A 288358-nucleotide genomic window follows, 5' to 3' on the forward strand; every position below is an offset into this window, starting at 1 on the left:
AGGGAGGGAGGGAGCAATGCACAGGAAACATTAAACTGGTGAATACAGGGTGAAGGCTATATGGGCATTCACTGTACTATTTCTACAACTTCTGTAGATTTAAAACTTTTCCAAAAAGAAGTTAAATGATATATTCATATTCTACAACCCAGTGATTTAAAGAAATAATCAGAAAACCACACACATACTCTGTCTGCACAAGGAGTTTTATCATGGATCAGAGTTTGAAAACACCCTAAATATCCCACTCTTAAGAGGGACTGGATAAACAAACTACAGTATGAAACCAAAAACTCAATAATAATGACAACAACAGCAAATACCACAAATTTCCCAAGAGTACCCACGTGGAAGATTCTCAATATAGACTATGGAAAAAGTTGTAACACTGAATATATGACCCCATTCTACTTGCACAGCAAAAAGACTGCAAAATAACAATGCAAAAAATGTGGTTGTCCTGGAGGGGTGGGGTTACAGATGAACTTGACTCTTCTTCACACTCTCATTCAGAATCACTTGAAGGATTCCAGATCATCTCATCACTCCAGGGGCGACAGCAAGGAGAGCTTGCATTGATTTAAGGGCCTAGCAGGCCAGGAGGCATGGGTCTGGATTGACTCCAAGAGGGAGGGAGATCCCAGTGGTGATAACTGGCCACAAGGGAGTCCAGCAGAGGGGAAACAACAGAGGACTGGAGGAGAGGGACACAGACTCTAAGACTTGGTCTCACTCCCTCCAAAATAGGCAAAGGTTGGGAGACTAAGGTGGTATCAGTGAAAAAAGTTAAGTTTCATACACATGTAAAAACACTGCCCTTCTACTTTGTTCCACAAGTACCTTTGTAGACTTGGTACCCATTATTACAGGAAATCCACATGGAACAATGAGAACTAGAGTTTAAAGATCTGAGTGGAGGTTTCAATCCGTGCTTCCTGCACAGTCTGGGGCAAACTGTTTAGCCTTTCTGAGCCTATTTTCACTTCCGAAAACCTGGGATGATGATGATTTTAATCATCGTCCTCCCATGTCAAAAGATTGGGTGAGAAAAGTAGCAATTCAGTACTACCAAGACGCTTTGCCACAAGAAACCATGGAGTGGTCAACGTTCAGGTTGATAAGGACAGTGAATGAACTTCATCGGATGGGCAGCACAGAATACTAGGGATCTAGAAGCCTACTGGTCAGAGGCCCTCCCAGGGAGGGCTTAGGACGGCAGGAACCATCCTTACAAAGGGAGATGAGTATGTGAGAATCCTTGGTTTTCACCATGAACATGCTGCGACTAAGAGAGGGGGACCAGATAATTCCCCTCACACACCATGAGAGAGGCGGAAACTGCACCAAGTCCTAAAACCTGGGGTGGCTCCAGGCCTCCGGATGGGGCAGCTGCATCCTCCCTGAGCACAAAGCTGACCACGTGCCCTGCACTACTGTCCTAGGTTGGAAACTGAAGAACCACCAGATTCCCTCTTGAAATGCTTGGTTGAACCAGCTGGTAACCACACGAGTAGAAAGATTGTTTTGACAGGGAGTAAGAAGCCAGGGATCGGACAAGGTATCTGCCTAACCTGCCGCTGGAGACATGCGAGGAAGATGAGGAGAGAAATATTTTTTCTGCCTTCTGAATTCTCCTCCCTGAAACTCACAGGACAAATCTTTCTGGGTTTGGGGTCAGCAAGGAGTTCAGCCTCTCACGCTGAGATTCCTGTTTTACAAAAGTGATCTACTCTTAAGACTGCGAAATTGACCCATTTATTTGACTAAATCACTGTTACCCAGATTCACTTAAAAAAAAAAAATCCACTGCTTTCTACATTGGGAACAATGAAAGCAAGAAACATCGTCAAATCGGGATGTTGAGAGGTAGGTTGAGGATTGGCCACTGAAACTAAAAATAATACAAATGCAAACTCCAGAGGTGAAATTCAGGCAATTTATTGTAAACAGGATTACCCTAGCACTCTACCACGTACTGGCTGTGTCACATGCTCTCTCTTCCACATCAAGCAGTGAAAAAGAAGACTTTTCAAAAAGTCACGGGTAACTAACACCTTAGTGTGTTTCGCAAATCTCATTTACTAAGCACTGAGTAAAGAGCAGTAGCCAGGTAGTCTGTTATTGCTCAGGGACTGCGGCTTGGACCCATGTAGCTGAATCCATAAGGATGCCTGAATGATCCAACAGTAGCTCTCGATGCAAAGTGGAAACCAGACAATGCTAGAGTGCGCTCAAGAGCAACCACAGTTCCCGTAAGACGACATGAGATGCCGTTCAGATTTCTTCACGTGACTTTCTCTTAAAAGTGACACCGTTCAATTTCACCCCCTCCCTTTTTTTTTAAAGAGCAAAAAGTTACCCAGTAGCACATAATTTTCCACAGAAAAGATATAAGTGGATTATTTACTTTTCCAGTGGTGGAGTTATGCACTCAGGACTAGTTTTTGATCCCTCTCGTATACATCTGCAGTTTGATGAAAAGCTGCATAGTCTACAAATGCATAAAACCAGAAGGAAGTGACGATGACTCACGCACCTTCTGATGGACAAAGACAGGCTTCATACAAGGAAGCTCTTGAAGGCAGGGATAAAAAGATGGTTACAGCACCACATATGTCTGACAGTAGAAATGGAGCCCCGCTTTCGAAAGCAGCCTCCACAGCTGGGATTATCATTCTTGCCCCAAATTCAGATTATTCAGAAAAACAGCAAATGTGAAAACTTAAGATGTGAAAAGACATGGCTCTACAGAAAGAAGTCCTGGCAAATCAAGTCATATGGAGGTGAAATGTCATTTGAAAATGCCATTCTTTACTTTGCCTGAGTTAGTGAACTACAGGGCCACTTACTGTTACTAGTGCCTGTATGTCTCCAATTTCTCTTTAAGTTTTAATATTTCAAAACAGCTGTTAAATCTACAGTAACAATTTCATCCAAAATTGTATCTCATGAAAGAAAATATATTTTAAAAGTTCACTCTAGTCATCATCTGTGTGTTTGTATGTTTGAATTTATATATTCAAAAAGTAACTTTACACTTAAGGCAGTATTAGACTGGTAGCAAAACAGGATTCAGAGTCTCTATGGAGAGCACGCTATTGAAGAATCCAAGGCTTTCCTTTTTATACCTCCAAAAAGGTGTCTTTGCACGTGTTGCCTTTTATATTCATAATGGGGCAAATATTTTGGTTCGTATACTGACTGCAATTTCGTGGTAGTAAAAAGTTACAGGTGTTTAGAATAGATGATGTTGGAAAAGCATGTCACACACTCAGTGGGATCTGAAGTTGACCCTGTTTGTTTCTGTTAAATAAATACAGCAACGTGTTGATGGGAAAAAGTGACGCTGATGGAACACTGCAAACCAACTATGAACAAGAATGTCAATATAATTCAATCAGAAAAAAACAAATCACAGTAATCCTGAGAAATTCAGTTTGGGACAAAATTGATGTAAGGTAAGCCTGTATTTCTAGCACTGTAAATAAGTAGGGTGTTCTAGAGTTTTCCAGCATTTTACTAGTTTGAATAAAAAACATGTTCAAATTCTATAAAAAGATTAAAACCATGCCTTATATAATCAGCAATTTCACTAATAAAAGAAAATGACATTGCTTTGTTCATTATCTGCCAAATGTAATGTTCTCCATTATTTACAGGAAACCATTAAGTAGAAAGCAAAGTTGAGGATCCATTTTTAAAAAGGTATTATCTTTCTACACGTTTTGAAGTCTTTTCTGTCAACCTAGGAGGCTTTTAGAAAAAAGCTAACATATTTTTCTTCTGACAAGTGACTATTTTACAGAATAAGGAAGTTTCTATAGGAATATCATCCAACATTTTAAGTATTGTTATATAAGGGACATTTCTCTTAGTAATGAAAAAAAAACTTTTAAAATATTAAGAGGCATGTATTTTAAAAATATTCTACATCTATAAGATTCTGTAATTTAATTACTTTGGATTTTTAATATTTCTACATAATGACATTTGACAACTTTTTTTTTTTTTTTTTCTGTTTTTCTCTCTAATAGTGAACCAGAAAATATTAAAGTGGCCAAGATTGTTTTCGTAGCCCTTGGAAGACTCAGGAATGCATCCACTTGCACTTTCCCGCCCATGAGGAATCTTCAGAGTTTTGCAGCCATGAAGTTAATATGTGGTTTCACAAGGGGAAACAGTGGCAAACCACGCTTGAACTCAGTCATGTTCTGAATCACTTCAGGCTGCAAAGAAAAAAAGTTTTCTCTTAGTGTATTTAGCCTAAAAAGCAGACCGAACAGGACATAAACTTTATTTTTACATAAACACACTAGTTTCTACACTATATATTACATATTGTATCTACTGACCTCTCTTCCTGGATCAGTAAGGTCAGAGGGTCTATGCAAACCTATGGTGAATGTCCCCAGTGGGACTCTGGGCCAGAGGGAAGAATCTTGGCTCTCCTCTGGGCACTCGAGGGCAGGCCCACTGAGGGCTCAGGACCGCCGCTTTGGCAGAGTGGTAGAGGCCAGTGTGCCCATCCGGCAAGAGCCTAATTACACTGCCAGCTTCCTCTTCTTGCAAGTAAATGCCAACCTTTCCAGATGATTAAAATGCACAAGTACCATGGAAAAGGCTGGGATAAATGTGGCTGGAGATGACTCATTGCAGAGTAACACAACTGTTCAAGCTAGAGGACAAGGCGGACAAGGGCAAAGGCTGAGTCTCTGCAGCTGAAAAAGGAAAGAATGGCAACCTGGTCTTTAAGGGAGACCTAAAGTAGATGCCCGAATACCTCGTAACCTGAAATCTCTAGGTCTTATGTGTCCTGGTGAATAAGCTCCTTCTAAGGAGGAAATCCTCTAACAGGGCAAGCTAACATGAAATTTATATTTCTTACTTGTGGCAAGGCTGGTGCTTGTGACAAATTTATATCATTTTGACATGGGAACTCTCCAACCACAGGACCTATAAAAAACAAAAGGTTTAATGCTTTGCACTTATTGATACTTGAACACAAGAGCAAACAAACAAACAAACACAAACCAGACTCAGCTCACTAAAACTCTGCACCAGGTCCCGTTCATGTACCTTTCAGATCCTTTTAGGGTGTGTGCTCCCAAGGCCTTGTTCGCTTGTCCTGCCTCCTATCCAGAGTGTCCCTAATGATGGTTCATGATGTTACTGTGCTTAAATAGCCTTGGCCACAGCTGCTTTAGTGCCCAGCTCTGACCTCACTGGACCCTGAGGCTCTGGCCACCCGGAAGGACCCAGTAAAACAACCTGGAAGGCCGGGGGAGTAAATGGTCATGGGGCAAACCGTCACAGACAGGAGATGGGAAGGACAGATAAACTGCTCACCCTTCCCCTGCCACATGCACTTGTCCCATGCAGCTTCTTTGGAGATGCCCTACCAGCACCTGGCCTTGTTTTCTTATGGAGCTGTGGCCAGCTCGGCACTGTGTCCTCTGCTGTTGGCTCTCTCCTTCACTGCCTCATTTCCTTTTTCCCCTTATTTTTGCTTTGATAGAGCAGACCCTGTCTCCAGTTAGTTCCCCTTCTGTGCCCTTTTACTTCCTGGTGGTCTATAAGGGCTGTGACTGTGGCATGGTACAGCTATCGCGTGCCTAAAAACACACTTTTGAAAAAGCCAATACTCAATACTTACAAGAATCCATTTCTCTGGCAAGAACATGGACGGATACCTTATGTCTTCTCGGGGCATCTACTGCCAACATTTCCTGGTTGGAAAGAATAGCAAGGTCACCCTTTTGCCCCACTAAGGAACTTAAAATGAGGTGCTCTCTTACGACCATGAAGAATCAGCTCTCACGCAGTCAGAAACAGTAAAGACGCCTCCCTTTCTTTCCCCTTACCTATAGTATTTCATTTGAACTCCACAAAAATTAGGAGGTAGGCAAGAATTATTCTTAACCCCATCTTACAATGAGAAAAGTGAGTCCAAGGAGATTAAGTGCTCAAGCCCCTACAGCTAGTAGGTACCTGGGCTGGGATTAAAACCCTAGCCTAGTTCTCATTGGGGTGTGATGCAGGGCTGCACCTACTGGTCTGCAGTGTCTGCAGAGACAATGGCCTGAGCTTAGTTAAGGGATGACCACGATGCTTGCCCCCTAAGAAAAGAAGAAAACTAACATCTCTTGAGTGTCATCTTGTATCAGCCTCTCTCCTATGTTAGCTCACTTGATTCTCTGTAAGCTAAACATCATGATGATTCTTGTTTTAGAGACTCTGACTCTAGAACAAAAAGTCACACAGGTGGAGTCACACAGCTTGGAAGGGACGGTGCCAGAAGTGAGGTTTGCTTGTTCTCTCCATTCCACCACGTTGCTTTGAGGGACTCCCCTTAGTTACTACCAAGAAAGCCAGGAGTGGTATGTTGGCAGAAGGATCCTGTGGCGAAGTGTCTCCTCACCTTTCCCTTGATGCTGGACCTGTATTTGTCTTTTCCAAAGGGAAAACACAAGTTGTGATGAAGCTTCCCCTGATGCCTCAGCCAGCAGCAATGTTTTGTAACCTCAGAGGAAGAGATCATCAGCAAAGCCAGACTGACTCACGGTTATTTACGGAACAGTTATTGCAAGCCTGGCCCTGTGCAGCTGCAATGGAAGCCCTGCTGAGGTTGCACAGCAAGCTTGCCCACGGCTCTGCCAGCTGGCAGAACAGCCTCTTTCAGGAGCTCAGCCCAGGTCAGCCTCCAGTAACATGCAGTGCCTCATCTGAGAGCATCTTACTGGAGTAAAACGTTTGCTTCCAAAGATCTATTTTTGATCCCTTATCACCCAAACCTTCATCGCCCTCTTAACCTGTATCGGTTACAGCAGAATATCCTGTTCAATTTCCTGACCAACTTTGGATAATCCCCATTTTTCTAAAAACCAACCAATTGCAGAAATTTCTTAGAATTTCTCTATTCTAAGGAACACTAGAGTCCTAAGAGATACTTATAGGTATTCTGTGCAAAAAAAAGTGTCCATAGTGATAGCAGCTTAGGAAATATTTTGTTAATCAAAACTAAACAAATGCTGGGCTAAAGAAATTTTAACTATGGGGTTCTTAGAACTTTTAAAAAGCTAACATGCTCTGTGATTCACCAAGAATGAGAATAAAGAGTAGTCATTCCCAAACATACATGGTCACGAAACCCTTTTTTCTAGGTACCCCCTATTAGTATCTTGTACCATGGAACATAGCTAGGGAAAGCCTGTTCTAGATTTAGCGTAAGCTTGGTAATAAACACTCTCATTTTTTTAAGACAAGAAAGTCAGTCTTATAACTGCTCTTTTCACAAATTCAATAATCAGGTACCACCTGTAACTTCAAATAAATAACAGAATTTGTGGAAGGAAAGAGAAATCTTCATTTCTTCTGGAAACATCACAGTAAGTCATATTAAGTCATCATTCTTTTTGAACACACATAACTAATAATGTCTTAAAATAAATGTCTTAGGAACCAAAGAGAGCTGAACATGAGCACCCTTTTTGTAGGCAGCTGAGAACAAGTAACTAACCTCACAAAGTGTAACAGTCTTAAGTAGTAAATCAACACAACTAAAACCCACTTTATAACACCAAGGAGGAAAACATATTCCGATCTAAAACATTCTGATTAAAATATTTAAAAATCCTAAGATGGAGTATTACTAATAAAGAGATAACGATAGAGACTGTTTAATAAATGCTACTGAGTGCCAATCACTTTACATACCTCATTTCAATGAATACCCCATAATCTCTATTTTGTAAATAAGGAAGCTTAAGTAATTTGGCCAAGGTCACAGAGCTAGCTAGCTGGTGATAGGGCTGAGCCCAGAGTCTGTGCTCAGAGGCCATATGTACTCCTGCTGCTGCCCCACAGATCACTGAGTGAGGCCAGCAGCTCTGAGCAGGGCTCTGGATGGCTGAACAGCCTGGCAGCGGACACGTGTCCTGGAGCCCTGCTCTCACACCCAACTCTGCCCCTCACGGTCCTACTGCAGCTCTCTCTCCACAGACACAAAGACTACCTGGGGTTATATTTCAGAACAGAATCTTATTTTATGTATTGTTTTATTTTAAAAATATGTATGTGTTGGGAGTTCCCTGGTGGTCCAGTGGTTAGGACTCTGTGCTCCCACTGCAGGGATTATGGGTTCGATCCCTGGTCGGAGAGTTAAGATCCCACATGCTGCATGGTGTGGCCAAAAAATAAAAGAAAAAAAAATTTAAATTAAAAAAAAAAATATGCGTTTTTGTTACATACATACACACACATTTTTTTAAATAGATTTTATTTTTTCAAGCAGTTTGGGTTCACAGCAAAATTGAGTGGAAGGTGCACAGGTTTTCCATACACCCACTGCCCCGTCACAGGCCGAGCCTCCCCCTTGTCAAAATATATATATTTTTAAAAGACTATCACTGGGACTTCCCTGGTGGTGCAGTGGTTGGGAGTCCGCCTGCCAGTGCAGGGGACACAGGTTCGAGCCCTGATCTGGGAGGATCCCACATGCCGCGGAGTGGCTAGGCCTGTGAGCCGCAGCTGCTGAGCCTGCGCTCTAGAGCCCTCGCGCTACAACTACTTAAGCCCGCAACAGGGGAAGCAGCCACCACCATGAGAGGCCCGTGCACCGCGGCAAGGAGTAGCCCCCGCTTGCCGCAGCTGGGGAGGGCCCTCATGCAGCAGCGAAGACCCAACACAGCCAAAATTTAAAACTAAATAAATAATATTAAAAAAAAAAAAAGACTATCACTGCAAAAAAGCACAATTCCTCTACACAATGCAAGGGAGCCATGAGGTAAAGAAAATGGTAAATTGCCCAGCCAGCCATGTCCATAGCCAAAATGGTTCAAATCCCATTGCTGAGAAAGGAACATTCAAAATACTGTCTTTTACTGTCAAATTTTGAACCTAAAATTGCTACTGTCTCTCTTTTCTTATTGCTAAGGTGTTACTGGCTATATGAATACTTGTTTGCACATACAGAGACCAGAAACCTTGTCGTCCTGCAGAGGATCTGGGGGGAAAGTAACTGGTAGACAGTGCTAAGTCACCCTTTTCTTCTATGAAACTATCAGCACCTCCACCTCAGGGCTATTTCCTTTTCCTCACTCTCCCACACAGCACCAACAGTGGTGAATTAGATCTGATTAGCCTTCACTGTACAATTAATTTCACAAAATCATTCCAATGAGAACTGCAAGCACCACTCCTGTGATGGCAGTTACAACAGATCCCTGAGAAATGACCTTGAAAAGCAGATGACATCCCTCCCAGAGATGTTAGCAAGAGGCAGGACCTGAGCTCCCAACGAAAAACCTGGTGTCTGATAAATCAGATATGAACCAGGAGAAGTGGCTAAGGATACTAGATAGCGTATAATTCTAAGGTACTATGGTAATTATGGAGTAGAATTTTGTTCCTTGTCCTAAAAAACAGACATAAAAGTATTTTACACAAATTAGAGGTCCCAATACATTACAAAGAATATATATAGCGCTTTAGGTACAACTCTATTGCAGCATAAATTTTTAATTTCTGCACTTAGCATGGTTACTACACATTATATGCCCACTTAAAATTTTTGCTACCCTTCTATGAATTCTGTTACAGGTGGGGAAAATTTGGATGGTGTAAACCTCTTCAAGCTGTACTGGGAAAACTTTAATGGTGGTGCCTCTCTTTTCTCTTGATGAACTGAACTTTCTCAGTGAGCTCAGGCGTTTAAAGCTCACAAATCTGGGACCTCCCCGGTGGTGCAGTGGTTAAGAATCCGCCTGCCAATGCCGGGGACACAGGTTCTAGCCCTGGCCTGGGAAGATCCCACAGGCCGCAGAGCAGCTAAGTCCGTGCGCCACAACTACTGAGCCTGCACCCTAGAGCCCACGAGCCACAACTACTGAGCCCGCGTGCCACAACTACTGGAGTCCGTGCTCTGCAACAAGAGAAGCCACTGCAATGTGAAGCCCGCGCACTGCAGCGAACAGTAGCCCCCCGCTCACCACAACTAGAGAAAGCCTGCGTGCAGCAATGAAGACCCAACACAGCCAAAAATAAATAAATAAATGTAATAATTAGTATAAAAAGTCATTCTACTTTAAAAAAAAAAACTCACAAATCTCTAGTTTGGGATTAGCAGATATAAACTACTATATATAAAATAGACAAACAATAAGATCCTACTGTATAACACAGGGAACTATATTCAATATCTTATAATAACCTATAATAGAAAAGAATATGAAAAAGAATATATATATAAAATGGAATCACTTTGCTGTACACCTGAAACTAACACGACATTGTAAATCAACTATACTTCAATAAACACAATTAAAAAAAAAAACAACTCAGAAGATCTCTGAACACAGTTCAAAGGTGAGTAATCATTTTATTTATTTATTTATTTATTTATTTATTTATCTTTTGCCGTACGCGGGCCTCTCACTGTTGTGGCCTCTCCCGTTGCAGAGCACAGGCTCCGGACACGCAGGCTCAGCGGCCATGGCTCACGGGCCCAGCCGCTCCGCGGCATGTGGGATCTTCCTGGACCGGGGCATGAACCCGTGTCCCCTGCATCGGCAGGCGGACTCTCAGCCACTGCGCCACCAGGGAAGCCCAGTAATCATTTATTTTTAAAAGGAGCCATAGTGGCACCTAAATTAGTGAAGATGATTTACAGTTGCCAGAGACTGGAAAATAATCGGATTCCCAAGTTCTATTTGTTTTCTTTGCTCTTTCTTCCCACCAAAAGCTCAGCGATGTTCTTTGCGGGCTGGGGCGAGGAACAGAGAGAAGAAACAGAAGGGTAACCTAAACAGGTGGATCTGGAAGCCAGGAAGGGCCATCACGGTCCTCGGTCCAGAGGGAGAGAAAAACAGTACTGAGTTCAATAGGGACTATTTCTTTTTCCTAACAGTAATATGTGTCAAAAATACTTAGGTCCAGGGCTTCCCTGGTGGCGCAGTGGTTGAGAGTCCGCCTGCCGAGGCAGGGAACACGGGTTCGTGCCCCGGTCCAGGAAGATCCCACATGCTGCGGAGCGGCTAGGCCCATGAGCCATGGCCGCTGAGCCTGCGCGTCCGGAGCCTGTGCTCCACGACGGGAGAGGCCACAACAGTGAGAGGCCCGCGTACCCACCCCCCCCACACAAAATACTTAGGTCCATAAAAATGTCTTCATAAATCCTGCCTGAATGGGTTCAAAGCAGCAACACACAACACAGTGCATACAATATTTCCTTATCAGTCAAAATCTAAACATGTAAATTGAACTTACCTTATAGAATTTGATAATATCTTCCTTGGTAAGTGTTTTTAAATAGGCAACTTCTGTATTATCTAAAAAAGTAATCAAACAAGAATTTACAATATTTTCATTTTAAGTATCCCAGAACACTACACTAAATGACAATATACTTCACTCCAACACTCTTAAGAATCCATCTTTTTGAGTGATCATCTGCTCCTGCAAGTAGTAAGGGAATAAATTTCAAGTAAAAAGTAAGAGGATATCCTGTCTCTCTAGTTATGAGCTGTTGGGTCTTGGGCTAGTCACTTCAAGTTTTCTGAGCCTCAGTTTCCTCATCTAGAAATTGGCGATAACAACTACTTAACTGACAATAACACAATACCAGGGGCACAGGGCAAATGCTCAATAAGTGGGAGGTATTGGGTTGGCCAAGAAGTTCACACAGGTTTTTCCGAAACATCTTATGGAAAAACCTGAACGAACTTCTTGGCCAACCCAGTACTATTAACAGTGAATCCAACTGCTAGAAAAATTACAGGTAAGGAAACACAGGCCCAAAAAATGTTACTTGGCTGAGACCTTTGGCTTGTTGGTGTCACAGTGAGAACACAACCCAACTCTTTCTGACTTCTAGTGTAGCTGAGCGCACTCCATTGTTAATCTGTTCTGAGAAAGGCAAAAGGAAGCTGATAAGCAGGACACTTTGGGGAGCACAGTCTCCCAAATCTAAAAGCACTGACAAATTTTGGGAGATCCCTAAAGGGAAACATCTGAACCCCTGTGCCTCCAGGGCAGCACCTGTCTCAAGAGAGTTCAATTTGCACATTTTCCGTTTAGAGTTATGAGAAATACCTACGTATCTGTGCTCAGAGCCTCAGGGGCGTACTGAATGAACACAAAAAGTGAAATCAGATTTATTATTAGTGCATTATTATGAGACACAGATAGATCCAGCTCCTATTCAGAGAAGGAAAAAAAAAGCTAAAGTTTCTACTAGCAAATTGTTGTTACATTAAATAAAGATTCTTTAGAAGTGGTATGCCTCCACCCCCATCCCAAATCATACTGGAACATCACCTACGAAACAAATACCATTTTGTAGAATGGCATCAATGTCCTCAAATGTTTTACTTACATGCCATGAATGTTGGGGCCCTAATTTTGTCTTACCTCTGTCAAAATTGTATTGCTGGGAGATGATTTCCCCCCAGTATTTAGCACACTCTGCAGACAGTTTCTTTGGTTTGTCTAGTCGACGAATCGCTAATGCTTGGATGTGTTTTTGGAAGGCCTCTTCTGTCATGTCCTCTATGGACTTTTCCATGGTAATTAAGAAAGCTTCCACTCTGCTTTCTAGGTAGTGAGGTGGCTTTTCCGACTGGATGATGAACCGTAAGCCCTGTATGCCATTGGCTCGGCGTGGCCCACTGAAGACAATATAGCCTGAAACGCAAACACCAGCCAGTCAGGACCTTGGCATTTGAGACATGGGTCACTCTTAATCTTTCAAAAATTATCCTGTCAGAGCAAATAAAATCTACTTTAGGGCTTTATATTATTCACCTCTGAAGAAATGAGCAATTAAAATATCAGTTCCTAAGGACAGGGCAGAAGAGCTCTCTGAAGAATAGTTAGAAATTTGGAGATAAAACCCTTGTTTATCTTTCAAACTCAATATTCCCAGGCTCCTCCCTGTCTGCTAGTTAATCCCCTTCAATCCATGTTAAAGTTATTCTCGGGCTTTCCCTGGTGGCGCAGTGGTTGAGAGTCCGCCTGCCGATGCCTGCCGATGCAGGGGACACAGGATCGTGCCCCGGTCCAGGAAGATCCCACATGCCGCGGAGCGGCTGGGCCTGTGAGCCATGGCCGCTGAGCCTGCGCGTCCGGAGCCTGTGCTCCACAGCGGGAGGGGCCGCAACAGTGAGAGGCCCGTGTACCGCAAAAAAAAAAAAAAAAAAAAAAAAAGTTATTCTCATCCCTATGAAATGCTGGACTCATTTTCATCCCTTAACCATTGTCCTAGCTCGGCTGCCTTTCATGTCCAAGTTCCTTATGTGAACTTGCCTCCACTATTGCATTTCTTGCTAGATAACCCATTCCTGGACCAACTCCATTCAGACTGCAAATCTTTAGACCAAGTAACTGAAGGTCATACTTCCATTGTCACCTTGTGAGCTCATACACTACCTACCGTCTACATCTTTCCTAAACAGCATTCGTGGCTTGCCTTCTCCAGCTGCTCTGCCCCAAACCACACCTCCCTTCCTTCAGCATAGCCTTTAGAGTTTGAACACTCTTAGTAGCATTTGCCACACTGTACTACAATTATTCCTTACAGGTCTGCATCCCTGACTAGATTGTGAGCTCCATGAAGGAAAAGACCATCCATAACTTATCCACTTTTGCCGTCTAGCATCTACCATTGTGGTTATTTAAAAAAAGATTGTTACTTGGGGACACTCACCCAAATCCTTTTTCATTGGTTATTCAATGTACATTACTGGGGCTTGTTTCTTTCCTTAATTGATCACACCTGCCAGGATCTCCAAGGCTTTTAACAGTGCCTAGAACTCTGCCAAAACATTTCCTCAACAGACACTTACTGAGTACCTTCTATGTGCCCCAGGCTTGGGAAACAAAGATGAGTAAAAGAAAATACCTGCCCCCTCAATGAACCCAAAATTCAGTAAATCTAAGCTTCTGTGGATGGCTTGCTTCCCACCTTGTCACCCATAACAGACTTCCCTTAGCATCCCACCCAAAATGACCTTTCTATAGACTTGTATGTAATGTAAACACAGTTCATCTCCTTAAGAACTGCTGTAATGTCCATAAGATGTTAATTGCTTATCTTCTAGAAGTGGATTCCCCACAAACAGGCTTTCACAGTCTTTCTGAGTACAGCATGCCTGAAGCGTCATGCTAGGGGACTGTACATGTGGAGAATGCTCTCGAGGACAATGGCTGTTCCTCAAGGACTGAGGTATCCTGCCATCCCCTGCTTCCCCCTCACCCAGCTGTTCCTTGGTGCGCAGGGTGTTGAAGCATGGCTCGGAGATGATCTGACAGAAGAGCTCCAGAAACATGTTCTCCGAGGTGCTCTGCATGTCTGTTTGGTAGTATATCTCGATGCCACAGTTATTGTGAACTTCATTCCTCTGCTGATAGACAAACCATCCTCCTAGGAAGTTTCAAGAAGACAGCAACACGTTCAAAAATTTATTTAGGGTTTAATAAAGTTACTGTTTTGTTTGGCTGTTATGAAGTTGCTCAGTTCGGTTGGTGTCTTTTGGCAGTTCCAAACTATTACAATTAATTCATTAAGAATGTGAAACTCAACTTACCCAAGGGAATCCTAATACAGTGATCTGTCCTTGGTAGGCCCTCTATAAATACTCACTGACTTTAAAGGGCAAAACACTTACAAAAAACCCATTTTATGACTAAGTATTGATGCTAAATGAGATCCATAGTTAATGAAATCTACAATGTAGTATACATACTAGATTAGAACTAGCTAATATCTATAAGAACTTCAACAGAAATACTACCTATGTTTTAATAACCATACAAAACAATTTTTAAATGACTAGTTGTGCCAGTATCTACTTAGCATTCTATTTCTAATATTGTTTACCAACACCCACACTGAAGGTCAACTCACAAATTTACACAAATGTGCACAGTGCTTAGAGATGACTTAGCCTAACACCTTACTTTAGAGATGAGGAAACTAAGACCCTGAGAAGCGGGGTGACTCGTCCAAGGACACAAAGTTGGATGGTGGAGAGCTAAGACAAAAACGCAGATATGCTGATCAAGTATTCATCAAAGTTATAAACAGATGGCCATGCTTTATGATCTGACAACTATTCCATGAGCAGTAAATGTGACTAAGCAAATACACCGTGCTTAGTCACTGCCTGATGACCATGTGCTATGGTTTTTGAATGGCAGTTTGTTCGTTCATTCAATCATCTGTTCTTTCAGCTGTACCGAGCGGCTTGTGGGATATTAGCTTCCCAACCAGGAATCGAACCAGGGCCCTAGGCAGTGAAAGTGCAGAGTTCTAACCACTGGACCACCAGGGAATTCCCTTGAATGGCAGTTCCTGATTCTCCCTCTCTGCCATGCTGCGGTGACTGAGGAACAAACTAAGTGAAGTTTGAAAGTAACCATTACCAGGTCTGTAATGACTGGCCATGCAGAATAGCAGTGCTGTGCTCAAAGTGTCTTTGAGCATTCAACAGAGAGATCCTGAGGTAATGCTTTAGTAGCTACTCAAGTGAGCCAGATACAGACTCCAGCCTTAAGAAATGTATAGCCTAACGGGGGAGATGGAGATGCACTTCAATCCCAATACAAGAGAAGAAGTGCTCAGTAGGTTAAACAAGGAAAGGTTCAGAAAACCTGTGCTGTGGGTTCAGAAGAGGAAGTGATTACTTTTAGAAAAAGTTCAAAGAAAAAAATCAATGCTTCTCATCCCTGGTCTAACATACTTCCCACCATACAGTTCTGAACAATATTGAAAATAATGCTTAATGAGTTCTATATCAAAGGAAACCACTGTTAATGTAAAAGTAACCCAACATTGCAAACTCCAATATATTATTATCAATTCTTTATATTAATTCCTTATCAAATATGCATGCAATGAATACATGGTGTTATCTGCACCTGTGAGTCTTCTGCCAAAGACTCCTATGCACTCCTAATTCTAATTTACATTTTTTATAAATAAATTTTATTTCATGCTTCACAGTCAACATTTCTTTAGTTTTGTGATTTTTCCCTAACTCCTCTATACTCAATTACCAGTCAATTCCAGTATCATTCTCTTCAAAATAATTGCCTACCTCCAATTTTACCTCTTTGGCACTCCTACAGATAATTTTCCCGCAGAATTATCTACTTCTAGCTATAAATAGTAGAGGATCCCAGTAGATCTTTACCATAAAACTATATATTATCATCCAAGTGACTTCAACTCATCTGTAATCACACACAATATTATGTCAAAGTAGTCCATTACCAAAGATATAACATTTCCACTTACTGTCAGGGAGCTGAACTTCTCTATACCGAACCAGTTGACTTGGAAGGAGAGGTTTTGTATGAGCATGTTCAATAAGGGTGTCTTCAACCATCTGCATAATTCCTAATGCAGCCTGTGGAAGAAGATAGGTCATAGCACATTACAAATCACAAATGTATCTTGATTAGATAGTAGCCCATGCAATATGAAACAACATGCTTATGAAACAAACTAACCTAGTTTATCATAAAAGTGGATTTTTAAATCTTAAATACATTTGATCCTGTTCAAATGGATAAAAACTGAACTCATCAATTTGCAACAGAGTCAGTATGGTAGTAGTGAAGAGAAACAGAGACCCAGACAATCATCAGCACTGATCTCGATTCTGGGGAAAAGGCACTGCCAAAGCTGGAGAGGTATTGATGATGGAAAGGTGGTCCCACGTCAATGACCCACACCAGACAACTGGGGCTATAGCAAAGCAAAGGAGGTAAGCATGAGGCTTTATTCTGAATAAAACTGACCTGGGGAAGAATACTGTCTCAGCCACTTATTAGCACCTGACCTTGGCATATTGTTTTGGAGGCAATATAACAGAGTGGTAGAGAGTGTGGGCTTTTAAGACAGACTACCAAGGGAATCTGGAATGCTTTCCCCGTGCTAAACACTTAGAATATACTATTTAATTTAATCCTTATAAGTAATTTTACCGATAAGGAAATTGAGCATAGAGAGATTAAGACGTTTTCAGAAGATTACATAACTTGTAAGCGGAGGAGTCAAGGTTTGAATCCAGGCTGATTCTACACCATGTGCTCTTATCCACTACACAGTCCTGCTGTCCTACAGAGTAGGGATAATTATTCCCATTTCCTTCAATGATTGCAAGAGGCAGGCAAAAACAGAGGAGACAGCTGTGAAAGTAGGTCCACAGTTAACCATGATCATTCTGCTCCCCCTACACCCTCCCCTACCCTCCTGCACAGGGCAGGGAAGCCTGAGTCAACACTAATGTGCTTATACAGCCACACTGTGGTGGTTAGTTCGTAATCTTAGACCAACTAGGGTAAAATTTTCTCTTGCAATGATGCATAAAAGATTATTGCTAAAACCTCAATCCCGCACCTGCTTTGTTATGTTTCCATGGAGAAGGGCTTCAATGTGTAGCCGTGACAGGAGCTGAGGTATGAAGGCCTTAAGGCGAGGAAGGGTAACATCTGTAAACAAGAGTAAGAAATAGTAAGCTCTACCTATAAGGTTTTTTAAAAAAAAACTCTGAGGTAATTTGAGATTTACAGAAGAGTTGCAAAAATATTACAGGGAGTTCCCATATACCCTTCACCCAGTTTTCTCTTATGTTAACATCTTTAACAACCATAGGATGATGATCAAAACTAAGAAGTTAACACTGGGACAATACTATTAACTAAAATACAGACTTTATTTGGATTTCAGGTTTTCCACTAATATCCCTTTTCTGTTCCAGGATCTAATCCACAATCCCACCTTGCATTTAGTTGTCATGTGTCCTTAGTTTCCTACAATCTGTAACAGTTCCTTGGTCTTTCCTTGCCTTTCATGACCTTAAGATTTTTTTTTTTTTTTCCAGTACATGGACCTCTCACTGTTGTGGCCTCTCCCGTTGCCTGTCATGAGCACAGGCTCCGGACGTGCAGGCTCAGTGGCCATGGCTCACGGGCCCAGCTGCTCTGTGGCATGTGGGATCTTCCCGGACAGGGGCACGAACCCGCGCCCCCTGCATCGGCAGGCGGACTCTCAACCACTGCGCCACCAGGGAAGCTCTGACCTTAAGAGTTTTAAGCAGTACTGCTCAGTTATTTTATAGAATGCCCTTTATTTGGGCTTGTCTAGTGTTTTCTCGTGCTTAAATTGAGCTTCTGTATCCTGAGAAAGAATACCCCAGAGGTAATATGTCTTTCTCAGGGCATCACGTCGGGGGCACATGATGCTGTTACGCTGTAATACTGGTGATGTAAACACTGACCACGTGGCTATAGTGCTGTCTGCCAGGGGACTGTTTTAATCTTTTGGTTATAATTAAGTAACTCATGGATGCTCTACAAGCAATTAGGAAAAGCCACCCCACCAATGCCTTCTTTTCCCATTATAATTTTTAAATATTTACTTTGGAGGAAATACTTTGAGACCACACAAATATTTTGTCCTTACTTAACTTTTACCCACTAATTTAGCATTCAATGGTGGATATTGCCTGTATCAATTATTATTATGGAATCCTAATAGTGAATTTTCTGTTCTTCTCATTACTTTTACATGTACTGATTTAATTCTTCAGTAAAGAAGAGTTGTCCCTTCTCCATTAGGACACCATACTAATAAATGCTACAATGGATGCTAAAATTAGTGAATAAAATTTAAAGAGAGACATAGGAAGGGAATTAACAAGTGCTTACTATGCATCAGGCATTTTATAGATGTTATCTTATAAACTATAAATTATGCGTTATTATCCCCATTTTAAAGGTGAGAAAACTGAAGTTAAGAAAATTTAAGTTTCTTGTCCAAAGTCATCAAGCTAGTAAGTGGCAGAGCTGCATTTGAATCTAATTCCAAAATGCATACCCATCCCACTCCACTGCACTGCCCTAGAAGTCCCCTTCACTAGACCCCTCAGCTCTCTCTGCAAACTTCTATAACAATACTCAGTCTCTTTGCCTCTACAAAAAACAATCTGTTTTACATTTACGCTTTGCCACTAGACTGGAGCTCCTTGATCCAAGAAACCCCACCTAATTGATAATTTTTTAATCTCAAGCACCTGCAGTCTGGCGCCTGGTGCATAGCAGGCAGGCAGTAAATGCGGTTGGACCACACTGAATTCTGAGGTTCTTGCTACCCTGGCACCTGGAGAGCTGACAGATGTAGAGTCACGGGGGAGCCAGCCTCTCATATTGAGTTGTCTCCAATTTAAGCCATGTTGGCATTACCGGATTATTGATGAATATATATATCAAAACAGAATGATTATTAGAGCAGAAAATTTCAGCCGAAAAAGTGCTGACTTTCTCTTTATAAAACACATTTTAGGAAGGCATCACACGCCTATGTGAAACTTTAGAACTAATTCTGCTTACAATTCATATACCATCTGACCCAGAATCTAACAAAGGGGGTGGGAATCCCCAAATCTCTGCTTTTGGATCATGCTGAATGCAGGTTCGGTCTCTTGAAAATGTATTTAAAATCAATTATGTGGTATTTTTTAAAAAAGGTAAAATTCCTGCTTGTTACAACCGGATGTGACTCATAATCATTTTACAAAGAAAAGTGTATTAACTGTCCAGATTAAAAACGTATCTGTTCTAGTTAATGAATTTTATAATCTATACGCCTACTCAACCAATAAAATAATGACCTTCAATACTTTGCTCTTGATTTGTCACTAAAGTCATCAAAGGCGCAGTGATACATAATAAGAAAGGACTTGTCATAAAAGATCATTAAAGGACTTCCCTGGTGGCGCAGTGGTTGAGAGTCCGCCTGCCGATGCAGGGGACACGGGTTTGTGCCCCGGTCCGGGAGGATCCCACATGCCGTGGAGCGGCTGAGCCCATGAGCCATGGCTGCTGGGCCTGCGCGTTCGGAGCCTATGCTCCGCAACGGGAGAGGCCGCAACGGTGAGAGGCCCGCGTACCGCAAAAAAACAAAAACAAAAACAACAAAAATGCCTAAGCATTCTTTCTGTGTGATAAGACTTTCAAGCTCAGCCCTTTTTTCCTTTTTTGAAAACTTCAATATTAACAAGGTAAGTGCTTGGGTCAAAACACTGTCATCTGCAGAAATCTGTTAACAGTAATAACTGACTATTGTGGGTCCAGGTTGAAAACAGCAAATGTGGTTATAAACTGCCTGAATACAAAAGCCACTTCAAAGGCCACCACTGCTTTTCTAAAAACAAAAACAAAACAAAAAAAAACCCAAAAAACTGTATGCACAGCTGGCTTTAATGGAACTACAAGTCATTAGAAAGCATAAATACTAGGTAATAGGATAAAACCAAAATTATTTTAGAAAAGAATGAAGAAAGCATTAGGCTATAAGTAGAAAGAGTCTCACCATCCAGGGCTTCTCTCAATTCATCTTTAGTCCAGGCCACTTCAGTCATCAGCAAGCGGAGGTAGTACATGGCGTGCTGGTGAGGCTGTTCAGCTCGGAAATTGTTAAGAGATCGCATATACTAGTGAAGGGAGACGTGGGTTTGTTAATTTTATCGATCTTTTTAAAATCATTTCAAAAGGTCAGCTATAATCAAACTTCATTTTGCATAAATGATGTGTTAAATGGGATGCAGAGATATCTGCTTCATCTTCCTTTTCGAAGTTATGTAATTTAGAATGGGACTTACTCCTCTCTCCCTTTGATACATACTTAAACTAAAGAGCATGCTTTTTCTTTCTTTTTTCTTGAAGTCTTATTTTTTTAAAGTAATTTTTTTGTTTTTTGTGCCCATAATTAAGAAATGTAAAGTTAAAGTTAAGAAATGTAAAAGGTAAAATTCTGAGAACAGAACTTCAATTAAATTCAATTAAAATATATGTTCCTTATAACACCAGAAATAGTATCAGGAGTGAGGTGTGTACACTGAGTCTTAAAAATGATTGCGGACCTCCCTGGTGGCGCAGTGGTTAAGAATCCGCCTGCTAATGCAGGGGACACAGGTTCGAGCCCTGGTCCGGGAAGATCCCACATGCTGTGGAGCAACTACGCCTGTGCACCACAACTACTGAGCCTGCACTCTAGAGCCCGTGAGCCACAACTACTGAGCCCGTGTGCCACAACTACTGAAGCCCATGTGCCTAGAGCCCATGCTCTGCAACAAGAGAAGCCACCACAATGAGAAGCCTGCACACCTCAACGAAGAATAGCCCCCGTTCACCGCAACTAGAGAAAAGCCCGCATGCAACAACGAAGACCCAACGCAGCCAAAAATAAATTAAATAAATAAATTTTAAAAAACGATTGCATGTTGTATTTTCAAAAGGTTTTTTTTTTTTTTTTTTTTGCCATACTGCAAGGCATGAAGGATCTTACTTCCCTGACCAGGGATCGAACCTGTGCCCTCTGCAGTGGAAGCTTGGAGTCTTAACCGCTGGACCACCAGAGAAGTCTTGGGCATACTTTGTCTTTGTCCAGGCTGCTGCTTTAACCCCAGCATCTGACATGTACTCTAAGTACCTTCACTACGGGATCTCTTTCATCTCTCAGAAAGTTATCCCCAGTTTTCAAGGCCTCCATCTCTTGGCATCCTTTAATTCTTCACCATAAGGTCATCCCAAAAGTCTCTCTAAGCAAGCAACATGGATATGTATATATATAAAATATTGAATCTTGATTTGAAAACTGATGATAATTTCTTTGGGTGTACAATGAAGGTCATAGTTTGGCTTTTAAAGTAGCTATCCATCCCATATTTCCATTACTGGACCAACCATGAGTTGAATTTAAGTGGAAGATAACATCAAGTCTAAATAGTCTGCCCTAATGTGACAAGGCTGCATGGAAGGCTGAGGTCCCTCCTGCAGAATAGAGGGTTCTTCTTTTTTTTTTTTCCCCTTTTTATTTATTTATTTGTTTGTTTGTTTGTTTACTTATTTATTTTTTATTTTTGGCTGTGTTGGGTCTTCATTGCTGCACGTGGGCTTTCTCTAGTTGCAGCGAGCGAGGGCTACTCTTCGTTGCAGTTCACAGGCTTTTCACTGCGGTGGCTTCTCTTGTTGCAGAGCACAGGAGCTAGGCACGTGGGCTTCAGTAGTTGTGGCTCATGGGCTCTAGAATGCAGGCTCAGTAGTTGTGGCGCATAGGCTTAGCTGCTCTGCGGCATGTGGGATCTTCCCAGACCTGGGCTCGGACCTGTGTCCCCTGCACTGGCAGGCGGATTCTTAACCACTGAGCCACCAGGGAAGCCCTAGAGTGTTCTTCTTAAATGGAGGTTGGATGAAACCTTCAAGGAGTCCCTGAAAGCCACTAGGTCTACCTCAGGCTCCTCTCTGAAAGTCAGTGCTATCCTAGCTCTTAGGGCCTACAGAGAAAGGGGCCAGGTGTCCACCAGAGTCTCCCAGGCTTTCCTTCTGGATAGAGTATAGGATTCAGCAAAGATAGGATAAAATGACTGCCACAGGGTTATGAATGCTTCTTTTCCTCCTCGCCTCTTTTTCAAAAATGTTCATAATGTGGCAATATCACCTTATGAATTAAAAAATTATAAAAATAAGTTGAGAAAACTTACTGCCTCTTTGATAATTTCAAATCTTTTTTCATCAATCTCAAAGGTAGCCATTTTTTCAATGATCTTCTTTAGCAAAATTGGCTGCTTGTCATTATAACCTTTCACCGAGAGCTACGGAAAGAGTTCAGGATATTAAAAGTCTAAAATTAACATGAAACAACTTCAACTTGACTTTAAAACATGTAGAAAATCCCCAAACCAGGTGTATCAAAATAAAAATAAAACAAGAAATTAAATGAATTTCATTTCTCATAAATATAGTTCGACACTTAGGAAGATAACATTGACCATCTTTATTTACTAATATCCAAAAGCATATGCTTTTCCTAAACAAAAACAATAGCAGGAAAACTTACCTGGTGCCAAACTACGGCAGTACACACTATATATCATCAAAATTCAAGTTCTCATTAAGTCAAAATTAATTATAGAATGTGTTTTAAATTTAACCTTCAAAAAGAATTTCTAAAGAATGGCAGGCTTAAGATTTTTATAGTTGTGTTAAGAAGGTAAAAATCATAGGGGAGGGTTACCTAGCAAACTACTGGATATGTCCCCAAATTGTTTATATTTAAATATTTTTAAAAATCATCTTTTAAGAAATCAGAAGTCCCAATTTTGTATCATATGGCATTTTGCCACTTTTCTTGTCCAATGTTGCCCAATAATGGTCCATAGGTCTCACTACTTGCTTGTTTGATGAGTTCTGCTGATGTACCAAAAGCCAGTGGCAAAACAGATGTGAAGTAAGGATACACTGTATGTACTGTCTGGATTTTGCCTTAGGACAATTTACTTTAATAGTTTCTGAAAGCATAACGTTTTGAAAAGCAGGGGAAGCCTATTATCACATTTCCTACTATTATATTGCCACATGGTGGCACCCACAGAGGTTAGAGGATACACTGGAACTAGAATATCTCTGGACGCCTCTACCTTATGAAAATTGATAGGCAAGGGGCTTCCCTGGTGGTGCAGTGGTTGAGAGTCCGCCTGCCGATGCAGGGGACACGGGTTCGTGCCCCAGTCCGGGAAGACCCCACATGCCACGGAGCAGCTGGGCCCGTGAGCCATGGCCGCTGAGCCTGCGCGTCTGGAGCCTGTGCTCCGCAACGGGAGAGGCCACAACGGTGAGAGGCCCGCGTACCGCAAAAAAAAAAAAAAGAAAAAGAAAAAGAAAAAGAAAATTGATAGGCAAGTATCTCAGCAGGAGTGAAGGTCACTGCCCATGGAAAGCACATCCTGTACTGTGGGAACTAGACTGACAACTAGCAGAAAGCCCATCTGTCACACATTAAAAATGATTTATTTTAATGGTGATATGCTATTAAAACTCAACAGCAAAAAATAAACCATAGATTATTACTTTTCTATTTGGATTTTATTTTGACCTCTGAGCTTCAAATTTCCCTGGACTCTGAGAATGGTTAGGTTATATATATTCTTATACATTAAACAAAAACTACCAGAAAAGTTACTTGTATGAAGAAAAAAAGTCACTGCAAAATAAATAAAATTTAAAAACCCTAAAACCTTTTGTATAGAATTAGAAAGAGTACACAGTGCATGCTCTCATTTTAGTTGTTATGAAAACATACAACATATTTTTAAGAAAAGTGAAGGTGAATGTGTGCTAGAAGAGGGATGTTAATTTGGAAATGAGATATAAGTTTGGAAACATAACAGAAACGGTTTCAAGAGAAAGGATCTAGTTATTTCTTGGGATGCATTTAATAATGTTTATCTTAAAACACACTTAAAAGCAGTTAATGATACATGCTACAAAATAAATTAAATGAAAATGTCAGTCGTATTTGAACACAGGAACTTTCTACTACTGTCAGCAGAAATAAAGAAGCTTATAATATAAGTAAAATTCAGCACCACAACAGTAACTATGGGTATCTTTCACTTACAGATGTTAATATATTCAAATACATGGAAAGAACAACATGCTTTCAGGGTTAATAAGTTAAACATTTCAAGCAGAGGAACATGCAAATAAACGTAGCATAAATACATGTTCACAAGATGCACTAAACTCTACTAAATCATTTGTTAGTGGAACTAATACTAACTTGAGTTCTTCAATCATTAAAAAGGTGCAAGGAAAAAACCATCAATCTTCTTGTTTTAAAATGCAGAAGTTAATAGTTTTCCCAAGCTCAACATAATGCTTAAACGGTGTGACGCCTTTTCTTTCGTTTTCATTTTACTTACAAGTATTGCATTCATTCCTGATGCAATGCCATAGCTCAAACCTGAGAGGCGTGCTGCATATGTATACTCTTTTAAATCATCCTTCAATAACCTGATAAACAGGTATGTCATGTTGCAATGGAGAGGATCAGCATAAATGTAGCGACTAACAAAAAGAAAAACAAAAGAAATGCTTTGATACCTCAAGCAGTGGCATGGTAATGAAGAAACATGACCGAAGAGTATGAATATGCAGCCTCATGATCTGAATTTCTAGGGAAATAGTATAGGCCAACCTTTTGTTTTACAATGGCAGGAAGACTTCATTCTCTGTTGTCAAAGACCAAGACTTCAGATACAAAATGGGAGAGGTCTAAACCTAAATCAGGGTCCAATTTTGTTTTGAGGAGAAAAATATGACAGTCTGATGAAAGATGTTTAAAAAAAAAGAAATCAAGGAAAATTTGCATAATATGAATGGCATATTGCTGAATACTTAACAGTAAGAGCTAACTTAAAAATTAAATGATGCGAAAATATGATTAGTCACAAAAAAAAGAAATTAAACTCACACCCTCAATCAAAAATGCTTCCAGCAAATCAATATAAAAAATGTTGATGAGTGGAAGGCTCTAAGACGTGGGTACTTACATACATCCCATAGATGGTATTTTGGAGGTCATAGCTCAAGCCTGCTAGCTCTGCTGCATATGCATACTCGTTGAGTGAGTCTTTGAGGAGCTCAAGGTACAAATAGGCCATGTTACAGTGCAAGGGGTCCACATAAGCAAATGGGCTGGAAGAAAATGTTGACAGTAAAATAGCTGATTTATTACTTCCCAATGTGATATGGCCTTTCGAGATGGATCAAGGAACTGAACAGGGGTTAAAATAACTTCCTGAAGATACACTTTGAATACACATGAATTCTCATGAGGAAAAAAACAAGATGTTTAAAAAAGAAGCTTGAAATATGCTATGTGTGCTGGTAGTGGTGAAGAGGGAGAAGGAATTGCTTACCCCAGATGGCGTGGTAGAACTGACAAGTTAGAAACACTGCGTAGGTAAGGAGGAACAGGCCAAAACGCATGCCTACATTTAGGCTAATAGGAGAAGGCATGGCTGACAGAGCTGATAACAGCATGTGTGTGTCCTCCTTCTCCCTCTAAGCAAGCCATACCCTTGGTGGACAGGAGGATGAGATTGAGAAGTTTGTGTGCTATGATTATATAAACTTAAAAGGGAAAAACTGAGACTTGAAAGAGAAAGATTAAGACCTGTGAAAATGTTAGCTTATCTCTTGAGTTTCCTCCCAAACCAAGAGACTGGAACACTGTCAGTAAAGTAATTGATAATATCCATCATACAACTACAGCCAGAACTAGGAAAAAATATTAAAACAGGAAAATTTTTAAGTGAGAAAGAGCAACAAAAGAGAGGAAATAATTACAGAGTGCAAGAGCTAAATAGGACCACAGAGATGACCTGACTTAAATCTTCGTTTCCCAAATAAGAAGCATCACTTTCCTCATGTCACCTGGGCTAGTAGCAGCAGAGTCAGGATTCAGATTTAAGTCGAATGACCTATTCATTTGACTATGTGACACTGCTTACCTTTATGAGAAGCAAGTAAAAGATTCCTTCATTCAACAAATATGTACTACATTCTCACTATAGTGCTAGGCACTTCTCTAGGTACTGGGAATAAAGAAGGAACAAATCAGGCAGAGTCCCTGACTTCATAGAGTTTAGAGCCTAGTTGGAAGAGACAAATAATAAATTTAAATATGATACATCAGGTGGTGATAGTGTTATGGAGAAAAATTATGCAGGGTCAGAGGAACGGGAGTGATGGGTAGTGGGACAGGAAGATTGCTAATTTACATAAAATTATTATTAATAAATTAAATTGTTATTATTAAAATTATTATTAATTATTAATCAAGGCCACTCTGAAAGGTGACATCTGGGTCGAGACCTGAAGGAAGCAAAGGAGCAAGCCCTGGGGATATCTGGGTGAACTTTCCAGGCTGAGGAAACAACCAGTACAAAGGACCTGAGGTAGCCTCGTGGCTTGGTTTGTTTGGCAGCAAATTAAAAATTTCACTCTATCTATAGCACAGTAAATATAACCGACGCACTGACATCAGAGCCAGAAATTTTATCAAAAACTGATAATTAAGTAAAAATAGGGGTAAAATGCTTAGCTACAGAGAATTGAAATCAAAGAGAAAATTCTAAAGCTATACATTCTCCACCTGGCAAATCTAAATAACACTCTGTCATTTCATTTTTTAAGTATTATACATGATGACAGACCTCCTTCTTTAGTCAAACAGAAGGAAGCAGTTCAGAAACTTACTAGCACAACTCACAAAAGCATCAAAGCAAAAGAGAGTCTTTGAAAGGGTTCATCCCCACAGGCACCCTTAGGTGGAAGTGCAAAGCTAGAAAAAAACAAATCTGGGAGTTCAAAGTCATATGGATCAAGCTCAGAACGCAATTCCAAGAAGTGTCCTAAAATGCTGCAACCACAGCAGCTATCCTGATGAACTGGAGAGGGTCCTACACTAACTTTTAAAAGAGAACATGATTCAAGTGGAATTCTTAAATCCTGGTTCACTTGTTCACTTAAAACATATTATTTTGTAACCAGATGTTATATGCTTAAATATGGATCACAGAGTTTTAAAAACTGTACATATGCATATTATTATCCTATTTCTGAAAAGATTAAAAGGATATACACAAACAGAAAATTTATTTAAGAACGTACAAGAAACCTAATAGTGTTTACCTCTAGAGAGACCAGAACACGGAGACGGATTGGTGGGAAGCAGACATTTTAAATTCTGAGAACTATGCTAGGCAGTTTAGAGAATGCAAACATATCAAATGGTCTCTCAAAAGGTATTCTGAAGCCAGATCATAGAAGCCAAATGGGAAAGTGTGACAAGCTGCTTAGAGGGTTAAAAATATCACTCTGAACTATCAAAAAATAAAACCAGCTTTGTAATGCTCTCTACCAACAGCAAGCCGTAATCAGAAAGCCCATGTTTGATGTAAACAAACAAACAAACAAAAAACAACACCAACAATCTCAGCACAGCTCTAGATAATCTATGAATCTCATGCTATAAATAAACAATGTTTACATCCCTACAGTCTCAACATACTTGTTTGCGAACTATTAACTTCCTACTTAAGAGATTCTTTTTCTCTTTTCTAAAACATTTAAAACACATCCAGCTTTAATTTCATGCCAAGCAAATCAAATAAAAATTAATGAAAAAGTTGATCATTATACTGAACATTATTAAAAAATGATAGGTTTATTTTATAAACACAAACCACTGAATTTTAGAAATATAAAATTATAGAGTGCAAACTCACAAAGTAAAATTTGAATTGAGTGATAACATTATCACACAAATAAAAGGAGATAAACTAAAGATTTATACTGAGAAATCATTGCAACAGTAGCATTATTCATAAATTTTATTAAACATCTTCTACCAAGCCAGGGATACAGAAAGCAATATCTGAGGGCTCTAGACAATTAAAGGGCTGGAAGGGATTCAAGATCATTTAGTAACGACTACCTCTTCTTCTGGGCAAGTTCCAGGAATATAAAACCAAAACCACAACAGAAAAAACCACCCCAAATTATTTAATCTTTCTTCAGTGAAACTTCTGGTGAGTCTACAGCCTTCCCTTAACAGGAAGGAGCAGCTTTCCTTTGTCTAGGCTAAAAAACTCTAATTCCTTTTACTTCCAGACATAGGTCCTTAAGGAAGCAAAGAAAACTTTCAGAAATGTAATTGTTGATTTTCATAGAAAGCTTTGTAGCTAGATTCATTTTACGTACCTGAAAAATTCAAAGTTGAGACAGGCCTTGGGCAAGAAAAACTTATCATCTTGTTTGAACCAGAGTTTGCTCATAGCTGTATCCTGTGATGGAGAAACAGTATGTTTAGGGAAATACAGGCACATTCGGCAAAAATCTTCAATCAAATCACTCTTCAAGAGGAGGAGGACAGAGGCAATAGCTGAGCTTTGTTCTGGAGAGACTGCTGTCCCATGGCCTTGAAGCATACTCAGAGGGTCAGCCGGTGGGAAGCTGGAGAGATGACTGGTGATTCCAGTAGTAGAGAGAAATCACCCTCTTATCAGCACCCTGGGTCAAAGAGATGGGGACACAGTGGAGGAAGAGACAGACAGGTGAAGCCAATACCAACTGTCCTGTCCCTGTCTTTCTGGATGCAGGGACACAGATGCAGGAGTCCTTGGGGGCGGGGGTGTGTGTGTGGCAGCCAGCCACCGAAGTGGGCCACATGGATCCCTGCCTGCTGGAATTCACACCCTTGTGTGGTCCTCTCTCCTGCACTGGACCAGGGTTGGTCTCTGTCTGACCAACAGATTATGGCAGATGTGACGATACGACACTTCTGAGATTAGATTATAAAAGACACCGTGGCTTCCACCTTGATCACTCATTTTCCCTCTTGAATCACTCACTTTGGGGTAAGCCAGCTGCCATGTCATGCAACTCTATGGAGAGGCCCATGTACCGAAGAACTAAGGCCTGCCCAAAGCCACACAAATGAACTTGGAATAGAATCCTCCAGCCCTAGTTGAGCCTTCAGATGACCAAAGTCCCAGCTCACAGCTTGACCATAACCTGAGAGACCCTGAGCCAGAACTACCCAACTAAGCTACTTCCACATTCCTGTCCCTTGGAAACTGCATGAGATAAAATAAGTGTTTGTGGTTTTAAACTGCTGAATTTTAGAGTAATTTGTTACACTGCAACGGATAACTAACACAGCCAAGGATGAACAAATAAGTTACTCCTTTGCCTCTCCACTCACTCATTCATACTATATTTTAAAAAGTCTTAGGGACTTCCCTGGTGGTCCAGTAGTTAAGAATTCGCCTTCCAATGCAGGGGATGCGGGTTCGATCCCTGGTTGGGGAACTAAGACCCCACATGCTGCAGGGCAACTAAGCCTGTGTGCCACAACTACTGAGCCTGCACGTCACAACTAGAGAGCCCGTGTGCCACAACTACAGAGTCCACGCTCTCTGGAGACCGCATGCCACAATTAGAGAGAAGCCCACGCGCTGCAATAAAGAGCCCACACACCGCAACGAAAGATCCCGCAAGCTGCGAAGAAGATCCTGCGTACTAAAACTAAGACCTGACGCAGCCAAATAAATTAAAAAAAAAAGTCTTAAAGTTCACTTGAAACTACCTTGAAACTCTGACAAGAGCTATAAATGGTTTAATGTTCTCCTTAGTTTATGCCAGGATGGCCTATTTAAAACAAACAAAAAATAAAAATAGGAAAAGTAAATAAGCTTTCTCTTTGAATAACCTAACCTATAACTCATTAAAATATCATTTTTAAAGAAAAATGATTGTCTCATTAATAATCTAGTTGCTTGAGATAAATTAAATTTCATAGTGCTAAACATTAATTCTCATCTCATTGAGTTAATCTGAATGTTAGGTCATTTGAAGAAAAGGGAAAGAAAGATGTTTGTCTATGGTGGTAAGTTTAGAAAGAGTTAGTTTTAAAGTTTAGAAAAGGGGATGTGCTGTAATAATTTGATCCATTTTTCTACACAATCTACCCAAGGTGTGAAATAATGACATGAAAAGAACATTCTGAAAAAGAAAACACCCTCCTCAATCGTTCTTCCCACTGGTTTATAACTCCATTAACTTCATATAGCGCTCTGTCAAAATGAGAAAGAATTGTTTTTAAGGGCAGGAAATCCAACAGCTTCCCCTGGATATGCTCTCTTCCAGGCTTTAGAGATTCTTTCTTATCTCTAACTTTCATGATGCAGCATAAATCTACTTCCTTATTGGGTCTTCAGTGAACATGGAAAAAAGCCCTCTTTCAATAGACTTGTAGTTACATTCCAGACTTACTATTTTATTGTCTGCAAAGAAAACAATTCCCTAGATTCTATGCTGTATAGTAGTTTTGTTTGTTTTAAAATGTCTAGCCTTTTAATATTTCTTGTAGTTATTCTCTCTGCAACTTTTCTGTTATCTATAGGGTGTGAGCCCCGCAAATCAACATAGTATCAAAGGCAAGAAAACATCTCTCTAGTCCCTTCTATGTAATAGGTCTGGCCCCTAAATTTAATATCAATGATTCTAACGTATTACCTTAATAAGAGAAGGGTATGGTGTTGCTTCTTTTTCTAATGATAAAATCTCAAAATTTGTAGGAATAAATTCATTCTTCGTTGGAAGTTTAAATTTCCCATTCAGATCAGCATTTTGCCATTTCTGGATGAATAGTGAAAACACACACACACACACACACATAAAAGCAATTAGAATCTGATTTAAGAGTTTAGAACAGTCACATTGCTTAATATCTAGGCAAATAATAAGAGAATAAATGTCACACAGCATTCTCTTCCATCATATATAAAAAGGCTACTCCCAAGATCTATCAATGACTTTTCATGAAACTTGAACTGGAGTCTCTGGAACTAATGAAGGTTTTACACTCATCTATCTTTCCTCTTTACACATGTCTAAAATGACCAGCTGAGGTGAAGGAACAATCTGAGACTGTGGAACTGAGGCTAACTGGTCCATATGAAGATCATGTTTGCTCCAGCTCTTTAAAGAATGGAGAATAATCTGCACAGAGATAAATACCCACAACTGTTAGACAACAGGTCATTTAAAAGAGTTAAACTTTCAGCTACACTATATTACTTGAATGTATGGCTTGAAAACTAGGTTAAAGGGGGCTTCTCTGACTTCAGCACTTCTAAAGGCCTGGTCTACTTCTCTCCCAGACGACCACATGCATTTTCAAGTGGACCAATATTTCAAGCATAAGGTTAAGGACAAAGCTGAGATTTAAATCTGGATTGTGGGACAGGATCGACACAACCTGCAGGTTGGATCTGTTCCATGGGCTACTTCCAAAAGCTAACTGAGGCAGATCAGACCACGATTGATGAGCTCTGATTTATAAGACTTTTCATTATTTTTTAAAAAAAGCAACCAACTGCCAATGATTCTGGGTTTAGTAATTTGGTCTCTAGCTGATGTGGCACAGCCTTGCAGCTCCTGTAGTTCTATTTTGGTCCCTGCATTTGTGTCTTTTGGCACTGGGATGGTGGGGATGTTGGCCATGGCCATATTATTTATATGTGGCAACTTAAGTCCCCAGTATGGCTGAATCGTAGGGACTGGTAAACACTTAGCAAGTAATTTCACTGCTGAGCTTCCAGATCAATTTGTTTAAATTCCCATTTGGGGCAGGTTTGTCATGGTCAGAATTTGGTGAACAGGGGTTTTCTCTTGTTTGAGGGTTAGTTCACACACAGCACTAACTCATGGGAGATCAGCTTTCCTCACAGTTTAGTAAGATGGACATTTTCACACACTAAAGGGCTTCAGTCATCTCCTTATGTGCTGTGAATATGTCAGAAAAGTACCAGTAATAATTTTTCTTTCTTAAACTACTTTTTTCTGTATCGTCATTACCCTGGTACATTTAAGAAATATCCATTACCCAAGTTTAACTAGAATTTAGTCAGAGCAAGGTTTTCTGGTGTTGCCCCATGAATAAAGGACACAGTCTCAAAGCTACACAGCCAATGAGAACCAAAAAAGAAAAAGAACTGGACCAGTAGATAAGACTCACAAACAAAATCCTGACTCCTGATGAATGGGGTAACACACTATCTATACATACCTGTTTTGAAACAAATCATAATGACCCTATGTTGACAAAAAGAGCAATGATACAATACGAGGCATAAAATATAGCCCCTCCTAAAGTGAAGATGGTATGAATCCCAGAAATTGCTCCCCGCCTGTGCTCACAGCAAGATCGTGAGCTCTCAGCCCTTGCATCTGTCTTTCAGGTTCTCTATTTCCATCTCTTCCTGCCTGTCTTGGTGCCTCTGCAACCCTGTATACTTTGGACTTCATTGATCTTTGACCGCATGAGACTTGGAGTCTGCTTTACAGCCCTGCTGGTCTGACAGGCAGACGAGAAGGTGGCTACAGTATCATTTCTTCATGCAAAACCTAAGCTCCAGCTCTCCACCTCCCTGTTCACGCCTCTTGGGATGATACAGACAGTGCTGGGCCATCACTCTCCACACTTTGGGCTGTGAATTGGTTGATCTAGGGAGCTCATATTCTTGTGTGTCCCTCACACATCAGCTTATTCACAGATGGGTTAACCCTACCTTAATGACTTCATCTGGTATAGCTTCTTGCTTATACTGGGTTCCGTACCATTCTTCTGTGCAATCAGTTTTTCCTTCAAAAGATTTGGAAACTATTGCAACCCTAGAGATAGATGGAAAAAAAACCTATAAACTCATGTTGTATACATAAATTTATAGAATCTGACTCACGAAAATATAAATAATATCCAAGAATGTGTTGGGCCTCTACAACCCAGTAAGTCCTATGAGGCCTAGCTGAAACAGCAATGTATGTACAGAAGTCTTTGATCATAGTCTCTGTTATCCTTTGGTTATAGCCCATCATTTTTGGTATGAAAAGCTGCTTGCAAGAAAGATTCTTGTTATGAATGCTTTTGACTAAAACCTTAAAAGAAGAGTAGCTAGGGAAAAAAGTGGAACCAGGTCAGTTGAAAAACAGTCCTAAAAAAGCACAACAAAGTACTCCCTCCCAGGAACAGCTCAGGCCCCAGGGTTACAAGAATGGATAAGAAAATTTGTTGGCTCATTCAGAGATCCAAAAAAAATTAAAAACACACTTTCATTATAACTTGCTAAGTTTGTATACTGTTATTTTTTTTTCCTGCCAGACACCACCATCAACCGTACGTACTACATGTACACTGGCCTTCCTGATGCTAGGGGAGACAGGGACACGACCAAGAAAACATCTCTATCTTTCTCTGCTGGGGTAGTAGAAAGAGCACAGAAGAGAAGTCAGAAGGAAAGAAAGTTCAGGGAGGGAAGGTAGAGGTAAAATAATGTCAAAAGATTACAAGTAGAGGAGCGAAAGGAGCTCTATACCAGTGGAGCTTCTGTCCCTGTGTGGATCATCATGGACAGTTCTGCCTCTGCCGCCTTTTAACTATCAAAGTTGGAATCATTTCACTCTGACTAGCAGGCTCAACCCCAGGCTGGGACCAATCCTACTTTGAATCTTACAGATAGAGGACTAGGCCAATAGCTTGGAAGGCTTGCTATGCAGTCAGTCCTGTTATTGGTTTCACTTCTTCTTTATGTCCCAATTCAAATAACTAGGTTCACGTCTGTTCCTGCTTATTCTCACTTGTCCTCCCAGAGGTTAGTTTCTAGCCTCTGAATGTTGGTCTCACAGCTGAAAGCCCACTGCTTGCAGTCAAAACTCCCCTCTACTGAACACCCATTAATTTTCAGGATACTGATCTCTGTGTTCCAAACACCTGCCCATCGTTGGACCTCCCCAATTTCAATGCCTGACTGTCTGAACCACCATCTATTCCTTATTCATTCTAGATAAAATACTCTACCTGGCTAGCTAGACTTGGTTTTCTCACTTGCTTCAGGGTAGATATCATAAGCAATCTGACTCACCTATCTGTTAGAATGACTGACTAATCTTCCAGTTTAAGGTGTTCCTGATCTGGCCTAACTGCCACTGACCACTATCAGTTCTAGAAAACATGCTAAATAAGAATATGTTCGACAGAAACATACAGAAGAATCATAGGGTTTAACAGATGAAAGAGTTCTGTTATTGTATCTAGAAGAAGTGATACATGTTGGCTATTTGAAAATCCTGTATGAGGGGTATGTGTAGTGTATACAGAACGCACATGGCCACATGAAGGGTATGTGATGTTTCTTAAGGGCATTCATTCAATACATGACAGAGCCAGCTAAGAGTCAGTCATAGAAATTGCTTCTATTCCTGTTGATTTTTCAAAGAATGAATGGAATGGTTCTCAGGGAGACCTCTGAAAAACATGTTAGGAAGTAAAACTCCGTGCTAGAGAGGTGGCATTCCATCTTCTCTTCCATGAGATGCTTGATTTTGGAAGTTTATTACATAGATGGCTCTGGTTTCCCTGAATGACAGCCCATGAATCAGAATAATGAACAACTTGTGAAGACTGGAGCATTCATTTGGCAGTGGACTTGCCCTCTGGAACAGGAAAACTTTAAACTCAGTTCTGAGAGAGAAAGTGAAAAAACTTGGGAAAAGCTATCAAATGCTCTGGAGGATGACTATATGACACAGAAGGAAGCAGACCCTGGAGGCTGTCCAGTGATGCTCAGGTTAAAAAAGGAGGAGAAGGGAGATTTATTAGTTACGATCCTAGATAGTTAGATACCAAAGTAAAGTGTATGGGGTAACAGTTGACATGTTACCATAAGGAAGTAAGTATGAGGTAGATAAGTGTAGCTCCTCAAACTAGAGAAATACCAAATACTGGCCTAACAAAAAGAGATACCTTTGCAGACCAAGAGTTAGCATACCATCGAGGAATTCAAAACTGAAATACAATGGAAGAGTATGTACTTTCAAATAAATTACGAAGGGCGAATAACAGAAGAGACAGAGTAGACACAGGTCAAATGTATACAGAAATCTATGAACCAGAGTGTGGAACCGCGAGAGCACCTGAATTAGGAGAAAAGGAGAAAAGAGTCACAATAATTGAGGTACACACAGAGAGCTGCAGTATATTTAACTGCAGACAATTGAGAAAACTGGCACAGACACTGCAGCATCTTAGACTACCTGCTGGAAACCTAATTATACTAAAAAATAGTCTCCATGAGTTTTTTTCTTAAATATGTGTGTGTGTTGAGGGGTGAGGGGGGAATGCCACTCTTCAATTCCATCCACAAAGAATTGGCTACTGACATGGTCCTTAGAAATGTGAGAGGAAATGGCCTCTTATTTTCATACTGAAGCTTATAACAGTAAGAAAAGGAAACAGTGGGCTAGAACGAATGCTGACTGTTGACTTCCAGTCAGCCATTTAGAAGTGTTCAGTGGGAATGAATAGCTGTTGCTGCTGATGGAATCCATTCAGAAATAATCCTGACTACAGACATTAAAAGGCAATATGGTTTTCCAGGAATGAATTCTCATGAGACCTTTGCAAATAATCCCTGAGAGAGAAAAGAGGGAAAACAGCCAAGAATGAGAAGAGGCTTCACAGGTAACCATGATAAATTAAAAAGGAATTAGTAGAAAGTGCACAGATCTGGCCATGAGAAACTTGGATTCTGGTCGATACCGTGACTCACTTTCTTTGAGATCTTGCCAAAATCACAGTTAAGATCTAAATTAAGCAAGTCTCTGGGCTTCGGTTTCATTACTTTTTAAATAGGGATTCAAACTAGATGAACTCTGTCCTTCTACTAGTAGATTTCCACAGTATCATGATATCAAATCATATTTTTAAAAGATACACAACAGAGGAAGAAAGAAAGCACAAAAAAAATCTACTGATGACAGATTCTAAGTCAAACTTAAAAAACAGTGACAGGAAGGCTAAAGTGCTAAGAAATTGAAGTTCATGAAATGTGCTCAAAAATTTTTTTAAAAAACGGTTTCTTAAAGTAAGAAGGAATCAAGAAAGGTTAGGCTAAAAGTTTAGAGAATTCAATCAGCTTGAATTCTGGGCAAGATGTTTTAAAACATAGTTCCTGACTCAAGATGGGGAAGATGGAGGAAAAGTAAGACGCGAAGATCACCTTCCTCCCCACAGATACATCAGAAATACATCTACACGTGGAACAACTCCTACAGAACACCTACTGAATGCTGGCAGAAGACCTGAGACCTCCCAAAAGGCAAGAAATTCCCCACGTACCTGGGTAGGGCAAAAGAAAAAAGAATAAACAGAGACAAAAGAATAGGGATGGGACCTGCACCTCTGGGAGGGAGCTGTGAAGGAGGAAAGCCCTACCCCCACTAGAAGCCCCTTCGCAGGCGGAGACTGTGGATGGCGGAGAGGGAAAGCTTCGGAGCCGCGGAGGAAAGCACAGCAACAGGGTGTGGAGGGCAAAGCGGAGAGACTGCCGCACAGAGGATCGGTGCCGACCGGCACTCACCAGCCCGAGAGGCTTGTCTGCTCACCCGCTGGGGCGGGCGGGAGCTGGGAGCTGAGGCTCGGGCTTTGGTTGGATGGCAGGGAGAGGGCTAGGGTTGGAGGCGTGAACACAGCCTGCAGGGGGTTAGTGCACCATGGCTAGCCAGGAGGGAGTCGGGGGAAAAGTCTGGACCTGCCGAAGAGGCAAGAGACTTTTTCTTCCCTCTTTGTTTCCTGGTGCGGGAGGAGAGGGGATTAAGAGCGCTGCTTAAAGGAGCTCCAGAGACGTGCGCGAGCCGCGGCTATCAGCGCGGACCCCAGAGACGGGCATGGGACGCTAAGGCTGCTGCTGCCGTCACCAAGAAGCCTGTGTGCGAGCACAGGTCACTATCCACACCTCCCCTGCCGGGATCCTGTGCAGCCCGCCACTGCCAGGGTCCCATGATCCAGGGACAACTTCCCCGGGAGAATGCACGACGCGCCTCAGGCTGGTGCAACATCTCGCTGGTCTCTGCCGCTGCAGGCTTGCCCCGCATTCGTACCCCTCCCTCCCCTGGCCTGAGTGAGCCAGACCCCCGAATCAGCGGCTCCATTAACCCCGTCCTGTCTGAGCGAAGAACAGACAGGAGCTGTGCGAACAAAGAAGAGAAAGGGAAATTTCTCCCAGCAGCCTCAGGGGCAGCGGATTAAATCTCCACAATTAACTTGATGTACCCTGCATCGGTGGAATACCTGAATAGACAACGAATCATCCCAAATTGAGGAGGTGGACTTTGACAGCAAGATATATTATTTTTTCCCTTTTTCCTCTTTTTGTGAGTATGTATGTGTATGCTGCTGTGTGACATTTTGTCTGTATAGCTTTGCTTTCACCATTTGTCCTAGGGTTCTGTCCGTCCGTTTTTTTGTTTGTTTGTTTTTTACTTTAAAAAATTGTTTTCTGGTTTTCCCTGGTGGCGCAGTGGTTGAGAGTCTGCCTGCCTATGCAGGGGACACGGGTTCATGCCCTGGTCCGGGAAGATCCCACATGCCGCGGAGCGGCTGAGCCCGTGGGCCGTGGCCGCTGAGCCTGCGAGTCCGGAGCCTGTGCTCCACAACGGGAGAGGCCCGCATACCGCAAAAAACAAAACAAACAAAAAAAACAACCTTTCTTAATAATTATTTTTTATTTTAATAATTTTATTTTACTTTATTTTATTTTATCCCCTTCCTTCCTTCCTTCCTTTTTCTTTCTTCTTTTTCTCCCTTTTATTCTGAGCCGTGTGGATGAAAGGCTCTTGGTGCTGCAGCCAGGAGTCAGTGCTGTGCCTCTGAGGTGGGAGAGCCAACTTCAGGACACTGGTCCACAAGAGAACTCCCAGCTCCACATAATATCAAACGGCAAAAATCTCCCAGAGATCTCCATCTCAACACCAACACCGAGCTTCACTCAACGACCAGCAAGCTACAGTGATGGACACCCTATGCCAAACAACTAGCAAGACCAGAACACAACCCCACCCATTAGCAGAGAGGCTGCCTAAAATCATAATAAGGCCACAGACAGCCCAAAACACACCACCAGACGTGGACCTGCCCACCAGAAAGACAAGATCTAGCCTCATCCACCAGAACACAGGCACTAGTCCCCTCCACCAGGAAGCCTACACAACCCACTGAACCAATCTTAGCCACTGGGGGCAGACACCGAAACCAATGGGAAATACGAACTTGCAGCCTGTGAAAAGGAGACCTCAAACACAGTAAGATAAGCAAAATGAGAAGAGAGAAAAACACACAGCAGATGAAGGAGCAAGATAAAAACCCACCAAACCTAACAAATGAAGAAGAAATAGGCAGTCTACCTGAAAAAGAATTCAGAATAATGACAGTGAAGATGATCCAAAATCTTGGAAATAGAATAGAGAAAATGCAAGAAACATTTAACAAGGACCTAGAAGAACTAAAGATGAAACAAGCAACGATGAACAACACAATAAATGAAATTAAAAATACTCTACAAGGGATCAATAGCAGAATAACTGAGGCAGAAGAACGGATAAGTGACCTGGAAAATAAAATAGTGGAAATAACTAATGCAGAGCAGAATAAAGAAAAAAGAATGAAAAGAACTGAGGACAGTCTCAGAGACCTCTGGGACATTAAACGCACCAACATTTGAATTACAGGGGTCCCAGAAGAAGAAGAGAAAAAGAAAGGGACTGAGAAAATATTTGAAGAGATTATAGTTGAAAACTTCCCTAATATGGGAAAGGAAATAGTTAAGTCCAGGAAGGACAGAGAGTCCCATACAGGATAAATCCAAGAAGAAACACACCAAGACACATATTAATCAAACTATCAAAAATTAAATACAAAGAAAACATATTAAAAGCAGCAAGGGAAAAATAACACACAAGGGAATCCCCATAAGGTTAACAGCTGATCTTTCAGCAGAAACTGCAAGCCAGAAGGGACTGACAGGACATGTTTAAAGTGATGAAGGAGAAAAACCTACAACCAAGATTACTCTACCCAGCAAGGATCTCATTCAGATTTGGAGAAATTAAAACCTTAACAGACAAGCAAAAGCTGAGAGAGTTCAGCACCACCAAACCAGCTTTACAACAAATGCTAAAGGAACTTCTCTAGGCAAGAAACACAAGAGAAGGAAAAGACCTACAATAACAAACCCAAAACAATTAAGAAAATGGGAATAGGAACATACATATCGATAATTACCTTAAATGTAGATGGATTAAATGCTCCCACCAAAAGACACAGACTGGCTGAATGGATACAAAAACAAGACCCATATATATGCTGTCTACAAGAGACCCACTTCAGACCTAGGGACACATACAGACTGAAAGTGAGGGGATGGAAAAAGATATTCCATGCAAATGGAAATCAGAAGAAGCCTGGAGTAGCAATTCTCATATCAGACAAAATAGACTTTAAAATAAAGACTATTAGAAGAGACAAAGAAGGACACTACATAATGATCAAGGGACTGATCCAAGAAGAAGATATAACAATTGTAAATATTTATGCACCCAACATAGGAGCACCTCAATACATAAGGCAAATACTAACAGCCATAAAAGGGGAAATCGACAGTAACACATTCATAATAGGGGACTTTAACACCCCACTTTCACCAATGGACAGATCATCCAAAATGAAAATAAATAAGGAAACACAAGCTTTAAATGATACATTAAACAAGATGGACTTAATTGATATTTATAGGACATTACATACAAAAACAACAGAATACACATTCTTCTCAAGTGCTCATGGAACATTCTCCAGGATAAGTCATATCTTGGGTCACAAATCAAGCCTTGGTAAATTTAAGAAAATTGAAATCGTATCAAGTATCTTTTCCGACCACAATGCTATGAGACTAGATATCAATTACAGGAAAAGATCTGTAAAAAATACAAACACATGGAGGCTAAACAATACACTACTTAATAACGAAGTGGTCACTGAAGAAATCAAAGAGGAAATCAAAAAATACCTAGAAAAAAAAGACAATGGAGACACGACGACCCAAAACTTATGGGATGCAGCAAAAGCAGTTCTAAGAGAGAAGTTTATAGCAATACAATCCTACCTTAAGAAACAGGAAAGATCTCAAATAAACAACCTAACATTGCACCTAAAGCAATTAGAGAAAGAAGAACAAAAAACCCCCAAAGTTAGCAGAAGGAAAGAAATCATAAAGATCAGATCAGAAATAAATGAAGGAAACGATAGCAAAGATCAATAAAACTAAAAGCTGGTTCTTTGAAAAGATAAACAAAATTGATAAACCATTAGCCAGACTCATCAAGAAAAAAAGGGAGAAGACTCAAATCAATAGAATTAGAAATGAAAAAGGAGAAGTAACAACTGACACTGCAGAAATACAAAAGATCATGAGAGATGACTACGAGTAACTCTATGCCAATAAAATGGACAACCTGGAAGAAATGGACAAATTCTTAGAAATGCATAACCTGCCAAGACTGAACCAGGAAGAAATAGAAAATATGAACAGACCAATCACCAGCACTGAAATTGAGACTGTGATTAAAAATCTTCCAACAAACAAAAGCCCAGGACCAGATGGGTTCACAGGCGAATTCTATCAAACATTTAGAGAAGAGCTAACACCTATCCTTCTCAAACTCTTCCAAAATATAGCAGAGGGAGGAACACTCCCAAACTCATTCTACGGGGCCACCATCACCCTGATACCAAAACCAGACAAAGATGTCACAAAGAAAGAAAACTACAGGCCGATATCACTGATGAACATAGATGCAAAAATCCTAAACAAAATACTAGCAAACAGAATCCAACAGTACATTAAGGATCATACACCATGATCAAGTGGGGTTTATTCCAGGAATGCAAGGATTCTTCAGTACACGCAAATCAATCAATGTGATAAACCATATTAACAAATTGAAGGAGAAAAACCATATGATCATCTCAATAGATGCAGAGAAAGCTTTTGACATAATTCAACACCCATTTATGATAAAAACCCTGCAGAAAGTAGGCATAGAGGGAACTTTCCTCAACATAATAAAGGCCATATATGACAAACCCACAGCCAACATCATTCTCAATGGTGAAAAACTGAAACCATTTCCACTAAGATCAGGAACAAGACAAGGCTGCCCACTCTCACCACTCTTATTCAACATAGTTTTGGAAGTTTTAGCCACAGCAATCAGAGAAGAAAAAGGAATAAAAGGAATCCAAATCGGAAAAGAAGAAGTAAAGCTGTCACTGTTTGCAGATGACATGATACTATAAATAGAGAATCCCAAAGATGCTACCAGAAAACTACTAGAGCTAATCAATGAATTTGGTAAAGTAGCAGGATACAAAATTAATGCACAGAAATCTCTGGCATTCCTATACACTAATGATGAAAAATATGAAAATGAAATTAAGAAAACACTCCCATTTACCACTGCAACAAAAAGAATAAAATATCTAGGAATAAACCTACCTAAGGAGACAAAACACCTGTATGTAGAAAATTATAAGACACTGATGAAACAAATTAAAGATGATACAAATAGATGGAGAGATATACCATGTTCTTGGATTGGAAGAATGAATATTGTGAAAATGACTCTACTACCCAAAGCAATCTACAGATTCAATGCAATCCCTATCAAACTACCACTGGCATTTTTCACAGAACTAGAACAAAAAATTTCACAATTTGTATGTAAACACAAAAGACCCCGAATAGCCAAAGCAATCTTGAGAACGAAAAACGGAGCTGGAGGAATCAGGCTCCCTGACTTCAGAGTATACCACAAAGCTACAGTAATCAAGACAGTATGGTACTGGCACAAAAACAGAAATATAGATCAATGGAACAGGATAGAAAGCCCAGAGATAAACCCACGCACATACGGTCACCTTATCTTTGATAAAGGAGGCAAGAATATACAGTGGAGAAAAGACAGCCTCTTCCATAAGTGGTGCTGGGAAAACTGGACAGGTACATGTAAAAGTATGAGATTAGAACACCCCCTAACACCATACAGAAAAATAAGCTCAAAATGGATTAAAGATCTAAATGTAAGGCCAGAAACTATCAAACTCTTAGAGGAAAACACAGGCAGAACACTCTATGACATAAATCACAGCAAGATCCTTTTTGACCCACCTCCTAGAGAAATGGAAATAAAAACAAAAATAAACAAATGGGACCTAATGAAACTTCAAAGCTTTTGCACAGCAGAGGAAACCATAAACAAGACCAAAAGACAACCCTCAGAATGGGAGAAAATATTTGCAAATGAAGCAGCTGACAAAGGATTAATCTCCAAAATTTACAAGCAGCACATGCAGCTCAATAACAGAAAAACAAACAACCCAATCCAAAAATGGGCAGAAGACCGAAACAGACATTTCTCCAAAGAAGATATATAGATTGCCAACAAACACATGAAAGAATACTCAACATCATTAATCATTAGAGAAATGCAAATCAAAACTACAATGAGATATCATCTCACACTGGTCAGAATGGCCATCATCAAAAAATCTAGAAACAATAAATGCTGGAGAGGGTGTGGAGAAAAGGGAACACTCTTGCACTGCTGGTGGGAATGTAAATTGATACAGCCACTATGGAAAACAGTATGGAGGTTCCTTAAAAAACTACAAATAGAACTACCATACGACCCAGCAATCCCACTACTGGGCATATACCCTGAGAAAACCATAATTCAAAAAGTGTCATGTACCAAAATGTTCACTGCAGCTCTATTTACAATAGCCAGGACATGGAAGCAACCTAAGTGTCCATCATCGGATGAATGGATAAAGAAGATGTGGCACATATATACAATGGAATATTACTCAGCCATAAAAAGAAACGAAATTGAATTATTTGTAGTGAGGTGGATGGACCTAGAGTCTGTCATACAGAGTGAAATAAGTCAGAAAGAGAAAAACAAACACCGTATGCTAACACATATATATATGGAATCTAAGGGAAAAAAAAATAAGGTCATGAAGAACCTAGGGGTAAGATGGGAATAAAGACACAGACCTACTAGAGAATGGACTTGAGGATATGGGGAGGGGGAAGGGTAAGCTGTGACAAAGCGAGAGAGTGGCATGGACATGTATACACTACCAAACGTAAAACAGATAGCTAGTGGGAAGCAGCCGCATGGCACAGGGAGATCAGCTCGGTGCTTTGTGACCACCTAGAGGGGTGGGATAGGGAGGGTGGGAGGGAAGGAGACGCAAGAGGGAAGAGATATGGGAACATATGTATATGTATAACTGATTCACTTTGTTATAAAGCAGAAACTAACACACCATTGTAAAGCAGTTATACTCCAATAAAGATGTTAAAAACAACACAAAACAAAACAAAACATAGTTCCTACCTGGCAGGAACTCATAATCCAATGAGACACATGACCTAAAGCAAAATGTGATATGCTGGACTTCCCTGGTGGTGCAGTGGTTAAGCATCCGCCTGCTGGGCTTCCCTGGTGGCGCAGTGGTTGAGAGTCTGCCTGCCGATGCAGGGGACACGGGTTTGTGCCCCGGTCCGGGAAGATCCCACATGCCGCAGAGCGGCTAGGCCCGTGAGCCATGGCCGCTGAGCCTGCGCGTCCGGAGCCTGTGCTCCGCAATGGGAGAGGCCACAACAGTGAGAGGCCAGCGTACCGCAAAAAAAAAAAAAAAAAAAAGAATCCGCCTGCCAATGCAGGGGACACAGGATTGATCTCAGGTCCAGGAAGATCCCACATGCCTCAGAGCAACTAAGCCCACGTGCCACAACTACTGAAGCCCGTGCGCTTAGCGCCGTGCTCTGAAACAAGAGAAACCACCGCAATGAGAAGCCTGTGCACCGCAACGAAGAGTAGCCCCTGCTCGCCACAACTACAGAAAGCCTTCGCGCAGCAACGAAGACCCAACACAGCCGAAAAATTAATTTATTAATTGTGATATGCTGATCCCATGTTAGCAGATACAGGACTTCATGGATCTTTAACGTGCAAAGGTGGACCAAACAACAGAAAAAAGGAGTTGAAGCTCAGGATCGGTGAGTGAGCCAGCCAGGTGACTCAAATGAACTCACATCTCCAACACAGATGAGTCACATTCTCTGATGCTTAGGCAACTAACAAATCCCAGCAGGATCATTGCCTATCACCTTTTATAATTAATGGATGACAGGAGAAGAGGCAGAAGACTGAAGATGGGCAAATGCTCTGATTTTCAGAAAGGAAAAGGAGTGTGGCCTAAAAACCATAAACCAGTGGATTAGGCACTGACCTCCTGACAAAATTCTACAGTCAACTGTCAGACTGTCAAACATCTGGACAAGAAGACAGTTATCACTGGGACCTACATGGATTTACCGAGAATAACTCCTCCCAAACGAATGGATTTATTTATGACCTAAGCAAGGCATGTGGCAAAAACTCTATAGCTGTATTTGTAGGTTTAAAATGGTAAAATGGGCACCAAATGATAGGATCAAAGAAGGTGGGTGATGATGATGATGAAATAGTAACAGGTAAAGATCTTTGAAAAGGTAAATCAAGTCTCAACATGGAAAAGAACTCTCTAACAATTAGAACTGGCAAAAATGGAACTGGCTACCTTGGTATTTAATGAGTTCCCCATCCTTGAAGGAATTTAAGCTGAGGCTGGTAACTACTTGTTAGAGATATTGCAGAAGAGATATATACTTGACAGAGGTTGGATTAAATGACCTTTAAGGTTCCTTTCATTCTGAAGGATTTTCCTATTAATTTTCCTACCTGGTTGCAATGCTAAACTTGTCTCAGTGGGTATTAAAGAAAATAATCTTACCCTCCAGCAACCCCAATCTGGCTTGGCAGTTGGCATTATTATCCCAGGCTGTTCTGCACTATGTCACTAACTGCAGTTACAATTATAACAGCCACAGAGATCAATCTTATAGAGAAAAAGTGCTTTTTCGTTAAAGGTGAAGGTAGAGAGAAAAAGAGGTTCTCAATTCTAACTGTATAAGATATGGAATTTAGAAACAGGCAATTTAACAAAAGTAAAATGTATGCTCTGGCAAATTCACTCCTATAAAATGTTTCCGGGTCTGGGAATTCCCCGGCAGTCCAGTGGGTAAGACTCCACACTTTCATTGCCGAGGGTGCAGGTTCCACCCCCGGTCAGGGAACTAAGATCCCACAAGCTGCGCAGTGAGGCCAAAAAAAAAAGAGAAAGAAAGTGTTGCAGGGTCAAATAACTGGATCTAGGGCTGCAAAAATTATACGAACATAATTAAATCATGATTTTTCTTGCCAAAAAAAGCGCATCTTTGTTATATGATATAAACTTAAATAGGATTACCTCGTATTTGTACAATAGTTTTCAACTTTGCTAAATCATTTTGCATCACATAGAAAGATAAAGCACTACTACATTTTTCAGGTGGGCAATTTTCCAGGAAATTAAATGAGAGTAAGTGTTCATGACATTATATAACTTTTCACATGTCCCCTTTGCAGAATAATGAACTCTGAGGTTTCACATTAGTTATTCAACAAACACTGGTTGAAGGAAAAAAGTGATCTCTCCAAGATAGCATGACTAGTAGGTGAAGAAACCTTAAAAAGTGTTTACTGAGTTTTATGATTAAGTTTAAAGCTCTTTCTCCTCATTTTGATAGGAGGTTTTGTTTTTAGAAGGTATATAATAAAATTCAACAGAATTTAGGTGGTTTTTTTTTCTTCAGAATATATAAGGTACATTGAGGAAAACAGAAATAAGTAAACTGCTTTACTTACCTAAAATGATTTAACGTGTGTTCTGAGTATTTTTCTTCCTTGTATTTTAATCATCTAAGCAAATGCATAAATCACCTTAAGAACAGAAGTTCTTAATCTTGATGAAGTCCAATTTATCAATGTCTTTTCTTTAATGGTTACTGCTTTTTATGTTCTAAAAAATCTTTGCTTATCTCAAGGTTTTAAAGATATTTTCAAACTGTATTTTCTCCTAGAAGTTTTCTAGTTTTAGCCTTTATACTGAGGTCTATGATCTATCTCAAATTAATTTTTGTGAATGTTGTGAGGTAAAGGTCACATTTAACCTTTTCTTTCATGTGGCTATGCAGCATGTGGAAGAGCACCATTTGTTGAAAAGATTTTCCTTTCCCATTTTAATTATGTCGGTGCTTTTGTCAAAAAGATCAACTGACCAATGATTAATGGGTAAAGAAAATGTGGTGTATACATACTATGGAATACTATTTAGCATTAAAAAGGAAGGAAATCCTGTCACATGCTACAGGATAGATGAACCTTAAGGATGTTATGCTAAGTGAAATAAAGACATGTTTCACGAGTCCATCTATATTAGGTATCTAAGTAGTCAAATTCACACAAAGAGAAAGTAGAACGGCTATGAACAGGATATGGTGGGGTTGGGAAGGGTAAGAGGAGGAGTTGTTTAATGGGTATAGATTCAGTTTTGCAAGATAAAAAAGTTCTGGAGACGTTTCACAACAATACAAATATACTTAACACTACTGAATTGTACACTTAAAAACAGTTAAGATGGGGACCTCCCTGGTGGTCCAGTGGTTAAGACTCTGGGCTTACACTGCAGGGGGCACGGATTCAATCCCTGGTCTGGGAAGTAAGATCCCACATGCTGCATGGCATGGCCAAAAAAAGGTTAAGATGATAAATATTATGTTATGTGGGGTTTTTTTTACCACAATAAAAAAGAAATCAATTGATCATATATGTGTGGGCTTATTTCTAGACTCTGTTCTGTACTAATGATTTCTTTGCCTATCTTTATGCCAATACTACAATGTCTTAAGTACTGTAGCTTTATAGTAAGCTTTCAAATTTGGCAGTTTTAGTCCTCCAACTTTTGTTTTTTGTGCAAGAGTGTTATGGGTAATCTAGGTCTTTTGTAGATCCTTATGAATTTTGGAATTAGCTTACCAATTTCTAAAAGAAAAAAAAGCCTACTAGGATTTTGATTGTGATTACACTAAGCCTGTGAATCAAATGGGAGAGAATGGACATTTTAATAAAATCAAGTCTCCTAATCTACAAACAAGGTCTTTAATATCTCTGGGCACTGTTTGTAGATTTTTGGGTAGAGGTCTTGTTTATCTTTGGTTAAATTCATTCCTAAATATTTTATGTTTTTGTTGCTATTGTAAAATAATTTTTTTAACTTAAAAAGTTTTTGTTTTGATATAATAATAAATTCCTACAGTTAGGAAGTTGCAAAAATAGTACAGGGCAGTCCTGTGTACTCTTCACCTAGTTTCCCTCAATAGTTACATTTTACATAATTATAATATAGTACAATATCAAAAGTATTATAAATTAGATTATAAATTGGTGTTGGTGTTGGTACAATGTTGGTACAATGTGCACAAACAAAATTGGTGTTGGTACAATGTGTGTGTATAGTTCTATGTCATTTTATCACATATACAGATTTGTGTAAACAGCAATAATATTCCTTTTAACTTAATTTTCCTACTGTTTGTTGCTGGGATATATCTGAAAAAGTTCAAACAATGGTAACTAGGAAAACGACTTTGATAGAATAGTTCTGTCAGAGGATTTTTTCTTCAAAAAGTTCTACCACATTGTTGATTTTATTCATAAAATGACTATTCCAAAAAACATATTTACTCAATCACTAAGTTCCCAGGAGAATTTTGGAAATATGTGCTCAAAAGAGGAGAAAAAGAAAAAATGCAAAATATGTGCCAGTCAAGTGTATTCCTTTTATTCTTGACTTCAGAAAATATAGATGAAATTAAATTCTAAGGCAGAAATACCATGTAGTTCATAAGCTCTTTAGGGCTGACCCTCCTCTAACAGGAATACTTGTTACTGTAAGAGCTCCTCCAACTTTTGATCTCCTGGTTAACAACGGGTCAGTCAGAAGCATTCTGAGATTGTAATCCTTACTTCTACTTAAAAAAAAAGAGGGTGTCCTCACTTGCTTTTTAAACCAGATAAGTGAGCTGACACTTCTAATATTTGAGTAAGGATGAAGCCAGGTTAAGACGATCTATTACTATATTTTATTCATAATGAAATTATGATTATGTTAAAAAAAAGAATCTTCATGTGTTCGAGATATTGACTTAAAATAATCTAGAGTGGAGGGAAGGGTCTTCCCTGGTGGCACAGTGGTTAAGAATCCGCCTGCCAACGCAGGGGACATGGGTTCCATCCCTGGTCCAGGAAGATCCCACATGCCACGGAGCAACTAAGCCTGTGTGCCACAACTACCGAGCCTGTGCTCTAGAGCCTGCAAGCAACAACTACTGAGCCCACGTGCCACAACTGCTGAAGCCCGTGCACCTAGAGCCCGTGCTCCACAACAAAAGAAGCCATTGCAATGAGAAGCTCGCGCACCACAACGAAGAGTAGCCCCTGCTCACCGCAACTAGAGAAAGCTCAGGCGCACTAACAAAGACCCAATGCAGCCAAAAATTAATTAATTAGTTAATTAATTTAAATAAATAGAGTGGAGGGAGGATGAGTGAACAAGTGTAGGTAAAGATAAAAAAGACCGGCCGTGTACTGACTGTTTAAGTTTGGTACTGTTTCATTATACTTATTCTCTCTACTTTTGTAATCATGCCTGATAAAAACTTTAAAAGCACTTTATTCACAATTTCAAATTTTCAGATTCCAATCATTTTTGAAAATTTAGTATGTAACAGGAAAATCTGTAGAGCAACTCACCTGACATTTTCTGGTCTGAGTTTATCGAGAACCATCTCTATTAAATCGGGTCTAAATTCTTCCAGTAAATATTCAGCTGTGAGCACTTCTTCTAGGGGATAGTACTTTTTAAAAGAAAAAGAAATAAATAAAATTTGCAAGGCTACAATAGACTCGAATTTATTAAAGCAAACAGATCTCTAACATGTGAAATCCTCTATTTTACACCCCCCTCTTCCCTTCAATTAAATTTCACTCCACTGGAAAAATTTCTGAATCTTTTCTCTTTCCTACCACACTTTAAACAATTTCATATTGTGGGATGATTCTGCAGTTAACCCCTAAACACACTTACATTATAGAGAACAAAATCACATTTTTTCAGGGAAAAATGTGAGTAATACCTCTAGCTAAAACTGAGTACTTGTTAATAAAGAAAATTTGATGATTAAGTGCTGACACCTGTAGGATTCTTAATATAAAGTACATACATTTTAATAAACAGAATTTCTACTCAAATTTCTATGAATGAAATCAGACAAGCATTTAGAGAGTTGTTGTGTAGGAAAAATGGCTTATATTTTCAGTTAGTAAAGAAAAATAATGTAGAAGATGCTTTTTAGTACGAGCAACTTACTGATAGACTGATTCATTCATTCAACAAGTATGTAATGAACACCTACTCTGTGCCAGGCACTGTTCTAGGTGCTGCTGTGGATACAATGGTAGATAAGACAGATGATGTCCCTGCTCTCTAAGGAGCTTATATTCTAATCGGGAGGGAGGCAGACAACAAACAAACAAATACTGTCATTATAGTGATAGGTGCTATGAAGAAAATTTTAAAAGGGGCAGGGTCATGACTGGGAGGTCAGGGAAGGTCTCTCTGAGGGAGAAACATCTGAGTGGAGACCCAAATGATAAGAAGAACCTAGTCATGGAAAAACCAGAAGTGTTCCAGGCAGAGAAAACAGCAAACGTCAGGGCCCTGAGAGGGAGGAGTAAACTTAATGCTTGAAGATTAGGCACATCGCCAGTGTAGCTGGAGTGGAATGGAAGTGGTGTGGAATTCAGTCAGAGAGAGGCTGGGACCAGACTGCCATGTAGGTCAAGGTAAAAACTTAGATCTGTTCCAACTCTGATGGGAAACTTACTTGACACAGAGGAGTGGAACAATCTGATTTGGGTCTTCCAAAGATCACTGAGGCTGGAAAAATAAACTATGGTGGGGCAGAAGAAGGCAAACAGGGAACCCAGGTAAGAGACTATGATGGTAGTCCAGGCAAGAAATGCTGGTAGCTCATATGAGGGTGGTAGCAATGGAAATGGAGAAAAGTGGATGATTTATAGCTTTCACGTAAGTAGCACCTGACACATTGTAGAATTGAAAAATATTTAAAGCCAACAAGCAAAATGTCTATGAAATGAAAATATTACAGATGATGATTTTTAGGATGATGAAAATTAAGATTTAAAGAATGTCTTCACATCAAATTTTACCTGGTTGCTACGAAGTCTAAAGTTTTAGACTATACCTTCAATTTTTATCATTTGTGTAGTAATGAAAGTAATATTATTTATACAAGATCACTGAAATACTCTACATGCCAATGTACAGAGTAAAATAACAATAAACTTACATGCAATATTCCTGCAATCTTAGAGGTATAACCCCGTGGCCTCTCTTTATCTTTAAACCTAAAAGCAACAGCATTCAAGTCCTAAACGAAAAATTAAATCAATTAGACACAAGTCACCTATTATTTAGAAATACTTTTTTTGGGGGGGGGATTGGTTTGCACTATAGACTTTCTACTCCATATTTAACTATCACACTTCCTGAAAAAATAGCTATGCTTGATTTAGGAATGTACAGAACATGAATGAAAATAACAAACACAGAATATGATTCTGTTGAAACTATTAGTCAAAGAATTAGGAAAACTGTGGAGGAAGCTTGTGAGATCCAACAGTTGCATACATGACGATTTTGCTGACCCTTTCAGAGAACTGCAGCCTGATTAGAACTTATTGTCATAAGTTTCACAAGCAGAGATTATACCTTTAAACTTTTATCTATGTAAAGAGGTTATCTCTTATCCTAAAATACATTTCAGAGTCTTGATAGTCCTTAATTATATAGTAGATATTTTAAAAAACTCTTAAAAGAAGGCTTTAAACATTTAAAAGACAAATACCTTCTGTTTTATGCAAAAAAAAAAAAAAGGCCAGGCTTTTCCATACATACGACAATAAAATCACTTTTAAGAACACAATCATATATATAACAATTCACTGTTTCTTTGAGAGTATGCTACAAATTTTTATCACGAGATCTGAAAATGACACAGCTCATGCAACTTCAGGCCGGCAGAGAACAGAGTAAGCCCTGATAGATAAAAGTTCAAGAAACTGCTGACTTTCTTCTGAGGGATAGAAAAGCAGTCTGATTTCTTTCCTTTTCCTTATATTTAAATTAATTCACATATATTTGTTTCTTGAAAAATTTCCTTAAGAAAAATTTTGGTGAAACAAAAGTACCTTGCACTCTTGGAAAACCCATTCTTGAGGTCCTTCTGCACGTAACTTCTGAATGTATTGAAACATGTGCAAAATTATATCTTCAACATGTACTGGAAAAAAGGGGCACACTTAAAAACCATTCAGTCCTCGAATCCTTCAAAGCAATGAGCTCACTCCTAAGGTAAAGTCAGGTAAGTAGAAGATGGTCCCTCTTAGAGATGGAGTGAGTTCTCACCTCCCTGAGGCTGGTTTTAGGGTCCCATACACATGGCCCTCCAGGATTTGGTATATGTGACTGAAGGGGCTTTGGGGTAGTAAATGAGCAAATAAAAAGTCAAGTACACATTTTACAAGTGCAACATAATGATCAGTTGTTAAGGAGGGAAAATCATCCATGAAATGAAGTTACACATGAAAAATACAATGGATAAAATGGTATGAATTAAAGTGTTTATAGCTTTACAGCAAAAAACAGATCCACAGCATAAGTTAATAAAAGTAAATCATAAGAAATCAATTTTCATTCAAAAACAAAAAGGTCAATACTTACATAATCCTTCCTCAGTCAAGTCCACATTAATGATAAAAAACATAAAACCTCGGGCTCCTTCCTTCTGCCCACCAACAAGAGTATTTACCCAGCCTGTAACATTCAAAGGAAATCAACATGATCGCATGTGTGTCTTCTTTTAAGACAAGGAATTAAAAAAAAAAATTCATTCTGTATGCTCCCAATGGAACATACAGAATGGCCCTCTTGCAGAAAAGACTGGGAAAAAAGTCAGTTCAGAAAAGCACTGAAAAGCAGTTCAGACACTGCAAAAGATTCAAGTGATTTTTTTAGTTTGGGAGCTTTCCTTGGGACGCCTCAAATCATTTCCCAAATCAAGAGTAGATGACTGTGCTTAAGTGTTATATAAAAAGAGTCTGAATGGAGAGGAACCTTGGAAATCTACTGAGTGATCCTAATACACCCTTTGGTTTGATGGATAAGAGCAGGCAAATAGATATTTCAGCACGTTTCACAGAGATGGTAAAGAATACCTAATGTGAGCTTTTACTTTTTTTAACCTCTATCTTATTTAAAAGATGCACTACAACACCTTTTGAAATATGTAAACTTCACAGCTCAATACTGAAGGATAAAACAAATTATGGAAAAACAAAAACCCCAAAGCAAAAAACAAAAGCGTACTAACAACCAACACCCCACTCTCATCAACCCTAAACGGTATCATCTGAAAATGTTCCTTCACAGGAAAATATTTAGGAGAAATGAGAGTCAGAGTAAAAAAATATGGTGGAGGTGGGGTACTACCCTCAGAAGCTGGTGTCCAAGAGACTCACCCTTTGATTTAAGTTCTGATAACAGACTCCCAGGACCTTCATGCCCAATGAGATGACCAAGATAATGACCCGGATTTGATTTGTAGTATTTCTGAAGGTCAGGTATGGGAAATGTCACATAAAGATTCCTAATGTCCTTAATGGGTACTATTTTGTAAAGTTTCTGGGGAAAGAATAAAACAAACAAATCGCAAAAGGTTAGCTCTGCACAACTCCTGCTGAATAAAATACTTACAAACTATGAAGAATAGTGATTTTCAAAAAAAGAAAAAAAAATACCGATTTTCATGGAAAAATCCCAAATTCAGGAGAGAATCTACTGCCAGAGAAAATCATACTGACCACACAGAAATAAATGACCTGGGCTCTTTCTTAGTGGGATTTCATTACAGTTGGTATGCAGTCCATGTTTGGTCCCCTTGACCATGCAGCTCAATACTTTTGGATACTTGCCTTCTGGCACTGGATAACAGCTTCTACAGTCTGCCAAGGTTATAGCTACCAAAACTACTTTTAACATGCAAGGATCAGAACATATTGTTATCTTTTTGGTGATACACGTCCCTAATAAATGTGAAATTGATTTGATTTGATTTTAATATAAACCAAATATTAAAAACTATATAAATAATAGAACCTCCAAAAATGTTCATGTACTCTTTGGTAAACCAGGCATATATTATGTCCATAAATTTAAAAAAGAAAAAAATACTAGAAATACATGCACTTACTTTAAGATGTTCTTCTTGGAAAGGATGTTCAGGAAATTCTGGCAATGGGACATTTTTGTTCTCCACTTCAGAAAATAACTTCACCACCAAATCAGTCAAGTCATCTAAAGATTCTACAAGAAAACAGACAATGGAAACAGAACTTAAACTAATCATAACACATGATGGGTAGTATTTAAAAATCTTAGGATTATATACACATATATAAAATCACTATGTTGTACACCTTAAGTTTTTTTTTTTAATAAATTTATTTATTTTTGGCTGCGTTGGGTCTTCATTACTGCACATGGGCTTTCTCTACTTGAAGCAAGCGGGGGCTACTCTTCATTGCAGTGCCTGGGCTTCTCATTGCGGTGGCTTCTCTTTGTTGAGGAGCATGGGCTCTAGGTGTTCAGGCTTCAGCAGTTGTGGCACAAGGGCTCAGTAGTTGTGGCTTGCAGGCTCAGTAGTTGTGGCACATGGGCTTAGCTGCTCCGCGGCATGTGGGATCTTCCCGGAGCGGGGATCGAACCTGTGTCCCCTGCATTGGCAGGTGGATTCTTAACCACTGCACCACCAGGGAAGTCCCTGTATACCTTAAATTTATACAATGTTATATTTTAATTATATCTCAATAAAGCTGGGGGGGGGAGAAAACACCTTACGATCACCTGAAAAATCTCAGGACTGTTAAAAGGAAAACCTAGAAATTTTTAAAAAACTCCATCTGATAAAGTTGAAGCATTCAGTAAAATCCCACCAGTGCCTATATAACTTCTGAAGCTCTGCAGTATTGATATTGATTATACCTCACACATATCTGCCACCTTATAGTTTAAAAAACTGTTTTACAAATATTATCTTGCAATAAATTTCAAACAAATATTGGAAACAATAATAGAATAATGAGTGGCATTTGGAAACTATTTTATCTACAATTCCCAAAAGGCACATACGAAACCACTAGCTGACAGATTATAACATTAACTTTATAAATAGACACAGTCTAAACCCATCGCTAAAAGTCAAATATTAGAGGTTTTTTTGGTTTGTTTGTTTTTTGCGGTACGCGGGCCTCTCACTGTTGTGGCCTCTCCCGCTGTGGAGCACAGGCTCCGGACACACAGGCTCAGCGGCCATGGCTCACAGGCCCAGCCGCTCTGCGACATGTGGGATCCTCCTGGACTGGGGCACGAACCTGTGTCCCCTGCATCGGCAGGCAGACTCTCAACCACTGCACCACCAGGGAAGCCCAATTTTAAGTAATTGATTTTGTGGGGGAATAGTATAAAATGGTGAGAAGAATCCTAGGTGTTCAATTCTAACCCCAACTTCACCAACCAATTATGGCAAGAGAATATTTGGACAAAATGTTTAACCACTCCAGGTTCTATAAAACACGAAAACAGGGTAGGATGATCACAAGTCTCTTCAAGGTCTAACACTACACGATTCTGTACCATACTGTATCAAACTCATGCAAAGATTTGTAATTTTTGTAAGATTATATAGTCACTTATGTGAAGTTCTTCTATGTTATCATCTCTCTATATTTTTAATGGACAGTTGTATTTGCAAAAGTATGAGATGTTCACTGCAACACCATTTATAACAACAATAAAAACCGGAAATGACCTAAACATCTATCAATGTGTGCATGTTACGAAAAGTCTGTACACTGGAATATTATGTAGCCATTAAGGAGGGAGAAGTCTGTATGTGCTGATATGAAAATATCTCAAAGCTCTATTAAGTGAAAACCACAGACTTCAGTGCCATGTAGTATAATCTCATTTAATTTTTTAACAGACACATAAATCCAAGTATATTAACAAAATTCTACTTTTGGAAGTATAACAAAAAATGATATAAAGTGACTATCTTTGAGGAGAGGGCATAGTGGTCATAAGGTGGGATAAAGAAGAACATGCTTTCCATTTTATATCTTTCTGTATGGGATAAATTTTTTTCTGTGCACACATATTACTATTATTCTAAAAAGAAAAAAGTGGAAAAGGTTATCTTTTTATAAACAAGATAACCACTCACCTTGATTCTGCCTCCTCAAAAATAGGTTATTTATAAATGGTATAAACATTCATTACTTGTTACTGTCAGGAAGCATTTGAATCGAATAAGAAATTTCCCTTGATATTCTAGGACCCATTTTGAACTTTTCCATGAACTCTCTAAAAAGCACTTAATCACTATATGAGAATTGCCTATGACAATATGAAGTTCTCTTTTAGGCCTATGAATGTGGGCATGTGCACTTTATTTATAAAACATATGTATTTTTACTTTAATTTTTTTGAAATGTATGAAGGACCCTAAAATGTCCGGAGCCAAATAAAAGGCCAACCCATGGCTGCTTGTTATACAAGTGAACTCGGGAATGAACCAGGTATATTTGGAGCAAGAGATGTCAGAGACAACTGACATAAAGACATAAGGAGACACACAGATGGGACACGTAACTGGAAACAAGATGGGCAGTCAACAATGCTTTGTCAACCTGAAGTGCTGATGACAGCAAGGCCCTTTAGAGCAAGGTTCTGCTAGGGTAGGGCTTTCCTTTTAGAAGCACAAATTCACCATGTAGCTTTTTAAAGGTAAGGGAGCTGTACAATAATGCACCATCTGTCTTCACTATGAGCTACCAGAGATCAGGGAACTGAGTCCCATTCATCTTTACATTACCAGGACTTGGCAATACTAAGGTCTCTACTTGACAGTTACCTATTTGTCAAGTGTCCAGGTAATTGGTGCTGCCACAACTAGAGGGAGGACCCCGTGGGAGAAGAGAGAAAAACTTTTTTGTCCCTTTGTGACAGAGATCCTTCCACATGGTTACTCTTCCTCTCCCCTCCTCCTAGAAGAAGGAGAGGATTATCTATTAATCCTTTAAGAGATCCTGTTTCCTCCACACACCACTGTACTGTAAGGACACTTCTCCCAGACATGTCATCAAATCCACTGAGCTGAGCACAGGAGGTCAGTCACACTGGGAGAGGGAACTGGAACAAAGAAACTCTTTGTCTCTTTCAGATGCTTGTTCTGTCATTTCCACTAAACCAAGAACACTGAGGGCAGGGCTTACGTATGTGTCATCTGTTGTCGTTATTACTTGCCTAATAAGTGCTTATTGAAATCATGTGTTTTATCTCAAGATGACATGGACAAAAACACAGCTTAGAAACCTACTCCCAGGACTAGGCTCTGAATACCAAGTGGTATTTTTTAACACTCTATAGATCTACCTACCTTTAGAAAGCACACAGGATTATAACATACACTTTTTATTAGCCTTACTCCTTGGACCCATTTTATATCCTTGTTCCTATTAGCAAGTTAAAATATATATAGTTGTTTATTTTCTACCCACAAAAGTAACATTTGTCAATAGCAGAATACTTTGAAAAACAAAAGCAAAAAAACAAAACCAAAAGTCGCCCATAAGCTCATGATTATGGAATGCTGAAAGCAGCTACCATTTATAGAGCATTTCCTGTGTTGCCAGGCACTATGCACTTTTTCTGCATTATCTCTATTAAACCTCATAAAAGGTATGAGGTACCACCTCCATTTTACAAATGCAAAAACTGAAGTGCAGAGAACTGAAGTAACTTTGTTAGCTCATAGCCACTATATACTGAGTAGGTGGTGTATTAGGAATTCAAACCCAAGCTCTCAGACTCTAGAGCATGAGTTCTTAACTACTATACCACATTATTAAATTTCTGGTATGTTTTTCTACTTTGTCTTATGTCTCCCATTTATGTCTATTAGAATTTTTTAGAAATCCCCAAATGGGATCAGATAGCACACAGTGCTTTTACAGAGTGCTTTTGTTTTCTACTTAATACAATAAGAATATTTTCCCAAGTTATGAAAACACTGTCATGAAACTATTTATTCATTCAATATTTACTTACCGAGTACTTATGATGTGTCAAGCACTAAACCAGACAAAGCAGTGAACAAAACAGTTTCTATTCTCAAGTAACTTACATTCTGGTACAGCAGACAACAATAAAGAATATTTAATATTTCAGGTGGTGATAAATGTTTTAAAGAAAAATAAAGCAGGTGAGAGGAGAGGAAGTGGGAGAAGGGATGTTATTTTCTATAAGATGCTCTATTATATACCTATAACATCACTATTTAACCAATCTTCTGTTAATGAACATTTAGCTTACATCTAACTTTTCACTAATAAATACTATACAGAAACATCCTCGTACATCACCTGGAACAACTCTGATTATTTCCTTAGATTGCACTTCTAGAAGTAAAAATGTACTTTTTAGGGTGATGTGTCGGGAGCCACATAGGAAGTGCCTTTGAGTTACAGCACAGACGAGACCCGTAGTGTCAAGCAAAGTTGATGCTATCGGGTACAAATATGGAGAGGCAAAGTTCTCCTCTGCAAAGCTGATGCTGTCAGACATAAATATGGAAAAGCAAAGCTTCCTGAACATAGGGTTTTTTTTACACTCCCCCTACCCTGTTGAGGCCTCCTGGTGGCTGGTGCCTTGCAATCGGTCTCTCTTGCCCAGTGTTGTAAGCTGGGCCCTCCCTGGAGGAGAAACCTGGGTTCCCGAAGACATGTGATCAGAGCCGGGGCCCCGCCAGTTGGCGAGGGAATCCCAAGGCAGGTGCTGGGCGTGGAGGCCACGGGGGCATAGGCTACCAAGGTGACAGAGAACTGACCTTCTCTGGGGGCACTGCACCTCGCACACCTCGCATCTCCCTGTTTGGCCCCGGAGGATGGCTGGTTAGCCAGAGACGGGTAAGATTCCTCAGGGAAGGAACAACCTAAGACAGGCACAGTCGCAGAGGGGCCATCAGGAGAGAACTTGGGGGCCAACAGAGGTGGGGCACAGACCCTCACCCCCCCAACTTTGCAGGGGCCTGAACCCTCACCCCTTCTGAGGGAGATCTCTTGTCCCCGTGGCTGCTTCGCTTCCCACGCCCAGCTCAGATGGGAACCCAGGTAGCAGACAAGAGACTTGGCCAATGGCAACTGCTCTCCCGCCGCAGCAGGGCTTTGTTTCCCATTTTCTCCGTGGATCACAGCTTTCCTCTGTGTGGAAGCAAAGCTTTGCTCTGTGTGATTCCCCATGTTTTCCCCTGCCTTTACCTAAGGTGATTTTTGTTATTGGTGTTGGGAAAAATGTATAGTTTTAATGCAGGGGTTTAAGAAAAACCCCAAGTTAGGGTAAAAATCAAGAGAAGGATTATAGCTACTTTGGCTTTTTTAATGATTATATTTGAAATTTTTATTCCCAGGCCAGGGCATTGGACTTGGGGAAATACAATGGTGGGAACATTTCTGCAGCAGCTTTTTATTCTGAAAGAAAAATTGAAAGAGTTATGGCCTCCCAGTGAAGTTAGAAACATGTTGGGAAATACCTGGTTACAGTGGCGAAGTTTTATGCTACGATGGGTTTAATCAATGAGCTTGTGGTACAATGCCCGCTCCCATGGTTTTTTAGAAGTATAAAAAAATAATGTGTATTGTTTTGATTATTATGGTGGGGTTAGGAAATTTGTAGATGAAATGTTGTATGATTATTTTTAATCACTAACAGAATAATATGTTTAAGTTTATGGCTTAATCAAGCAGAATGTGCAGGTACAAGAACACCTTAATCTTCTGAGAAGAATGAGGAAAACGCAGACAGAGTTCCTGACGTAGATGTGACCAAGATGTACCTAATCACAGGGGATGAAAGAGACTGGAGGCAATAAGAAGATTACTTAACTTGTTTAACCTGCTGATGTAAATTACTTTTGTTTTATGATTTATGAAGGGAACTTTTTGTGGCATGAGAACTGGATTGTTAAGATTGAAAGTGAGATTGCCTTATAGTATAAATGCCTTGGAATCATGAGAATAAATTTGGCAGATCCTTGCATCCTCTGAGGTGTCTTGTGTTCTGTCCACGCCGACTCCGTCTCCCCTTTCGGTGAAACCTGTTCAGCTGGGGCTGGTCCCCGGCAAGTGGCGCCCGCACAGGGACCTGAAGGGGTAAGTATTATTTTTTTTCAGACGGATAGGAGTCTCACCGTAGGGTGCTGCAGACCCCCAGTTAGGAATACTGGTTAGGAAGGTGAGTAAGGCGGTGTCAAGATGGGACACGCTGAGTCCAAAGAGAGGCTCTTATTTATTGATATAGTTAAACATATGATAAATGGAAGAGGAATTAAGGTAACTAGTAAGCAACTAACTCAGTTTTTTCAGTTTGTACAGGAACAATGCCCATGGTTTCCAGAACAGGGAACAGTTAATATAGAAACCTGGCAAAAGGTGGGACAAACTGCAAATATATTACAGTCATTTTGGACCTGAGAAGGTTCCAGTAGATACTTTTACTTTATGGAACCTTATTAGAGAGAGCATTGCTCCTTTGCCTGAAGGTCAAAAGAATCCATATAAAAATCCTGTAGAAGTAATGGATGAATGTACTCCGTTACTTTCTCCAAAAACATCAAAAGAAACTGAGGTTATGGCTGCAGCTTTAAAAGATTGTAACCTCAAGGATGATGATTCAGAGGAGGAAATTGACTCACCTATTGATAATAAGTCTAATTTGTTAAAGAATCCTCCTTTTGATGATGAATTGCCTCCTGCAGATCAGGATGATTTAGATGCTGCTGCATATGATTATGAAAGAAGGAAGTATGAACCCTATGGTGCTTTTTCAAAGCACGAAATTAAGAAAAATAGGCCTAATTTACAGGATAAGCGCCCTTTGGGTCGTTTACCGACCGCCCCACCGGCACCTTTAAGTTCTTCATTTCTCCCTTTAAAGAGATTAGGACATTCAACTTTAAATGTTAAGGGCCTACCACCTCCACCGCCTTTAAAGGCTAGGGGCCCACCACCTTCGCCACCTTTTAATAAAAGCCAAGGCAAATATAAAAAGCATAGGAGAATAAAAGGTGACTATGATGATTATGCTTTTGCCGCCTGTTTTCCAGTCATTTATGAGGATGGTTTTGATGATGATGATGATGTATATTGGGAACCTTTGCCTCTAAAACTTTTAAAAGAACTTAAAAAGGCCTGTGTAGATTATGGACCGTTGGCGCCTTATACTATGACTCTTATAGATGCCTTGGCAAATAGATGGATGACTCCATATGACTGGATTCAGGTTGCAAAGGCCTGTTTATCTGGAGGACAATATTTGCTTTGGAAAACAGAATATAAAAAATGGGTGGCTAAGCAACATGCTTTAAATAAGAAATGGGATAAATTTGATATTACTAAAGATATGTTGTTGGGCCAGGGAGAATATGATACAACCCAACAGCAGATGCATATGGGAAAGGAGGCCTTATGGCAAGTAACTACGTGTGCAGTGAATGCCTGGAAGTCTTTGCCTTTGACTCCAGGAAAAGCCTCCGCTTTAACAGATTTAAGACAAAAGCCTGAGGAGCCATATGAGGATTTTGTTTCTCGCTTGCTAACCGAGATAAAAAGAGTAATAACCGATGAGGATGCAGCTAACATGTTGGCAAAACAACTAGCCTTTGAAAATGCCAATCCTGTTTGCCAGAACCTGATTCGCCCTATTAGAAAAACTGGAAGTATTTCAGATTTCATTAAACAATGTTCTGACGTTGGTCCCTCTTATATACAAGGGATTGCTTTGGCAGCCGCCCTAAAGGGAGAAACACTTCCTCAATGTATGATGAATATGGTTCAAAAAACAAAAAACCCTAAGGGACCAAAAGAAAATAATTGCTTTGCTTGTGGAGGCGCAGGTCATTTTAGTAGGGAATGTCCTAATAAAAATATACCTCCACCAGGTCCTGTTAGAATGATATCTCCTGGTAATGTTGGGGTTCCAAAGACTCCTTGCCAAAGATGTGGGAAAGGAAATCATTGGACTAAATTGTGTAGAAGTAAATATCACAAGGACGGACACATTCTTCCCCCTAATAAGGTTTCTGCAATACCTCAGGCTGGCGCGCAGATGCCAATATTTCCTGCACCTGTTTTTCCAGATGCACCTGCTAAAAATAATTCGGGAAACTTATTTCGGGCCCGACCCCGGGCCCAACAAACAATAGGGGCAATTCACCAGACGCTCAATCCCTTTCTTCCCTCAGGGGAATTGATGAATTGTTCAGGGCCACCCCAGGCAGCGCAGGATTGGACCTCTGTGCCACCTCCTCAGCAATATTAACTCCTGACTCTCCAGTCATAAAAATACCAACTGGGATTAAAGGTCCATTGCCCCCAGGAGTAATGGGTCTAATTATTGGTAGGAGTTCAACTTCTTTATCTGGCTTAACAGTTTTGCCTGGAGTTATTGATTCTGATTATACAGGAGAAATTCACATAATGGTGGCTCCCTCTAATAAAACACAACAAATTTATGTAGGACAAAGAATAGCACAGTTGTTATTGTTACCATATTATAAAACAGGAAAGAATGTTGTTCAGGAAGCAAGAAATGAGAAAGGATTTGGCTCCAGCGATATGGTATTTTGGATTCAAGAAATTACTAGAAATAGGCCTTTAAAAACTTTAAAAATTAATGGAAAGATTATTCAGGGATTGTTAGATACTGGTGCAGATTCTTCCTGCATAGCAGGAAAAGATTGGCCTAACAGCTGGCCTACCCGGCATGCTGACAATATGTTAGTAGGTTTAGGAACTGCTCCAGCAGTAGCTAAGAGTTCCCAGATTTTAACTTGGGAGAATACTACCAATAAACAAGCAGGCTCCTTTTGTCCTTATGTAATACCTGGCCTGCCAATGTCCATTTGGGGAAGAGACATACTTATGCAGATGGGAATGCTCTTGTATAGTCCAGATGAGTGGGTCTCCTTACAAATGTTAAAAATGGGATATGACCCAGATAAAGGTTTAGGAAAAAATCAGGAGGGAAGATTATATCCTGTGGTTGCTGAGCCCAAAAATGATAAACATGGAGTGGGCTATCCAAATTTATAACGGGGCCCATTGTTTTAAAAGCAGCTGACCCTATAGTGTGGCTTTCAGAGGAACCTGTGTGGGTGGAACAATGGCCCCTAACTTCTGAGAAATTAACAGCTGCAGAGGAATTAGTGGAACAGCAATTATTGGCAGGACATATTGAACCCTCTAACAGCCCTTGGAATACTCCTATATTTGTTATAAAGAAAAAATCAGGAAAATGGAGACTATTACAAGATCTTAGAGCAATAAATAAAACCATGGAAACAATGGGGGCTTTACAGCCTGGACTTCCCTCTCCAGTAGCCATCCCTGAAAATTATGCTATTATAGTTATAGATTTGCAAGATTGCTTTTTCACGATCCCCTTACATAAGGAGGACAGAAAAAGATTTGCATTTAGTGTACCCTCTCCTAATTTTATCAGACCATATCAGAGGTATCAGTGGAAAGTTTTACCGCAGGGTATGAAAAATAGCCCTACCTTATGTCAGAAATATGTAGACCAGGCCATATGTAATATAAGACAGAAATATAAAGAAATATATTTAATACATTATATGGATGATATATTATTGGCCCATAAGGATAAGGCCTACTTACATCAGGCATTACAGGATATGATGGAAGCTTTACAGGAGTATGGATTAAAAGTTGCTCCAGAGAAAATTCAAACTGAGCCTCCTTATAATTATTTGGGCAGATTAATACAGGAATTTTCCATTCAGCATATACCTTTTCAGCTAAGAACTGATCATCTGATTACTTTAAATGATTTTCAAAAGTTTTTAGGAGATATAAATTGGATAAGGCCTTTGTTAAAAATTACTACTATGGAATTAAAACCTTTGTTTTTGATATTACAAGGAGATTCTAACCCCTTATCCCCTAGAGAGTTAACTGCAGAAGGAAAACTAGCCATAGAAAAAATAGAAAAAGCTTTAAAAAATGTTTTTATTAAAAGATTGGATTATACCAAACCTTGGGATTTAATTATTTTAAGGACTCCAGTTATTCCTACAGGATTATTATGGCAAAATGGACCACTAGAATGGATACATTTGGCTGCTAGTCCAAAAAAGATTGTTGCCTCATACCCTTTTATGGTTAGTTTATTAATTATTAAAGGTAGAAAGAGAAGTAGAGAGTTATTTGGAAAAGATATGGATAATATAATTATACCTTATAATAAAGATCAATTAGAGGCCTTGCTGTTGTTAGAAGATTCATTAGGAATAGCCCTGGCCTCATTTAGAGGTCAAATTTTATTTCATTTGCCTAAAAGTGTATTGCTACAGTTTTTTAAGGAACATATGGTGGTTTTTCCTACATATTATAAGATGAAACCTTTGGAAGAGGCCATATTAGTATTTACTGATGGATCCTCCTTAGGGAGGGCAGCCTATATTATTAATAATGAAAAGAAAATATTAAATACAGAAAATTGCTCAGCACAGCAATTAGAAATTATGGCAGTTATAGAAGTGATGAAATTAACCAGGGATAAGAAAATTAATTTATATACTGATTCCTTATATATAGTTAAATTATTTCCAGCAATAGAAACAGCAGCCTTTTCTGAGAATAAGAGTACAATAATTAAGTTACTTAAGAGATTACAAAAAAGTATATGGGAAAGAACACAGCCTTATTATATAGGCCATATTAGAGCTCACTCTGGATTGCCAGGGCCTTTAGCAGAAGGCAATGCCTCTGCTGATGCCCTGACTAAAATTTTCATAGTAGATGAAAATAAAGTACAAGAAGCAATAAAATCTCATCAGCTGCATCATCAAAATGCTAATGCCTTAAGATATCAGTTTAACCTATCCAGGGAAGCGGCAAGGGAAATAGTAAAAAATTGCTCTGTGTGCCCTACACAAACTAATGTACCTCAGCAAGGAGTAAATCCTCGAGGTTTGCGAGCTAATGATCTGTGGCAAATGGATGTGACTCATGTGCGTAGTTTTGGAAAGCTGTCCTATGTACATGTTTGTGTGGATACCTTTTCACATGTAATTGTAGCCTCAGCTAGAACTGGAGAGGCCTTTAAGGATGTGTGCCAACACTTGATGTTTTGCTTTAGTTATTTGGGAATTCCCCGAAAGTTAAAAACTGATAATGGCCCTGCTTATGTTTCTAAGTCTTTTCAGCAATTATGCCAACAGTTTGGCATAGCCCATAGTACAGGAATTCCTTATAATCCACAAGGACAAGCTATAATTGAAAGAACCAATCAGGTATTAAAAAATATGATTTATAAATTGCAAAATGGAGATTTAAAATATTTTTCTCCTCATCATTTACTTAATCATTCCATGTTTGTATTAAATTATTTAAATATGAATGATAAAGAGAAAACTCCTATGATGAGACATTGGGAGATAAATGAAGAAAATGTGAAACCAAGGGTATTATGGAAGGATGTTTTAACAGGAAAATGGAATGGGCCAGATACATTATTAACTAGTGGTAGAGGATATGCTTGTATTTTTCCCCAGAATTTTGATTCACCAATTTGGATTCCTGATCGATTAATTAGACACCCTGAGGTGGGGAATTTATTAAAGCGTCTTTCAGAAAAGAAAATCTACTGCCGAGATGGCGGAACCGCAGTCACAGAAAGTGGGTCCTCCGATGACACAGCTGTCGCTTGAATCATCTTGCGATAAGGAGGTACAAACTTCTCCAAAAATTTTGGAGAAGAAGTTTCGTTCACGAAAAAGAAAGTATACTGCCTCCACCGTTGAAGCGGCTCCAATTACATGGGGAGCAATTAAAAAGCTTTGTCTGAATGCTGAAAATGCTATGAATGCTCAAGGAGTGCCTTTGATGACTGCTAATTTTTTTGTGGCTATGCTTAGCTTGCTTTCGGTTCAGGTAAGTGCCAACGGTACGTACTGGGCTTATTTTCCAGATCCTCCTATTTTACATACATGTACTTGGAAAGATTCTAATATTCCAGTAACTTCCTCATTTCCTGAATTAACCGATGGTAGTCGAAGAGCACAGGGCTATAAACAATTTGTAGTTAATTTTAATTATTCATTTACAGGTCAGACTGATTTTCCTCCAATATGCTTTTTTCTTGATTCAGGGTTAATAGGAAATAATCAAATAAAAAATGGGTGTTTGTCACTAGTTGATGCAGGATTTTTGACAGATTCCCCTAAAAGGCCCCCTAAAGAGCCAGTAGGAAGAGATAAAACCACAAGATATTTATGGTCATTGTTAGGGAAAGTTGTAGGACAAAATCAAGTTTTTGTTAATAAATCTTTGCCTAAAGTTGTTCATCCTTTTAAATATGATGATTGTGATGAGGCTGTAGGGGAAGCTACAAATGAATGGATTTGGATAAATATTAAAACTGGATATCCTTCATGGATATATTGTATGTATAATAAAGAAAATAAAATATTTATTCCTGGAACTGAATATTATATTTCAGATTGGAGTAGTAATTTTCCTGAAGGAGATTATAGAACATATTTAAAGTTAGGCTTGCTATACCCATGGAATGATACCTATATTCCCCGTCCATTAAAGATAAATAGATGGAATAGTCATGGATGGGTGGCTCCTATTTATACTTTTGTTTATGAAAATAAAACCTATTATCAATCTCAGTTATGGAGATTGCCCTTAACCACTCGTAAAATAACGCTAATTAGAGCTACTACCCATGTGGAAGAGTATTATGTTCAAACCTGTGTGTTATCTCCATATTCCTTATTGCTTTCTAATGATAGTAAAAAGTTACAAATTATGCAGTATAATATGAGATTTTATATTACCTGTCAGCAATGCATACTGACCACTTGCATTGTTCCTGAGATGAATGTGTCAACCATAATGGTGTTAAAAAGACCAGCTTATATTATGCTGCCAGTAGCGCTTAATGAATCTTGGTATACAGATATAGGGGCAGAAATTATAAGACAGGTTGGAGAGCTCATACGGCCAAAAAGATTTGTAGCTACTTTGATTTTGGGAATTTCCGCCTTAATAGGAATATTAAGCTCTTTTACTGTTGCAACATATGCTTTAGTGAAGGAAGTACAAACAGCACAATATGCTAATGATTTATCAAAAAATATATCCTTGGCTTTGGCAACTCAAGAAGCAATAGATAGAAAGTTAGAAACTAAAGTTGATGCCCTTGAAGAAGCAGTTTTACATATTGGTCAAGAACTTACCGCTTTAAAAATTCGCTTATCTTTAACATGCCATAAAAAATATTCTTGGATATGTGTTACTCCCTTAAAAGTAAATCATTCTGAATATTCCTGGGAAAAAATTCAGATGCATATTTTAAATATATGGAATTCTAGTGATCTAGGAATTGATTTAGAACATTTACATAAACAAATTCATGATATTGCAGCCTCTCAATATGATATGAATCCCTCTAAAGCTGCTGCAGAATTTTTACAAAATTTACAAAGTTATTTTAAAAATAATTCCTTTATGCATATTTTAATAAATTATGGGGCTGCCGGAGTGGTTATAATTTTGCTTCTTATTTCTTTTCCAGTCATTATCCGATTAATTCAAACTGCCCTTCAAAGTGTATACAGAACCAAAGTGGAATTACATACTGCCTTTTTAAAAAATAAAAAAGGGGGAAATGTCGGGAGCCACATAGGAAGTGCCTTTGAGTTACAGCACAGACGAGACCCGTAGTGTCAAGCAAAGTTGATGCTATCGGGTACAAATATGGAGAGGCAAAGTTCTCCTCTGCAAAGCTGATGCTGTCAGACATAAATATGGAAAAGCAAAGCTTCCTGAACATAGGGTTTTTTTTACACTCCCCCTACCCTGTTGAGGCCTCCTGGTGGCTGGTGCCTTGCAATCGGTCTCTCTTGCCCAGTGTTGTAAGCTGGGCCCTCCCTGGAGGAGAAACCTGGGTTCCCGAAGACATGTGATCAGAGCCGGGGCCCCGCCAGTTGGCGAGGGAATCCCAAGGCAGGTGCTGGGCGTGGAGGCCACGGGGGCATAGGCTACCAAGGTGACAGAGAACTGACCTTCTCTGGGGGCACTGCACCTCGCACACCTCGCATCTCCCTGTTTGGCCCCGGAGGATGGCTGGTTAGCCAGAGACGGGTAAGATTCCTCAGGGAAGGAACAACCTAAGACAGGCACAGTCGCAGAGGGGCCATCAGGAGAGAACTTGGGGGCCAACAGAGGTGGGGCACAGACCCTCACCCCCCCAACTTTGCAGGGGCCTGAACCCTCACCCCTTCTGAGGGAGATCTCTTGTCCCCGTGGCTGCTTCGCTTCCCACGCCCAGCTCAGATGGGAACCCAGGTAGCAGACAAGAGACTTGGCCAATGGCAACTGCTCTCCCGCCGCAGCAGGGCTTTGTTTCCCATTTTCTCCGTGGATCACAGCTTTCCTCTGTGTGGAAGCAAAGCTTTGCTCTGTGTGATTCCCCATGTTTTCCCCTGCCTTTACCTAAGGTGATTTTTGTTATTGGTGTTGGGAAAAATGTATAGTTTTAATGCAGGGGTTTAAGAAAAACCCCAAGTTAGGGTAAAAATCAAGAGAAGGATTATAGCTACTTTGGCTTTTTTAATGATTATATTTGAAATTTTTATTCCCAGGCCAGGGCATTGGACTTGGGGAAATACAATGGTGGGAACATTTCTGCAGCAGCTTTTTATTCTGAAAGAAAAATTGAAAGAGTTATGGCCTCCCAGTGAAGTTAGAAACATGTTGGGAAATACCTGGTTACAGTGGCGAAGTTTTATGCTACGATGGGTTTAATCAATGAGCTTGTGGTACAATGCCCGCTCCCATGGTTTTTTAGAAGTATAAAAAAATAATGTGTATTGTTTTGATTATTATGGTGGGGTTAGGAAATTTGTAGATGAAATGTTGTATGATTATTTTTAATCACTAACAGAATAATATGTTTAAGTTTATGGCTTAATCAAGCAGAATGTGCAGGTACAAGAACACCTTAATCTTCTGAGAAGAATGAGGAAAACGCAGACAGAGTTCCTGACGTAGATGTGACCAAGATGTACCTAATCACAGGGGATGAAAGAGACTGGAGGCAATAAGAAGATTACTTAACTTGTTTAACCTGCTGATGTAAATTACTTTTGTTTTATGATTTATGAAGGGAACTTTTTGTGGCATGAGAACTGGATTGTTAAGATTGAAAGTGAGATTGCCTTATAGTATAAATGCCTTGGAATCATGAGAATAAATTTGGCAGATCCTTGCATCCTCTGAGGTGTCTTGTGTTCTGTCCACGCCGACTCCGTCTCCCCTTTCGGTGAAACCTGTTCAGCTGGGGCTGGTCCCCGGCAGTGATGCACTGTCCTCCAGAAAGTGTGGAGGAATTGCATAAATTGTATACACCACAAATACAAAAGAGCACCTCTCCTCATAATGGGTATTAGTTAAAACAAAGCCCAAACCAAAATTATGGTAATTTAATAGGGGAAACAATATCAAACTTTGTTGCTTTCTAATAGTCTTCCTAGTTTATAATCATCTTTTAATTTTTTTGTTTTTTTGAATTTTATAAGGTCAAATCTCTCAATCTTGTCCTTTATACTTCCTCCCCTTGCTATTAATTTATATTTTCTTCAGGTCTCCATTTAAAATCAACTAAGCTTCTTTTTAGAACACAGTGAGTTAAAAACAAAATTCCCCTCCACATATTCTCCAACAAGATCATTTTCAAAAGCCTCTGAACAGATAAAAGGAAGTGTCTTATATCCTTCTTCCAATACTTTGAAAAAGCCAAAGTGGAAAACTAAGATTATCCAACACCATGAAAAAATTTTAAGGATTCTTACCTCGACCTAAAACACAAATAGCCATTAAGTTGGATGAATAATAAGTAGAATGGAATTTCAGTAGCTCTTGTCTTACATCAATGCCTTCTTGGTTTGGTCTAGTCTCTAGAGTATATTTGTTACCTGAAAGGAAGGAAAAACATTTCTAAGAAAAAGCAAAATATGCAAATTTTAAAGCCTTGCAATTATTACTGACATTGCTGTAAGGTAAACTTAAAAAACAGAGTCCAAACAAACACATATAATGATTAGTCAAATATGTTTGACCATAACCTGGATAAACAGGACAGTATAGTACAAACTAGTAACATTTTAATCTATAGAGAGTTTTCCCTCAAGAGCTTAAAGTGCCTTATAAAAATTATACTTCTTAAAATTCCTAAGAGATAGTAGGTATTATGAGCACTTATAAGACAAAATGAGATCCACATGGCCTCCATTCACACTTACTTTAACTTCCAGTTCCCTAGGTGCTCCACAATTAATTGAACATAGTCACTGAGGGATCTTTTTGGAACTTGCCAAGTTACTTGTGGAAAGAAATGTACTATTCTTGGCTGAAGCATTAAATTTGTGACGTGAATTCTCATTAATTTGATCTACACTGGTAAAAATAGGATGCAATGCTATTTTTGTAAGTCTCAAGCAATGTACATAGTGTACCACTATGAGATCTTATGAAATTTAATAACTAATTCAATTAGGATAAAATATGCATGTCAAAAGCAAACAGTCAAACTCTCTAAGTAGTACATTTCTAATAAAGATCTTGCCATTTAAAGGCTGGGAGGTGGAATTTCAATGATTGGTATCTCTCTAAAAATGGCATCTTGACTAGAAATACCCTAAGATCTAGTATAATAACTTTTATTATTGTTCCTGCTTATACTATTAAATGGGCTACTCTTTTTCACCTGCATAGATGAAACTATGGCAGAACATATTCTTGATGTGTTTTCTCCCCTTGGGTTATTGTAATGGCTGATGAACTGGCATTGCGAGAGTCCCCTTCACTAAACTGGGTATCTAGAGAGAGCCACCAGATGGCGTTCTCAGACCCAGTCTTTAGCCACGTAGAGCTAAAGATTCTGAGCCAAGATTCATGCCCCAGAATGCTTCAATCAACAGATCTAGTGGAGTGTGCAAGAAAGAGCCCAGCAAGTACTCATTAACCTTTCTCTAGTCAGAAAGCAACCAAATGTACTCATATTCACTAGCATAGCCTGCTAATCAAGTCTCCAGGTTCTTTATCAGTCCTCTCAGTTTCACTAAAGATCCAGTTCAACTCCAGATCTGCTCTGCTAGGGGTCCTAAAATACCCCCTCGGTCTACCTGAGGAATCCAGGTGATCTAAAAAGTATCGAGGGGCCTAACTCCTCAGAAAGAAAAAGAAAAAGAAACAAAAAAAGCTTTTTGCTGGGTAATGGTTTGAAGTTCTCTCATATTAAGGTAAAGCTTGAGTATTGATGGTACCTCCCTTTTCTACTAAATGAAGGTTATAAAAAGCCTCAGTTGCAGAGAGACTAGTCCTTAGAGCTTCCTTACTCATTTACACTGCCAAGCTCAGAGTCCTACAACATGTGCATGAAGATCCACACACTGGGACACCCGAGTTTGGAGAAATTATGTTTTATTTCAACAGACTATAAATGTGATAGTGTTAGATAGAAATCAGATTTTCAGTCTAAGTGTGATATGCCTATTCACAATCTGGTCAGTATTCTGGTTAAAAAAAAAAAATCTCAAATCAAAGTATACAAAAACCAAGATCATGGCCTCCATCTAGAACTTCAAATTCTTTCAGTTTGACTAGTTTTAGCTCATTCTGCTTTGATTTTAATGTACCTGAATATCTTACCATTCTAATCCTTACCCTTTATCTTTAGGTTCATTTAAAAACACAGAGATAAAGCAAGAACACACCCCCAATACACTAAGACATGCATCACTGGCAAAATACTGACAATGCTCGAGTAAAAAGATCCAGAGGACCACAACAGAATAGTATACCGCACAAAAAAACAAAGAATTCACTGTTCATATGCAACAGCAGGGAGGAATTTCACAACTTTAAGGCTGAACAAGAAAACCCAGACAGACACAGAAGAGTACACACTGCATCATTTCATTTATATAAAGCATAAAAACAGGCTAAACTAAGATCTGAGTCATGAAAAGTCAGAACAGAGGTTATCCTTTGGTGGGTGGATAGTGACTACAAAGGGGCAGAAAGAGGTGCTGGTGATCTGTTTCTTGACTGGGTGCTGGGTCCATGGTGTACTGAGGTTTTGAAAATTCAGTGAGTTGTACATAAATAATAGCATTATATTCACTCAGCTGATTCTTCAAATAGCAGCAAAGTAAAAACAACAACAATTTATCAGAGCCACACACACTTTTCAGTTATTATATTTCAACAAAAAGTTAAAAGAAAAACGAGCCAAAGGAGCCACTCTGTCAACAGCAACCTGACCTACGTAAGGTACAAAAATCTAGTGATTCTGTATCTCTGGCCAAACTTCTAAACAGAGGCCCAATCACTTTTGTTCTGAAAAGCGGCTTTTAGCCACAAACAGATACCATTCTGTGAATCTACATATTCATTTATTTGCTACCTAGATGCTTTTAGGCTTTCTAATACATGATGACACAAGGAAACTGTGGTCTGTTTGGGAACACAGCCCAGAATGGCAGTCTTGTATCCTTAGATGCTCCTGAATCAGAAAGAGGAAAAAGTTCTCCAGTATTACTCTCTTGGGGTCAGGACAGTCAGCTCTTAATACAATGACAGAAAAAACATGAATATTTGGTAAAAATGGGCCAAAGAGTCAGGCTTGTTATTAAGTTTATTAGCCCTTCTATAACATTTTTTTTAAGTTTTTTAAAAACAAGAAGGCTAGCTATAGTGGAAATTCTCAAGAAAGTTAGTTGAGGAAATAGAAGGAAAAGCAGGACATAAAGCACAGAATTCCATAATTAGTCCTTAAATTACTGAGTAGACTCTGTTACTATCAGTGCCATCAACCCCAGGTAGGGAGGTGCAGAGGAACAAGCACTGGCTTTGGTGTTGGCAGAGCTATCATCAAATCCAGGGTCAAATGTCTTCTGGCTGCATGACCTTGAACAAGTCACCCTACTTCTCTTAAGCTCAATCTGCTGTCCTGACATTGGTTGACTTATATAACACCAAATTAAAAAAAGAAAAAAGATGTACAAAAGCATAAGGCTAATATTTAACAACCAATAAACAGAATAGAAAATCTGATGACACCAAGTGTTGTGGTGATGGTGTAATGAGAACTCAGACGCTGCATGAGGGAGTGCAAACTGGATCAACCACTATAGGAAACAACTTGGCAATATCTGTTTAATCTAAAAGATGTACATACCCTAATATACAGTAATGCCACTCCCAGAATTCCACTCCTAGAACCCTAGAGAACTGTGTACAAGGAAACATGTATAAGAATGCTTATAGCTGCAATGTTTTGTCAACAGAAAAATGGATAAAGAATAGTACATGCATTCAATAAATTTTTCAGAGAGCAGCAAAAAATAAAAAACTTATCAGAGGGGGCTTCCCTGGTGGCGCAGCGGTTAAGAATCCGCCTGCCAATGCAGGGGACATGGGTTTGAGCCCTGGTCAAGGAAGATCCCACATGCCACGGAGCAACTAAGCCCGTGCGCCACGACTACTGAGCCTGCACTCTAGAGTCTGCGTGCCACAACTACTGAGCCCGCGTGCCACAACTACTGAAGCCCACGTGCCTGGAGCCTGTGCTCCGCAACAAGAGAAAACACCACAATGAGAAGCCCACACACCACAACGAAGAGTAGCCTCCGCTCGATGCAACTAAAGAAAGCCTGCATGCAGCAACCAAGACCCAACGCAGCCATAAATTAATAAATAAATTAATTAATTAATTAATATATTAAAAAAACTTATCAGAGGCACACTCTCTAATATGGATAATCCTTACAAATATACCACTGAATGAAAAAACACAAGTGGTAGATAAATAATAATAAAATACCATTTTTATAAAACTAAAAAAACTATACAACATATTGCTTAGAAATAAATGCATGACTTAGCAATGTTTTATTAAAAAAAAGCACGGAAGTGACAATCACCAAACTTAAGATAGTGGTTATCTCCCGGGAGCAGGGAGAAAAATGCAATTGGAGAAGTGTACAACAGATGCTCAAACTGTATGCTCAAAGTGTACAACAGATGCTCAAACTGTATTAGTCATGTTCTGTTTCTTTAAGTAGTGTGTAAAGAATGATCTGGCAAATGCTTTTATACTGATCTCTTTTATGACAAATAATAAATCTGTAAAAATGTTACAGAATTTAACATAATACTTGATTTACAGCAGAAAATAGGCAATAAACAGTATCTACTTCTGTTACGATTTGAATTGTAGGAGGAGTTCCTGGCTTCTGAGTACACCACAGAAACCGTTCCACAAAAGTAGGGAAGAAAGCTCAGTAAATGGTCCAGATGACTTTCCTCTACCTAAGAGTCCATATGTGGAGAACAATGTGAATATGGCTGGAATAACAAATACCAGTTCAGTCTCTAGACATATACTGTCCTAATTTAACACTAATTCAGGTGGGTCATTTATATCAAATTAAAATGCTGCTACAAAAATCTTGAATCCTACCTTTCTGGCTCTCTCACTGTAAGAGTGAGCTCCAGCAGAGGCTTGAGGATGTCAGGGTTGCTGACCCACTGGGACCTTCGCTCTGGGCCTGCCAGGAGAGAGCACTGGCTTGGCAGTTGGGAGATTCAGGGTTTCCCATCCTGACTCCATCATCGACTAATTAAGCAACCTTGGAAAAGTCTACAAATATCTCCAAGGGGTCATTTATTTTATCTGTGAAATGGGGGTAATATGGGTACATGCCCAACTGTTAAAAGCAAGGGTCAATCCCTGACCCCTTCGTTTACTAGCTGTCGAGACAAGTTTCTTAACTTCTCTAAGCCCCAGTTTCCTTATTGGTAAATAAGAATAATAAGAGAACCAGCCTCACAGGATTGCCATGAGGATTAAATGAATAATCTGTTTTAAGGCTCAGCATAGCATCTGTCAGACAATAATTACTTAATAGGAACTTGGGTTGCTGTGAAGTTTACGGAAAGTGATAACGGATATGAAGACAGTTTTGTAAATTGTAAGCTCAGTAAATTTTATTTTATATTTTCATTATAAGAACTATAAATTCTATTTTTAAAAAAGCTTATAAACTCAGTACTAATATATATGAGTGCTAATTTTCAAGTAAATAGAATGTATTTTCCTGGAGAATTCTAAAGCCAGCCAAATATTTCTTAAACTCTGTGGGAAGGACTGAGTTTGAAGTTTTAGAAATCAAAGCTGGCTCCAACTGTATGCCTCATAAGGTTCTCAGGGAAAAGTCATTTGATAGTTATAACCATGAAACTCTTAACTGTTCTCTGAAAACCCGAGATTCTGAAGCTTAGGTTAATATATCTACAGTTATTATAACCTCTTTTTTCTTTTTAAGCTCTTTCTTCTTGCTATAGCAGTCTTCTAAAAATCCTGGAAGAGACCAAAACCTTTGGAGATACATAAATTTTCCTAAAAAATTAAAAAGGACAATTCTCCTGCAGCTGGGTAAGTACATGTAAGTACAAGATGGGAGTTACAAAAGAAAAGGGGACCTGAAGTGAAAGCCTCTTAAATGCCATAATAAAGCACCTGTACACTTGTAGTTTTCAGTAAATTTCTAGTTTTCCATAGACACATTTCCTAGCAAGAAACAAACAAAAAAAAGATACTAACAAAAGCCAGGGGAAATTTTGGAGAATAATAAATGACTAAGCGGGCTGAAACGTATCAAATATTTTTATATCTATGAGTTTATCATGATACTAAAAAAAACAAATTAGTCATCATTCAAGGATGCTAGGGAACCAACTCAATATTTTGAAAACTGGTAAATAAAGGGAATGAATCAAACATTTGTCTTGCCTTTCCTATAATAATTGTACCACTGGGTAGGCAAACGTAGAAAGAGATTTTCTTTTTATAGTAGTATTCAAGCAAATCAATAGGAGAAAAAACAGTAGAATCAGAGAGATGACGCATCGAGGATGGTTGCAACATCATAAACAGAAAACTAGACATCATATGCCCCTGATGGAAGAACACATCACCACCTATGAAGCCCTCCCCCCAAAAAGACAAACATGAATCTGATCAAGCCTCTATACCCAACTGCCAATTTGTGGAAATACAGAAGACAGAGGAATATGTTAAACTACACTGTTGGGAATGCAATCAGCAAAAGCTAGGCTGTGAAAAGCTCTACACAATAAATATCCTGATTCTTCAATAAATAAATTCCAGGGGGTCAAAGGGAGGGAGCAGAGGAGAGAGATGAAGAATGAACCTGTAGACTAAAAATTTAAAAGACACATTAATCACTAACATTTGACACTTATGTGGATCTTTATTCAAATAAACCTTTAAAAATTATGACTTTTACGAGACAACTAGAAATTTGAACACTACCTGCACAGTTGATGATATTAATGATAATGGTACTTTTACCATGTTTTTTAAAAGTCATTATCTTTAGAGACATATATTGAAATATATGTGAGTGAAATGATATGATGTCTGGGATCTTTTCAAAATAATACGAGGGCATGACTGGGAATGCAGATCAGACAGGACTGGCCAGGGGCAAAGTGATGTATACACAGGGTTCGTTACAGTATTTTGTCTACTTTCGTACATTTTAAATTCTTCAGTTAAGAAGAGGAAGGCATGGAGGGAGGAAAGGGAGAAAAAAGTAAATGACTAACTTTTATTGGGGTCTAATTTTTTGTGTCATTATCATCATCCCAGGGTCAAGAGATGTTCAACTACCTTCTGGTTCATATTTCACAATATTTTTTTTGGTCCTAATCCATTTTCCTACTCCTTCCTACAAAAGCATCCCTTATTATGGCGAATAACAGCCAAGGGCTCACTCCTTGGTCTTTGCTTCTTGTCATGGTTTGGGGGGTCAACCTAACATTATCACAAAGAACATAGGCTTAAGAGTTCAGACTGATTTGATATTGAATTCCATAACCTACACAGACACTTCTGCTACCACCCTCCCTCTCTCCCTCCTCCCTGTATTCCCCACAAGGCTATGAAACTTTGGTCTAATTATTCTGTCAGTATTAGTTTTGGCATCTGTCAAATGGGATGATGAAAATTTCAGTATCACGGTTAAAGTTAAGTGAAATCATATTAGGTAAAACACCTACCCAGTGTGTGGCACTTAATACTCATACAATAAATATTGTTCCTTTCCTTCTTGAGTGGCTCTTCCTCTACTTAAGAAAATCCTACCCAACCTTCAGGAAAATTCAATTTGCATCTCCTCTGAGATCCTGGAGTATTTAATTCTAGGCAAACCTAAAGCAGGTAGAACAGTAGTTAAAAGCACCAGACCTGGCTCCAGCATTCAAAAAGCTGAATGACCCTAAGCAATTTAATTACCTTCTCTGAAGTCTTAGTTCACTCATCTATAAGACAGAAATAATAAGAGCACGTACCTAGTGGGGATATTGTGAGAACTGAGTTAAATAATCCAGGCAAAGTGCTTAGTACAGCACTCAGTAAAAATTAGCAAGGAGGAAAAAAGACAGAAGAGATTATGATCCTGGAAAATCAAATCTGAGATTATACTCCAGTGAAATCCTGGGTTTGACTCGCCTCTCCGACTAAACCAGAAACATCTTCAGTGCAAAGACATTGATTATACTTTTGCATTTTCTAATGCACTTTACATGTAGAGGACCTTTAAAAAATTACTTGTCAACTGAGAGAGAAAGAGAGAGAATCTGAGCGCACTTATGACACCCTATTCAGATTCTTATGATCCTGTGGTATGTGCTACAAAACATAGCCGTCACGTGACAATTAAGAAAGAAAAACATCACCCATATCTAAATACAGCTCCACCCTCTATTTCCAGGCACTCTCCCACTTTGCCTTTCATTCTATCAAGGAGTGCCTGTTTTGTTTCCCTCACCCACATCCTGACTTCCTTCTTTTATTTCCTTCTCAGCTGACTAAACCCAGTTGCTCCCACAGTGTCTGTGGGGTTATGATTAGAGAAACAGATCACTAATGAATAACCAGAACTAAGCTTTCCCTTTCCTGTTCCAAACTACTTTTAAAAATTCAAGTGCTTCTGCTTTTATTCCATGGAGATGCAGAGAAAAAAATCTTTTAAAGGCAACAGGGCAGAGAAAAGACATATAATTTATCAGGAACTATGGACCTAAAACTAAAGGCATATGTGAGTGATAAATGAAGGGGCAAAGGGAATGTGGTCACCAACCACTGGTTCACCCTAAAAACAGAACAGGAGAACAACACTTCTCTAATAACACTGCCCAACAGTCAGTTCATCAAACCCACTGACTCTTCAAGCAGCCCTGGCTGCCTCTCACGACTTCATGGCAAAGACCTTTTCAAAGTTTTGCTGTCTTTCACAGCTACTGATCCTCTATTATATTGTTATTACGGAGGCTACTATCATTTACTGAGCACCTCTATGGCCAGACTTTTTGCTAACCACTTCACATGCACAACCTCTTTTAATCCTCACACCAACCTGACATGGGAGGAAACTGAGGCTTACAGAAGCTAAGAAACTGGCCCAGAGTCTCTCTCAGCCATTCAGTGGTACAGCAAAGATGCAACCTCAGCACAGCCCACCTTCAGAGGACAAAACTTTACATCACGTAGGAATATGCTAGTGGGAGGTGGGATTCCTGGCTGAAGTCTGAGGCTAGGAGGATCACACATGGAGTCAATGAAGACATGTGTGTGGAGACAGATTTAGCACATAATATCTACAAAAATGACTTTCAAACAAAGTAAATGACTCAAAACAGCCTTTGCCTATTTCTCTAGTGAGCTGTTTTATCTTTTACTTATTTACTTATAGAAGTTCATATCTGCTATATGCTTTGCAAATATCTTCACTGGGTATGTGCTTGTCTTTTGTTTTTGTGTTTCTATTGAACAGAAATGTTAAGTTTTAATGAAGTCAAATTTATCTTTAAATCTATGGCTTATCTTTACCTCTAAAAATATGGTTTGTGCTGTGTGTGCTTGAGAACGCTTTTCCTATCTTAAGATTTTTAAAAATTCTCGTATATTTTCTTCTAAAAGTTGTATAAAGTTTTCTTTCTATAATTAGGTCCAGTCAACCTGGAATTTATTTTTGTGCATGGTGTGAGATGAGATCTAATTTTATTTATTTCTACATAGATAATTGCCACTACACCAGTTATTGAAAGGTCCATCCTTTACCTACTCATTTGTAATGTACCTCTGTCTTATGTCAAGTTTCCATACACTTGTGGATATGCTTCTAGGGTCTACAATCTATTCTACTGTTATCTTCAGGTATCCTTGCACGAGTTCCACTACTGTAACAACTAAAATTTTGATATCTGGTAGAAGTAGTGCCTTCTTTGTTGTTCTTCAAAATTATCTTAGCTCTTCTTGGCCCTTTACTCTTTCTTATTAATTTTATAATCAGATTATAAGATTATAAAATAAAAACTTCTAGGGCTTTCAAATGGCACTACACTGAATTTAGATAAATTAGGGGTGAAATAACTGTGTAATGTTGAGTTTACCCATTCACGGACATGGTTTATCTTCCTGTTTACTCAAGCTTTTTTTTTTTTAATTTATATTATTTATTTATTTTTGGCTGCATTGGGTCTTTGTTGCTGTGTGTGGGCTTTTCTCTAGTTGTGGTGAGCGGGGGCTACTCTTTGTTGTGGTGCATGGGCTTCTCATTGCAGTGGCTTCTCTTGTTGTGGAGCACGGGCTCTAGGCACGCAGGCTTCAGTTGTTGTGGCACGTGGGCTCAGTAGCTGTGGCTCGCGGGCTCTAGAATGCAGGCTCAGTAGTTGTGGCACATGGGCTTAGTTGCTCCATGGCATGTGGGATGCTCCTGGACGAGGGCTCGAACCTGTGTCCCCTGCATTGGCAGGCAGATTCTTAACCACTGCACCACCAGGGAAGCCCTACTCAGGCATTCTTTTATATCCATTATATATTTCTTGCTCTTCTGTTAGAGTTGTTTCTAAATACCTTATAGATATTTTTATATTGTAAATGAAATAATTTTTCCTGTAGCATTTTTCTAATTGATTACTACTGATACAAGAATGCAATGTTAGTGTTTCTCTTCTTTTGGCAACGCTGGTGAATAATCTTATTTTTAATGACTGATCTGAAGAGTTCTTGAATTTTTTATGCAATCATATGGAAATAAGGAAAGTTTCCTTTTGCTTCCTTTCAACCTCTTACTTATCACGTTTTTTTCCCTTAACTTCCTGTAATGACTAGTACCTACAGCACAACTGAACAAAAAACTGATTAGAGGGTATTCTTGTTTTGTTTTTGCCTTTCAACAGAAATCCCTTTGAAACGTCAGAATTAATCATGATGTCTGCCATAGGTTGTTATCAACTTGAGAGTTTTTTGTTGTTTTGTTCATGAATGAGTGCTTTTTTGTTGTTTTGTTCATGAAGGAGTTTTATCAAATGCTTTTCCTGGGTCTATCACTGCCTATGAAATGACTGCCTATCACTCTGAATTACTTAAACTGTAGGTTGGGACCCACTCGATTGTGCTGAAATAAATTTAATGTATTGGCAGACCAGAATTCTTTTTAAAAGAAACAGAATATAACAGAGGGTACCAGACTACATCTGAAAATATAAGAAAGATATTGTTTGGTAAAACTCTTGTTTCAGTTGCTTACACAAACACACATACATGTGCTCTGAGTAAAATATGCTTCTTACTGTGGGTTATATAAAGAAAAAGTACTGTTAAGGACTAACATTTTATTGTAAGGTTTTCTTAAAAATACAGAACACAATGCTTGGTTTTTGTTCATTTAAAAATACCCAGCTTTTCCTGATAGTAAATAATAATAATATTATTAAAATAATATTTTAAATATTAATGTTAAAATAATAAATCATAATCCCTTGATGGACAAAATGGCCCACATTCACAGAAACATCTGAAGTTACTAAAAAATAATAGAAGTAAATTAAGTATGAATTTCTGACAAGGATTCTTCTGCAAGAATAACTTTTGCAAAATTTTATACATGTGTAATTTCTAAGGTAAGGGTATACAGCTTTCATCATACTTTCAAACTTGTCTGTGACCTTAACAATCGACAGAACCTCTACTCCAAAAAGTTCAATGTTAGTTTATATTTCTAAACTCAGTAGGTAACTTGGTATTTGCATTACTTATATCACATTTTCTGTACTTTTGTACTGAGTCTGGCTAACTCACCTCTTAGCTGTTTATATTACCTCATATTTTGCTAACTGCCTAGCCTTGTCAGCGGTTAAAAAAGAAATATGCTCTTAAACTCCACTTCTACGTAACTGACCTCATTCAATGTTTTTCTTTGCCCATCACTCCCGAAACCTTCTTCTAGGACATTTTAAGATTGTTTCTTGTTTGTGACCAGAGGTAATACTGCTCACCTTATTCACTGGATTTATTTCTGGAAGATCTGTGGCTGCTTCCTGATTATGCTGATTGTGATTTATCACCAGTGAGACTATTTAAAAGAAGGCAACTCCCAAAGAGGAGCTCTAACACGTTCTGCACAATAGCAGCACTGTTGGTGGAGGTATCTAACCTGCCAAAGGGACCATTTAAAGGACAACACTCATTTGGATGTAGTAATTTGAAATTTGGTTTTTAAAACTCAGTCCCTCTTGATATACCACGTATGCTGATGTCCTCTACGAAAGCCACTTTCCAGATAATTAATCATTACATAGACATTTTAGAGACCACAATATCCACCTTAGCAGTGATGCTGTCACAGGGTGCCAAATATTATAAGTCTAAAGAATACAGTATCACTGCTTCTAATTACAATTTTTAAAAACTCCTATTTCTATAAAGCTATGCTAATTCCCTGGCTGCTGCTAGATACATTAGAATGGTATCCAAACTGAAAGAAAGCTGTCTTTATAGTCTTTTTTTAAAAGTTCCCCAAATTAACTTATGTAATAAGCATAAATTTTAAGTACACTAAACAATCTATTATTTTTATGCTATTTCATAATCCCCAAAGCAGTATTTTAAAATCACAGCAACCTTTTTTTTTTTTTTTTTTTTTTTTTTTTTTTGCGGTACGCGGGCCTCTTACTGTTGTGGTCTCTCCCGTTGCAGAGCACAGGCTCCGGACGCGCAGGCTCAGCGGCCATGGCTCATGGGCCTAGCCGATCCACGGCATGTGGGATCTTCCCGGACCGGGACACGAACCTGCGTCCCCTGCATCAGCAGGTGGACTCTCAACCACTGCGCCACCAGGGAAGCCCCCACAGCAACCTTTAACAATGATTACATCTTGTGAAGTGGTAATGGCAAGAGTAGATGAAGAAAAGGGCAACTTTTTGTTTTTTAAAAAAAAATACTTTTGTATCATTTAAATATTTAAATTAAATGTACTTTTTAATGAAAAACTGAATAAAGATAAAGGGTACAATTGTAAAATCAAGAATCTCTATATTTATTTTATTCTACTCCCTGTTACTCCCCACCTCTAATCTCCTACCAGGATGTTGTAGCACTTTGAGAGCAGGGACCTTGTGTGTCTTCTATAGTCATGCCCGGAGCAGACACTATGCATCTATCTACCTGTAGATAGTAGAGGTGGAGGTAATGGGAGCAGGGGGGTTCAACAAGCCTTGAAGTGAGCATTCTATTTACTCAGAATAAAGAGATCTATTATCTCCTCCCTTTGAAATGCTGGTTAATATCTACTCACAGGGACTTCCCTGGTGGTCCAATGGCTAAGACTCCAAGCTCCCAATGCAGGGGGCCCGGGTTCAATCCCCGGTCAGTGAACTAGATCCCACATGCCGCAACTAAGAGTTTGCATGCTGCAACTAAAAGATCCTGCATGCCGCAACCAAAGATCCCACATGCCACAACTAAAAGATCCCATGTGCTACAACTAAGACCTGACGCAGCCAAATAAGTATTTTTAAAAAATATCTATTCACAGCTCTAACTGCTCTGTTCCTTAAACAGTCAGACCCCTATTTGTATGGGATGGCCAGAGTAACCTCTAGAGGGCTAAATAACTGCTTAGGTCACTGTTACTACAATTTTGAGAATATCATTCCACGTATTACTTACAAAGTCCAATGCCAGAATCACTCTGTTGTACACCTGAAAATTACATAATATTGTACATCAACTACACCTCAATTTAAAAAAATATCCAATGCCAAGGGCCCAACTCCTGTTGACATCCTTCTTTTTGAACTACTAGCCAAAATGTTACTCATCTGTTAAAGGGATTATTACCACTTCATTCTTACTATTTCTAAAATCTAAATTCAATTCTATCACCTTGTTATCCAACAAACTTGCTTCATATTTGGTCACTCTTCTTCTCAATAAACTATCACCTTCTCCATGAAGCTCACATACCTAAGTTTTAACCTCTTCTTAGGTCACGAATCACATATAGGTGCCTACATAGGGACCTGACAGATAACATATGTGTAGGGGCATGGTTTAAGAAATACCAAGTAGTAACAGTGATATAACAACCATTTATCAGCTCCAGACTCTGAGTTTATGAACAACAGGGTAGGTGGGAACAAGGAGTTCTGCAATCTTCTATCCTGAACTGTAAAATACAATACTGGGCAAAGGGGCCATGGTTTAAATGAGATCAAGGAGGATGGATGCATTAGAGCCGCAGCTGACAAACCTGTTCCAAATTTGCTGAAGGGGTGTTTGGGATTCCCTGTAGCTTTTTCCAACTGAAAGAGTCTCCAAGCATCGTTCATCACATTCTTCTCATGTTCTGAATCAACTGCATTTACCTCTCTGTCTTTGCAACTCTCATCAAACAAGGGGCACAGGAAAAACTGTGCAAACCTGAGGGTAAGAAACATAATTAACAATTTGAAAGCTGTTATTTTAAGTGGCCTTTTAAAAATATGTTTAAAAAAATATGTTTGAAACTTAGATAGGAAATATGAATTCTACAGAATAAGAAAAAACTACCATTGCTACTTAGAAAAAAGGAATATAAGTTCTAAGTAACAAAAAATATAATATCATACATATGTAAATTCAGAGAACTCTACACCAGATATGTTAAATAATTAGTGAAAATATAAAAAGATTAACACCTCTGATTCTGACAATTCCCATGTGTTGTTACCACACCACCAAGCAATTCTCCGACACCAGCTGGGTGGCCTAAAATTCAACTCAATACTGGTATCATCAGATCTACAAGACTGCCCCCAACTTCAAACACCAATTGCAAGTCCAGGTTGTCACCTGGGCTTCTGACCAACTGGCTGTAGATCAGAGGTTCCCACGACCTCCTCCTCGGGTTCGATTAATTTCCTAGATCAGCTTACAGGACTCAGAGAAATGTTTTACTTACTAAATTACTGGATTTATTATAAAAGGATATGATTCAGCAACAGCCAGATGAAAGAGATGCATAAGGCAAGGTATGTGGGAAGGGTATGGAGCTTCCATGCCCTCTAGGCAGGCCACCCTCCCCAAATCTCCATGTGTTCACCAACCTGTAAGTTCTCCAAACCTCGTCAGGATTGGGTAAATCACTGATCACTGGTGACTGAAGTCAATCTCCAGCCCCTGGACTGAAAGTTCCAACCCTTAATCACAGGGCTGGCTCCCCTGGCAACCAGCCCCCAACCTCAGATTATCAAGGGACTTCCCCAAAGTCACTTCATTAAAATAACAAAAAGCAACCTTTGGCTCTCATCACTTAGGAAATTCCAAGGGTTTTAGGAGCTATGGGCCAGGACCAGGGACAAAGACCAAATATATATTTCTTCTTATAAACCACAATACAACAACAACAAAAAGTCAGGGCAGACTTATGAGACAGAAGCAATGTATTTAAGATTTACAATTCGGCATGTCTATGAAAATCCCTGTTGTATATGCCTAATTCTCCAAGAAAGGAAAAGGCAGGTGATGGTTCTTAGGCAATAAATCTTAAATTTTCAGTTTTAATTGCAATTTCACTAAGACTCAGGCATTTTAGGACACACTAAGTGACCTATTTTTAAAAGGTTCTACCTGAATATTTTTCCTTCTTATAAAGAAAAGGAAACAAACTTTAATTAGTGGAAAAAATAATGGAGTAAAAAACCTATGACACAGTAGTTTGACTAAGACATAATTATGGGCTTTTATGAAATATTAAGAGAATTTTAAAAATTTAATAAGCAGCGGTTCAACAAATAACATGGCAGGTAACTTTAACATAAGTAACCAATATGCTTTTCTTGAGGCTATTCTTTAATAGTAGTACCAAAGCTGAACTAAGATTCCTTTAGCTAATAAATTAACTTTCCTATATCAGGTTGCAATTTAAATCATGATTTCATATAGTAATAAGTCTTCTTAAGAAACTTTAGACACCATCTTATAAAAAACAACGTCCAGAATTCAGATGAAGACAAGAGAAGAGGCTCTGTCTGAATGCGACTACTACTCAGTGGGCCTAAGAGACTCCTGGGTTTATAAACATCTCAGCAACTGCACCTCATCGTCCAGCCGTCAAAAAGACTGTTACCATTACTTGATATTATTTTAAGCACATAGTGAATACAATCCCGTGCTAAGTACTTTACGCATACCAATCCAAAGGGAAACTCCATCTATCCGGAGCCTGTAATCAAAGATATATGGAAACAGATAATTCTAGACATATAACCACTTTTACCTACCTCAATTCAGGCTGGGAAAAGTGCCTAATAGCTACATACCATAGCTGGACAAGTCCACATAAAGGGTCATGATTCTGACACAGTATAATCAATATTTTTGAAAGATGCTCTATATAAGTGGTTTTTATACTCTGATCCAAGTAACAGACATCCTCCATCAAACAGAGATCTATTATATGAACATCTGCTGAAGCATTTGTAAAGCAGGAAATTAAATTCAGTGTATGATCCCAGGGAACTCATTAATGGAAGTCTTCTGGGAATACATACAAAAGATGATTACACCTCAAAGCTGCTGCCTGAAGACTGAAACATAAGCTAGAATAAATAAGAAACAGGCTACTCTGACCCAGTCCTGTATCCTGAACCCATGCCCTTGTTCTGTTAATGTTCTTTGTGCTACAGAATAAATTCAAACTATTAGGTTTGAAAAAAAATGACTATTAATATAAGTAAGCAATTAAAGCTGAGAATTACTAAAATTGTGAAGTCAAACTTCATTATAGACCCATCAAAAGGCTGCAGAATTACACCTTCTTGGTAACACAGAAAACTAAAAATTCACCACAGGAAAAATTACACTTTGAACAATGAATCAAATCACTGATATGATAAAAAATTATATACTGTTAGCTGTATAGAAAATTGACCAAGAAATTAAAATAGCCTAATGGAGCTTGCTCCAGAAAATACTTTCACAAAATGTCCCCAGGGCTGAAACAGCAGGTCAAAACATTCTGTATCCACTAAGTATCCTTGAGGATTGAGGAACTAAAGGAGAACAGAATATTTAAGTTCTAGCATTCTGGAACAGGAGATGGTTGAAAGGAGATCCATGACATCATTACAGTTTATTCTTCATCACATGCTTCATATGTAATACCAGTTAGAATGGGAAGGCCTGGTGAGAATTTTATAAGTCAATAAAATATTTTGTAGGCTTAAAGTCTGGTTTAAAGTCATGCCATTATTTTTCCTCTACCACAATGTAAATATACGACATCATTCATTATTTTCTTTTTTATAAAATCCAGAGGGGGAAAATACTGGTTAAAATATCTTTTGTTAAGCTATAAAGCTGTGAAGACATCTTTGTAAAAATATTAATTATTATTATTAACATGATAAGTGAACACAGGTGGATAATTCATAGGGTATTTTCAGCATTACCTGTCTAGGGCACCTTCTAGGTGTTCATGAGAAACATCAAAATAGTAATTGGTATGCTCTCCACTAGTAAAGGCATTTGAACTTCCTGCATGCTCACTGAGAAACTGGCTGTATTCATTTTCTTTAGGGTATTTCTTTGTTCCTAAAAATAGCATATGTTCACAAAAATGACTTAAGCCAGCAATATTTGCAGGATCTGACAAGGAACCTGAAAGAGAAGAGAAAATATACATATATAATAAATCATTTTTTTATATGTTGAAAGCTATGGAGTACAGATGAATCACAGATGATTTGGAACTTCTGTTAGCATGATAACTCCAACCACAGTCAGAGAAAGTTAAGCATAGGCTACTCTAAATGGTGCAGTTTAGATTCAAATTCAAGCCCCAGCTTTTGACATCAGTTAGTTGGTGGCCTTGGGCAGATACTTAACTCCTCTGGACATTAGCTTCCTCACACATCACGCTAAGAGGAAGAGTTGAATTCACTGTTTTAAAGAGCTAGAAACTTTCTAGCTCTTATATTTTATTGCAGGAGACAATATAGCATAGTGCTAAGAGCATAAGTTTGGGGGTTAGCAGCTCTACTAGCTGTAAAACTTTGAGCAAATATTTTGCTTCAGTCACTTTTTAAAAAAAAATTTTGTTTATTTATTTATTTTATTTATTTTTGGCTGCACTGGGTCTTTGTTGCTGGGCGCGGGCTTTCTCTAGTTGCGGTGAGTGGGGGCTACTCTTCGTTGTGGTGTGCAGGCTTCTCATTGCGGTGGCTTATCTTGTTGCGGAGCACGGGCTCTAGGCACGCGGGCTTCAGTACTTGTGGCTCGTGGGCTCTAGAGTGCAGTCTCAGTAGTTGTGGCGCACGGGCTTTGTTGCTCCGCATCATGTGTGATCTTCCCGGACCAGGTCTCAAACCCCTGTCCTCTGCATTGGCAGGCAGATTCTTAACCACTGCACCACCAGTGAAGCCCTCAGTCACTTTTTGTATACATACCTTACTTAGAGAGTTGTGCAACTACAAATTAGACGATAATTTGCAAAGCACATTGAGCTGTGCTTGGCAATAATTATTTGTTCAACTTATGATGGTTATTATCTTATTTTCCCAATTCTAAAATGCCATTGAATTAAATAAAAGCTTTTCAGAGAGGAAAAAAAGAAACTAAATGTACATATAAATAAGAAATAACTTGATTAAAGCAGCATTAAATGTGGAAGAAATGTGCACACAAGAATTTAGGAAATATGGTATTCCCTAGTATATCAAAAGTTTATAAAGTAAAGGCATTAGAACTGTCACTGTTTTAAAGGATGGGAATGAATTTCCTTGCTGCTAGGTCACCTTAGCTGGGAACCTAACAAGATACTTTTGGTAAATGTAAGGCGATTTAACTTAGACAACTGTAGATTACCAACAGCTGTACAGGACTACTGTACAAAGTAAGATACATCGAACTGGTAACTACCAGGTCTCCATTTGCACAAATATGGAGAGTTCTAATAATTGTCAACATTAGGTCGATGAAACTGAACAAAGCTTAATTCATAATTTTAAACTGTACCTATGTGTACATCAAGTGCTGCTGATGATTTATCTGTTGTGGGATCACTGATGAGAAGTACTTTGATCCCATTGGCCAGCTCTAGTCCACGGTATTCTCGCTTGTCTTCAGGAGATTTGATGATATGATTTCCTACTCTCTTGATAGCTGGATTATTCATTTTGCTGTAAGTCTTTTTTTGGAAACTGAAAAGAAATAAATTATTAATTGTTGGATTGTGCTTTTTTCTTTTAATGAACAAAGAGTAACAAGCAAAACCATATAATATATCATCAGATTAAAAAATGTGTACAATCAAGTACAACTGACATACAATATTAGTTTCCGGTGTACAGCACAGTGATTCATCACAAACTGATCACCACAATAAGTCTAGTAACCATCTGTCACCATACAAAGTTCTTAAAATATTATTGACTATATTCCCTACATCCCCATTGACTTATTTATTTTATAACTGGAAATTTATACCTCTTAATCACCTTCACCTATTTTGCCCAACCCCCCCTCCATCCTCCCCTCTAGCAACCAACAATTTTTCCTCTGTATCTATGAGTCTGTTTCTGTTTTGTTTGTTCACTTATTTCGTTTTTTAGATTCCACATATAAGTAAAATCAAACGATATTTGTCTTTCTCTGACTTATTTCACTTAGCATAATACCCCTCTAGGTCCATCCGTGCTGTTCCAAATGGCAAGATTTCATTATTTTCATGGCTGAGTAATATTCCTGTGTGTGTATATGTGTGTGTGTGTGAGGTATGGTACACAGACACACACACAGACACACAGACACACACACACTGGAATATTACTCAGCCATGAGAAATAATGAAATCTTGCTATTCGCCTTTCATCCATATCTTGGCTACTATAAATAATGCTGCAATGAACACAGGTCTGCCTGTATTTTTCAAATTAGTGTTCTCATACTTTCTGGATAAATACCCAGAAGTGGAACTGCTGGATTGTATGGTAGTCCTATTTTTAATTTTTTGAGGAAACTTCATACAATTGGTGCATTGCATGAAGTCCACCGATAATGCACAAGGATTCCCTTTTCTCCATGTCCTCGTCAACACTGAATTTGTTGTCATTTTTTTTTTCACATTTCTTTGTACCTGTCTTGTGATAATTGGCAATTGGCACTTCTTGCTTACATTGATTTGTTAATATTTCTGATTTCACGGCTTCACATCTCAATATTCAATTATAAATTCATATTCCAAAAGTTACACTAAGAAAAGATTCAGAAAGATCCAAATATGAAATGAATAATTCAAGCTTTCAATACAGAAAAAATCATGTTCACATTGGTTTTTTTTTTAATTTAAAGTAACAATGGTTCTTAATTGTTGTCTTTTTGATAACAGCCATTCTGACAGGTGTGGGGTGGTTTTGATTTGCATTTCCCTGATGTAGTGATGTTGAGCATCTGTTCATGTGTCTGCTGGCCACGTGTATGTCTTCCATGGATAAATGTATATTCATTTTTTAAATGTCCATTTTTTAAATCAGATTGTTTTTGATATTGAGTTGTGTGAGTTCTCTATATATTTTGGATATTAACCCTTTATCAAATATATCATTTGCAAATATCTTCTACCATTCAGTAGATCGTCTTTTCATTTTGTTGATGGTTTCCTTAGCTGTGCAACAGCTTTTTAGTTTGATGTAGTCCCATTTGTTTATTTTTGCCTGAGGAGATACATACAAAAAAATATTGCTAAGAATGATGTCAAAAAGCATACTGCCTATGTTTTCTTCTAGGAGTTTTATGGTTTCAGGCCTTACATTTAAGTCTTTCATCCATTTTGAGTTTATTTTTGTATATGGTATAGGAAAGTGATTCAGTTTTCCCAGCATCACTTGCTGATGAGAATATCTTTTCCCCAATGTATGGTCTTGGCTCCTCTGTTGTAAATTAATTGACCCACATGTGAGTGGGTTTATTTCTAGGCTCTCTATTCTGTCCCATTGATCTATGCATCTGTTTTTGTGCCATATAGTTTTGATTACTATAGCTTTCTAGTATAGTTTGAAATCAGGAAGCATGATAACTCCAACTTTGTTTTTCTTTCTTAAGACTACTTTGGTTATTAAGGGCCTTTTGCAGTTCCATATGAATTTTAGGATTATTTGTTCCGTTCTGTGAAAAATGTCATTAGTATTTTCATAGGGATTGCACTGAATCTGTAGATTGCTTTGGGTAATGTGTACATTTTACCAATATTAATTCTCCTATCCATAAACATAATATAATCTTTCCATTTATTTGTGTCATCTTCAATTTCTTTCATCAATGTCTTATAGTTTTCAGAGTTCAGGTCTTTCATCTCCTTGATTAAATTTATTCCTAGGTATTTTATTCTTTTTGATGCAAATGTAAATGGGATTATTTCCTTCATTTCTCCTTCTGAAAGTCTGTTATTACTATACAGAAACACAAAAGATTTCTGTATACTGATTTTGAATCCCACAGTTTCACTGAATTCATTTATTAGTTCTAACAGTTATTTTGGAGGAGTCTTTAAGGTTTTCTATATACAGTAGCATGTCATCTGAAAATAGTAATCCATTACTATGTTGAATAAAAGTGGTGAGGGTGGGCATTCTTGTCCTGTTCCTGATCTTAGAGGAATAGCGTTCAGCTTTTCACCATTGAGTATTATGTTAGTTGTGAGTCTGTCATATATGGCCTTTATTATGTTGAGGTTATATTTCTTCTATACTCACTTTGTTGACAGTTTTTTCTTTTCTTTTCTTTTCTTTTTTGCTGTACGCGGGCCTCTCACTGCTGTGGCCTCTCCCGTTGCGGAGCACAGGCTCCAGACATGCAGGCTCAGCGGCCATGGCCCACGGGCCCAGCCGCTCCGCGGCATGCGGGATCCTCCCAGACCGGGGCACGAAGCCGTGTCCCCTGCATTGGCAGGCGGACTCTCAACCACTGCGCCACCAGGGAAGCCCCTGACAGTTTTTTTCATAAATCGATGTTGAATTTTGTCAAATGGTATTTCTGCATCTGTTGGGATGATCATATGATTTTTATCCTTCGTTTTGTTAATATGATGTTTCATGTTGATTGATTTGCAGATGTGGAACCATCCTTGAATTGCTGGAACAAATCCCACTTCATTGTGGTATATGACCCTTTTAATGTATTGTTGAATTTGGTTTCCTAATATTTTGCTGAGGATTTTTGCATCTTTGTTCATCAGGAACACTGTCATGTGATTTTCTTTTTTTTTTTTTAATGGTGTCTGTATCTGGTTTTGGTATCAGGGTAACACTGCCCTTGTAGAATGATTTTTGAAGTGTTCCTTTTCCTCTTTAATTTTTTAGAATAGTTTGAGAAAGACAGATTGATATTAAGTCTTTTTTAAATGTTTGGTAGAGTTCACCTGTGAAGCTGTGTGGTTCTGGACTTTTGTTTGGAACTTTTTGATTACTGATTCAATTTCATTACTAGTTATCTGTCCAGATTTTCTGTTTCTTCGTGATTCAGTCTCAGAAGATTGTATGTTTCTAGGAATTTATCCATTTCTTCTAGGTTGTCCAATTTTTTGGCAAGTAATTGTTTATCACAGACTCTTATGATCCTTTGCATTTCTGTGGTATCAGCTGTAACTTCTCTTTCATTTGTTTTTATTTATTTGGGTCCTCTCTTTATGAGTTTGGCTAAAGGTTTATCAATTTTGTTTATCTCTTCAAAGAATCAGCTTTTAGTTTCATTGTATTTTCTATTGTTCTTTAATCTCTATTTCATTTATTTCTGCTCTGATATTTTTTATTTCCTTCCTTCTACTAACTTTGGGCTCTATTTGTTCTTCTTTTTCTAGTTCCTTTAGGTGTAAGGTTAGATTATTTATTTGAGATTTTTGTTTCCTGAAGTAGGCCTGGATCGCTATAAACTTCTTTCTTGAAACTGCTTTTGCTGTGTTCCACTGATTTTGGAACACTGTATTTCCATTTTCATTTGTCTCAAGGTATTTTGTGATTTCCTCTTTGCTTTCTTCACGGGCCCACTGGTTGCTTAGCATCATGTTGTTTAGCCTCCATGTGTTTGTGTTTTTTCCATTTTTCTTGTAACTGATTTCTATTTTCATACCATTGTGGTCCAAAAAGATGCTTATTTAATATAATTTCAGTGTTCTTAAATTTTCTGACTTGTTTTGTGGCTCAGATGTGATCTATCTGGGAGAATGTTCCATGTGCACTGGAAAAGAAGGTATATTCTGCTAGTTTGGGGTGAAATGTTCTGTAGATATCTATTGAGTCCACTTGATATAATGTGTCATTTAAGGCCAATGTTTCCTTATTGATTTTCTCTCTGAATGATCTATCCATTGATGTAAGTGAGGCTTTAAAGTCCCCTACTATTATTGTATTACTGTCAATATCTCACTTTACATCTATTAATATTTGGTTTATGTATTTAGGTGCTCCTGAGTTGGGTGCACATTTACAAGTGTTATTATCTTCTTGTTGGATTGATCCCTTTATCATTATGTAATGCCTTTTTGTGTCTTCCGTGACAGTCTTTGTTTCAAAGTCTATTTTGTCTGATGTAAATATTGCTAACCCAGCTTTCCTTTCATTTCTATTTGCATAAAATACCTTTTTCCATCCCTTCACTTTCAGTCTGTGTGTATCTTTAAATCTGAAGTGAGTCTCTTACAGGCAGCATATAAATGGGTCTTTTTTTAATCCATTCAGCCACCCTATGTCTTTTGATTGGAGCATTTAGTTCACTTACATTTAATTACTTACAGGGATATACCTATTGCTATTTTTTTAATTGTTTTATGGTTGTTTTTACAATTCTTCTCTGTTCCTTTCTTTTTTTTTTTTTTTTTTTGTGGTACGCGGGCCTCTCACTGCTGTGGCCTCTCCCATTGTGGAGCACAGGCTCCAGACGCGCAGGCTCAGCGGCCATGGCTCATGGGCCCAGCCGCTCCGCGGCATGTGGGATCTTCCCGGACCGGGGCACGAACCTGTGTCCCCTGCATCGGCAGGCGGACTCTCAACCACTGTGCCACCAGGGAAGCCCTTCTCTGTTCCTTTCTTATTCTCTTGTTCCTTCCCCTGTGCTCTGATGACTTTCTTGTTATGTTTGTATTCCTTTCTCTTTATTTTTTGTGTATCTGTTATAGGTTTTTGTTTGTGGTTACCATGAGGTTCATATATAACAAATCTGAAAATCTGTTTTGCTAGTCCTCAGGTCATTCTCAGAGATAGTTGTCTATGTGTAGTTGTAGATTTGGTGTGTCCAGGGGAGGAGGTGAGCTCAGGATCTTCCTACTCCACCATTTTGATCCAGACTCTAGAGGAAACTTTTTATAGCCTATCTATAGCATATAATCATTCCTCTCCTCCCTCTTAAGCATCATTCTTTCACAGAATGATAACAATATTGTTTCTGTGGAGCCATATTTGTACCTAGGAGAACACATCGATGGGGACTTGCAACAGGACTGGTTGGGCCATGAATTGGTCAGTGTGCTGACCTAGAAGAGTTTTCAATGATCAATAACTGCTTTCCCACATATTTCAGAGGTATCTACTAGAGTAAGGGAGGTGAGAAGTTGTGAAAGTATTATTATTGGGTTAGCCAAAACACTGCTCAAACTTATGATATGCAGAGATAAGGCAGATCTGGAACTGATGGGTCTGATATTCACATGCTCAAAACCTAGGAAACAACACCATTGAGGAAAAATCCTGTGAAGTCCTAATAAAAATAAGAGACCTGGGTTGTCCTATGAAGGCAGCAAAAGCAAACACATAAAAACAAACAAACAAACAAAAAGTTGGAAGGACCCCAAAAAACTTTTGTAATCTGGTGAAGAGTTGAATGTCTGAGTAGGAACAGTCCAATGATCTTAACAGAGATCCTTGATAATTTCTCTTACAAAGGACTTCACTTCCTCTGATAGTCCTCTCCTTTCTTCTCTAGGAAGGCTGGAGTTACGCTGATGGGAAGGGACCCATCCCTTCACTGAACCCGTAAGTTGGTATGACTGCAGTGAAGGGATTTTCCAGATCTGCAGTATGTATGTTTTTGAGACTAAGAGCGAATGCTATTTTTGTCTATGTTGGGGATGGCTTAAGAGACAAAAACTGAACCTGCTATTATTAGTAGGTCAACATACTAATCGGGTAAAGCCAAAAACTTATCCGAAACTACAGAGAAAAAAATAAGCCTGTGCTAACACATCTGCTTTTTACCTGGAACACAAAAGAAGTGGATCTAACTGCTCTTTAAAGACTGACAGACATCCAGATTTCATGGTAAATCCAGATTTAATGGTAAATCAGATAAAATTTTTATTTTTCTGTGTTAAAATCTCTGGAGATTGGGACTTCCCTGGTGGCGCAGTGGTTAAGAATCAGCCTGCCAATGCAAGGGACACGAGTTCGCGCCCTGGTCCGGGAAGATCCCACATGCCAAGGAGCAACTAAGCCCATGCGCCACAACTACTGAGCCTGCACCCTAGAGCCCACAAGCCACAATTACTGAGCCTACATGCCTAGAGCCCATGCTCCGCAACAAGAGAAGACACTGCAATGAGAAGCCCGCACACCGCAACGAAGAGTAGCCCCTGCTCGCTGCAACAAAAGAAAGTCCGCACACAGCAACGAAGACCCAACGTAGCCAACAATTAATTAATTAATTAATTATAAAAATTGGTACTGGAATGTGCCTATGTTTAAATAAAAAAGTCTCTGGAGATTAAGAGAGGGAAAAATCCAGTTTGCTTCTATCAGAATATCTTTCTCTATGAAATCATCCGTAACTAGTCTTCTGGGTAACAACTGATTAACTAAAGAGGTTCACTCTTATTAAGAATGTCCCCTAACCTACTGTATAGCACAGGGACCTATACTCAGTGTTTTGTAATAACCTATACGGGAAAAGAATCGGAAAAAGAATAGATATATGTATATGTATAACTGAATCACTTTGCTGTATACCTGAAACTAACACAACATTGTAAATCAACTATACTCCAATATAAAATAAAAATTATAAAAAAATATGTCCCCTAGATCTTCTTTTGAGGAGAGTATTTGGAATTCTGGATATCAACACTATAGGTCATACTAAATGTGTAATACTTATTTTTTTAAAAAACACATAGTACTTTATAGTATTAATAATCTTGCCCTCTTTATAGTAAAAACTAATTTCTTTAAAAATAAAGCATAAAATATAATACTAACATTTTGGAGCTATAAGGCTACCATGGACAATTCAAAAGCAATTTGAAAGTGAAAAGGCATTATTATTATTAAGAACTCCTTTCTATTTCATTAGCTATAAGCTACTTAAGTTCAATATCAAAGACAAATTAAAATGTTTAAGTGGAAAGTCTTTAAATAGTGCTCTGTTGTTAAAAAAAAAAAATTCTCAGGGGACTTCCCTGGTGGCACAGTGGTTGAAAGTCCGCCTGCCGATGCAGGGGACACGGGTTCGTGCCCCGGTCCGGGAAGATCCCACATGCCGCAGAGCGGCTGGGCCCGTGAGCCATGGCCACTGAGCCTGTGCGTCCGGAGCCTGTGCTCCACGACGGGAGAGGCCACAACAGTGAGAGGCCCGCGTACCATAAAAAAAAAAAAAAAATTCTCAGGGTAATAAAAATGGTCTGCCTAAGCCTCCAAAGAAGGTCACAACAATAATAATCCTGGTTAAGGTATTTCCCAAAAGACAACCTGTTTGGACTGCAGCAAATGCCTTTGATACACAGCTGGCTTCAAAAGCTTTAATTTGGGTTCAACATACATTACTATTTTAAAAATGAGTTCCAACCTAACAGCAAGATTAAGATTAAATAAGCCACTAGGTAGCCGCCATTAAGACCCCCAGCAAGAATGACAGCATTAAAAGGCAACATTAGGGCCTTCCCTGGTGGCACAGTGGTTAACAATCCGCCTCCCAATACAGGGGACACGGGTTTGAGCCCTAGTCCCGGAAGATCCCACATGCCTTGGAGCAACTAAGTCCACGCGCCACAACTACTGAGCCTGTGCTCTAGAGCCTGCGAGCCACAACTGCTAAGCCCACGTGCCACAGCTACCGAAGCCCGCGCGCCTAGAGCCCGTGCTCTGCAACGAGAAGCCACCGCAATGAGAAGCCCATGCACCACAACGAAGAGTAACCCCTGCTCGCCAGAACTAGAGAAAGCTTGCGCGCAGCAACGAAGACCCAACACAGACAAAAAATAAATAAATAAATTTATTTTTTTTTTAAAAAAGGCAACAGTAAAAAAAGCTCCATGTGTACCACAGAGGATGCCTAAGCTCCCTCCTGTAAGGCTCCACCAGGAGGGAGGGAGAAGGTTGGAATTCTTGTGATGGATTCCACTAAGTGGGAGCAAAAACCAAAGGCTATTTATTTTGGTTCCATTGCCATTGCTTACACCCAACTCCCTCTACTGTTTGTCCCAGCTAGTTTGATCTAGGGGAACCAAGGGTTACAAATGATTAAAATGCAATGATGATGATGATGATGATGAAGCAAGCTCTAAAACTTCTGTTCAATCCACAACAATAGTCAGGAAATGAAAAACAGCTCACTTTGGTGGGACAAACTGTCTTATTCTGTGGGAGGTGAAAATTTCATTATAATTAAGATAACCACCCTCAACTATATGCTACATTCTGTACTTTTTTCAGGGTTTAATTTCCCTTGTCCAGATTTTCACTTGCTTAGAGGAAAAAAAATGATCACAGTCCATCACAGGCATGTATATAACTCATGTGGACACTGAAGCTATGTCTGTTTAATATTCCTGGTGTGGTTAAGAGTAAAGAGATGGATTTTTTTTCTATGAATCAAACATAAAAATTAACCCAACTACTTTTAGACATCTGTACACCAGATCAAGGGCAGCTATAAATTTCTAAGCTGGCAATGCTCCCAAATCAAATATCGTGACTTCCTGAGGAAGTAAAAGCTAAAAGAAACAGTAGAGACGTTTTCAAACAAGACCCATCCCCAGCAATCCATATTCAATAGGTACAGTCTGCCTTTACCTACAGCATATCTATCAATATGTCATATGACAATTTGATTCTCACCTTCTGGAGAACTGAAGGAAATGATCAGGAACTCCTCTGATGATGATGAATTTCTCAACAGCTTGCCTGTCTGAATTCATACTGATGAGATCACATGTCTACCCATCTCAGCTCCCTCATTAGCATTTTATTTATTGCAAATGTTCTCCAATATGCACCAAAGAGCAAGCAAGCAAGTAGTGACTTTTAGATGACAAGCTAGTGCTAACTCAAATGCTTTTCTGGACATATTTTTAACCTGTCGAAGTCAAAATCTTGGAAGTAATACAGGGACATTATCATACAACTTCAAAATAAGGCACAGAATTGTCAGTGTTTCACATTCTGATAAACTGAAGAGATGTTTAGCAATTACAGCATATCTTGTAATTTTGTTCATAATTTAAAACAGTGACTAAAATCACAGAAGGTAAAAGCTGGAAAAGCCATTAGATGTTATCTAGTCCTTTGTAGCTCTTGAACTGGCAGCACTAGCTCTTCTTGTAAGCTTGTTAAAAATGCAAAACATCAGAAACCACTAGAGACCTCCTAAGCCAGAATCTGCAGGTGAGCTAGTCCCCTCATCTTACTTATAAGAAAACTGAAGAGCACTTGTCCAAGATTATACAGCAAAAAGTTACAATTAGGATTTAGCTCTTAACTCCCAGTCCTGTCCACCTAAGCACCCTGATATCCAAACAAACAGTTAAGGTCCAGACACCACACCACACATGTTGGCTACAAAGATGAATACACCAGAGCCCTTGCTCTGAAGGAACCCGGACTTATGACAAGAGATGAAAACAAGACATTATTTTTTAAGTGTGGTGACAAAGTTATCCCCAGGGAACTATGGGAGTAATAAAAGGGGTATCTAACTCAGTCCAGGAGGAGAGACAGGAAAGAGAGTAGGTGAGTAGAAGCATGCCAAATAAAAGGAAGGGGAGACCTGAGCAAAAGAATGGTGGTGAAGAAAAAAATGTGAGGCATTCAGCGGAAAAACAAGAGCTTGATGTTAACAGAACTACAACCAGAACTTCCACTGAAAGATCATGGACTTTTATCTAGGCCTAAATTGCAGGTCTGCAAAAACAAATTCCCAAATAGATCAGTTATAAATTCCTGTATCAAGAGAAAAACTTTTACGCAAATAATCTTTTATTCAGATGATCCTTTACAGTCTTTTTTCTCACGTCTCTAAGTGTTTCACAGCTGATTTAATAGAAGATTGAGCAAGTTTACTCTGCTGTTTGCTCCCTACCCACCCCCATAGTCCGAGACATATTTAAAGTTAGACCTGATCCATTTCTAATTTCTAAATGGATGACCTATAAACCTGAACAGGCAAATGATTGGGCTAATAGTCAAATTATAAATCAAAACCTCCCTTCTGTGGAATCCATCCATCTACTACCAAAACCATAGGCGGAAGTGAAGCTTACCCATGGCACTCCTGAATGTGGAGGAGGTACCCAGAGAGAAAACGCCTCAAATCAGAACCACTCCACAAACACCCTTTCTTCCCTGTACAAGGCAGAGGTGAGTAAAACAGAATAGCAAGGCAGTGGTGATATGAGCCCTCGGATGCCTCACTATAAGACCACATATTCCCCAATACTATTCATGTTACTTGACCTAAAAAATGACATATCTCAGGGAACCATCTACCCCAGCGGTCCCCAACCTTTTTGGCACCAGGGACCAGTTTCGTGGAAAACAATTTTCTACAGACGGGGGTGGGGGTTGTGGGGGTGGGAATGGTTCAGGCGGTAATTCGAGCAATGGGGAGTGATGGGGAGCGGCAGATGAAGCTTTGTTTGCTGGCGCGCTGCTCACCTCCTGCTGTGCGGCCCGGGTCCTAACAGGCCTTGGACTGGTACCCGGTCCCCTGATCTACCCCATGGCTCTTCACTTACAGGACCAGTGTATCTCACTTCATGCGCCAGATAGACCATAAAGGTGGGTATAAACTAAAATCCTGTCAATTAAGTCTTACTTTCCCACGATGTGATGCTCTGCCTTTGTTCCAGGCAGCATGACAGCTGTGCTAACTCTGTGCCCTCTGGAAAGGAGTTTACAATGCAAAAACAAACGCTTAAATGAACAAGGGTTATTTTAATTTAAAGGAATCCTACAGCAATATCATTTTAGAGAAAAGAGCTTTTGCAAATTTTGTTTTAGCTTTAGTACATACATATCAATGGTTGTTCATTCCAAAAGTGACAAGCTTAGCTATGAACAATTTATAGAGACTTTATGAAGGTTTAAACAAATTAACAAAACCTCCATTTTATACCTCTTGCCACAGTTAACTACAGGTTTCTTACAGTTGTAGTTTTGGGGCCGAGGGTGTTTCACAAGCATCCTTCTTCCACAGGTAACTTTCAGGCTGTTAGAAAATGTTGAGATAGATGCCACTGTAGAAAACTAATCCTAACAACCACTCATGGAGGGGATATGGGGATATGTGTATACGTATAGCTGATTCACTTTGCTGTACAGCAGAAACTAACAAAACATTGTAAAGCAATTATATTCCAATAAAGATATTTTTTAAAAAATCACTCGCATTTTAAAAGTGTCATATGCTTTATAAACTGCTTATTGAATCTTTCCATTCTCCGTTAGTGGCAGGTCACAGCAGCTGTTCATGGCCATTCTCCTCAATCCCAGATGAGGAAACAAAAGCTCAGTGATTAAGTGACTTGTCCAAGGTCTTCACACAATTGATTTGTGGCAAAGCTGGGACTATAATGAGGAAGCGTGGGAAGGGGAGGAGCAGAAAGTCATGCTTAAGGAAATCACATATGGCTTTCTTCCCCAGCTCCCCGTTATCACCCCCTCAGCCCTTCCCTGACCCCATTCTCCTCCCTTACAATTCCAAATAATAAAAACAAGGAAATAAAAATTAAAAAAGGTCAAAATCATGCTCTAAGGAGATTTTTCAGTTTTTCACTCATTCCTCCCTATATAAAATAGAGAGAGGTAGTGGTAGGAGCCCAGAAGAATATTTCCAATCTGCCAAAGTAGTCCCTGGGCTGAGAACTATATTATCTACTTCGCTAATAAAAAATAAAAAGGAAAATGTATGGTATGTTTAAATGTACAGCAGGTTTAAAGAGAGAATTGTCTCTCTGTACAGAACTGTCTCATGGATGAAAGGGAATATGAAAATAATATTACAGTAGACATGGTAAGATTATATGTGATTTTTCAGAAGCATACATTAAGCCATAGGAATAGGGGAAAGAAAGAGAAAGTCATATAATCATCTTGGTACGTGCAGAAAAAGTTATTTAAATTCAATAACCATTCATGTCTTTAAGAAAATGTCAGCAAACTAGAAATAGAATTCCTTCAGCTAGAAAAAAACTACAAAAACCACAGCAATTGTCATACACAATGATAAAATAATGCATTCATTCTCCATCCCTACAAAAAAGATGTCACTATCACCTCTTCTATTAAACACTGTACTGGTAATTATGACCAGTCTGATAATGCAAGAAAAAAAAAAAGATGAGAAAGGAAGGGGGAAAAAAACTAACATTACTCACAGGTGACATCGCTGGGCACATAGAAAATCCCAAGAATCTACTGACAACTTCCACTTCTGCGTAGGATATAATAGGTCGTGGCAACCTGATTCAGCTTCAATAACTAGAAAAAGCCACAAAAAATTTAAAAATCACATGTTCATAGATGTTGGAGAGTTGTGGAAGCAATGAGGAGTGGATACACTGGAATTCCAGAGGGGAGAGCCCTCTGCGGTGAGTGAGTGATCATCACCTATTCTCTTCTCTGGAGGTATCTGCCAATTCTGGGTGCAGATTAAAGACCATACTTGACCCAAGAAGAAGGACTCTACTAACGGAAGAGAAACAAACGAGGCTCTGGTGGGTGCATGAGCTTGGTTTGACAGATTAAAGCCCCAAGATGCCCCAAATTCACAGCTGAGTTTTGCCACAGGAGGTTTTCTGAGATACCACTACATACCAACCAGAATGGTTAAAATGAAAAGACTAAAAAACACCAGTGATAGAGAAGTCAGAGGGCAACCCAAACTCTCATACACTGCCGATGGGGATGCAAACTGGCACAACTATTTTCAAAAACTGGCAGTATATACATATGACCTAACAGTTCATGTATTAGCTATATACCCCATATAAATGCATTTATATGTTCATAGCAATACTATTCATAATAGCCAAAACTAGAAAAGATCAAATGTCCATGAGCAATAAAAAGGTAAATACACTGTGATATATTCACACAATGGAATAGTATACGACAATGAAAATGAATAATCTAGAACAAAGAACAAAAATAGGGATGAATCTCATTAATGTAAGGTTGAGTGAAAGAAGTCAGATGCTAGAGTAAGTGGTTTTTCTCCCATTTAAATAAAGTGCAAGAATAAGTACAATCAAGCTATGCTTTATGTCAGGATGGTGGTTACCCTTGGGGGTAGTGGGTAGTGAACAGAAGAAAACATGAGGGGGGCTTCTGAGATGCTGACCATGTGCTGGTTATACAGGTTATGTTCACAGAGGTATGGTCAGTTTGTGAAAATTCACCAAGCTGAACACATGATATATTTCGATTAAAAGTTTTTTAAAACAAGAGTTTTTGAAAATATAAAACATAGTAAAATAAAAGAGGAGGGAGATAAATGAATCACTCAAGGCTGTAAAGATCATCCATCAAAAATCATCCTGGAGGGACTTCACTGGTGGCACAGTGGTTAAGAATCCACCTGCCAAGGCAGGGGATACAGGTTCGAGCCCTGGTCCGGGAAGATCCCATATGCTGCGGGAGCAACTAAGCCCGTGCTCCACAACTACTGAGCCTGCTCTCTAGAGCCTGCGAGCCACAACTACTGAGCCCGTGCTCCGCAACAAGAGAAGCCACCGTAATGAGAAGCCCGCGCACCGCGAGGAAGAGTAGCCCCCTGCTCGCCGCAACTAAAGAAAAGGCCACACGTAGCAATGAAGACCCAACACAGCCAAAAATAAATTAAATTAAATTAAATAATAATTAAAAAAAAGTCATCCTGGAAATAGTACCACTTAGACACTGAGAAGTAGCTATCCATATCAAACAGGTACTAGACTAAGAAGGCTCAGAAGAAATAACAGTCCAATTAACATAATAATTATCTAAACCTTCTCAGGTGTGTCCTGAGACAATTTTTTTTTTTTTTTTGCGGTATGCGGGCCTCTCACTGCTGTGGCCTCTCCCGTTGCGGAGCACGGGCTCCGGACGCGCAGGCTCAGCGGCCATGGCTCATGGGCCCAGCCGCTCCGCGGCATGTGGGATCTTCCCGGACCGGGGCACAAACCCGTGTCCCCTGCGTCGGCAGGTGGACTCTCAACCACTGCGCCACCAGGGAAGCCCTGAGACAATTATTTCTGTTGATGTCCTCTTGGCCACAACAACTAGGAGACCCATGTCATAAGCACAGCATGAGTCAACTGAGTCAATAATATGTTAAATCATTTAACAAGTCTTTACTCATTATGTATGATTGGAAGGCTAGCTTTTAGTTAATTACTTTAGACCCCAGTAAAGATTTCAAGATAAAACTTGACACTCCCAGCATCCAATTAAGAGTGACAAGCAATAAATGTGATCCAAATAAAAGCAAAATGATTAAACTTCAAATAAATAAATTCTCCCACCAATAATTTTCAACATTTACATTAAACAACAACTTCTAACCCAGGATTTTGGTTTTTTTACATCTTTATTGGAGTACAATTGCTTTACAATGGTGTGTTAGTTTCTGCTGTATATGAAAGTGAATCAGCTATATGTATACATATATCCCCATATCCCCTCCCTCTTGCGCCTCCCTCCCACCCTCCCTATCCCACCCCTCTAGGTGGTCACAAAGCACTGAGTTGATCTCCCTGTGCTATGTGGCTGCTTCCCACTAGCTATCTATTTTACATTTGGTAGTGTATATATGTCCATGCCACTGTCTCATTTCGTCCCAGCTTACCCTTCCCCGTCCCGTGTCCTCAAGTCCATTCTCTATGTCTGCGTCTTTATTCCTGTCCTGCCCCTAGGTTCTTCAGAACGTTTTTTTGTTTTTTTTAGATTCCATATATATGTGTTGACATATGGTATTTGTTTTTCTCTAACTTACTTCACTCTGTATGACAGACTCTAGGTCCATCCACCTCACTACAAATAACTCAATTTCGTTTCTTTTTATGGCTGAGTAATATTCCATTGTATATATGAGCCACATCTTCTTTATCCATTCATTAGTCGATGGACACTTAGGTTGCTTCCATGTCCTGGCTATTGTAAATAGTGCTGCAATGAACATTGTGGTACATGATTCTTTTTGAATTATGGTTTTCTCAGGGTATATGCCCAGTAGTGGGATTGCTGGGTCGTATGGTAGTTCTATTTTTAGTTTTTTAAGGACCCTCCATACTGTTCTCCATAGTGGCTGTATCAATTTACATTCACACCACTAACTCAAGATTAGAATTAGACAGGTTCTCTTCTTTATTTTAAAACAAAAAAAGAATACTATATAAAGTGAACATTTCCTCAAACTCAGAATTAATTTTACACATGGGTCATCTTCCTCATAGATTCTCCATGACCTCAGAACAGCAAGGACAGTTCAAAGATCCCTATCATGGTCTCTAAAGATTAATTCAAATCACAGTCTAGGAAGAGTTATCAATCTGTAAATAATTCTCTCAAGACAGCCCTCCAAGGAAAGCAAACCACAAACACTCATATTCTGTACAGAGTGGTGAATCTCCATGTGAGGGCTCAGTTCCACTGACAGGTACACCCTGGTTCTGACAGAAAGAGAATCCTGCCCTCTTCAGATAATGCTGGTTCAGAAAGCTTGACCTGTATGCCTTAGTATGATTCTCCATGCCAGTACTGACTCAATGACCACTTCCAGACAATGTTCAGTAATTATATACCTTCACCTTTACCAAATGACCCCTATGCTGCTCAGATCCTGGATCCTATTGAACTCTTGGTCAAACGGCTTTGGGGCCTCATCTGGTATTGCCAATTAAGAGTCACGTGAAGTGTTCATATGCACTAAACTGACAGAGGTACCTAAAGTTGCATCAGACTTGGACAGCCTTTACAGCTTTTCCCCAGGCAGTGTCTGGTACATAGTAGGCACCCACAAATGGTAACCTTATAATCATCACCACTGTTATGTTCCTAGGGTGGCGAGAAGCAAACAGACCACCTCAACAGTCACCATGTTATTACTGGCATTCTTAACATATACTCATGCAAATTCCAGTTGTATACTGTCATCTCCAGGACGGCCTGGTAATAGGATGGTATTTTATAAGACTATAAGAAAAACAGGCAAATAATTATCCCTTTATAATTGCTATAGGCAAGCCACTGTTTATAGTCAGTGGTTCTCAACAGAACCACTTGCTTCCCAAGGGGACATTTGTCAATGTGTCACAAATGAATTGTCACAACTGAAAGGTACAACTGGCAACTAGCGAGTAGAAGCCAGGGATGCTGCTAAGCAACCTACAACGCACAGGATAACGTTCATGACAAAATTATCTGCCCAAAATGTCAACAGTGCTCAGGATGAAAGACCCTAGTTTATAGTTCTGACTTCGTCATCCAAAAATAATGGATAACTGCAACCAATTTAATCCACTTAAAATAAAACCAGGAGATAGACTCATCAAAACACAGAAAGCTGTTATCTATTAAACTCCCACCTATTTATTTTTATTTTTAAAAATCTATTTATTTTTGGCTGCACTGTGTCTTTGTTGCTGTGCGCGGGCTTTCCCTAGCTGCGGCGAGCAGGGACTACTTTTCCTTGCGGTGTGCGTGCTTCTCATTTGGTGGCTTCTCTTGTTGCAGAGAATGGGCTCTAGGCATGGGCCTCAGTAGTTGTGGCATGAGGGCTCAGTAGCTGTGGCTCACGGGCTCTGGAGTGCAGGCTCAGTAGTTGTGGCGCACGGGCTTAGTTGCTCCACGGTATGTGGGATCTTCCCAGACCAGGGCTCGAACCCATGTCCCCTGCATTGGCAGGCAGATTCTTAACCACTGCGCCACCAGGGAAGTCCTACCTATTTATTTTTAAAAATCTGAACCAGAAAAGGCTTAAATGAAGAGAGGGGGAAAACTGATAATGAAGGAGAAAGAGAGAGGTTTGTAGAAACCTTGTCCTTGAGTAAGCAATCTAGTACACAAGTAAAGGGATCTGCCTTAGAAGGAGCACAGCCACGGTACTGGGACAGACTCTTACTGAATGCTCAGTCAGTATTTTACACAGCATAAACTCTTCGTAGGGATTATACCTTCAACAAACCCCTCAGGTAGATCCTATTATTCCCGTTTTTCCTGGATGGGGAAATTAAACCTCACAAAGTTATTTGACTAGGGCCATACACACATTAAATAAAAGGACTAAGATTTAAACCCAAGTCTTTAGACACCAAAGCACCATGCTCTTCTTAATCACTCCATCAAGTTAAAAAGCTTATCTTATGTACAGAGACTAAATCCCTGGAAGGATACTCACAGAAATGTTCAGTATGGTTATCTATGGAGAGTAAACTATTAGTTGGTCTTTATTCTTTGTACTTTTCAGGTCAGTACAGAAAGAATCTTTGAAAAGATAAAACTTAATGGACTTGAGCATACTAGTCTCTGCTTAGTGAATTTGTAAGTCCAAAGTGAACTTTTTGTTACTGTTGTTAACTTGCATCAGCAACCTCACAATACAACAAGCTGATTAATAAAGAAAAAACCTGAGCTCCATTTCCATTCACTGTTGCTGCTGACAACTTGGTTCCCTTAAGAAACTAGTTTGTTGGCTCACAACTTGGGCAATTTCCAAACAAATTTTTTTGAACTGTTTGTGATGTGAGGTAAAAGCTTTAAGCAGACAATGGAACAGAACCCACAGCCTAATTCCGGAACCTACTTTCTCAATTGCTGACCTAATGTGGTTTGGCCCAATGTTGCTGTCAATTTTAGGATTCATTTTGTTTCTTTCTACAAATAGGATAAGAATTTTAGGTAGTTTCGTAGGTAAGAGCCTAGATTCTGATGACTTTTTTTTAAATTGCAGATGCTATTCTATTTAGATACAGACTTTAAAAAAACTTACCCCTCAAGCCCCATCTAGGTGGCTGCCTACAACTTTGAAATTACACCCCTGTTGTTGCGTCCAAAAATAAAATACATAACACTTTCTTCTCCTCTTCATAGCAATGGTGGCATTGTTACTGTTATTAGTCCACATTTATTGAACACTTAACTATATGATGGAGACATATACATTACATGCATTTCCTCATTTCATTCTCACCACAAAGTTGTAAGGTAGATACTATTATTGTCCCCATTTTGCTGATGAGGGAAAAGGCTTGAACAGGGCAGTAACGATTACCAGGCCACACAGAGGTGAATGGCAGAGTCCAGGCGTTGTGACTCCAGGATCCCAATAGCAATGCGAGCCAAAGAATAATTATCTGCATTCTCACCTACTCCCAAAAGGATCTGTATCAGGATGGACTCTTCCACAACACTACGACCAATCCATAAAAGCAACGTTCAAATATCCAAGACTATTAGGTAAAAGAGCAAACTCACTTTGTGTTGCCTCAGCAGGCAAAACTAAGTTTAATGGTGGAAGGTGGAAGGAGAGCTACTGATGCTTAGGTAACCGATGAACAGTTAGAATAGTCGTCACTGACTAGGTCGTGTCAGAAGCACCTGACTACCTAGTATTAAAGTAGAGGCTTGAATACTATTCATAATGTGATTCCCAAACTATTTTTTTAAAAAGAAAATATGCTTTCCTCTACTGAAATCTTATAGAACTGTAAATCATAAAACTAAACTACTCTGGTTCAAGAGGAGCTGAGGAAGTCAGAGTCCCCACCTCACCATCTCAGGGCCCCTCAGTGGCAGTGATACTGTCAAGCATTCCCAAGACTCCGACAGTACAGTTCAAAAGTTAATACAGAATCCCAACATGGATGAATCTTGAAGACCTTATGTTAAGTGAAGTAAACTAGTCACAAAAGCACAAAGACTGTTTGATTCCACTTATATGTGATATCTAGAGTAGTCAAATTCAGAGACAGAAAGTAGAAGGGTAGTTGCCAGGGGCTGAGGGGAAGGGGGAATGGGAAGTTACTGTTTGCCGGATACAGAGTTTCAGTTTGGGAAAATGAAAAAGTTCTGGAGATGAATGGTGGTGATGGCTGCGCAACAAAGTAATTACACTGATGTGATACAGTTAGTGCCACTGAACTGTACACTTAAAAATGGTTAAAATGGTAAACTTTATGTATATTTCACAATTAAAAACAATAAAAAACCATTAAAATCAGTCAGGATGTTAGTGTGCAAAATAAAATAAAAATACTAACAAAAGAAACAAACTGTATTAGAAATGAACATAATCATACTGAAGAGGGTGGGAAAGAAATGAACTAACTTGAGACTTCCCTGGTGGCTCAGTGGTTAAGAATCCGACTGCCAACGCAGGGGACACAGATTTGAGCCCTAGTCCAGGAAGATCCCACATGCCGCGGAGCAACTAAGCCTGTGGCTACAACTACTGAGCCTGAGCTCTAGAGCTCGTGAGTCATAACTACTGAGCCTGCGTGATGCAACTACTGAGGCCCGCGCGCCTAGAGCCTGTGCTCCGCAACAAGAGAAGCCACCACAAGAAGCCCGCGCACCACAATGAAGAGTAGCCCACACTCACTGCACCTAGAGAATGCCCGCATGCAGCAATGAAGACCCAATGCATCCAAAAATAAATAAAGTAATTTAAAAAAAAGACAGTGGGCTTCCCTGGTGGCGCTGTGGTTGAGAGTCCGCCTGCCAATGCAGGGGACACGGGTTCGTGCCCTGGTCCGGGAGGATCCCACATGCCGCGGAGCGGCTGGGCCTGTGAGCCATGGCCCCTGAGCCTGCACGTCTGGAGCCTGTGCTCCGCAACGGGAGAGGCCACAGCAGTGAGAGGCCCGCGTACCGCAAAAAAAAAAAAAAAAAAAGGTAACTTCTAAAGAAAAGACAGAAATGAACTAACTTTAACTGGAAAATAGTATTTTGACTGGATACAATAAAGACAGAAATTACTGTACATAAATGTTATGATATAGTTATCAAAAGTGTTTCTTACAGAGGTGTGGGCTAGCAATTATGAAAGCACTTTATATGTATACCAGAACTGATCAAATAAGTAAATAAATTGTAGATAATGAAATCCAGTGTACTCGTTGTTAGAGGAAGAAACTATAAATAGGGAAAAAGAAAAGACTAAAATAAGGTTTGTAATACTAAATTGGAATCAGAGATATCAATACAGACTCATGATTTGGAGTATATCTATCCAGATTTAGAAACATAAATATGTTTATGTGTGGGGGTAGCTAGACTATCCACTAAACGCAATGACACCTCAGTGACCGTAAGTACATATAGTGTCCAGACTGTGATCCCTAAACATCACTTCCCAATAAAAAGAATCAAGTAGTTGATTTCAGGGATAGGGCAAAGAAAATACGAAATGAGTCTGAAACACCTTATAGTGCCAGAAGTAAAGTAGTTCTCTAAAAAAGATGGGGGCTTATTGAAAGTACACAGGAGCCAACCCAAAGGCGTTCCTAATGGCCAAAGCTAGAACAATTTGTTCAACACATAAATAATGATAGCAATGAATTTTAACCTGTCGAGTAAAATAAGTATCTGTGAATCCATACTGAAAGAAATAAGTAAATAAGTAAACAAATGAGGGAGAAAAACATTTCTCCCTCACAGAATTTCAATTAATAAATAAAGAGGGAAATAATCATCTTTAAGTGCAGTACTAACTGTTGCAGAGATCTACTGGTGGATGCTAAAAAGTAAGGTCAAAAAGGATTTGCACAGTCCCAAAGTATCTCCTCCAAGATATTTATCAACTACAAAGGTAAAGATATTATTTTCTTGTTCTTGATAATTATACAATGATTAAGTACAGGGGAAGTGTATTATTTCTGCAACTTTTCTGTAAGTCTAAAATTAGTTCAAAATAAAAAGCTTTTTAAAAATTAAAAATACATCTGTATCCAGACCCTCTGTCCCCACCAAAAAAAAAAAAAGTTAATGCATTGGGATGTCTACACTACATTATAGAAGATGCGAAGAGCCAGGATTCTATGCTACTAGAAGGCCAAAGGTAGAAAAAAACAAAACTAAATTAAACTAAGTAAGTGTTTACCAAACGCTTTCCTAAGAATATGGGTACATGCATTTTTCGTTTTTCTTCTCCCGCATCCCAGGACCATCAAGCAAAAGTTCTCAGTACTGGGCATTTAAAGCACTTGTTTTATTTTTATTTCTTTTATTTTATAATTACTCATATAATAAAAGAAACAAAGTTATCTATGCTAGTTGTATATAGTTCAAGTATGAGGAAATACAAATTACCTAGATTCCACCACCTAAAGATAAACACATTTTTAATGTACCTCCTTCTAGAAAATGTGCTTATATACTTTTCCAACATAAATGGTTACAAATTTAAGTCCAACAACCCACTCTGCACCTATGACTTCCTATTCAAACAGCACCTGTTTTACAGCCACCAACCAGAAAACCCCTAGGAAAAAAGACAAGATAGTATTGTTTTTGAGGACATGGTTACCCAAATCCTTTTCCATCACTTTCTATTCCCTGAATTTTATAGACAACATACAAAGTTAGGCCTTGTACTCAGCTCTATTTATAAACTTTAGGGTATTTAAAATAAAGGCTAATGCAAATTTCAAAATATCCCCATTCCTGAGTGGGGTGAGGAGAGTAGAATTGCTCTTGGTGGCCCAGCATGGTAGTTGAGGCCCAAGCAGGGTTAAGGAGGCATGCATACTTTTGAGAAAACAGCCTCAAGCAGGGTGTCAAAGCTCTCACAGAATAAAAAGGGCAATGACTCCTGGGGCAGCCCAACACAGGGTGACAGTGCCCAGGAAGCACCTCAAAGGGAAGGGGGCGGCAGCAATGATGAGATGTTGGTTACGTCTAGCAGGATGGATTAAATAAGTGTATTTATTAAGAATAATAAGAACCAGGGTCCTCACTATCAGGGCAAAGAATTACAAACACGGAAAGGAAAAAAGCTAAAATGAACTTTGTAGTCTTTGATTGGAATTGGAGGTTATCTGTATGGCTCATGGATTTCAATATACACAAATAGACAGACAGGAAATAAATACAGATGTTAACGTGGGTCTGTGTACAGAATATCTGTCTATATCTATGTATCTGTATCTATATCAAATACCTATTTATGTATATACATGTATCTCTGGCTCCGTCTAATAAGAGGGCCAGGCAGTAGCCATCTTCCTCCTCTTCCTCCCCAAACAGCAGATGAGTACATTTAGCACCTAGAACTTGGTTTCTAAATTTTATTCTCCACTAAAAGGAACCAGGGTTCCTTGGAGAAATGGTTGATTCCAGGACTGGGACAGGGAAATGAGATGATGAGCCTGGTATATCTCATTGTGCCAAAAAATAAAAAAATACCAAAAGAAAGATGGATGTTAAATGGATACAGGAGCCAGCTTGAAAGGGTCCCCACTGCCCATGTGTGGGACAATCTGAGCATCAGATTAAATCACGATAGTAACAGAGTAAAGCTCTTTAAATAAAACAGGACAACACAAGTCTATACTGATATAAATAAATAAAATGAATAAGTTGAAAGTTTGATGAGGAACATTACAGTTACATAGTTTTAAAGCATCTCCCCTGAAGATATTTATAACAAAGGGAAAAGAGTAATTTTACCGTGGAGAAGCCTGGGAGGAACTATCTTAAAGTGATCAAAGTAAATATAGCCAATAAAGGACAAAACTGAGTGTCAACTGATAGGATGCAATGAAAACATACACTGCATCGATTTTGTGATATTTCTGCCAAAGCTGGGTAACCTGCATTTGATCATGAGGAATAATCAGAAAAAACCAAATTAGGGACATTCTAAAAGTAACCGGTCTGTAAATTCTAAAAGAGTCAAGGTCATGAAATGCTTTGGCTGTGGAATTTCCCTTCTGAAGAGACTAAAGAGACACGACAACTAAAGATGACGCTAATTCTGAAATGAATCCTTTCATTAGGTATCCTTCAGTAAAGGATAAAACTGGACAACTGGTGACATTTGAATGGGACCTGAGATTTAAATGGCAGTAATGAATCAATGTTAATTTTCTGATTTTAACGATCATATTGCGGTTATATAGGAGAATGTCCTTGTTTACAGGAAATCACACTAAAGAATTAGGGAGTGACAGGGCATCAAATTGGCAGCTTACTGTCAAATGGTTAAAGAAAAAACTCTGTTTAATATATTTGCAATATTTTCAATGCCAAGTATGAGGCTGTTTTTAAAATACATCTCTTTTTTTTTTAATTAATTTATTTTTAGCTGCACTGGGTCTTCATTGCTCTGCGCGGGCTTTCTCTCTAGTTGCGGTGAGCGGAGGCTACTCTTCCTTGTGGCGCGCAGGCTTATTGCAGTGGCTTCTCTTGTTGCAGCGCACGTGCTCTAGATGCGCAGGCTTCAGTAGCTGTGGCGTGTGGGCTCTAGAGCACAGGCTCAATAGTCATGGCACACGGGCTTAGTTGCTCCGCGGCATGTGGGATCTTCCCGGACCAGGGCTCGAACCCATGTCCCCTACATTGGCAGGCGAATTCTTAACCGCTGTGCCACCAGGGAAACCCAAAATACATTTCTTCATACCTATTCATAATGAAGTCAAAAAAACTAGGAACAGAAGGGAACTTCCTCAACCTGATAAAGGGTATCTATGAAAGAGCCACAGCTGGCAGCATAATTAAAGGTGAAAGACTGTTTTCACCCTAAGATCAAGAACAAGACAAGGATGTCCACTCTTGCCATTTCTATTCAACACTGTACTTGAAGGTTCTAGCCAGGCCAATTAGGCAAGAAAATGAAATAAAAGGAATCCAAATTGGAAAGGAAGAAGTAAAACCAGCTCTTTTCACAGAAGACATCATCTTGTATATAGAAAACAAAAAATCAACTGTACTTCTCTATAATAGCAATGAACAAACTAAAATTGCAATAAGAAAACAAGTCCATTTACAATAGCATCAAAAAATGAAACAGAAATAAATTTAACAAGGAAGTAGAAAACGTATACAGTGAAAACTGCAAAACGCTGTTGTAAGTAATTAAAGCAGATCTAAATAAATGGAAAGAACTCCATATTCATGGATTATTAGATTTAATATCTTTAAGATAGCAATACTCCCCACAGAGATCAAAATCCCATCTGGTTGCTTCTTTGCAGATATTGACAAGCTCATCCTAAAATTTGTATGGAAATGCAAGGGACCCAGGATAGTCAAAACAATCTTGAAAAATAAGAATGAAGATGGAGGACTCAGACTTCCTGACTTCAAAACTTACAATAAAGCTATAGTAATCAAAGTAGTGTGGTCTGGATAAGGACAGACTTACATATTAATAGAATAGATTGAAACCCTCACCCTTACAATCAACTGATTTCTGACAAGGATACCAAAACAATTCAATGGGGGAAAGAATAGTCTTTCCAACAAATGGTGCTGGGACAATCAGACATCCACATGCAAAAAGATGAAGCTGGACTCCTACCTTACACCATATACAAAAATTAACTCAAAACAGATCAAAGGCCTAAATGTAAGAGCTAAAACAATAAAACTCTTAGAAGGAAACATAAGGGTAATAATGTATTAGCCATCAGCAGAGCACACAAAAACCACCGAGTAGCCCTAGGGAAGAAAGGAAGGTGGGAAAACTTTCACCAACCAAATAAAGAAGGAAAAAAGAAAGCTAATGTTTGTTTTCATTTCTTCTTGTTTGAAAAGCAAAATCTCAAATGCACTTGCTCCATAAAAACAAATCTTTTGGGCTTCCCTGGTGGCCCAGTGGTTGGGAGTCTGCCTGCTGATGCAGGGGACATGGGTTCGTGCCCCGGTCCGGGAGGATCCCGCATGCTGCGGAGCGGCTGGGCCTGTGAGCCATGGCCGCTGAGCCTGCGCGTCCGGAGCCTGTGCTCCACAATGGGAGAGGCCACAACAGTGAGAGGCCTGTGTACCACCAAAAAAAAAAAAAAAAAAAACAAATCTTTTAAGTTCAATTAAAAACAAAGGATTTCATTCTTTTTTATGGCTGAGTAATACTACATTTTGTGTGTGTGTGTGTGTTTGTGTGTGTGTGTACACCTCATCATCTTTATCCGCTCATCTACTGATGGGCACTTAGGTTACTTCCACATCTTGGCTATTGTAAATAATGCTGCAATGATCACAGGACTCCATATATCTTTTTGAATTAATGTTTTCATTTTCTTCAGATACATACCCAGAAGTGGAATTGCTGGATCATATGGTAGTTCTATTTTCAATATTTTGAGGAACCTTCATACTATTTTCCACAGTGGCTGCACCAATTTACATCCCCACCAATAGTGCACAAGGGTTCTCTTTTCTCCACATCCTAACACTTCTTCTTTGTTGTCTTTTTGATAATAGCCATCCTGACAGATGTGAGGTGAGATCTCATTGTGGTTTTGATTTATTTCCCTGACGATTAGTGATGAGCATATTTTCATGTGCCTATTGGCCATCTTCATGTCTTCTTTGGAAAAAATATCTATTAGATTCTCTGCCCATTTTTTTTCTTTTAGATTTTTTTTTTTTGATGTGGACCATTTTTAAACTCTTTATTGAATTTGTTACAATATTGCTTCTCTTTTATGTTTTGGTTTTTTGGCCCCGAGGCATGTGGGATCTTAGCTCCCCAACCAGGGATTGAACCCGCACCCCTTGCACTGGATGGCGAAGTCTTAACCACTGGACTGCCAGGGAAGTCCCTCTCTGCCCATTTTTTGATTGGGTTGTTTATTTTGATGTTGAGTTGTATGAGTTCTTTGTATATTTTGGATATTAACCCCTTATCGGATATATCATTTCATTGTAGCATGATTTACAATAGCCAAGTTATAAAATAATCCAAGTGTACATCAATAGATGAATAAAGATGTGAGAGATACATGTGTGTATGTGTTTATGTGTGTGTGTGTGTGTATATATATATATATATATATATCTCAAACAATGGAATATTACTCAACCATAAAAAAGAATGGAATCTTGTCATTTGCAACAACATGGATGGACCTAGAGGGTATTATGTTAAGTGAAATAAGTCAGAGAGACAAATACTGTATGATTTCACTTGTATGTGGAATCTAAAAAACAGAACAAATGAACAAACAAACAAACAGATACAGAGAACAAACAGGTGGTTGCCAGAGGGGAGGGGGCTAGGGGAGGAGAGAAATAGGTGAGGGAGATTAAGAAGTACAAACTCCCAGTTACAAAATAAATGAGTGATGGGTATAAAATGTACAGTGTGGGGAATATATTCAATAATTATATAATATCTTTGTATGATGACATATGGTAACTAAACTTATCGTGGTGATCATTTTGAAATGTACAGAAATATCAAATTGCTATATTGTATAACAGGAACTAACATAGTGTTACAGGTCAATTATACTTCAAGAACAAACAGGGACTTCCCTGGTGGTCCAGTGGTTAAGACTCCTCACTCCCAACACAGGGGACCCAGGTTCAATCCCTGGTTAGGGAACTAGATCCCGCATGCCACAACCAAAGATTCCACATACTGCAACGAAAGATCCCGCATGCGGCAACAAAGACCCCTCATACTGCAACTAAAGACCCAGCGCAGCCAAATAAATAAATAAAATATTAAAAAAAAAAAACTCCTAGGAAAAGAGGTCAGATTTGTGGTTACCAGAGGTGGAGGGATAGGGGAAGGGAGAATTGGATGAAGGCAGTCAAAAGGTACAAACTTCCAGTTATGAGATAAATAAGTACCGGGAATGTAATGTACAACATGATAAATATAATTAACACTGTTCTATGCTATATATGAAAGTTGTTAAGAGAGTAAATCCAAGAGTTCACATCACGAGGAAAAATATTTTTTTCTATTTCTTTAATTTTGTATCTATATAGATGATGGATGTTCAGTAAATGTACCGTAGTAATCATTTCAGGATGTATGTAAGTCAAATCATTATGTTGTACACCTAAGACTTACACCATGCTGTATGCCAATTAGATCTCAATAAAACTGCAAGAAAAAAAAATAAAATGGAAATACGCAAAGAACAATCAAAAGAAAGGGGAGAAAAAGAAAAGTTATGTGTCCATTTTTTTGTCAAAGTTCTGCAAAGGGTCTCTTCAAAAATTTGTTGCTTTAACCATTTGCTAAAATGATCTGTAAAATCATTTAATTCTCAAGTATTTAGAATCCTACAACTCTAGAGCTGGATGGAAGAGTGGAAGCCATTCAGATCATCTTTCTCAATTTTGTAGATTTATCTTACAAATATGTAGATTCATATGAAAACCCAAATCTACACTTTTCTGTTTAGGAAATCATTAGAAGATCTTTAAAAAGTTATCTCCCGGGCTTCCCTGGTGGCGCAGTGGTTGAGAGTCTGCCTGCCGATGCAGGGGACACTGGTTTGTGCCCCGGTCTGGGAGGATCCCACATGCCTCGGAGCGGCTGGGCCCGTGAGCCATGGCCGCTGAGACTGCGCGTCCGGAGCCTGTGCTCCGCAACGGAAGAGGCCACAACAGTGAGAGGCCCAAGTACTGAAAAAAAAAAAAAAGTTATCTCCCATGTGCTCTCTTTCTCAAGAAGTTACTGGAATACATGTTTCAAATATACCATATATCTTTTGAATGAAGAAGCAAACCAAGATAGAACAAAATATGAGATTCAGGAAATTCATTATAGGAGAGAAACAAAGGGAAATTCCAGGCAACCACTTTACAGCAGGCCTGGAGCAAAACTAGTTCAGACTGCAGCTCAGGGGAAAGTGTCTGGAGGGAAAGTCTCCAAGGAAAAAATATGGAATCAATAGATCATTTAATAAGTTTGGTCACGTGAGAAATTGTACTAAGTGGCTATGGAAGCAACTGGGAAGAAGCAGAAATAAGTAAACAGAAAATGACAAAAGGCAAAAACAAAAACATGAACAAGAAGAAGGATGTCATCAGATTACACTACTTAGCCTGGCAGTGAATAATATTTGCAAAGGCATAATAATATAAATACAGAAGACTGCTATATCCAAAATCTGTGACATAACTAGTTGGTAAGATGGAGCAAGAAGGAAGGATAAGGGAAGAGAATTAAATCTTTATTACCATAAAAACAAATCAACAGATAATTCCTAAAATTAAGAAATCAAGGAATAACAGTATTAGCATATTATTTAGAAATATTAAAATAAATTTCAAAATAAATAGCTTAAAACGTTGAATGTGGGGACTTCCCTGGCGGTCCAGTGGTTAAGACCCTGCCCTTCCACTGAAGGGGACGCAGGTTCCATCCCTGGTTGGGGAACTAAGATCCCTGCATACAGCGCAGTGCAGCCCCCTCCCCACAAAAAAAGTTGAATGTGGTTGCCTCTGGGAGCAGGGAACTGCTGTTTTTGCTGTAAACCTTTTAGTACTATTTAACTCTTAAAACTGCCTGTATTACTTTGGTAAATATAAAAATTAATTTTTAAAATCAGCCATGTATTAAATAGATTCATATAAGTTTTCCCTTAAAAGGCAGAATGTTGGGCTTCCCTGGTGGCGCAGTGGTTGAGAGTCCGCCTGCCGATGCAGGGAACATGGGTTCGTGCCCCGGTCCAGGAAGATCCCACATGCCGCGGAGCAGCTGGGCCCGTGAGCCATGGCCGCTGAGCCTGCGCGTCCGGAGCCTTTGCTCCACAACGGGAGAGGCCACACAGTGAGAAGCCCGTGTACCACACACAAAAAAAAGGCAGAATGTTTGATTTTTAGCATATATGTAGTAGATCATGTGTTCTTCAGAAAAAAAATCACCAGTGCAAGTACTGAATTCAGAATCTCATTCCTTAAGAAATAAGAAAGTCAATTACATATTAGGTTTGCCCCACAAGCCATTTTTTTTGTATTTAATAGACAGAAGAAAACAAAAACAAATGAGTTGCAGGGCCCATTATGCTAGTCACTGAATTGTTGGATATTTTTTATCCAGTTACTATTGCAAGTGAACTTGGATCCTTTGTGACAAAAAGCTCCATAATAAGCAGTATTATCTTCCTTATAAACTGATCTTGAGTGAGACTTCGTTGCTATACTACAAAGGCAACTATATAGCTATTTAAAAAATTAAAACTATTAAAGAGCACCGATTACAAACGTTGATATGTATCACATGAGCTGTCAAAGGAATATTCTTTATTATATATCACTTCATAAAACAATTATACAATCTCTACTGCCAGCAACTCCATTATACTAGCATCATGACTCCAACTGATTATGAGAAACTGCCTATTCTCAGAGCCAAAGTACAGCTAGAGAGCAAGGCAAAATCCCTTCTGAGGTTCGAACAGAGATTAGAGCTTTTAAAAATATAAGGTCTCAGATTCATGGAGTTGGGAGGAACTTGAAAGATGATCTGGTCCAGCACCCACAACCACATGGCCAAGCTCATGGCAGACCAAAACCAGAATCCAGTTGAACTGAGTCTTTGTACAATATGCAGAGCCCTTTTCCACCCCACTGTCCTGTCCCTTATGTCCTATCCCTTTTCAAACCAACGTAGTTCCTACGAATAACTCAGACCTGCAAGAAATCTTGGAAATACACTACCACCTCTAATTTCTTTATAAGAGACACACACACAAATACTAATTACTGGCTACACTGACATTAGGAGAATGGAAATGGCAAACTGTAAGCAAAAACTGAATTATGTTTATGGTTAGGGCTTCCTACTTCCAGGAGCCTGTGTCCCCGTCAAATTCATCCAACAAATAATGGACTCCTACTATGTGCCAGACACTGTGCTAGGTGCCAGGGATACCATTACAGGGACCCTTGCTCCTTCAGAGCTCCTGCCCCCAAATATAACTCTACATGTCCTAAAATAAAGTAGCCTGTAACACTGGGCAAAGGATCATGATGATTTTTTTAAAAAATAAATTTATTTTCTTTTATTTATTTTTGGCTATGTTGGGTCTTCCAAAGCTGCGCGAGTGCTTTCTCTAGTCATGGCAAGCAGGGGCTACTCTTCATTTCAGTGCGCGGGCTTCTCATTGCGGTGGCTTCTCTTGTTGCAGAGCACGGGCTCTAAGCATGTGGGCTTCAGTAGTTGTGGCACGTGGGCTCAATACTTGTGGCCTGCGGAACCTAGAGCGCAGGCTCAGTAGTTGTGGCACACGGGCTTAGCTGCTCTGCGGCATGTGGGATCTTCCCGGACCAGGGCTCAAACCCGTGTCCCCTGCATTGGCAGGCGGATTCTTAACCGCTGCGCCACCGGGAAGTCCCATCATGATTTTTTAATTGAACTCTTCCCTGAGCTACCAATCCACAAACTGGATCATCATTTTGGTTCTCTTTCTGGATGTTTAAGGACTGCTCAGTCTGGTCCACTGTCCTGAGGGGCCTCGAGTTATCCAACTTCCCAATACAGGCAGCTCTTGAAGTGCCAACCTGACTGCACTGCTGTGCTCTGCCGCTGCACCTGACCAACCTGTTCTCTTGGTATGCCTTTAGAACACCAGCCACCCAACAGGTAGCACCGACATCTCACCTGCCTGGACTTCTTCCCACTGCCTGCAGCTGAATCTCCCCACAACAGCCTTCTCTACCCTGCTGGTCCCTCCTAGCTAATTTCAAAGTCACGCAGGCCCAAGTCCTTAGGCCTCTTTGATTCCTCCATCTCCCCCCATACCCAGTCAAAGCTGCTGAATCTTCTTTCACACATATCTTCTGCAGACATTTTCCTTTCCTTGTTATTTGCACTACTACTTTATCCTCTGTCGATCTCTGACTACATTTCAACTGTGCTTCCAAAAATAGCCAGATTAATTGTCCACAATCACAGCTTACGTGTCACTACTACTCAAAAGGTATCTGAGGCTATTTCCTTTACGATAAAATCTCACTGTGCCTTGATTATACTGTGAATTGAACAATATACACATCTAAGCCTTTGCTAATACCATTCCTTCTATCTAAAATATTCTTTCTCTTCCCCTTCTCTGTTGACCCAAATTTTATATTCCCTTCAAAGGCATTTGCCTACCATATTCTCTGTGAAGCCCTCCCTGATCTCACTGCTGGAAGAGCATTCTGAGCAGAGGGACAACAGTGCAAATAATCTGAGCAAGAGCAAATCAAGCAAGACCAGTGCAACTGGATGAGGTGAGAGCATTTTGGAAACAAAATCAGAGAGGTAATGCAAGGTCAGACGCCACAGGGCCCTCTTAACCGTTATAAGGACTTTAAGTCTGAACAAAATGAGGATCAACTGCAAGGTTTTCTATATTCCCTACAAAGATGTATGACTTGGATTTCAAAAAGATCATGTTGCCAGTGGTGACAAGAACAGGTTATATGTAGAGTGGCAGGTGCAGAAGCGAGGAAACTGGTTAAGAGGCTATTATAGTAATCTGGGTAAAAGGGTGATTAGAACCAGGGTGGTGGCAGTGAGAAGAGTCTGAATCTGGATGTCTATGCTGACTGGATGAGGGCTATGAGAACAATAAAGGAGTTAAGGATGATTCCAAGTTGTTAGCCTAAACAAGTGGAAGAGCAGAGGTGTCACTACCTGAGATAAGGGAGAAGACGGTGGCAGGAGCAGGTTTTGAGGTAGAAGATTTGGTGACAGGTTTTGGACATGATCAGTTTAAGATGTATATCCGCGGCTTCCCTGGTGGCGAAGTGGTTGAGAATCCGCCTGCCAATGAAGGGGACATGGGTTCAAACCCTGGTCCGGGAAGATCCCACATGCCGCAGAGCAACTAAGCCCGTGTGCCACAGCTATTGAAGCCTGCACACCTAGAGCCTGTGCTCCGCGACGAAGGGGAGCCCCCACTTGCCGCTAATGAAAGCTCGTGCCCAGCAATGAAGACCCAAAAAATGCACAAAAAAAAGGATGTATATCAGACATACAAAGGAAAATGTTGAGTAGAAGTTTATTACTTAAATCTGAAATTCAGGGGAGAGGTTCTGGCTACCGATACACATTTGGGAATTGCCCGAATACAGATCAAGCCAGTTTCATAAAACTTCTGTGATGATGGATATATTCTATATCTGCACTGCCCCATTTGGCAGCCACAAGCCACATATGACTTGAAATGTGGACAGGGTGACTGAGGAACTGAATTGTTAATTTTAGTTAATTTACAGTTAAATAAGCACATGTGGTAAGTGGCTACAAATTGGACGAAACACATATATGTGATTGGATGAGAACCCTGGTGAGTGTAGGTAGAGAAGATTGGGTACTGGGACAAGCCTACCACATGGATTATTTGTGATAGGAAAAAAAAAAAAAACCTCAAATCTCCATCAACAACAGAATAAAAAAATAATTAGTGACATTTTCACATAAGATTGTCTTTCAACAGTGAACACATACATCTATGTGAATGAATCTCAAAAACACTGTTAAATGAAAAATAGTAACTCAGAGAAAAAAATTTTCCATAAAGGTCAGCAACAGACAAAACTAAACAATGTACTGTTTAGGAATACATTAAGATTGATAAAGCAGTAAAGAAAAATCAAGGGAATTAATATCCAAATTCAGGATAACATCATCTCTTCAGGGGAGGTGAGCACAAAGGGCTTCAAAGTTACCAGAAATTTCCTAAACTAGATGGTGGGTACACAGGTGTTCATTTTGTTATTCTTCTTTGTCCTATACACTCTGGCATGTATAATATTAAATAATTAAAAGAGTAAAAAATTATGAGGCAGTATATGGTTAAATGTAAAATGGGTATTTCAAAATATCTTAAAATCATTAAGTTCAGAAAAAGGAAAGATAACTGTGTGGCCTGTATAAGGTCTAAAAAGGACAGGTTGAGTCATACAAAGAAAAGAGGGAAAGGCATGCTAGAATGGGAATCAACAGGTCATGTACAAGAATCAGTAAATTAGTGAGTCTGACCAGAGAAGAATGAAGTTAGGTTGAAAAGTTGGGCTAAGACCAGCTAATGAGATGCTTAAATGCTGCGTCAAGAAGTTTGGACTTGATCTTGAAATAATGCATAACCACTGATGGTGTCTAAACAAGACAACAGCAGTGATAAGCATCAACTAATAGGAAAATAGGAGGCTGGAAAAATCAGTTATGAAACTTGAAGATGTGAGATGTCAGGGAAGATTTATTATGGCCTGAACTAGGATCCTGATGGATAATCAAGTTTACTCCAAGAAACTTTAAGATGAAAGATTGAAGAGAGTTTGGTCTTGGGAACAGGCAGTGAAGGGAAAAGAGAGATTCATAGATTACTCCAATTTTCAGGCTAAACTGAGAAAATGATAACACCAACATATGCAAAACTAGGAAATTAAACAGAGAAAACCAGTGTTGAAGGAAGACCATTAATTCATTCATGGGATAAATATGTCAAGCAGTGTGATATCTTCCCCTCAGGGAATGGCCTGTGAGTCCTACTTTTTTCTTTCTTTCTTTTTTTTTTCAGTTACATACTTTTAATGGGCAAAGAGAAAGTATACAGTTCTTTGGGAAGAATAAAAGCTTTTATATCTTTTAACTCTATAAGAATTTTATAAGTACCATTTTATTTTATTTATTTATTTTTAAATTTATGTATTTATTTATTTATGGCTGCGTTGTGTCTTCATTGCTGTGCGTGGGCTTTCTCTAATTGCAGTGAGTGGGGGCTACTCTTCATTGTGGTGTGCGGGCTTCTCATTGTGGTGGCTTCTCTTGTCACGGAGCACAGGCTCTAGGCGCGCGGGCTTCATTAGTTGTGGCACGCGGGCTCAGTAGTTGTGGCTCATGGGCTCTAGAGTGCAGGCTCAGTAGTTGTGGCGCATGGGCTTAGTTGCTCCGTGGCATGTGGGATCTTCCCGGACCAGGGCTCGAACCCATGTCCACTGCATTAGCAGGCGGATTCTTAACCACTGTGCCACCAGGGAGGCCCAGTACCATTTTAAAAGAAGAGTACTGTGGGGACTTCCCTGGTGGTCCAGTGGCTAAGACTCCGCAGTCCCAATGCAGGGGTCCTGGGTTCCATTCCTGGTCAGGGAACTAGATCCCACACGTGTGCCGCAACTAAAGGTCCTGCATGCCTCAATGAAGACCTGGCGCAGCCAAATAAATAAATAAATAAATATTTTTTAAGAAAAAGAAAAGAGGAAAACATGATCTACTAATTTTTAGAAAAAGAGTACTGTGAAAATAATACTGAGTTGCTTTTCAAAATAAATTGAGAGAAGGAACAGAACACAAAAATGGAGATGTTCAGTGAAAGGTCAGAGGTGAAGGAATGGACGAGTCACTACATGACCGAACACTCCTTGAGGACAGAATTTATAACTGACTGTCTTTGCATCCCCCACAGCAATGATCACTACAGAACAGACATTCAAGTAAGGCTGAATGAACAGACAGAAGAGTGAGGGCAGACTGAAGACAAGCCAGTTAGGAAGACCCTACCCAAGCCTTCAGAACCCAACATACCTTAGAGGATCTAACCCTATGGAAAGAGAGTTCAGCCTTCTCACCCTGGCTGAAAGGTAGGCTGAGCCTCTGGTACCTGTTTAGGAGATCTAAAATACCAACAGGAAAACGGAAAGGAAACCCATTCTCAAGGAAACATATACTGAACTTCTGCTCCCCACATTACTCCCTAATGAGACCGTGCCCAACTCTAACCTTTAAGGCAGATAGGCAGAATGTAACTTTTTATGTTTATGGCTAATGCTAAAGATATTCAAGGGCATCCGGTCCTTTTAAATTGTTAAAAGACATTGTTCTGGTTAAAAGTGGTTTAAAAGCCTGAATCTTAATAGGTAGCCCCACCTAGCAAAACCTCTGTTTCTTAAGCCTGTGGAACAGAGAAATGCAAAGTAGAGCTACCTGCAAAGTGAGATGACTGATGCTCAGGTGTTTCAAGTGGTTGCCAGGAACTGGGCTATTACCTCCAGGTTCCCCTAGGTTCAGATGATTCTGCAGAGCTCCCGTTTATCCAATATGGCTGAACAGAGAACAATGAGGCTGCTTTTTAAATGAACTGATCTTATACAAATGCTGTAAGACCACTCCTTTCTCAAGAGGTTAGAACAGGAAACGAATGCCCAAACACTGGCAAAGGCAGTATAAAATAACAGTTAAGAGCTCAGGCTCTGGCACCAGACAGACACAGGTTAAATCCCAGCTCTTCCAGTAAATAGCTATGTAACCATCTCAGTTAACGCATTCGTCCTACTACGTAGAGTAGGATTGAGTACCTTCCTTAAGATCGGAATATATGGTAACTTCCGGTGTTAGTATGTTCCTTCCTAAAACTACACCCTGATCCCTTTGATTGGACCTGCATTTTCCTTACTAGCCTCAGCCACTAATTTTTAGTGTAGAGCTTTCTAAATGGTTGATCTCATTTATTACGCTTTGAGTCTCGAATTTCCCTCTCTGAGAACCACCATATTTTGAAGCTCTGGTTGTTCAACCCATGCCCTGGACTTCATCAATGAAAGTGAAGAACAGTGGCAGAAAACCATAGAGAAAAGTGAACTGTAAGTTGAACATATAAACCTTTTAGTTGTATAAAACTTAAAATTGATGCTTTCTTTAAAATCACAAATTCTGTACACTGGAGATAAGGTGGAGCGAAACACAGCCTATTAGCAACAATTTTAAAAAGTGTTCTGACATGAAGGAGGCCCAGGGAGGTACCCTGCCTATGCTCAGCACCTCCACTTCCCTTTCTAAACTCAGGGATCTTTTTGCATGTTGTAGTGGATTCTGGGGTGTAGCAGGAAACAGAAGAGGGAAAAGAAGTTCCACAGATTCTTCATTTGCATTAGGCCTCCTTTAGTACCACTACTACTATCCTAGTTCTGGCAGTAAAGACTAAGGCCCAACCAGTTTCTCTGCCTCAGGCCTCTCCAGTCTCTTACAATCCTGCACACAGCTACCAAACTAGTTTCCTAAACAACCAGTTTCATTAGATCACTTCCCACCTCAAAAACTCCTAATGGCTCCCTACCAATTATTAACCAGAAAAAGCCCAACTAAAATCCAAAGGTCAAGCTAGTATTATCCTACTTTTATATCACAGGACTTGTTTCTTCTTAATTCCCCCAAGGAAATTCTCTAAGGCTCCGACTAATCTGCTCACCGTCCTCCCAACACAGACAGGCTAACCTGCACACCTAGGTAGGATTACACCCACCTTCTGCCTTTCCTTCAAAGGTCAGCCCAGACCCCCTCCTCTATCTTTGTCCCGCACCATGCTCCTAAAACACATCCTGCGCAGCTTCTGACCCTCTCAGTTGGCTATGCTCTCGTGGCATCTCAATCCGCTCCAGCAATTATGAAGGCAGACGATATTACACAGAGGGTCATCACTGTACCCTGCACTTATTAGGTCCCAGATAGTTGTTAAACCAGACGAAGAGTTCAAATAATGTACCTAAGTAGGGCAAGACAATACTGCCCATCTTTGCCAATTCCTCTTTATTCACAGTAAAGGGTATTCAGCGCTCGCTACAATGCTGAAAATTTCTAGCACACACAGAGCAGCCAAGTGGAGAGAGCACGCCACCGGATGGCAAAAACCTGCGTCCCAATCCTGGTTTCTGCCACAATCTCTCCTGGGCCTCGGTTGTCTCAGGTGTAAAACAAGGGAGCTGCGGTGAAGGATCCCAGGGTATCTTTCGACTCCCAAATTCCCTCCCACAGTAAAGCCAATACTCGGCTACTCGCTAAGGCGGAGGCAGGCAAACTTTTACACTTCCCAAGGCTGGCATTTCCACAGAGGAGTGGAAACTCAGTCCGCAGAAGAAAAAGCGGAGCTGAGAGGAAGGTGAGAAGCGGTCTCCCTGGACTCGGATCCTTTACCCCATAGCAAGGGACAGTCCGCCTCGGCTTCCCAGTCACTCACAGGAAGACTCTCCCCAGAGTGGCGCGGCCCTGCACGGCTCCCGGCAGCGGGCCGGGGTGACTGTCCGCGCCCGCGCCCCGCGCCCCCCGCCCCCCGCACTTGTGACACACGCCCGCTGACCCCGGGTCACAGCCTCCGTCCGCCCTCACCGCCCGAGGGACACCCTCCTCTCCGGGCAAGGGCCCTAGCTCCCGCCCCGCGAGCAGCCCTTCCGGGCCCCGTGCGGCCTCAGTGCGGCCGTCCGGGCCCCAGGCCGGCGGGACAGGCGGCGTGAGGGGCGGCGGCTTTAAGTGCTGAATCACCACTTTGCAACCCGAGCTCCAAACCACCGTGACCCAAGGGCCCCGAGGGCCCAGGCGCTCCGCTCGGCTCACCCACAGAGGCGCTCCGGAGGGGGCAGGTGGGCGCCGAGGACCGAGCGGAAGGTGCTGGACAGCGCGGAGTGCACCAGCCACGTTAGCCGGTACCGCATACCCCAGCGCAGCCGCCGGGACCACAGCGAACGCTTCCTTCTTGCGCCGGAGCCGGCCTTGCTCACTGCGCATGCTCAGTCCGCCGCGCCGCGCCGCCTCCCGGGAGCCTCCGAGCGGCCGCCTCCCCGGGTTTTGCCTGGAGCCCGACAGGGCGGGGACGGAGGGCGGCCAGGGCCGGAGCTGGCGGGTGGGACGGAGTCTAGCCAGGGAGCTGTGGGAACCCAGCCGTCAGGCTTCCCGGGGCGGGGAGGGGCCCGGCCGGCTCACGCCAGGCGCACGCGTGAGGGTGGCGATGTGTATCTGGCTCTGTGTTAGCAGGGGTCAGGGAGCTCACGAATACCGTGAGGACACAAGGGACCACGTTTGCGGAGGCGCCCTCATTGGCTGTCGGCCCCGGCAGTGCAGGTGTTGGAACAAGGTCTGCGAACTAGGCGACCTCGCACAAAACCAGTCGGCGGCGGGCGCGCGGCCCGCGGGCTCCCTCTAGAGCGCGGTGGGGACGTGGACCGCGGGGTAGGGGACCGGGAAGAAGTTAGACTCGAGGGCCCCCCCAGATGGAGGCCGGGACCCTGGGAGGAGTTTCCATCCTGGGAAACTAGCAGCCCTTCAAAGAGCAAGGTGGAGATGGGACAGGCCACAACAAAACAAGGCTTTCGGGGGTTTACAAATCTAGAATAGAAACTACCGCTCTGTACTACTACTATATATTTTTTAAAAACATTTATATGTAGTACTACTACTATTGTTAGTGTACTTCAGTCACTATTCGTAAGACAAGACTTTTTTCCTCCCGATGGCTTTCTGCTGTTTTGCACCCGAAAATAATTTAATAGTTGTTATGAATCAGACTTTCCGTTACGTTATTTTACAGGGGTCTTTAAAGAAAAGCGAAATTAGGGTCAGCAACTCTCTAGCTTAAGTGCTTTTAGGTTCTTGATGTGGCAGACCGGAGACTACAGCCGAAGACAGTGCTCTGAATCCTATTATAGCTTCAAATGGGAATTCAGGAGAAGGATTCCTTAATCAAGTGGTTGCTTCATCAAAGAGGTACTCGGGCATCTTTTTTACCAGTTTCTGCTAAAGGCAAACGTTGGATGGACGAAAACTGAGATAGCAGAGAGAAGGAAGCACTCCTAGTACAGTGTAAGGTAAAATTTCACAATGTTACTTTCTAGTTCCAGCCCATCTGTATTAGTTTCCTGTGGTTGCCATAACAAATTACCACAAATTTAGTGGCTTAAAACAACAGAAATTTATTCTCTCACATCCTGGCTGCCAGAAGTCCAAATCAAGATGTTGGCAGGGCTGCACTCCCTGCAGAAGGTCTTAGGGGAGAATCCGTTCTTTGCCTCTTTCAGCTTCCGTGGCTTAAGGCCATATCACTCCAATGTCTGCCTCAGTCTTTACATTGCCTTCTCTTCTGTGTCTTTCTTCTTTTGTCTCTTATTAGGACATTTGTCATTGGATTTAGGGCACAATCAGGTAATCCAGGATGATCTCATCTCATCCTTAACTTAATTACATCTGCAAAGACACTTTTTCCAAATAATGTAACACTTACAGGCTACTGGGTTTAGGACGTAGACATATCTTTTGGGGGGCCGTTACTCACCCCACCTTTCTAGCCTCTACACCTGCCATCCACCAACTCCAATTCACACAGCTGTCACAGCTAATTGATGCTTACAACAATACTAACTTGTCAGTGCTCTTTCAAGCCCTATTGAAAAGGCATTGCCTTTACAAAACTTCAATTCCATTCCTCACATACCCCATTGGAAGTAACATTCTGATCTGAGCCGCCACTCTCTAAAGGCATTTATTTGACTCTTAACCTTCCATATGGGTAAGAAGCAGTAGATTAGGAATGATGTCTTTATCATTTTTGTATATCATCTGGCAGCAAGCACAATGCTTAGGCAATGCTTGTCAAGTGCATGTTTGCTGAATCTTATTAAGCCTCTAGATGTAACTACCATTTATAGGAAATACAGGGGACAAATGTGTTAACTTACACCATAAGGATACAATCAGCAAAGTTTAGAATGTTTGGAACATTACACAACAAATGACTCTATTACTTTGACAAATAAATTGCAAAATAAAAAAGAGGAAGGAGAAGCCTATGGATTAAAAGGGACTTAGAATTGTCAAGCTATGACAAGCTGTTATAAAATTTGAATGAAAATGCAAAGGGCCAGGAAGACCCAAGCCAATCTTGAAGCAGAATCAGAAACACTTACACTACCAAAGTTTTTTCTTTTTTCTTCTTTCTTTTTTGCCACACCACGAGGCTTGTGGGATCTTAGTTCCCTGACCAGGGATTGAACCCGTGCCCTCGTCAGTGAGAGCACAGAGTCCTAACCACTGGACTGCCAGTAAATTCCCACCACCAAATATTAAAAGTTACTATTAAGCTATAGTAATTGAGATAATATGTTAATGGCATGAGGGCAGACAAATAGGCCATGGAAAACTATTTAGTAGTATCTACTAAAGCTGCACACATGCATATGTTATGATCCAGCAATTCCACCTTTATACTCAGAAATGTGAACACACATCCACAAAAATACATGCACTAGAATGTTCATAGCAGCATAATTATTAATAGTCCCAAACTGGAAACAGTTCAAATGCCATCAAGAGTAAAATGCACAGGAAAAGTAAACTGGGGAATAGTCACACAATGGAATACTATACAGTGATGAAAATGGACATACAAAAATTACACTGGACAATATGAATGAATCTCACAAACGTGATGAAAGAAGCCAGACCCAAAAGAGTATATACTATATGCGTCCATGCTCTTTCAAGCCCTATTGAAACCAGACCAAACTAATCTATAGTATTAGAAGTCAGGTTAGCGAGTACTCGGGTCTGCAGTGACTGAAAGAGAATGCAGGGAGCTTGTTTTACATGCGTGTGTTCAGTTTTTGAAAATTGAGCTTATGATTTATATACCTTTCTTTTTGCAATACTTCAATAAAATCTTCAAAAACAGATTGTCTTCAAAAATGCAAAGCAAGAGGGCTTCCCTGGTGGCGCAGTGGTTGAGAGTCTGCCTGCCGATGCAGGGGACACGGGTTCGTGCCCCGGTCCGGGAAGATCCCACATGCCGCGGAGCGGCTGGGCCCGTGAACCATGGCCGCTGAGCCTGCGCATCCGGAGCCTGTGCTCCGCAACGGGAGAGGCCACAACAGTGAGAGGCCCGCGTACCAAGAAAAAAAAGAAGCAAAGCAAGAAAAGAGACATTAACCAAATGAAATGCTTGGTTCTTGTTTAAATCCTGATTTGAACAAACCATTGTGGAAAAGAAATGTTTATGAGACAATTAGGAAAGTAAGAACACTGACTAGAATTTTGATGATATTAAATAATCAATTTGGGGGTTATGTTAGTGGCTGTTCACAGCAACTTTTTATTTGCGGTACGCGGGCCTCTCACTGTTGTGGCCTCTCCCGTTGCGGAGCACAGGCTCCGGACGCGCAGGCTCAGCGGCCATGGCGCACGAGCCCAGCCGCTCCGCGGCATGTGGGATCTTCCCGGACCGGGGCACGAACCCGTGTCCCCTGCATCGGCAGGCGGACTCTCAACCACTGCGCCACCAGGGAAGCCCCATGAACACTTTTTTAGTGCTTGGAAGAATGTTTAAGTTATGTTAAATAAAAATTCAGGTTGTGAAACTACATATTTAAGTATGATTTCAATTATTAAAAACATAGACATTGGAAAGAAATACATCAAAATATTAATAGTAATCACTAGGTAGTGGCAATCTATTTTATTTATATATATATATATATATATATATATATATATATATAAGTTTAAGAAAGAAAGAACAGAAAAAAAAAAAAGGAAACCAGTAGAAATATTCAATGGATACTTCAAAATTATTTTCCAGAACTGAAGGAAATGAGTTGCCAGAGTGAAAGGATTCACCAAATGTCAGCTCAGTGGGTGAAAATAGATGCGCACCAAGTCAGATTATTGCAGAGTTTCAGCACGTTGAAGGGAGAGAGAAGATTATTTAAGGTTCCAGAGAGAGAGAGAGAGAGAAAAAAAAAGAGAGGCCAGAAACAAATGACTGGGAGTCAGAATGGCTATGGACTTCTCAGCAGGAGCAGAACCTAGAAAACACTGTCTTCAAAGTTCTGGGGCAGCAATGCCCTTGTCCTAATGGTGGCACAAAAGCAGGAGAGTTCCCACTCTTCAGGGGCTATATGTGGTTGCACAATAGGTATATCAGAAGTAACTCATATAAATCAAAGTCTGGAGGGCTCTTCCCACGTGTTTTTCTCTGTGTGAAACCCCTGGACCTTTGCACATCCCAGAGTGTGAGTTGTGGGAAGAGTAATCAAGGTTGAAGTTTCCAGGTGGAAGAGGAACTCAGGGTCACCTTTAATATCATTTAAATAAAATAAAGTAATGTGATATTTCTTACACCACCCAAGATCGTGGTTGCAAAATCATATCTGCTATAATAGTTTTTAGGGTAAAATTTAAGGACATAAAAATTATAGTAATAATCATAGGTATAAACTAATTACTATGGAAAATCAAATGTTGGTGAGTTGGTGGTTTATAGAAAACACTAATTTCTCCAGATTACTAATAACTTCCAACAGGTTTCACATAGAAGGTCCAAGATAGTAGCAAACGCCTGCCATCCTTAAATTATTCTTCGAAAAGACCTAGCTTCCTGCTTGGAAGGAAATACAGTGAGAACAAAACACAGATTTATATTTCAATAATTCTGTACTAGGTTAGTAGGATGCCTATTTAAAATGCTTTTCTTTATTGTGAAGGTAAAAATAAAGCTCTGAAATGAACAGAAGCACTTTTTTTCCCCAAGGTTTTAAAGACTATTTTTTTTAAGACCTGTTTTATGTTCACAGGAAAAGCGAGAGAAAGTTTCCGAGATAGCCCATACACTCCCCGGCCCTGCACTTGCATGGCCTGCCCTACTATCAACATCCTCCACAAAAGAGGTACATTTCCTACAATTGATGAACCCACACTGAAACATCACTACTACCCAAAGTGCATAGTTTACATTAGAGTTCACTCTTGATGTTGTATATTCTACGGGTTTGGACAAATATATAATGACATGTATCCATCATTATAGTATAATACATAGTATTTTCACTGCCCTAAAAATCCTCTGTGCCCTGCCTATTCATCCCTACTTCCCCTCTAACTCCTGGCAACCACTGCTCTTTTTACTGTCTCCATAGTTTTGCCTTTTCCAGAATGTCATATAGTTGGAATTATTCAGTATGAAGCTTTTTCAGACTGGCTTCTTTATTTTAGGAATACACATTTAAGTTTCCTCCATGTGTTTTCATGGCTTGATAGCTCATTGCTTTTCATGGCTGAACAATATTCAATTCTTTGGATATATCACTTACTAAAAGGATATGTTGGCAGCTTTTAAGTTTTGGCAATTATGAATAAAGCTGCTATAAATATCCACAGGCAGGTTTTTGTGTGGACATAAGTGTTCAGTCTCTTTGGGTATATACAGTGGTCCGTCAGTACCCACAGGCACTGGTTCCAGGACTCTCGTGGATACCAAAATCTGCGGATGCTCAAGTCCCTTATATAACTTGGTATAGTGTAGGTGGTCCTCCATATTAGCAGGTTCCACATCCTTGGATTCAACCAACCACAGATCAAAAATCGATCTACAGGGCTTCCCTGGTGGCACAGTGGATAAGAATCCGCCTGCCAATGACGGGGACACGGGTTCAAGCCCTGGTCTGGGAAGATCCCACGTGCTGCCGAGCAACTAAGCCGTGCGCCACAACTACTGCGACTGCACTCTAGAGCCCGTGAGCCACAACTACTGAAGCCCGGGCGCCTAGAGACCGTGCTCCACAACAAGAGAGGCCACCGCAATGAGAGGCCCGCGCACCACAACGAAGAGTAGCCCCCGCTCGCCGCAACTAGAGAAAAACCTGCGTGCAGAAGCAAAGACCCAACGCAGCCAAACATTTTTTTTTGAATTAAAAAAAAAAAGATTAAAAATAAAAATCGATCTACAGGGAATTCCCTGGCAGTCCAGTGGTTAAGACTCCCACTTTCACTGCCACGGGCACAGGTTCGATCCCTGGTTGGGGAACTAGGATTCCACAAGCTGCATGGTGTGGCCAAAAAAACAAAAAATGAAACAAAAACAAACAAACAAAAATCGATCTACATCTGTGATCCACTATGAGTTACTTTTTGTGAAGAGTGTAAGGTCTGTGTCTAGAGTCATATTTTTTGTCAGAAACACTTTCTGTGTTTAAAAATTAATCACTGTAGAGAGAAGATGCAGAAGTACTTCTGTTTCAAATACCAAAAATCACACTGAAGAATTTTTTTACTGAGATATAATTCACTTACCATAACATTTGCCATTTAAAAGTGTACAATTTAGTGGTTTCTAGTATATTAACAAGGTTGTGCAACCATCACCACTAATTTCAGAATATTTTAATCACCCCTAAAAGAAACACAATCAGCAGTCACCACCACCCCAATGCCACCCTCCCCCAGACCCTGGTAACCACTAATCTACTTTCTGTCTTTACGAATTTTCTTATTTTGAACACTTTATTTTTTTTTTATTAAAATTATTTATTTATTTGGCCATGTCAGGTCTTAGCTGCCGCATGCGGGGTCTAATTCCCTGACCAGGGATTGAACCCAAGCCCCCTGCACTGGGAACGTGGAGTCTTAGCCACTAGACCACCAGGGAAGTCCTCTGAACATTTTATACAAATGGAATTATACAATATGTCGTCTTTTGTGTCTGGCTTCTTTCACTTAGCATAGTCTTTTCAAGGTTTATCCATGTTGTATCAATACTTTATTCCTTTTTACTGTAGAATAGTAAGTAGTCCATTGCTTAGATATACCACATTTTTAAAACATCCATTCATCAGTTGATGGTCATGTGGGTTGTTTCCACTTTTTTTCCTATTATGAATAATGCTGCAATTGAATATTTGTGTACAGTTTTTATGTGGACATTTGTTTTCATTTCTACTGAGTGTATACCTAGAAGTGGATTTCCTGGGTCATGTGGTAACTCTCCGTTTAAACTTTTGAGGAACTGCAATACTGTTTTGCAAAGTGGCTGCACCATTTTGCATTCCCACCAGCAATGTGTGTGGATTCCAATTTCTCCACATCCTTACACTTGTTATTATCCATTTCTAAAAAAATATAGCCATCCTAGTGTATGTGAGGTGGTATCTCCACACTGAGATTTTAAAAGTATTTGTGGAATAATTACTGATTGTAGACTAAATACTGATTGTAGAACAAATATTGATTATTTTAATCAGTGAGTTTTTTTTGTTTTTTTTTTTTGCGGTACGCGGGCCTCTCACTATCGTGGCCTCTCCCGTTGCGGAGCACAGGCTCCGGACGCGCAGGCTCAGCGGCCATGGCTCACGGGCCCAGCCGCTCCGCGGCATGTGGGATCTTCCCGAACCGGGGCACGAACCCGTGTCTCCTGCATCAGCAGGCAGACTCTCAACCACTGCGCCACCAGGGAAGCCCAATCAGTGAGTTTTTCAAAGCCCAAAGTTCAGTTATTTCTGAAGTGATTAATGAGAGTGTAATTAATGAATTATCACTATCTCCTACTCTAGCCATGTTTTATGACCACACAAGTATCTATATCAAGTTACACAACCCAGACAATTATACAAATATTGGATGATTGTGTTTGTGATGGATATAAACGGGCTATACAATAAAACCACTGACCGCTAGAGGGTCCCGTATAACAGCTCACAGAAAGAGAAATCTACTTTTGATAGAGAACACAGTAAAGCTACGTTAAAAAAAAGTTTTTTTTTGGCTGCACGGCATGGCATGCGGGATCTTAGTTCCCTGACCAGGGATCAAACCGGTGGAAGTGGAAGTGCAGAGTCTTAACCACTGGACTGCCAGGGTAGTCCCTAGCTACATTTAATCCTTTTTTAAAAAAATACATTTATTTACTTATTTATTTATGGCTGTGTTGGGTCTTCGTTGCTGCTCGTGGGCTTCTCTAGTTGCGGAGAGCGGGAGCTACTCTTCGTTGCAGTGCGTGGGCTTCTCATTTTGGTGGCTTTTCTTGTTGCGGAGCGCCGGTTCTAGGCGCGCAGGCTCAGTAGTTGTGGCTCGCAGGCTCAGTAGTTGGGGCACACGGGCTTAGTTGCTCCGCGGCATGTGGGATCTTCCCAGACCAGGGCTCAAACCCGTGTCCCCTGCATTGGCAGGCGGATTCTTATCCACTGTGCCACCAGGGAAGTCCACTACATTTAATCTTATTTGGGATATTTGTATTGGCTTGTTTAATCAGCTAACCAAAGCTCTTAAAAAAAAATTAGAGTATAAATTCAGGTTCCTTATCAGCATTAAGGCATTTAACAGAACAGCATCAAAATAAATAAGGTATTTTTATGATATTCTTCCTGTGGTAGGCTGAATAACAGTCCCCCCAAAGATATTTATATCCTAATCCTTTTGAATGTTACCTTATGAAACAAAAAAGGACTTTGCAGATGTGATTAAATTAAGGATCTTTAGATGGGGGGGAGTATTCTGGATGACCCAGGTAGACCCTAAATGTAATCACATGTATCCTTATAAGAGAGAGACAGAAGGAGATTTGACACAGAAGTGAAAGCATGGAGGTAGATTGGAGTGATGTGCCACAAGCAAAGGAATGCTAGCAGCCGCCAGAAGGCTGGAAGGCACATGCAACCGATTCTCCCGTAGAGCCTCAAGAGGGAGCCTGGCCCTGCTGACACCTTGATTTTTTTTTTTAAGGATGTTCTTTTTTAAAAAATTAATTAATTAATTTTTGGCTGTGTTGGGTCTTTGTTGCTGCCCGCGGGCTTTCTCTGGTTGTGGCGAGAGGGGGCTACTCTTCATTGTGGTGCGCAGGCTTCTCATTGCGGTGGCTTCTCTTGTTGTGGAGCACGGGATCTAGGCACGCTGGGGCTTCAGTACCTGTGGCATGTGGGCTCAGAAGTTGTGGCTCACGGGCTCTAGAGGGCAGGCTCAGCCGTCGTGGCACACAGGCTTAGTTGCTCCACGTCATGTGGAATCTTCCCAGACCAGGGCTCGAATCTGTGTCCCCTGCATTGGCAGGAGGATTCTTAACCACTGCACCACCAGGGAGGTCCCTGACACCTTGATTTTGATCCAGTGAAATTGATTTCAGACTTCTAGCCTCCAGAACTGTGAAAGAATAAATTTCTTTTGTTCTAAACCGCCAAGTTTGCTGTGATTTGTTACAGCAGTCATAGGAAACTGATACACCTCTCAAAAAAAAAATCTGAAGTAAAAATACTTAGAATCTGGACTCTATGTATAACCTACTCAGCAATCAAGAGTCAGTAGAATAAAAACATTTTCAGAGAAGCAAGTTCTCAAGAAATTTATTTCCTCTGCACTGTTTCTCAGGAAGCTACATGAGTAAATAAGGGAGTAAAGCAGGAAAGAGTACACAGATGAGATCCAGAAAACATGATCTCCAACCCAGGAAACTGGCAAAGGGAATTCCAAGATCCTGCATACCACACAGCATGGCCAATAAATAAACAAATAGGAAAAAACCAAAAACAAGCCAAGGGAAACCCTAGGATGGCAGCTGGTACAGGCCTAGAGAGTAAGCAGTTCAATTACAAACAACTTGAAACTGATAGATTTCTGTTGTGATTGAATTGGTGGAAAGTTTTACTGAGGGGCTATAGGAAGAATTAGGAAAATAAGGAAAACTAATCAAACGAAACTGGGCAGTTATTAACTTTAGAATAGACAAAAAGTAAAGGAAACATAATCTCACTAGATTGAAATGCTCAGCTATGAGTAGGCGTATAACCTAAATACAGGTCTTTGATTTAACAAAAATTGTAATATTGGGGGTATGGGGAAGGGAAAGCAGAGGGGGTAGTAAAGTTTGAGAACTAAATCCTCATCTTCCATAAGAGGAAGTCAATAAATGAAGTCTAAAATTGATTAATCAAAAGGTAACAGTACATACAAATTCTTTACAAAAATGAAAATGTGTAAATGCCAGAAAAGTAGCTAAGTTGAAAGTAGTTGTTTCTGGAGTGGAGGTCTGGAGGGATTGGGGTGAGATAAAGCAGGGAAATAGTTTTTTTGTTGTTGTTTTTATAAGCCCTTTAGAAACTATTTAACTTTCAAAATGATGTCCACGTTTTAATTTAAGAAAAATAAAATTCAATTTAAAATAATTTATACAAGAAATATACATACTCTTGAAACAGAGAATGCCAGGTCAAACGCATGGCCAATGATATCGCACTGGTAGAATTTAGGTTAACTATTCCTAGAGTATTAAAAATAATTTCTAAACATGGGCGAACTTTCAAGAGAGAAGTGTTGACTCACCTGAGTAGTTTGAGCTCCACAGAGAGTGTAAAATAACATATCAATGACAGCCACCTGCCTAGTGGAACAAAACTCTTACAAATTTCCATAAGACCCTGGCCATCTCCGTTAGATTTGGTCTAGTCTCGAGGGCAGGAACTATAATTCAGCCTATTTCTACAATGCCTGGCTTGTAATAAACAACTCAATAAGGGTATGATGAAAATGGGATGCAGGTGCACTGACCACATGAAAAAATTAGGTGAACTAGGTGAGGGAGAGAGCAGTTAACAATCTGGGATTTGGGATCAGAAAGAATTCTGAGTTCCTTCTCTGTTATTTATTAGCTGTAGACTATAGACAATATACTTAGTTGGCCTGTTTATTCATAAAAGAATGAGAAATACTAGCTTCTGTTTCAAAGAGTTGTTCTGAAGATTAAATAAGATGGTGCACACAAAGTCTTTCATAAAGTCTGACACATGGTAGCCCTAGATAAATGGCAGCTATAACTATTAACAAATGGAGACTCTTGAATTTCTTGCATCAACCCAAATGTCAGCTAATGTAAATATTGTTTTTTGTTTTTTTATTTTTTTGGCCGTGCCACACGTCTGTGGAACCTTAGTTCCTGGACAGGGATCTAACCTGGGCCCCAGCAGTGAAAGTGCTTAGTCCTAACCACTAGACTGCCAGGGAATTCCTTAAATATAGTTTAGATATTTACTAATGAGAAAGAAAAGGAGAAGAAATTAACATTTCTTGACCTATTATGTGCCAGGTACTTTACACATGTTATTATTTTAATTCTTACAATAATAGTAATGATTATTATCTCCATTTTACAGACAGGGAAACCAAGGTTGAGAGAGGTTAAGTAATTTCCTACAGGTACTCATATATTTTTTTAGTGACTACTTTGTGTAAGGCTCCATTCAAGACACTGGGAGGGACTTCCCTGGCAGTTAAGACTCCGCGATTCCACTGCAGGGGGCACAGGTTCCATCCCTGGTCGGGGAATATTGAGCAAAACACAGTCCCTGAAGAAACTTTCATTCTAGCAAGGTAGATAGACAATACAGTGACAATGTAATTATAGATTATAGTAAGTGTTATGAAGGAAATAATCAGCATCTTGAGACAGAAAATTAAAGGAGGAATATGTTTTAGATAGAATGGTCAAGAAGGGCGTTTTTAAAGAGAAAGTTGAGTTGAGATCCGAAGGATGAGAATGGGTAAGCCATGCAAGGAGCCAAACTAGAGAGTTGTAAGGAGATGGTACAGCAAATACAAAGGTCTGGCTGCAGGAAAGAGCTTAGGAGTTCTGGAGCACGGTAGTAAGCTGTGTGGATAGAGGCTGGAGTTGTTTGTATAGGCCAAGGCCAGATCATGAGGGTGTTGGGGCCCATGATAGGCTGCCCCCAAAATGTACCTCAGTGGCATATTGATGATTTGGAAATAAAGTTACTTAAGAAAGGGTCACTGCCACAGGGACACTTTGACCCTTCTGTCTCCCTGTGAGCAGGAAATAAACCTCTCATGTGAAAGGTGCACTCCCTGCATCTAGAGGTAAAAGGACACCCTTATCGCCAGAGACAGGGAATTCAGGCAAGAAGCCTATATAAACAGATCTTGTGACTTCTTTAATTTGCTACCCCAAGCCTAAACTCTGTTTAGATTATTTGCTAATTGAGCACCCCAAACTCAGTTTCTCTGTCAATTTCTCATAAATTTATTGTTTCTTTGTCTAAAAATTACAAGCTGCCTGCTTTGGCCACTTCCTAGGTCCCATTTCTATGAGACTTCCTTGTGCTCCAATTAAAATTAGTTTTTTCTGCCTGTTAATCTGTCTTGTGTCTATTTCATTAGTCCAACAACAAGAATTCAGCATGGGTAAAGGGAGAAATTTTTCCCTTCCTGACAAGGGCCTTACAGAACATGGTAAAGAGTTTGGATTTTATCCTAGGTATACAATGAGAAGCTAATGTAAGGTTATAAAGTACATGAAGGGCATAATCTGTTCGTTTTTAAAAAATAGCCTGCCCTTTGCTGAGTGAATGCAGTGGGAATGGAAAAGAGCAGAAGCAGCGAGACCTGTTAAGTAGGTTGTTAAGGACAGTTACTCAGGGAAGAGATAAAAGAGACTTGGAATAGAGTGGAGGGCAGAGGTGATAAAAGCAACAGGACTGCACTAGACAGGGAGAAGAAAGGAATCAAAGGTCTGGTTAGCACCACGTGTCTAAATGAGAAAGATTAGGGTGGTGGTAAGGGGGGTAAAGGGGGGACCTGTTTTGGACAGGTCCATTGTGAGATGCTGGTGAGCCATCTAAGAGGAGATATCAGTAGACACCTGGCTATGCAGGATGGAGAGGACCATCCATCTAAGCTGTAGATGTAGATGTTTCCTTGGGGGAATGTAGGAGGTTAATAAGCAGAGGAACACTTAAAGGGGCCTGAGAGCTTTCCACCCCACCTGGCTGTCACTTAAGAAACTACAATGTATCTTGGGACTTACCTGGTGGCACAGTGGTTAAGAATCCACCTGCCAATGCAGGGGACACGGGTTCCAGCCCTGGTCTGGGAAGATCCCACATGCCACAGAGCAACTAAGCCCATGTGCCACAACTACTGAGCCTGTGCTCTAGAGCCCGTGCGCCACAACTACTGAGCCCGCACGCCACAACTACTGAAGCCCATGCACCTAGACCCCGTGCTCCGCAACAAGAGAAGCCACTGCGATGAGTAGCCCCCGCTCGCCGCAACTAGAGAAAAGCCGCACGCAGCAACGAAGACCCAACGCAAACAAAAATAAAATTAATTAATTTTTTAAAAAAGAAAGAAACTACGATATCTAGGTTCCCGTGGCCTAAGTGTGGCCCAGAAGCGCAGTTCCCAGAGCCGACTATGGCACAGGCCCATGATTCATTATTTCCTGGGTCCAGAACCCACACCTAAGCTGGTCGAGTCACCCCAAGCGCTGCCGAAACGCCCAGAGTACCCTTACGGAAGCCAGCGGTCACTGCGTGCGAGCCGGGCCAGGGTGCGCGGGCTGCCGGGATTTGTAGGCTGACTGGGGCGGGCGTTTGCGCAACCTCCTTGAGACCCTGCCCGACGCAGCGCCACGTAGACAGGGGGAAGCGCGCCCTGAGCCTGCAGCAGTTACTGCAGGACGGCTGTCGGAAAGCGCAAAACTGATCTTGTTTTCTTTCTTGGAATCATTTGGGGATGACGATTTCTCATCAGTTAAAGGATAAATTCCTAGTCCTAAAGTAACATTCAGTGTCCTTTTCATCACGATTTCGTACCCGTGGTAGCCTTAACACTTCCTAATTATTCTTCAAAACTAGTCTGGACGTTTCCTCCGAGAAAGGGCCTTCCCTTGGACCTCTCTCTTCTGTGCTTCCACAGCACTCTCTTACAATTATCTAATAACAATTACAATCACGGCCAGCCTTCCTGAGCGCTTCCATGTTCTAGTCTAAGCTATTTACACGAACCACCTCATTAATTCTCACACAGCTCTCTGAGACGGTTGCTATTATTCCCATTTTGAAGATGAGAAAATTTTGGTTTAGAGACGCGATATAATTGACCAAATTGAGCAAGTTTAAGTGTGACACTACCAAGTCCGGCGTCTCTCCCACTAGACTACGAGTTCCAGGAGGGCACGGTCGGATCTGCTATTTACTTTCCAGCGGGCCACGCCCCGGGAGCGGGATCTGGTGTCTACACCGCGTCCCATGGTGCCTTGCGCGCCTGCGCTGCAATTGGCCCGGAGACTCGGCTCCTTTTTCAAATTGAGGCGCCGAGTCGTTGCTTGGTTTCCTGGGCTTCGGGCGGATACTAGGTTGGTGATTCGAAGGCTCGGGCGGGTGGAGGACAGACGCCGGGGCCAGTCACAGTCCCTGGTGGAGAGCGATTTCCCCGGCCACGCCAGCACCCGACAGGGGAGGAGGGCACCCGGGTCCGCTTCGGCCGCCGAGCCGCTCCACGCCCCACGGCGCCCGAGTCCGCGACCAGGCCTTGATTTTTCGGCGGGGACCGTCATGGCGTCTCAGCCGAATTCATCTGCGAAGAAGAAAGATGAGAAGGGGAAGAACATCCAAGTGGTGGTGAGATGCAGGTAGGCCGAGCTTGGCAGGATTCCGAGCCCCGGGCTTTGCTGCAGGGCTCCTTCCTGCGCGGTCCGAGGAGAGAGGGCTTTTGTTTGCAATTTCTGAAGGGACCAGACCTTCCTGTTTCATAGTTATCTGCGTTCTGTTTGATAGAATGACACCAGGTTGCTGTGAGGAGTTAATTAGTATTTTTTCTTTATTTTTCAGAAGAAAGGAATTTATATCTGCGTTTATAGTTTAAACTGCTATTCAGAAGGAGAATTTGGTCGCCGTTCTTTAGTGAAATGTGTTCTTTTCTAAAAAAACTACTGTCGACAAAGATTTAGGTGTCACTCCTTACAGTTGGTCCGTTTGGAGATGACTGCACACCTACTTTACAGATGTTTTAGCACTTATGTTGGGATTGCCATCCCCTCCATCACCTCTAAAAACGTAATCAGTCCCCTCTTCTCTTTATTCTAGATGCAGTATTTCCTTAATCCCTACTAAACAAGTAAACATCACTGTATTTAAAATTTAAAAATTAAGTTGTAGAGTGAGTTTATGTTTTTAAGATCAAGGAGAAAACTTAAGTTCTGCTACATTTCCCAGTGGTTTCCATATCACTTCCCAATTTTAAAATGAGCTAGGAGAGGAAGGACATACTTGAAGATACTTGAGGCCCTCCATAGTTTACTGGTATTTGTGTGTTTTGTATGTCTGTTTTTGCTGCTGTTGTTTTAAAAACTACCAACTATCAGAAACTTTTCTGTAAATCCAAACGTATTCTAAAATTAAAAGGTTATTTAAAAAGTGTATTAACAAACTTTCTTAGGCTATTGCCTACACAGCTTTGGTGACTTGAGTTGTAGATATCAAAGGTAATAGCTAACTTTCTAAAGTAGGCACCAGAGAAGACATTTGGTGGTAACCTTAAGTCTAGCCAATTACATTCTAGTTGCACTCTAGGGCTTCTGCTAATAGTTACTTGTTTTGAAGATTAGAAAAACAGCCTATATTCAAATGCAAAGTTTTAGATGATTTTGATCGTTTAGTAAAGTCAAGTGGTATTACCTTTTCTGTGTGGCTTCATTTTCTTTAATTTCATTTTTATTGTTAGTTACAGAATATGTCAGACCTATAAAAAGTTATGGAGAACAATGAAACAGACATCTGCATATCCATCACCCAGATTAGAAACAGAACAATCATTACATCTAGAGTCCCAGCGTATCCCTCCGCATCCCTTTTCTCTACCCCAAGAGTTAAACATTATCCTGAACTTCATGTTTATTATCTCCATACATTTCAAGGCTTAACTTAAAAGAGATTTCTTTTACTTTATCACTAATGAAAAGTGCTTAGGTTGTGTCTCATGTTTACAATAACTTCAGTATAAAGAGATGTTTTTCTTTTCAAGTTAGCCTTTTCTTTTTCAAATAGCCTTCCTAATGCAAACATGTCCTTAAACTTTACTAAATAAACAACGTATGAGGCCCTCGGAGGTTGTCAAATCTTTTCTGTAAAGGGCCCAGATAGTAAATATTTTAGGCTTTGCAGGCCACATGTGGTTTCTGTCACATACTCTTCTCTGATTTTTTCCCCCGTTTTTTTTTTATTTTAATTTATTAAATTTATTTATTTTTGGCTGCGTTGGGTCTTTGCTGCTGCGCCCACAGGCTTTCTCTAGTTGCAGTGAGCGGGGTCTACACTTCATTGCGGTGTGCAGGCTTCTCATTGCGGTGGCTTCTCTTGTGGAGCACGGACTGTAGGCATGCAGGCTTCAGTAGTTGTGGCTCACGGGCTCCAGAGTGCAGGCTCAGTAGTTGTGGTGCACGGGCTTAGTTGCTCCGTGTCATGTGGGATCTTCCTGGACCAGGGTTCAAACGTGTGTCTCTTGCATTGGGAGGCAGATTCTTAACCACTGTGCCACCAGGGAAGCCTTTTTCCCCCAGTTTTAAACTTTTAATTGGCACAGTTTATTGTAGCCTAAGAGATCAGCAAAATTTGAAGAGAGATGACTTCATTACTTGGTTACAATGAATACAATCTTTACGATGTTCTTTACTTGTACAACAACTCTATGAATATTTATGGAATGAATGAATGGATTTAGCAATTCATTCAAAAAGTCTGCTGGACATGACTTTTTTTTTAAAATCCTCAGTCTTTGTTTACCATTTTGGTTGTTTGAATTTTAATATACTGTATTGAGGCCAACTAAAATTGATGGGTTTGCTAGTGTCATCAGCAGAAACCTTGCAATATCTAATTAAAGAAGTCTGGATAGGAAAATAGTTGCTTAGCAGCACTCTTTATTGCAGTGCCAACAGTCCCTTAAGCTTCTCTCTGGGAGCTTTGATAACTCTTAGGAATGTGTGATTTGTGTGAATTTCTACTACTCTGCCCTGACAGCTTGAATGGTATTCATTTGGTAACTTAATCACACATCCAGGCAAGAGATTAGACCAATTGGAAAAGCTTTAACCATATGAGAGGAATTCATTCCACTTGATACTTTTGTCCTACCTCAGTACAAGTTGGTTTTGACTTAATTTTGTTGAACTTTTAATAATACTGCATACTGTGACTTATGTGCATTGTGTAGGTTTCAGTACATTTGACAAATGACAGCATGACCAGATATTACTTGGAAGTTACTGAGTTAAATTTCCCAGGATCACAAATTTGGTCTTCTGACTGGTCAAACATGCTAGGGGGTGGGGCATGCCAGAGGACATTGAGGTATCCTTCTTAAAATAAATAGCAACTTAGTTCGTCTAGTAATGAGGGGAAAGATAATTTCCTATTTGGTGTTTCCTGTCACAGTATGTGATAATGAATGGGAAAAATGAACTCAGGTCAAGAGTACACCTTTCCCTTTGGCCCAGATGTGCGTTAAGTATATCAATATCTTATGGATGCTATTCTGTGGACTATGGTTCTTTTTAGCTTTCCCATCATTCCCCTTAGGATGACATTTATTAAGCAGTGTAGTATAACAGATATTTGCATGCCTACTGTGTGCTAAGCATAGTAGTAGACACTGGGGAAACAATAAATTAAACAGGATTTCTTTCCCTACACTGTGAGGTTGGTACTATTACCAACCTTAATTTTCAAATGAGAAGACAGGCACAATGGGCTACATTGCCCAAGCAGACTGGATGGAGAGTCCTCACTCTACTGAAATGCCTAAGGAGGCATTTATTATCTTAGATTACTTCACAGGGAGTCTTTCCCATCACCCATGCCTCTCCCCTATCCCACCCTGTACCAGTTAAGGCCACATTAAACTTTTGCTGTATGTTCCTACCTTTTATGTACCCTTTCTAAACATCACCTCTCTTATAATCACTTGTTTTATGTCACTGTTCCCCACTAGACCTCACAGTGCTGTGAGGACAAACAGTTAATACATGTGAAGCACTTGGAACAGTGAGTACCTGGCACCTAGTAAGCACTCAACGTATTAGTCATTATTTTAATCTGTTTTTTATTTTGTGCCATTTATCCACTGGCAGGTTAATATTTTGAACGCAAATCTGGTATGTTATTTCTACTACATCATAACCTAACTTGACTGGATTCTAAGAACAGTGGAAATAGAATTCTAAAAAATAAGTTTGGCATTTTTTACAAGTTAATTCTGTTAGCATCTACTCCAAGAAACTGTCAAAATTGTACATGTCTTTCAAAACTTTTTAAAAAACTAATTTTATTTCTGGGATTTGAAACCCTTAAAATTCTGCTGTCTGCCTTAGCAGTGTCATTTACTCCTCATTTAATCTCTATCACCAACAGTGTAGTTAAAGCTTCACATTGTTCTTGTCTGAGGTATTAACAAAAATGTCATCAATAACCAGATAACTAAGAGTTCTTGAATAACCTTCTGTGTTTCTTTTTACAGACCATTTAATTTGGCAGAGCGGAAAGTTAATGCCCATTCTGTAGTAGAATGTGATCACATACGGAAAGAAGTTAGTGTACGAACTGGAGGATTGGCCGACAAAAGCTCGAGGAAAACATATACTTTTGATATGGTACTTACTTCCTAAAATGCTTCTACTTCTTTATTATTCACTAATGTAAAGTTATCCTAGTACACATATTTTCTGTAGGTTCTAGTGTACAGTTACAAATTTCAGTTAATCCTTTAAGTTATCAAATGGTTTCTAGTGGGCTGAATAAGTTAATATATTAAAAACAAAATTATTAAGTAATTCTGAAGTGTTTTTTTTTTTTTTTAAGAAATGCCTTTTTTTTTTTTGGATAGGTTTTTGGAGCATCTACTAAACAAATTGACGTTTATCGAAGTGTCGTTTGTCCAATTCTGGATGAAGTTATTATGGGCTATAACTGCACTATTTTTGCGTGAGTGAAACACTATTTTTCAAATTGATGAAAAGGTTTAGATGCGTGTATTCGTTCCTTTGTTTAACACTTTTGTTAATTTTGACAGATATGGCCAAACTGGCACTGGAAAAACCTTTACAATGGAAGGTGAAAGGTCACCTAATGAAGAATATACTTGGGAGGAGGTATTTATTGTTTATAACAGACTTCTGTCTCTAAAGTGGCTGAAGTATATCCAAATAAAACTTGGTTGAAGGCCTGTCTTGAAATGGAAAAGATCAGAGTACCCATGTCAAACATGAATTTAGGATAAACTACTACTACAGTAAAATTAAAGTATATGGTATGGCTTTTGTTTAAGAAACATACATTCTTATTGGGAGAGAGAGGAGCAATACATATGGCACAGTTAAGTGATAAGAGAAGGGTCTGTTTCGGAGAGAATAGTTGGAGCAGACTATTGCAGTAAATGGCATTCTTTAAAGTCTTTATTAATGTTATAATTTCAGGATCCTTTGGCTGGTATAATTCCACGTACTCTTCATCAAATTTTTGAGAAACTTACTGATAATGGTACTGAATTTTCAGTCAAAGTGTCACTGTTGGAAATCTATAATGAAGAGCTTTTTGATCTCCTTAATCCATCTTCTGACGTTTCTGAGAGACTACAGATGTTTGATGATCCTCGTAACAAGGTAACTTCAGTCTTTGAGAATGAAATGACTCCAAATGTTAATGTGTGATACTTTGGGAAGTCTATATATATATATATATATATATATATATATATATATATATATATGTTAAAACCAATCTAATGGATGCTTTTTTGATATTTTGTCAGAGGGGAGTGATAATCAAAGGTTTAGAAGAAATTACAGTACACAACAAGGATGAAGTCTATCAAATTTTGGAGAAGGGGGCAGCAAAAAGGACAACTGCAGCAACTTTGATGAATGCCTACTCTAGGTGAGAAAGCCATTGTTTCCCCCACCGCTCCATTTCCTTTTTAAGAAGAATTATGAACTTGGGGAATCACAGTGGGGTGAGTTAAGGTATGTGAGTCACACGTCTAGATTGTATGCTAGATTGCATGCCTTAGTAATTGGCTTGAGATTTATAGGGAGAGCACCAATGTTGGGAGAATGTTGAAAGGAGAACAAAGACAAGTTGAACTTGAGCAGAAGTATTAAGTCTTTTAAAGGAGAAGATTTCTTTTCCCAAATGAAATTATACATGGGAGCCCAGATTAAAATGTGGCGGCTGTAGTTGTTTTGGCAGTAGGATGCTCAGAGGCTAACCTCCTCAGCCTTAGGAAGGTTTGCCCTGAGCACTTTTCTGGAGCCTCTCAGTATAGTGAGAACACAGTTTGAAAACCTCTGATTTGAGTAAGGATTAGAGGAAAATCAAATGACTTTATTTTATTTTTTTCCAGCTTTATTGAGGTATAAATGACAAAAATTTTATATATTTAGGTTGTGCAACGTGATTTTTTTTTTTCCCCCCAAATGGCTTCGTTTTAATGTAGGAAGACAAATGGTCACTAACACTGGCTTTTAAGAGGAGAAAGGGGCATATTTGATAGTAACCCCTTATAGGATGCATCGCAAACTCTCCAAATGCAGTTCACTAAGTCAGAGGTGATTTTTTTTCTGCTAGTCTTTGAAGGAAACATCAGAATGTAATTGAAAGAGCTATGGATTAGGAGTTAGATATTTGTGTTTAGTTCCAGTTCTGCAGTTAACTAAATATGTTACTTCAGGTAGTTAAACTTATCTGAATATCATTTTCCCTGAGCTACAAAATGACTTTTAGGGCTCTCATTTCTTTGCTCTCTTATAGTTGGACATTTCTACAATATGCTATAATGATTATAATTGCAACTCTGTAAAAATATGTATGCATTTAAAGAAAGAAGAAAAATAGCATAAGATGAAAGTAATTAAGATCATGGAATTATGTGTGCTATTAAAATTTTAATTAAATTTTCCTATAATAGCTTTCCATTTAAAAACTTAAGTTATAAACCAATCATAGAATGAAATTTCCATTTTCATTAAATGATTGGTTTATAACTTTATTTAGAATTTGGAGGAATGAACTTAAGAAAATTTCTTTTCTCTAAATACTTTTCTCTGAAATATAAAATTCCTATTATTCTGTAAATTTGAATAATTAAGGATTCCCTTTTTCGTACATAGACTGGAATAAAGATCTCTTCTTATGAATGTATGTGATAAAGAGAAGGAAAATGTAATTCACTTTTCCGAAATCAGAGTTGACTTTTGTGTTTAATTGCATTAATTCCATAATCTTCAATTAGGAATGGGTAAATTATGGTAGGAGAATATGAGATGCATATTATAATTCAAATCTATAGTTTATATTTTTCCATGTGCCCTTCCTCCTTTCTGTTATATAAAATAATTCAAATAATTTTGTAAAAATGATACTTATTGTAAAATTTTCCAAGTAATGTGAAAAGTACAAATGAGGAAATTAAAAATTACCATATGCCAACCATCAATGACATTAACAAACATAATGTCATTTACCAAATGTCATTGATGCAGAAAGGAATGATGTCTTTGGTTGTCTGTATGATTTTGATATCTCTCAGATAAAAGTTGAATGTCAATATACAGCATAAGACAGACTTTGGAAAACTTTATAGTCTAGCAGTGATTATCTTGTAGTGTTTTGGTAAACACTGTTTACTAATTTCTGCTGTTCAGTGGAAGGAGCTACCTATCTCTGATGACATTCTCAAAGCAGAGCAATGTACTTTTAGAACAATTGGCTTTGAAGGGGAGTAATCAGATGGCTTGCCTGGTGCTGTTTGAATTTATGGTAATGACATATTTCAAGTGGTTCTTTTTTAAAAAAAATTTTTATTTTTGGCTGCGTTGGGTCTTCATTGCTGTGCGCGGGCTTTTCTCTAGTTGCGGGGGGGGGGGGCTCTCTTCGTTGCGGTGTGCGGGCTTCTTATTGCAGGGGCTTCTCTTATTGCGGAGCACAGGCTCTAGGCGTGTGGGCTCAGTAGTTGTGGTGCACGGGCTTAGTTGCTCTGCAGCATGTGGAATCTTCCTGGACCAGGGCTCAAACCCGTGTCCCCTGCACTGGCAGGCGGATTCTTAACCACTGCGCCACCATGGAAGCCCCTCAAGTGGTTCTTATAAATAGAAAGATCGATTGCAAGCCTTCCCTTTTGGGATCTCCCCTGCGGGGGGCAGGTAGAAGAAAACAAAAACCTAGCATTCTATTCATCCACTGTCTTCCAAAATCTTATTGGTATCTTCTCTGATACTATCTTTTTCTACCCTGGTGGATTTAGATCTTTCTTTGCTGTTTTCAATATTTTATAGAAAGCAAATAATGTTTTGTATAATGACTGGGCAACTTGGTCTTGTTTTCTAGTCGTTCCCACTCAGTTTTCTCTGTTACCATACATATGAAGGAAACTACAACTGATGGAGAGGAGCTTGTTAAAATTGGAAAGTTGAACTTGGTAAGCATCAACATTAATAACCACTGTTTCATTCTTTCTGTTTTTTTTTTCTAGTTTTATTGAGGCATAATTGCCAAATAAAATTAAGTATTTAAAATGTACAGCGTGGCAGGATATCCTTTCTCATGGCTGAATAATATTCAAGTGTGTATGTGTGTATCACATCACATCTTCTTTATCTGTTCATTCATCAATGGGTACTAAGGCTGTTTCATACCTTGGTTATTGTGAATAATGGAATGAACGTGGGAGTGCTGATATTTCTTTGAGATAGTGATTTCATTTCCTTTGGATACATACCCAGAAGTGGGATTGCTAGGTCAGACGGTAGTTCTATTCCAATGTTTCATTCTTTATCACCTCATAAAGCAGCTTGAAGGTTTGTATTTATAGACAATATTTTTGTAGTCACTGGATTATTAGGTTTGTAGTGGATTGTTAATTATAGAAAAATTACTGGCTATTTAATATATTTATGTACAATACGAGAATGAAAGTCTTCTATTCCAAATCCAATAGACTGAGAACTCACTTTTATTTTTTAAATTTAAGGTTGATCTTGCAGGAAGTGAAAACATTGGACGTTCTGGAGCAGTTGACAAGAGAGCTCGGGAAGCTGGAAATATCAATCAATCCCTGTTGACTTTGGGAAGGGTTATTACTGCTCTTGTAGAAAGAACACCTCATGTTCCTTATCGAGAATCTAAACTAACTAGAATCCTCCAGGACTCTCTTGGGGGACGTACAAAAACATCTATAATTGCAACAGTTTCTCCTGCATCTCTCAATCTTGAGGTAAGCTCTTTGAAAGGTATCCGGAAGTGTAGTAGCTATAATTCTTATTTAATATCACATATTTTTAAAGTTCATCAATTGGCTTCATTCATTCTATACTACAGTAAAAAGAATCTGAGCATTGCATGTGGACATGTAGAGGAGGACACCACTGGAAAAATTGTCTTTCTCCTTTCTGGCAATTTTTAATCTCAAAAAACTACTTACTGGGACTTCCTGGGCATGGTGGTTAAGAATCCGCCTGCCAATGCAGGGGACATGGGTTCGAGCCCTGGTCTGGGAAGATCCCATATGTCGCGGACCAACTAAGCCTATGTGCCACAACTACTGAGCCTGTGCTCTACAGCCTGTGAGCCACAACTACTGAGCCTGCGTGCCACAAGTAATGAAGCCTGCGCACCCTAGAACCCGTGCCCCGCAACAAGGGAAGCCACCGCAATGAGAAGCTCACACACTGCAATGAAGAGTAACCCCCGCTTGCCGCAACTAGAGAAAGCCCGCACGCAGCAACAAAGACACAATGCAGCCAAAAATTTAAAAAAAATAAATAAAATAAATAGTTACTTTAGAGGGGTGGGTAGGATGAATTTGGAGATTGGGATTGACATATATACACTACTGTGTATAAAATAGATAACTAATGAGAACCTACTGTATGGCACAGGGAACTCTACTCAGTGCTCTCTGGTGACCTAAATGGGAAGGAAATCCAAAAAAGCGGGGATATATGTATACATATAGCTGATTCACTTTGCTGTACAGCAGAAACTAACACAACTTTGTAAAGCAATTATACCCCAATTAAAAAAAAACCAAACTAGTTACTTAATTGCATTTTTCCACACAGTCTTCAAAGAAAATTGCTGTGGTCATTAGCAGTGGATGGTCTAATTGAGGACTTAGAAGTGGGTTAAGTGAATGCTGCTGTTTTAGAGGCTGCTTAGAGAGCACTGAAGATGGGGTTGGATGTGTGGGAACAGGTAGGAAAACCAAGAGAAACAACAAAGATGGTAAAATCTTATATTGGGTTATGTGCTTTAAATGGAATTAGGAAAAGCTTTTATAAGGTCTCTAACTCCCCTTTCATTTAAAAAAATATCTTTATTGGGATATAATTCACATACCATAAAATTCACCCATTAAAAGTATATAATTCAGTGATTTTACTGTATTCACAGAGCTGTGCAACTATCACCAAAATCTAAGTCTAAACATTTTTTTTAATTAATTAATTTTATTTATTTATTTTTGGCTGCGTTGGGTCTTCGTTGCTGGCACGCGGGCTTTCTCTAGTTGCGGTGAGCCGGGACTCCTCTTTGTTGCAGTGCGTGGGCTTCTCATTGCGGTGGCTTCTCTTGTTGAAAATTAGTATTTTCGGTAATTGGCCTTTTCTTTTCATCACAGGAAACTCTGAGTACATTGGAATATGCTCACAGAGCAAAGAACATACTCAATAAGCCTGAAGTTAATCAGAAACTCACCAAAAAAGCTCTGATTAAGGTATTTGTGAATTTTTGTGGAGTAATGTAATCTTGTTTGACAAATGTGAAAATGAGGAGCTGAAATAGATAATTGTTAAAAAAATTTATTAAATTGCCTATGGTAAGGCTTTTCATCTAATGATTTGAACTAAATACCCTATGTGTTAAAATGTTTTTTCTAATGCTAATATGTTGACTTTACCAGCTCTATCAAGTCAGCAAAATTTAAGTATATAATGGTGCTTCAAGGAAGTTTTAATTAGCAGTTCCCTAATGAATAAGCATCTTATTCATTAATGCAAGATATTGAGCATCTTCACATGTTTATTATGCATTTGTATATCTTTTATGTGAAATGTCTACTAAATCCTTTGCCCAATTTTTAATTGGGTTGTCTTTTTATTAAGTTGTAAAGAGTTGTTCATATCTTCTTGATACAAGCCCTTTATGAGATTATTTGTAAATATTTCCTCCCAGTCTGGCTTGTCTTTTCCTTTTCTTGGTAATAGTTTTTTTTTTTTTAATTGAAGATTTTATTGAGGTAACTGTAGATTCACATGCATTTGGAAGAAATAATACAGAGATCCTTTGTACATTTTATCAAACAATATAGTAAAAAATCACCATAGGGATATTGACATTAATAACAACTCACTGATCTTATTCCCCAATTTTCCTTGTATTCACGTGTGTGTGTTTAGTTAATGCTATACAATTTTGTCACATGTGTAGGTTCATGGAGCCACCACCACAGTCAAGATACTGAACAGTTCCGTCATAAAAAGGATTCCTCATTGCCCTTTTATAATCTTTTCCTTCCCACTTTCACCTCCCCTCCCTAATCTCTGCTATCCACTATCTGTACTCTATTTCTAAACCTTTGCCATTTCAAAAGTGTTATTGAATGGAATCATATAGTATGCAAACTTTTGGGATTGCCTTTTTTTCACTCAGCATAATTCCCTGGAGGTTCACCTGACTTGTGCATATCAATAGATTTTCCTTTTTAGTGCTGAGGAATATTCCATGGTATGTGTATACCATACATACAGTTTGTTGTCAGATTCACCTGTTGAAAGATATATGGGCTGATTTCAATTTTTCACAATTATAAATAAAACTGCTTTGATCATTTGTTTACAGTAATTTGTGTACACATAAATTTTCATTTTTCTGGGATGATTGCCCAAGAGTATAATTGTTGTGTTGTATGGTAATTGAATGATAAGTTTTTAAGGAACTGCCAAGCTGTTTTCCAGAGTGGCTATACCATTTTACATTCCCACTAGCAATGTATGAGTCATCTAGTTTCTCCACATCCTTACCAGCATTTGGTGTTGTAACTATTTTTTATTTTAATCATTCTGATGAGTATGATAGGTAATAAATAATATCTCACTGTGGTTTTAACTTACATTTCTGTACTGGCTAATGATGTTGAATGTCTTTTCATGTCCTTATTTGCTGTTTGTTACCCTCTTTGGTAAAATGTCTGTTCATGTTTTTAGGCCCATTTTCTAATTGGATTATTTGTTGTGGTGGTGGTGGTTTGAAAGTTTTTAATATATTCTACATACTAGTCCTTTGTCACAAACATGGTTTGCAATTATTATCCCCCAGGCTGTACTTTTCTTCTCATCCTCTTCTTATGGGCTTTTGCAGAGCAAGTGTTTATAATTTCGATGTGATCTAACTTGTCAATTTTTTTCTTTTATGCATTGTGTTTTTGGTGTCAATTGCAAGAACTCTTTGCCTACCTCTAGATCCTGAAGATTTTTTCCTTTTTTTTTTTTTTAAATGAAGGTTTTGTATTTCTACATCTCACATTTAATTTCATGATCCATTTTGAGTTGATTTTTGTATAAGGCATAAGACTTAGATCAAGGTACATTTTTTTCACCTGTGGGGTGTCTGGATGGCTTTAGCATTCTTTGTTGAAAAAGCTATGTTTTCTCCATTAAACTGATTTTGCACCATTGTGAAAAATCAGTTGGGTATATTTGTGTGGGCACATGTCTGGGCTTTCTATTCTGTTCCATTGAGTTATGTCTGTCCGTCCACTAATATACAGTTTTAATTACTGTAGCTTTTTAAAAAAGATTTTTATTGGAGTATAGTTGATTTACAATGTTGTGTTAATTTCAGGTGTACAGCAGTGTAATACCTCTTGGAATCAGTTTAAAGGAAGTTTATTTGAGAAAACCTCTTTTTTCATAAACAGCCTCAAAATTGTCAGGACCTGAGGAAAACTACAATGATTTTATATTCATTGTTATAAAAATGCCAGGCTCTTTTATAAGCATTAATTTTATTTAGACACTTGAATTTTTGAACCCTAATGTTATTATTAAATCTAAAATATTTAACAGTAATGCTTTAAGATGATAAAATATTCGGTCATTTTAAAAATTTCAATTGTTTCAGTGTATATTTTTAATAGTTTGTTTTAGGATCTAATTAAGGTTTACCCTTTGCAACTTTTTGATCTATCTTTAGGTTTCAATACATTGGTTCTTCTTCCATCTACTTTCCCTCATATAATGTATTTGTGGAAGTATCTGTATTATTGTCCTGTAGAAGTTTCCTGTACTATCTTGACATGTTCTATTCTTCATATTTTCTATAAATTGGTAGTTGGATTTTGAGGCTTGATAGATTCAGGTTTTATTTATTTATATATTTTTGGCCAAACTAGTTCATAGGTGGTGGTATGTTCTCCCACTAGGAAGCACAGAACGTGGTTCTTTCTCTTTTTGAGGGGAATTGATTATATTCAAGTGACTTGATCCATTAGTTCTTTAACGATCGCAAAATGATAATTTTCTAATTCAATTATTCTTTCTTAGTTGATTGCTGGACTACCTCCATAAAGAGGAACTTTCCCTCAGCTACCCAAGGGTATAATTCTTATAGGAAAGGCAGGACAAATGCTTGATTCATTTCCTTTGACAGTTTTGAGAGTAATGAGTTGGTTTCCCAGCTTGCTTTTTTTTTTTTTTTTTTTTTTTTGCGGTACGCGGGCCTCTCACTGCTGTGGCCTCTCCCGTTGCGGAGCACAGGCTCCGGATGCGCAGGCTCAGCAGCCATGGCTCATGGGCCCAGCCGCTCCGCGGCATATGGGATCTTCCCGGACCGGGGCACGAACCTGTGTCCCCTGCATTGGCAGGCGGACTCTCAACCACTGCGCCACCAGGGAAGCCCCCCAGCTTTCTTAATATCATTATAAACTCATGGACTTAAAATATTTGTGCTTACCAATTGTAGTTATACTAACTACAATTGTAGTTATAATATCCTCACTGATGTTCAAACTGTCCCGTCTTTGGTCAGTGGGTACCTCTTAAGTAGGTTCTTGAGTCCTTTTCACTAGCCTAGGCTTCTTTGGCTTTCTTCCTATTTTGTTTGACAAGATGTTGTAGGTTCATCCTGAATGTTTCTTGCCCCAGTCCTAGAGTCAGACGCTTCTCTAAGAAATCCTGGTTCCTTTTAATGTGAGATGCTATTTAGAGACCAACCTGGGTACTGGAGGTTGTGTTTTTTCTTCAGAAGCCTGTATTTTTATAATGAGTGCATTTAAAGGAGTTTTGGAAGCTGTTGAAACACTTTATTCTAAACAGATTAATATTGAATGAAAAGTATGGTTATGACTTTTTATCATACATTTTTATGCTTTAAAAAACATAGGAGGGCTAACTTTGTTTTATTTATTGCATATCTTCCCCAAACTGAAGTGTTACATTGACATGACATTCTTCTTGCATAGGAGTATACAGAAGAGATAGAGCGTCTGAAACGAGATCTTGCTGCAGCCCGTGAAAAAAATGGAGTGTACATTTCTGAAGAAAATTTCAGGTAAGCCCTTGGCTATGGGAATTAATTTCTAAGAGTAAGCATTTTCTGGTAATAGGCTGTTTGAAGTGCCTCCTATAGATGCTTCTTTTCATTTTGACATTAACAAATAGTTATGAAACAGTTTAAAACTCTTTTTATGTAACTTTATTTTTAGATAATGATAGATTCATATGAAGTTGTAAGAAGAGTACAGAGGTCCTATGTATTTTTCACCCAGTTTCCCACATCTTAAGTAACTGTTTGTACAGTATCAAAACTGGGAAATTGACACTAGTACAATGTGTATGTATAATTCTACCTCATTTTATCGCATTTGTAGATTTGCTATAGTTCTACAGTTAAGATGCAGATTTATCCTATCATTACAAACATCTTGCTCTTGCTACCCCTCTGTAGTCATATTCATTAACCCTTCTTCCCCAATGATCCCTAACCCCTGGCAACCACTAATCTGTTCACTTTTTTTTTTTTAATATTTATTTATTTATTTGGCTGCGTCGGGTCTTTGTTGCAGCATGCAGGATCTTAGTTGTGGCACATGGGCTTCTCTCTAGTTGTGGCACACAGGCTCAGTAGTTGTGGCATGCGGGCTTAGTTGCCCCGCAGCATGTGGGATCTTAGTTCCCTGACCAGGGCTCGAACCCGCATCCCCTGCATTGAAAGGCAGATTCTTAACCACTGGACCACCAGGGAAGTCCCTCTGTTCACTTTTTAACCCTGGAGTAGTTTGTTTCAAGGAAAGTTTCCACTGAAGCTTTATGTAGAAACAACAATAATAACAGAGGCAGAAGGCAAGTGGGATGCTAAGGATTATAACTTGAAAATTCCTGAATGCGTTTATCCTTGATACTAAGGAGGGTGACTTTCACAGGGCATTTTTGATAATAACCAAAAGCATTTTAATATAACCTTTTACTCTTTTATAGATGTTATATTACATGATCATTCTAATTAATGGTATATAAATCATTTAATAAACTCATTTTTTCCATTTATTTTCAATTACCATAATGTACTATATCCTCCTGATTGTTGTTCATATGTTAGTTTTACAAATGCTCAAATTTATATTGTGTATTATAGGGTATTAAACAATAATTCTCCTTTCATTCTTCCTATGTGACTTTAGTTTTGTTTGTTCCTTTCATGGCCCATACCCAGTTGGCAAAAACATTTTTACAAAAATCTTTTGTAAATTTGCACTTAATTCTTAAACTTGATATTTTAAAATGTTTTCTTTTTTCTGTTTCTCTGGTTTTCAGATATACTCCTCTACCATACACACTAGTGCTGCATTATTTTTTTTCAAGTGTTCACTTTACAGGTGTCCCTATTTCTATCATTTTAATATTTTTATATGTTATATCTTATTCAATAAAAACATTTTATATTTTAAGTTTGGTGTCAGAATGCTAGAAAACCCAGCTTAAACTGACTTAAAACAGCAAGGATATTTAGTCCAGTAACTCAAGGATCCTGTTTCCTGTCCTGAGTGGTAACTTTCTTCTAGGGCTAGCTGTTCATCAGGGAAGATGGTCAGCAGCAGAACAGCTACCTTCTCTCATTCATGTCTCATGTGGATGAGAAGCTGCCTGTCCTTTAACCATCAAAACTGGCCAGGGGAACATCACTTGTTGATTAGTTTAGTCCTCAGTTATGTCCTTGTATGAACCAATACAAAGGCAAAGGAGTTGAATTTCCCTGATTGTCTTGAGCCAGTCAGGCTTATTCCCTGGATTTAGGAATGGATTAGGCCCCCCACCCACCCCCCATACAGGTTGGCTGCTGTGCAGTCAGGGGAGAGTAATTCCCCAGAGTAAATCTGGATGCTGGAAATAGGTGCTTAGTAGGCAACCAGTGGATATCTACAAGTGGTTTTGTCTCTTGATTTGCTAATATGGTATCTTTTGCTGTTAGTAGTCAAACATTGGACACTGCAGACTTAATTTTCTTATCTTCTGTTCATCTCTTTGATGTAGTTTAGATTAAGAAATAACTTTAGTTTGTCCATCCCATTATTTTAAGGACAGTGTTTACTCATAATAGGCATGAGGCATGATCTGAAATAAAGTTAATTCTGAAAAAGCTCTTAGAATTATTATACCATAAGTCAGAGAAAGATCACAAAAGCTACAGCCAACATTTAAACATTTATCCCAAGTTTAATAGACCTTTTAAAACTATATCAAAACTATATCATTCCCTCCAGCCTCTGCCCACTCAGCTGGCCTGCCATAGCCAGCCAGCACATACTGTCTGCACAGGGGATGTGTCTATACAAGGCCATCCATGCCTTTAAGCCTGGGAGAGGTAGTATACTAATTTGAAAAGATATATGTTCCCATATGTTCATTGCAGCACCATTTATAATAGTTAAGATGTGGAACCAACCTAAGTGTCCATTGACAGATGAATAAAGAAGGTGTGATACATAAATAATGAAATACTACACAGCCATGAAAAAGAATGAAATCTTGCCATTAATGTCAACATGGATAGATCTAGAGGGTATTATGCTAAGTGAAACGAGTCAGATACAAACAAATTTATGATTTCACTTATATGTTGAACCTAAAAAAACCAAACAAATGAACAAACGTAATAAAACAGAAGCAGACTCATAGATACAGAGGACAAATTGGTGGTTCCTAGTGAGGAGGGTGGTGAGGGAGTGGGCAAAAGAGGTGAAGGGGATTAAGGGGTACAAAATTCCAGTTATATAAGTCAGTCACAGGGATGTAATGTAAAGCATAGGGAATATAGTCAATAATATTGTAATAATTTTACATGATGACAGATGGTAACTAGACTTATTGTGGTGACCATTTTGTGATGTATAAAAATATCAAATCACTATGTTGTACACCTGAAACTAATATAATATTGTAAGTCAATAATACTTCAATTAAAAATTATTTATCAAAACTATATAATTCATTAAATAACAATGTTGCATCCCTCTTGTATATTCAGTATAGGAAAAGCATTTCAAATATCCCATTCTACTTTAAAGAGCTATTTCCAATAAGGAACTAATATAGTTATCAAAAGACTGTTAGAATTAACTCTCCTCTTATACTTCAGTTCTGTCTTTTCCTTTAATTAACAATATCTCTAGCTAATAATTTGAGGAAATCTACATTCTTAAAATTCTTTGCCATTTAAGCACAGTGCGGAATAGAAAATGATTGGTAGTTATGAGGGAACTAGAAGAAGGCAAAAGATAGCACTGACTTCTGAAACTTGCTAATGCTCAAAAAATCAGAGAGCCCCGTTAAAGCAGACCAGAATTGTCTGGTCCAAAATGTCAGTAGTGCTAAGGCTGAGGAACTGTGCTTTAGAGAATAATCGTTTATCTCATGAGGACTTTTGTGGTGGTGTGACAGTGGTATGTGACAGTGGGGTGTGTATTGGGGTATGGGTGCTGGGAGCAGGGGAGTGTAATTGCTCTATATACATACTTTAGTTTCCCAGGTTTTCGCCCCTTATCTCACCCCTTCCTCCTGTGACACTTGATGCCTTCACATCACAAGCCTCTCCTGGATTCTGTGTGTCTTGTTTATACTTCATATTCCTGATTCCTGATAGACACCTAGCTGTATGTCCCACCTCTACTTTTTTTATGTGGGTTATAATCTTCTGTCATCTTTGTAGCTTCTCAAATTATATATACACACATGTTTTTTCCCCCTCATAGGTAGGGATTCTCAGTTTCAAAATGGAGAAAACAAGAAAAAGTCTATTTATAAACCAAGGACAAAGAATACATTTGTTTTCTGCACTTAGTATCTATCTCTTGACACTTAGGCATCATTGTTATGATAGTGATAAATGGTAGAGATTATATGTAACTGCCTCAATTGTGTTAGAATAAATTTTATAAGAATTAGGAAAAAATATTAACTGTCAAACTCCTTTTAAATTTTATTTTAGAGCCATGAGTGGAAAACTAACTGTTCAAGAAGAACAAATTGTAGAATTGCTTGAAAAAATTGCTGCTGTTGAGGAAGAGCTAAGTAGGGTAAGCATTCAAAACTGTATTGAATGTCATGCAAAAAGCAAATATTAAAGGACAATTTCAGAAGGTGAGGGACCTGATATTTTTTCTTTAAGATTTTTTTTCTTGCTGACCTTTAAACTATAAGTAAGTTGTATCGCAATATTTTTACTATCATCAATGATAATGAAGAAGCTGACTATTTTGACACTTATATTAATGCAACATTTTAAGAAATTAACTGAATTGTACAATTTAATGTTAAAGCTAAATAGTGAATGCTGAGACATTTTCATCAACATGTTTATCAGCTGAGGAAATGCAGATGTTGGGAGAAACCAGATGTTAAATAACTAAGGTAGAAAGACCTGACCCTTCAGTGCCACCCTCACACTGGCAGTGTTGGAAGGAATCTGAAGAATTAACACCACTCCATTAGACCTATTACTTGTTTTTTGTTTGTTTGTTTGTTGCATGGCTTGTGGGATCTTAGTTCCCTAACCAGGGATCAAACCTGTGCCCCCTGCACTGGAAGCGCAGAGTCCTAACCACTGGACCGCCAGGGAACTACCCTGTTACTTGTTTTTAATGAATTTATAGGAAGAAACCAGATGCCATATAAAATGTTCTAACCTACCTGGTAACTTGTTACAACTTTTACATGGAAATAATTTGTTTGGTTCTTCTAATATTATATTACGAACTAGCCAGGTATCTCAACAACCAGTTCTGCGTTTTTTAATTCTTCAAAAAAAATGTTTAATGTGTTATAGGTTACAGAATTGTTTACGGATAATAAAAATGAACTTGACCAGTGTAAATCTGACCTGCAAAATAAGACACAGGAACTTGAAACCACTCAAAGACATTTACAAGAAACGAAATTACAGCTTGTTGAAGAAGAATATTTCACGTCAGCTTTGGAAAGTACTGAGGAGAAACTTCATGATACTGCCAGCAAGGTTTGTCCTTTGTTTTAATTTGTACTTGCATTAAAGAAATTAAAGAATGGGTAGGAGTAACTCTTAGCTTAAGCGTTAATTGTGAAATTCTATTTATTCACCCCAAATGATACTTCCATCCATTTAAGAAACATTATGTTACTATTTCGTCTAAATTTGCTTCACTAGAGATGCTAATTTAAGAAAAAACTATTCCTAAAGTTTTGAAAATAGAACATGACTTTAATATACTTTGTGGATGTTTAGAATAATGGTGTTGTAATGCTTTACCTGTGGTCATGGTTGAGATTAATCAGTCTTCAAGAATTTAGTATCTTCTAATGAGTATTCAATTTTTTATTAGGTGTACTTTTCCTAGGAATTAGTAACATATAATGGGGGAAAAAATTTGTGAGGGAGCATAATTACTAAAATAGATTGGCAAAATCAGTTTTCCTTGTCTAGATGGCTAGGGGAGGGGAAATAAACATTCCTGGATAAATTAGCATAAGTTTAAAATTTTCTTCTGATACAATATATAAAATTTACTAGTTCTTATCAGGAAAAATCCTTATGAAGCACAGATATTTTCATTAGACTGCTTTTGTCATATCCATCTTATCAACACTTATTTTTAAAAATCATATATAGTTGCTTAACACAGTTGAAGAAACTACAAAAGATGTATCTGGTCTCCATTCTAAACTGGATCGTAAGAAGGCAGTTGATCAGCACAATGCAGAAGCTCAGGATATTTTTGGCAAAAACCTGAATAGTCTGTTTGATAGTATGGAAGAATTAATTAAGGATGGCAGCACAAAACAAAAGGCCATGCTAGAAGTTCATAAAACCTTGTTTGGTAAGTTCAGGCATTTCTAATTCTAATCTTTGTGTGTTTAGTGTGAGACTAATTTCAAAACTGATAATTAAATATCATAAAAACTCAGGTGACAGTGTCAGTAGTCCCCTCCAATGCACACTATCTATTCAGACTAGGGATTAATGCCTTTGAATTAAAACAAATGTTAGTTGAGTTTTTTCTATAAAACTCATTACATACCTTGTTACATATCTTGGGTTTCCTTATTGAAATTTTCTGTGCATAAACATTCTCCAACTTTTTTTTTCTTTTGAGAATGTGTATTTTGAATGTTTGCTATATTGTCAGAATATATGGGTATTATTTTTAACCATAACCATTGTTGTTATCTTCATTTAGGAAGGTAAGTATCCATTCGTTTATTATTATTTTAAATTTATGTATGTATGTATGTATGTATGGCTACGTTGGGTCTTCATTGCTGCGCACAGGCTTTCTCTAGTTGCGGCGAGCCGGGGCTACTCTTCATTGCTGTGTGCGGGCTTCTCATTGCGATGGCTTTTCTTATTGTGGAGCATGGGCTCTAGGCTCCTGGGCTTCAGTAGTTGTGGCACACGGGCTCAGTAGTTGTGGCTCGCGGGCTCTAGAGTGCAGGCTCAGTAGTTGTGGTGCACAGGCTGAGTTGCTCCCTGGCATGTGGGATCTTCCCAGACCAGGGCTCAAACCTGTGTTCCCTGCATTAGCAGGCGGATTCTTAACCACTGCGCCACCAGGGAAGTCCCCCATTTGTTTATTATTAAAGTATTGTCTTCACTATAGAAAAGTTGGAAGATGCAGAAATGTAAAAAATTGTAAAAATCACCTAGATCTAGTCACTCTAAGCTAACCACTAAAAATTTTGTTTATTGATTTCTAGTTTCTCTTCTTTAACCTCTTTTATCTGCAGTAATACTGTGTATTACCTTCAATTAGAGATTAGTTTTTAGAATATTCTAACTCTTGATTTACACTGAGTTACAGTTTTGGGTCTGATACATCTACAGATGTGCCAAGTGCTTACTGTGTACTGCAGGAACGTATTTAATTTATATTTACAATAATTCCATGCTTCTGTAGTGAGCCAATTATTTTAAGCTTGTTTGTTATTACAAATTTCCACAACAAGGGATATAATTTTTCCAACCTCTTTGAAGGTTGTATTTCTATTTAAATATATTTATTGCCGAGTTTAAATCTTCTTTTTTTTTTTGGTATAGGTAACCTGCTGTCTTCCAGTGTCTCTGCATTAGACACGATTACTACAACAGCACTTGGATCTCTCACATCTATTCCAGAAAATGTGTCTACACTTGTTTCTCAGATTTCTATTATGATATTAAAAGAACAATCATTAGCAGCAGAAAGTAAAACTGTACTTCAGAAATTGATTGTTAGTAAATCTCTTATTTTTGAAGGGTTACATTTGATAAGTCTTCAAAACCAATGTTAACGGCTATTCTTTCATCTTAAGCTTTACTAGACACAATGGTAAACATATCACTTTAAGAGAGTAGGTTTATATTTTTAAAGGCAAATCTCTTCACTGTTTTTTTCTCCCAGAAAGATTAATTTCCAAATGTATATATATAACTTTTGAAACTTCTTTCACTTACGTCCTGTAACATAAAGAGTAGGAGTTAGTAAGCCTTTTAATAACTAGAAATAGTAGGTTTAGCTTCACGTGAATTCAAGGGACCCATGACTTGTTAGCTGGCTCAGAAATTGGTCATTCATCTTTTCCTCAAGGGTCCTGGAATAGTCATGCTAATGTTACTCTGACCCAACCAGGAGGTATTAGGTAGTTAATTTTAAAACTACAGAAATTCAGAAAAATGTGCAAGAAAAATGACTTACAGAATTTGGAGAACGTATATAAAATTTGTGGGGTCAGATATGTGTGATCAAGCCCTTCTGGCCTTTAACTGTGAGGCTGTTTTTCATAATTCTATAGAAGCCAGCCATCTAATTACACAATGTTGTTTACCTTTTCCATACTTGATTTGTATATACCCTTTATTTTGTAATTGTATCATTTGTCTAGGAAGTTCTTAGCCATCTCACTTTTTTTTCTTTGTACAGGCTCGCTGCCTCCCTTTTTGAGTTTAACGATATTTGTTGAACATTTTCCAAGTTCAAATGCTCACTGACACTGCCTAAATTCAGTGCTTATGACATTTGGTAGATTTCTTCAGTCACCCAAATTTAACAAAGTTAAAAGCTACTCTGTTGGTACTAACTTTTTGGAAATTGATTCATTTGCTAAATGGTAGTCTGTATTTATTGATGACTTCCTATCAAGCTATAAGCAAGCTTGAGTCTGAAGAGATGATTGCTGCTCCCACAGAATGAGTTGAAATTAGTATGCTCGCTCTTCTTTCAAAAGAAAACCAGTACCCTTTGAAGTATTTACTAATTATTTCTGTTATAGTTCCTCATGCTTGCCCTAGTAAAAGGAGCTTCGTTCTGAATTCTTTTCTTCTTTTTATAAAAATTCCCAATCTACAGTACTTTCTCAACTTTTCTATGTAACTTGACAAGAACAAGAACCTTGACAAGTTCTTCTGATACAATAGGATACAACTCGCCAGGTCTTCAAATTTAAATACCTCCAGCCCAAAGCCTACTTTTGAAGACTATTTGGTTTCAGCATTTTTGACTTAGTAATCTAAACTTGTTTGAAATTTATTTCGTTAAAATATAGTTGCAGGTGTTTTTTTTTGCTTCCTTTGTTTGCAATGCTGAAATCTTATCAAATGACTGTCACTTTCCCCTCATCTGAATTCTTTACTTCTGTTGCAGTAGACTGTTAAAAATCTATTGTACATCAAGCAACAATTTTTGTAATTACTGTATGCAGGATTAAGTGATTTATGATGAATATAAACTCTAGTAATAAATAGGCTCTGTAGGGTATACAGAATAGAGAATGGATACTTAGGATTTTAATATGCATATGTTTAGTTAACACAGTATTTAAGATATTATGATTTAACCAGCCAGACTTATGGAAGTGAAAATATTCTTTTTAAAGAGTTGTTTGTTTATTTTCAAAACCAGAATGTACTTAAGAGTGACCTCCTCAGTTCACTGGAAACAGTTTTATCACCCACTGTGATATCTATACTGGAAATCAATAGTCAACTAAAGCATATTTTCAAGACTTCATTGATACTGGCTAATAAGGTAACAAATATTCTTATTATCTCAAATTGTTGTTTAAGAAAGAAACTCTGTCTGTGGCCACATCTAGAGAGATGTCCACATGCAAAACCCATGGGTTGTGAGAAGGAATCTGGAAGAGGGAGGAGATAGGATGCTCTCTGCCATTGATGCGGTCAGCAGAATCATGGCGAAGAAAAATGAGAGGGAATGATCTTCAAGATAAATATTTAACTTCACATACTAACATATATAGCGGTCTATCATATGGTGGGTGAGGAAGATATACATATGAACGTATACCCATATATGTATGCATAAATGCCTCAACATGGATAATAAAAAACCTCTGAAAGTGTTTAGAAACGGTAACAATCATCTCTCAGAGGTGGGAGTGGGACTGGGTGGGGTTCTAGGGGCTGAAGGGGAAAGGGACTATTCTCTGCATACTGTTTTCTACCTTTTCTATTTTGTATGTATTCAAAAAAATAAAAATAAATGAATTTAAAACATTTTTAACTTAAGAAAAGAAGTTAATTTTTTTTAGCATCTTTATTGGAGTATAGTTGCTTTACAATGGTGTGTTAGTCTCTGCTATATAACAAAGTGAATCAGCTATACGTATACATATATCCCCATATCTCCTCCCTCTTGTGTCTCCCTCCCACCCTCCCTATCCCACCCCTCTAGGTGGACACAAAGCACCAAGCTGATCTCCCTGTGCTATGTGGTTGCTTCCCGCTAGCTATCTCTTTACATTTGGTAGTGTATATATGTCCATGCCACTCTCTCACTTCGTCCCAGCTTACCCTTCCCCCTCCCCATGTCCTCAAGTCCATTCTCTATGTCTGCGTCTTTATTCCTGTCCTGCCCCTAGGTCCTTCAGAACCATTTTTTTTCTTTTTTTTTAGATTCCATATATATGTGTTAACATATGGTATTTGTTTTTCTCTTTCTGACTTACTTCACTCTGTATGACAGACTCCAGGTCCATCCACCTCACTACAAATAACTCAATTTCGTTTCTTTTTATGACTGAGTAATATTCCATTGTATATATGTGCCACATCTTTATCCATTCATCTGTCGATGGACACCTAGGTTGCTTCCATGTCCTGGCTATTGTAAATAGAGCTGCAGTGAACATGTGGTACATGTATCTTTTTGAATTATGGTTTTCTCAGGGTATATGCCCAGTAGTGGGATTGCTGGGTCATATGGTAGTTCTATTTTTAGTTTTTTAAGGACCCTCCATGCTGTTCTCCATAGTGGCTGTATCAATTTACATTCCCACCAACAGTGCCAGAGGGTTCCCTTTTCTCCACACCCTCTCCAGCATTTGTTGTCTGTAGATTTTTGATGATGGCCATTCTGACTGGTGTGAGGTGACCCAAGATATGATCTATCCTGGAGAATGTTCCATGAGCACTTGAGAAGAAAGTGTATTCTGTTGTTTTGGATAGAATGTCCTATAAATATCAATTAAGTCCATCTTGTTTAATGTATCATTTAAAGCTTGTGTTTCCTTATTTATTTTTGTTTTGATGATCTGTCCATTGGTGAAAGTGGGGTGTTAAAGTCCCCTACTATGATTGTGTTACTGTCGATTTCCCCTTTTATGGCTGTTAGCATTTGCCTTATGTATTGAGGTGCTCCTATGTTGGGTGCATAAATATTTACAATTGTTTTATCTTCTTCTTGGATTCATCCCTTGATCATTATGTAGTGTCCTTCTTTGTCTCTTGTAAATAGTCTTTATTTTAAAGTCTATTTTGTCTGATATGAGAATTGCTATCCAGCTTTCATTTAATTTCCATTTGCATGGAATATCTTTTTTCCATCCCCTCACTTTCAGTCTGTATGTGTCCCTAGGTCTGAAGTGGGTCTCTTGTAGACAGCATATATGCAGGTCTTGTTTTTGTATCCATTCAGCCAGTCTGTGCCTTTTGGTTGGAACATTTAATCCATTTACATTTAAGGTAGTTATGGATATGTATGTTCCTATTATCATTTTCTTAATTGTCCTGGGTTTGTTATTGTATGTCTTTTCCTTCTCTTGTTTTTCCTGCCTCGGGAAGTTCCTTTAGCATTTGTTGTAAAGCTGGTTTGGTGGTGCTGAATTCTCTTTGCTTTTGCGTGTCTGAAAAGGTTTTAATTTCTCTGTTGAATCTGAATGAGATCCTTGCTGGGTAGAGTATTCTTGGTTGTAGGTTCTTCCCTTTCATCACTTTAAATATGTCCTGCAACTCCCTTCTGGCTTGCAGAGTTTCTGCTGAAAGATCAGCTGTTAACCTTATGGAGATTCCCTTGTATGTTATTTGTTGTTTTTCCCTTGCTGCTTTTAATATTTTTTCTTTGTATTTAATTTTTGATCATTTGATTAATATGTGGCTTGGCATGTTTCTCCTTGGATTTATTCTGTATGGGACTCTCTGTGCTTCCTGGACTTGACTATTTCCTTCCTGTATTAGGGAAGTTTTCAACTGTAATCTCTACAAATATTTTCTCAGTCCCTTTCTTTTTCTCTTCTTCTTCTGGGACCCCTATAATTCGAATGTTGGTGCGTTTAATGTTGTCCCAGAAGTGTCTGAGACTGTCCTCAGTTCTTTTCATTCTTTTTTCTTTTTTCTGCTCTGTGGTAGTTATTCCCACTATTTTATCTTCCAGGTCACTTATCTGTTCTTCTGCCTCAGTTATTCTGCTACTGATTCCTTCTAGAGAATTTTTAATTTCATTTATTGTGAAATTTCATTTATTGTGTTGTTCATCATTGTTTGTTTGCTTTTTAGTTCTTCTAGGTCTTTGTTAAACGTTTCTTGTATTGTCTCCATTCTATTTCCAAGATTTTGGATCTTCTTTACTATCATTATTCTGAATTCTTTTTCAGGTATATTGGCTACTTCCTCTCATTTGTTTCGTCTGGTGGGTTTTTACCTTGCTCCTTCATCTGCTGTGTGTTTCTCTGTCTTCTCATTTTGCTTAACTTACTGTGTTTGGGGTCTGCTTTTCGCAGGCTGCAAGTTCGTATTTCCCATTGGTTTTGGTGTCTGCCCCCAGTGGCTAAGATTGGTTTAGTGGGTTGTGTAGGCTTCCTGGTGGAGGGGACTGGTGCCTGTGTTCTGGTGGATGAGGCTGGATCTTGTCTTTCTGGTGGGTAGGACCACGTTTGGTGGTGTGTTTTGGGGTGTTTGTGACCTTATTATGATTTTAGGCAGCCTCTCTGCTAATGGGTGGGGTTGTGTTCCTGTCTTGCTAGTTGTTTGACATAGGGAGTCCAGCACTGTAGCTTGCTGGTCTTTGAGTGGACCTGGGTCTTTCTTAGCGTTGAGATGGAGATCTCTGGGAGAGCTTTCGCCATTTGGTATTACGTGGAGCCGGGAGGTCTCTGGTGGACCAATGTGCTGAACTTGGCTCTCCCACCTCAGAGGCACAGGCCTGACACCCAGCCGGAGCACCAAGACCCTGTCAGCCGCACAACTTTTGGGAAGTCTGAGGTCTTGTGCCAGCGTTCATTAGGTGTTCTGTAGGAGTTGTTCCACATGTAGATGTATTTCTGATGTATTTGTGGGGAGGAAGGTGATCTCCACATCTTACTCCTCCGCCATCTGGAAGGTCTCCACGAAATTAATTTTTTTTTTTCTTCAAAGATAGAAGATCAGAAGAAGGAAATGGATGGCTTTCTCAGTACACTGTGTAACAATCTACATGAACTAAAAGAAGATACAATTTCTTCCTTGGCTGAAACACAGAAGCTTTGTGAAAACTTAACTGAAGACCTGAAGACAATAAAGAAAATCCATTCACAGGTATCTTATTTAGGTGATTTAAGGAGCGTAAAAAGAAAGTATTATGATCTTTAACCTGATAATCCCTGTTACAGACTCAAAGCTATATAACTAAATTAGAATCCTGAAAATACCACAGCCACTTTTGCTTACAACAGTAATTAATGTGAAATAATTGAGAGTATTTGTCTTGATCAGTTAATATTTGATGATTTGCTACATGTAGAGCCCTATTGCTAAAGCACAATAAAACATAATAGTCCTTTCCTCACATCAAGATAAAGATGCACTGCAGAAATGTACCATCAGGAGTACAGTTAGAGGAAAATGGTCATAGCATTTAAAATGAACATGTATCTACATTTTAACTTGATAATTTTTGTTGTTGTTGTTGTTGTTGTTACTGTAACATGGATAGTTACTCTCTTTCACAAACTGTTCCCTGCTTTCTTTTACTATTTTTGTCTCATCAGTATCAGGCATTTAAATTGTAGTAAATTGATACAATTCTTTTTTTTTTTTTTTTTTTTTTTTTTTTTGCGGTACGCAGGCCTCTCACTGTCGCGGCCTCTCCTGTTGCGGAGCACAGGCTCCGGACACGCAGGCTCAGTGGCCATGACTCACGGGCCCAGCCGCTCCACAGCATGTGGGATCTTCCCGGACCGGGGCACGAACCTGTGTCCCCTGCATCGGCAGGCGGACTCTCAACCACTGCGCCAACAGGGAAGCCCTGATACAATTCTTAATTTTTATTGATAAATGTAATTTATGACTTGCTCCATGTAAACTATTCCTCAGTATATGATGCTGTAAATCAAAACCAAACCTTCAAGCCAGGCAAGTCATAATCTATAAATATCAGATATATGGAAAATAATTTCTGGTATTCTTAAGCCCTTAGTTATGAATTCTGAAGTTCTGTTAAATGAGGCTATTACTACATGACAGAACTCTTTGGTCAGTGAAACTGTTGACATGGTTTAGTGACCAGTAAAGAATTCTTTGTTTTGGAAAGTGAGGGAAAGGGAATTCATATCCATGTCACCTGAAATGAGAAGGGAAATACATCTAAGGTTTTTAGATAAGAATTAAAGCAACTTTAGCTTTCTGTCCCTGGACGCCGCCGAACAAGCATTGTTAAAGTCTCCCCTCTCCAGGGCCCTCGTGTCTAAGTCAGAGTCGCCCGAAGAGCCCGAACAGCTGCGGAAGCTCTTCATCGGAGGCTTGACTTTGAAACAACCGATGAGAGCCTGAGGAGCCATTGTGAGCAGTCGGGAGCACGCACAGACTGTGTGGTAATGAGGGATCCAAGCACCAGGCACTCCAGAGGCTTTCGGGTTGTCACGTGTGCCACTGTGGAGCAGGTGGGTGCGGCCATGAAGGCAAGGCCACACAAGGTGGATGGAAGAGTCGGGGAACCAAAGAGGGCCGTCTCAAGAGAAGATTCTCAAAGACCTGGTGCCCACTTAACTGTGAAAAAGATTTTTGTTGGTGGCATTAAAGAAGACACTGAAGAACATCACCTAAGAGATTATTTTGAACAGTACGAAAGTGATTGAAATCATGACTGACCAAGGCAGTGGCAAAAAGAGAGGCTTTGCTTTCGTAACCTTTGATGACCATGACTCTGTAGACAGGATTGTCATTCAGAAATACCACACTATGAATGGCCACAACTGTGAAGTAAGGAAAGCCCTATCTCAGCAAGAGATGGCTAGTGCCTCATCCAGCCAAAGAGGTCAAAGTGGAAGCTTTGGTGGTGGTCGTGGAGGGGGTTTTGGTGGGAATGACAGCTTTGGTCGTGGAGGAAACTTCAGTGGTTGAGCTGGCTTTGGTGGCAGCCGTGGTGGTGGTGGCTATGGTGGCAGTGGGGATGGCTATAATGGATTTGGTAATGATGGGAGCACTTTTGTAGGTGGCGGAGGCTACAACGATTTTGGCAGTTACAACAATCTTCAGATTTTGAACCCATAAAAGGAGGAAACTTTGGAGGCAGAAGTGCTGGCCCCTATGGTGGTGAAAGTCAGTACTTCGCCAAACCATGAAACCAAGGTGGCTATGGCTGTTCCAGCAGCAGCAGGAGCTATGGCAGTGGCAGGAGGTTGTAATTACCGCCAGGAAACAAAGCTTAGCAGGAGAGGAGAGCCAGGGAAGTGACAGGGAAGCTACAGGAAGCTACAGGGAAGCCCTAAACATGTCTTTTTTAAAATGTGCTGTATGAAGTTAGTCTACTCTGAAGCCATCTTGGTAAACTACACCAACAGTGTGAAGTTAGAATTTCTTCATGGTGATGCCAGGTTCCAAATTTATTTACAACCTGCTTGGGTGGAGAAGACATTGTCTTCAGAAACCTTGGTGTAGTTGAACAGACAGTTACTGTGTTGTGACCTGGAGTTCACAGTTAAAAGGGTCACCCAGGGCTTCCCTGGTGGCACAGTGGTTGAGAGTCCGCCTGCCGATACAGGGGACACGGGTTCGTGCCCTGGTCCGGGAAGATCCCACCTGCCGTGGAGCGGCTGGGCCCGTGAGCCATGGCTGCTGAGCCTGCGCGTCCGGAGCCTGTGCTCCGCAACGGGAGAGGCCACAACAGTGAGAGGCCCGCGTACCGCAAAAAAAAAAAAAAAGCAAAGGAGTTTTTTGGTTATTAATATGATTGTTGGCACATCCTATGCAATATATCTAAATTGAATTATGGTACCAGATAAAGTTCTAGATGGGAATGAAGCTTGTGTATCATCCATTATCATGTGTAATCAATAAATGATTTAATACCCTCTTGAGGGAATTCCCTGGCATTCCAGTGGTTAGGACTCGGTGCTTTCACTGCCATGGCCCGGTTCATTCCCTGGTGGGGAAACTAAGATCCTGCAAGCTGCACAGCACGGCCGAAGAAACAACGAAACAAAACCTTCTTGAATGGAATGAAAAAAAAAAAAAGAAAGATAACAACTTTAAAATAAGATTATTTGTTTCCCTAATTGATAAGCATGAACCTTTTCAGACAAAAGGTTAATATTGGAAATTAGTACAAATGATAGTTAACATTTATTGAGCAACTCACTATGTGTTTATTCCTCCCACCAATATAGATACAGGTTCTATTACTAGCCTAGTTTTCTAATGAGGGAACTGAGGCCGCAAGAGCATCTTACAATAGTTAGATCCCCTTATAGCCGTAGTGGTGATGATACTGCCTGAAAGGCATCCATTTTTGAGGGGCTCTTCTATATGTTTCTAGAACATATTCTTGCTGTTTGAAATTGCAACAAGTTTACCTTAAACCTGCCTAGATCTTTTTAGGTATGTAGATCAGCTTTTTATTAATTAGCTGTTTTGAAATGTTTAAAATTGGCAAGCAACTGTTTAAAAACAAACAAAACGGGACTTCCCTGGTGGTCCAGTGGTAAAGAATCCACCTTACAATGCGGGGGATGCGGGTTCAATCCCTGGTCAGGGACCTGGGATCCTGCATGCTGCGGGGCAACTAAGCCCGTGCACTGCAACTACTGAACTCATGCACCTTAACTAGGGAGCCTGCGTGCCACAAGCTACAGAGCCCACATGCTCTGGAGCTGTTGCACCACAACTAGAGAGAAGCCTGCATGCTGCAAGGAAGAGTCCACACGCCGCAATAAGAGATCCTGCATACCTCAACGAAGATTCTACATGCCGCAACTAAGACCCGACACAGCCCAAAAAAAAAAAAAAAAAGTGCTCTTAAAAACATCCTAATATTTAAAAAAAAAATTAGAAAAAAAACCGCCTATGCTGTGAAAAGTATTTTAGCATGAGTGGTTTGACTTCCCTGGCTTAAAGGAAGCAAGTTTACTAACTGAGCTATTTCTGAGATATTCTAGAACTTGAAGTTAGTGCTGACAAACCAATGATGTAAACTCTGAACACCTGGTTACATGTAGATAAATCTGAAAATACCTGCATTTCCCTCTACTTTGAGATTAGTAAAAATACTGACACTCTATTCATAATCAAAGTGTTAGATGTATATTGTCAGCTGATGTGTTATTCAGAAATGTGTTTAAAGATCCCAAGTATGAGAAAAGGTTAAGCTCTATTTATTTATTTGGCCACACCTCGAGGCTTGCGGGATCTTAGTTCCCCAACCAGGGATTAAACCCGCACCCTTGGCAGTGAAAGCACAGAGTCCCAACACTGAACTTGTCAGGGAATTCCCTCTATTTACATTTTATTTATATGATCCAACTAAGTTCTGTAAAATGTTTCAGCTCTATTAACTGATAATATTTTTGGACTTCTTGACCCATTAGATTTTCAGCATTACTTTGTCTTCTAGTAGTGTTATCAGTTAAGAAGCAACTATGTATCTCTGTCAAAGTGGTTCTCAAACACAAAGTGACGTTTTGGTGTATTTGGTTAGTTTTGAGGTACTCGGAAAGTAACTTGTTACTTATAGTTAAAATATGAAAGTTTGCTAATTATTTACTTTTTTAAAAAATGCCTGTAATATTACTATCCTTTTAATATCACTTCCACAAATCTCCTGTATGTGAGAGAGATGGAGTTAAAGATCTCTTGTCAGGAATTTTTATAATTCTCACCTATGGGAAAATACTTTATATCAGTATAGAAAAAAAGTTTAACTGTTATAATTTCAGTCTTTTCCTTCCCCACACCTTTCTTACAGGAACTTTGCCAGTTAATCAATCTTTGGAAGGAGAGATTCTGTGCTTTGGAAGAAAAGTGTGAAAACATGTGGAAACCACTTAGCAGTGTTCAAGAAAATACAGAGCAGTAAGATGTTTTAAATTTTTTTTTAATATATCTTTTCTGAATAAGTTTCAGTCTTTATAATCTCCACTTTCCCCCAAATACTTCAGTGTGTATCCTAAAAACATAAGCTACTATCTTATATAATAATTATTTTATTTAAAAAAAATTTTTTATTTTTTAATTTTTTTGGAGTATAGTTGATTTACAATGTTGTGTTAGCTTCAGGTGTACAGCAAAGTGAATCATTTATTCATATGCATGTATCTATTCTTTTTTAGATTCTTTTCCCAAGCAGGTTATTACAGAATATTGAGTAGAGTTCCCTGTACTATATAGTAGGTCCTTATTAGTTATCTATTATAACAGTTATTTTAAATTAGAAAATTAATATTGAGAACTACTATTATCTAATATACAGACCTAATTCAAATTTTGCCAATTCTCTCACTAATGTTCTTTATAAGAAACGAAAAAGATTTTCCTCCTGGTCCAGGATTTAATTCAGGATCACACATTGCATTTAATTGTCATGTCTCTTGAGTCTCCTTTAATCTGGAGCCGTTCCTTAGTTTTTTTTTTCTTTTTTTTTTTAGTTCCTTAGTTTTTGTCTTTTATAGCCTTTTCTTTTTCAAGGAGCATAGAATATTTATTTAGTACAATGTCTCTCAGTTGGGGTTGGCTTTCATGATTAGTTGCAGTTGTCAAGAAAACCACAAAGGTGGTATGTTCTTAGTGCATCTCAGATATCAAGAGGTTTAACTTTGGTAATTTGGTTGTAATGTTGTCCTCTAGATTTCCTTTGCAATTAATAAAGAACATAAGGGGAGATACTTTGAAACTATATAAGTATCCTGTTCCTTTTAGAATCTATTGATATGTATTTCTGAAACAGTTATGATAGTGGTTATCAAATGATCTTTTTTTCTAATCCCATCATTCCTTCAGCATTTGTTAGTTGGCATTCTACTGAGAGGAAGAATTTTCCCTTTGTCCTGCCATTTATTCTTTTTTTTTTTTAATAAATTTATTTATTTTTGACTGTGTTGGGTCTTTGTTGCTGCATGCAGGCTTTCTCTAGTTGCAGTGAGTGGGGGCTACTCTTCCTTGCAATGCGTGGGCTTCTCATTGCAGTGGCTTCTCTTGTTGCGGAGCACAGGCTCTAGGTGCGCTCGCTTCAGTAGTTGTGGCACACGGGCTCAGTAGCTACAGCTCACGGGCTCTAGAGCGCAGGCTCAGTAGCTGTAGCGCATGGGCTTAGTTGCTCCACGACATGTGGGATCTTCCCAGACCAGGGCTTGAACCTGTGTCCCCTGCATTGGCAGGTGGATTCTCAATCACTGCACCACCAGGGAAGCCTCCTGCCATTTATTCTTATTCATTTATTTATGTTAGCATGTACTCATGCATTCTTTTATCCTCTGGGTATAGTCCACTATTATTTATTCTGATGTTCAAATTATCCCAGTTTTGACTAGTGAGAGCCTCTTCAACTTGTCTCCTGTGTCCTTTTGATATGATCTGTCCTTTTTGAGCATTTTCTTACTTTCTGATATAGCAAGATATTCCAGGTATCTTGTACTTTCTTAGCCCCAGCTCTGAAATCATATTAATATAAACCAAGATCTGGGCACTAGGTGTTCTTATTGCTACTGTGGTGTCATTTCTTCTAAGGCTCCCAAGGTGGACATAGCTAGAAATACATGTGTGAATGTGTATATATATGTGCACTTAAATATCTTTCTTTTCTGTATTTGTGCTCCCTTTTCAGACAGAAACCTGGCTCTCATCCACAATATATCTACCTATTTGCTCAATTTTAGAATACACATTAAGTAATTTCACAATTTCTAACCCATATCCATGATGGAATATATACTGACTAATTAGAGTAGGGTTTGGCAAACTATGGCTGCTGAGCCGGATGTCTGCTACTTCAAGTAATTTTATTGGACACAGTCATGTTGGTTTACTCAATCTGTCTATTTGTTTATGTGTTGCCTTTAGCTATCTTTGACTGCCTTTGCACTGCAAAGGTTACATCAAAGACTATATACCTGTAAACCTAAAATATTTGCTATCTGGATTTCTAAGAAAAAGTTTTTAAGAAAAGCTGATTCCTGCACTAGTGTTTAGTGTTCCTTTATAGCCTCATTGCTTGCCCGTCTCACATCCTTATCATATATTCCGATCAGCCTTATGTTTTCTTTTAGAAATTTTATAGTTTTATGTAAGATTTAAAGACATGATCTATTTTTAATTTTTTGTATAAGGTATGGGGTTTGTCAAGATTCAGTTTTTTGCCTATAGATATTCTAAACTAATGAGGATAAGGGTATTCTGATATTTACCCCTATTTTTGCCCATTAAATTGTTCCTTTCTGAAGTTCCAGACAGGTCTGCTGGCCACAAATGCTATTTTCCTTTGTCTGAGAATATCTTGACTTTCCTTTTATTCCTGAAAAATATTTTCACTGGCTATAGAATTCCGGGTTGACAGGTCTTTTCTTTCAGCACGTGGAATATGTTGTTTCATTTCCTTTTGTTCTCCATGAGATGAGAAATCCAATCATTTGAATCCATGTCATTCAAATGATTGTTCACCTATAGGCAGTTTCTCTGTAGCTGCTTTTAACATTTTTTCTTTGTCCTTAGTTTTTAGAAGTCTGATTATATTGTGTCTTTTTTTTTTTTTTGCGGTACACAGGCCTCTCACTGTTGTGGCCTCCTGTTGTGGAGCACAGGCTCCGGACACGCAGGCTCAGCGGCCATGGCTCATGGGCCCAGCCACTCCGCGGCATGTGGGATCTTCCCAGACCGGGGCAGGAACCCATGTCCCCTGCCTCGGCAGGCAGACTCTCAACCACTGCGCCACCAGGGAAGCCCCTATATTGTGTCTTCTTATGTATTTCTTTGAGTTAATCCAATTTGGGTTTGCTCAGCTTCTTGAAATGTAGACTTATGCCTTTCACCAAACTTGTAAATTTTCATCCATTCTTTTCTTTTTTTTTTTTTAATCCAAGAATTGTTTGTCTGTCTGTTTGTTTTTTGGTGGCACTGCTTGGCTTGTGGGATCTTAGTTCCCTAACCAGGGATTTAACCCGGGCCACAGCAGTGAAAGCACTGAGTCCTAACCACTGGACCACCAGGGAACTCCCTTCATTATTTCTTTGAACATTTTTTCAGCCCTATATTTTTCTCCTCTGCTTCTAGAACTATGATGACACAAATGTTAGATCTTTTATTATGGTCCCATAGGTCTCTGAGGCTATAGATACTAGTCTATTTTCTCTTTGTTGATTGATTGAGTAAATCCTGTAATCTATCTTTGTCTTTATGTCCACAGACCCTTCGTTTGTCATCTCTAACCTAATGTTGAACCCATTCAGTGAGGTGTTTTATTTCAGTTACCGGTTTTTTCAGTTTATAATTTTCATTTGCTTCTTTTTTCTTAAATCTCTTCTATTTCTTTGTTAAGATTCTTTCTTTCTTTTTTTTTTTTAGATGTGTTTTCTTTTTTTTTTTTTTGGCTGTGCCTCGCAGGCTGTGGGATCTTAGTTCCCCAACCATGGATTGAACCCAGGCCCTTGGCAGTGAGAGCATGGAATCTTAACCACTGGACCGCAAGGGAATTTCCTTTCGATGTGTGTGTTTTTTTTAATTTTTATTTTATTTAATTTTTCATACAGCAGGTTCTTATTAGTCATCAATTTTATACACATCAGTGTATACATTTCAATGCAAATCGCCCAATTCATCACACCACCATCCCCACCCCCCCATGGCTTTCCCCCCTTGGTGTCCATACATTTGTTCTCTACATCTGTGTCTCAACTTCTGCCCAGCAAACCAGTTCATCTGTACCATTTTTCTAGGTTCCACATACATGCGTTAATATACGATATTTGTTTTTCTCTTTCTGACTTACTACACTCTGTATGACAATCTCTAGATCCATCCACGTCTTAACAAATGACCCAATTTCATTCCTTTCTATGGCTGAGAAATATTCCATTGTATTTGTGTACCACAACTTCTTTATCCATTTGTCTGTCGATGGGCATTTAGGTTGCTTCCATGACCTGGCTATTGTAAATAGTGCTGCAATGAATATTGGGGTGCATGTCTTTTTGAATTATGGTTTTCTCTGGGTATATGCCCAGTAGTGGGATTGCTGGATCATATGGTAATTCTATTTTTAGTTTTTTAAGGAACCTCCATGCTGTTCTCCATAGTGGCTGTATCAATTTATATTCCCACCAACAGTGCAAGAGGCTTCCCTTTTCTCCACACCCTCTCCACCATTTGTTGTTTGTAGATTTTCTGATGATGCCCATTCTAACTGGTGTGAAGTGATACGTCATTGTAGTTTTGATTTGCATTTCTCTAATGATTAGTGATGTTGAGTAGCTTTTCTTGTGCTTCTTGGCCATCTGTAAGTCTTCTTTGGAGAAATGTCTATTTAGGTCTTCTGGCCAATTTTGGATTGGGTTGTTTCTTTAATATTGAGCTGCATGACCTGTTTATATATATTGCAGATTAATCCTTTGTCCATTGATTCATTTGCAAATATTTTCTCCCATTCTGAGGGTTGTCTTTTCATCTTGTTTATGGTTTCCTTGGCTGTGCAAAAGCACTGAAGTTTCATTAGGTCCCATTTCTTTATTTTTGTTCTTATTTCCATTACTCTAGGAGGTGGATCAAAAAAGATCTTGCTGTGATTTATGTTAGAGAGTGTTCGTCCTATGTTTTCCTCCAAGAGTTTTATAGTGTCCGGTCTAACATTTAGGTCTCGAGTCCATTTTGAGTTTATTTTTGTGTATGGTGTTAGGGAATGTTCTAATGTCATTCTTTTACATGTAGCTGTCCAGTTTTCCCAGCACCACTTATTGAAGAGACTGTCTTTTCTCCATTGTATATCCTTGCCTCCTTTGTCGTAGATTAGTTGACCAAAGGTGCGTGGGTTTATCTCTGGGCCTTCTATCTTGTTCCATTGATCTATGTTTCTGTTTTGTGCCAGTACCATATTGTCTTGATTACTGTAGCTTTGTAGTATAGTCTGAAGTCAGGGAGTCTGATGCCTCCAGCTTCTTCATTTTCCCTCAAGATTGCTTTTGCTATTCGGGGTCTTTTGTGTCTCCATACAAATTTTAAGATTTTTTGTTCTAGTTCTGTAAAAAGTGCCATTGGTAATTTGATAGGGATTGCATTGAATCTGTAGATTGCTTTGGGTAGTAGAGTCATTTTAACAATATTGATTCTTCCAATCCAAGAACATGATATATCTCTCCATCTGTTTATATCATCTTTAATTTCTTTCATCAGTGTCTTATAGTTTTCTGCATAGGGGTCTTTTGTCTCCCTAGGTAGTTTTATTCCTAGGTATTTTATTCTTTTTGTTGCAGTGGTAAATGGGAGTGTTTCCTTAATTTCTCTTTCAGATTTTTCATCATTAGTGTATAGGAATGCAAGAGATTTCTGTGCATTAATTTTGTATCCTGCACCTTTACCAAATTCATTGATTAGCTCTAGTAGTTTTCTGGTGGCATTTTTAGGATTCTCTATGTATAGTACCATGTCATCTGCAAACAGTGACAGTGTTACTTCTTCTTTTACAATTTGTATTCCTTCTCTTCTCTGATTGCCGAGGCTAGGACTTCCAAAACTATGTTGAATAATAGTGGTGAGAGTGGACTTCTTGTCTTGTTCCACATCTTAGAGGAAATGCTTTCAGTTTTTCACCATTGAGAATGGTGTTTGCTGTGGTATTGTCATATATGGCCTTTATTATGTTGAGGTAGGTTCCCCCTATGCCCACTTTCTGGAGAGTTTTTATCATAAATGGGTGTTGAATTTTGTCAAAAGCTTTTTCTGCATCTATTGAGATGATCATATGGTTTTTATTCTTCAGTTTGTTAATATGGTTTATCACATTGATTGGTTTGCGTATATTGAAGAATCCTTGCATCCTTGGGATAAATCCCACTTGATCATGGTGTATGATCCTTTTAATGTGTGGTTGGATTCTGTTTGCTAGTATTTTGTTGAGGATTTTTGCATCTATATTCATCAGTGATATTGGTCTGTAATTTTCTTTTTTTGTAGTATCTTTGTCTGGTTTTGGTATCAGGGTGATGGTGGCCTCATAGAATAAGTTTGGGAATGTTCCTCCCCTGCAATTTCTCAGTGTTGGTACCTGTTATCTTTATTCATTCAAGTTGTGATTTTCCAGAATGGTTTTTAATTGTATCTTGAACATTTTGACTATTATGTTAGGAGGTTCAGAATCCTATTTATTAAGTCTTCTTTTTTAAGTAAGCAGGTCCTGGGCCACTTTTTTGGGCTGTGGTTCCAATAACAATTTAATTTTCAGAACATTAGCAGTTTTATTCTGGCATGCTTCGTTCCTATGCTACGCATATGTGAAAAATATGTATTCTGCTTTTGATGGATGAAGTGTTCTAAACACATCAGTTAGGTCAAGTTAATTGGTAGTGCTGTTCAGGTCACCTGTATCCTTACTGAGTTTCTGTTTACTTATTCTATCAATTACTAATAGAGGGGTGTTGAGATCTCCCACTATAATTGTAGATTTCTCTATTTCTCTTCTCAATTCTGTCAGTTTTTGCCTCATATAAGTGATGCTCTGTTGTTAGATGTATACACATTAGGGTTGATACATCTCTGATAATTGACCCTTTTATCATTATGTAATGTCCCTTTTTATCCTTGATAATTTTCCTTATTCTGAAATCTACTTTGTCTGAAATTAATACAAAAACTTCAGTTTTCCCTTGATTGCTATTTGCATAATATAGCTTTCTCCATTCCTTTACTTTTGGCCTAAGTCTTTTTTTATTATTATTTTTTAATTTTTGGCTGTGTTGCGTCTTTGTTGCTGCACACAGGTTTTCTCCAGTTGCGGTGAGCAGGGGCTTCTCACTGCGGTGGCTTCTCTTGTTGCGGAGCAGGGGCTCTAGGTGCAAGGGCTTCAGTAGTTTTGGCTCGCGGGCTCTAGAGCACAGGCTCAGTAGTTGTGGTGCATGGGCTTAGTTGCTCTGTGGCATGTGGGATCTTCCCAGACCAGGGCTCAAACCCATATCTCCTGCATTGGCAGGCGGATTCTTAACCACTGTGCCACCAGAGAAGTCCCTTGGCCTAAGTCTTTATATTTAAAGTGGATTTCTTATAGACAACATATAATTGGGTCTTGATCTTTTATCGAATTTCACGATGTATGGCTTTTATCTGTGTGTTTAGACCATTCTCATTTAAAGTATTGATATAGTTGGCTTAAAGTGTACCATTTTGTTTTCTATTTGTTGCATCGTTTGTGCTTTGTTTCCTTTTTTCCTTTCCTAATTTAAGTTGAGCATTTTTATGTTTTCATTTTATCTCTCCCATTGACTTATCATTTATACTTTTAGAATTACTTTTTTAAACTGTTTTTTCTAGGATTAATAATATATATTTTAAAATAATTTTAATCCACCTTCAAATAATTTGCTGTTTCATGTGTAATGGAAGGTCCTTAACAGTATATTCCCGATTCCTCCTTCCTGTCTCTTATGCATTGTTTTCATGTATTTTACTTCTACATATGCTATATTTACCCAATACATTGTTACTCTGATTATTTTCTTTTTCAGTATGGCTTCTAGAAATTTTTAAATTACATATGTGGCTCACATTATATTTCTACTGAATGATTCTGCTCTAGAATTCTGGCTATCACCTATCCTACTACCTAACTCCTATCATCTGTTTTTCAATCCTGTTGTTGGTCCTATTCATTATATCATGTTTCCACTCTGAATTCTTCTTTCTAGATTCTTAATCTAGAAAGTGTTTCTTTTATTCCTAGTGGGTTTTGATTCTTGAGGGGATAGATTTGTGTTGATAACCTCCAAGCTTACCACTTAATTTTCTTTTCCTTTTTCAATTATTTTCACTTAATTTGTAGTTGAACTTCGGCTTTCAGCACATTTGCTTCCTCATGTGATTTGCTCACATGGTGTGCCATCTAGTGGTAGTAGAGGGTAACCTTCATTCCCCAAAGTTTAACTCTGCTCCTGTGAGATGACTTTGAATGCTATTACAGGGAACTTTACTGAGAGAAGGAAGCCATCAATGAATTTTTTTTTTTTTTTTTTTGCGGTACGTGTGTCTCTCTCTGTTGTGGCCTCTCCCATTGCGGAGCACAGGCTCTGGACGCAGAGGCTCAGCGGCCATGGCTCATGGGCCCAGCCACTCCGCGGCATGTGGGATCTTCCTGGACCGGGGCATGGACCCATGTTCCCTGCATCGGCAGGTGGACTCTCAACCACTGTGCCACCAGGGAAGCCCCATCAATGAATTTTAAATGTATATTTTGATATTAGTTTTATATTAGGGTTATGTTACATTGTACTATGTGTGCTATATGTATAGTTTGTCTCACCCCAATATAATTTTCTTTTAATTATTAGGTACCTTTATAGTTGACTTTGTTTTATAATATTTATAATTTTTATGATTTATTTTGTATCATAGGCAAGGCAAAACTGCGTAAGAACAGAATAACTAACTGATTGTGGACAGTTTAGGGACTAAACTAGAGGCTAGAGGCTGTAGGAGGTGTCCTTAAGTACCATAATCTAGTAGGAGGAGTAAAACACATGGGCAGTGTTCATTTTAATAGCCATATAGTTAATATTCTAAGAGGTACAAAGTAAAGTGTCGTATCTGGAAAAAGTTTTATAAGAAAAGAGATATTTTCAAAGGTCATTTAGTTGTAGATGTGATGTCAGTCTGCTGTGAAAAGACAATTAAGGGCTTGGGCTCTGGAATTAGACTGCTTAGGTTTGAATGTGCCATTTTTGAGCTGTGTGATCTTGGGCAAGTTATGTATCCTTTGAGTCTTAGTTTTTCAAGTTAACAGTGTTATTCTCTTTTCCTATAGGAAATCTAAAGATATAATCAGCAAAACAACTTCTCACAGTGAAAAATTTGGTGCTGATTTTGATGACTTGTCAGCGGAACTCAGACATTTTAACCAGGAAGGTACAAAACTGGTTGAAGAGTCTGAGAAACACTGTGATAAACTCAGTAGCAACCTTGAAATAACATCTCAAGAGACTGAACAGAGATGTGAGGCTCTGAACACAAGCACACTTTATTTTTCTGAACAGTGGGTATCTTGCTTAAATAAAAGGGAAGAGGAACTTCAGAATTTATTGAAGGTAATAACTTTATAACTGGAACCTCCTTTGGGGAGAATAGTGATAATCAGAAAATTAAATATTCTTGGCTAAGAATTGGTTTCAAAACACATGATATTTTAAAGTATAATGTTTTTGTTTTTGTTTTGCTGCATTGGTTCTTCGATGCTGCACGCAGGCTTTCTCTAGTTGCAGAGAGCGGGGGCTACTCTTCGTTGCGGTGCGCAGGCTTCTCATTGTGGTGGTGTCTCTTGTTGTGGAGCGTGAGCTTCAGTAGTTGTGGCTCACGGACTCTAGAGCGCAGGCTCAGTAGTTGTGGCGCAAGGGCTTAGTTGCTCCACGACATGTGGGATCTTCCCGGCCCAGGGCTCAAACCCGTGTTCCCTGCACTGGCAGGCGGATTCTTAACCACTGCGCCACCAGGGAAGCCCCTAAAATATAATTAATGACTTAAAATTTTAAGTGTAACAGTTGGTATGCTTATATATGATCTTGTTTCACATATGTTTCCTAGATCTTCAAATTATTTAACATTTATCTGATCTGTCCTATATCTATCTGTGGTTTTTGACTTGTTAGTTCCTTCAGTTAAGAGCACCCCATCTTTCGATATATAATACTTTTCACCTATGTATGCTTTTTACTTTTCTCCAGGTACATTCAAACCTGTTATTGCTTTAATTATTTAGGATATTGTTCTGGTTACTCAGAAGATATCTGATAGATTTGTGGGTTTGCTCGAACTTAACACTTGCATGAGCCCTTTGTGGCTTGGTTTTTCTTCTGTGCAATAAAATGATTTTACTAATATTCTCAGGAATTAGGTAAAAGAATTTAAGTATTTTAAGCTATATAAGCTATTTTCACTAAAAGGAACCATGACTAGTGGAGAAATAGGTAATTTCAGGTTTGGAGCAGGAAGTGTACCAGATGAGCCTACAGATCTTGTCATACCAGAAAGTGAGGAAGCTGTTAAAGATTAGTGGGGCTGTGTCAGAAAGACTTGGGAGCCAACTTGATGACACTCCCCTGTTTAAAGGTGGTACAATTTGAGCATCAAAAAGAGTAATTGCTACAATAGATTAAGATATGTCAAATATGTTAAAATTGATGAATTCATAAAAATTTCATTAGTCTCCTTTGGATCACGCTAGGGAAGCAAGAAATGATTCTGAGAAGTGGTAAATAAAGGGAAACAATTGAGCATCCATCTGTCTTTCCTGGAAGAACTCTATCTTGGTTCAACAGGGTAATGGATGAAGAAAACTGTTTCAAAGAAGAATCCCAGCTGATAAAATGCAGAAGAAATGACAGAATTAGGATATCACAATTTTGCAACCCTTAGTGAAATAATCCCTGTGGACATTAATGACTGCTTACACCATTTGATCAAAAGCTGAAGGAGATGTTTATAATTAAGAGGGTGACCACACTCTAACACACGGATTAGTCTTCTTTTTTGGGATTTTAGTTCCCCGACCAGGGATTGAACCCAGGGCCTCGGTAGTGAAAGCGTGGAGTTCTATAACCACTGGACCACCAGGGGGTTCTCCACACTGATTAATCCTAATGTGAGAGACATGACCAGGCATTATGTGCTTTCAGTGCCACCTATGAAATATTCTTGCCCAAAAGTTAAAAACTTATTTAGATCAAGCCTTTAGATCTAACTAATTTGTAGAAAATACAGAGGACAGATGAACATGTGAAAATAACAGCTTAGAGGTGCAACTGACAAAATCCAGATATTGAGATATTCAGTAGAGCACAAAGACCTGGTTTCTTCAATGAAAATTTTTTTCAAGGAGAAAAGTATGAGGAAGGATAACTTATATCAAGAAGGAGTTAAGACTAGAGGGCCTTAAGCCCCGGTTTTCCTGGGATAGTCCTTGTTTATATCTATTGCACTGGGGTTATTACTATTAATGGCCCTTTTTACTCTGAGAATATCTCAGTTTGGATGATAAATTATATAGTCAATTAAGACATATCAACCAAATATAATGATGAATTCTGATTCAAACAAAACAAGTCTGAAAAACAGACAATTGGTGAAATTTGAACACTGACTAGACATTTGATATAAAGAAATCAATGTTAAATTTTTTAGAAGTGAGAGTGGTCTTAAGAAGCTCTTAACTCTTAGAGAAGTATGCTGAAGTAAATGGATGAAATGGTATAAGATTTGCTTCAAAATAATCCTGGTGGAGAGCAGGAGTAAGTGGCCAATCTTGTTTGATCTATATCCCATGTAGTAATAAATGTTGAGGCTGGGGAGTGAATATAAGGGGGTTATTATTATTATTTCTACTTTTGCAGTTTCTAAAACTTTTATTATGGAAAATTTCAAGGTAAGGAGAAGTTAAATATTGCATAAAGCACTGACAACTTTGATTTTAATAATGAAGTCTCATTTGCATCATTTACAGGTTGTACAACAAGGTTGTGAGGCTTCAAGTTCAGAGATTACTGAAAAATTAATTGGACATAAAGCAGCTAATGAGAACCAGCATAACATTCTTCTTGGTCAGATAACTATTGATGAAGAAGAATTAATGACACAAAGTCAAGAACTTAATAAAACCGTAAAAATTGGTTTGACTAAGCTTAATTGCTTTCTGCAGCAGGATCTGAAACTGGATATCCCAACAGGTGCTTTAAAAGGGAAATGGAATTGTTAAATTTTTTGAAGTTGAATTCAACTGTATACAATGCTAGATGTTCAGGAAAAGCAAGGTCCTGCCATTGCCTGATAGGAATTTGCCATCTCACTCTGATCAACTCAAATATGGAAAAATTAGAACCCCAAAATAGCTTTGATCAAGCATTAAATGATGCATATGACATATACGCCCAAACACTTGGGCATCATAATTCAGTAAAAGTTTACAAACATTCAGGGAACTGGCTTTGGTTAAGAGAGCACATTTTAAAAGCAAATAAAAACAACCATCTATCTAGCACTGTTTATAAAAGGACATTTTAATACCAAAAATAGTGGAGGAATGTAACTAAATAAATCTAGTTTAATGCAGAGCTTACCACATTGCGCATTTTCTCATGTGTACCTCTCATTTTGTCATGACTGTTAGATTGGCATTTAGGAATTACCATTTTGGGAGGTCAGAGATGGCAAGGATCAGTGTAGGCTATAATGATTCAGGAATGCCTTCATGAAAGAAGGTGTAACAAACTGTTTCACACAGGATGAGTAATTGAGTTATTCATTAGATTGTGGTAGGGGTTGCACACCCTGTAAGTTTAGTAAAAATCACTGAGTGAATTTTGTGGTGTGTAAATTACACTTTAAAGCTTTTTTTTTTTTTAGCAATTATAAAAGAGGATGGCACTAAAGGGTGTCAATTTATTTTTTCCCCAAGACTCTTGATATTTATTGTCCACTTTTCAATGAAATTAGGAATATAAATATTAAGTGAAAAGGCAAGTGCCTGTGTAAATTATGAGAGCATGAGTTACTATAAAGAAATGTAACTGGTTAATATTTAGCTACCACCAAATTTAGTGAAATGATTATCCCTGTCAAACTGATCATGCTGCCATTCCTCAGAGCACTCTGAATCGTTTTAGAGCCTACAATACATCTTCTATACATGCTCAGAGATGGAAAATTTCATGTTTTGGTGTAGGTGGAATCTTGAAAATGGTTGAGTCTATTTAAGATCAGTTGTCAAGTTAGGAAATATTTTAAGCAACATATGCCTGACAGATAGCAAGACTGATTCTCATATGTGGCAATGGTTCTATTTTTGGAAGACAAAGACTTATTGGGAGGTATAAGTTCTAGCATTAAAAAAAATACCTTACTCATATCCCACACTTCAATTTTTACCACTTATGTCTACTAAAGGTATGACACCACAGAGGAAAAATTATTTATACCCATCAGCACTGGTGAGAACCCAGCCACGTGAACAGCTCCTTGATCAGTTGAAAAGGAAACAGCCTGAGCTGTTAATGATGCTAAACTGTTCAGAAAACAACAAAGAAGAGACCAGTCAGGTAAAATTTATTTTAGGCATCATAATTTTAGAACTCTCCCATGAACTCTTTAAAAAAAAAAAAAAAAATTATTTATTTATTTATTTAGGTTGTGCCAGGTCTTAGCTGCAGCAGGCAGCCTCCTTAGTTGTGGCTTCTGGGCTCCTTAGATGCAGCATGCATGTGGGATCTAGTTCCCTGACCAGGGGTCGAACCCGGGCCCCCTGCATTGGGAGTGTGGAGTCTTATCACTGCACCACCAGGGAAGTCCCTTCCATAAACTCTTGATGTCATCTTCACGAGAAGAATTTTATTCTTTGCCCTTCAGTCCTACCCTGTCTCATTAAGGATAGTTGACTGCTAAGCCTGTTTCTTTTAATTGGGCCATTTTTTATGATTAGACTTAGAGATAATTATAATAGACAATGTTTATGTTATGCTGATTGTGTGCCCGACACTGTTCTAAACACTTTACATATATATTTACTCACTTCATTGTCTCAATAACTCTGTAAGGTGAATGCTAGTACTATCCCCATTTTAAAAGGTGAGGAAACTAAGAATTGCCTTGTCCTAAGTCACAAGGATGGAGCTGGAATTAGAACCTAGCTCCACAATTTGTGCTCTTAACTATAGTGATTATAGAAAAGTTGGGAAATTGGAGAGTAACAAAGAAGGTAGAAAATAAACTGTAATCTCTTTATTCTGAGATTACCATATTTAACATTTTATTATAGGTACTTCTCTATATGAACACATAATAGGAATTATTTTCATTACTTTGTAGACTTCCTACTGATTTTGTTGAGGTTTAACTTTTATGTAATGGACATTGTGTTATTTTCAAAGAAGAAAACTGCCTTTACTTGTGTGAAGGTTTTTAAGCCCTGGGACTTAATCACTCATCAGCTTCTTATTTTAGGACTTGGATGAAGAAAAGGCAGTTCTGGTGTACACTGTTGAAGAACCTCTAAGTCAAGAGCCATCTGTAGACACTAGTTTGGATTGTTCATCAAGTTGTGGGGTTCCATTTTTCCAGGTACCTGATTATATCCTATCAGATAACCTTTCCACATCTGATGTAAGTCAGTCATTTGCTATTCAGTATAAAGGGATTACTCTTGGTGGGTGGAATAGAAAAAATATTTCACTCATTCCTTTGGGATGGCTTCTTAACTTTTCTGATTTAAATTATTTACACAAGTATGATAATCGATTAGGGGTTTTTGGTAGGATAAATAAAGGCAAAATATGACTTAATCCCATCCTTAGCTGGTAATATTCTGCTGTTATATTTATCCCTTTTCTGCTTCCTACATACTCAGAATGATACTAAAAACAGTCATTTCTCTCTTCCCTCCACCTTTGACATGGAAGTCCTGGAGCCTGTCTCTGTCTATGATCAGACTTTGAAGGCTAAGAAGTTTAAAAGATTGAGAGACCGAATGCCTCTCTGTTAAATGACTGATTCTCCAACTTGAGGCTTTTCTCCTATTCACTATTCCCCCACGTAGCCTCCTGCCTTGATCTTGTGTGTTTAAATCCCATGCCCTCTCCTATTACCTTTTCATCACTGTTGGGAGTATGGCACTGTAAACTATCTACATCTTTCCCTCTAATTTGAAGTCATGAGCCTAGACAGTCTGTGAGGTAAGGATTTCCTTACTTATATAGGACATTGATGTCTACATTTTATAGTTGAAGCACTGCTTCTGATATGTATATGCTTGTACCTGTCTTTAATAGACCTGCAGGCCTCCACCAAGATCTAAAGATTCTCCATCCCTGATTTAAGCTGTTAAAACTTCTAGTTCAGATTTTATTAAATTCCTCTCTGTCTGCATCAAGGCAGTTTTATCTCCAAAGTCTTCCTACCTTTTGCTTCATTCTTTACTATTAGAAAACTCTAGATATATTTCTTTCTATTTATTGACCCTCTCTTCTATCTTATAAAGTTAAGAAAAGGGGGAAAGTTAAGAGAAGGGAACCTTAGTGACTACTTAATCCCTGTTTGGAAATCCTTTCGTTATTAAAGTTTATGATGTTTTGAAGGCCAGGCTTAGTGGTTCGGCTATGGCAAAGAAGTTCCTATAGTACCAGAAAAGACTTGGGATTGGATTTTAGACCTTTAGCTGAAGTCCAGAAATTATTTTTACTCTGATAGCAGTCTGATATGGGGAAATTTTCTGGGTTAAAAACTTTAAAGTTGGTTTATGATTTGTCTAAGAATTGATGAGTGGGTCTACAATGAAAGTCATCAGTTACTTAAAGCCTCTCTAAGGGCAAGTACAAGGATTCCAATGAAATATTTCCAAATGAGAAATATGAAATAAGTTTTTTTAAAGATAAGATACAACTTAAATAAAAAGTGCCTTGAGGTAGCCTGTGTATATCAGATTCTGTGCTTAAAATAGAATTGCCTTTTTTTTTTTTTTTCGCCCGCACTGCACCTCTTGTAGGATCTTAGTTCCCTGACCAGGGATTGAACCCAGGCCCTCAACAGTGACAGCACGGACTCCTAACCACTGGACCACCAGAGAATTCCCAGAATTACCATTTTTGTACAATAACAAATCTTTGTTTCCCGAGAGCAAGATTTCTAGCAGCCACACTATTGACATTTTGAGCTGGATAATTCTTTGTTGTGGTGGCCTGTCCTATGTATTATGTTTAGCAGCTTCCCTGGCTTTTGTCCACTAGAAGCCAGTAGCAACCACCTAGTTTTAACAACCAAAAATGTCTCCAGACAGTACCAAATGTCTCCTGGGGTGCAAAATCTCCCTACTGAGAACCATTGCCCTACAGTAAAATGTGTAATTATTCCTTGGAAAATCATACAGAAAATTATTATTTCTTTCTTCCCCCTCTTGGTAATAAAATGAAGAAGGCATTCATTTCTACTTGCCAAATTGTTGGCTCAAATTTGTGCTGAGTGTTTTCTGAAGTTTTCCACACCTAATTTCTTGCCTATAAACCAGAGAACTTTGAAAATAGAATATGATTAATATGTATCAGATGTTACTTTATATTGACTTAATTTTCCCCCTTAAATCCACAGCATAAAAAATCACATGGAAAAGATAAAGAAAACAGAGGCATTAATCCGCTGGAGAGGTCTAAAGTAGAAGAAACTATAGAGCAATCTGTTACGAAGAGCAGATTACCTCTACGAGCCCAGAACAATTTTTAGTTAACTTGAGGACTGGTAATTTTACTTTCTAAGAAAAATGAAAAATAAAACCTGTAACCCCAGAACTTGAGCCTTGTGTATAGATTAAAAATGAGTAGAAAATATCAAGGCAGTACTGTAAATTTAGTTGAATTTATTATCTACCCATTTTTTCTGTCATTGCTGTAGTTTACTGTATATTAAGTTGGGTTTCATTTGGGATTTGCATTGAGTAAATATGTATTTCTAGCTTTTGATATAAAATAGCTCTTTCATAACAAATGAAAAATATTTTTCTAGTATATTACTAAATAGCAGATACATAGAAGCTGCAGTGTTCTTTTAGGCTTGAACTTATATAGGTAAATATCACCAGCGCATGGTTTTAGGAAGGACCATATCCTTTCTTTTCTTTGTATGATTTAATTATGTTTATATTTGCTTACCTCCTTCCCTAGACTGTTTCATTCTGCCTTCTCAGCAAACTTTCTCCTTTTTTTTTGTCACCAAACCATTTGTAGCGCTACAAAATGGTATCCATTATTATTATAGGATAGCCAGAATTTTACCTAGAAATCTTTTACACTTTGCTGTGGTTATCTCTAAAATTGCTGTCAACAATAAACACAACCCTAGAAGTATCCCTTCCTTCAATATTTTAATTTGTTTCCCCCTAGATATGAAAGCATTTCATTCCTTTATGAGGCCTAACACATTAGTCCCCACAGAGTTCATAAAAAGCCATCTTCTCCAGAATATAGATTGCTATTATGAGAGAACTACCTGGAGTTCTGATTAATGGCTATGTGACCCTATTTTGAAGCCTGTATCTTGTGCAAAAGGTCAAAGTGTTTAAGTGCTTTTTGAAGCTATTAATTATGACTATCATTTATATTCGTTTACCTGGTGAAACTTTTTGTTGTTCTTTGTATATAATAAAATATGTGTGTATATATTTTTCGCTCTTGAGATCTTAACCCTTATTAGAAGGGCCCTGACAATTTTGATCTGGCAGCCAAATTTCTGGAAGTTGGGATGTTTCAGCATGAAGAACCAGAGCACTTAGAAGGAATATATGTGAAGAATAAATTTTTTACACACATCAAGTTTAAGTGTATAAATTCAGATTTGATTCTGATAGCTAAGTAAAACCAAACCCTGTTGGAGAATTAGAAAATCTGCTACTTCAAGGAACTAAGTTTGCCTTGCAGAGTACTAATTATCTTAATAAAAATGATCATATAATTTCTCTGCAAAATCAGATGTCAACATAAGCTATGGATAATATCTAAAAATATAAGCTACCCTCAGTAAACCCATGATTAATAAATTTGGTTTCTACATTAACTTATTTGTCTCATTATTTCTTATTTGGCAATGGGTATGTTTACAGAGTTAAGCCAGTTGTATTAAAATTCCTAAAATAAACTACCGAAGTACCAGCAAGGAAGAAGGGCCTTGGTAAACATCCCGGCTTTCAGTTGCACTTGAAGGGGCTATGATTTAGTGTAAGATTAATGAAAAACAGATTGGGCCTCACAGGGCCTGAAGTCCAGCTTTAAGTCATCTCATTCCCTAAGTTTTAAAGTTATCTAGGAATGCTAATGCAACTGGTTGAACTGCCTTACGGAAGCAAAAATAAATCTGGAGAATTTTAACATCCAGAGCCTTAAATTAGCTCTGTAAATTGTTGTTGTTGTTGTGGTGGTGGTACGCAGGCCTCTCACTGTCGTGGCCTCCCCTGTTGCGGAGCACAGCGTCCGGACGTGCAGGCCCAGCGGCCATGGCTCACGGGCCCAGCCGCTCCGTGGCACGTGGGATCCTTCCGGTCCGGGGCATGGACCCACGCCCCCTGCATCGGCAGGTGGACTCCCAACCACTGCGCCACCAGGGAAGCCCTGTAAATTTTAATATACAATGTCAAGGACTCAAAAAATAACCCTCAGCAAAAACAGAGTAGGTAGCTTCAAGGACCCATTCCTCCTCAGAGGCAGAAACATTCAGAAACAATTTTGTCAGAACTTGGAAGCAAATGTTGAATCAAGAACAAAGTAACTTAAAAACTAGGAAAGCTTTTTGGTGTTTTACTTGCCCTTGTTACATTCCCCTTCCCAGCTCTGTGGTGGTCTTGAAGACATGCAGAAGCCCATCGTTCTCAAAGAGTGAGACCCTGTTCCCTGGTCATGAAGGAGGAGAGGAGATCTTAATCTCAGAAAGTTGTTTGTTGAAACCTGTCTAAGCCAACCTGAAGGACTGAAGCAAGGCACTTTCCTTTGTTTCATCTAATTCAGAACTCAGGGTGGAAAAATGACAGGTATTTCTCAAAAATATTGTAAGGCAAATGAACAACCTGCTGCCACCTTTGGCAAAGGATTACAGTTGAGGTAAATAAAGGAGTGCCTAAAGCCTGAGAGGAAAACATGGGAGAGAATTTCCTAGGGAAGTTAGGCTACTCAAAAACAACAGTGTATACTAGGGAACTGAGAAAGCCATCAGTTAGGCCAAGTTGCATGGTTAGAAAAGACCTGAGATGACCTAAGTGTTCACTGCTGGCTGAACTCTAGGCTCAGCACAAGCAGGAAGTGAAGGCTAAGCTGATTTAAAATGACCTAGCTAAGCACTTAAAGGAGTGCTCCAACACAACCAACCTACAAAGACTGGGAGGATTTTTTTTTTTCTTTTAATTCTTGTTTTATATATTTATTTTTTGGCTACTAGCATTCAAGAAAATCTGTCAACGCACTAGCTGAACACAAGCAAAAAAGTCTTTAGAGACTACGTAAGTCAAAGAATTGAGACTTTACAAAAGAATAGTTTAGAAAAGTCACTAAATAAATTGCTACAGCCCACAGCAAGGAACAAAAACAAACCCCAAATCATGAAGAATCTGATTTCCAAAGTTACCCTATTACAATATTCAAATGTTCAGTTTTCAACAAAAACTAGGAATTATGCAAAGAAAGTATGGCTCATTCACAGAAGAAATGAATATAAACCATCCCTGAGGGAGCACAAACTTTGGACTTTAAATCAACTGTCTCATATATGCTCAAAGAGCTAAAGGAATCCAGTAGGAAAATGTCTCAACAAATAGAGGATATCCGTGAAGAAACCATAAAAAGGAACCATACAAATTTGGAGCTGAAAAGTAAGATAACTGAAATGAAAAAAATCACTAGAGGCTTCCAACAGTAGATATGATCAGGCAATAGAAAGCCAGTGAACTTGAAGCTAGGTCAATTGAAATTGTCCAATTGAAGAAGCAAAAAGGGAAAAGAATGAAGGAAAAAGTAGAACTTAAGAGACATGTGGAGCACGATGAAGCACACCAATATTTACAAAAAGAGAGTACCAAAAGAATAGGAGAGAAAGAAAGGCAGACAGTACTTGATGAAATAATGGCTGGAAACTTCTCAGATTTGTTAAAACACTCAAATCTACACATCCAAGATGCTCAATAAATCCAAACAGGATAAACTCAAAGAGATCACAAGACAATCAAACTGTTAAAACTGAAGACAGAATCTTGAAAGCAGCAAGTGTAGTCTTCAGGAAAATGCAAATCAAAACCACAATGAGATATCACTTTACATCCACAAGGATAGCTATAGTAAAAACAGAAAATGACAAGTCGTGGTGAAGCTGTTCAATGGGAACCCTCATATATTGCCTGTGGGAATGTAAAGTGGTTCAGCTACTGTTTAAAAAGTTTGGTGGTTCATAAACAAGTTAAATGTAGAATCACCATTTCACCCAGCAACTCTACTCCTAGGTATCTACCCAAGAGAAGAGAAAAAATGTATCCACACAAATTTGTACACAAATGTTCATGTTAGCTCTATGAGCTAAATGGTATAAACAATCCAAGTGTCCATCAACATATGAATGGATAAATATGTTATATACATATAATGGATTATTATTCAGCCATAGAAAAGAATGAAGCACTGATACATGCTACTGTGTGGATAAATCTTGAAAATATAATGCTATGTGAAAAAAGTCAGATGTAAAAATTCATATATTGTATGTTTACATTTCTATGAAATATCCAGAATTGGTAAATTCATAGAAACAGATTGGTGGTTGCCAAGGCTGTTTTGAGTTGAGGGAAAGGAAATGACTGCTTAATGAATATCAAGTTCTCTTTTGGGATGTTGGAAATGTGTTGGAACTAGATAGATGTGGTGGTTGTACAACGTTATGAATATACAAAGTGCCACGGAATTATGTACTTTAAAATGATTTATTTTAGGGACTTCCCTGGTGGCCCAGTGGTTAAGAATTCTTCTGCCAATGCAGGGGACACACATTCGATCCCTGCTCCGGGAAGATTCCACATGCTGCGGAGCAACTAAGCCCATGTGCCACAACTACTGAAGCCCAAACACCTAGAGCCCGTGCTCTGCAACAAGAGAAGCCACCACAATGAGAAGCCCACGCACTGCGACAAAGAGTAGCTTCCACTCACTGCAACTAGAGAAAGCGTGCGCAGCAATGAAGACCCAATGCAGCCATAAATTAATTAATTTAAAAAAATAACCTAGTATACCAAGAGACAGACCAAAAACCCACAGAAAAGACAACAGAAACAAATCACAGAAATTACAGCTAATTGAGTTGCCAAACAAGATCTTTTATTTATTTATTTTTGGCCACACCATGCAGCTTGCAGGATCTTAGTTCCCCGACCAGGGATTGAACCCAGGCCATGGCAGTGAAAGCACCGAGCCTTAACCACTGGACCGCCAGGGAATTACCAAAATTCTTCAAATGTTTAATTTTATGTAATTCCCAAACAAAATGTGGAATTCCCAAACAGGATCTTTTAAAATTAAAAAAAAGAATCAGATGGAAATTCTAGAACTGAAAAATACAATAAATTATGAATACAGGGGATGGGTTTAGATGCTGGATAGACAGTTAAAAAGAGTTTCAAAAAGTGGATGATAGGTTAGAAGAAGATTGTTACACTGAAGCATAGCAAGACAAAAGGATGAGAAAGGAAAGAAACAGGATGTGGTGAAGAGATCTAACATCCATATAATTAGTGCCTCATAAGAGAAAAGAATGGGACTGAAGCCCTATAATTCCTGAGCAAGATAAATGCAAAATCACACCTAGGTACACCATAGGCAAACTGCTAAAAGGTTAAATGAAATAAGAAAGTAAAAACAATAGAGATAATTAAACTGCTGAAACAAAATAACTGATTGCTATCACAGAACTCTATACCTAATGAAAATATTTTTCAGGAATGATGGTTCATTAAAAGCATCTTATGTGTCTAAGAAATGAAAATTGATTTTTGTCATCACCAAACTGGCACTAAAGGAAACACTAAAGAGTGTTCTTTAAGCGAAAAGAAAATGATAACAAAATGGCATCTCAGAGATGCAGGAAAGAATAAAGAACAATGGAAAATATAAATGCATCAGAAAGGTAAATAATCACTATAAAACAATAACAATGTTCTATAGGGTCTAAAATATATATGGAGTTAAACCCCTCAAGAATAGCACATAAAATGGAAGAAGGATGGGACTTCCCTGGTGGTCCAGTGGGTAAGACTCCATGCTCCCAATCCAGGGGGCTGGGGTTTGATCCCTGGTTGGGGAACTATATCCCGTATGCATGCTGCAACTAAGAGTTCACATGCCTCAACTAAGAAGCCTGCATGCCACAACTAAGAAATATGTATGCCACAACGAAGATCCTGTGTGCCTCAACTAAGACCCAGAGCAGCCAAAATAAATAAATAAATATTAAAAACAAAAAAAAGATGGAAGAAGGTTAAGAAGAGCTAAAGGATTCAAAGATTCTTTGATTATCTGGGAGGTAGTAAAGGTTCTAATTAATATTAGACTTTGATAAGTAAAGTCTAAGTAAAATATTAAACTTGAAAAGAATATATTTTATCACTGGATGGATTTTTCTGTAAATGTCAGACCAAGTTGATTGATAAGGTGGTCAGGTCTTCTGTAACCTTACTGATTTTTCTGTGTAGTTGTTCTATTAATTAAAATGTTGAAGTCTTGAGAATTCCTTGGCAATCCGCTGGTTAAGACTCCATACTTCCATTGCCGAGGGCCCGCGTTTGATCCCTGGTTGGGGAACTAAGATCCCACAAGCCGTGCGGTGTGGCAAAAACCAAAAATTGAAGTCTCTAACTACAACTGTGAATTTTTAAATTTCTCCTTTCAGTTCTTTCCATTTCTAGCACCTGTGTTGTGACGTACATACATCCTTAGAATTGTTATACTTCTTGATGAATCGACCCCTTTATCAGTATTGTCCCTTTTTATCCTTTGTGACATTCCTTATTCTAATGTTAACTGTTATATTAATGTAGATATGCCAGCTTTCTCTTTATTTTTAATTTCCTTTTTAAAAAATTAATTAATTTTAAAATTGAGGTATAGTTGATTTATAACTCCAGCTTTCTCTTTCTTAGTGTTTGCATGATACAGGCATACCTTGGAAAGCCTGTGGAATCAGTTCCAGACCACCACAACAAAGTGAATATAATAAAGCAAGTCACACAAATATTTTAGTTTCCCAGTGCATATAAAAGTTATGTTTACACTATAGACTGTAATCAGTTAAGTGTGTAATAGCGTATGTCTAAAAAAATAGGGATTTCCCTGGTGGCGCAGTGGTTAAGAATCTGCCTGCCAGTGCAGGGGACATGGGTTTGATCCCTGATCCAGGAAAATCCCACATGCCGTGGAGCAGCTAAGCCCGTGTGCCACAACTACTGAAGCCCACATGCCCTAGAGCCTGCATTCTGCAACTACTGAGCCCGTGTGCTGCAACTACTGAAGCCCACGCGCCTAGAGCTCATGCTTTGCAACAAGAGAAGCCACCGCAAATAAGGCCCCGCACCACAGTGAAGAGTAGCCCCCGCTCGCCACAACTAGAGATAGCCCGCGTGCAGCAATGAAGACCCAATGCAGCCAAAAAAAAAATTAATAATAATAATAATGTACAACCTTAATTTTAAAATACTTTATTGCTAAAAAATGCTAATCATTATCTGGGCCTTCAGAGAGTCATAATCTTTTTGCCGGTGGAGGGTATCACCTCAGTGTTGGTGGATGCTGACTGTTCAGGGTGGTCTTTGCTGAAGGCTGGGGTGGCTGTTGCAATTTCTTAAAATAAGACAACAGTGAAGTTTGCGACATCTATTGACTCTTTCAGGAACTAGTTCTCTGTAGCATGCAATGCTGTTTGATAGCATTTTACCCACAGAAGTACTTCTTTCAAAATTGAAGTCAATTCTCTGAAACCTCTCAAACAGTAGGCTTAAAATATTTAGTAAATCATGTTGTAAAACGACACGCTGTCATCCAGCCTTTGTTTCATTTGTAGAGCACAGGCAGAATAGATTTAACATAATTCTTAAAAGCCCTAGGGATTTTGGAATAGTAAATGAGCATTGGCTTCATGTCTTCACCAGCTGCATTAGCCCTAAACGAGAGAATCAGCCTGTCTTTTGAAGCTTTGAAGCCAGGCATTGACTTCTCCTCTCTAGTTATGAAAGTCCTAGCTGGCATCTTCTTCCAACAGAAGGCTGTTTCATCTACATTGAATCTGTTTAGTGTTGTCACCTTCATTCATTATCTTAGCTCCATCTTCTGGGTAACTTGCAGCAGCTTCTGCATCAGCACTTGCTGTTTCACCTTGCATGTTTATGTTGTAGAGACAGCTTCTTTTCTTAAACCTCATGAACCAAACTCTGCTAGCTTCAAGCTTTTCGTCTGCAGCTTCCTCACCTCTCTCAGCCTTCATAGAATTGAAAAGAATTAGGCCCTTGCCCTGAATTAAGTTTGGCTGAAGTGACTGTTGTGGCTGGTTTGATCTTCTATCCAGATCACTAAAACTTTCTCCCTATCAGCAATAAGGCTGTTTCTCTTTCTTATCATTTGTGTGTTCACTGGAGTAGCACTTTCAATTTCCTTCAAGAACTTTTACTTTGCATCCACAACTTGGCTATTTGGCCGTTTGGTGCAAGAGGCCTAGCTTTTGGCCTCTCAGCTTTCGACATGCCTTCCTCACTAGGCTTAATCATTTCTAGCTTTTGATTTAAAGTGAGAGATGTGCAACTCTTTTATTCACTTGAACACTTAGAGGTCATTGTAGGATTATTAATCAGCCTAACAATTTCAATATTGCTGTGTCTCAGGGAACAGGGGAGCCCAAGGAGAGGGAGAGAGATGGGGGAATGGCTGGTGGGTGGAGCAGTCAGAACACACGCAACATTTATCAATTAATTTCGCCATCTTACATGGGCATGTTTTGTGGCACTCCAAAACAATTACAATAGCAACTTCAAAGATCACTGATGGGGCTTCCCTGGTGGCGCAGTGGTTGAGAGTCCGCCTGCCGATGCAGGAGACACGGGTTCGTGCCCCGGTCCGGGATGTTCCCACATGCCGCGGAGCGGCTGGGCCCGTGAGCCATGGCCACTGAGCCTGTGCGTCTGGAGCCTGTGCTCCGCAATGGGAGAGGCCACGACAGTGAGGCCCGCCTACCACAAAAAAAAAAAAAAAAAAAAAAAAGAATCACTGATCACAGATCACCATAACAAATATAACAATAATAATGAAAAAGCTTAAAATACTGAGAGAATTACCGAAATGTGACAGGGACATGAAGTGAGCAAATGCTGTTGGAAAAAGGATGCCAATAGATTTGCTTGATGTGGGGTTTACCACAAACTTTCAATTTGGAAAAAATGCAGTATCTGTGAAGTGTAATAAAACGAGGTATGCCTATATATCTTTTTCCATTCTTTTTCTTTTAATTGTCTATCTTTTCTATTTGAAGTGAGCTTTTTATAGATAATAATTGCTCTTTATACAGTCTGACAATCTTTTAATTCATTTATTTGGACTACTTATATTTAATGTGATTATTGGGTTTAAATATATAATCTTGCTACTTGTTTTCTATTTGTCCCCTCTGTTCTTTGTTGCTTCTTTTTGTTTTTCTAGCAGTACAAATTAATTTTTTTTATTTCTTATCTTTTTTTAAGGTTTTTTTTTTAAAAGATTGAAGTATAGTTGACTTACAATGTTGTGTTAGTTTCAAGTGTACAGCGAAGTGATTCAGTTATACATACATATATATTTTTTTCGGATTAATTTTCCTTACAGCTTATTACAAAATATTGAGTATAGTTCCCTGAGTTATACAGTAGGTCCTTGTTCGTTATCTATTTTATATATAGTAGTGTGTATATGTTAATCCCAAACTCCTAATTTATTCCTCCCCACTTTCCCCTTTGGTAACCATAAGTTTGTTTTCTATGTCTGTGGGTCTATTTCTGTTTTGTATATAAGTTCATTTTTATTTTTATTTTTTTTTAGATTCTACATATAAGCAATATCATATGATATTTGTCTTTCTGTCTGGCTTACTTCACTTAGTATGATAATCTCTAGGTCCATCCATGTTGCTGCAAATGGCATTATATCATTCTTTTTAGGGCTGAGTAATATTCCACTGTATAAATATACCACATCTTCTTTATTCATTCATCTGTTGATAAATATTTAGGTTGCTTCCATGTTCTGGCTATTGTAAATAGTGCTGCAATGAACATTGGGGTGAATGTATCTTTTCAAATTATGGTTTTTTCTGGATATATTCCCAGGAGTGTGATTGCAGGATCATATGGTAGCTCTATATTTAGTCTTTAAAGGAACCTCCATACTGTTCTCCATAGTGACTCTACCAATTTACATTCCCACCAACAGTGTAGGAAGGTTCCTTTTTCTCCACATCCTCTCCAGCATTTATTCTTTGTAGACTTTTTATCATGGCCATTCTGACCACTCTGAGGTGATACCCCATTGTAGTTTTGATTTGCATTTCTTTTGTTCTTTGTTTCTGTTTTTCTCTTTTTCTTCCTCCTTTACAATTAATTGAATGTTTTTATGAATCCATTTTTATCTCCATTAAAAATTTTGTTTAGGGACTTCTCTGCTGGTCCAGCAGTTAAGACTCCATGCTCCCAATGCAGGGGGCTCAGGTTCAATCCCTGGTCAGGGAATTAGATCCTGCATGTTGCAACCAAAGATCCCACATGCTGCAGCTAAAGACCCAGAGCAGCCAAATAAAAAAAATGTTTTTTGTTTCATTTTTTTCCAAAGGCTTACAATATATATATTGAATTAATCACAGTCTGCCTTCAAAAAAAATTATACTGAGTCATATATAGCTTCAGAACCTAACAACAGCACACTTCTAATTATTCTCTCTCATCTTCTCTGTGGTTTTCATTTTACTTTCATATTTGCAATAAAACCACAATACACCAGTACTATATTTCTTTTTGAAAGACAATGATCTTCTGGAGAGATTAAAAATAAGAGAAAGAATGTTTTTCTATTTATTTTTATTTTAACCATTTCCAGAGATCTTCATTTATTTTTGTAGATCTATTTCTTTGTGTATGATACCAGATTCTCTGATATACTCCTCTTGCTTGTAGAGCTTCCTTTAATATTTCTTATAGTACAGGACTGCTGGTAATGAATTCTGTCATTTTTGTTTTCTAAAAATTTCTTCATTTTTGAAAGATATTTCATTGGGTGTAGAATCCTGGGTTGACAGTTATTTTCTTTCAGTACTTTAAATATGTTGCTCCATTGTCCTCTGGTTTGCACAGTGTCTAATAAGAAGCCTGGTGTGTAATTCTTATCTATGTTCTCCTGCATTTAATGTCTTCTTTCTCTGGCTGCCTTCAAATTTTTCTCTTTAACTTTGGTTTTCAGTAGTTGGATTAGGGTAGGAGCTAGGTTGCTAGAGGGCTTTTTCAGTGTTCCTACTCCATCCTCAGCTTTCAGCCTTCCCTGTGTGCCTGAACTGGGGAAGGGTCTCTGAGCACACTTTTGCCCTTCTGCCATGGGAAGGCTGCTTTTCCCTTCCCTCATTCTTGGGTCTTGCTGTCCTGGAGTGGGGGATTGGGGAGGGTTTTCTGCTGCCCAGGTCCAGCTTTAGTCCTAGCAGGCCCTGTGTCCTGGGTCTCAGGGGATTTGGACTTTCTCAGTGATCCTGTCCCTGCCTGGGGTAGCAAAACTCTGCCAGTAATTTTGGCAGGTTCTTTGCAGGAGAGAGTTTCCTGCTCCTCCCCTAGACGTAGAGGGTTTTGGTTTGTTTTTTTACCTTGATCTCAGTCACAGTGGTTTTCACCTGTTCCCTGGGAGCCACAGGTTTTTCTACCCTTCTCCCTATGGCTTTGGTCTGTAAGGAGGAAGGGTCTGGGCAGAGCTTCACGCCTTTTTTTGTAGTGGTGGCTGCTCTCTTCTCCAAGCATGCATCACAAATGGCGGCTTTCTCTGGTCTCCTGCCTGGGCTTCTGTTTTTCTTGAGCACCTGGTAAAGTCTGTGAAGAGCCTGTTAGTCTGTGCCAATTCCCATTGCGTCTGCAGCTCCCGGGGGTTCTATACTTTCGTCCTAGCTCACATTAAACCTTTGGCAATTTGTTAAATATTTTAGCTGAATTCTTCTTACCTGCTTGCATGGTATCTGGTGTCTCCTCCTCCCAGGTCAGCTACTGCTCATCCCTGTCTCTCACTGGGAAGTCCTCTCTTTCTTCAGATTGCTTGGCTGTCCTAAGACATCTCTCTGATTGGTTCAGAAAAGCTATGATTGTGTGGTTTGTCTAGTTTTTTCTTGTTAGAATGGCAACAATGGTTTTTTCAGCTTTCTACATCCTAGCTGGGAGCAGAATCAGTGTACTTTCCTGTTAACAACTTCTAACTTGTTAGATAAATAGTGGGACTGATTTCAAGAGAGGTTTCCTTTTCAAATGTGTGCCTGTTTTGTTCCCACTTAACTCTTTTTAAACAAAATTGTTATATGTTTACTTATTATTTCTTCCAGCCCCTTACCAGCCGAGTCTTTCTTAGTTTTTATGGTCACCACCCATGCCTTCAAAGATACTTCCCCATTGTGTACTTGAAAAGTCCTGAGCATGTAAGAATTTGATCTGGGACTTCCCTGGTTAAGAATTTGCCTGCCAATGCAGGGGACACGGGTTTGATCCCTGGTCCAGGAAGTTCTCACATGCCACGGAGCAACTAAGCCTGTGAGCCACAACTACTTAGCCTGTGCTCTAGAGCCCGCGAGCCACAACTACTGAAGCCCACGTGCCACAACTACTGAAGCCTGCATGCCTAGAGCCCGTGCTCTGCAACAAGAGAAGCCACTGCAATGAGAAGTCTGTGCACTGCAATGAAGAGTAGCCCCCGCTCACCACAAATAGAGAAAGCCCATGTGCAGAAACGAAGACCCAATGCAACCAAAAAAAAAAAAAGAAAAAAAAAGAATTTGATCTGATATCCTGTTAGGTTTAACCTAATCTCCGTACTGAAAAGCTTTTGTTTTGAAGGAAATTGAAAACCTTGCTACTGTACCTTGCATGGCAAATTATCTGCTGGAGAAAGTGGCTTTGGTTCAATAGAAGCATCAGTGGCAGATCTCACTTGGTACTTTTTCCCCCAAAGACGAAGAGAAAGAAGAGAAACCGGTAAAATCCATTTCGTAGATATTTTATTAAAAATATTATTTTAAATGGCTGTTGTTACTTTCTCACTGAATTATAAATCACTAACTCAGAATTAGAAGAGCAAAAACAAAATCAGGCTACACTTTTAGAATCACTCATTTTTCTTTTTATCAATGGGAATAGACCATGAATTGATGAGCCTAATAATACTTGCTTGAAGTTTCTATAAAGATAAATAATGGGCTTATTTTCTATCCTTTGTACGAAAAAGTGTCTTTGACTTATTTAAAATACAATATTGGATGATTAAAATGTAATCAAAACAGTTTTAATTTATGGAGTTTGAAATAACCTAGTGCAAATTCGGAGAAGTTCCTGGGCAGCTGCAACACCAGAAGCAGATATTCTCGCCTTGGCTACAGGCTCCAGCGCGGGATCCGGCTCCCGCTCCTGCTGCAGCTCCAGCTCCAGCTCCTGCTCAGCCCAAAGAGCCTCCACCAGCCTGTGCTTTAGGAAATTCAGCCCCTCCTTACGCTTCAGCCTGCAAGGCCCTGAACCAAGATGGCGGAGTAGAAGGACGTGCTCTCACTCCTTCTCGCGAGAACAACAGAATCACAACTAGCTGCTGGACAATCATTGACAGGAAGACACTGGAACTCACCAAAAAAGATACCCCACATCCAAAGACAAAGGAGAAGCCACAATGAGACAGTAGGAGGGGCGCAATCACAGTAAAATCAAATCCCATAAATGGTGGGTGGGTGACTCACAGACTGGAGAACACTTATAACACAGAAGTCCACCCACTGGAGTGAAGGTTCTGAGCCCCACATCAGGCTTCCCAACCTGGGGGTCCGGCAACAGGAGGAGGAATTCCTAGAGAATCAGACTTTGAAGGCTAGTGGGAACTGATTGCAGGACTTCAACAGGACTGGGGGAAACAGAGACTCCACTCTTGGAGGGCACACACAAAGTAGTGTGCACATCAGGACCCAGGGGAAGGAGCAGTGACACCAGAGGAGACTGAACCAGACCTACCTGCTAGTGTTGGAGGGTCTCCTGCAGAGGCGGGGTGTGGCTATGGCTCACCATGGGGACAAGGACACTGGCAGCAGAAGTTCTGGGAAGCACTCCTTGGCGTGAGCTCCCAAACTCATTCTATGAGGCCACCATCACCCTGATACCAAAACCAGACAAAGATACAGACTGAAAGTGAAGGGATGGAAAAAGATATTCCATGCAAATGGAAATCAAAAGAAAGCTGGAGTAGCAATACTCATATCAGATAAAATAGACTTTAAAATAAAGAATGTTACAGGAGACAAGGAAGGACACTACATAATGATCAAGGTATCAATACAAGAAGAAGATATAACAATTATAATTATATATGCACCCCACATAGGAGCACCTCAATATATAAGGCAACTGCTAACAGCTATAAAAGAGGAAATGACGGTAACACAATAATAGTGGGGGACCTTAACACCTCACTTACACCAATGGACGGATCATCCAAAATGAAAATAAATAAGGAAACAGAAGCTTTAAATGACACAATAGACCAGATAGATTTAATTGATATTTATAGGACATTCCATCTAAAAACAGCAGATTGCACTTTCTTCTCAGGTGCGCACAGAACATTCTCCAGGATAGGTCACATCTTGGGTCACAAATCAAGCCTCAGTAAATTTAAGAAAATTGAAATCATATCAAGCATCTTTTCTGACCACAATGCTATGAGATTAGAAGTGAATTACAGGGGAAAAAACGTAAAAAACACAAACACAGGGAGGCTAAACAATACATTACTAAATAACCAAGAGATCACTGAAGAAATCAAAGAGGAAATCAAAAAATACCTAGAGACAAATGACAATGAAAACATGATGATCCAAAACCTATGGGATGCAGCAAAAGCCATTCTAAGAGGGAAGTTTATAGGTATACAAGCCTACCTCAAGAAACAAGTAAAATCTCAAATAAAGAATCTAACCTTACACCGAAAGGCTCTAGAAAAAGAACAATAAACAAAACCCAAAGTTAGCAGAAGGAAAGAAATCATAAAGATCAGAGCAGAAATAAATGCAATAGAAACAAAGAAAACAATAGCAAAGATCAATAAAACTAAAAGCTGGTTCTTTGAGAAGATAAACAAAATTGATAAAACACTAGCCAGACTCATCAAGAAAAAGAGGGAGAGGACTCAAATCAATAAAATTAGAAATGAAAAAGGAGAAGTTACAACAGACACCGCAGAAATACAAAGCATCCTAAGAGACTACTACAAGCAACTCTGCCAATAAAATGGACAACCTGGAAGAAATGGACAAATTCTTAAGAAGGTATAGCCTTCCAAGACTGAACCAGGAAGAAATAGAAAATATGAACAGACAAACCACAAGTAATGAAATTGAAACTGTGATTAAAAATCTTCCAACAAACAAAAGTCCAGGACCAGATGGCTTCACAGGTGAATTCTATCAAACATTTAGAGAAGAGCTAACACCCATCCTTCTCAAACTCTTCCAAAAAATTGCAGAGGAAGGAACATTCCCAAACTTATTCTATGAGGCCACCATCACCCTAATACCAAAACCAGACAAAGATACTACAAAAAAAGAAAATTACAGACCAATATCACTGATGAATAAGATGCAAAAATCCTCAACAAAATACTAGCAAACAGAATCCAACCACACATTAAAAGGATCATATACCATGATCAAGTGGGATTTATCCCAGGGATGGGAGGATTCTTCAATATACGCAAACCAATCAATGTGATACACCATATTAACATACTGAAGAGTAAAAACCTTATGGTCATCTCAATAGATGCAGAAAAAGCTTTTGACAAAATTCAACACCCATTTATGATAAAAACTCTCCAGAACGTCGGCATAGAGGGAACCTACCTCAACATAATAAAGGCCATATATGACAAACCCACCACAAACATCGTTCTCAATGGTGAAAAACTGAAAGCATTTCCTCTAAGATCAGGAATAAGGCAAGGATGTCCACTCTCACCACTATTATTCAACATAGTTCTGGAAGTCCTAGCCACGGCAATCAGAGAAGAAAAAGAAATAAAAGGAATACAAATTGTAAAAGAAGAAGTAAAACTGTCACTGTTTGCTGATGACATGGTACTATACATAGAGAATGCTAAAGATTCCACCAGAAAACTACTAAAGCTAATCAATGAATTTGGTAAAGTTGCAGGATACAAAATTAATGCACAGAAATCTCTTGCATCCCTATACACTAATGATGAAAAATCTGAAAGAGAAATTAAGGAAACACTCCCATTTACCATTGTAACAAAAAGAATAAAATACCTAGGAATAAACCTACTTAGGGAGACAAAAGACCTGTATGCAGAAAACTACAAGACACTGATGAAAGAAATTAAAGATGACACAAACAATATGAAGAGATATACCATGTTCTTGGACTGGAAGAATCAATATTGTGAAAATGACTATACTACCCAAAGCAATTTACAGATGCAGTGCAATCCCAATCAAATTACCAATGGCAATTTTTACAGAATTAGAACAAAAAAATCTTAAAATTTGTATGGAGACACAAAAGACCCCGAATAGCAAAAGCAATCTTGAGGGAAAATGAAGAAGCTGGAGGCATCAGACTCCCTGACTTCAGACTATACTACAAAGCTACAGGAATCAAGACAATATGGTACTGGCACAAAAACAGAAATGTAGATCAATGGAACGGGATAGAAAGCCCAGAGATAAACCCACGCACGTTTGGTCAACTAATCTATGACAAAGGAGGCAAGGATATACAATGGAGAAAAGACAGTCTCTTCAATAAGTGGTGCTGGGAAAACTGGACAGCTACATGTAAAAGAATGAAATTAGAACACTCCCTAACACCATACACAAAAATAAACTCAAAATGGATTTGAGACTTAAATGTAAGACCAGACACTATAAAACTCTTGGAGGAAAACATAGGAAGAACACTCTTTGACATAAATCACAGCAAGATCTTTTTTGATCCATCTCCTAGAGTCATGGAAATAAAAACAAAAATAAAGAAATGGGACCTAATGAAACTTCAAAGCTTTTGCACAGCCAAGGAAACCATAAACAAGACGAAAAGATAACCCTCAGAATGGGAGAAAATATTTGCAAACGAATCAACAGACAAAGGATTAATCTCCAAAATATGTAAACAGCCCACGCCGATCAATATTAAAGAAACAACCCAATCCAAAACTGGGCAGAAGACCTAAATAGACATTTCTCCAAAGAAGACATACAGATGGCCAAGAAGCACATGAAAAGCTGCTCAACATCACTAATTATTAGAGAAATGCAAATCAAAACTACAATGACGTATCACCTCACACCAGTCAGAATGGGCATCATCAGAAAATCTACAAACAACAAATGCTGGAGAGGGTGTAGAGAAAAGGGAACCCTCTTGCACTGTTGGTGGGAATGTAAATTGATACAGCCACTATGGTGAACAGTATGGAAGTTCCTTAAAAAACTAAAAATAGAATTACCATATGATCCAGCAATTCCACTACTGGGCATATACACAGAGAAAACCATAATTCAAAAAGATGTATGCACCCCAATGTTCATTGCAGCACTATTTACAATAGCCAGGTCATGGAAGCAACCTAAATGCCTATTGACAGATGAATGAATAAAGAAGATGTGGTACATATATACAAGAGAATATTACTCAGCCATAAAAAGGAATGAAATTGGGTCATTTGTGGAGCCGTTGGTGGATCTAGAGACTGTCATACAGAGTGAAGTAAGTCAGAAAGAGAAAAACAAATATTGTATATAAATGCATATATGTGGAACCTAGAAAAATGGTGCAGATGAACCGGTATGCAGGGCAGAAATTGAGACACAGATGTAGAGAACAAACGTATGGACACCAAGGGGGGAAAGCCATGGGGGGTTGGGGATGGTGGTGTGCTGAATTGGGCAATTGGGATTGACATGTATACACTGATGTGTATAAAATTGATGACTAATGAAACCTGCTGTATAAAAAAATAAATAAAAAATTAAAAAAAAATAACCTAGTGCAATTATTATAATTTTAAAAATAAAAGGTGGTAGAAATCTAATTTATTTTGAGCATGGTGCTGATTAATAATTTTGTATACACTGCATCTATATATGTATGTACTTATGTACCTGATCATAATAGACAATATATGCTTGCTTATACATTTAGATTAATAAAGAGACTTCCCTGGCAGTCCAGGGGCTAAGACCCCACGCTTCCACTGCAGAGGGCATGGGTTCGACCCCTGGTCGTGGAACTAAGATCCTGCATGCTACACGGCATGGCCAAAAAAAACAAAAAAAAAACCTTTGCTCTCTTTGTTTTTTCTTTCGTGGAGACTTCCTGTTTTTCACTTTAATGTCCCAGAATACCCAGGAATGGGTGCATACGCAGGGAATAAAGTGATAGGTATGGCCTTCTTGTTTAAAAATAGTACTTGCACCTCTTACAATTGCTTAACCAATAGCACGGGTTTATGGCACCATAGAAAGATCTTGTTCAAGAATCATGTCCAAGATTAAATCCTTGCTTTGCTATTTTTTCGCTCTGTGCCTTTGGACAAGTTGTTTAACTTCTCTGGGCCTGTTTCCTCATTTATAACATGGAGTTTTTACCTATCTGCTGGATTACAAAAAGGGAGCAAAAGTTTCTTGGGTTTCCAGCCTTAGAGGGTTAATAAGGTGGAAAGTAATGAGCCTACAGTCAGTCATTGTGTGGCTAGTTTTCCATCAACTCGAAGGCTGGAACTCCATGTGTAACATCCTCCTGCTCTGCTTCCACAGTCATCGCTCCTGGTGCTCATGGAAGAGGAAGGCCTCACACACTGTGGCTCAGCGCCATGAGCCACCCAGTTTAGGAGCTGCTGTCACCACAGCAACTGCCCCTGTGACTGCTGCTCTTGTCCATATTCCTTGTCCTCATTCCCTCTGAGACTTCTTAAATATTCTGCTCCATCCAGATGTTCACCTTCTCATTCAGAAAAACAGAATGGCTCGTTCTCCCTAGAAACCCAGCAAGCCCCTTATGTACTCAGGGTTGGGCTTTCAGCCTATATAATCCTGCTCTTTCTCCTAGAAGTGCTGGGGTGACACTCAGTGACCCACATTTGATGATGCCATCTTGATGCCAGGGACAGTGCTGGGTGTTGGTGGAGGACACGGGTGACTGAGACACAGCTTCTGCTCTTCAGGAACCATTAGGCCTCTCCAGTCTTGGGGACTATACGCTATTAAGTGCAGTCCCCCAAATCAACCTGGGCAGTCATCTTCTCTTTTCCTCTTTTCCACTACTCCCACTTCAACTATTCAATCTTCCTTCTCTGCTTCCCTCTTCCCCATCTCAAACACGGCTCTTCTCTTTTTAGCTTCAGTGGCTGAGTGGCTGGAGGGACTAATAATCAAGATCATGAACTTAGAAGGAGAAACAAATCAGAACCATCTTCCCTAAACTAGCAAAGATTTAGGAAATGTACAGCCCCACTCCTTTTATCAATTTTATTTTCCTTCAACATAAGCCATGCAAATAGTATTTTGTATAATTTAGGAGGTTAAAAAGTCAAACAACCAAAAATTGTTTGCCTTTCAACTTGGGAGAAGGAAAGACGGGCTAAACTAATTTCTTTATAGCTTATTGCTTGCCACCAGACAAAATTTATTCTACTCCTTTCAAACAGAAGGAAGTTGAGAACTTACCGGGTCAGGTACAGTGCTAAAAATTTTAAAGGCAGTGGTACATTTAATCCTCACAACTGTATGATATAGGTGTGATTATTAGCTTTTTTTTTTTTTAGGCTAAAATAAAAAACATAGGCCGAGAAAAAGTAAATGCTTTGCCAAGGTCATAGAGTTAGGAAATGTCAGAGAAAGGTCCATGCTTTTAACCAGTGGGTAATACTACCTTTCATATCTATGCATATATAAAAACAGTACACAAAAAGCCCAGATGCTAAGCAAAGAAGAGGGAAGAAGATTAGAATGTCATCCATGTGATATCTGGTTCATTGCTACACTAAGAACTGTAATAACTGCAGAATCTTGAGTATTAGCTTCATTGAACTTTCCAGCTCTTGAATCTTCATGCGGTGTGTTCATTTTAGTTAATTCACTACAACAACAGCAGCAATCAGATAGTCTAGAGTTTGTTTTTATGACATTCATTCACCCATAATATTACAACAAAGCTCCTTGAGGGCAGGGACCTTTTCTTGTTAATCTTTGTATCCTCTACAGTGTAATAGACCTCAAGTACATTTCTAATTGAAAAACCTCCCTGTAATAAAAGATTCCCAAATCCAGATGACGCACATTTATTTCAAGCAATATTTACTAGAGCAATGCTCTATTTTTTTTATTTTATTTTTTTTTGCGGTGTGTGGGCCTCTTACTGCTGTGGCCTCTCCCGTTGCGGAGCACAGGCTCCGGACGCGCAGGCTCAGCGGCCATGGCTCAAGAGCCTAGCCGCTCCGCGGCATGTGGGATCTTCCTGGACCGGGGCACGAGCCCGTGTCCCCTGCATCGGCAGGCGGACTCTCAACCACTGCGCCACCAGGGAAGCCCAATGCTCTATTTTCATAAAAGAATTAGTAGATCCCTCTGGTCTGCTTCTCTTCCACCATCATTGTTGTAGTTGTCATCATCATCATCATCATTGTGATCATCATCACAGCAACCACTGTTTATCGACTGTTTAGTGTATGCCAGTGATTTACGTGCAATAACTCATTTAATCCTTATAACAGTATTATGAGAGAGACATTATCACAATCCCTATACTACTTTTGAGGAAACTGGAGCTCAAAATGGTTAAGAAACTAATCAAAGCTCGCAATAAAAATGGTGGAGGTAGCATTAAAAAATCACATTGTTTTTTTTTGTTTTTTATTTTGTTTTTGCAGTACGCGGGCCTCTCACTGTTGTGGCCTCTCCCGTCGTGGAGCACAGGCTCCGGACGCGCAGGCCCAGCGGCCATGGCTCACGGGCCCAGCCACTCCACGTCATGTGGGGTCTTCCTGGACCGGGGCACGAGCCCGTGTCCCCTGCATCGGCAGGCGGACTCTCAACCACTGCGCCACCAGGGAAGCCCAGAATTGGTTTTTTTTTTAAAATTGAAGTAGAGTTGATTTACAACTTTGTGCCAATCTCTGCTCTACGGCAAAAAATCACATTTGTTTGACTGTGCTATTAGGTGCTATTGAGCACCTACTACATGCCAGACACTGTTTCAGGAACCGTGTTCAAAATTCAAAAAGTACAAAAGGGTATACAGCATAAAGTCACTTCCCATCTCATTCACACTCCCCTCCCCTACCTATGTGCCACCACGCAGTTCTCTTCTAGGCAACTGATGTTATCAGTTTCTTGGGACCTATAACTTCAGGTAGGAATTTCCCTTTTAGGTCCAACATTGGCATGATCAATATCCCCACCTCTCCTGATAGTCTCAGACATCTTTGATGAGTTATCTGAAACAATTCAGTATTTCAGGCCCATTTCACAGCTGGGGGAAAAATGTGTCCTCGGGAAGCCAGATTATGTTTTATCTGAGGTCATTGCCAAGCAAGGGAGTGGGTTCCTGTAGGCTGCTCACAGTGTCTTTACCATGAAGCACTTTACTCAGTTTTCTAGGAGGTGATCATCTCCAGCGCTTATTGATTCCCACAGTTAGGGTTTCCAGAATGTTTCCCCTCTACCTCTCTGAACTGAAGATTTCTTTATGACCCCCACAGTCCTGCTGAGTAAGACCTGCGACTTCTTTGTGGTTGGGGGCATCATGACATTTGTTGCCTTTTCCTTTTCTCAGAATCGAATCTTTTTTTTCCAGCTAAACTATTTTTTAAACATTTTTATTGGAGTAGAGCTGCTTTAAAATATTGTTAGTTTCTGCTGTATTGTAAAGTGAATCAGTTATACATATACATATATCCACTTTTTTTAAATTCTTTTCCCATATAGGTCATTACAGAGTATTGAGTAGAGTTCCCTGTGCTACAGAGTAGGTTCTTATTAGTTATCTATTTTATATATAGTAGTGTGTGTATGTCAATCCCAGTTCATCCACCCCCCCTTTCCCCCTTCGTAACCATGTTTGTTTTTAGAACAGAATCTTTAGAGTGCTCCTTAGAGTTAAGGACAGGGGAATTTTATGCCCATAAGATCTCAAATGATTTCACGAAAATTAAAAAATCAGGACCAGAATCTAAACTGGATTTAAATTTTTCTTCGGACATTCGGTTCCTTGGTAATAAACTTCTTCTTCCTCTCCTTTCTAGGGGGTGATTAGAAAGAAGGACACCTGCCTGGTGGAAAAATGCAAATGAAGGAACACAGGATCCAGGGAAGTAGGTTGGTGTGCTGAATAGAAAGGGTCCATGGTCCACACAGCAAGAGTCCTGGTTCATCATTTCTGGTTCTTTCTCAAGGATTGCTGCCTGGGAGTTTAGATGAATATCCACAGATTTGGATTACATGTCAAAATATCACTTCTGACATTGTAGCCTTTGTTAAAATTATTATTCATGTGACGTCCTTTCATCATTAAAAAAATAACAACAGCTCTACTTAGATATAATTCACACCATATAATTCACCCATTAAATATTTTTCTTTTCTGGATACTCTCAAAGTTGTGTAACCATCACTACAATAACTTGTAGAACATTTTCATTACCTCAGAAAGAAACTCTGTACCCATTAGCAGTCCACTCTTCATTTATCCCCAACTTCCTTAGCCCTAGGCGACCACTAATCTCCTTTCTGTCTCTATAGATTTGCCTTTTCTGGACATTTCATATAAATGGAATCAGCTAATATGTGGCCTTTTGTGTCTGGCTTCTTTCACTTAGCAAAATGTTTAAGTTCACCTATGTTGTAGCACGTGTCAGTACTTCATACCTTTTTATTACCGAATAATATTCCATTGCTTGGATGTACATTTTATTTATTCATTTATCAGTGGATGGACATTTGAACTGTTTCCACTTTTTGGCTATCATGAATAATTCTACTATGAACATTTGTGTACAAGTTTTTGTATGGATAAATGTTTTCATTTCTTGGGTATACACCTAGGAGTGGAATTACTGGGTCATATGGTAACTCTATGTTTAACCTTTTTAGGAACTGCCACAGTGTTTTCCAAAGCAGCTGCTTCATTTTACATTGCCACCAGCAATGTACAAGGGTTCTAAATCTACACATTCTTACCAACATTCATTATTTTGTTTTTTAAATTTATTGTTGGCTGTGGAGTCCTAACCACTGGACCGCCAGGGAATTCCCATTTAGAGTCATTCTTTTCTTTTTTTTGTTTTCTTTTTGGCCACACTGCACAGAATGTGGGATCTTAGTTTACGGACCAGGGATCGAACCTGTCCCCCCTGCAGTGGAAGTGCAGAGACCCAACCACTGGGCTGCCATGGAAGTCCCTATTTTGTTTTTTTAAAAAGAAATTATTATAGTTATCCTAGGAGGTATAAAGTGGTATCTACTTATGGTTTTGATTTTCGTTTCCCTGATGTCTAATGGTATTGAACGTTTTTTCACATGCTTATTGACCATTTGCGTATCTTCTCTGGAGAAATGTCTATTCAGATCTTTTGCTCATTTAAAAAATAGGGTCCTCTGTCTTTTTGTTATTGAGTTCTTCATCACTTTTTTAAATTGAGCAAATAAATATCATAAGCTCCACCCAAAGCTCAGTGGTTGCTAAAATCTACCCACATTACAGTGTTATGTAAAGTACATTACAGTATGTAAAACGTGAACACCACTGAAGCAACATCGTGATGACTACTGCCTGTGTTTTCCAGAGCTCTGATCCCATTCATGACATGACAAGATATTTCTTTTGATCACAGTAGCATCTTGTAAGTTAGTAAAACCCTAAAACACTAATTAATTAGATTTTGTCAAATTTTAAATAAAATACAATGAAATAGAATTAAATGTTATTATAAAATCAATCCATGCTCTCAAGCTATAGCTCATTTGAAGTTTTACTTCTATGTACATTTAATTACTGAAAATAAGTTGCAAAAAATTTACCTAAACTCCTACTAGATAAACTAGAGGTGAGAACCACATTCCCTTCTTACAAAGTTTGGTATCTTGCACAATAGTAGTGACTAAAATAAATGGTGCCAAATTTTTAAAGAGAGTCTTCTTTAATTCAGAATATAATTAAAATCTCATGTAGCTTTATTGGTTTTAGTATCCAGCAGAGAAAAAATATTGAAACTCCAAGAGATTCTGAATTAAATAGCTACAACAGTTTTGTTTTATTAGTTCTGACTGGGTGAAAAAAAATTTTAAGGACAACTTTGGGAAAATCTAGTTCTTTTAGAGCCCCAGATGACTTTTAAAACAATAAAACAAACTATAAAACCTACACAAGTGATATTAAAAATTATGTAGTTCAATGAATGTGACATTCACAAATGTGGCTGTAATTTTTTTTTAACTATAGCGAAATGAACATGTCTGACGATTGGATTTAGAAGAGGTGGTGTTATATAGCTTAACAGAATTAAGGGCTTCAATTTGCTGGTTAGGATTATGTAGCTGAGTTGGAATGTTACACCAATGCCTTATAAGATCCCCATCACCTCACAGGGTCTGTGAGGTGATGGGCCTAAATCAAAGAAAGGAATGATGCTTCCTTTTCCTATATTGATTATTTCCCTAGTATTTTAGTATATACTTTTGGAATGTTTGTAGACTTAGATCTTTTTGGCTGGTGGCCGAGTCATGCACAGAATAAACTATAAACTCATACTATTTATGAAGATGGAGAATGAAGGCTGGCCAGTGATTTACTGTAAGGGCATTAAATGAGTTGGAGTAATCATCTCAATTACTTGCTAGGTAGAAGGGGCAGGAAAAAGGAGAAAAAGATGAGAGAGAAACATTTTGTGAGAAAATAATAACCACAGTTACCTGCTTAGTTTAAAACAGACATAACTTCTGAAGTCCTTTAACATAACAACTGTCCTTTCTTTGTCCCCAAATCCCGTCTCTGTCCTTGATACACAGAAGAATACACTTCACTTTCAGTCTCCCAGCACCTTCCTGAATTCTCCATCAGGCCATGTGAGGAGAATTATGGCTGGTGGAGGGGGCACGACATCAGACCAGACCCCAGAGAGACCGATGATTCGCAAACGGCCCTCCACAGATGGTTTCCAGGAGGAATGCACTACGTGAACTTGTATGCAGACTTAATAATAATTCAAATAATTTTTGGCTTTAAAAAAAAACCAAAACAGTGTTTTTATTTTTTAACGTATAAATTCATACTTATTTTTAAAGTTTTTATATTAAAAAATTTCAAACCTACAGAGAAGCTGAAACTAGTACAATGAACATCTGTATGCTCTTCACTTAAATTCACAAATAAATAAATTTTCTAATTTTGTTTATCTCCCTCTTTGTGTACATACATATACACATATGTATATATTTGTGTATGTGTATCAATTTGAAAGTAAGTTGCAGATTTCATGACCCTTCACACCCAAATACCTTAGCTTGTACCTCCCAGAATAAGGACATTTCACCCACAATACCAATATCACTCCTAAAACAATGAACATTAATATAATAATGTCATCTAACATACAATCCCTATTCAATTTTTCCCTATTATCCCCCTAAATGTCTTTCAGAGCTTAAAAAAAATCCAGAATCCAATCAATTGGGGCGATACTATGAGACCTTGTGAAAATCCTCATCCTCAACAATGTTTCACTTGATGATTCTTGAATGAATTAATACATTTTCTGATTTTATCAATGTTTCTACATTTGTTAGCTAGCATTCTTCCAGCCTTACCATCTACCATCCCTTTCTCTCTCTGAGTATCACTGTGAACAGTAATACTATGAACTCTTCTAATCCATAGTTTTGATGCTTAAATTACCCTAAATTTGGCCAATGGAAAACCCTTCAAGCCGGTTCCTGTTTTCTGTCTGTGGTTTCTGGCACAAGATACCTGGAGCTCACCTTGTACATGTCCTGCCCCAGACCTAGAATCAGCCACGGCTTCAAGGACCTACTTACACGATGAATAGGTCACACATCCACACAGTTCAATTCTCCAAAGAGTCACAAAGTGTACAGTACATTCTCCCTCCATCTCCACCTCTCCCTTCACAGACAGCAAATGTTATTAGGTTTTTGTGTATCCTTCCAGAGATAGTTTGTATAATAAAGGCACAAATATTCTTACCTTCTCCCAACGTTTTAACTGAAACATCGTCAGATTTTGAAAGACGCCTATGACCCCAACCCAAAAAGGTCAGAAACCTTTAGGTTAAGCCCTAATTGTTTCAGATGAGAAAAGCTCAGGGAGGGTGACTTGAAAAGTTGTATTGAGGACACTCACATGTTATTCCCTGGACTTGAAATGTTAGTTCCTCTCTAGGCTCCTAGACACCTACTCATTTTTCAAACATCACTTCCTTGAGGAACACTTTCTCTTCCTTAACACATCTCCCTCACCCAACTAGGTGGTGTCCGCTTGTTATAAGGTTTCAGGTTATCACGTACTTCTCCTTCCTAGCACATATATAAGTCAGTGTATTAAAATTTGTTTCCTGCCACTGCGAGGACAGGAACTACATCTGTTCTGTTCACTGCTGGCACACAGTAGTTGCTCAACAAAAAAAGTGCGGACTGAAACTTGAACTCAGGCCATCCGGCTTCCAGCCCACTCTTCCTACTGCCTTCCCACTGCAGTCGGAGAAATAATCCCAAGATGTAAATAAAAATTCTCAATAGAAAAAGCCGGGAAGCTTTTTCATTTCCACCATTAATGGAGGACCTTGGCAGAAACCGCTCACCGCGAGGTGTGACGGCCGCAGGAGGGCGTCAATCAAGAGAATGCCCCCTTGCCCCGCAGGCGAGTGGAGCCGCACAGAGCTGAGGCCACACCGGGTAGCGCGTCACAGCTTCAATAGCAAACACGTGCAAAAAGGGAAAGCGGGGCTGCGCGCAGCTGCGATCCCCCAGGACCCGGGGATAGGGGACAGGCAGCAGCCCCCACTGGGTCAGAGAAGACTGCACAGCTTCTGCCTGGCGCCGTAGGATCCAGGCCTTCCCTTGATTCCTGCCCGAAGGGACTTCTGCCAGCGTCCCCGGGGAAGTGGCTGAGTCCCGGAGCCCACAGATGAAACGGGCTAGAGAGCAAGAGTCCGCAGCACCTTAAGTCTAATCGTCCTTACCACGCTGGGACGCAGGCAAGGGCCGTGGATCTCTCTCCTTGGAGTTGCCCCAGGAACCCAGGGCACTCTCTCCCGCTACGAGCACTCCCGAGACGCCCAGGGCAACAGCCAATGCTACCGTTACTCCAGGGAGCGCGCTGACCACGGAGGGTGCTCTCAGGCCTGCGAAGGCGCGGCCCGACCAGGGGCCTCTACGCCTGCGGGCCCCGAGTCCAGTCGCCCTTTGCCTGGGCCGGCTACCGCCTCCCCGGTCCCGGGCCTGGACCAGTGCCCCCGAGTTTCGGCGGAGATGCCTCGCCGCCGGGGCTAGGGCCGCTTGAGGCCGCCTTCCAGGCAGCTGCTTGCCTCGCGCCTCGCCTGACGGACGCGGCCCTGGGCTTCCTTCGAGGGCGTCCCGGGGCAGGGTGCCTGGAGCCCCGAGCGTCGGCGGCGAGGGTACAGCCGGGCTTAGGGTCCTAAGAGCCTGGGAGCAAGCGCGTCCCAGGGGCGGGGACCTCGGCCGGCGGGGGCGGGCCAAGGGTGGGGGCGGGAGACGGCTCCGGGGGCTCCGCGCCATTGGACGCAGGGCCCAGCGGCAGGAGGGGGCCAGAGAGCGCGGCCCCACCCCGCAGTCGGCAGAGCCTATAGCCGGGAGCGCGGAGCGCGGATAAATGTAGCGCCGCGGCGCGGGCGGCAGCTCTCCGAGGGCCCGGAGCGCGGCGGAGCCATGCAGTACCCGCACCCCGGACCGGCGGCAGCGGGCGCCTTGGGGGTGCCGCTGTACGCGCCCACGCCGCTGCTGCAGCCAGCGCACCCGACGCCCTTCTACATCGAGGACATCCTGGGTCGCGGGCCCGCCGCGCCCACCCCCACGCCCACGCTGCCGTCCCCCAACTCCTCCTTCACCAGCCTCGTGTCCTCCTACCGGACCCCGGTATACGAGCCCACGCCGATCCACCCCGCCTTCTCGCACCACTCCGCCGCCGCGCTGGCCGCCGCCTACGGACCCGGCGGCTTCGGGGGCCCTCTGTACCCCTTCCCGCGGTCGGTGAACGACTACACGCACGCCCTGCTCCGCCACGACCCCCTGGGTAAGGCGGCCGGGGTCATGGCGGGGCTGAGCCCGGGCGGCGGCGAGAAAGGCGCCACCCGGCAGGTGGCAGCGCCCAGGAGGCGGCGGGGGCGGAGGGGAGGCAACAGAAAGTTGTGGCAAAAGCGATTGAAAAGCGGCTGTCGGGCGCGCGCGGGGGACGGCAGGCGCGGGCCCCGGCGGCGGGCAGCCCAGTCTGCCCGCACCATGACTCAGATTGGTTTTCCTGCACCTTGCAGGCGTCGGGGCGCGCGGGCCCGGGCCGGACCTCGGGCGCTGCCGCTGGGGCCGGCAGCTGGAGGAGTCCTGGGGTCGCGTGTCGCCCGGGTGGGCTCCCTTAGCTGGAGGGACTGGGAAGGGAGAGCCAAAGCGCCCCGGGCCGCCCCCGCGGGGCAGGGATAGCTGCCGGGCCGGGGTGGTTACGGGGCTGGACCTGGTTCAACAAGCTTGTGCAGTGAAAGAGCCTGACCCTTTCCGTTCATACAGGAAATCTTGAGTTCTCGATAGGAGTAAATCTGGTTTCAGAAGCTGTTAAGTGTTTTCCTGGCTGCATGAAGCAGACCCTTCCCCCGGAGTAGTGCACGCTGCTGATTATTTTATCGACATCCTCAATACAGACAAATTCAGGAAACACTCGACTTCTGATAGCCGGGATCCGTTTTTCTGATATTGTTCATTTCCTCTGTGTGGGATGTGACTTTATGGCAGCTAAAATAACCAGTTGCTTCCCTTTTTTTTTTTTTTTTGAGGCTGTTTTGCCCCAGTCTGAATCCTGACGTAAGCAAAATCTCGAAAAAACAACATCGCCAACTTTAAAAGCATTTAGCGCAGGCCTGCAGACCCACGGACAGACGGACGGACTGACCCACACGTCTTTGGAATAGGAAGGGCAGCGCGGACACGTTGGCCGTATAGAGTTTGCGGGACTTGTTCCCTCAGTGAGTGGCCTAAGAAATAAGCCACCCGTGATCTGCACTCCGGGTGGCCCTTGGTGCCCCCGGCTAAATGAAACGGGGCTCCTTGCCTTGGGCCACCAGGGTTTCAAAATCTACTCTGTTATTGGCAGCCTCTGCAGGCACCCTGGAGACAACTAACATATTAATTAATTGACATTTTAATGTCATCAGTATTATGGTGTGGTCCCTCACTCAGTTCTCCACCTTCCTTTCTCATCGCTAGAGAGATTTGGGGGGGATTATATTTTAGTTCTTTTTTTTTTTTTTTTTTTAGTTATTGTGTTTTTGATTCCATTCCTGAGGGTTTGATGGCGCAGGCCCGGTGCGGCTCTGTTTGCCTTCTGGGCCAGAGGGGGACCCTCAGCCAGGCCGGGCCTGGGGGCAAACGTTTTCACAGAGCGCGCCCTGGGTTTCCTTGGGTTACTGCTGGGACTGTGCAGGAGGAAGCAAAGGGTTTTTCGAGATAGACCAACAGGAAACACATTGACGGAAATGTTGCCATAGCCCACGGGGTGGCTCTAACTGGCCGCCCCCACCGGCCGGGTGTGAAATCAGAGGAGGCCCGGCGCCCTCCAGCCAGGATGGGAAGCTCCACGCGCCCTGAAGCTTGCTCTTGGGCCGGAGGGCTTCCGTTGTAGCCAGGCCGCTGGACCCTGGCAGCAACGCCTTGGCTAGTGTGACAGGCCCACTCTTCCCCAGCCTAACGGATATTTGGAAAGTGCGGTTCACCAAGGGAGAGGACCTCTCTGCAGGCCCTCTAGACTAAAAAAGTTGTGTATAAATTTTGAGAGCGACTGATTAAAGAGGGTCATGGTATTTTAAGCTCAACCTAGAGTCGGTGTTCTTTTGGGGATCAAAATGATTGTATCTAGCCATGGGTGTGATGGTGGTGTGTGTCTTTGAGCATACACGTGTGATCTTTGTGCACATGCCGTGTAGATGTGTGACTTTGGATGTTCCTGTGTCTGTGGGTATGATGTGTATTGGTGGGAGCGTGTTGGGTCCACGTCTCAGGGGGTATACGTGAATGTGTCTGCTTGAGTGTCCCGTAGCCTCCCCTCCCATTCTTTGTCATCCCCAGTGCAGGCAGGGCCGGGGTGGGCCACGCCGCTTCAGGGCCCTCACTAAGAAGCGGCCCTCACTAACCGTCGCTTTTGCCCGCAGGCAAACCCCTGCTCTGGAGCCCTTTCCTGCAGAGGCCTCTGCATAAAAGGAAAGGCGGCCAGGTGAGGTTCTCCAACGACCAGACCATCGAGCTGGAGAAGAAGTTTGAGACCCAGAAATACCTCTCCCCGCCCGAGAGGAAGCGTCTGGCCAAGATGCTGCAGCTTAGCGAGAGGCAGGTGAGCTCGCTCGCGGGGCGCAGGCAGGCTCCTGGGGCGTCGGTCGCGGGGCAAAAGGGAGACAGTGGAGCCACAGGGAACTTTGGCGCGCCTGGATCGCTGTTTGGCTCAGCAGCTCCTGAACGGCTTCTCCCCGCCTCCCCAGGTCCCTCGGGATTCTGGGCTCTTGGCAAGTTTTCTTTCTGTCTTTCCTGTAGGTCAAAACCTGGTTTCAGAATCGACGCGCTAAATGGAGAAGACTAAAACAGGTATTGACATGGCTCTGTTTCTATGGAAATAAATATTTTTATCATGTTATCTCAATGCGAGGCCTGTTACAGGTTGTATGCAAAAGTCATTTGAGGGACTATTTAACCTCTTCACCTTGATTAAAAAGGCAAATAGTCCTGCTGAAATTCAGGATGAGTTGTTCAGGCGGCAGTAATGCTAAAAGCACCTAATGCGGTTCCTATATCAATTATGCTTGGGTTTTCACACACTGGCTAGTAAAACTCCCAGCTAATTGTTTTATAAACCCCATATGTTGTTTATCTAATTAACGCAGGAAAGATAAAGTAATTGACAGTAAATGACTTAAGCAGTTATCTTTGGGAGAAAATTGTTTCTTTTATTTACACAGCCACAATAAAACTAGGCAGAGCTCAAGGGTAAATATAAGGAAATAAACACTTTTAAGTCTTGTTTGCACTGTTTTTTAGAAGAATTAAATATCAAAGTGTTAAAAAATTATTTTCCCTCTAATTCTAGCTCTTAAAATGAATATAAAAACAGTAAGAGAATATCCAAGCCTGTTTGAAAGGCAGCTTAAACTTTCTAACAGTCTTTCTTCCAATGACCTTGTTACGCAATATGTGATAAAAAGTAAAGGCTAATTCAGTTTTTAAAGAAGCTCTGTTGACTTAAAGCTAAAGATTTGTTTTTGATGTCCTAATCTGGATGTCTTCTCCAAAGTTATCTGACAAATGCTGAATTTTTCATTTGCCAGTCTATATAATAAATGAGATATTTTTGAAACAATAATGAGTGGGGAAATTGAAAGCAGCGTGCATTTTAAAATTTAGCGATAAATTTCAGATTCCCTCTCAATATCTGATCTTGTGACTTGTTACATAGTTGTAAGCTTGGTAAATCTATTATTCTATAGTCTTGCTTTAGAAAAAAAAACTTTAGCAGTATATCATAATATTTCTTCATAGTGTCTATGTGCATTTTAGACAAAAACAGGATTAAAAATTTACTAACTTATTTGGTTCTTGGTCAAAGGTAGTTTACCAGGGACTTTAAAAACAGTGGTTCCTATGTAATATGGGAATATTTTCCAGAAATTTCCTCCAGATTTTAAGTAAATTATATTTGTCTCTCTTTCCAGTTAGCAACATTCTTCCAGTTCTGCATTTTTTCTTTGCCACGATTGTGTAACTTGCTACACATATTTATGTGTGTATATGTTTGTGAACTTACTCCAGAAAATGCATAAAAAAAGGATTCAGTCTAATAATTTTGAAACTTTATCCTTAATTCACTATTTAGCATTCATATTTTTTAAATGTCTGAAGACTTTGTTAATTGGCAAGGTTTAAATATTTGAAGAATAAAGATAGTGTGTATCTGTAGTGATCTAATTTCTTTTTCTCCCTAAACTTTTAAGAACCTTGAGACCATGGGTCTGGGCTGGAGTTAAGCCTTCATTTGACATAACACATTTACATTTATATTTGTGATTGGTGGTTCTTATCTGGCAAGAGTATAATCTTTCTCTGAACATGACAGGAATTTTATTTCTTCCAAAGTGAGAAAGAAGCACAAGTATGTATTTTCTGAATAAAAATATTATACCTGAAAGCAGTTGATAAGCTAAGAATTAAAAAGATGGTAGAAGATGAAAAGACATTTGATTTATGTCTCTCACTTCTTCATATCTCATGATCCCACCAATCTCCATTTTCATCCTCTTCATTCAGGAGAACCCTCAAAACAATAAAAAAGAAGAACTGGAAAGTTTGGACAATTCCTGCGACCAGAGGCAAGACAGTGAACAGAATAAAGGTGCTTTGGATAGCTCTCAATGTTCGCCCTCCCCTGTCTCCCAGGAAGACCTTGAATCAGAGATTTCAGAGGATTCTGATCAGGAAGTGGACATCGAGGGTGATAAAGGCTATTTTAATGCTGGATGATGACCACTGACATTGGCATGTTCAGAAAACTGAGCTTTGGAATAACATTTGCTACAGAAAATCTCCATAGATGAACCGGAAAACTATATGAGAAAGGGAATCAATTTTGGGTATTCTGGAAACCTAAAATGTGTGGTGCACTGGCTAAATAACAAACACATTGAAACCTTAATTTTGACTTAAATAGTTTATGAACTGATTTTAGATTGTATGATAAAGGGACTCTTCACTGATTAAATTCACCCCCTTTTTAAAAAGTAACTTGTTTTTTCTATTTATAAAAAGTAATTTTGAACTTTTTTGTTAAATTTTTAAGTTATAACTTTAAAGATTTTAATAGGAATTTCTTGAATGATTTTTCTATAAACTGTTTCTACATCCCACTTAATGGAAAAGTAAAGGGACATCCCAAATCCAGAGGTATGCCTTGGAAAGGGGGCCCACAATTCAGGCAGCCTTGTAATATTTTAAAGGAAACATTCCTTACTTTTTTGTTACATTCTTACACTGCTGCCTTAAATCCAAAACCATCTCAGAGCTCTTGTCTCGGGGATGTATGTGTTCTTTTCGTCACAGAGATATATAATCAATATAAGTTGATAATCTTAAATGCTTGTTTTGCACTGTCACTTAGAACCTGTTTGACCAAGGTGTTAAGGGGATAGTACAGTCCAGTTCAAGCAGAGAAACTGACTCATCAGTGACTAAAATTAATCACAGATGAACTAGAAGTAGCAGATTAATTAAATGTAAGTAGATTGTAGATATTGTGTTTTATATTAAACAGTGTTTATAATGTGTGTATATATAATTGTTCACTGTAAAAAAGACATGGCCAAAATGGTTTGTTTGTTTTTTTTAAATGAGTAACTTGTATATAAAATAAATCCGCCGGTGGGATGACTGACCTCTTTGGACCTCTCATTCTTCGATTAAAACAAACCCACACCTTTTCTTCCAGCGCCTGGGGTGACTGGCGCGGTGCTGGGCGCTGGGGCCGGGGCAGGGGCGTGGGGTCCGGCGCAGGAGCGTCTGGCGGTGCGTCTCGCCGGCGCTCCTGCGGCTCGTGGCTCCTGGCGTCCTGGGGGCGCGGTTCTGGCGCTGGCACCTGAAAGGTAGATGTGAGCCTTTCCCCGGGAGTTTGCTGGGGGTTGGCGGGGGACGGGGAGTGGTGTGTGTGTGTCTGGAGCAGCGGAGGTGGCTCCCGCCAGCAGACCCCGAGCCCCGGGCGCGCCAGGCGGCGGGAAGGGAAGAGCAGCTGCGCCGCGGCAGAGCGCGGGGGCCGCCGAACGCCATCGATTCACCTTGGCTGGCCGGGCAGCCCGGGCCGCCGTCCTTGACCCGCGTGAGTCAACACTGCGTCATCCTTTGGCTGCCGAGCCCGGGTTGGGGGTCCGCTTAGGGGGAGGGGAGTACTTTGTGCCAGGACAGCGGTTCTCCCTCTTCAGCGAGCTTCAGAATCACCGGCAGAGCTTGTTGGAACTCATTGCCCTCCCCATCCCCCGAGTTTCTGATTTGGGCAGGTCTGGGGTGGGCCAGGGAATTTACACTTCTAACAAGTGCCCAGGTGTTGCCCAAGCTGCTGGTCTGGGGCTTTAAGGTGCTTCTTGTGTGGAAAAAGCAGGTGGGACCCGCGTTCACCCCTCACTCCCTCACCTGGCTCCCCTCCTGCCGACAGTTCCTGTCAGTGTGGGAACAGGAGGGTGGCAGCGTTGAGGAGGACGAGGGGAGGTGGGCGCAGGGTTCCTGGCTGAGGGGAGGGAGCAGGGCTGAGGAAGAGGTATTGTGAGCTGGGGAGGAATGAAGTGCTGAGCTGGGGAGGAATGAAGTGCTGAGCTGGGGGTGGGTGTGGAGCTGAGAGGAAGGGTGGGCTGAGGTTTCTGACCGGCCGGGTATTGCCAGCCCAGCTGCTTGCCTACTTGGGGCCGTCAGGTTCCTGACATTCCAGGAAACGAAGAGCCAGATCTGGGAGGGGGGAGTCCAGAAATCTCTTCCTCAGATTGGGATTGACATATACACGCTACTATATATAAAATAGGTAACTAATAAGGACCTCCTGTGTAGTACAGGGAACTCTACTCAATACTCTGTAATGGCCTATATGGGAAAGAATGGATATATGTATAACTGATTCACTTTGCGGTACACCTGAAACTAACACAGCGTCGTAAATCACCTACACTCCAATAAAAATAAAAAAAAAAAAAAGAAATCCCTTCCTCTAGCCTGGGCCTCCATGGAGGCCTCTAGTTATTGTGGAGTTGGGTGCCTCTGGGCTGGGGTCCTGTGAAGGAATGCCTCTGCCCCTGGCCTGGCTTGACCAGGGCTGTGGCTTCCCAGACATGAGCACTCAGATGAAGAGTGAAAAAGTCGTTGCACTTAGGGGGTTGTCACACCCTGCCTCCTTAGATTCCAAGAAGGCCCATGGAATTACCTGTGAATTTTATTTATTTATTATTTATTTATTTTAATAATTTTTTCCATCAAACTTGCTATATTGCTACTTTCAGATAATTCTTTTTTTAAAAAAATAATGAACAGGGGACTCCTTTTTAGGAAACATTTATTTATTTATTATTTATTTTATTTATTTATTTTGGCTGCACTGGGTCTTAGTTGTGGCACGCGGGATCTTCCTTGCGGCGTGCAGGATCTTTTTTTAGCTGTGGCAAGCGGACTTCTTAGTTGTGGCATGCATGTGGGATCTAGTTCCCAACCAGGGATCGAACCCAGGCCGCCTGCATTGGGGGCGCAGAGTCTTACCCACTGGACCACCAGGGAAGTCCTTACCTGTGAATTTTAATTTCTGAGAAAATTTGTACTGGGTCCTGAAGCAGAGAGGTGTGCATTGGCCTGGAAGTTTAAAGATTTGGGTTGGAGTTTTAGTTCTTTGCCTCAGTTCTTTCATCTATTGAATGAAGATGGTCTAGTTGATCTACATGACTCTTACCAGCACCCCAGTTCCCAACTCAGTTCTCCTCAATGTCGGAGCCCAAAGTAGGCATCCAGTGGGAGGGTCTCCTTTCCCCTCATCTGTAGGCTCCAGGCTCCCTGTCCCTGCCTGACAGGTTTCATCAAGGTTTCAAAGGTCATAGTCAGTCTCATTTGAAAAGAGGACTGTCTGTATCAGAGTTTGGGGAGAACAGGAGGCTTATGGCCCTAATATTGAATTAAAGCAATCCTGAAATCTGTGTGTGTGTGTGTGTGTGTTTCGCTCCTGGAGATAACCTCTGGTTAATGTTTATTCTTGAGAATAACTGTATCATGACTATGAAGCAGAGGAATACAGGTTTATGTATTGATTGGCACTAGAAAAATTGAGGAGTGAAATCTTGTTTTAAAGTAGACAATCCCTGAAACCAGGCCATTTTCCAATTTAAAGCTATTCCCAATTCTCTTCAAGTTGATCATGTTCTGAATCTAAACATGTCCTTAAGAATCCACAGCATGTTACCTGGAGGAAGTACAGTATTTTCAGGACACAGGTTGGCATTAACTGTTTTCTAAAGTGCCCCATTGCAGATTGTCAATGAGTATTTACAAATTCTTCCTACAATCCAGGCATTTTTCATTTGTTTGTCTTTTGGCTATTTCATGTTGAAGCAGCATGTATGACCTTTACAGCACAACTCCTGTCTTGTTTTTAACTCTTTTTATCAGGAGATTCAACTTGAAAATGGTTATCATTTAGCAGAAAGACAAACAGAAAAGCACATTTTTGTAAGCAAAACGTTAATGATTGGAAGAATTGCCCTAATTTCACCATGACAGTGTGTGATTAATCCCCTGGGTCATGTACTTATACTTTAAGTTATTCAGTTCGTCAGTCTTTGATATTCAGAACCCTTTCTAACTTAATAGGATATTGATTTTGTTGGATGATGTACTTTGACTCTTTAAACAACATCACTTTTAGGAATGACTAGGCTGCTGTGTAGTATTTTATTTAGAGAACTGTTGCATAAGGTTTCTTTTTCTTACTTTTTATGGTTTTCTCAGGGTGAAGGCTGATAAGACATCTTGTGGGAAAAGAGGAAACCATCTCTGATAGTGAAAGTACCTATTCTCTTTCAACATTTCTGACAAGCTTTTTTCTGTGTGTGGTTTCATTGTTGTGAATATTCATTTTAGTTAATGGGGGCAGGGCAGGGATTTAAGAAAATGTATCTAGACTTGGGGGAAATGCATTTAGCTGGGGACAGAATACACTTACCAAAAATCCCCATTCCAGTTATACTGCCTTGAGGAAGACGACGGGAACTCAAAATCTCACCCTTTTGATTCTTCTTTAAAATCCAATGATTTTAAAATCTAATGCTCCTCTAAATCTGTGATTGGAGGTGATATTTATGTGAATACTGACAGCATGGGACAAATGTGGAAAACTAAACAATCACTCATGATGCTTCTAATTAGGAGTTTGGTATCTCGTAGTAAAAATAATCAGATGTTGTACTAACATTTACTTTTCATCCCTTTGGGTTTCATGAAATTCCAGCTGGAATCTCTATATAATCTGATTTTATCCCTTGATACTTTTTTTTTTTTTGTATTGTTGTTGAATCCGAATGAGAAGCACTTTGGAGATTCCTCCCACCCACCAGTATACCTGAGGTCCAAGGTCTACAGAACATTAGCTACCCCTTCAGATATGGCTGTGGGGAACCCTACTCAGGAATCTTACCGTTGTGGATAAGAGCAGGGCTGGAAGTAAGGCAGACGAGTCCCCTCCACCTCCCTTGCTGGTTGGGGGCCTTGGGCTCAATTCTCAGCCTCAACTCCTCGAGAGGTGGGCGGCTCACCTGAGAGGAGGCATCAATACCTGGCACACAGTGGGCGCCAAGTGTCAGCCTGAAGAGCTAGAAAGCCCCCACTGAGTCCCTTCTTTTGAAGCAGCTCTTTGATTCGCAGTTGCAGGCGGGAAACCTCTTCAGTCGGATGTACACAAATCTCTCCAGACAATAGAGAGGGCCGCGGGGAGGAGACCCTGGGGCTGGAAAAGGCATTTCCTGTCTGCGGAGGATCTTGACTTTGGAGCATCCGGCGGTAGCCGCGAGGTTTTCGAGGCGGCCGAAAACTTTCTCGTGTGGCTGCTTAAAAAAGTCACTGCCAATTTCAGTCACTGCGATTTTCTCGATGAAAGCTAAGGAGATAACTTCTCACTTAAAAATTTTTTTTAAACATTAGAATTTTTTTTTTTCTAATTTGGAAGGGGAGTTTGGTATTATTCAAAATCTTAAAAATTCAAAACTCTCATCACCCATCTCATCACTCCATAACACTACGACAAGAAAGGGTTAACGGTAACCTCATCCCTGCCCGACCCCCAATTCATACGTACTGGCAGGAAGAGAAATACCTATTCAGTTTGTCTCCATTAAACTTGTTTATATTTTTCTTTTGTAGTTTATGTCCTTTATCCCTCCTCACCTCTCCACCTTTTTAAAATTTATTCCCTTTTACAACCTTCCCCCATTTCCTCCATCTCAAGATTCCTCTTCCTCATTCAGTTTATTTCCCTATTAAGAATAGAAAATGGGGCTTCCCTGGTGGCGCAGTGGTTGAGAGTCTGCCTGCCGATGCAGGGGACACGGGTTCGTGCCCCGGTCCGGGAAGATCCCACATGCCCCGGAGCGGCTGGGCCCGTGAGCCATGGCCGCTGAGCCTGCGCGTCCGGAGCAAAAAAAAAAAAAAAAAAAAAAGACTAGAAAATGACTAGTTTCAATTCTTTAGAGGTCACAATTTGGCCTAAGATTTTCTTCAAATATATAGAAATTTTCAGCTTTCAGGTGAAAATCCTAAGTTTGAGGGCGATGTTGCTGGAGTCCTAATACACTGCCCCCATCCCTCCAAGGACAGTTCTTTTAGTTTAGCTTTTTATTTATTTTCTTTTTGAGCCAGGATAAGCAATAATAGTGATAATAATAATCAAAAAGTAATAATACTTGTGTCCCCAGGGGTCAAGCATTTGTGCACTGGGGGGTAGTGGAAGTGCCCAAGAGGTGGTGCAAGGGGTAGGCTCAGGATGCCCTGGCGGAGCCTTCCAGAGGTCCTAACACAGAGGAAAGTAAATGGAGTGCTGTTTTAGGGAGAGAGATAATCAAGTTCACAGACCTGGAAGGGAAGGAGGGCAGGGAATAAGTATGACTAGAATCATCAGAGGTGTTTGGGTTCCAGCATTTGGAAAAAAGGATTATGGACTGCATTCTCCCTTTCCAGTCACACAGATCTCTTTGCTTTTACTTTGGCACTTTCCTCCATCTGGAACTCTCCTTCCCCAGACATTCTCCTGGCTGGCTCCCTTGCCTCCCTCAGGCTTCGCCTTCCCTAGCCAACCTGTTTAAAATCACAACTCCCTCTTCCCTATTCCCCTCCCACAATTTAATGTTCTCTATTTCCCTTATTACAATTGGATATCATATTTCAACTTATTTATTTATTACTTATTTGTCTCTCAATGAAATGTTATTGCCGCAGCAAAGGAATTTTTATCTGTTTTGTCTGCTACCGTGTATCTCCAGCCTGACACAGAATAGGTGCTCCGTAGTATGTGTTCAATGAATGAATGAATGAACATATATTGAGCACTTACTGTGCATTGAATATTATATGAGTCCTTCACATAGTTTATATCATTTAATTCTCACAAAAATCTTCTGAGGTGGCTACTGTTATTACCCTGTTTTCCTGATAAGGAAACTGTCACCGAGAAGTTAAGCCCAAGACCTCAATTACTGTACCAGTCAATGTTGTAACGTGAAGTTCCTCATTTAATCTTTTGTACCCTTGAGAAGGTATCAAGCCAAGTCTAATTCTAGGTATAAGAAGAGAGTTGAGGGTTTTTGTTCATTCTATGTAATCTTTTTGTTTTAATTCAAGTCCAGCATTAAATCTGGAAGGGATTACCACACAGTATAGGGGTTGTGAAGCTTCTGTGTGTATAGCACATTATTCTGTTACACAAGAAACTAATAAGCTGACTGGAGCACCATTTCCAGTTTTCTGGGGAAATGAGCGTTATAAAATACACTTTAGGAATTCCCTGGCAGTCCAGTGGTTAGGACCACGTCCACTGCAGGGTGCCCGAGTTCGATCCCTGATCGGGGAACTAAGATCTCGTAAGCTGTGAGGTGCGGACAAAAAAAAAAACAACAAACCACTTTATATCTGTTAAAGTGTTTTAAAAAATATCTGTCCCTGGTTTATGTTATTTGGTGTTCCCATTATATAAAGTGTCTAGTATCATTACATTTCTTCTTCATTTGATCCACTGATGCATGTTCCACAAAGGCCTCTGAACATAGAGCAGCTCAGTGGCTTACTATGGGGTCCCCAGCATCTAGCACTGGGCTTGGCATGCAGTAAGGTTTTTTTTTTTTTTTTTTGATGTGGACCATTTTTAAAGTCTTTATTGAATTTGTTACAATATTGCTTCTGTTGTTTATGTTTTTTGGCCAGGAGGCATGTGAGATCTTAGCTCCCTGACCAGGGATTGAACCCACACCCCCTGCATTGGAAGACGAAGTCTTAACCACTGCACCGCCAGGGAAGTCCCATGCAGTAAGCTTTTAATAAATATTGTACTGTAGAATGAAAATGAAAACCACGTGCCCTCCCCAACGGAAAGGAGAGACATTTCCCCTCCTCCCCAAGCCTTGCACTCTCATTATATTTCCTATTCCTTGACCATCAGAAGTATAGCTTGTCTGGATGGCTCCCACAGCACAGTAGAAAGCATAGTAAGGACTGCAAGTACAGGAGAGTCTATGCCAGGCTTGGTCATGGGTGGGAGGAGGACAGGTTTAGGTCTGTTTAGTGCTTTAAACAAGCGCTAAAAGATGTTCTCCCCCCTCTTTTTATGGACATGATTTATTTTTATTTTTTAAATTTTTTAACATCTTTATTAGAGTATAATTGCTTTACAATGGTGTGTCAGCTTCTGCTCTATAACAAAGTGAATCAGTTATACATATACATATGTTCCCATATCTCTTCCCTCTTGCGTCTCCCTCCCTCCCACTGTCCCTATCCCACCCCTCTAGGTGGTCACAGAGCACCGAGCTGATCTCCCTGTGCTGTGCGGCTGCTTCCCACTAGCTATCTATTTTAGGTTTGGTAGTGTATATATGTCCTTGCCTCTCTCTCACTTTGACGGACATGAATTTTAAGAGGAAGTGCTTCTGTGGGTTTATATTGGCCATCTTTCCCTTAGATTTGGCAATTTCATTCAATTTCCAATTCACACTTCTCAATTTCAATCAAGAGTTTCATTTAAAATATACCTGGCCTACTGAAAGATGACACCATTCGGGGTAGCCTGTTATTACTACTATTTTTATCAGCATGATCCATTTAGCAAATGGAAGCAGGAAATCCAAATGCTTTTAAATGATTTCTTAAAGTACATGAATTGCAGAGAAACAAATGTAGAAGGAACATAAAATGTGTTTGCTTCACACCCTGGTTCAATGTTTTAGCTTTCCTCAGCAGCTTATGGAGTCTGTATTACTACAGACTTTCCATTAATTTTAAATTAGGCAGACTAATTCAATAAATGTTTAAAAAATGGCCGCTGAGCGCAGGTTCAGATGTCCAGAGGAAGTGGTTTCTTAGACACCTGCCTCCCATGTATTGAGTTGATGGTATGTAGGTGGAAGGGAGTGAGATAGTTATGATGATGTATGGTGCTGTTGATTAGTTAATTGAAGGTAAAATTTTTAGCTTTACCAAGCAATTACCTGATCTCATTAAGGTCTTTAAAGTCACCCAAATATGATTTTGCCTGAAGCAGCTGCCCCTTGTTTAGATGTTATTTCAGGCATTAAGAAAAACACAATACTAATGGTAACCAGGGAATTTAAGCCTGCAATTTCTGGAATATATTGTTCTGAATCTTAGCCATTATTGAGTACTATCTGAACATGGGACGCTAAACTATATTTACATTTGTATGGTGTTTTATTTTTCAAAAACTTTTTAAAGTATATGTTTATAAAATATATACTTTTAAACAAATGAAATTTTTAATTTATTTTTATTTTTTTCGGTATGCGGGCCTCTCACCGCTGTTGCCTCTCCCGTTGCGGAGCACAGGCTCCGGACGTGCAGGCCCAGCGGCCACGGCTCAAGGGCCCAGCCGCTCCGTGGCGTGTGGAACCTTCCTGGACCGGGGCACGAACCTGCGTCCCCTGCATCAGCAGGCGGACTCTCAACCACTGAGCCACCAGGGAAGCCCAAACAAATGAAATTTTTAATGTTGATTTTATTTTAATTTTTAAGGAAATGTCTTAGTAAAGTATAATTTACATACAAAAAAAGTTCACAAATCATAGGTGTATGGCTCACAAAATGTAGACACCAGGTAACTGGAATCCTTATGATGACATAAAACTACTAGATCCCTAGAAGCTCCTTTTATACCAACTCTGGGTCATTGTGCCCACTTCTGCCCCAAAGGAAGCCACTATCCTGAGTCCAAACAGTGTAGAGTCATTTGTTGATTTTTGAACTTTATATAAATAGAATCATACAGTCCTCTTTTGTCTCTGGCTTCTTTAGTTCACTTTTTTATTTGTAAAATTCACCCACATTATTGTGTGATGTCGTTTGTTCATTCCAAATGCTGTGTAGTAGTTCATTGTATGAATTTTCATGCTACTTTAAATAATCCATCTGAAATTAAAAACTGTACCACAAAGTTTACAAATATTTAAAAACAATAACACTTCACATATTATAACTAGACACTTATTTTTCAAATGACATGATCCATTTGTAATTCTAAGACTCCTAGGTGCTTGGAAGGAAAGAAAGCAGGAAGACCACAGGCATCATCAAGAAGCAAATGACAGGGCTTCCCTGGTGGTGCAGTGCTTAAGAATCCACCCGCCAATGCAGGGGACACTGGTTCGAGCCCTTGTCCGGGAAGATCCCATGTGCCATGGAGAAACTAAGCCTGTGTGCCACAACTACTGAGCCTGTGCTCTAGAGCCCGTAAGTCACAACTACTGAAGCCTGCGCGCCTAGAGCCCGTGCTCTGCAACAAGAGAAGCCACCGCAATGAGAAGCCTGAGCACAGCAATGAAGAGTAGCCACTGCTCGTTGCAACTAGAGAAAGCTCACTCACGGCTACGAAGACCCAATGCAGCCAAAAATAAATAAAATAAATAAATAAGTTTATTTTTAAACAAAGAAACAAATGATAGCAACCCTTTGCATACCAGGAGGGTTGGGAATATTAGTAACTAAGCTACTGCCTATTTTTTTCCACTCAGGAAAATTAAATTAAAAAAATTTTTTTTCTGAAAACAACTTTCCAAGGTTAATTTATGTTACACATGGTTCATGGTAAGAAAACTAAGTAATAACAAGTCAAATGAGCAAAGAAGAACCTCAAATTTATTTTAATTCTGGACATAGGGTCTCCCAGTAATTATAGTATTTTTATGCAGTAATTTTAGGAATTTTGTTGGCATCCTACTCTACTTTTATGTTCCTTTTACTTTGCAGTTAATGATTATGAAGGTGCCATGAAAAGGTGGCCTGGCTTTGACTCCTGGATTTGCTGTTAAGTAGTGATATGACTTTGGACATATCCCTTACCCTCTCTGAGTCTGTTTCTTCATAATAAAATGAGGGTCTTGGACTGGGTCTTTTTTTTTTTTTTTTTAGAAAAATTTAAAATTTTATTACTTTTGTTGTTGGTCGTGCTGCACAGCTTGTGGGATCTCAGTTTCCCAACCAGGGATTGAACCTGGGCCATAGCAGTGAAAGCCCGGAATCCCAACCACTAGGCCACCAGAGAACTCCCTGGGTCATTTTTTTCTTTTTCTTTTTTTTTTTTTTTTTTTGCAGTACGTGGGTGTCTCACTGTCGTGGCCTCCCCCGTTGCGGAGCACAGGCTCCGGACATGCAGGCTCAGCGGCCATGGTTCATGGGCACAGCCGCTCCGCGGCATATGGGATCTTCCCGGACCGGGGCACGAACTCGTGTCCCCTGCATCGGCAGGCGGACTCTCAACCACTGCGCCACCAGGGAAGCCCCCTGGGTCGTTTTTAATGTTGCATTTAACACCAAGATTCTAGGTTTTTCTATTCTGTATCTTTCTAAAGAACACGTTAATCTGTATTTCACTGGTTATACATTTGAGGTGTTGAGGGGGTGGAGGAATCTCTCATTTTACTGACTCTCTGGTGTTAAGTTCCTGTGCTGGGCTGCTGCTTTTCCTTGTACTCAGTAAGGTTGAATCAAGGCTCAGTCTCTTTCAAGGCCTATGACAGCTCACCATAGGGAAGTGTTCTAAGCGAAAATCTTTCTAGTAATTCCCAGACTGGCCATAAAATAATAGAGTATTTAAGTATGCTAATGTTGATTACAATTTTTCCATCAAATTATTAATTCAGCCATTCATTCAGCAAGCATTTATTGAGCACCTACTATGTGCCAGTAGCTATGAGAAGCACTGGGGATATAAACCTGAATAAGACAAAGTAGTGTGACTTTGAAGACCAGAGAAAACATCCTTTGAATTTCCGATAAAGACAAATATATTTCTATTCCAAGCATAATAATGATTTACTTGCTATATAACAATTCCATACTATTTCAGTTCTTGAGTTTGCCATTACAAAAGCTCTTAACCAAACAATCCATAGCAAAACATTTAATAACTCACGGGCAGTCCAGAGTTCTAAATAACCAACTGAGGCAGTCCTGTTTATAGAACTGCCCCACCAATGTCCTCTTCTCTCCTCATTTTCATCCTGGGCCTCATGTGCCCACTTCTTCCCCCAACATAGTGTGATCAAACGACAATCAAAGCATCCCTAACAAATGACATCATCTGGCATCCCACACTCAGAACTGTAGTCTCTTTGTCACCATTTCCTTTCCATCTTCCCTGACTTCATCCAGGTGACTCCAACTCAGGCAGGTCCACGGTTGGCCAGCTCTCTTCCTTCCTCCTCCTTCCCCTCTGATCCTGCCTTTCCTTCCTTTTCTCACCCTTCTCTTTCTTTTGCTTTACTTGGAACCAAAATATCCTTCAAGTAAAGTTGAGGAGAGTTGATGTACAATTATGTTGTTTGAAGCCTTTTGCTATTACATGCAATGCTACAATAAATATCTTGCATACGTGTCATTTCTGCTGTAGAATACCTAGGACAAATTCCTAGAATTGGATTTGCTGGGTCAAGTGATAAGTGCATTTTTAATCTGGATAGATACTGCCAATTCACTCCCTATGTTTTACCATAATTGAGATTATACTGAATGTGCAATTTCATTTCCTGTGTTTAAAATATTTTATGTAAATATGAATATTTTCTTTTATAGATGTCATTTTAATGATTGCATAATACAGTATATGTTTATGTAGCAATGCCATATTTCTTAATTCCTAATTGTTGGGTTGTGTATCATTGTTTGTTGCTATAACATTTTCTAAATTGAGCTCAATTTACCTCCATTTCAGTTTAATTCATTCTAGAGCACATTCATAGAGAGTGAGTCAGAGGGATGAATATTTGATAAATATTGTGAAATTATTTCCCGGGAAAGTTCTATTAATTTACATCAGTGGAGAACAAGGCTCATTTCACCACACCTTCGCCAGTGGGGAGTGCTATTTTTCTAATCTTTCTTAATCATACAGGAGGAGAATGATATATTAACTTTATGTTTATTTATTATTATTAAAATGAATTATTTTATATGCTCTTTATTTCTTCTTTAGCATATTGTCTTTTGTGGCTTAGTCCTTTCCTTATGGATTTGCTTGAACTCTTTATGTTGGAGAATGTGACTTTTTGTCTCATTTATTATAGAAATATTTCTCAGTTTCTAAAATACATGCTTGTAATTTTGACATGAAAAATTCTGTGTAGTCAAATGTAGCAGTATATTCTTTATGATTTCTTTTATTTCACTTAAGCTTAGAAAGTCTTTCCTCATTTAGAGAGCCAATAAACGTCCATGTACATTAAAAAATTCCCCCTAGGGCTCTCCCTTCCATTCTCCCCCCAGCCCCTTCCCTTTATCTCTACATTTAATTCTTAATCTATCTGGAATTTATTTTGCCCTACAGTATGAGGTGAGGAACCAAATGAAAAATTTCCCTCAAATATCTAACCAATATTCAATAGTCATTCATTCAATAATGCTTGCTTTTTGGCCCTTTTCCTATATTAAATATCTAAAAACATGTTGGTTTCTGGACTAATTACAATAGTCTTACAATTTGGTTTCTGTACTTCCTATATGTGTGGCTGGGCTTAAGGACTAGAACTTGTGTTTTGCAGCAGAAGGAAGAGATCTCCTACTCATCCTTAGATATAACCAGCTTTCTCCTTCTTGCAAGGTGTGGGCCAGCGTTTTGAATAAACATCTAGCATCCAGTTCTACCATATCTAGGTCTTCCTGCTCATTATTCTTACACCATAATTCAGCTGAAGGGACTGTCAGACGTACAGAGCACCAGACTGAAGAAGCCCAGAACTTAGGAAGATTTTTATGTCTCACTGTCTGAATCATCTGACATGGGGGAGCAGAGGCCCTGCCCTCCAGTCCACTCATATTTTAAATTATACTATTTCAGTGTTGTATTAGGCAAAACCTTAGATTAAAAAAGAATAGCTAACACTTACTGGAGGGTTATATGTTTTTCCATTTCTTCAAATCTTCATTAATGTTCTTAGTAAAGTTAAATATTTTCTAGATATAACTCATACTCAAATTTTGAATTTATTGAGGCAAAGTACGCATGACATGAAGTTAACCTTTGTAAAGTGAACATTCACTTAGTACATTCACAGTGTTATGCAACCACCATCTTTATTCTGTTCCAAAACATTTCCATTACTGCAAAATAAAACCCTGTACCCATTAAGCAAGCACTTGTCACTCTCCCTTGCCCCCAGCCCCTGGTACCCACTAATCTACTTTCTGTTTCTATGGGTTTACCGATTGTAGATATTTCATATACATAGAATAATACATACGTAGTCTTTTTGTCTAGCTTCTAAAACATTAGCATCATGTTTTTGAGGTTCATCCATGTTGTAGCGTGTATCAATACTTCATTTCTTTTTGTGCCTAATAATATTCCATTGTATGTATATACTACAATTTGTTTATCTATTTGTCAGTTAGTAGATATTTGGGTTGTTTCCACCTGTTGTCTATTGTGAATAGTGCTACTATGAACGTGTGTGTTCACATATTTATTTGAGTACCTGCTTTTAATTCTTTTGGGTATATACCTAGGAGTGGAATTTCTAGGCCATATGGTAATTCTATAACTATTTGTGGAACTGCCAAAATATTTACTGTAGTGGCTGTACCATTTTACATTCCCACCAGCAATGTATGAGGAGTCCAATTTCTCCATCTTCACTGATACTTGTTATTTTCCTTTTTTTTTTTTTTTGATTATAGCCATCATTGTGGTGTGAAGTGGTATCTTGTGGTTTTGATTTGCATTTCTCTAATGACTGATGATGCTGAGCATCTTTTCATATGCTTATTTGCAATTTATATATGATCTTTGGAGAAAATGTCTATTCAAGTAATTTTCCCATAAATTGGGTTGCTTGTCTTTTTGTTGTTGAGTTGTAAGAGTTCTTTACATATTCTGGATAAACTAATTATACAATTTACTACAGCCTTATCAGATATATAATTTGCAGATATTTCCTCCCATTCTCTAGGTTGTCTTTTCATTTTCTTGATAATGTCCTTGGACACACAAAAGTTTTAAATTTTGATGAAGTCAAATCTATCTATTTTTTTCTTTTGTTGCTTATGCTTTTGATGTCATATCTAAAAAATCCATTGCCAAATCCAAGGTTATAAAGATTTACCTCTATGTTTTCTTCTAAGAGTTTTATGTATTTTGCTTTAATATCTCAGTCACTGGTACATTTTGAGTTAATTTTTGTATATTGTGTGAGGTAGGGGTTCAACTTCATTCTTTTACAGGCAGATATCCAGTTTTCCTGGCACCACTTGTTGAACAGATCATCCTTTCCCCATTGAATGATCTTGGCACCCTTATGGAAGAGCAATTGGCCATAAATGTATGGATATATTTCTGGGCTCTCAATTCTATTCCATTGGTCTATATGTCTAACCTTGTGCTAGTACCACACTGTGTTGGTTACTGTAGCTTTGTGGTAAGTTTTGAAATTGGGAAATGTGACCTTTCCAACTTTTTTTTTCAAGATTGTTTTGGCTGAGAGTTTATTATATGCCAGATACTACTATAAACCTTAGCACACATTATGTTATATAAGTTGTGTGACAACTTGGTAATGTAACTATTAATATCCACATTTTTCAGGTTAAGTGGTTTGGCCAAGGTTACAGATTTGGTAGTAGATATAGGATTAAAACTAAGATTATCCAACTCCAGAGCCTGCTTTCTTAAGAATCACACATACTGTCTCTGTCAAAGATGAAAGATCACCGGAGCTTAGTAACATTGTTTTCTTTAGGTAAAAGGCTAGAAATCTGTTTGTAATAGTGAACATTTCTTACTTGGTAAGAAATGACCTGGTTACACTGAATAGATATACTGAAACGCACTTTTTTTTTGCATTTAATACTTAATTTTTAAGGTTTGTGACTGCTCAGACAGTTTTGCATCTTCCTCTGCCTTCCTCTTTTTTGTGATCTTATTTTTTTCAGATGGATGTTATTTTCTATTTTGAGAAAATTACACAAATCTGATTTATTATCTCAACAGTTCAAAAGTGGTTCCTGTTGAAACCCTCCACATTGTCAATATTGTGTGCTTCTGTCATTCTCCTTCACAGGACAGGAAACTACTGAGTATGGCTGATGCTCACTTATGTGTTTTGAACTAAATTGTTGTTGAAAGAAATCTTAACCTCCTTAGATGTGTCGGAGAAAATATACAAATGAAGATTTTGCCATCATTTGTGTGTATGACATTGAAAGCACATATGCAGTGCTTATTATATTGGCAAGCTGTTTCTACAGCTTTGATGTAGTATTTATTTATTTATTATTTACATTCAGTAAAATTCACTCTTCGCTGTATACTTCTGTGAGTTTTGACGATGCACCATTGTATAACCACTACCACATTCATTGATAGAGAATGGTTCCATCACCCCAAGAAATTTCCTCCTCATCCTGCCCCTCTTCTCACTCCCAATCCCTGGTATCCACTAATTTTCTCTCTGTCCCTGTAGCGTTTCCTTTTCTAGAACGTCATACAAATGGAATCGTACGGTGTGTTGCCTTTTGAGTGTGGCTTTTTTCACTTAGCATAGTGCATTTTCTATTCATCTATGTTCTTACTTTTAGCAATAGTTAGTTCTCTTACTGCTGAGTAGTATTCCATAGTATGGGTGTGCCATAGTTTGTTTATCCATTCAGCACTTGAAGGACATTTGGATTGTTTCCAGTTTTTGGAGATTACAAATAAAGCTTCATAAACAGTTCATGTAAGGGTTTTTGTTTGAATTTCTCTTGGGTAGATACCTGAAAATGGGATTCCTGAGTTACGTGATAAATTCAGGTTTAACTTAATGAGAAACTGTCAAACTGTTTTTCACTTTCTTAGAGCTGCTGTAACAAATTACCACAAACTTGATGGCTTAAAACAACAGAAGTCTATTCTTTCACAGTTCTGGGGCCTAGAAGTCTGAAATCAAGGGGTTGGCAGGGCCATACTCCATTTGAAGGCTCTAGGGGAGAATCCTTCTTTGCCTCTTCCTAGCTTTGATATGTGTCTTTCTGTGTCCTCTCCTCTTTTTCCAAGGACACCAGTCATAGAATTTAGGGCCCACCCTAATCAATTTTGACCTCATCTTAGCTAATTATATCTGCAAAGACCCTACTCAAATAAGGTAATACTCTGAGGTTCAGAGTGGACATGAATTTGGGAGGGGGGAAACTTATTCAGTCTGCCACAGTGGAGTCCCACCTGCAGTAGATGAGCATTCCAGTTGCTCCCAATCCTTACCAGCAGTTAGTACTGTCAAAAAAATTTTAAGAGCCATTCTCATAGGTCTTATAGTGTTGTCTCATTGAGGTTTGAATATGCATTTCTGTAGTGACTAATAATGTTGAGCATCTTTTCATGTACTTATTTTCCATTGTATGTCTTCTTTGGTGAAGTGTCTGTTCAAATCTTTTCCCCATTTTAAATAATTTGTTTTTTCTTTATTGAGTTTTGAAAGTTCTTTATATATTCTGGATATAAATACTTCATCAGATATGTGATTTGCAAATATTTTCTCCCATTCTGTGGCTTGTCTTTTCATTTTCTTAACAGTGTTTTTCATAGAACAGAATTTAAAAATTTTGTTGAAGTCCAATTTATCAATTTTTTCTTTTATGGCTCATGCTTTGGATGTTGTGTCTAAGAACTCTTCCTAATTTGGGGTCACAAAGCTTTTCTCTTGATGTGTTTTTGAAACAATAAAGATTTTTAAAATTTTTATTGAAGTATAGTTGATCCAAAACACTGTGCTAATTTCTGCTGCACAGCAAAGTCACTCAGCTATACACACATACATATTCCTTTTCATACTCCTCTCCATTGTGGTTTATCACAGGATATTGAATATAGTTCCCTGTGCTACACAGTAGGACCTTGGTGCTATCCATCCCATACATAGTAGTTTGCATCTGCTATTCCCAAACTCCCAAATCCTCCTATTCCCCACCTGACCTCCCGCTTGGCAACCACAAGTCTGTTCTCTATGTCTGTGAGTCTGATTCCACTTTGTAAATATGTTCATTTGTGTTGGTTTTTAAAAAAATTTTTATTTATTTATTTTTTGGTCATGCCATGTGGCATGCGGGATGTGAGTTCCCTGACTGGGTATCGAACCCATGCCCCCTGCAGTAGAAGCTTGGAGTCTTAACCACTGGACCGCCAGGGAAGTCCCTGTGTCGTATTTCAGATTCCACCTATAAGTGATATCATATGGTATTTGTCTTTCTGTTTCTGACTTACTTAGCCTAGCATGACGATCTCTAGGTCCATCCCTGTTGCTGCAAATGGCACCATTTCATTTTTTTTTTATGGCTGAGTAATACCCCATTGTATATACGAACCACATCCTCTTTATCCATTCACCTGTTGACATTTAGGTGGTGAAACAGCAAAGATTTAATTTGGTCAAATATCAAATTGATTTGAGAGAAAATGCTTGGGTTCACTCAATATTAGAAAGAGATTAATTCAGTTAAATTAATTGATGGTTTAGCATTCAATGTCTTCAGGACTCCATCATTATTTTTCAACTCTTCTTTCCTCTTAAACACAGAGGCTTCCATCTCAGGCAGGGTCTCTTCTTATGGTCAGTGACTCTAGGTTTAGCGACTTCAGGAGAGAGAAGTAGTTCTCTTCCCCAACAGTTCCATCAAAAGTCCCAGGACTTTCTCTCATTGGACTGCCTTGGTGAACATGCATTTATCTCTGAACTGATTACTATGGCCTGGAGATGGAATATGACTGTTGGCCATGTCTTGGTCTTGTTCTCACCCCGAAAGGGAGGGATGGAGAGGGGTCAGACCCACCTGAATCCCATGAATTAAGAGTGGGTAAGTGAATTCATAGTAGAAAACTGGCATATGTTAACAGAAAAGGGGGAACCAAATAATTGTCAGGTAAAAACAACAATTTTCGACTACAGTTGGGAAAGTGCCCTTTGTAGCTTGCTAGGGACTGAATTTCTATATTTCTATATCCCCAAATTTCTATATTGAAGCCCTAACCCCTAATGTGATAGTATTTGAAGATGGGGCCTTTGGGAGGTAAATAGGTTTAGATGAGGGAGCAGGGCCCTTGTGATGGGATTACTGACCTTGTAAGAAGAGACATCAGAGAGCTAGCTCTCTCTGTCTCCCTCTGCTCTCTCTGCCATGTGAGGACACAGCAAGAAGTGGCCATCTGCAAATCAGGAAGAGGGCTCTCACCAGAGCCTGACCATGCCAGCACCCTGATCTCACACTTCCGGCTTCCAGAATTGTGAGAAAATAATATCTGTTGTTTAAGCCACCCAGTCTATGGTGTTTTATTATGGCAGCCCTAGCAGACCATTACTCAACTGTTCTTTATCAGTTTCCAACACCTGCTGTAATCAAAGCAACAGCTACCCTTCATTGATTGCTTTCCGTGTGCCAGGCACTGTGCCCTGTTTTCCCAACAATTCTCTGGGGAAGATACTATTGCTCTCATCCTTATATTACATAAAGAAACTAAAGTTCAGTGACATTGGGTAACGCGCCCATGGTCACATAGCTATTCGGTGGTAGCCCATGGATCTCAAGCCAGGTTTGTCTGACCTCAGTGCCCACCCTAGTAACCACTATGATATCCTGTTATCCCTCCCCAGCCTCCCAACCAGCCAGCCTTCCCTCTTCTACCTTGACTTGACCCTTTCATTGACATGAATAAATTCACCAGGGTGGTGATTTTTCAGTATTTCAGCCCTTCCCCCACCAGTGACAGACAAACTCTGCCTCCTACTAAGTTCTGGATTCAGAGCACAGGCAGGTTTCCTGCCCTTTCCCCCATAGCAACTAAATTCTGCTTTGAATTAGTAGGGGATCTTGGGCCCAAGAGAGTTTCCTGTCCCTCACCGAGCTGTTGCAGACCTCTGCTTTGTATCAGAGCTGAATCCTGGGCACAAGCATATCCCTTGCCCCTCCTCCCGGGGCAGACAACCATCACCTTGTCCTCCAGGCTAGGGCTCGGAGTATGCAGGGGCTTCTCCAGGTACCCCTGCTCCACCCTCAAACCTCGGCAGACACTGTAGGACTGTACCACCAAGAGGAAGGATCTCTCAGGTCTACGGTCGGCTTCCAATCTTTCTCATGGGTACTAAGTAGAAGCTGATGGAAAAGAGATGGCAAGCAGGTAGGGATTCCTCTTGTGTCTGGAGTGGTTGGGATTTTCAACTGTCATGCTAGCCCACACTCAGCCTTTAAAATTTTTTCATTTTACCCAACTTTATGGTGATTACCCATTCTTCCCACTCTTTGCCATGAGAGAAACAGTTGATATGTCTTTTCTCTCCTCAGAAGGCTTGTCATCCTGTGGAATTCAGTTGCCTTGGTTGTTTTGCAGCTCAGTTCTCTGATGGGCTCAAAAATTTTAGTTTTGTAGATTATCCATTTTGTTATAGTGGGAGCAGCATTCCCTTGAGGCTTTCTACATTCTAGGTGGAAGTAGAAGTTCTCAGTTCCAAGCTTAGAAAAATAGTTTCCAAAGTAATTGTTAGAAAAATACCAGCCTCACAGAGTGTGGATATGGGGAAGAGAAGATTCTGGGGTCAAATAAGCTTGCAAAATTTGGCGTATCTTATTCTCTTTTGGATATTTACATGGCACAATAACATTATAAAGGCTCTGAAAAGTCTTGCAGAAAAGAAAAAATAAATTTAACTTTGTTTAACAAAGTATCCCTAACATTTGTTTGGTTCCAGAACTCTTTGCTTGTGTAGTACCCATTATTTTCCTTAGAATTACTATTCTGTGAACACAGCTTGGAAAATAGAGGCCTAGATAAGCATGCTTTATTCCCTGGAAACCTGGGACCATAACAGAAAGCAGAGATCCCTCAAGATAGTACCAGAATCCCTGTGGGTATTCCTAGAACCAAAAGCCATCCTGAAGATTGGGTAGGGGTGATGGGTGGTACTGAAGCACTCAGAAATGGCCTCCGTCATAGTTCGTGTCTAATTTTGTGTGCTGTGACTTTAGAGAGGAGACCTGAATGAATGAAACAGAATGATGAATCACAACATCAAAATCAAATATCTGCAAGTCTATAGATCATTTCACTGGCTCTCCTGGAGAGTCTGACACACCCCACTACACTTTCTAAAACCAATCATAAATCTCTTCCTCTAGACTATGTTTATACAACTTGCTCTGTTGACTTGCGGTCACCATACCCGCTGTGCTTGGGCTACATCTTGAATACGGAGCTGCTATTGTATAGCAGGGCTGGATGTGAACCTATTCTATGGACCTTCATGCTAGTTTGAAATGAATCTTCAGCCTCAACTCATACGCCTTAGCTTTTGGGCCCTGGTCTGTCCTATGGATTTGAGAGTCTCTGTCCTCCACCCCACAGTTACATCATCAACCTTTGAAGTAGCCTAGACATCTGTTGTTTCCATCTCCTTGTATCCCTTTCGTTTCTCCTCTTGGGACACCACCTCACTTCCTTTGAAGAACTAACCCTCCTCCATCTCTTATTCAGGTGGGCCTGCTAATTGGTAATTGCTGGCAAGGACCAGAGCTGGGATTCAAATCTGAGGAGTCTGACTCCAAAATCTACTTCCATAAAATTACACTAACCCGCTTCCTCGTTCTGAATGGTATCACTTTTCATTTATATAGCATTTACTACTTTTTATTACTCTGAGTAGTGAATTTTTTTTTTTCTTCGGCCACGCCAGGCAGCTTGCAGGATCCTACTTCCCTGACCAGGGATTGAACCCAGGCCCTGGCAGTGGAAGCGCCCAGTCCTAACCACTGGACTGCCAGGGAATTTCCGATCTGAGTAGTGAAATTATCTTATATTACACAGTTTCTCTCCAGCCGTCTGGATAACCACATGTAAGACATAGCTGAGTCAAGCGTTAAGATTGTAAAAAAAAATTTCTCATTTCATAATGGGGAAATTATTTTATCTTATTAGTTTTAGTGATGGCACAGATTAGGTTCTTTTTGAAAAATAATTATTTTTGCTCTGAAGTCTTTGGTCCTCTTTATTCCTTAGCTACTTCAGCGCCACCGTGGCCATGAGTGATAATTAGGGAAGCTAACAGCTTTTTCAGAAAGATAGTAGCCTAATTAACCTAGAACTATTAACCATGAATCAAGTAGTCTATCATGACTTCATTGTTCATTACACAAAAATTATATGATCCCCTATTTCTTCCATGCCTCTCTCCCAGTCTAAAAGGGTATTTAACTAAGCAATCGGGGATATTAACTATTCACAGCCTAGGCGAGTGTGGGCAAATAACCCCTGCAGTAATCCACTGGCAGCCTCAGGAATGGCTGGCTGTGAATAAGCACACAGCACTTAGTCTGGTCCTTCTTATGTGTTTGCTGATACATTTACAATCTTATGCACAGTTTTAAATGTTAAGCGCTAATTGGAAATGGGTACCGAAGCATCAAAAGAGTCTACATTTTGCCCCTGTTAATGAAAATGCTAGATACAGATTTAATGCAAAACTAAACATTCAGCTCAGTATGTGCTACTCCAGTAAATTAGCCAGTGTTTGTCATCTTTTTAAAAAACTGGAAGTTTAATGCCTCATTTCACATGGTTTTGTTAGGGACAGCTAGAAAGCTGATAAACAATCCATTTGTTCTATTACAGTAGCTCCTAGCCACACCACTGGAGTTAAGCTTCAGTGCTCATTGCCTTTACAAACGCTGTTGTGAGTTGAAGTGGCCTCTTTTGCACATTTGACTGAAGCAGAGCCTTGGCAAGAGTGCTTTCTCAGAGGAACACAGACTCGGCTTTGTTGGACAGTGGCCCCAGAGTAATGGGCTCTGAAATGACTCAGTGAACCCAAAAGGGAACATAGCATCAGTGAGCCCCTCCTGTGTGCTGTTCTAGATTTTCATATGCATTAGTCCCACAACAATCACCACAACCCCGAGAGATCCATGTGACTACCTCCACCTGACCAGATGAGGAAACCAGGGCTCAGAGATGAAGCTGAACAGCTAGTAAGTGGATTTGAACCCACTCACTATATCACGCTGCCTGGCAGCGAGGGACTGCACTCCCCCATCTCTACCAATAGTGCATTATTTGTCATTCAAGGAGGTTACCTGTGTCACCTCCACCAGGAAGTCATTGCTGATTGCCAGCTTGTTGACTATCCTCTTTAATTTTTTTTTTTGTATAAATTTATTTGTTTTAGGCAGCGTTGGGTCTTTGTTGCTGCACGCGGGCTTTCTCTAGTTGTGGCGAGCGGGGACTACTCTTCGTTGCGGTGTGCGGGCTTCTCATTGCAGTGGCTTCTTTTGCTGTGGAACCCGGGCTCTAGGCGCCTGGGCTTCAGTAGTTGTGGCTCTTGGGCTCTAGAGCGCAGGCTCAGTAGTTGTGGCGCACAGGGTTAGTTGCTCTGTGGCATGTGGGATCTTCCCGGACCAGCGCTCAAACCCGTGTCCCCTGCACTGGCAGGAGGATTCTTAACCACTGCACCACCATGGAAGCCTCTTCTTTTTTTTATATAAATTCATTTATTTATTTAATTTTGGCTGTTGGGGCTTTGTTGCTGTGTGCGGGCTTTAGTTGCAGTGAGCGGGGGGTCACTCTTCATTGCAGTGCATGCGCTTCTCATTGCAGTGGCCTCTTGTTGCGGAGCATGGGCTCTAGGCATGCGGGCTTCAGCAGTTGTGGCACGTGGACTCAGCAGTTGTGGCTTGCAGGCTCCAGAGCGCAGGCTCAGCGGCCATGGCGCACGGGCTTAGTTGCTCCGTGGCATGTGGGATCCTCCCGGACCAGGGCTCGAACCCGTGTCCCCTGCATTGTCAGGCGGATTCCCAACCACTGCACCACCAGGGAAGCCCCGAAGCCTCTTCTTAATGTATTTTTATTGTGCTTTATCTGTGCCTCCAATGTAACCCTCAGGACTTTCTACCTTTGATTATATTAGTTGAATACCTGTCTGACTCCCTGTGAGAGGAAGGGTTATCTCTCAGATCACCTTTGTAAAAACTGTAGGACTGTCCCTATCAAAGATAATAAATGTTCATTAAAATTTTTATAAAGTAGATGGATCTTAACATCTCAAATCCTATTTCCAGAATTATGAGGAACGCTATGGTGAAGGAGCAGGTCCTGCAGGAAGTCTCCCTCTATTTGAATCCCAGCCGAATGACCTAAGGCAAGTCACAGAGCTTCTCTGAATTTCACGTTTCTTACTATATAAAGTAGGGACAATAATGGTACTTACCTCAAAAGGTTGTTGCAAAATTTCCATAAGATAAGGCACGCATGGTGCTTGGAACAGTGCCTGGTACATAGAGAATGCTCAGTAAACGGGGGCTGTTATTCTGAAAGCTGGAGATTCTACAGCATAGCAAGGAACTATGTGGCACTTGATTTGTCTACAACTTTAAAATCTAAAAGAAGAGGGATTGGATTGAGCTATGGTGGAACTGACAAACCTGAAGGACCATTCTGATAATGACCAATCAGATAAGATATGCAAAGAGAAATGATTGCAAAGACCCAGGTTTTGGCAAGCCCTGGTTTCACCACGTGCTTGGACCCAACCGTGTACTCCAGTTGCAGTCCAGGATGTGGGCATGAGGTTTATGTAAGGAAGAAGTGTAGGCAATATGGATAATGCTTTCTGACAATGACTTTCCACTGACACAGGTGTCATATTTTCCAAACCTACCTAATAATTATATACCAGAGGGACAGACAAAGAGAGAGATGCCCACACAGGTCAGAGAGCTGGTAAACCAGGGGGCCATTCTGTCCCTGTTTTGGACCGCTAACAAATGAACTGACTAACCGCTTGCCTATTTAACACAATTTGACTCAGGGTGACCCTCTGAACATCTCTTTGAGGCTGAATCTTCTCATAGATAAATATGGGTCAAAATACAGATACCTCCTCTCTGTTTCCCTCTCTGGGCCTCAGTTTCCCATTCATCGAATGACCACGCAGCCTCTCAGCCCCTCCCCTGGCCAACCTTCCATGGCTCTGCCTTCCTTGGATGCTGTGAAGTCAGTTTGGTAATATTGACCAAGCTGTTTCGGACTTCCTGAACCCTGGCTCTGCCAGACACCAACCGACCAGAAGAGTTGACGGATACAAAGGGAAAAACTGTCTTTCTCCCCTGGCAGGAGGACAGCTGCCTGACGGGGGTTTCTCCTGAGTGACTCCTCAGAAAGGAAAGGGTGGGGCAGCAGGATGGCTGTGTCTCCCCCGCTTTCCTGGCCACCTGGCCTCTGCTTGCACGTAAGAATTCTCCCTTTGGGCAGCAAGCAAGTGGCAGGAGGGCCCAGATGTCTACACTTTCTTAAGCAAACAGGCACCTTCCAGGACCCTTGCCCTGACACGGCAGCCTCACTCTCATGGAACTCTAGAAGCAGCCCACCATGAAGGGAAGAGAAGGGCAGGAGGTCTTGCAGCCTAGACTCTCTGGCTCCAGCCGGCCAGAAAAGTCAACAGCCTTAAACAGAGGTTCCCCAGCCCCGTGTACACCAGCAGCATCTGGGGAGGTTGTTCTAAGACAGATTTGTGGGCTATAGACTAGAACCCTCTGATTCAGTAGGTAAATGGTGGGCCTGAGCCTCTTATTTTTAACAAACTCCCCAGGGGGTTCTTGTGCACAGTCGGGCTTGGGAATCCCGTTGGTTTAGGTCATAGTGTGATAGAGGAGATTAGAGGAGTCTAGTTGGCAAAACACATCAGCTCCACCCATGCCCCAGTGGGGTGGGCCGTTTCTGGTGTCCCAGCTCCTTCTAGCTGTGCCCACAGGTGTTAACATCTCAAAACCTCAGTTATCACATCTCTAAAATGGGAATCACGGTGATGACCCCAGAGTCTTAATGACCAGGTTAGATAGACAGTATCCATGGAACACTTGGCAGAGGGCTTGGCACTGAGTGAGCATTGAAGAAATGTTAGCCGTCGTCATTGTTATTGTTACTGTTGTTATGACTCCTGAAAGCAGCTTGACTCTTCTCTGACTAGTATGTCAGGAACTCGCCCTATTCCAGAGAATCTTTCTGAGAGGCCAGTAAATCTTATACTGACTTAAAAGTAAATAAATGAATAAAAGGAAAAAGGCGTAGTTAGATTTTGGGTGGGGCCTGAGGCTTCTGAAAAGGCAGAGGGAGGTACAGGCAGACAGCTGGAGGACTTCGAGCTGTGGGTGGAGGGGAAGGAGCGCTGCCTGGCAGTCAGGAGACCTCGGTCTAGGCTTGGCTCCGAGCACATGTCAGACCTTGGGTGGGTGGTCACATGACCACCCCTGGTCTCCTTCTCCCCCCTCGTTTGTACAGTGGAACTGCCTCGGATGACGTCTAAGGTCTTGTTCTCTAGATGATTTGCCCCAGAGCCCCCTGAGGAATCACACTTCCAACACTTTACAAAGATGGCTTATGGAATTAGGCTAAAAATATGTCAATATCTGTTCAATCGCATACATGGCTGTTAGAATATTCCTTCAATTTCTTGTACTTTTGAAATATTTAACAACCACAACAAACTAAGCTATCATTTACAAATGCCAGCTGATTGGTTCACGTTAATCCCGGCTGGCGTGACCCTGATTGAAATGGGGGAAGCAGGCCAAATGGCGTTCAGTGGTCCTCCAGCTGTGTGAATGCACCCCCCTTCCCTTTGTGATTCCCCCCTGCACTCCCTTTCAAGTTCTTCAGCCATCCAAAGCCTCCCTTCCTCAAGGACTTGTTTTTCCAGGGCTCCCAATCTCATTGTAGGACTGCTTGGACCTGAGGTTATGAACAGCTGATGGGACAATTTCAATTCCTGCTTCTATTCGTAAACCAAACGGCATGCGTGTCAGACCCATGCTTGTGGGTGGGGAGGCTGGTAAGGATGTTTTGTGGGGGGGCGGAGGTCACACACTGCCCTTCAAACTCAGATCTGAGCACCAAACAGATTTTTTCCATTTGATTTCAATCCGAATGATGGATCTTAAACTGAAAAGCTAATATCTTTCTCTTGAAGTGATTTACTGTTATTTAACTCTTACAATGATCCCTTATACCACAGGTGACTACATCCCATATTTTGGAGCCCTGGACCCTTGCAGAGGGTCTTCTAATCACACTACTGGTTCTATCCTGGCCTTAACCAACCAAGCCAGCCCCTCCATTGCTAGCTTTAGATGTCTTGCCTTCTCTCCCAGGGCTCTTCTCCAAGTCTCCTGGGCCTTTGCACCTTGCCTCACCAGCCACTCATTCAAGTCTGTGCCGAGGCAAATTTTGCCCAGGGGTCAGTCTTCCTAACCCCTGCCTCCAAATATTTCCAGGGAGGGTTGACTTTGAAGCCTCTCAGAGCCTCTATTTCCTCATCTGCAAATCGAGGAAATATAAAAATACTTGCTGCAAGGATTAAATGATCCAGTGAAGAGAAAATGCCTTGCACATGGGCATAATAAGCGCTCAGTAAGCGGTAGCAGCTCTTGTTAGCCATTAAGACATTAAGTCTGACCCCAGTGCCAGCTGCTTTCAAACACTCAGCTCTCAAGCCACCCCCTTAGCCCTTGCTACACGCATTCACGGACTCTAACAAATGCCAACAAGTGATCGGTTTACTTAAACTCCTGGTCAGTGACGGTTGATTGTCTGGAATGCCATTTGTGTTTGCATGGTACATCTCAGATCTGAATTAGCCACCAAAGTCAAGTAGCTTGAAGAGGAGTGTGATTGGAGGGCATGTCATTGTTTCCCAACTGAGAGGCTCATGGCTTCCTGGGGAGACATTTGTTTTTCTCCCTTAGTGGACATGTGTAGAGGGGCAGCTTCTAAGAAGGGATATGGCCTTTAGCTCTCAAGGGGCTTTGGAGTGGCTGTGTCCTCCTGCCTATTGGGCAATACGTTCATGGTAAGTGCAGTTCCTTTGTGTGGGCCTTTCTTTGACTTACACACTAGACTCTTGGAAGCCAGGCTCATCCTCTTATAAAAGGACGCCGAGCAGAGAGTCATACAGTAAAGGGAGGTAAACATTCTTTTAAACTAATTTATCAATTTAACACAGCATAGTGGTGTTGGGTTACTGGGGTCAACAGCCAGCAGTCACATTCCTCAGTTGTTTGATTGGTGAAATGCATTAACAAACAGCCAGTAAAACTCTTTCTGATTAATTATGTTGATAAGGTGTTTTTTTTTGTTGTGTGCTACTAGCTTTTTAATTTAATCTGCTTGGACGGCAGCCATTCTGATGAAGTGTCTTGACTTATCTAAAGAAGCCTTGATGAGAAGGCTACCGGGCCTGGAATTTTACTGTGGTATCATGTAATCATTAACGCATGTGGCTACTGCCTTCCTTCATTTTGCTTCCTTTCTTGAAATGAAGTGTTTGTAGGGTGAGGGCTTTAGGTAAGCAAGGATGAGCTCCAGAAGCAGGGAAAGGACAGGAGGATGCTGTGAAGAGCTGAACGTGAAAACATAGTCTTATTGTCAGGAATAAAAGTATTTGAAAACACTAGTAAGAACTGCAATGAGCACTCCTCTTTTAAAGGCAAAAGAAGGCAAGTCTACGTTTCTCTCATGAAGTGGAAATCTAGATCGGGGCTTTTCCACCTCGGTACCGCTGACGCTTTGGGTTGAGTAATTCTTTGTTGTAGGGAACTGTCTTGTGTATTGTGGGATGGTTAGCCTCTACCTAGTAGATGCCAGTAGCTATCCCTTCATTCCTTTGTGGCAACCAAAAATATCTTTAGACATCACCTAATGTCCCCTGGGGGACAAAATTGCCCTCAGTGAAGAGCCATTGTCCTAGATGTACAGTTCTAAAATTTCAAATAACCTATTATGACTCTGCTGACCCCATTTCATCATATTATTTAAGACACAACTAAACATTTAATTCTTCCAGGTATCCTTTGTCACCCGGACTGTTCCTTCATCTGTTCTCTCTACATCAAGACCTTCAGTCTACACTGTCTCCCCATCCTGCTCCTTTTTCTCTTCTTCCTCCTCCTTCTTTCATACACAGAAGCCTGTACTGAGCAACTGTTCAATACCAGCTTGCCAATTAACTGGGGGATTCTTTCTCCCTTAGGTTTGAGAGACCTCGGAGGCAGTCTAGATAAAAATCCCCTCAATTATTCAGAGATTAAAATGAATATTCTTTAATTAAAAATAGATGTCTAGGGCTTCCCTGGTGGCACAGTGGTTGAGAGTCCGCCTGCCGATGCAGGGGACCTGGGTTCGTGCCCCGGTCCGGGAGGATCCCACATGCAGCGGAGCGGCTGGGCCTGTGAGCCGTGGCCGCTGAGCCTGCGCGTCTGGAGCCTGTGCTCCGCAACGGGAGAGGCCACGACAGTGAGAGGCCCGCGTACCGCAAAAAAAAAAAAAAAAAAAAAAAAATGTCTAAATGATAGCAATTTAAATGGGGTGAGAGGCAGCAAGAAGAAGTGGTAGAATTGCTGAAATTAAACATACTTCACCACTATTAAGTACTTACTAGGTACCGCACGCACTACCTTATTTAACTAGATGTTATCCCCATTTTATAGATGAGGAAATAGAGGTTTAGTGAAGTGAAGTAATTTGTTCAAGTTACTTGAACCGGAGCCGAACTGGCAGGCATTAGTCATACAGCTGCAGCCCTAAACAGGTGGAGGATCACTGAACGAGGCTGGGGACCAGGAGGAGTGACTTTTCAGGAGTTGTAAGAACAACTCGGCTGAATTCTAGAGGCCCCAGCTTTCAGTGTCTCGGCTGATGCAAATCTTGAAGTGAAAGTGGTCCCAGTTCTTTGTTTCCATCTGTCTTAGTGAAACTGTCTCTGCTTAGCGGTGTGGAGTATTGCTTTCCCAGTTTAGAAAGTTAATTTAAAAATGCAGCTGAAGTGAAGACTATGGTTCAAGAGGGTGCCCAGCTGGCAGGTGTTAGGGGAATAGGGTGGGGGCAGGGAATGCAGGGCTGGAGAATCGAGAAATAAGTTGAACCTTTGACCCTTGAAGAATGTGAGAAAAAAGGGAAAAAAAAGGTATGGACATAGGTCCAGAGCCTGGGCAGTACCTATCCCTGGACCTGTCCTAAAAAGCCCGTTTTTGCTCATTTTGTAGTTCTGACACAAAAGCACAAAGAAGTAGTTGTTTCCAATGTCTTGGTGGCAAAATTATATGCAAACATTGAAAAAGATTTCCCCACTCCCTTCTATGTTACAGAAGTAAACATGTTTACTGGAGAAAAATTAGAAACAAGAAAGAAAAATTTAAAAATAAGCAACAATCCCATCACATAGCAGAATCCACTGTTTACATATTGTGAACCATACTCTTGCAGGTCGCAAAGAAAGTCTTCAAGTGAGTTGTAATCAAATGATCGGGTGAACAAGATGGGAAGGAGGGAGGAAAAGGGAGGCCATGGTAAAGCCCAGAGTGAACAAAATCAACCCTCTTGTATCAGCTGCTCTCGGCCTGCTTTAATAAGCCTTATGCGTTTTGCAGGGAGCAGAATGTCAATTCCTAAAGATGGGACCCTCCTTTACCACTGACCATAGGCATCATCTCTGCCTCGCTTTAAACCCCCTTCTTAAGCCTGGAGCAAGGCCTCTCAAGGGCCTTTGATAACATTGCATCCCCCCTAGGGGACCCTCCAGGAGCCAGCCATCTATGCATGCGTTCCTGAACACGCTCTCCTGACCGTCTCTCCTGAGTAGTGCTTCAAGAACCACAGCCCTAAAAGACTCTCTAAACTCTAGGGTTCTCTCTAGAAACTACCCCTCCTGGGCCTTCCGGAGGGCTGCACCACTGGATGGCGTGAGGAAAGATAAAGTCACACCATCACTGGGAAAGCTCTTCTTTGTGCTGTAATCTGCTGTCAGCCTGTCTTCCACTGCATTGCTATGTAACCCAATGTTGTGTGTCTGTGTGCCATGACATGTGATTTAGATGTTTTTTGCCTTTGAGGATGGGAGATGTTTTTCTCCTAAAATGATTGTTTGATTTGCTTTTTTTAAACCTATAACATTTTATTTATTATTATTACTTTTTTATAGAAGTATAGTTGGTATACAATGTTGTGTTAGTTTTAGGTGTACAGCAAAGTGTTTCAGTTATAGATATATATATTCTTATCCAGATTCTTTTCCATTATAGGTTATTACAAGATACTGAATATAGTTCCCTGTGCTATACAGTAGGTCCTTGTTGTTTATGTATTTTATATATAGTAGTGTGTATCTGTTAATCCCAAACTCCTAATTTATCCCTCCCCTGCCCCTTTCCCCTTTGGTAACCATAAGTTTGTTTTCTATGTCTGTTTTGTAAATAAGCTCATTTGTATCATTTTTTTAGATTCCACGTATAAGTGATATCATTTGATATTTGTTTTTCTCCATCTGACTTACTTCACTTAGTATGATAATCTCTAGGTCCATCCATGTTGCTGCAAATGGCATTATATCATTCTTTTTTATGGCTGAGGAATACTCCATTGTATATATGTACTACATTTTCTTTATCCATTCATCTGTCGATGGACATTTACGTTGCTTCTATGTCTTGGCTATTGTAAATAGTGCTGCTATGAACAGTAGGGTGCATGTATCTTTTCAAATTATGGTTTTCTCCAGACATATGCCCAGGAGTGGGATTGCAGGATCACATGGCACCTCTCTATTTTTAGTTGTTTAAGGAACCTCCACACTGTTCTCCATAGTGTCTACACTAATTTACATTCCCACCAACGGTGGAGGAGGGTTCCTTTTTCTCCACACCCCCTCCAGCGTTTATTATTTGTAGACTTTTTGATGATGACCATTCTGACTAGTGTGATTTGCTTTTAATGGAAAATCCATCAATAGTACAAAAGGGCACATACAGTGAAAATTGTCCCCCGCCCCAGCCTCTTATCTAATCTCTCAGTTCCCTTCCCCAGAAGCAGCCACTACAACTAATTTCTTGTGTATTCGTCTGGAGAGATTCCATGCATGTACAAACGTGGCCCCTTCGATCTTTTCCATGCGGTCAGAGTGAATATTTTTAATGGACAGCTGAGTCTCACTCCCTTTTGAGTCTTCCCAGGACACAGAGGACCGAGACCTCTGTGCTCCAGCCACACTGGCCTGCCCTCCGTTCTTGCCTCGGGACCTTTGCGCATGGTTTTGGGACCTGGCCACTCCAGCTGGGTGCTCTCTCCCCTTGTTTTGCCCAGCCAAGCTCCTTCAGGTCTTCATTTACATGCCACTTCCTCAGAGAGACCTTCCTGACTTCTGTCTCTAAACTGAGTCCTTCGCTGTCCTCAGCACAGCCAGATCACCTTGGAGCATTTTCTTAACTTGTGCTTATATATCTGTTTGTGTGACTATGTGTTTAATGTCCCTTTCCTGCTAGACCATGAGCTTCCTGAGGGCAGGGACCCCAGCGTCCTGCACGGCGAGGGCACACGATGTCCCGCACAACAGTGCTCCAGTTACTGAGGGAATGAATGAAGTCCTGACTAACTATTTGGTTGGTTTGGAGGCAGTTGTGCTTTTGTGTGTTTTCTGCCTTGTTATTTATTTATTTATTTTGTGGCCGCACCACGCAGCTTGTGGGGTCTCAGTTCCCTGACCAGAGATTGAACCCGGGTCCGGGAAGTGAAAGTGCCGTGTCCTAACCACTGGACCGCCAGGGAATTCCCTATTTTCTGCTTTTTAACTTAAAAAAATTTTATGGAAAATTTCAAATATACATAAAAGTAGGAGGACGGATACATTGAACCACTATGTACACATCACCTAGATTCACCAGCTGTCAAGATTTTGCCACATCTGCACAATTTTTCCCTTTTACTTTCTTTTTTCCCCTAGCCTTTTGAAGGAACAGAAAAATTAATGATAGCTGACATTTACTGAGTATTTACTATGTTCCAGTAACTGTGTTAGATGTTTCCTACATAGATCCACATTTAATCCACTCAACAACCCTGCTAGTGGGCATGATTATCCCCATTATTTTAGAGATGAGAAAGCTGAGACAGTCTAAGTCATTTTGGGCAGGGTCCCCCATTTAGTAGATAGAAAAGCTGGGATTCAAACCCAGGTCTCTCTGACTCCGCAGCCCAGGTTCTCAACTCCCAAACTGCTTGATGCAGACTTCATCAATGCACTTCTCTCCCACCTGCCATTCTTCTTCATACCTATAGACTTTAAAAATGTTCAAAGCATTTTTATTGTGCTTAAGCTGTAAGGGAAATGCTCTCATGCATGTGAAAGGAGTGCAGCAATTGGCTTTATTATTCCTCTATAAAAAAACAGCAATTCAGCCAATAAATATTTATTGAGCCCTTTTTATTTACCAAGCACCATGTTAAAAGCTGGGAAAACAGTAGTGAGAAAAAATAAATACCGTCCCTGGTCTCATGGAGCAGAGCCAAGTCAGGTCCTTCAACATTAATTCAGGTAGTTTGTGGTTGAATCCATCCTATGTAAATATACTCTTGGTTTTTCAGCTGAGGCTGTGGGTTTAGAATGAGAGAAGTAAGATGGAGCAGCCGGTGCCGAGAGTTCGAAAGAGTCAAACTCCATTATTCAGAGGTTCCTGCTCTGGGATCCTCTTCTACTTTTTGTCTTTCCTTCTGCCTCATGACTACCTGAAGCAAAACTGCTTTCAACTCTGACTGGACAGAGGAAGGGAAAAGATACGTAGTTCACGATTCCTCTGATCGCTTATCAGGGATGCTGTGGACTGTTGCACAGTTGGTGCACCGCAGTTAAGGTGCCTGGTTGAGGAGGCCAGCTGGAGCTGCATCCAACTGAGCCCTACTTGCCAAGCTGTGGCCCTGGCCTGAGGCTGCACAGCCCTGAGAAAGAGATGTCTTCTTCCCCCCAGCCTTCCCCCAGGCTTTGTGATACACAAAGCATCCCATAAGCCTGAGGTGGCTCTCTTGGTAGAGCTGGAAAAGGAATGGAAAGTGATATGGTTGAAACTGCTGTGTCAAATTCATGTTGTGTGAAATTTACCATTTGTGTTCTCCATGTCTCTGTTGACTCAGTTGATGTAATTCAAAGTGCTTTTAGGTTTCTTTTCCTTTTAAGAGACTTTATTTTTCAGAGCAATTTCAGGTTCACAGCAAAATTGAGCAGAAGGTACAGAGATTTCCCATGTACCCTTTGACCCCACACATGCCTAGCTTCCCGAATTGTCAATATCCTCCACCAGAGGGGTGCAAGTGATGAACCTATATTGACCATGTTATTGTCATCCAAAGTCCTTAGGGTTTCTTTTTTTCCACATCTTTTTTGTTTGTTTTTCCACATCTTTATTGGAGTATAATTGCTTTACAATGTTGTGTTACTTTCTGCTGTACAACAAAGTGAATCAGCTATACATATACATATATCCCCATATCCCTCCCTCGTGAGCCTCCCTCCCACCCTCCCTACTCCACCCCTCTAGGTGGTCACAAAGCATCGAGTTAATCTCCCCGTGCTATGCAACAGCTTCCCACTAGCCATCCATTTTACAGTCCTTAGGTTTTGATGGCAGTAAGAATGCAAGTTTTGGTTCAACATAGGAAAAATGCATGGTGGTTAAAAGCATAAGCTTAGCAAAGTACACATTGTGACTTAAGAAACTTCCTGCCAACATGTAACTGGGAATAATGAGAAGAATTGGTAATACTTTTTAGCTGTTTTCTTCCTTCCTTCCTTCCTCCCTCCCTCCCTCTCTTTCTTTCTTTCTCCCTCTCTTTCTCTCTCTCTCCCTTCCTTTCTTCTTTTTCTTTCCTTCCTTCTTTCTTTCTTTCTTGCCTCTTTCTTTCTTTCTTTTCCTTCTCTCTCTCTCTCTCTCTCTCTCTCTCTCCCCCTCTCTCTCTCTCCCTCTCTCCCTCCCTCCCTCCCTCCGTTCCTTCCTTCCTTCTTTCTTTTTTGGCTGTGCCCTGCAGGGCTTGTGGGACCTTATCCCCGACCAGGGATTGAACCTGGGCCACCGCAGTGAAACTGCCGAGCCCTAACCACTGGACCGCCAGTGAATTCCCTAGGTGGTTTATTCCTTATACTTAATTTCTAGAGTTAAGTTGATCATCTCATCATAATGATGAAGAAAATAATGACAACTGTATAGCCCTTTATGAATAAACCCAGAGGTTTCCCATTTGGAACACATTCACCCTGGTTTTCTTTTTTTTTTTTTTTACTGAGGTATAATTGACCTGTAACATTATATAAGTTAAGGAATACAACATGTTGATTTGATATCTCTGTATATTGCAACATGATTGCCATTGTAGTGTTAGTAAACACCTTGATCACATCACATAATTATCATTCCTTTTTTGTGGTGGGAATAATTAAGATCTAGTCCCTTAGTAAGTTTGATATTTATAATACAGTATTGTTGTCTATAATCACTATACTGTACATTAGATCTCCAGGACTTATTTATCTACTAGTTGTAAGTTTTTACCCTTAAACAACATCTCTCCTATCCCCCCACTCCCCAATCCCTGGTAGCTACCATTTACTCTTTGTTTCTATGAGTTTGGCTTGTTTAGATTCCACATATAAGTGATATTCTACAGTGTTTGTCTTTCTCTGTCTGACTTTTCTCACTTAGCATAATGTCCTCAAGATCCTTCCAAGTTGTCACAGATAGCAGGATTTCCTTCTTTCTCATGTCTGAATAACATTACATTGGATATATATCACATCTTTATCCATTCATCTGTTGACAGACACTTGGGTTGTTTCCATACCTTGGCTACTGTGGTTAGTGCTGCAGTACATATAGGAGTGCATATTTCTCTTCGCTATCCTGTTTTCATTTCCTCTGGATACATACCCAAAAGAGGAAATGCTGGATAATATGGTAATTCCATTTGCAATATTTTTTTTTTTTTTGCGGTACGCGGGCCTCTCACTGTTGTGGCCTCTCCTGTTGTGGAGCACAGGCTCCAGACGCGCAGACTCAGCGGCCATGGCTCATGGGCCCAGCCGCTCCGTGGCATGTGGGATCTTCCCAGACCGGGGCATAAACCCATGTCCCCTGATCGGCAGGCAGACTCTCAACCACTGTGCCACCAGGGAAGCCCCATTTGCAATGTTTTGAGGAACCTCAGTACTGTTTTCCTCATTTGCTACACCAATTTACATTCACACGAGCAGTGCACAAGTGTTCCCGTTTCTCCACATCCTCATTGGCATTTATCTTTTGTCTTTTTTTTTTGAATTTCATTTAATTTTATTTTTATACAGCATGTTCTTATTAGTCATGAGTTTTATACTCATCAGTGTATACACGTCAATCCCAATAGCCCAATTCATCACACCACCATCCCCACCCCCCACCACTTTCCCCCTTGGTGTCCATATGTTTGTTCTCTACATCTGTGTCTCAATTTCTGCCCTGCAAACCGGTTCACCTGTACCATTTTTCTAGGTTCCACATATATGTGTTAATATACGATATTTGTTTTTCTCTTTCTGACTTACTTCACTCTGTATGCCAGTCTCTAGGTCCATCCACATCTCTACAAATGACCCAATCTTGTTCCTTTTTATGGCTGAGTAATATTCCATTGTATACATGTACCACATCTTCTTTATCCGTTCATCTGTCGATGGGCATTTAGGTTGCTTCCATGACCTGGCTATTGTAAATAGTGCTGCAATGAACATTGGGGTGCATGTGTCTTTTTGAATTATGGTTTTCTCTGGGTATATGCCCAGTAGTGGGATTGCTGGGTCATATGGTAATTCTATTTTTAGTTTTTTAAGGAACTTCCATACTGTTCTCCATAGTGGCTGTATCAATTTACATTCCCACCAACAGTGCAAGAGGGTTCCCTTTCCTCCACACGCTCTCCAGCATTTGTTGTTTGTAGATTTTCTGATGATGCCCATTCTAACTGGTGTGAGGTGATACCTCATTGTAGTTTTGATTTGCATTTCTCTAGTAATCAGTGATGTTGAGCAGCTTTTCATGTGCTTCTTGGCCATCTGTATGTCTTCTTTGGGGAAATGTCTATTTAGGTCTTCTGCCCATATTTGGATTGGGTTGTTTGTTTCTTTAATATTGAGCTGCACGAGCTGTTTATATATTTTGCAGATTAATCCTTTGTCCGTTGATTCGTTTGCAAATATTTTCTCCCATTCTGAGGGTTGTCTTTTCGTCTTGTTTATGGTTTTCTTTGCTGTGCAAAAGCTTTGAAGTTTCATTAGGTCCCATTTGTTTATTTTTGTTTTTATTTCCATGACTCTAGGAGATGGATCAAAAAAGATCTTGCTGTGATTTATGTCAAAGAGTGTTCTTCCTATGTTTTCCTCTAAGAGTTTTATAGTGTTGGGTCTTACATTTAGGTCTCTAAACCATTTTGAGTTTATTTTTGTGTATGGTGTTAAGAAGTGTTCTAATTTCATTCCTTAACATGTAGCTGTCCAGTTTTCCCAACACTGTTTTCTTCAGTTGCTACACCAATTTACATTCACACAAGCAGTGCACAAGTGTTCCCTTTTCTCCACATCCTCATCGGCATTTATCTTTTGTCTTCTTGATGATAACCATTCTAACAGGTGTGAGGTGATATCTCATTGTGGTTTTTATTTGCATTCCCCTGATGATTAGTGATGTCGATCATTTTTCACGTACCTGTTGGCCATTTGGATGTGTTCTTTCGAAAAATGTCTATTTAATTCCTCTGCCAATTTTTAAAATCAAATTGTGGGTTGTTTTTGTTGTTGTTGTTGAGCTGTATGAGTTCTTTATATGTTTTGGATATTAACCCCCATCTGTGTTTATTATTGTGTATAATAGTATTAAAAACTTAAATGTAGTGAGCACAGATATTTGCAGGGCATCGTGCCGAGAATTCCACGTATGTTGCTTTATTGAATTCTCTTCATAGCTCCATATGGTAGGTATTACTGTCTCAGTTTTATACATAGGGACACTGACATTTGAGTTACCCAAGGTTACATAACAAAGAAGTGGTAAAAGTAGGTATTATTATCTCAGTTTTTGTTTTTTTTTAATAAATAATTATTTATTTTTGGCTGCGTTGGGTCTTCGTTGCTGCGCAGGGGCTTTCTCTAACTGTGGCGAGCGGGGGCTACTCTTCGTCGTGGTACGTGGGCTTCTCGTTGCGGTGGCTTCTCTTGTGGCGGAGCACGAGCCCTGGAGCATGTGGGCTCAGTAGTTGTGGTGCACGGACTTAGTTGCTCCACGGCATGTGGGATCTTCCCGGACCAGGACTCGAACCCGTGTCTCCCGCATCGGCAGGCGGATTCTTAACCACTGCGTCACCAGGGAAGTCCTGTTATCTCAGTTTTATACATAGGGACACTGACACTTGAGTTACCCAAGGTTACATAACAAAGAAGTGGTAAAAGTGGGGCTTGAACCCTGGTCTATTTGACTCCGAAACATACACATATAACTACAATCTTTTATACTCCTTTGTTGTGGAAGGAGAGATCTATTTAGTCAGCTTTGAGGTCTCTATCCTGACCTGGGTACCCACGGCACAAATTTCAGACCTTCACAAAAAATTTCCAGTCTCCTCCAAGTTGGAATCTTTCTCAGCTTTCATTATACTTACTACCCTCATAATGCATAACTGATGACCAGGAATCCTTCCTGGGTAGTGCAGCTCAATGACTAATCTCCTTAGTTGTTATAACCACAATTCACACTTACGTCACAAGCCCTGAATCGATCCTGGCCTTTTATCTCTGCCAGCCTCATTGCTCAGCAGAACTACTGACATAAGAGTGTACAAAATCTCATAAGGGTTTTTCTCTTTGACAATCTCCTCATAGCTGTTCATAAGAGAGGACAGTAATTTATAAGGAGTAAGTTGTATGTAATGGGATTTGGGGGGATCAAAGAAACTTCAGTTTAACAGGATGAAGAATGTACTTCTGTGGGAAGTTGGGGCAGGAGGTGGTGGCACTAAGAGATGGTTTTCATGGTCCTGAGATCACAAGTGTGATCAGGAGTTGACTGTAATTATTTTTTGCTTTAGGTTCAAGTAAGATAATTGATTTGCAATTGGCTAGCATGGTATTTCATTTCACCTTTTAATCTAAGGGGCCCATAGTTTTCATAAGACAATCTCACCAGTAATAATAACTCACATTTATTTTGCATTTACCCTTGACTGTTATAGGCACTTGATAGACTTTCTGTCACTTAATCCTCACAACCATCCTGTGAGGGAGGTACCATCATCGCTGGCATTTCATAGATGACAAGACAGAGGTCCAGGAGGGTAAATAACCTGCTCAAGATCACAGGGCTAGTAAGCAGCAGAGCCTGGATTCAAAACCAGGCAGCCTGCCTCCAGGCTGGGCTCTTAACCACTGTTCATGTACCGTCTAAATTCTTTCTGGGGAATTAAGGATGCTGATACAATCCATTTTGCATATAGAGATTGTTGGTAGCAAATGCTTAGAATGCTTCTGGCCTACTTTTTGTTTCCAAGGTGAGGGGTTTTCCCAAAATACTCTTGGCATCTGTTCCATCTTCACTCCTCCCCTGGGGAGATGGAGTGAGTTACCTGAGTAGGAGAGAGAAGGGACCTGCAGGGCCTGTCTTCTTTCTCTCATTCCTCCCTTGGGGTGCAATCTGCCTATGGAGATGACACATTTTTCTCTGCTCCCTGTGCGTGGGCGGGGGAGGCCTGCAGTGGTCCAGTGCTCCAGTGTATGGAAGTCTGCCTAACTTTGGGTTTCAGTGTGAGGAAGCCCCTTGTTCCATATAATCAGTCTCCATATCAGCTTAATAAAGAGGAAACTTTGGGGCTTCCCTGGTGGCGCAGTGGTTGAGAGTCTGCCTGGCGATGCAGGGGACATGGGTTCGAGTCCTGGTCTGGGAGGATCCCACATGCCGCGGAGCGGCTGGGCCCGTGAGCTATGGCCGCTGAGCCTGCATGTCCGGAGCCTGCACTCCGCAACGGGAAAGGCCACAACAGTGAGAGGCCCGCGTACCGCAAACAAACAAACAAAAAAAAGAGGATACTTTGAACCCTATTTTATTATTCCTTTGTCTTCTTTCTCAGTTGGTCTAGAACTCAGATGGATAAGAGAGGTGTTATGTATCATCACTGCACCCTCCCCCAAGAGCTATTGAGGGAAATAAATTTAAGAATATAAATAAGTAATAAAACATCACATGAATTAAAGACTCTTGATCTAACATCCAATGAATCCATCCCCTTCCAAGATAACCAGAGTGTTATCATTGCCTTTAACCAGATAACCAGAGTGCAATTAAACTAAAGAATCCATCCCCTTCCAGATAACCAGAGTGCAATTAAACTAAAGAAGGGGAGCATAGCAGGTACTTTTCTTACATGATCTCATTTAACTCCTGTAACAATCTTGTGAGGTGAGATTTATTATCCCTGTGTTATCAATAAGGAAACTGTATCTTATTCAGTCAATATTGAGTGTGACCCATAGGCCAGGCTTTGTTCCAGGAGTCTCAGAGAGGTAATGGGAATTGCTCAAGGTTATATAGCTAGTCAGTGGAAGAGGTAGGATTTGAACCCACATCTGATCAGTGACACAGGTTAGGCATTCCTTGAAGAGCAGAGAGAGTGGGAACACATTTTTAAAATGATAATAAACACATATTGAGCCCTGGTTTTATACCAGTGTGTAGCTTTATACCACTCAGTGCTTTGTGGTACATTATCTCATTAAATTCTTGCATCATCCTTATAAAGTAGGTGTCAATTTCCTCATTGTACACACAGGTTCCCTGAGGTTCAGTGATGTTAAATAATTTTCCAAAGGCTACACAGTAAATGGCAGAGCTCCAGTTATAAGCCAGGTTCTTCTTTTTCCAAACCTTTAGTTCCTGAGAAGAACTGCTTTTAGTTTTTCTGGAGCTTACAAAGGTAAATGGGAGACACAGCCTCTGAAATGACACTAGAACATCTTGAAATCATTAATTAACAAGTGCAGATCAACCTGGTGGGTGTGCATGGAGGTGCTGAAGGGCAGGGAGGGAAGCCAGAGGAAGAGACATGTGGGAGAAAGATAGGGCAGAGCAGAGTGATCAACATTAGGTAGGTTCACCCAGACTTCATGGAGAGGACTTTTCAGCTAGGTTTCAGCTGATACATGCTTGATGATGGTGAAGAAAAATAACATGATAAGTTTGAGAATCAGGGAAAATTTTTGAATCGCATGCCTTTGTACATGGTAAGTTAGTGGAAAAGAAACAAAACAACCCAGCAGCAATAACAAAACCCCATCCCCTCTGAAAGTAAGGAAGAGCCCTGGCAAGGAGAGGGTTTCCCTCCAGGTCTTGAGAATTTTGTTTCGGTGAGGCTCTAAAGTCCCGGATCTTTCCATGGCTTTCTCTTAACTAACTGGTGACACTAGGGAGTCATTTAACTTTTCTGGACCGTAATATCTTTTTTTTTTTTTTTTTTTGCGGTACGCGGGCCTTTCACTGCTGTGGGCTCTCCCGTTGCGGAGCACAGGCTCCGGACGCGCAGGCTCAGCGGCCATGGCTCACAGGCCCAGCTGCTCCGCGGCATGTGGGATCTTCCCGGACCGGGGCACGAACCCGCGTCCCCTGCATCGGCAGGCGGACTCTCAACCACTGTGCCACCAGGGAAGCCCTGGACCTTAATATCTTTATCTCTAAAATGGGGAAGTAGAATATGTGGCTTCCAAAGTTCCATTGAGCAATAATATTCTTTCTGTTCCCTTGCAGAGCAGAGTATTAGCCTTTCCCAGAGTTTCTGACACATAGATGGTGGTTTATAAATGTTTGTTGAATTTAACTAATTAAAGGCAATGATACTAATTGAAAAACACATTCCCCCACATAGTAGGCGTGTCCTGTTTGCTGTATTCTTGTTGCCTATGTTCCATACTTCATCTCTTCTTGCCTCTGAGTCATCAGACTTGTCACTTCCTTGTTGAGGAAACCTCTACCCACAAATCACTCTGGTTCCTTCATTCTGAACTCTGTCTAGGATGGGCTCAGTCACTCTGTGAATTACTTGTATTCTTAATTCTGTTTACGTAACCTTCTGATCTCCTAGTTCTCAACTATAGCTAAATTGGCTTTGTGCATATTCTACATTTTTCATTTAATAGACGTGTGGAGGGCTTCCCAGGTGGCACAGTGGTTAAGAATCCGCCTGCCAATGCAGGGGACACGGGTTCGAGCCCTGGACTGGGAAGATCCCACGTGCTGCAGAGCAGCTAAGCCCGTGCGCCACCACTACTGAGCCTGAGCTCTAGACCCTGCAAGCCACAACTACTGAAGGCCACGTGCCTAGAGCCCGTGCTCCGCAGCAAGAGAAGCCACCGCAATGAGGAGCCCGTGCACCGCGACGAAGAGTAGCCCCCACTCGCCGCAACTAGAGAAAGCCCACGCGCAGCAACAAAGACCCAACGCAGCCAAAAAAAAAAAAAAAATAGATGTGTGGAGAGTCTCCTTTGCTCCTGCTGTAGCTGAACAAGTATCTGCATGAAGGGTGTGAACGAAACCATATGATTGAAGGAACAACGCCTAGTGGTAGCAAGCTTTCACTGCAGGCTCAAATTTTGACTGAATTAACTTGAAATTTGATTCTTGAAATTAAATGTATACAGTGGTAGGAATAACATTTCCAGGAGGAAAGATTATTCCATATTTTAGGATTATAGAGATAAAACAACATGTATTTGATGGAATTTTTCACTTTCATCCACAGGGCTTAGCACCATATATGCAGAGCCTGAATCTCTCAGCTCAAAATTCTAAATTGAAAACGATGGCTTTCATCTAAGATTCTGAGATGGAGTCAGAGCCTTGGAATCCAGGTGATCTGGCTGTCTGTGGCAGTAGCGTGGCAGACACTCCAGGCTGGCCTCATGATCTCCAGTCTCCAATTGGATTCTTCACTAACAGATCTCCCGTTGTGTTTAGGGCAGCAGTGTGCTCCTTCAAGAACATGCACCTTCTTTAAGACTCCTTTGAAGCTAGAGTGGCCATAACCCAGGTCTGGCCAAAAAGATATAGGTAGCAGCTTCCTGCGTGGAGCTTTCAGGAAAGCATTGTTTTCCTGATAAAAAGAGATGAGTCCAATTGGCAGAGGCATTTTGCCTTTTATTCTTTCTGCATAGAGTATGGATACTATGATGGAGGGGAAACAGCCCAGCTTTCAATTCTGAGCAATAAAGTCAGGCACTAAGAGTGGCAGAGAAAGAAGCCAGAAGGAGTCTGAGACCTTGCTGACTTCCTTAAACAGCTGCCTCAGCCTTACCTCAAAATATCTATTATGAGAGAAAAAGAAAACCTCTGTTTGGTTAAGCACTATGGTCAGTTATTTTCAGCTACGTGAAATCCTAACTGATGCAAATATAAAATAGAGGAAAATATGAAGTTTTTAGGCTTCAAGAAAAGCTTAACGTATCTTGAAGATATTGGCAATCAAATGTACCAGATCATAAGTATATTTTGCCAAGTTTGGGTCTATCCAGATTTTGTCAGTGATTACTTGAATCTTTTCCTTCCGTCTTTCCTTTTTAAACAAACTGTGTTGACTAGCTCCTCTATGATTTACGTGCTGGAGATGTCACAGTGAGCAGAAGAGGCATGATTTCTACCCTCAAATAATCATGCAAATATATAATTGTAAAACAATATAAATACAATGAAAGGAAATACAGGGAACAATGAGAACGTGTAAATGAGAGACTACGTCTGGTCTGGGGAGGCTTCTCTGGGGAGCTGAGGTCTGAGCTGAGACTAGAAGGATGAACAGGGGTTTATTAGGCAAAGGTGGTAGATAGAGTGAAAAGAAGAAACAGCAAGTGGAAAGGCCCCAGAGCTGTAGAGAGCAAGGCACTTTTGAGGAACTGAAAGTAGTACCCTGTGACTGAAATATTGAGAAGAAGGAAGAAAATAGCACAGCATTTGGCTGGAGAGGTAAACGGGCCAGATAATGCAGGGCCCTGTGGTCATTTATATTACAGACTTGGGTCTTTATCCTAAGAACAATGGAAAGTCATTGAAGAGCCTAAGCCTTTAAAGATGACCTGGCAGGATTCAAGTTTAAAAACCCAAATGTTGTTCTATCCATATGACCTAGAACTGACTGGTGATAGGAGGCTGTAGTTAATGTGGGGAGTCTGGTTAGGATACCAGATGGAAGATGGTGGGCAACGTAAGAGATAGCTTGGATTTAGGAGGTGGCAGTGGAGATGAAGGAGAGTTGTGGGATTTAAATACCATGGAGAGAGTAAAGTCAGTAAGACCTGGTGCTGGATTAGACACAGAGGTTGACAGGTGGGAGAGTCTTCCAAGGAAGACTCCTAGATTCTGACTTGCAGAATTGGATGGCTGGTTTGGGGGCAGCGGCAGAGGTGGCAGCGGGGGGTGGGGGGGCAGGTGGCATTTGCTGAGAAAGGAAAGCTGGAGGAGGCTTGAGTTGGGAGGGGTGCATTATGATGAGTTTTCCCCAAACACGTTGAGTGTGAGGGCCCTTGAGACACCCATATGGGTATGTCGCATAGGCAGGTGTGAGGAGAGGTCTGGGCTGGGGGCATCGGCGTGTAGATGGTGGATGAAGTTATAGATCGTGGGATCGTTGGAGGAGAGAGGACAGAGTGAAAAGAGAAGGGGGCTCAGGACCAATTTGATATAAAGATGAATAACCTTGTTCTCATCCTCAGGAAGCTTATGACTTGGTAGAGGTGATGAGCTACATTCATGTATAATTATAGATAGAAAAAGATTTGTATCCTGCCAATGGCATAAATGAGGCATTCAGGGGAGGGAGGGAAACACTATATCAGCTGAAGGGATCAGAGACTGTTTCATGGAGAAGCATTTAAGAACATCTTTGGAGCTAGCTAGAATAAAGTGACATAGATGAGAGGAGGAATAGGCTTCCTTCCAGGTGGAGAGGATGACTGAACAAAAGTTCGGAGGCTGAAAAGCAAGACACGTGGAGGGAACCCCAGGGTTTTCAGTTTATCTAGAGATGGGGTATAAGTAGGGGAGTCATGAAAAGGTGAGTTGGAGCCAGATTGAGGAGGGTGGTAAACGCCAGGCTGATTTACTGTAGGAGTGGGGACCTGGCTAAGGTTTGTGTGTATGTGGAGGAGAGGGTGACGTGCTGAAACAGTAATCACGCCTCTGGTTTTCCACGTGGGGTGCACCGGAGAAGACATACTGGAAAAGGGGACACCAGATAGGAGGCTGGCGTGGAGATTGTTCGAATGCAATGACTGAGCCTACAGAGCTAGTTAGCTTTAAAGGAGATTTATTGAACAAAATATGAAAATCTCATGGCAGGCAATCCGGAAGTCCAGTTGGCTCCCAGGAGATGGACAGTTGTCAGGCTCTCTCTGTACCTCTCTCTCCCTGGAGACACGTGGTCTTTTGTTTCTCTTTGCTTCTCTCAGAACTCGTAGTCTTTTTCCAACAAGCTTCCTCTGTGAGGCTCTTGGCTTCTACTCTCCCTGAACCATGGTTTGCGTGGGGTTTGGGTTGCCATGGCACTCACTCTGACCTGATTCCACAGTATATCTTACAGCTCCAGAGCCCTCCAGTTTTTGCTACAGTGTCTACAATGATCATGGCATGAAGACATTCTATACCTTTGGGTGACAAAGTAGACTCCAAATTGATATCCCAGTCACCATCAATACAATAATATAACAAATCTTCTTCCCATGTCGCATGCTGGTGGGAAATCATAGCATCCGTACAGGTTTGCTGGGCATGATTTGACTCCCAGTGTTTCCACAATTGTGTAATAGTACATTATCAACTGCTCCCAGAATGAGAACAGAGACCATGTTTGTCTTGTCCACCACTGTGTCTATTGCTATATAGCAAATCACCCCAAAACTAGATGGCTTAGAACAATAATAGATATTTATTATTTCACACTTTCTGTGGGTCAGGAATTTGAGAGTAGCTTGACTGGGTGGCTGTGGCTTGGGGTCTCTCGTGAAGTTGCAGTCAAGATGTTGCTGGACTGCATCATCTGAGACTTGATTGAAGCCGGAGGATCCACTTCCAGGATGGCTCCCTCACATGGCTGTTGGCAGGAGGCCTCAGTTCCTTACCACATGGACCTTTCCATAGGGCTACTTGAGTGTTCTCACAACACAGCCTCTGGTTTTCCCCAGAGTGAGTGATCCGAGGGAGAGCAAGGAGAAGCCACTGCCTTTTATGGCCTAGTCTCAGAAGTCATACTGTCGCTTTTACCGCATTATGTTTCTTAGAAGTGAGTCACTAAGTCTGGCTCACACTCAAGGGAAGGAGAGTTAAGCCCTATCATTTGAAGGGAGAATTGTAAAAAAAATTGTTGACACATTTTAAAGTCACCGCAACCACTATAACTTCAGCACCCGGTACAGTGCCTGACACAAAATAGGTGATTAATAAAGATTTGTAAAAGGAATGATTATTCTCTCTTTTAAACTTAGAGTCACCGGCACTGAGACAGTAGCACTAAGGCAGGCAGTCACACTGAGGAATGGCCATCTGAGGCTTCATTCAGCATCAATGTATTCTGCTATGTTATCCCATCAGCCAAAGGGCCATTTTGAGAAGTTGTCTGGCCACTCACACAACATGTGAGCTGCTAGGATTCCTTCCAGAATTGGTACAAAACTGGAAAAAGAAGTATGAGGTCTCAGAGGTACATACGAGTTAAGTTCTGCTAGTGAACTAGAATTGTAAATGAATGTTTGAAAATAGGGACCATTATTATTAATTATTATTGTTATTTAAGGAGCAGCTGCTTTATATTTCTTTAAAGACTTGGGATCTCTGATGTACTTAAGATCAAGTACAGGTCAGAGTGCGTGCTACGGGATCCCAGACCTCACACACACCATAGTGGAGGGAGAGCAGAATGAGGTTCTTTAATACAGGTTTTTAAATCCCTGAGAATTTCCAAGAGAAAAGGAGGAGAGTGGTAGGTGCACCAGTGATGGAGGTGTGCCGCTCAGCTCTCTCTTCAAGAAAGAGCCTGGCTTTCATCTGGGGGGAGTGCAATTAGTACAGCACCTCTGACGTCCACCCTAGTTTTGTAGTTTCGAGCTGAGGCTGCACTCTTCCGGCGGCCCCCAGCCAATGACAGAGCATGGTGAGGGCAGGCCTAGCTCTTTCTGTGTAATGTGCTCCAAAGCGCCTCATGGAGGTGGCTGAGACTTTGTCAGATCTGCATTGTGATCTGAGGCTCTCCCTGCCCAATTCTGCAGCCTCCTCCTTTATCTTCCACAGGCGCCTCCCTCTCCCCGGTAACCTCTTGCACTCCATCTCAGCATCCTGGAGGACCCGAACGGACACAGTAGGGATGGCGTAGAGGGCATGTGGCCATGGTAATTATGGAGCTTGCTTAAGTAAAGGACAGCAGAGTGCAGTGGTTAAGTGCTTTGGAGGCAAACAGGTCTGGGTTTGAGCCTGGCTGTGGTATCTACTAGCTTTGTGATATTGGACGAGTAACTTAAACTCTTTATCTCTCAGTTTCCCCTTTGGGCAGATGGAGAGGATAATATGAATCTACCTTTGAGGTTTGCTGGGAGGATTAAATAGGTTCATTCTTATAAAGTGCTCAGCATCACGCATGATCGAGTCAGGCAAAGTTCTTAGTTGTAAGCAACAGAAGCTGACTCAGGCTGATTGAAATAGGAAAAGAATGGATCACAAAGACAGTGGGCAGCTCCCAGAATTCCCAGAGAGGCTGGGAAAGGAGCTCAGAAAAACAGAAACAAGGGCGGCAGGCAGGGCTGTAGTCAAAATCATGCTACAAACTCAGCCTGACAAGGACACTGCTGCTGCCCCTCCTGCTCGCTGGATGCCAGCACGTCCCACTGCCTCCACCATTGCCGTTCCCGGTTGTGGACCCCAGACCCTTCCCCTGGCCTTGCTGCCGCTGTCGTCTAGAAATGTGATGTAGCTGTCCCTAACCACGCCAGCCCAGCCATCAGAATGGCTTCTCTGTGGTCCTCAAGATCTTTTCTCCTTTCCCCCCTTTCCTTCTCTCTCCCCTTTCTACTTCTCCTTCTCCCTTGCCCCCCCCGCCACTTTTTCTCTTCCTCCTCTTACTTCTTCTCTGTCTCTCTCTCATGTTTATCTCCAACTCCATCATCTCTATCTCTCCATCCCCCTTCCTTTTCCTCCTCCCCCTCCCCTCTCCCTCCTTCTTCCCTCTTCTTCTCTCTCATTTTCTCTCTCTCTCTCTCTCATCTCTATCACCTCTATCTCTATTTCTCCTTCTATTTCTTCCCTCTCTACTGGCTCATTGTCCTTGTCAAATAGCTGTACCAAATCTATTTTAAAAAATGTGACCCATTGATCTCTCTTTAACTTCCTTTCTATCTTCTTCTTTCCTTCCCCAGACTTTGAACAAGTCTGTGTTTCTTCCTCACTTCTTCACTCTGCTACAATCTGGCTTCCATCTCTTTTACTTCACTGGAACTTCTCTTTCCAAGGTTGCCAATGACCTCTGTGTTATCTTGCCGGGGGCCACCTTTTCTGTCCCCCTGCTTGACTTCTTGGGAACATGTGATTTTGTTGACCATGACCTCCCTTTGAAATTCTTTCCTGTTCTTGGCTTGGTGATGCCATACTTTCCTGGATTTCCTCCTTCCTTGGACTTCACCATCTTGGTATCCTTTGTAGGCTTTTCATTCTCTGTTTACCTCTGTATTTATTCTCTAGGGCTGTCAAACAAAGTATCACAAACTAGGTGGCTTAAGCCAGCGGTCCCCGACCTTTCTGGCACCAGGGACCGGTTTCGTGGCAGACAATTTTTCCATGGACTCTGGGGTATGGCTCAGGCGGTAATGCAAGCAATGGGAATGGACAGATGAAGCTTCACTCACTTGCCTGCCACTCACCTCCTGCTGTGTGGCCCGGTTCCTAACAGGCGGCGGACCGCTATTGGTCCGTGGCCCGGGGGTTGGGGACCCCTGGCTTAAACAACAGAAAATTATCGTCTCAGGGTTCTGGTGGCTTGCAGTCAGAAATCAATATGTTGGCAAGGTTGGTTCCTTGGTTTGTGAAAACATCACCCTGATCTCTGCCTTCATTGTCTCGTGGCATTCTCCCTATGTGCATGCCACTGTTTGCAAATCTCTCCTTTTTATAAGGACACCCGTCATATTGGATTAGCCTTCTCCTCCCCAATGACCTCATCTTAACTAATTACATTTATAATGATCCTAGTTCCAAATAAAGTCATATTCTGAGGTACTGGGGGTTAGGACTTCAATATATGAATTTGGGGGCGGTGGACACAGTTCAACCCATAACACCTTCTAAGCATTGTTTTCCCTTGGTCTCATCCTTAGGTCTCATCCTGAAAAGCTTCATCCAAACCCATGGCTTTAACTACTGCACTACCTTTACAGTGAGGATAGATACCCAAAGGCGTTTCTCTTAAATAATCCTCTCCCACTGAGTTCTGGAGGGACAGTGGACATCTTTGGAGGTATACGAGTCTCTTTAAATTTATAATGTCCCAAATTGAATTTATCTTTTTCTCAAAGCTGCTCCTTCTCCTGAGTTTCCTGTCTCAGAGATGGGTTCCATCATCCATCTGACTCCTCCAGCCCACCCTAGGAATTATCCTGTAGGCTAGCTCAAGCTTACAGACTTTCAGTCTCCAAGTCCTGCCAATTCTACTTCTTCAGTAGCTCATTGCATGGCTCATTTTCTCTTTTTTTCCCCCTGCTATCACTTCCTTGGTTCAGTGTGCATCTCTTCTAACTTGAATTATTATGATTAATGATGACAATAACGAGCATTTGTTGTGCACTTACTATGTGCCAGGCCCTTTCATAAGATGCCTTCTAGTCTTACCCCTCTTCAGTCTATCCTGATTCCAGAAAGACTGTTATAAACACACATGTAGGAGGTATAAGTGCTTAGTCCCCCAAATTCAGATGATCAAGAAAAATATAACTTTTTTTTCTATAATTCAACTTAATGATTATTTTAAACTTTCATTTTGTCTGATGGCTGAAAACATAATCTCAGATAATTCTGAGTAAATAAGTAATTCCTGCACTGTGCTTTTTCATTTACAATTTCTTAATATTATAATTTTTACTATGACTACAACTGCTACTACTACTATTGAGACGGACATCATTTTTTTGGCCACATAGTATTCCAATATATGAATGTACTAAAACTTTTAGCCAGTTCCTTATTTATGAACCTTTAGATCATTTGCAGTCTTTCGCTATTACAAAATCTTTGTGATACATCTTTGCATAAATGTGCCAATATAAGTGCAGGGTAAATTCCTTGAGATGGAAATCCTTGACTGAAGGTTATGTACATGTAAATTTTGATAGCTGTTGCTACGTTGCCCTCCAAAGAGCTTGTGCCAGTTTATACTTCCACAAATAGCATATGAACATGCCCCTTTCCCCTCCTTAGCCCCAGTAATGGGTATTACAAAATTTTAAAATATTTGCTGTATTTGTCATAATGTATTTCTTTAATTATTATTTATTTTTCATTGTAATATAATTTTTCATTAAAATTTTCATTAATTATGATTAATTTTTAAATTATATACTATTTTTAACCTTTCCCCCCCTACTTAATTTAACATGAATATATTTTCATTTAAATAAATATTCATCACTCCAGATGTACTTTTGGGCACTTAGCTTCTAGTTTCAAACCCATAAGACCACACTAGACAGAATCTTTCTTGGAATAAGAATAAAATGTTGATGACTAAGAATTCTTAGGTGGGCTTCCCTGGGTGGCGCAGTGGTTGAGAGTCCACCTGCCGATGCAGGGGATGCGGGTTCGTGCCCCGGTCTGGGAGGATCCCACATGCCGCGCAGCGGCTGGGCCCGTGAGCCATGGCCGCTGGGCCTGCGCGTCCGAAGCCTGTGCTCCGCGGCAGGAGGGGCCCCAGCGGTGAGAGGCCCGCGTACCTCAAAAAAAAAAAAAAAATTCTTAGGTGGATTCTAAGCCTTAGAATAAACAACAAGCCAAGAGTCTAAGCCAGCAGCACTCCAAAGAAATAAAATGTAAACCAAAAATGCATACTCTATACATAACTTTAGATTTTTCTAATAGGCATATTAAAAAGTAAAAAGAAACAGATGAAACTAATTCAATAATCTTTTTCACCCAATGTATGCAAAATAGTATTATTTCAATATGTAATCAATATAAGATTATTGAGATATTTTACATTCTTTTTTTTTTTGTTTAAGTCTTTTAAATCCAGTGTGTATTTTACACTTACAGCCCATCTCAATTGACTAGCCGCATTTTAAGTGCTCACTAGCCACATATGGCTAGTGACTACTGTATCAGACAGTACAGGTAAGTGCTGTAAAGACACTTCCCAGCGTGCGGCATCTACAACTAACACTCAAATAGCTTAAAATTGCACATGACCAACTTGCCTAGTTTTGGGGGGCCAAGTTCAGTGCCTTTTAGAGAGGAGGTACTCAAAGTTTATTTTTCTAATTGAGTTATTTTTATTTTTTCAATTGAATGTTTGCACTTATCTTATGTAGAGATGGTTGAAATACCTCATTGTAGCAGTGAATCATTTTGTTAGTCATGAAACAAAAAAAAATTCATGTGTTTTACTTTGTTTCTCAGAAATGAGAGATGTTTTAACAATGTGTTTTCATAATATTTGCCAAAATTTTTCATCAGACAATAGGTTTTTTTTTTCCCTCTTCCTTTTGGACAATTGTTGAGTAGATGAAGCTTTTAAGATAGTTAAGAACAGATGTGTTGACTCAAGGTGGGAAGGCAAAAACAATTTTACTTGAAGAGAAGCCCTTAGGGAAATGACAGTCTCCCAGAGGTGTTTGAATCCAGTTTTAGGAAGTACTAAGTCTTTAGTGAACATTGTGATTGGGTTAAGAGCCAGTAGAGCTTGGGCAAACTGACAGTCCTCCAAATATCACAGTGCAGTATTAGGACCAGTCTCCCTAACTTGACATTTCTTAAGAGGATTTACATTTTAATTATTTGCTCAAAATTTCCTCCCGAAATTGGTCCCTTAGGCAAATGTTAATCCCATTTACTTCTCAAATTTTTTTTTTTTTAATTTATTTTTGGCTGCGTTGGGTCTTTGTTGCTGCGCTTGGGCTTTCTCTAGTTGCGGCGAGCGGGGGCAACTCATCGTTGCAGTGCATGGGCTTCTCACTGCGGTGGCCTCTCCCGTTGCGAAGCGTAGGCCCCAGGCACGCAGGCTTCAGTAGTTGTGGCACGTGGGCTCAGTAGTTGTGGTTTGCGGGTTCTAGAGCACAGGCTCAGTAGTTGTGGCGCACGGGCCCAGCCGCTCCGTGGCATGTGGGATCCTCCTGGACCAGGGCTCGAACCCACGTCCCCTGCATTGGCAGGCAGACTCCCAAACACTGCGCCACCAGGGAAGCCCCAACTTCTCAAATTTTAATGCTCCAAAATACCAACTTAAGGAAGGAAAGAGAAGTGTTCTGTGATGTAAGTGCTTTATAATATGATGTGAGAAAGAAGTTCTTTTCATTAAAATGTTATCAATGCTCAATTCAGACATGGAGGCATTAGAAAGGGAATTGGAGAATATCAGGTGCAGAAGCCCAACATACCACTGAATTCAATCCTATCCATTTGTCTCACAAATTAGAAAACAGACTCGGAGAGGTAGACACATTTCCTTGGACTTTCTGATGTCTGGACCGGTAGTTCTCTTTGGTATGAATTATAGCCAACATTTACTGAGCACTTACTGTGTGCTAGGCTCTGGGCTAAGTTCTTTTCATAAATGTCAACAATTCACAGAATCCTTGCAGGGTAAAGTATTACAAATTTAAAAGAAAAAAATCATCATTCTTCTCTAATGATATTTTTTCTTGAAACCTCATTTCTTTCTTAAACGAAAGTTGTTGATGCACAAACCATTCTCCACTTCTAAAGTCAAAGTCTGCCAGAGACTCCCAGGTATATGCCACTGGGCTATGTTTTGACAGCTATGCACAATTCAAGCCCAATATATTTCTACTAAGGATGCAGAGAGGTTTGGAAAGCACAACTTTTTAAATTTTTTTTTTAATTTTAATTTTATTTGAGTATAGTTGATTTCCAATAGTTTCAGGTGTACAGCAAAGTGATTCAGTTATACATATATGTATATTCATTCATTTTTAGATTCTTTTCTCATATAGGTTATCACAGAAAATTGAGGGGAAAGCACAGCTTTTTTCCTCTTTTCCTTCCTTACTTTGTTCACTAATGATTTCTTCCCTCTGATCCTTCCTTTTTTCCTCCTCCCCCTACCTTCCCTCCCTCTCTTCTCTCCCTCCTCCCCCTCCCTTCCTTCTTTCTTTTCTTCCTTCCATCCTATTATAGAAAGTGAAGTGTTAAGGACATTTTCTGTCAAGATTCCAAACTCTTTTTGATTTATCTTGGACATGCAGAATATTCAAAATACAAGGGCCTTAGGGGTCATCTGAAGGGAAGTAGAGGCCCAGAGAGGTAAAGGATTTTATCTGAGGTCAACTAAGTGAAATTCTACCAAGGTCAGAAAACTACTGCATAGCAGGAGTCCAGTCACCCCCAAATTGGAAGGCTGTCAGAAGAGCAAAGGCAATGTCTGCCTGGCTCTGGAGGTGTCATCCTTTTTTAATAACTTAATTCAATCTTAAAATCAGCAAGTTCTTCAGCTTCCTCTGAAGGAGGCCAGGATCCCTCACTAGGAGGCTCAGAATGAAAAGAAAATCTCTAATCATACCCAGCACTTCAAAAGACCTGGTGCTGAAGGCCAGGTAGCCAGTAGGGCTTAGAGACACAAGGAGTTAGGGCTTGGAAATACAGGAGGAGGAAACAGGACTTTTATTAATCTGTGCCTTAAAACTCTTTAAGTCACTTGATTGTGGAATAAAACCAACACATTAAGAAGACTTCAAGAGGGAAAACTTGAAACTGGTTTTACACTTTGGAAGCCCAGGGTTCCAGATCCGCCATCCTTAATGACAGACTGGCGAGGTTCTCAACACGGGACGTTCACATTCCCATCCCAATGACTTCAGCAAAGGAATCTCCAAAGTCAGTTTCTAGGCTTTAGCTTCTTCCCTTGTTAAAGCAAGAGAATTGGTCCACACAACTGCCAAAGTCCCGTCTATACGTAAGAGCCATGTGACTCTACAATCATATTAAAATCATAAAAAATAACATGTGATTCAATAGCTCGTTACTTTTTTTATCGTCCTGGTTTTTTTCCCATCCCCGTTTGTTGACTTGGTGAGCAGCATGAACTTTGGAGGATGCCTTTGATGCCCCAGATTACTTGTAAGAATTTTATCTCACAATTTTTTCCCAAAGGATGTTAGGGCTGCTGCATTCTCTTTGACATCCTTGCCTATAAAACAATCTAGAAGTGGGTCACTATTAGAGGTCAGCAGTGTTACTAGAATGTTCCCCAATGGGCTCAGAATAAAGCCAAACTTCTTCATGTGACCTACAATGCCCTACCTTATCTGGCTCCTCTTTACTTTCCAACCTTGGTTCACACTCTCTCTCTCCTCATTTGATCTATTCTGGACACACAGGCCTTTCCCTTGTTCCCTGAAGGCACCAACCTCTTTCCCAGCTCAGGAACACCATCTAGGCTGTTTTCTCTACCGAGCTCTCTTCCTTCACTCTTGGTCTGCTTGGATGATTCAGGACTAAATAGCCCATCATCAGGGAAGTCTTTGCTGACCACCTCATCTAAACTGAAATCAGGCTGCCCTATCCTTTTTTCTTTAGAGCATTCAGTATAATTTGCGACTTGTATATGGCTGTGTGTTTTCTTCAATATCTGCCTCCCTAACTAGACTGGAAAGTCCTTGAGGGCAGGGACTATCTTTTTTTTGTTGTTCACTATTGTATTCCCTAGCACCTAGTAGGCACTCAATAAATATTTGCTAAATCAGTGAATGAATAAATGCATTCACAGAAAATTCCCAGCACCGTCAGCTCTTTATGGCTGTTTATATATCAGACAACAATGTGAGAACACTTAGTGAAGCTGTCACTTTGACCCTGTTTTGGCATTGTGGAACTAGCTATTGGCCTTTCTAAGTTGGCAACTGTTCCAATGTGTGTCTATTCAAGCTGGACTGGCCTCTTTAATGACTCAGTGGGACCACCATCAAGCCAGTTAATGCATCCTCAGTTCTCTCAATCTGAGTTCTTGCTAAACTGCATGGAAGTTCTCCTGGCCAAGAAGATACCTGAGATTTCAAGTTTGAACTAATGTATCCTTAAGAGAGAAAATCAAGTGAATCTCAAGTGATTGATTTTTGCCTATGAATAAAAGTCAGAATTAAGTCATATGTGGAATTACTACACAGTCACCTGACTGCAATCAGTTTTGCTTAGATGTTGCTGGGACCACATGAAAAAGGGGTTATTTATTAGGAATGGACTAGTTCCTTTAAAATTCTGTAGCAATCATGTCTCTCTCTCTCTCTCTCTCTCTCTCTCTCTCTCTTTTTTTTCTTCTAGTCCATGGAAAGTGTTATCTCAGGCAGCTTTGTGCAGGAAGTTGGGTTTATCACTTCCTCACAGTTGCAGTTTGTCTAGGACTTAACTACATGCTATCAGATTACATCAAAACGTAGGCCTTTGTGTGTTTAACTCATCAAAGGAGTGGACCCTCAGGACTTGATATCACTTCACTGCATATGCAGCCATGTAGCAAAACAAAGCCTATCTAACAGGACAGAACTATTTCTGTTGTGTGGCAGCTCCGCTAGCTCGAGCTTGCAGAAATGGTCGGGTTTCAGGTGTCTGCAGTGTTTCACTTCTTGTTTTTATATTTATCTCTTTTTAGAATTGCAGTCATTTGCCTGGTTGTATGCAAGGAAGGAAAACCCAAAATATTACCTACCAGGGAGGACAAGATTGCTCCAATTTAGTTGGAGGCAGCACTAACCTTATCATCTTGATTTTCACTTAAGTTGCGGCCGCCATAGTCTGGGCTTTGGAGCGGACCACATGGGGAATTTGAATCCTGTGTCCTCCGTTTCCTGGTTGCGCATCTTTGGGCAAGTTATTTGACTTCTCTGAGCCTTGGTTTCCCCATCTGAAAATTGGAGATAATAATAGCACCTGCCTCATAGCCTTCTGGTATGGAATAAATGACATGGTTTAAATAATATGTGAAAAGTGCTTGTGGAATGTGTCACCATAGGAAGGATGTGCATATTTTAAAGCTGGAGGGGTACGCCATGCCCTGCAGAGTGGCCAGGGCTGGCAGAGCAGTCCCAGACTGACTGAAGTTTCTCAGGCTGCACTTCCACCTTTGGGGCCTCATTGCTATTTTCTTATCCGTGGAGTTCCCTCTTCTCTGCGGTGGGCTGGCTGCCAGATGCTGCCTCTATTGGCGGCCACAGGAAGCCAATGCAACAGTGAAGTAATACTTCTGCCCTAGGGCTGGCTCCGCCCTGTTGACCAAGGTTTTTTCGATCTGCTCAGCTGACTCCTTTTAATGCCTTGCCTAAAAAGGACTTCTCACCCAGCTCTGCTGCACTGGGAAATGGCTGACTGCCCCAGAGGCTTCGGACAAACAGCTTTCGGGGGATAGAAATGGTGAAGTGAACTTCTTTTCCCAGTTCAACGCTTTAGAAGTTTAAGGGTAGCATTCTGCAGCCACTCTCCAATAAGATGCTCATTTACCAAAATCATTTGTCAAAGGAAGAGAGACAGGGCTTGATTCTATAAAATCTCTCCAAGCCAGTGGAATAGAATGAGGCACTCTTAAAAAAATTATTTGCATCAAGACAGTATGCAAATTTTTAAGGTCAATGACTGGAAAGAAATTAAGTTACACCTAAAAAACTGTATACTTTAAGAAAGTGAGTGTTTTTCTTTTTCTTTTAACAAACCTGAAACCATTTTAAATAGGAAATTGAAACAAACCTGATGCCTTATTGCTTCTTTACAATCTGGTTCTTCACAGATGGCTCCCTATCCTCATAGCTTCTTCCCTTCCGGCTCCTGAGGCGTCAAGATGCCCTGTGAGCCACATTTTGCCTCAGTTGTTCAGAGGATCACTTCAGAGCCACCAACCGCCATTCACCTCCATTTAGGGTAGGTGTCAGAGGTTCCCATCCAGTGGATTTTGCCTTTGTGTCTGGCCCCTTGGTCTGAGCTGTTTGGCTGTCTCTTTAGCTCCTGTCCCTGGATGCTGCCTCTCAGAGCTCCCCGTAATGGTCACAGGGCCAGGTCCACTTCATCTTCAAGCCCTGTACAGGAGACAGGTTCGCAGGCTGGACCCAGCATCTTGGGCTCCCCTTTATCTGGGAAGAGAGTTGGGACATTTGGCTACAACCCTCTTAGGATGGTTGTGAATGCCAAGTGAAGACCAGCCTCTTCTGTAGATTGATGAGATTAAAAATAAATTTTTTCTAATTGCAAAAGCAATAAATGCACACACACACACCCTAAACTGCACACACACCAACACACACACACCCTAAACACAGAAATGTTTAAAGTTTAAAACTAAAGGCCCTCATATCAACCTCCTAGTAATAATTCTTCGTTACATACTGTTCCATATTTATTTCAGTGCATATCGAAAGTATTTTACTTAAGAAAAGAGAGAATGGAATGCTACCTGCTCTTCAGAAACTTGCATGTTTTCCTTAACAGTATATCTTGGATAGATAGATTCAAATGTCAATATACACAGACTTACCCCCCTATTTTATATGCTCGAGGCTATCCCACAGTAGCGTGCACAATAATTTCTTTACTCAATTTCTTACTAAGGGACTTTGGACTATTTTGGATTTTTTTGACTTAACAGTGCAGTACAGAACATCTTTGTGCAAACATCTATGTGTTCATGTATATTTCTGTAGAATTGCTGGGTCAAAGGGCATGCACATTTTACATTTTAATAAACATTGCTAAATTGTGTACCGGTGTACTAGTTTGCAATCCACTCAAAAGTCCGAGAAGTCTTGTTTCCTCAAACACTTATCAACTCTAGTATTACCAAATTTCATAAATCTGATGGGCAAGAAAAATCTTGTTTTCATTTGCGTTTCCTTTATTAGTAGTAAAGTTGAACATCTTTTAAGATGTTTCTTAGCTACCTTTATTTCCTCTTCTGTGAATTTTCTGTTTGTATTCTTTTTCAAATTTCCTGTTGAGATGTCTTTTTCTTATTAACCTGTGCATCAGTAAGGATACTTTGGGATATAATTACAGAATGCTTACTAAAATGTGGCTGATGTTTATTGTTTACTGTATTCCATCACACAGTGTCTGGAGGCAGGGTATTTCAAGGTTGGACAGTGGCTTAGCAATCTTGGGCCCTGATTTTTCCTGCTGTGTTGTGCTCAACCTGTTCTTATGTGATTTCAAGATGGCTGCCATAGTTCCAATCATCACGTTCTAGACAGCTATCTCCAAAGCACCAGAAGAGCTCCCTGCCCCAAATTCTCAAGATTCTTTGATCATGGATGAAAACTCTTCTTAGCAGCTTGCCTGCAGACATCTCCCCGGCCCTGCACCTTTGGGCCAGGATTGGGTCACATGTCCCTTTCTGGGATGAGATGCCCATGTGCCTGCCTTTTTTTTTGTGTGCGGTACGCGGGCCTCTCACTGTTGTGGCCTCTCCTGTTGCGGAGCACAGGCTCCGGACACGCAGGCTCAGCGGCCATGGCTCACGGGCCCAGCCGCTCCGCGGCATGTGGGATCTTCCCGGACCGGGGCATGAACCCGTGTCCCCTGCATCGGCAAGCGGACTCTCAACCACTGTGCCACCAGGGAAGCCCCGTGCTTGCCATTTTAAATGGGCCTTTTCCCCGTTATTCACCATGTTGTCTCCTGAATTATTTGAAGCAGGCAAATGCGACTTGATTATAACGCAACAATTCAAATTAGGGCAAAGATTATACCTGAAATATAAGATTGGCCTTGACTTTGAAGGATGCATCTTTAAAGGATCAATGTGTGACTTGAGCACGGGCAGTCTAGCCCCTTAATATCTGGCCACTCTCAGTAGGTCATAATGTCACCAGCTCAGCCTGCGATAATCCCATGACTTTTTCCTCTGGGCAGCCGGAGGTAGTAGGACCGTACCTGGTCTGTGTAGCCACTGTTAGTCCAGTTGGGATCTGCTGGCAGAATTTCTGGACCTCCTCAGATGAGATGAAGGAGGTTGGTTTCTTTGGGTGGCTATAGTAATGCTTACCCTTTAATTTTAATTTTTTTATTTTTAAAATTTTCATTGAAATATAGTTGATTTACAATGTTAGTTTCAGGTGTTCAGCAAAGTGATTCAGATATACATATATATATGTATTCTTTTTCAGATTCTTTTCCACTACAGGTTATTACAAGATATTGAGTATAGTTCACTGTGCTATATAGTAGGTCCTTGTTGGTTATCTATTTTACAATATATATAGTAATGTATATATAGTATATGTATATACAATATATATAGTAATGTGTATATTTTAATCCCAGACTCCTAATTTATCACTCCCCCCCTTTCCCCTTTGGTAATTCTAAGTTTGTTTTTTATGTCTGTGAGTCTATTTCTGTTTTGTAAATAAGTTCATTTGTGTCATTTTTTTAGATTCCACATATCTGTGACAGTGATATCACATGATATTTGTCTTTCTCTGTCTGACGTACTTCACTTAATATGATAATCTCTAGGTCCATCCATGTTGCTGCAAATGGCATTATTTCATTCTTTTTTATGGCTAAGTAATATTCCATTGTATATATATACACCACATGTTCGTTTTCCATTCATCTGTCAATGGACATTTAGGTTGGGTCCATGTCTTGGCTATTGTAAATAGTGCTGGGATGCATGCATGCATGCATGCATCTTTTCAAATTACAGGTTTTTCCAGATATATGCCCAGGATTGGGATTGCTGGATCTTTTAATACCTACGCTTTTAAATGGATGTTGATTCCTGGCTGGAGTGATCAGAGAATATAAACCTTTCCCACCCATTTTGGGATAGGAATCTCCCCTCTTCCTACTGGGCATCGAGAGAATAGGAGCTAGCAGTTACAGTTTATTTTTGCTTTACTTATTTGAGTCAGCAATCTCAGAGGAAATAGAAATCTGATCTTTTTTTTTTATAATATTTTTTTAGGGACTGCCCTGGTGGTGCAGTGGTAAAGAATCTGCCTGCCAATGCAGGGTACATGGGTTCGAGCCCTGGTCCAGGAAGATCCCACATGCCGCAGAGCAACTAAGCCCATGCGCCACAACTACTGAACCTGCACTCTAGAGCCGGTGAGCCACAACTACTGAGCCCCTGTGCCACAACTACTGAGCCCCTGTGCCACAACTACTGAAGCCCGTGAGCCTAGAGCCCGTGCTCCACAACAAGAGAAGCCGCTGCAATGGGAAGCCCGCGCACTGCAACGAAGGGTTGCCCCCACTTGCCACAGCTAGAGAAAGCCTGCACAGCAACGAAGACCCAACGCAGCCAAAAATAAATAAGTAAATATTGCGGTGGAGTGGCCTCTAGAACACAGGCTCAGTAGCTCCACGGCATGTAGGATCTTTCTGGACCAGGGCTCAAACCTGTGTCCCCTGCATTGGCAGTTGGATTCTTGACCACTGAGCCACCAGGGAAGTCCAGAGAGGGCTGATCTTAGTTATACCTTTGTAACTAGACAATTATCTTTTTCAGACTAAGAGACCTCCTCAGTTTCACCTTCTCTACTCCCAGAGTCCCAATGGCATCTTCTGGGTACCAAGGCTCTGGATTTTTATAAAACTAAGGCTATGGACATAAAAGGTTGAGTTGCAGAATCATTTAGCTGATCTTCAACCTTTTCCCTTGATCTATTCTAATTTTCTCTAACTTAGCAATCCCCAAATGAAAGTTCAAACAAATGTCCCCCTCTTCTTCCCTCCTGCCCCTATTCCTTACCTCATGACTAACACAGTTACAGTGATATCTAAGTCAAGTGTTTTTTTTGGCTAAAGAAAGTACTCAATTTGGTTTTTAACCATAGGGAATCCTGGACAACTATTATGTAAATTTATCCCTAATTACTTTGTTTTTGGACGCTCACACATGGACTTAAACTTTTTCATTTCCAATTTTTTGTTGCTAGTATATAGAAATACTATTGATTTTTATATGTTGACTTTGTATCATGAGACCTTGCATTAGTTTTACTAGCTTTTTTTCTTTTTTGGTAGATTCCTTAGGCTTCCCTACATATATAGTCATGCTCTCTGTGAATAGATAGTTTTGCTTCTTCCATGGAAAGGCTCCAGGAGGATGTAGTCCCACTAGCAACCAGCTTGATGAGCAGATGCAAATGAGCAGATGGTTTAAATTTTGGATCTGCTCAACCCTTGACTGGATTGTGTCAAGCAATGGAAAACCTGTCTGATCACATACAGTGGAAAACCTGTCTGATCACATACAGTGGTCTTTTCTGGCTCTTTGATTCTATGCATGCTGTTTGATCTTTCTATTCCCCCTACTTGAGCCTGTCTTTCCTTACTTGATGAGTTGGATTTGAAAACTAGTTCATTTAGAGAGAGTTTTTAATGTTTACCTTATTTTTAAAGCATTTTTTTTTCCTGGCTAACAGACAAATCTGTCATTCCTAGGACATTAATCACTTTCCCTTTTCCATTTCTTTCTTTGGTTTCCTATGAAGCTGTTACAATTATTCCCTCCATACTTACCAGCCAGTTTGTCCACTGGCTCTTCCCTGATTTTTGCCAAGTGACTGTTCACCAGCAAGTGGTCTTGCGTCCCTTCCGAATGAGGGTCTGCGACTTTCTCTGCTCCCACTTCCCAAAGCTTTAAATTCCCTTTATTAAGCAACTTCTTGTGATGGGAAAACCACAGTTGGTTTCTACTGCTTCCTCACAGTCCCAACTTCTTCCAATTACTTGATAGTACCTTTGATTCTTTATCTTAATGACTTATACACTTGCTTTGTTTAAATATTTTATCCTACAAATCTCACTTGTTTTTTCAACTGATTTTAATGTTTTTCTTTTTTCTTATAAATTTATTTATTTATTTTTGGCTGCATTGGGTCTTCGTTGCTGCGTGCAGGCTTTCTCTAGTTGCCGTGGGCGGGGGCTACTCTTCGTTGCGGTGCGCAGGCTTCTCATTGCAGTGGCTTCTCTTGTTGAGGAACACGGTCTCTAGGCACGCGGGCTTCGGTAGTTGTGGCTCACGGGCTCTAGAGCACAGGCTCAGTAGTTGTGGCTCACGAGCTTAGTTGCTCCGCGGCATGTGGGATCTTCCTGGACTAGGGCTCGAACCCATATCCCCTGCGTTGGCAGGTGGATTCTTAACCACTGCACCACCAGGGAAGCCCTTAATGTTTTTTCTTTATCTCTCCTTTATCTATTTGGAGCTTACTTCTTTTTCTAATTACCTCCTTTCTTTGTTAAAATAAAAGTATGAAATAATATCCAGTGCAATAATTTTTTAGACTTCCTTCATGGATATATAGGTATAAGATCCTTTAAACTCAGAGGAACTTTATCTTTAGCAAATTACGGTGAAAGAATACAGTTTGGGGCTTCCCTGGTGGCGCAGTGGTTGAGAGTCCGCCTGCTGATGCAGGGGACACGGGTTCGTGCCCCGGTCTGGGAAGATCCCACATGCCGCGGAGCGGCTGGGCCCGTGAGCCATGGCCGCTGAGCCTGCGCGTCTGGAGCCTGTGCTCCGCAACGGGAGAGGCCACAACAGTGAGAGGCCCGCGTACCGCAAAAAAAAAAAAAAAAAAGAATATAGTTTGTCATAGCTATACAAAAGACATACCAGAGGATCGGGATGGAAATTGGCCCAAGGAAGGGTCACTCTTAAGCACAGGGATAATCCTGGATTTTTATTGATTGTTCCCTTTTCCCTTTTCTTTCCAGTCTGCTTTCGCATTTCCTTGCCTCCAGCACCAGGTCATTTTCCTTGAGTCCTTTTTCTTCTGGGAAAACAGCATGAGTAAGTGGAAGGAAAACAGACTTTGGAATATAAATAGACCCGAGTTTCAATACCACACTGCCCGATACTAGTTGTGGGTCTTTGGGCATGTTATTTACCCTTTCTGAGCTTCAATTTTTTATTTCTAAGGACTGCCTTTGAAAACATAAACAATATTCATAAGGCATCTAGCATAGTGTCTGGCTCCACATGTTATCTATGATTATTACCTTTACACCTCTGGCTTTCTTCCTCGCACACTCTTCCTGTAATCCCTTGCTAGCCATGATCAGGCTCGGATGATCTCTACATTTATGATCTTTGAAAGTAGTGGTTAACCTCTTCGTATTAGGTCAACAGTGTGATGTATCTGCCAGAAAAAATAGCTTGTGCAGTCTTAGCCCGAAATACAAGGGAATGCGTACGAGTTGAATGTGTTCAGAATCATAATGTTAGAGCCTAAGTGGATTTTAGAGACCAGCTGTTTCAACTCTTCTTATTTTACAGATAACTAACTGACATAGCATAAATAAGCTATTTGCCTAAAGTCCATAGTAGAGGATGTGGGAATACTGAGATGTCCTCACTTCAGGAAAAAAATTTTTTTTTAAATTGAGGCAAAATTCACGTACCATAAATTAACCATTTAAAAGCTTACAATTCAGTGACAGTACATTCACAGTGTGCAAAAACGACCATTATCTTGTTCCAAAGCGTTTTCATCACCCCGTATTCATTAAGCAGTTACTCCCCATCCCCCCTCACCCTAGCCTCTGGAAACCACTAATCTGCTCTCTGTCTCTGGATTTGTCTATTCTGCATATCTCATATAAATGGAATAATACACTACATGGCGGTTTGTGTCTGACTTCTTTTACTTGGCATAATGTTTTCAGTTCACGCTCACTGTTCAAAAGTTCAAACACTATAGGAAATTATAATGAAGAAAATAAAAAATATTCTGGAATCCCACCATCATTGATGAGACTGTTAACAGTATGGTGACAGTTGCTGTTCCCGCTGTTTGCTGCATAAACAGGTTTACACTGTTCACACCTTTTACTTGAATTTGGTTTTCCACTTTACACTGTATATGAAACAGCTTCCTGCATTGACGCATACAGATCTCTTTGTTCTCTTTTATGGATTGTATGGTGTTTCATTATATGATTTTAGCCCAGGTTGTTTAACAAACCTGCTGATGAACATCCTCTCTTGTCCCCCCTCCCACTTAATTCTTTGTTAAGTAAAACAGTTTATATCCTAACCTGCTGAATGTGAATTACTTTGAAATCCCAGTATTGGAGAAAAATAAACAGGAAAGGCTTTTGTTTCTCTGGGATCTGCTTGGATACATTGGAAAATGTGTGCATCAGTGAGAGCTTGATAAACTTTGAGGTTGCTTCTAATTTCGGATCCTTTGACTCTTGGGATTAATACCAAAATCATGGTAGTGCTAGAGACATAGAGACTAATGCCTAGAACTGGGAGTTAGGAGGCCTGGGTTTAGCCCTCATTTTACTAAGGCCTATAGCTCTGGGACTTTGGAAAGTTACTTAGATTTTTGGACTTTAGTTTCCTCATCTGTGAAATGAGGTGAATGAACTAATTAGTCACTAGTTAGTTCTACTTAGTCACTAGAACTAGTTAATGTGGTGGACATTAATTGAGGTCACTGCCCAGTTTACAGTGATTCCCCTTCTGCAGGAAAAGCTCTGCTCCATGAGGGTGGGCCCCCAGCAGCGATGTTGTGTTATGAGACCCTCCTCTCTCAGCCATGTCTGTTAGTGGAAGCCATTTGTCATAAGTCAATCCAATCAGAATCTTTCTTTAGGATTTTTGAGTCTGAACCACAGAAAATGTGGGCAGTTCCTGTCTTGCGGTGGGGGAATGTGAGAAGTGAAACTTGGTAGCCATTGGTAACCATATATTTTCAGTGTATCAAGGTTCTAATGTGGAGAGTAAAGGAGTGGGACTCCTGTGCTATGAGTCAGTGGGGGAATAATCACATAGAAAAGGAGCTACCTTTAAATGCAATGTGGTTTCCTGGGTTGTAACCTAGAACAGGAAGAGGGCAGTGGAAAAACTGATAATCCAAGTAAATAGCAGTTAACAGTATTGTACCAATGTTAAATTTTTGGTTTTAACAAAGATGTCCTGACTATGTAAAATGTTAACATTAAGGGGAGCTGGTGAACACTCTAAACTCTCCAACTATTTTTGCATTATCAACATCATATGCTTCCTGATATGATGTGATGAGAAGGGCATGACATCACTTCTGTGTTGTTCTTTTAAAAAATGCATACAGTCATCCCTCGGTATCTGTGTGAGATTTGTTCCAGGATCCCCCATAGTTATAAAAATCCTTGTATGCTTAAGTCCCTTATATAAAATGATGTCATATTTGCATATTACCTACACACATCCTCCTCTATTCTTTAAATCATTCCAAGATTATTTATAATACCCAATACAATGTAAATGCTATGTAAATGGTTGCTAGTGTGTGGCAAAGTTGCTTTTTGGAACTTTTTGGAATTTTTTTTCGAATATTTTTGATCCATAGTTGGTAGAATCCATGGATGCAGAACCTGAGGATAAGGAGGGCTGACTGCACCTGCATTTAACCAGGGGGAAACATCATTGAGAGATATTCTAAGGATGACTGGAATGCGCCCTTCAAAAATATCAAGGTCATGAAAGACAAAGAAAGACTGAGGAACTCTCCCAGACTGGGGAAACTTAGGAGACATGAAAACTAAATGTAATGCTTGATCCTGGAGTCCATCCTGGTCCTGGAAAAGATCATTAGTGAGGTTATTGGCAACATTTGAATAAGGTCTGTAGATTTGCTAGTGTTGTACCAACATTGATTTCTTGGTTTTGATAATTGCTCTGTGGTCATAAAAGATGTTAACATTTGGGGAAGCTGTGGGAATACTATACAGGAATTCTTTATATTATTTTTGCAACTTTTTTAAAGTCCAAAATTATTTCAATATTTAAAAGCTTGCTAAAAGATAACAACATCAAAATGGTGTAGACAGCTCTAAACACCCATCCCTCCATAGAAACAAAAAAATTTAGAAACTCTAAAAACCAACTTTGTCAGAACTCTGGAAAATAGTAAAAAACAAAAACAAAAACAAAAAAAAACCAAAGAGCAACCAAGTAAATGCTGAATCAAGAGAAAGGCAACTTAAAATTGGTAGAAAATCTTTGTGACATTTTTACTTGCCCTTGCCCCACCCCCTCCCTGCTGGGGTGGCAGTCTTGAAGATAGCAACCTGAGTTCCCAGCAGGAACACTGGCCCTGGTTCCAAAGGAAGCAGAGCAGACCTTGCTCACCAATCATTATGTTTGTCTGTTCTAACATGTCTGGAAACTACCTGAAGGACTGACACAAGGTATGTCTCTGTTTCACCTAACTTAGAACTTAGGGCAGAAAAGTGCTAGACATTGCTTGTAACACTGTAAGGTGAACAAAAACCCTGCAGCTACCCAGGACAAAAGATTATGATTGAGACATACAATAGATTGCCTAAAGCCTGGGAGCAAAAGCTGGGGAGAGACTTCTTGTGGGAAATTAAGACATTCAAAAGAGCCCATATGTACTGAGAAATTTAGAAAGCCACACACATGTACAAGGCAGGACACATCCTCAGAAAAGACCCAGGAAAACCTTAAGCTTTCACCTCTGGATGATCTTTAGGCTCAGTGCAAGTAGCAAGTGAAAGCTAAGGCAAAGTTGTAAGAAGCCTGGCTAAGTGTTAAAATAGTTCCCCAACACAGGCAATCTACAAAGAAGGAGAGAGGTGTTTATTTTTTGTTTATTTAATTTAATTTAATTTTTTAGCTCCTAGAATCAAGGAAATCTCTTTCAAAGCACTAGCTGAACATGGCTAAAGGAACAGAGACTTCAGTAACCATACACAACAAGGAATATGGTCTCTACAGCAATAGTTGGAAAAGTCACTAAAAAAATGGACAATTGCAGCCTTCAACAATCAAGAACAACAAACCCTGGAGAAGAAGGAGAATCTGATTTCCAGATTTATAAAATTTGAATGTACAATTATCAACAAAAATCACAAATCCTACAAAGATACAAGAAAGTATGGCCCATTCAAAGGATAAAAATAAATTGACAGAAACTGTCCATGAAGAAGACTAGGCATTGGAGTTCCTAGACAATGACTTTAAATTGACAGTCTTAAACATGCTCAGAGCTAAAGGAAATCATGCACAAAGAACTAAAGGAAACCAAGAAAATGATGTACAAACACAATGAAAATATCAATAAAGAGATAGAAATTTAAAAAAGGAGCTAAGTAGAAATTCTGGAGCTGAAAAGTACAATAACTGAAATGAAAAATTCACTAGAGGGTTCAACAGAAGATTTGAGCAGATAGAAGAAATAATCATGAACTTAAAGACAAGACAGTTAAAATTATCCATACCAAGGATCAGAAAGAAAAAAAGAGAAAAGTGAACAGAGCCTAAGGTATTTGTGGGTACAATCAAGCCAACCAACATACGCATTTTGGGAGTCCCAGAAGGAGAAGAGAGAGAGAAAGGGGCAGAGATATTACTTAAAGGAATAATGACCACAAACTTTCCAAATTTGATGACTCTACACATCCAAGAAGCTCAACAAAGTCCAAGTATGTTACACTCAGAGAAATCCATACCAAGATACATTATAATCAGACTGTCAAAAGACAAAGACAGAGAATCTTGGAAGCAATAAGAGAAAAGAAACATTATGTTCAAGGGATTCTCAATAAGATTAACAGCCAATTTCTCAGACAGAGGCAATGGGAGGAAATATTTAAAGTGCTGGGGGAGAAACTGGTCAACCAAGAATTCTATATCTGGCAAAACTATCCTTCAAGATTGAAGGAGAAATTAAGACATTCCAGAAAACAAAAGCTGAGGGAGGTTGTCAACAGTAGACCTACCTTACAAGAAATGTTAAAGGGAGTCCTCAGGTCCAACTTGAAGCTCTTCCAAGAAATAAAGATCTTCAGTAAAGGTGACTACACAGGTAAATACAAAATTCAATATTGTATTTTTTGACTTCTAACTCTACTTTTAATTTCATACTTGATTTTAAAGATAAATGCAAAAAATTATTTATAAATCTATGTTGTTGGCACACAGAGTGAAAAATTCAAGATATATAATGGTGTGATTGAAAACTATCATTTGGAGGAAAAAGGGATGTGTGTGTGTGTGTGTGTGTGTGTGTGTGTGTGTGTACATGTGTGTATATACACAGATCATACACACTTACACACGCACATGCCTGTATGGGCATAGAACATCTCTGAAAGGATATACAAGGAAACTATTGTTTCCTTTATAATTTTGAGGGCTGGATGGTCATGCTTCCAGCAGCTAATTCTTGTTCTTTGTTTCTAATCTGCCACTTTTTTCATTTCTCCATTTCCAGAAAAGTACTACCACTTATCCAGTTGATTATGTCAGAAAGGTGGGAATTAGGTTTGTTTTTTCTCTCTTCCTCACCCC

General features: G+C 40.0%; 3 protein-coding genes and 1 pseudogene across 12 annotated transcripts; 3 read left to right on the plus strand and 1 right to left on the minus strand.

The window, feature by feature from the left end:
- Positions 1-1922: 1922 nt before the first annotated feature.
- Positions 1923-125763, minus strand: IDE (insulin degrading enzyme). 10 transcript variants are annotated; one of them, XM_049696511.1, is made up of 27 exons: positions 125453-125594; positions 100572-100674; positions 99584-99762; positions 87956-88140; positions 86392-86599; positions 83211-83380; positions 69378-69500; positions 53628-53740; positions 52897-53059; positions 52100-52192; positions 51568-51659; positions 50667-50747; positions 49048-49151; positions 32982-33084; positions 30925-31047; positions 28609-28691; positions 25392-25536; positions 22542-22652; positions 20372-20492; positions 17399-17490; positions 16292-16403; positions 14249-14416; positions 12406-12678; positions 11263-11324; positions 5654-5726; positions 4886-4953; positions 1923-4226 (listed from the first exon to the last, which is right to left on the minus strand). In XM_049696511.1, exons 4-27 carry the CDS (start codon positions 88113-88115, stop codon positions 4131-4133), a joined length of 2937 nt encoding a protein of 978 aa, XP_049552468.1. In that variant the 5' UTR covers positions 88116-88140; positions 99584-99762; positions 100572-100674; positions 125453-125594; the 3' UTR covers positions 1923-4130. The 10 variants fall into 10 exon arrangements, with proteins under 10 accessions (XP_049552468.1, XP_033260778.2, XP_033260776.2 ...); XM_033404887.2 differs by lacking the exons at positions 25392-25536; positions 99584-99762 and adding an exon at positions 24762-24906 and having other exon boundaries at positions 125457-125672; XM_033404885.2 differs by lacking the exon at positions 99584-99762 and having other exon boundaries at positions 125457-125665.
- Positions 125764-139744: 13981 nt separating this feature from the next.
- KIF11 (kinesin family member 11) lies at positions 139745-189231 on the plus strand. Its single transcript, XM_004279401.4, has 22 exons — positions 139745-140066; positions 143948-144080; positions 144314-144411; positions 144500-144578; positions 144903-145088; positions 145238-145362; positions 147811-147901; positions 148454-148696; positions 150101-150196; positions 153941-154029; positions 157963-158050; positions 158800-158988; positions 159619-159826; positions 161044-161216; positions 162884-163009; positions 166633-166791; positions 171434-171540; positions 180458-180737; positions 183146-183368; positions 184585-184736; positions 185638-185754; positions 187774-189231. Exons 1-22 carry the CDS (start codon positions 139990-139992, stop codon positions 187903-187905), a joined length of 3171 nt encoding a protein of 1056 aa, XP_004279449.1. The 5' UTR covers positions 139745-139989; the 3' UTR covers positions 187906-189231.
- Positions 167491-171427, plus strand: LOC105748491 (heterogeneous nuclear ribonucleoprotein A1-like; annotated as a pseudogene).
- Positions 189232-215313: 26082 nt separating the features above from the next.
- Positions 215314-221140, plus strand: HHEX (hematopoietically expressed homeobox). Its single transcript, XM_004279402.3, has 4 exons — positions 215314-215761; positions 217881-218059; positions 218257-218307; positions 220021-221140. The coding sequence occupies exons 1-4, from the start codon at positions 215398-215400 to the stop codon at positions 220231-220233; spliced, it is 807 nt and encodes a 268-aa protein (XP_004279450.1). The 5' UTR covers positions 215314-215397; the 3' UTR covers positions 220234-221140.
- Positions 221141-288358: the final 67218 nt, after the last annotated feature.

This window comes from Orcinus orca, chromosome 14 (genome assembly GCF_937001465.1).
Source record: "Orcinus orca chromosome 14, mOrcOrc1.1, whole genome shotgun sequence".
Taxonomy (NCBI): domain Eukaryota; kingdom Metazoa; phylum Chordata; class Mammalia; order Artiodactyla; family Delphinidae; genus Orcinus; species Orcinus orca.

Bases quoted from the DNA above. Each gene is read 5' to 3' on its own strand.
- IDE (XM_033404887.2), bottom strand. From the start codon at position 125,550: ATGCGGTACCGGCTAACGTGGCTGGTGCACTCCGCGCTGTCCAGCACC. The intron at 86,600-87,955 runs GTACAGTTTAAA...CTTCTCTTTCAG, and splicing joins AGCACTTGATGTACACATAG to GTTCCTTGTCAGATCCTGCA. The intron at 16,404-17,398 runs GTGCGGGATTGA...CTTCTTCCACAG, and splicing joins ATGGAAACATAACAAAGCAG to GCTGCATTAGGAATTATGCA.
- KIF11 (XM_004279401.4), top strand. From the start codon at position 139,990: ATGGCGTCTCAGCCGAATTCATCTGCGAAGAAGAAAGATGAGAAGGGG. The intron at 144,081-144,313 runs GTACTTACTTCC...TTTTTTGGATAG, and splicing joins AAACATATACTTTTGATATG to GTTTTTGGAGCATCTACTAA. The intron at 158,051-158,799 runs GTAAGCATTCAA...AATGTGTTATAG, and splicing joins TTGAGGAAGAGCTAAGTAGG to GTTACAGAATTGTTTACGGA.
- HHEX (XM_004279402.3), top strand. From the start codon at position 215,398: ATGCAGTACCCGCACCCCGGACCGGCGGCAGCGGGCGCCTTGGGGGTG. The intron at 218,060-218,256 runs GTGAGCTCGCTC...TCTTTCCTGTAG, and splicing joins TGCAGCTTAGCGAGAGGCAG to GTCAAAACCTGGTTTCAGAA. The intron at 218,308-220,020 runs GTATTGACATGG...CTCTTCATTCAG, and splicing joins AATGGAGAAGACTAAAACAG to GAGAACCCTCAAAACAATAA.